We start from the raw sequence: 288,358 nt of genomic DNA, 5'->3' as shown, positions 1-288,358 counted from the left end.
CTAGAAAAATGGTACAGATGAACCTATTTGCAGGACAGGAATAGAGACACAGACAGAGATAATGGATGTGTGGACGTGGCGGGGAGGGGGGGAATGAATTGGGATATTGGGATTGATATATGTGCACTGCCACGTGTAAAACAGATAGCTAGTGGGAACCTGCTGTATAGCGAAGGGAGCTCACCTTGGAGCTCTGTGGGGACCTAGATGAATGGGATTGGGGGTGGGGTGGGAGGGAGGTCCAAGAGGGAGGGGATATATGTATACATATAGCTGATTCACTTTGTTGTACAGCAGAAACTAACATAACGTAAAGCAACTATACCCCAATTAAAAAAAAATTATTGATTGTAAAAATGTATCACTCTGAGCTTGATGTCAATAGTGGAGGAGGCTGCAGTGGCGGGAGACCAGGGTGGGTGTGTGGGGACTTTCTGTACTTTCTGCTCAATATTACTGTGAACCTAAAACTGCTCTCAAGAATAAAGTCTATTAAAAACAATATGTTAAAGATAACTTACCCCAAAAGATAAAATCGTGATTCTCATTCAGAAGCAAAATGAGCATGTTGAAGATTACGTTTTACTCAGAATTAGGGAATCAGGCAGATCTTAAAACTGGTTCAAGGGAAAAGTCAAAGAACAGACACGTTCATATAGTGGGAATATAGTGATGAATGTGCCAATGGAGGCAAATGAACTTCTTCCTCAGTGGGGGAGGGAAGTCAACTGAACATCTGTTGGACAGAATAGAATTTGCGTGCCTGTAGACATGTGCATGCCTAGAAAGATCAATCTGCATTTCTGTTATCTATGGGGTACAGAGCTGTAAACTAGTTCCCATAGAATTAGCATCTGGACTGTGGAAGCATGTGCTATCGTTTGCCTTTGAAGCACACATTTTCCCTACACATGCGTACAATAAACCATTAAGACTGTATGGCTCCGTGCTGAGAATCCACTGTGTCTGCACAGACTTTGTTAAGTCCAGTGAGGATTGCTTCTTGGGTGAACCACAGAACTGCCATCTCACATGATCTGGTAGCTGTAGGAAGATTGAACCACATCCTGACATTTCTTCTGAAACATTATATTCATCCCCTGGGTAGAAGCAAGGCATTGACTTCCTTATTCAGACTTTCTTATTTTTTTAAACAACTTTATTAAGGAATAATTTATCAATCATAAAGTTTACTTAAGAACACAAGTTAATGATGGTTAGTAAATTTACAGAGTTCTGTATCTACCACCTTCAATCATTACAGTTTTAGAAGATTATCATCAACCCAAAGAGAACCTTCATGCCCATTTGAAGTCAATCCCTGTTCCCATCCCAGTCCCGGGCTGTCACAAACTTACTTTTTTTCTCTATAAATTTGTCTTTTCTGTACTTTTTTTTTTTTTTGGCTGCACCATCCCTTTTATGGGATCTCGGTCCCCCGACCAGGGATTGAACCTGGGCCATGGCAGTGAAGCCCAGAATCCTAACCACTAGGCAACCAGGGAAATCCTCTGAACATTTCTATAAAGGAAATCATATAGTATGCGGTCTTTCATGCCTGGCTTCTTTCACTTAGATAATTATTTTTTTTTTTTTTTTTTTTTTTTTTTTTTTTCTTTTTGCGGTATGCGGGCCTCTCACTCTTGTGGCCTCTCCCGTTGCGGAGCACAGGCTCCGGATGCGCAGGCCCAGCGGCCATGGCTCACGGGCCCAGCCGCTCCGCGGCATATGGGATCCTCCCAGACCGGGGCACGAACCCGTATCCCCTGCATCGGCAGGCGGACTCTCAACCACTGCGCCACCAGGGAGGCCCTAGATAATTATTTTTAAGTTTGTCCATGTTTTAGCATCTATCAGTAGGTCAAACATTTTTATTTCTGAATGAGTATTCCATTGTATGGATATAACACATTTTGTTTATCCATTCATCAGCTGATGGACATTTGGGTTGTTTCCACTTTTTGACTATCATGAATAATGCTGCTATGAACATTCATGTACAAATCTTTGTGTGAAAATAGTTTCATTTCACTTGAGTAAATACCTAGGAATGGAATTGCTGGATCATATGGCAAACATATTGTTTTAAAATGTTGGTCTTATTTTTATTCATGTGTAGTGAGGCCAACAGATCAAGAGATAATTTTCTTTGAAGAGATAGTCTGTTACTCACAGTTCCCAGGAGAAGGGGGCATGCCAGGCCAGGCAAGGCTGTATTGGGAAGCACTGGGTTGGTCAGGAGACAGAAAGGGAAAATGTGAGCAAAGGACCTTATTTTGGTTTCTGCAGAAAGGTACTGGCAAGGCAGGGTAAGTGGATTTACGATTGGCTGGTTTAAATAATTTCAGTAAGTTATGGTGCATAGAGGCTGCCCCTAGTTGTCTGGTACCTGGCCCTTAGGTGATTAGAGCAGGAGGATAGTGGCTCTGTGTGCAGAGCTCCATAAAGAAGGGAGTGGGGGGCTTCCCTGGTGGCGCAGTGGTTGAGAGTCCGCCTGCCGATGCAGGGGACACGGGTTCGTGCCCCGGTCCGGGAAGATCCCACATGCCACGGAGCGGCTGGGCCCGTGAGCCATGGCCGCTGAGCCTGCGCGTCCGGAGCCTGTGCTCCGCAACGGGAGAGGCCACAACAGTGAGAGGCCCACGTACCGCAAAAAAAAAAAAAAGAAAAAAAAAGAAGGGAGTGGGGTTGGGTTTTGGATTGGTTGGTTTGCTGGTTTGCATATGAAAGGCGCCCTCCTGGAGAGTTGTTTACTCTCTAGCTGGACCTGGGAGGGCAGACTCCCCACCTAGTATCTGTAAGGCTCCAGATGTCAAACATTAGAATGAAAAGACATGCTTAATACACATATGTTTCACTTTCTGAGAAACTGCCAAACTGTTTTCCAAAGTGTCTATGCCATTTTACATTCATCTCAGCAATGTACGAAGGTTCCACTTTCTCTATAATTTCACCAGCACTAGTGATGACCTGTCTTTTTTATTATAGCCATTTTACATTTTAGCAGGTGTGACGTGTTATCTTGTAGTTTAATTTGCTTTTCTCTAATAACTGATGATGTTGAGCCTATTTTCATGTGCTTATTGGCTTTTCCTATATCTTCTTTGGTGACATATCTGTTCAAAAATTTGCCCATTTTTAAATTGGATTTTATCATCTTATTATTGGGTTTTAAGAGTTCTTTATATATTCTGCAATCGGACATATGATTTGCTTCCTCACAGCATAGCAGCTGGGTTCTAAGAAAGAGCCTTTTAAGAGGCAAAAAGTAGAAGCTGCCAGTCCTTGTACAGCCTGGGCTTAAGTCCAGAATGTCACTTCCGCCACATTCTCTTTTTTGTGGTACGTGGGCCACTCACTGCTGCGGCCTCTCCTGTTGCGGAGCACAAGCTCTGGACGCGCAGGCCCAGCGGCCACGGCCCACGGGCCCACGGGCCCAGCCGCTCCGCGGATGCAGGATCTTCCCAGACCGGGGCACGAACCCACGTCCCCTGCATCGGCAGGCAGGCTCCCAACCACTGCGCCACCAGGGAAGCCCTGCCACATTCTCTTGATTAGAGTTAGTGACGTGGCCAGCCCAGACTGAAGGGGAGGGTAAATGAGCTCCTCTTCTTGTTATGAAGAGTAAAATGCACATACAGGGAGGGCATGAATTGGACTTGGCTATCTTTAGAGATGGGCTGTCACCCTTTCAAGTACTTTAATAATTCTAATATCTATAATACATTAAACAAGTATGGTGGATGTTAAGATATTTTAAATGGTTCAATATAATTTTCAAACATTAAAAATTCTCTTATACCTCTTAGCTCAAATTCCAAATCTAAATCATTTATTTACTCATTTTAAATTGGAATCACAAAGCTAACCTGTTAGATGCTATAATTTGCCAAATTTTCTTAACATTACAAATACTTTAAATACCAAGCAAATAAAGATTGTTCCTCATGGCAGACAGACCCTAAGGTGATCCCCAATGATTTCCCTTGTCCCGGTGTCCATACTTTTGTGTAATTCCCTCCCCTTGAGTGCAGGCAGGACCTGTGACTTGCTTCTAGCCAATAGAATATGGCAAAAGGGATGTGACATTAGTTCCTTGGTTAGATTGTGTTATATGGAAAAGATGACCAGACATTACGCCCATGATTATGTTATGTTGTAAAAGACTGTTTTAGCAGACTGGAGTGAGAGATTCTCCTTGTGGGAGATGTAAGCATCTCTTCATCTTACTTGATGAAGTAAGCAGCCATGTTGGGAAAGCCTGCTGTGGACTGAATGTTTGTATTCCTCCAAAATTCATACGTGGAAATCCTAACCCCCAAAGTGATGGAATTAGGAGGTGGGGCCTTTGGAAGTAATTAGGTCATGAGGGTGACCTCATTAACTTCACGAATGGAATTAATACCCTTATAGAGGAGGCCTCAGAGAGCACTGGTGCCCTTTTTCTTCCACATGAGAACACAACTACAAGCTGACAGTCTGCAACCCAGAAGAGGGCTCTCACTGGAACTTGGCTATGCTGCTATCTGACATCCAGTCTCCAGAACTGGGAGAAATAAATTGCTGTTGTTTATAAGCCACTCAGTCTATAATACCTTGTTATAGCAGCCCAAGTGGACTAAGAAAAAGCCCACATAGCACTGTGGACTCATTTAGAAATGTGGACACCTCTAGAATCTGAGGGAGCCCTCCAGCCAACAGCCAGCAAAAAGTCAGGGTCCTCAGTCACATAGCAGAAAGGAAATACCTTCTACCAACAGCCTGAATGCACTTGGAAGTGGATTTTTTCCTCAGACAAGCCTCCAGATGAAAATGCAGCCAGCCAGCGCCTTGATGGAAGCCTGGTGAGAGCCTGAGCTGAAGACCAGCCAGGACTCCTGATCCTCAGAAACTGTGAGATAATAAACGTGTGTTGTTTTAAACCACTATGTTTGTAGTAATTTCTTACACAATAATAGAAAACTAATATATTATTAATCTTAACACAAAAGTACTAATGTTATGGATGTGATTTACTTTCTTTTTTCTACTAATTCTAATCTTCCTTTAGTCAAAAGATATCTATAAAACAATTATATCATCTATGCAAATTGGGATTCTTATTTTAATTCAGCCAGTTGCGGTTGTATATCAGCCAGAGGGATTTTTCTTTAACTGGGACTTGGGATTTGATTTTTTATACTTTGCTAATGGGACATTATGAGCCATTTAATACAGTTCTATACCTTAAAAGGGATGGTCTTGGGCTAACACATCTCCTAGATTCAAATCACACCTTACCTATTCTTCTGATTTGAATCTTCTACCCTACCCTGCCCTCTCCATAAATTATAGTCCATTATTTGTTCCTTGTTTAAATGTGTGTTTATTTGGCTTTTAAAAGCTATTATAATGTCTTTCTGCATGACTTAAAGGTTGTTTTAATGACTCTTTCTACATATATCTTATTCTTTTTTTTTTTTTTTTTTTGCTGTACGCGGGCCTCTCACTGTTGTGGCCTCTCCCGTTGCGGAGCATAGGCTCCAGAGGCGCAGGCTCAGCGGCCATGGCTCACGGGCCCAGCTGCTCCGCGGCATGTGGGATCTTCCTGGACCGGGGCACGAACCCGTGTGCCCTGCATCGACAGGCGGACTCTCAACCACTGTGCCACCAGGGAAGCCCCATATATCTTCTTATTATTAGTGCTCTTTGAACGTGATCATTGCACTTTTTTCCTGTTTTTCGGGTCACAGTTCATGTAGATATTTAAATAGCATTTGTCTGGATTCTGCATATTGCATACCAGAAACAATAAACATTTGATAAAAACTCCAACATGAGAAGATGTGGAAAAACAAACAGAAAAAAAAAGGAACCTGATGGAAGCAAACAGGAACAGAAGAAAAGAAAACCAACCAATAAATAATATCCTTGGGAAAATAATAGAAGATTTTGCATCCATCAGATAAGAATGGGGTACTATGAAAAACTAACAGTGAACATTTGGAAATTTGAAAAATATGAAAGCTGAAATAAAACACTGTGATAGAAGAGTTGGAAAGTCAAGTCAAGGTTATTGTCCAGCAAGAGGAGCAAAAAGAGAAAAGGAAAATAGAACAGAAAGGGGCTGGTGACATGGACATAGAGCATCAATCAGAGAGGTCAGAAATCATAGAAAGAAAAAAAAAATGGAAAGACAGAAATTTTCCCAAGGAAAAGTACAAGAAAATTTCCCACACATGAAGAACACAGAGCCTCCAAACTGAAAGGGCCTCTAAGTGCTAGCAACATGAATAGCAAAACATCCACGAGGAGGCACATCCCTGACATTTCAGAACACCTGACTTAAAGAGGCAACATGAAAAGTTTCAGAGAGACAAAACAGGTTACATATAAAATAATGACAATCAGAGTGCCATAAGACTTCTCAACACCACTGGATAGTAGATAATAATGTAGTTATGCCTTTACAATTACCCAGCCAAACCATGAATCAAGTGTAGGGTTGATTAAGACACTCTCCTTCCTTAGAGCCTGCTGAAAGCTGTGCTTCAGCAAATGCGGAGAGCAAACAAATGAAGGGAAAGAATATTATTGGATCCAGGAAAAGGAAGCCCAACACAGGAGAAACAGTTTGATGGAGAAGGGAATTCTCAAGATTATAGCTGCACAGAAGGGCTTAAGAGTGACCCATCCAGACTGCGGTAGGAAGGTAGAGTGCTATGGGAGGGAGGCCTCAGAGAAAAAAATGGAAATAGATTATCAAGAAATACGCTCGAACATTGTGGGGAAAGAAAAAACCTATTGAGAGTATTTGACAGAACAGATGGACCACTTGGGAAAATATAAAAGATCAGTACAGAGCAAACAGAATTTTAAAAATTATTAATTCCAGGAAAAATAAAAATTTGTATGAGATACAATATAAAACTAACTGGATCATCACTAAACTATATTTGCGTAGCCAAAATAATATATTGACTACTGATTTAGCTAGAATTTTTTATCCTGGAGAAGGAGAGTGGAAGTAGGAGGTGGTAATACAACAGACTATATTATCTTCCACTTAATAGGAAGTTAATAGTTTCAAACTGATAAATCAAGAAATCGCAGTATATATTACTTAGAAATATGAAGATAAATGCCAGGTTTAGGAAAAAAAGCTAAATTAATTCAAAATATGTGCCTCCAGGGAATAGGGAACTGATATTTTCATTAAGACCTTTCAATATCATTTTGAGCACCTACTATATGCAAGGCATATACCTCCTTCTCCTCAAGATCCCAATCTTCAAAGTCAGTCCACTACCAAAGAGCCATATGGTGACCCCTTTCATTGCCTCCTCCAGGACCCTGCTCCATCCATCACTTTTTTTTTCATTTCCATCATCAGTCAGTCTCTCCCTCTCCACTGGTTTCCTTCCCTTTGCTTATAACTGTGTCCAAGAACTTCCAGCCTGGCAAACTGACTGGCCAACTTTGGCTTCATTTCCTGGATTCTGATCTCATTTCTTGGCACAGAACATCGCTGGAATGATATCCACTACTAATGAGCCCTCGTTGGGCCCAGCTCCAGGACCTCCCACTTAATGGGTACTTGCCAGGCACATAACGCCAGCCCTACCTGTAGCAATGGGCACTGAGAAGTCAGAAGTACAGTAACTGTGGAAAAACAAAAAGGAAAGAGAAAAGGATGACACCAAAAGATGGCAGGGTCATTATCGACATTGGGAGCTCAAGAGCAGGACATTTTGTGAGAGAAGTAAGGAATATGATAAATTTGGTTTAAAACATTGGGTTTGAAGCTTATAGAATTGGGTATTAATCAGGGTAAGGTGGACAGTTAATCATGATCCTGAAACAGTGAAATATAATGGGAAAGGTTTTGGAGTTAATATATACTAGATTCATATTCTCGCTCTGCCGGTTACTAACTGAATAGGCAAGTCACTGCTCTGAGGCTCAACATTCTCATCTGCAAAATAGGGATTGTATCTTGATTAGAAAGCAAGCATGACAAATTTGAGATGTCACCAGGCAATCAGAACGTGATTCTTTCCGTTTGCCAATGCAGGGCACACGGGATCGATCCCTAGTCTGGGAAGATCCCACATGCCGTGGAGCAACTAAGCCCATGTGCCACAACTACTGAGCCTGCGCTCTAGAGCCCATGAGCCACAACTACTGAGCCCGTGAGCCACACTGAAGCCAGCGCACCTAGAGCCTATGCTCCACAACAAGAGAAGCCACCGCAATGAGAAGCCTGAGCACTGCAACGAAAAGTAGCCCCAACTCACCGCAACTAGAGAAAGCCCACAGCGCAGCAACAAAGACCCAACGCAGCCAAAAAAAAAAAACAAAACAAAAACTTGATTCTTATTGACTGTAGTGTGACATCTAGATTGGAGATGTCAGGACTGAAGGTCATATTCTGATTGCAATAGTGCAGAAGATCAAGGATAACGGGCTCGAGGTGTACTCGAGGGAGGGGGCAACCAAGGGTAGAGAGAAATGGGACAATTTAGGAAATACTCGGGAGGTAGAACTATTAGGATGTTGCGATTTAGCGGTTTTGGAAGCGGGATTGTGGCAGATGATGTCAGTGCTCCACCTGTGTGCTTTTGGATCCCTCTACCATTTTCATGCTGCGCTTTCGCTTCAAGCAGCCAACACCTGCGAAGAGAGCCAGAACTCTCTGGGATTACATCTCCCAGGGGAGAGCCCGAGCAAATGACTCCTGGCATGGAAGTATACCTCCTCCAGCTTCCTTGCCCCTGGTCCAGACCGCTCTCAGGTACGACTGTCTCCAGGCTCTTCCGTGGAGTTAAGCCTAAATTGCCCTCCTAGGGACTTTGTTGTTTTTTCGTTTGTTTGTTTGTTTTAATGTTCTTATATCTTTATTAAAGTACTTTATAAACCTGGCTCAGTAATAACTCTTATACTTTTACATCACAAATTTGCCTTTAAATAATACATAATACACTTAAGGCAGATTTACCTTATAGATGGCCTCAGCTTCTAAACACCACTGCACTGGTTTATACAAATAGCAAAAATCACATGGAGGAGAATCTACTGACATCTTTCCTGGTACTTATCTTTAGCTTTTTCGGAGCACAGGCTCCGGACGCACAGCCTCAGCTGCTCCGCGGCATGTGGGATCCTCCTGGACCTGGGCATGAACCTGCGTCCCCTGCATGGGCAGGTGGACTCTCAACCACTGCGCCACCAGGGAAGCCCAATCTTTAGCTTTTAAAACTGCATAATAAGTAGAGTTTCCATAAAATTTCATTTTTGAGATAGGAAACAAACAATTTTGCCTTTATCTGTTGGATTGGATGTAGTTATTATTAATAACGTAAACTTTAAATCTGTGGGGAAAACCAATACTTTACCTTCACTCCCCAGAGAAAGCTCAGCAGCAAGCAAAATGAGGAGCCATTGTAAAATCATATTGCTAAGTATTACCTTAACTCAAAATTCTGCTTATGTAATTGTATCATATCACAGCTAAAAATTACTATTTAAAATATCAACATACATCCAAAAGTACCCTTTGGTTGCATTAATATCAGGAGGCTTAGGCAGCACTGAAGATTCATTCTCTGGTCTTCTGGTCATTAGTATAAACTGAAGCTTTTGAAACTATTTGGTGATCCCATTTTGGGGCCCAATATCATAAAACCTTCAGGAGAATAGTGTACCCAGGTGGAAGAATTTGAAGACTGGAAGACTTGCAGTTAAGGTAGAGTTATCACTAGCAGATCTTAGGGAAATAGGAATGCAGCCAGAATCACTTGATATTTATTAGAAATCAAGATTTACTAAATCATTTCTCTTTCAGAAAAATAGCTTTAAAACTTGTGTATTTTCAAATGTTCTTTTTTTTTTTTTTTTTTTGCTGTACACAGGCCTCTCACTCTTGTGGCCTCTCCCGTCGCGGAGCACAGGCTCCGGACGCGCAGGCTCAGCGGCCATGGCTCACGGGCCCAGCCGCTCTGCGGCATGTGGGATCTTCCCGGACCGGGGCACGAACCCGCGTCCCCTGCATCGGCAGGTGGACTCTCAACCACTGCACCACCAGGGAAGCCCTCAAATGTTCTTTTTTTAAAGAACATATAAAATTAAGATATTTGTGAAAGTAAACCAGTTTCAAGTATACTTGTTTCTCTTCCTTTTTCCTCCTTCAAAGGATTTCTTCTCATTGAGCACAAATGTGCTGATCTTTACAGCAAGACAAACCCGTCTGTGCTAAATCTTTTTAATCTTTTCTTTTCATCCTCTGAGAAAAGGTCTTCTTCATTGGTTGTAGTAGATGTAAAATCATAGTCTCTGGAATGACCATAACAAAACTAAATAAGGGATATTTCTCCTTAGAAGAAATTTTCAGCATCTTAGTGATTTCTTCAGAAGCTCGTTTGAAGTCCTGAACATTTCAACAGTAAAATCCTATTGTACAGCTAAGATCCATTTTTCGAAATGACATCTTTTTGGGAGAAGGGCAGTGGAAAGTCTCAAGAGGGAAATCCTTTATGCTGGCATCTACAAAAGATTGGCAGTAATGAGGATCCATGTAAATCAAAGTGTCATCTTGAAATCCAGCAAAGTAATATGACTGTTTAGGTTTGCCACCAATAATACCCACACAGTATTCAAGGCTTAAAATACCCTTTACAAAATCTAAATAGTCGGCATTGTTTCTTTCTCCACCAAGTCTAACAGGAACTAGAATAATAATAGCTTTGTCATCTGTATTATCAGAGGCCATGGAAGCACACTGTTTATCAGTTACATCAGAACTGTAAACTGTACAATGTTGCACAACATAAATAGTTATTCCTTGTAAATCGGGGTGTCTTGCTTCTTCAACTGCTTTTCTTAAAATGTGAGCAACCGCAGCTGGTCCATACCAATCTCCAGCTTTTTCCCCAGACTTCTTTCCATATTCTATTAGTTGGTGTAAACCAAAGAGAGCGAAGGGGGAATCACCAAACCAAGGGATGATTTTCCTGTGATAAATTTCATTTTGCATTTCATGATCATCAGAATATCTCCCGATTGTTTCCTTCAGAGAAATTGTTGGGGTTTTGAGTTCTCTTTCCCCTGAAAGTGACCCTTCGAAAGATGCAGTAAATTTTTTTTACAGTGTTGGAAGTCCATGATTCAGAGTCTGAATTTTCAGTGTTCAAAGCATCAGGCCAGCCAGGTCTAAGCTCTACCAAGAAAGTGTAGTCTGAGTCCTTGAGCCAATAGCATCTGGCCAGTTCTTAATGTACAGCTCCAAGCACAGTCTGTTGTCAAAGCTGAGCCTTCTATTTGAGGAAATTCTTCCCTGTGGGTAAGCCATATTCTTGAAATGAAACCTTTACGAAATTCTTCTACGTTTCCCTCAATTACATGATCTTCTATTGTACATCCTGATCTTGCAGGTAACAGTTCATTTTCATTTTATTGAAATCTTTGCTTTATTGCAGTGGTCTGGAACCAAACCCGCAATATCTCTGAGGTATGCCTGTAGTCTAAACAACTTCATATTTAAAATGGTAACACTTTCCAAGCAATAATACAGGGGAATTTCTACTAAAATATGTCTTTGTTTTCAACACCCAACTATATTTCACATTGTTGCAAGCAGATATAAATTTAGTTTTTAACTTGTCAACTTCATCTGTTCCTGTGGCCTCCCTATTCAGATTCTGAAGAAAAAGCCATCACTTGATTGCATTCTTCTGTAAGTTTAGTCTTTTGTCCAGGAAATGTTCCAGTTCCAGCAGCAACTGCTACAAAAGTAGCCAGCACACATGCAGACGCTCTGACCTCAGCGCCGCAGCTACAGGTACCTCGAGCTCCCCAGCCACCATAGTCAGGACTTTGTTTGATATCAAACACTTGCTTAACTTCCTTCTCTTCCATGTCTCTCTTCCTCACTCCCTTACTGTTTCTTCCTAGTGGCACTTCCTAATTAGTCGCTTTCACATGAATCTTCATCTCAGAGTCTGCTTCTGGGGAGTCCATCCTAAGACAGTGTGGTAGTCATTAATGTTACTTATTAATTTTTCTGCCCTCTGCCTCTGGGCACGTGGTAGGGCTATACTTCCTGGCTTTCTGTGGTTGGGTGTGGGGGCCAAGTTATCAGCTCTAGCCGAGGTGATGTGTGTTGCTTCTGGGCTGAGCATGAAATCGCCAAGATGAAACCCTTCAGAGCTCTTTTCCCTTCATTGTGGTGACCAAGAATGCTGAGATAGTGGCTTATCTCTCAGCCTGGGACCTAGAGGCAGTGTGACAAAGTGGAGCAGACCCCCAGCTCCGACTCAGTAGTCAGAGGGAGAAATAAACTTGCACTGTGTTAAGCCACTGAGAGTTGGGGGTTATTTGCTATACAGCAATACAACCTAGCACATCTTGACAGATACAGAGAGTGAGAAAAAGAGAAGAATCAAGGATGACTAAGATTTCTGACTCCGTCTATTAGATGGATGGGGTTAACATTCTTTGAGCTTGAGAAAAACAAGGAGGAAGAGCTGGATATTTTTTTGTTTTGTTTTTTAGGTGGGGAATTAAGTGCAGTTTTAGACATTTTCAGTTTGAGATTCTAGTGGCAATCTAAACTGAGATATTGAGAAGACTGGTTCTGAATCTCTGGAAAGTGATCTGAGCTGGAGACAGATAATTGGGACATAAGTAATAATTTAGGAAAATAGAAATATAAAATCAGGACCAAGGGAAAAATAGAATTGCATGGGTGTTAATGATAAACATTAACATAGATGCTATGATTGACATTAAAATTTTTTTTTAATTGAAGTATAGTTGATTTACAATATTGTGTTAGTTTCTGGTATACAGCAAACTGATTCAGGATATATATATGTATTATTTTTCATATTCTTTTTCACTATGGTTTATCATAGGATATTGAATATAGTTCCCTATGCTATATAGTAGGAACTTATTGTTTATCTTTTTTTAATTTTTAATTTACTTTTATTTTTTTATACAGAAGGTTCTTAATTGTCATCCATTTTATGCACATCAGTGTATACATGTCAATCCGAATTGCCCAATTCATACCACCACCACCCCGCACCCCCCCGCCGCTTTCCCCACTTGGTGTCCATACGTTTGTTCTCTACATCTGTGTCTCAATTTCTGCCCTGCAAACCAGTTCATCTGTACCATTTTTCTAGGTTCCACATATGTTTGTTAATATACGATATTTGTTTTTCTCTTTCTGACTTACTTCACTCTATATGACAGTCTCTAGATCCATCCACGTCTAAACAAATGACCCAATTTCGTTCCTTTTTATGGCTGAGTAATATTCCATTGTATATACGTACCACTTCTTTATCCATTCGTCTGTCGATGGGCATTTAGGTTGCTTCCATGATCTGGCTATTGTAAATAGTACTGCAGTGAATATTGGGGTGTGTGTCTTTTTGAATTATGGTTTTCTGTGGGTATATGCCCAGTAGTGGGATTGCTGGGTCATATGGTAGTTCTATTTTTAGTTTTGTAAGGAACCTCCATACTGTTCTCCATAGTGGCTGTATGAATTTACATTCCCACCAACAGTGCAAGAGGGTTCCCTTTTCTCCACAGCCTCTCCAGCATTTGTTGTTTGTAGATTTTCTGATGATGCCCATTCTAACTGATGTGAGGTGATACCTCATTGTAGCTTTGATTTGCATTTCTCTAATAATTAGTGATGTTGAGCAGCTTTTCATGTGCTTCTTGGCCATCTGTATGTCTTCTTTGGAGAAATGTCTATTTAGGTCTTCTGCCCATTTTTGGATTGGGTTGTTTGTTTTTTTAATGTTGAGCTGCATGGGCTTTTTATATACTTTGAGATTAATCCTTTGTCCATTGATTCATTTGCAAATATTTTCTACCAGGCTGAGGGTTGTCTTTTGGTCTTGTTTATGGTTTCCTTTGCTGTGCAAAAGCTTTGAAGTTTCATTAGGTCCCATTTGTTTATTTTTGTTTTTATTTCCATTACTCTAGGAGCTGGATCAAAAAAGATCTTGCTGTGATTTATGTCAATGAGTGTTCTTCCTAAGAGTTTTATAGTGTCTGGTCTTACATTTAGGTCTCTAATCCATTTTGAGTTTATTTTTGTGTATGGAGTTAGGGAGTGTTCTAATTTTATTCTTTTACATGTAGCTGTGCAGTTTTCCCAGCTCCACTTATTGAAGAGACTGTCTTTTCTCCATTGTATATCCTTGCCTCCTTCATCATAGATTAGTTGATCATAGGTGCGTGGGTTTATCTCTGGGCTTTCTATCTTGTTCCACTGATCTATGTTTCTGTTTTTCTGCCAGTACCATATTGTCTTGATTACTGTAACTTTATAGTATACTCTGAAGTCAGAGAGTCTGATTCCTCCAGCTCCGTCTTTTTCCCTCAAGACTGCTTTGCCTATTTGGGGTCTTTTGTGTCTCCAGACAAATTTTAAGATTTTTTGTTCTAGTTCTGTAAACAATGCCATTGGTAATTTGATAGGGATTGCATTGAATCTGTAGATTGCTTTGGGTAGTATAGTCATTTTCACAATATTGATTCTTCCAGTTCAAGAACTTGGTATATCTCTCCATCTGTTGGTATCATCTTTAATTTCTTTCATCAGTGTCTTATAGTTTTCTGCATACTGGTCTTTTGTCTCCCTATGTAGGTTTATTCCTAGGTATTTTATTCTTTTTGTTGCAGTGGTAAATGGGAGTGTTTCCTTAATTTCTCTTTCAGATTTTTCATCATTAATGTATAGGAATGCAAGAGATTTCTGTGCATTAATTTTGTATCCTACAAGTTTATCAAATTCATTGATTAGCTCTAGTAGTTTTCTGGTAACATCTTTAGGATTCTCTATGTATAGTATCATGTCATCTGCAAACAGTGACAGTTTTACTTCTTCTTTTCCAATTTTTATTCCTTTTATTTCTTTTTCTTTGCTGATTGTCGTGGCTAGGACTTCCAAAACTATGTTGAATAGTAGTGGTGAGAATGGACATCCTTGTCTTCTTCCTGATCTTAGAGGAAATGCTTTCAGTTTTTCACCATTGAGAATGATGTTTTCTGTGGGTTTGTCGTATATGGCCTTTATTATGTTGAGGTAGGTTCCCTCTATGCCCACTTTCTGGAGAGTTTTTTATCATAAATGGGTGTTGAATTTTGTCAAAGGGTTTTTCTGCATCTACCGAGATGATCATATGGTTTTTATTCTTCAGTTTGTTAATATGGTGCATCACAGTGATTGATTTGTGTATTTGAAGAATCCTTGCATCCCTGGGATAAATCCCACTTGATCATGGTGTATGATCCTTTTAATGTGTTGTTGGATTCTGCTTGCTAGTATTTTGTTGAGGATTTTTGCATCTATATTCATGAGTGATATTGGTCTGTAATTTTCTTTTTTTGTAGTATCTTTGTCTGGTTTTGGTATCAGAGTGATGGTGGCCTCATAGAATGAGTTTGGGAGTGTTCCTTCCTCTGCAATTTTTTGGAAGAGTTTGAGAAGGATGGGTGTTAGCTCTTCTCTAAATGTTTGAAAGAATTCACCTGTGAAGCCATCTGGTCCTGGACTTTTGTTTGTTGGAAGATTTTTAATCCCAGTTTCAATTTCATTACTTGTGATTGGTCTGTTCATATTTTCTATATCTTCCTGGTTCAGTCTTGGAAGGTTATACCTTTTTAAGAATTTGTCCATTTCTTCCAGGTTGTCCATTTTATTGGCATAGAGTTGCTTGTAGTAGTCTCTTAGGATGCTTTGTATTTCTGCGGTGTGTGTTGTAACTTCTTCTTTTTCATTTCTAATTTTATTGATTTGAGTCCACTACCTCTTTTTCTTGATGAGTCTGGCTAATGGTTTATCAATTTTGTTTATCTTCTCAAAGAGCCAGCTTTTAGTTTTATTGATCTTTGCTATTGTTTTCTTTGTTTCTATTTCATTTATTTCTGCTCTGATCTTTATGATTTCTTTCCTTCTGCTAACCTTGGGTTTTGTTTGCTCTTCTTTCTCTAGTTCCTTTAGGTGTAAGGTTAGATTGTTTATTTGAGATTTTTCTTGTTTCTTGAGGTAGGTTTGTATAGCTATAAACTTCCCTCTTAGAACTGCTTTTGCTGCATCCCATAGGTTTTGGATCATCATGTTTTCGTTGTCATTTGTCTCTAGGTATTTTTTGATTTCCTCTTTGATTTCTTCAGTGATCTCTTGGTTATTTAGTAATGTATTGTTTAGCCTCCATGTGTTTGTGATTTTTACATTTTTTTCCCTGTAATTCATTTCTAATCTCATAGCGTTGTGGTCAGAAAAGATGCTTGATATGATTTCAATTTTCTTAAATTTACTGAGGCTTGACTTGTGACCCAAGATGTGATCTATCCTGGAGAATGTTCCGTGTGCACTTGAGAAGAAAGTGTAATCTGCTGTTTTGGGATGGAATGTCCTATAAATATCAATTAAATCTATCTGGTCTATTGTGTCATTTAAAACTTCTGTTTCCTTATTTATTTTCATTTTGGATGATCTGTCCATTAGTATAAGTGAGGTGTTACAAAGTCCCCCACTATTATTGTGTTACTGTCGATTTCCACTTTTATAGCTGTTAGCAGTTGCCTTGTGTATTGAGGTGCTCCTATGTTGGGTGCATATATATTTATAATTGTTATATCTTCTTCTTGGATTGATCCCTTGATCATTATGTAGTGTCCTTCCTTGTCTCTTGTAACACTTTATTTTAAAGTCTGTTTTATCTGATATCAGTATTGCTACTCCAGCTTTCTTTTGATTTCCATTTGCATGGAATACCTTTTTCCATCCCCTCACTTTCAGTCTGTATGTGTCCCTAGGTCTGAAGTGGGTCTCTTGTAGACAGCATATAGATGGGTCTTGTTTTTGTGTCCATTCAGCAAGCCTGTGTCTTTTGGTTGGAGCATTTAATCCAATGGCGTTTAAGGTAATTATCGATATGTATGTTCCTATGACCATTTTCTTTTTTTTTTTTTTTTTTTTTTGCGGTATGCGGGCCTCTCACTGTTGTGGCCTCTCCCGTTGCGGAGCACAGGCTCCGGATGCGCAGGCCCAGCGGCCATGGCTCACGGGCCCAGCCGCTCCGCGGCATATGGGATCCTCCCAGACCGGGGCACGAACCCGTATCCCCTGCATCGGCAGGCGGACTCTCAACCACTGCGCCACCAGGGAGGCCCCGACCATTTTCTTAATTGTTTTCGTTTTTCTTTTTTTTTTTTTTTTTTCGGTACGTGGGCTTCTCACTGCTGCGGCCTCTCCCATTGCGGAGCACAGGCTCCGGACGTGCAGGCCCAGCGGCCACGGCCCACGGGCTCAGCCGCTCCGCGGCACGTGTGATCCTCCCAGACCAGGGCACAAACCCGCATCCCCTGCATCGGCAGGCGGACCCTCAACCACTGCACCACCAGGGAAGCCCTTGAGTTTGTTTTTGTAGGTCCTTTCCTTCTCTTGTGTTTCCCACTTAGAGAAGTTCCTTTAGCATTTGTTGTAGAGCTGGTTTGGTGGTGCTGAATTCTCTTAGCTTTTGCTTGTCTGTAAAGCTTTTGATTTCTCCATCGAATCTGAATGAGATCCTTGCTGGGTAGAGTAATCTTGGCTGTAGGTTCTTCCCTTTCATCACTTTAAGTATATCATGCCACTCCCTTCTGGCTTGTAGAGTTTCTGCTGAGAAATCAGCTGTTAACCTTATGGGAGTTCCCTTGTATGTTATTTGTCATTTTTCCCTTGCTGCTTTTAATAATTTTTCTTTGTCTTTAATTTTTGCCAGTTTGATTAATATGTGTCTTGGCATGTTTCTCCTTGGGTTTATCCTGTATGGGACTCTCTGTGCTTCCTGGAGTTGGGTGGCTGTTTCCTATCCCATGTTAGGGAAGTTTTCAACTATATTCTCTTCAAATATTTTCTCGGGTCCTTTCTCTCTCTCTTCTCCTTCTGGGACCCCTATAATGCGAATGTTGTTGAGTTTAGTGTTGTCCCAGAGGTCTCTTAGGCTGTCGTCATTTCTTTTTATTCTTTTTTCTTTATTCTGTTCCGCAGCAGTGAATTCCACCATTCTGTCTTCCAGGTCACTTATCCGTTCTTCTGCCTCAGTTATTCTGCTATTGATTCCTTCTAGTGTAGTTTTCATTTCAGTTATTGTATTGTTCATCTCTGTTTGTTTGTTCTTTAATTCTTCTATTTCTTTGTTAAACATTTCTTGCACCTTTTCAATCTTTGCCTCCATTTTTTTTTCCGAGATCCTGGATCATCTTCACTATCATTATTCTGAATTCTTTTTCTGGAAGTTTGCCTATCTCCACTTCATTTAGTTGTTTTTCTGGGGTTTTATCTTGTTCCTTCATCTGGTACATAGCCCTCTGCCTTTTCATCTTGTCTCTCTTTCTGTGAATGTGGGTTTTGTTCCACAGGCTGCAGGATTGTAGTTCTTCTTTCTTCTGCTGTCTGCCCTCTGTGTTTATGTATTTTATATATAGTAATTTGTATCTGTTAATCCCAAACTCCGAATTTACCCCTTTCCCCTTTGGTAGCCATAAGTTTATTTTCTGTGAGTCTGTTTCTGTTTCATAAATAACTTCATTTGTATCATTTTTTAGATTCCACATATAAGTGATATATGCTGTTTGTCTTTCTCTTTCTGACTTAATTCACTTAGTATGATACTAAGTCCATCCATGTTGCTGCAAATGGCAAGATTTCATTCTTTTTTAGGCTGGATAATATTCCATTGTGTGTGTGTGTGTGTATACACACACACACACACACACACATATATATACACACACATTGTATATATATATATACACACACACACACACACACACACTACATCTTCTTTATCCATTCATCTGCCAATGGACATTTAGTTTGTTTCCATGTTCCATGTCTTGGCTATTGTAAATAGTACTGCTGTGAACATTGGGTTGCATGTATCCTTTCAAATTATAATTTTGTCCAGATATGTGTCCAGGAGTGTGATGGCTGGATCATATGGCAACTTTTTAAGGAAACTCCATACTGATTTCCATAGTGCCTGCACCAATTTAATTCCTGCCAACAGTGTAGGAAGACTCCCTTTTCTCCACACCCTCTCCGGAATTTATTTGTAGACTTTTTACTGATGGCCATTCTGACCGAAGTGAGGTTGTACCTCATTGTAGTTTGGATTTGCAATTCCCTTATAATTAGTGATGATGAGTGTATTTTCATGTGCCTATTGACCATCTGTATGTCTTCTTTGGAAAAATGTCTCTTTAGATCTTCTGCCCATTTTTTGATTGGGTTTTGTGTTGGGGAGGTTGTTGTTGTTATTGAGTTATATGAGCTGTTTTTATGTTTTGGAAATTAAGCCCTTGTGGGTCTCATTGTTTGCAAATATTTTCTCCCAGGTTGTCTTTTCATTTTGTTCATGGTTTCCTTTGCTGTGCAAAAGCTTGTATGTTTGATTAGGTCTCATTTGTTTATTTTTGTTTTTATTTCTATTACCTTGGGAGACTGACCTAAGAAAACGTTGCTACAGTTTATGTCAGAGAATGTTTTGCTTATGTTCTCTTCTAGTTTTATGGTGTCATGTCTTATATTTAAACCTTTAAGCCATTTGGGGTTTATTTTTGTGTATGATGTGAGGGTGTGTTCTAACTTCACTGATTTACATATGGCTGTCCAGCTTTCCCAGCACCACTTGCTGAAGAGATTGTCTTTCCTCCATTGTATATTCTTGCCTCTTTTGTTGAAGATTAATTGACCATAGGTGTGTGGGTTTATTTCTGGGCTCTCTATTCTGTTCCATTGATCCATTTGTCTGTTTTTGTGCCAATACCATGCTGTTTTGATTACTGTAGCTTTGTAGTATTGTCTGAAGTCTGGGAGGGTTATGCCTCCAGCTTTGTTCTTTTTCCTCAGGATTGCTTTGGCAATTGTGGGTCTAGGTCTTTTATGGTTCAATACAAATTTTAGGATTATTTGTTTAGTTCTTTGAAAAATGTCATGGGTAATTTGTTAGGGGTCGCATTAAATGTGTAGATTGGGAATTCCCTGGCAGTCCAGTGGTTAGGACTCTGTGCTTTCTTTGCCATGGGCCCAGGTTCAATCCCTGGTCAGGGAACTAAGATCCCATAAGCTGCATGGCACAGCCAAAAAAACATCTGTAGGTTGCTTTAAGTAGTGTGGCCATTTTAACATATGACTGAAATTTAAATTGGGCATTAAGCTTCCTGGCCAGGGAAACAAAGGACACATATTCTAATATATGACTCTCACTATTGGAAAGAAATAAGTATATCAGTTCCTTTCTTTCAAGAAACCAAAGTTCTGAATGTTCTCCTCCCACTTCAACCAGAGTAGCTTCTGAATAATATGGTCTTAGAGAAAGAATTTCATGACCCCCCAAAATTTGGAGAACTAGAGCTGATCTTCCCTGAGTATCATTTCTTTGGGCTAGATTTCTGATACAAACTGAATGACAGAAAATTCAATATATAGTCTCTGAGGAACTCCAAATGGAAGAGAACCCCAGGGGTATCTAGGCAAAGCAGACTTTTCTCCAGGAAACAGCTTTGGAACTTTCCCAGCATTTATTTTCGCTATCTAAGTTGTCCTGTGAAGTTACATTTTGTGGCTTATAGCCCATCTTGATCACAAGTTTGGACAGTGCTGCTCTGTATTTGCCAGCATCTCCACTGAATAGTGACTGCTACTACTTTTGTGGCCATGAAACTTTCCCAACAAGTATTATAATGTCTTCAATAGAGCAGAAGGGAATAATCGACTACAAAGGGGCCTGGAAGTGATTTTAATCATGGAGAATGACTCTGCAAGATGACTACAATACCTAGCTAATGTGATATGTAGGGTTTTCTTTCACAGAACAGCAAATCAACTCAGTTCACTGAACAGACATGGTCATTGGTAAAGCATTCATGTATTTGTTGGAGTCTAGTAAGTTTTATGAGAGTGAAAGAATAATTCTGGCATATATGTAAAATATTAACATTTGAGGAAAAATAGCAACCAGAGGAAAGAAAATGGAAAAAAAATTACAAAAAGTAAAAATTTTAAATGTAAATACCATGCAAGAACCACTAATATATGCTCAATAAGATGCCATGATAAAAGTCTTCTTTTATAGAGTGAACTGAGTGAACTAAAGCATGTTTTTGGTATTCATGATAGTGTCTAGAAGGAAAACCCACCAACCCTTAAAACAAAAAGACAATGATTTAAGTGTTCTCCTTATTCTCCCAATTATAATGGGTTCCAGAGTGTTTTAGGGAAAACTTAAATTGTAAAAATACTCATAGAATGGGCAAAACAGAGAACAACTATAAAAAGCTTGTGGTAGACACAAAAAGCACAAACCATAGAAGAAAAGATTAGTAAATTTACACATTAAAACTAAAAACGTCTATTCATCAAAAGATACTATAAAAATAATTTAAACTTTTCATCAAAAGACACTGATAATAATAATAATAATACATATTAATAGAGTGCTTCCTAGATGTGAGGCACTGTTCTAAATATGTTACATATTTGCTTAATAATACTTAATATTATTACTTAATAACAATAATACATACTTGCTTAATAATATTACCTTCATTTAACAGATGAGGAAATTGAGGCAAAAAGGATTTTTTTAAAGTGAAAAACAAGCCATGGACCAGGAGAATATATCACTCACACACACACACACACACACACACACACACACAGAATATCTGCAAAACAATAAACAGAATAAAAATGACCCAATGGAGAAATGGGCAAAGGGGATGAACAGGAGACCCGGCGGTCAATAAAACATAAAAGATGCACAATCTCATCTCTGCAAGATGACTACAATTCCTAGCTAATGTGATATGTAGGGTTTTCTTTCACAGAACAGCAAATCAACTCAGTTCACTGAACAGACATGGTCTGAAATGCATAGTAGAACAGGGATGAGACAACATTCCCAGAGCATGCAACCTGCAAACAAGACTGACAGTAAGTGCTGGTAAGAGTGTAGAAGAACTGGAACATCATTACGCTGCTGGCAGCAGCAGAAATTCGCACAACCACTGTGAAGAACAGTACGACCTTATCCAGTAAGCTCGAACAGGCGCAACCGCTAAGATTCAGTAATCTCACTCCTAAATATATATTCTTGAAAATACAAGCCCATGAGCACAAGGTGACATGGGCAAAAATGCCCATTGAGCCGTATTTATAATGGCTAGTTATTGGAAACCGTCTTAATTTCTACCAATAGGAGGTAAACTATAATTGATTCACCTGCTAGACTAACTCACAGCAGTGAACATTAATGATGGGCACCTGCCAGACTGTGTCTCTGTGAACCTCCCCCAGCCCTCTCTTCATTGCTTCCTGGGTTTACCAGACCCTTCTCTTCACATGGTCTTACTGTGAACAGGGCAAATACAATTAATTGTCTTTCTGTTTATTAAATTACAGGGTTTTCTTTTCCCCCATATTTTCTCCCTCAGATTACCCAACACTTTTTTTTTTAATTGGAAAGTCTCTATATCCTTCAGTCACATATTTATAAACAATTGCTTGCTTTACCTCCAGAGGGCTAATCACATCCACGGTGTACACGTTTGCTTGTTTTATTCTGTGGCAGCCTTATTTCTAAATCACTGGGTAAGAGACATCTCACTGTGGTCTCGAGATAGAAAAAACATCCTTGCATGTGCTGAGTTTTGAAAGATGATTAGAGTTTGCCTGGCAGACTGTGGCAGGTAAGGGCATTCCAGGTGGAGGAATGAAAATATGTGAAAACACAGAGATGGAAACAGCTGGGTTGTTGAAGGACCTATGAGCAGTTTCTAAGCTCTCAGCATGACTGCAGTAGTGTCAAGGGCAAGCCCGAACACGGAAGTGTCAGATTGGAGGGGGAAGGCTTTGTGTCTTGGGAGGAGCGAGGGAGCACATTAAACAGCCATGTCACTTTCTCTCTGCACGTTTACCCCTCTGCTTTCACACTGCTGCCCCTAAGCTTTTTTCATTATTGCCATAACAAGTCACGTTAACATATTAATCTGGAAAAATAATTGCTGAAAGGACCCCCGTTTTGAAGAAGGTGCTCAGGAGGAGCACTCTTCCTTTTGCTCCCTACTGTACATCCCTCTGAAAAGTGGCTGCAGAGTGAAGTAGACAGGGACCTGACCACATGGGACTTGGGAAAACCTGCTAATCGCTGGGACTTAACCTGGTCGGGGCGGGGGGGGACTTAACCTGGTCTGTGATGTGCCCAGCAAAAGGTTTTAGGCAAAGGATTAGTCCAAAAAACCCTACACATCTGAGAGCAAACACACACTCCTACACACACATACACATATGTGCATGTATAGATAAATAGACACACTATTTAGAGGCATTAGATAGATTCTCTATAAATGTATCAAATATGTACATAAATGTATACATAATTGCTTAGTTTACTATATTCACACACATATGGTGTGTTATACATATATATATACATACATGTATGTATATACATAATACCATCTCGTTTGTATATATAAAGAATATGATATTTATATGTATGTATGCAATGTGTGTATACGTATCTATATACTGTATAGAGGGTGAAACAAACAGTTGGAGAGAGAGAGGTAGAGAGATGGAGAAACTGGATAGATACCTACCTACACTACTAAAAATGGTTACCTCTGAAGGCAGATTGGAGGGGGGACTTTCACTTCCTGTTTATACCTTTTAGGATTATTTGGATTTGATACAAGAGCATACATTGATTTTGTAATATAAAAATCTCAAAAGCATAAAAATTTAAGGATTATGTAGATATAGGCTAATAATGAACATTTTAGAATAAATGCCCAGTGTTCTATGGAAATAAGGGCTGTGGCAGTGGTGTGAGGTAGGGATGGGGGGCTGCAGAGGGTGGAGCAGGTACAGGCTGGAGATCAGTCAGGAGGCCTTTGCAGCAGATCCAGGAGAGGATGATGTGTGGATTATATGCACTCTTTCACTGCTGAGCCTTTGCTGTGCTCCTCCCCAAATCAGGAATCTGTCTCCCACCACAACTTCTCCACCTACTGAGATTCTGCTCATCCTCCAAGGACGAGTTCAAATCCTGGTTTCTTCATAAAGCCTCCCCAGTCCCAGTCTCCTTTCCAGAATCACCTCCTCAATGTTTTCATGGCACTTTATTTCTTCAAGGATGGCATTTCTTTCTGACTTGTTCTATCACTAGTTACTTATATCTCTGAACCAGACTGTAACAACTTTAAAGGTCAGAGCCATTTCCCTAGCCATTAAAAAAAAAAACTCACAATTCTAGCACAGGGCTTTGCATGTCATAGATTCTCAATAAATGCTCTTTGAATGAAAATCATTCAAAAGAACCAGGTCTTGAGATAGAAACCATTTTAAAGTGATATTTTCCTTCTTTTCTTCTGTTGATGTAGCTTATGATAAACCTACAATTTTTTCCTAATTTCATTACTCTTCAATTAAAAAAAACCTGACTGTAATGACCACATAGCAAAAAATAAAAGCTTATTTTCCTAAACAGTGTAATTTTTTTTCAGCTTTTGAAAAAATTTGATTGAAGTCTGGTTGATTTACAGTGTTGTATTAATTTCTACTGTACAGCAAAGTGATTAGTTATATATACATTCTTTTTCATATTCTTTGCAATTATGGTTTATCACAGGATAATATAGTTAATTAAATATAATAATATAGATAATATAGATAACTGATAATATAGATAACTGAATATAGTTCCCTGTGCTATACAGTAGGACCTTGTTGTTTATCAATTCAATATATAATAGTTTGCATCTGCTAATCCCAAACTCCCAAACCATCCCTTCCCACACACCCCTGCCTTGGCAACCACAAGTTTCTGTTTCATAGATAAGTTCATTTGTGTCATATTTTAGATTCCACATATAAGTGATATCATATGATATTTGTCTTTCCCTGTCTGACTTCACTTGGTAATGATAATCTCTATGTCCATCCATGTTGCTGCAAATGGCATTATTTCATTCTTTTTTATGGCTGAGTAGTATTCCATTGTATTTATGTACTACATCTTCTTTATCTATTCATCTGTTGATGGACATTTAGGTTGTTTCCAGGTCTTGGCTATTGTGAACAGTGCTGCTATGAACATAGGGGTGCATATATCTTTTTGAATTAAAGTTTTGTCTGCATGTATGTCCCAGAGTGGGATTGCTGGATCATATGGCAACTCTATTTTTAGTTTTTTGACAAACCTCCATACTGTTTTCCACAGTGGTTGCACCAACTTACAGTCCCACCAACAGCATAGGAGGGTTCCCTTTTCTCCATACCCTTTCCAGCGTTTGTTATTTGTAGACTTTAACGATGGCCATTTTGACCAGTGTGAGGTGCTACTGCACTGTAGGGTTTTTTTAAAATAAATTTATTTATTTTATTTAATTATTTTTGGCTGCATTGGGTCTTCGTTGCTGTGCGCAGGCTTTCTCTAGTTGTGGCGAGAGGGGGCTACTACTCTTTGTTGCAGCACGTGGGCTTCTCACTGCAGTGTCCTCTTGTTTTGGAGCATGGGCTCTAGGCATGCAGGCTTCAGTAGTTGTGGCACGTGTGCTCAGTAGTTGTGGCTTGAGGGTTCTAGGGCGCAGGCTCAGTAGTTGTGGTGCAGGGGCCTAGTTGCTCTGTGGCATGTGGGATCTTCCCAGACTAGGATTTGAACCCATGTCCCCTGCATTGGCAGGCGGATTCTTAACCACTGTGCCACCAGGGAAGCCCCCACACGGTAGTTTTGATTTGCATTTCTCTAATAATTAGCAACGTTGAGCATCTTTTCATGTGCCTCTAAACAGTGTAATTTGATATTCTGCATATCGGTGTCTACTTTATGGAATTTCAACCTTGCCTGCCCATAAGAATCATCAGGGGAAATTTTTTTTAAATACAGTTCCCATGTACTGTATATTTGAAAGTTGCTTGGATCTTAAAAATAGATCTTAAAAGTTTTCATCAGAAGAAAAAAAATGTGTAACTATGTATGGTGATGGATGTTAACTAGACTTATTGTGGTGATCATTTCTCAGTATATACAATGAATCATTGTGTTATACACCTGAAACTAATATAATGTTATATGTCAATTATACCTCAATTAAGAAAAAAAAAAGTTTCCAGAGCTACATTCAGAGATTTTGATTCAATTGTTCTGAGGTGGAGGCTAAGGCCCTTATTTTAAATCTCCTCCTGTGATCTTAGCATGCAGCCAGGGTTGAAGTTTTATTGAGCTAGCCCATCCCCAAAGGATTTCCTTTGAACTCCTTTACCAGAGAGAGATCAAAGGCTTCACATGGATTCACTTGAGATCAATTTCACTTGGCCATCTGGCTGACTCTCTGGGTCTTCCTCATTTCCACCAAGATTCTAACAATGTTTAAGCCCCACCAACCCCATCCCTTTACCTGATCACCATACACACAGGTCAGGAGCTTTATTCTCATTTCACTTTTTTAAAAACTTTGCCATAAGTTTGACAGATTATAATGCATTTTGTCATTTTGCTTTTACAGTTCACTATAAGTGTCTTTTAAATAATTCTTCCAACTTTATTGCTTCCTATTTTTCAAAAATATACTATTTATATAAAAAACATACTGGGAATTCCCTGGCGGTCCAGTAGTTAGGACTCCGCATTTCCACTGCAGGGGGCACGGCTTCAATCCTTGATCAGAGAACTAAGATCCCACATGCCACGTGGCATGGCCAAAAAAAAAAAAACAGAAAAAACAAGCAAACAAAAAAAATACAGATATATGTGTTTTGCATATATGTAAGCACACACACACACGTGTGTGTATACCTATATCTATTGTTCTGCACCTTTTTTTTAGCTTATTCTGAGATCTTTCAAACATACAGAAGAATATATATAAGAAGTAGTCAATAAATAGAAGCATAAATCCAAATGGCCAATAAACATATGGAAATATTCTCAATCTCATTTTAGTTAGGAAAATGCACATTCAAACTACAGTAAGAATGCAGTTTACATCTATCATCCTGTCAAGAGTTTAAAAGTCTGACAAGAGGACGATGTGGAGCTATGCAGTGCTAAAATACTGCTGATTTGAGTATAAGTTAGTACAACTGCTTTGGAGAGCAAGTTGGCAGTATTTTGTGTATTAGTCAGCCATAGCCATAATAATGCTCTGTAAAAAACCACTCCAAATAAGCAAAGATTTCTTTAAAAGAATACAAAAGAAAAATGAAAAGAAATTAAAGAAAATTTTGATAAATTGAACTTCATTAACTATTTATTAACACTATTAAAAGGGTGAAAAGAGAATCTACAAACTAGGAAAAGACTTTTGCAATAATACATCCTACAAAGGACTTATATCCAGAACAAGAAAAGAACTACAAATCAATAAGGAAAAGAAAAAAAGCTAAACGAAAAAATTAGGCAAAGACTTGAAGAAGCACAAAAGAGGATAGTCAAGTGGCCAATAAGCATATAAAAAGATATTGTTCATCAAAGATATGAATAGGTTGAAAGTAAAAGGATGGAAAAAATATATCATGCAAACAGCAAAAGAGAACTGGAGTGGCTATATAAATATCAAAGTAGACCTTACTACCAAAAAAAGTTACTAGAGTTAAAAAGTCACATTTTATCATGATAAAAGTATCAGGAAGATGTAACAGTTATACACATAATACTTACCTAGAACTGAGCCCCAAAATACGTGAAGCAAAACTTGACAGAATTAAGTGGAGAATTAGACAATTAGTAATAATAGTTAGATTTGAACACCCAACTTTCAATAATGGGTAGAGTAACTAAAAAGAAAATCATCAAGGAAATAGAAGACTTCAACTACACTACTTATTCACTAGACTTAACAGACATTTACAGAATGGGTCACCCAATAGTTCATCCAACAACAGCAGAATACACATTCTTCTTAGGTGCACATAGAATATTCTCAAGGATAAATTATATTTTAGCCTATAAAACAAATATGTACATTAAAAAAGAAGAAAGATCTATCATCAAAAAGAACACAAATAACAAATGTTGGCCAGGATGTGGAGAAAAGGGAACCCTCCTACACTGTTGGTAGGAATGTAAATTGGTGCAGCCACTGTGGAAAACAGTATGGAGGTTTCTCAAAAAACTAAAAATAGAACTACCATATGACCCAACAATTCTACTCCTGGGTATATATCTGAAAAAACCAAAAATATTAATTATAAGAGACACATGCACCCCAATGTTCATGGCAGCATTATTTGCAATTACCAAGATATGGAAGTAACCTAAATGTCCATCAACGGATGAATGGATAAAGAAGATGTGATACACACACACACACACACACACACACAAACACACACACACACAGTGGAAGACTACTCAGCAGTAAAAAAGAATGAAATTGTGCCATTTGCAAAAACATGAATGGACTTGATTGGTATTATGCTAAGTGAAATAAGTCTGACAGAGAAAGACAAATACTGTATGATATCATTTATATGTGGAATCTAAAAAATACAGCAAAATAGTGAATATAACAAAAAAAGAGGCAGATTTACAAAACTAGAGAACAAACTAGTGGTATCAGTGGGGAGAGGGAAAGTGGGAGGGGCAGGGTAGGAGTAGGGGATTAAAAGACACAAACTAAAAAAAAAAAAGATACAAACTATTATTTATAAAATAAGCTCCAAGGATATATTGTACAACAGGGGGGAATATAGCCAATATTTTGCAGTCACTCAGTTCTTATGTTTCATTCTTCTGAGGGTGTATGAGTGAGAGTCTCCATTTCATACCTCCGGTCCATTTTATTGTTTGTTTGTTTGTTTTTGGCCACACCGCACAGCATGTGGGATCTTAGTTCCCTGACCAGGGATCGAACCTGTGCACCCTGCCTTGGAAGCATGAAGTCTTATCCACTGGACTGCCAGGAAAGTCCCCTCTGGTCCATTTTAGACTGAAATCCTTTCAAAGGTTTAGATAGACTGACCATAAAAAGAGAAGACTCAAATTACTAAAATCATGAATGAAAGGGGATCATTACTACTGACCTTTCAGAAATAAAAAGGATTATAAAGGAATACTATGAACAAGTGTATGCCAACAAATTAGGTAACCTAGATGAAATCAACAAATTCCTAAAAGCATACTATCAAAACCAACTCAAGAAAAAAATAGAGACTTTGAATCAACCAATAACAAGTAAAGAGATTGAATTAGTAATCAAAAACTACTCACGCACACACAAAAAGCCCAAGCACCAACTTCACAGCTGACTTCTATGAAACACTTTAAGAATTAACAATAATTCTTTTCATACACTGCCAAAGAGAGAATACTTCATAACTCATTCTATGAGTTCAGTATTACTCTGATAACAAAGCCAGACAAAGATATCACAAGAAAAGAAAACTGCAGACCAATATCACCTATGATCATAGGTGCAAAAATGGGATTTATCCGAAGAATGCAAGGTTGATTCAACATATGAAAGTCAATCAACATAATATATGATATTAATAAAATAAAGGAAAACCACAGAATTATCTCAACAGACAAAGAAAAAACATTTGACAAAATCCAACACCCTTTCATGATAAAAAACACTCAGCAGAATAGAAGGGAACTTCCTCAGCCTGATAAAGGGCACCCATGAAAAACCCACAGCTAACATCATACTCAATGATAAAAGACTGAAAACTTTCCCCCTAAGATCAGGAACAAGACAGAGATATCTGGTGTCATCACTTCTCTTCAGTGTTGTCCTGGAGGTTCTAGCTAGGGCAACTAGGTGAGAAAAAGAAAAAAAAGGGAATCAAGATTGGAAGGGAGGAAGTAAAATTATTTTTATTTGAGATGACATGATCTTCTACATAGAAAACCCTAAAAAGTCCAGAAAAATAATAGAGCTGATAAACAAATTAAAGTTGCAGGAGGGAATTTCCTGGTGGTCCAGTGGTTAGGACTTGGCGCTTTCAAGGCCATGGCCTGGGTTCAATCCCTGGGAGCTAAGATTCTGCAAGCCACGTAGCAAAAAAAAAAAAAAAAAAAAAAAAAAAACAGTTGCAGTATATAAGATCAGTACACAAAAATCAGTTTTATTTCTATACACTAGCAGTGAACAATCTGAAAACTGAATTAAGAAAACAATTTCATGTACAGTAGCATCTGAAAGAATAAAATAAATTTCTCTAAAGAAGTATAGGACTTATACACTGAAAACTATAACAATGTTTAAAAAAAAAGTTAAGATCTAAAGAAATGAAAAGATACACAGTGTATACATACTGAAACACATAATATTAAGATGATAGTACTCCTCAAATTGACCTACAGATTCAATGCAATCTGTATCAAGAACTCAATTGCCTCTTTTACAAAAATGGAAAAAATGATTCTAAAATTCACATGTGCTTTGTTTGGCGGTGGTGGCAAACTATGCTCAGAGACTGAGATTGTCTTTGCCGATATTTTTGTATCTATTTGACACACGTTTACTGTAGGAATTATAATAATTTTGCAAGCCAACAGCATATAGGATAATGTCTCTTAATAAGTCAGTAAAGTAATAACATACTCCAGGAACTCTCTTGGAGGTCCAGGGGGTAAGACATGGCCTTCCAATGCAGGGGGTGCGGGTTTGATCCCTGGTTGGGGAGCTAAGATCCCACATGCCTTGTGGCCAAAAAACCAAAACATAAAACAGAAGCAATACTGTAACAAATTCAATAAAGACTTTAAAAATGGTCCACATCAAAAAAGAAAGAAAGAAAGAAAAAAGATAAGAAATAACATACTCCAAACAAATGATAGATCAAAGATACTATTGTTCCAGGCAAGGGAGATAAAAGAAATAAAGTCCAAATTTAGTTCAAGATATACCTTTATACAAGTTGGTTCTCAGGAGAGGCAGCTTAGCCAACAGTGAGCTGACATCCAGCTGCCAGCAAAACAAAAGTGAAAAGTCCCCTGTTGCTAGAACACATTGCTAGGGAACCATGGCGCTGGTGTTGGCAGGCAAGATGATCTTCTTCTTTGGGCTACTGCATGGCTTTTGCCACTGTGGATAAAACAGTTACCTTTACCATGGCAGGAGCTAATGCCCTAAGATCTTCAAAGGCTATTTAGATCAGCAAAGGGTGGCCTTACCCATACCTAACACTCTTGGATAATCCTCACATACTATAGGTATTTTTAGCCTAAATGTCCCCTCATAATAGTTGCTTCTTCATATGTTCTTATTAATCAGCCTCCAGTGGGTCCCCTCAGCAGCTGAGTTACTGAGTGCTTATCAGCAGCCCCAGATGTGGATGATGACATCCTGACATATGATTTCACTTTGATATCAAAATAACAACTTCACTCTTAACAACAATTTCATTTTTGTCATAAACATGTGGATTTGAGATCATATCAAACCACTACACAATAAGATGGAAATGCCAAACTTGAAATGACTGATGTCCATCAACAGGAGAAGGGGCAAATACATCATGGCATTTTTATCCAATGGAATAGTACACAGAAATCAGACAGAAGAAGCTACTTCTACACTCAACAACATGGATGAGTCTCACACACATAATGCTGAGCAAAAAAGTCAGACAAAAAAAGTTCATACTACATTATTCCATTTACATGAATTTCAAAAACAGGCATCTATGACGTCAGGTGTCAGAATGATGGTTACCTCTGGGGAGAGGTATTGACTGGGAGGGGGAATGGGGGAGCCTGCTGACATGTTGGAAATGTTCCCTGTCTTGATTTGGGTGGTAGTTATCTAGGTGCCCACATATTAAAAATTCATTGAGGGCCTCCCTGTTGGCGCAGTGGTTGACAGTCTGCCTGCCGATGCGGGGGACACGGGTTCGTTCCCCGGTCCGGGAAGATCCCACATGCCGCGGAGCGGCTGGGCCCGTGAGCCATGGCCGCTGAGCCTGCGCGTCCGGAGCGCGTCCGTGCTCCGCAACGGGAGAGGCCACAACAGTGAGAGGCTCGCATACAAAAAAAAAAAAAAAAAATTCATTGAACTGTACGATTAACATTAGAGAACTTATGCCCTTTCCTATAAATGTGATGCCTTAGTTCAAACTTAAATATCAAAAGTTTAAATCCCTTCACTTTGTCTCATCTCAGTTTCTCTGTTGCATGAATAATCTCACCCTCTGCAGAGTTTTAATAAAGGTGATACCCATGATACTTATTCAAAATGCAGATTCTTTGGTCCCATTCTAGATGTCCTGGATTGGAATGTTTAGAGAGAAGAGACTCAGGATTCTGCATTTTAACCCTGAAGCTGGGGAGCACAGGGAGCCTGCACACTGAAGGCCTGGTTCCAGCCTAGCCCACACCCTGGTGCTAATCAGTTCCACTGTAGCATTTTCAAACTAAGGCCAAGCTGAAACATTGAGAGACACTGTGCATTGTTTAGCCTTGATGTGGGGGAAGCAGAAGACTGTCCCTCTTCTAATCCTTGGCAGGACATGCCTTTCATAGCCGGATATGCCTTTGTTTGGATTGAAAGTTCATTTCTTTTTGCTCCTTTCCAATATATAAAAGAAATCAAGAGTTTTGCCTGATCTTTTTTTTTCCTAGTCATCCTAGTTCAGAGTTTCATGGGGTTTTGTTTGTTTGTTTTATTGATTGATTTTTGGTTTTGAAGTTGGGGTAAAGGAGTCTTTGCTTTATGCTTTCTTGATTACAACATGTATTGCTTCCACATGCAAATTTTTACTTTGAAAGCATTTTTTTTTTATTTTTTGCTTTATAACAAATTTAATCAGTTATACATATACATATGTTCCCATATCCCCTCCCTTTTGCGTCTCCCTCCCGCCCTCCCTATCCCACCCCTCCAGGCAGTCACAAAGCACCGAGCTGATCTCCCTGTGCTATGCGACTGCTTCCCACTAGCTATCTACCTTACATTTGGTAGTGTATATATGTCCATGCCGCTCTTTCACTTTGTCACAGCTTACCCTTCCCGCTCCCCATATCCTCAAGTCCATTCTCTAGTAGGTCTGTGTCTTTATTCCTGTCTTACCCCTATGTTCTTCATGACATTTTTTTTTCTTAAATTCCATATATATGTGTCAGCATACAGTATTTGTCTTTCTCTTTCTGACTTACTTCACTCTGTATGACAGACTCTAGGTCCATCCACCTCATTACAAATAGCTCAATTTCATTTCTTTTTATGGCTGAGTAATATTCCATTGTATATATGTGCCCATCTTCTTTACCCATTCATCCGATGATGGACACTTAGGTTGTTTCCATCTCTGGGCTATTGTAAATAGAGCTGCAATGAACATTTTGGTACATGTCTCTTTTTGAATTATGGTTTTCTCAGGGTATATGCCCAGTAGTGGGATTGCTGGGTCATATGGTAGTTCTATTTCTAGTTTTTTAAGGAACCTCCATACCGTTCTCCATAGTGGCTGTACCAATTCACATTCCCACCAGCAGTGCAAGAGTGTTCCCTTTTCTCCACACCCTCTCCAGCATTTATTGTTTCTAGATTTTTTGATGATGGCCATTCTGACTGGTGTGAGATGATATCTCATTGTAGTTTTGATTTGCATTTCTCTAATGAGTAAAGATGTTGAGCATCCTTTCATGTGTTTCTTGGCAGTCTGTATATCTTCTGTGGAGAAATGTCTATTTAGGTCTTCTGCCCATTTTTGGATTGGGTTGTTTGTTTTCTTGTTATTGAGCTGCATGAGCTGCTTATAAATTTTGGAGATTAATCCTTTGTCAGTTGCTTCATTTACAAATATTTTCTCCCATTCTGAGGGTTGTCTTTTGGTCTTGTTTATGGTTTCCTTTGCTGTGCAAAAGCTTTGAAGTTTCATTAGGTCCCATGTGTTTATTTTTGTCTTTATTTCCATTTCTCTAGGAGGTGGGTCAAAAAGGATGTTGCTGTGATTTATGTCATAGAGTGTTCTGCCTATGTTTTCCTCTAAGAGTTTGATAGTGTCTGGCGTTACATTTAGGTCTTTAATCCATTTTGAGCTTATTTTTGTGTATGGTGTTAGGGAGTGATCTAATCTCATACTTTATACATGTCCCTGTCCAGTTTTCCCAGCACCACTTATTGAAGAGACTGTCCTTTCTCCACTGTACATTCCTGCCTCCTTTATCAAAGATAAGGTGACCATATGTCCGTGGGTTTATCTCTCGGCTTTCTATCCTGTTCCATTGATCTATCTTTCTGTTTTTGTGCCAGTACCATACTGTCTTGATTACTGTAGCTTTGTAGTATAGTCTGAAGTCAGGGAGCCTGATTCCTCCAGCTCCATTTTTTGTTCTCAAGATTGCTTTGGCTATTCGGGGTCTTTTGTGTTTCCATACAAATTGTGAAATTTTTTGTTCTAGTTCTGTGAAAAATGCCAGTGGTAGTTTGATAGGGATTGCATTGAATCTGTAGATTGCTTTGGGTAGTAGAGTCATTTTCACAATGTTGATTCTTCCAATCCAAGAACATGGTACATCTCTCCATCTATTTGTATCATCTTTAATTTCTTTCATCAGTGTCTTATAATTTTCTGCATACAGGTCTTTTGTCTCCTTAGGTAGGTTTATTCCCAGATATTTTATTCTTTTTGTTGCAATGGTAAATGGGAGTGTTTTCTTGATTTCACTTTCAGATTTTTCATCATTAGTATATAGGAATGCCAGAGATTTCTGTGTATTAATTTTGTATCCTGCAACTTTACCAAATTCATTGATTAGCTCTAGTAGTTTTCTGGTAGCATCTTTAAGATTCTCTATGTATAGTATCATGTCATCTGCAAACAGTGACAGCTTTACTTCTTCTTTTCCGATTTGGATTCTTTTTATTTCCTTTTCTTCTCTGATTGCTGTGGCTAAAACTTCCAAAACTATGTTGAATAAGAGTGGTGAGAGTGGGCAACCTTGTCTTGTTCCTGATCTTAGTGGAAATGGTTTCAGTTTTTCACCATTGAGGACGATGCTGGCTGTGGGTTTGTCATATATGGCCTTTATTATGTTGAGGAAAGTTTCCTCTATGCCTACTTTCTGCAGGGTTTTTATCATAAATGGGTGTTGAATTTTGTCGAAAGCTTTCTCTGCATCTATTGAGATGATCATATGGTTTTTCTCCTTCAGTTTGTTAATATGGTGTATCACGTTGATTGATTTGCATATATTGAAGAATCCTTGCATTCCTGGAATAAACCCCACTTGATCATGGTGTATGATCCTTTTAATGTGCTGTTGGATTCTGTTTGCTAGTATTTTGTTGAGGATTTTTGCATCTATGTTCATCAGTGATATTGGTCTGTAGTTTTCTTTCTTTGTGACATCCTTGTCTGGTTTTGGTATCAAGGTGATGGTGGCCTCGTAGAATGAGTTTGGGAGTGTTCCTCCCTCTTCTATATTTTGGAAGAGTTTGAGAAGGATAGGTGTTAGCTCTTCTCTAAATGCTTGATAGAATTCGCCTGTGAAGCCATCTGGTCCTGGGCTTTTGTTTGTTGGAAGATTTTTTATCACAGTTTCAATTTCAGTGCTTGTGATTGGTCTGTTCATATTTTCTATTTCTTCCTGATTCAGTCTTGGCAGGTTGTGCATTTCTAAGAATTTGTCCATTTCTTCCAGGTTGTCCATTTTATTGGCATACAGTTGCTTGTAGTAATCTCTCATGATCTTTTGTATTTCTGCAGTGTCAGTTGTTACTTCTCCTTTTTCATTTCTAATTCTATTGATTTGAGTCTTCTCCCTTTTTTTCTTGATGAGTCTGGCTAATGGTTTATCAATTTTGTTTATCTTCTCAAAGAACCAGCTTTTAGTTTTATTGATCTTTGCTATCATTTCCTTCATTTCTTTTTCATTTATTTCTGATCTGATTTTTATGATTTCTTTCCTTCTGCTAACTTTGGGATGTTTTTGTTCTTCTTTCTCTAATTGCTTTAGGTGCAAGGTTAGGTTGTTTATTCGAGATGTTTCCTGTTTCTTAAGGTGGAATTGTATTGCTATAAACTTCCCTCTTAGAACTGCTTTTGCTGCATCCCATAGGTTTTGGGTCGTCGTGTCTCCATTGTCATTTGTTTCTAGGTATTTTTAAATTTCCTCTTTGATTTCTTCAGTGATCACTTCGTTATTAAGTAGTGTATTGTTTAGCTTCCATGTGTTTGTATTTCTTTGAAAGCATTTTCAGTTCCAGCATTACTTGTAGGACAGAATTTAGCTGTTGAGCAAATTCCTCGTTCTGGTAACTAAGCTGACATGAAAAAAGCCAATTGGTAATATTGCTGCCTTCTGCTCTGCAATATTTTAAAAAATCAGTAAATGAAGCTGGCAGCGGTGTTAGCGAAAAAAAACTTGTGTCCGCTTGCCCACGTGTAGTAAAGCCAATCCACTGACACTGGGTTGTGGTGAGGGAATGTGCAGCGTTTATTGTAAGGCACCATATAAGGAGTTCGGACAGCTAAATACTCAAGAAGCCTGAACTCCCCAGTGGGTTTCAGCAAAGCGTTTTTAAAGGCAAGGGGAGGGAGGTCGGTCCCATGGTGTGTGGTCAGCTTCTGTACAATCCTCTGATTGGTTGATGGTGAGGTAAAGTAAAAGGCGATAAATTGTTGCACATATTTCCTGGTTCCAGAGGGGATGTGTTAATTTCTTCCAACTGGTGGGGATTTTAGCGCCTGTAAAACATCTTGGGAAATGTGCATAAGATACTATTATCTAGGTACTTCAGAGAGGAGCTAAAGCAGAGGACATGGGGGAGGAGGTCTGTCCTGGGAAGGCCCTATAGGGTCTTGCTTGGTTACAATGGGGCTGGGGGGTATTGGAGAGGTGGGGAGGAGGGTGAATGGCAGGGTGGGATTGTAATGCCTCTCCATCTTTAGTAAACACAAGTGTAGGTACTTTATACATTTTGGTTAGTAGAGCGTTTGCACAACAGTGTACTCAGATTGTGGAATGTTCCACCAAAACCCAAAATAATGTGCTGTAATTCATTTTCATTTAAAATGAGTTATGTCTTTCTCAAAACGGATTAAAGACCTAAATGTAAGGCCAGACACTATAAAACTCTTAGAGGAAAACATAGGCAGAACACTCTATGACATAAATCACAACAAGATCCTTTTTGACCCACCTCCTAGAGAAATGGAAATAAAAACAAAAATAAACAAATGGGACCTAATGAAACTTCAAAGCTTTTGCACAGCAAAGCAAACCATAAACAAGAAGAAAAGACAACCCTCAGAATGGGAGAAAATATTTGCAAATGAAGCAACTGACAAAGGATTAAACTCCAAAATTTATAAGCAGCTCATACAGCTCAATATCAAAAAAACAAACCACCCAATACAAAAATGGGCAGAAGACCTCAATAGACATTTCTCCACAGAAGATATACAGATTGCCAACAAACACATGAAAGGATGCTCACCATCACTAATCATTAGAGAAATGCAAATCAAAACTACAGTGAGGTATCACCTCACACTGGTCAGAATGGCCATCATCAAAAAATCTAGAAACAATAAATGCTGGAGAGGGTGTGGAGAAAAGGGAACCCTCCTATACTGTTGGTGGGAATGTAAATTGATACAACCACTATGGAGAGCAGTATGGAGGTTCCTTAAAAAATTAAAAATAGGGCTTCCCTGGTGGCTCAGTGGTTGAGAGTCTGCCTGCCGATGCAGGGGACACGGGTTTGTGCCCTGGTCCAGGAAGATCCCACATGCCGCAGAGCGGCTGGGCCTGTGAGCCTTGGCCGCTGAGCCTGCGCGTCCAGAGCCTGTGCTCCGCAATGGGAGAGGCCACAACACTGAGAGGCCCACATACCGCAAAAAAAAAAAAAAAAAAAAAATTAAAAATAGAAGTACCATATGATCCAGCTACCGGACAGATACCCTGAGAAAACCATAATTCAAAAAAGAGTCATAGGGCTTCCCTGGTGGCACAGTGGTTGAGAGTCCGCCTGCCGATGCAGGGGACATGGGTTCGTGCCCCGGTCTGGGAGGATCCCACATGCCGCGGAGCGGTTGGGCCCGTGAGCCATGGCCGTTGGGCCTGCGCGTCCGGAGCCTGTGCTCCGCAACGGGAGAGGCCACAACAGTGAGAGGCCCGCATACAGCAAAAAAAAAAAAAAAAAAAAAAGAGTCATGTACCACAATGTTCATTGAAGCTCTATTTACAATAGCCAGGACATGGAAGCAACCTAAGTGTCCATCGACAGAAGAATGTATAAAGAAGATGTGGCACATATATACAATGGAATATTACTCAGCTGTAAAAAGAAACGAAATTGAGTTATTTGTAGTGAGGTGGATGGACCTAGAGTCTGTCATACAGAGTGAAGTAAGTCAGAAAGAGAAAAACAAATATCATATCTTAACACATATATATGGAATCTAAAAAAATAAAAATAAAATGGTTCTGAAGAACCTTAGGGCAGGACAGGAATAAATCGCAGACGTAGAGAATGGACTTGAGGACATGGGGAGTGGGAAGGGTAAGCCTGGACAAAGTGAGAGAGTGTCATGGACATATATACACTACCAAACGTAAAATAGATAGCTAGTGGGAAGCAGCTGCATGGCACAGGGAGATCAGCTCGGTGCTTTGTGACCACCTAGAGGGGTGGGATAGGGAGGGTGTGAGGGAGACACAAGAGGGAAGAGATATGGGGATATATGTATATGTATAGCTGATTCACTTTGTTTTAAAGCAGAAACTAACACATCATTGTAAAGCAATTATACTCCAACAAAGATGTTAAAAAAATATATATATATATGTTTAATGAAAGGTACTTAGTGATTATTCACTAATTTTATGTCCATCGTTTAATCCATGGAGCATACATAGGTATACAGATTATGGAAAATTTCATGGACATCTTCGACATAATTATCAAGTCGCTTCTTTTGTATATTTGTACACATTATAGTTTTAGTAAAAATATCTAATTTAAAGGTCAAAACAATATAAAATTTTCATTTTTATATGTGCTCCTTATATCTTTGTATGAAGTGGGCTTTCAATTACAGCATCCAGAAACTATAATACAACATAGGTAATAACTTATTCAATAAATAAATCCTAGTTCATTTCTATAAACAAAAAATAAAATGAGTTATGTCTTTTTATAAGGTCCCATAAAAGGTGATCTCAAATTATCTTTTTTTTTTTTTTTTTGGCTGCACTGTGCAGCTTGTGGGATCTTAGTTCCCGGACCAGGGATTCAGGGATTGAACCCAGGCCCCCGGCAGTGAGAGCATGCAGTCCTAACCACTGGACTGCCAGGGAATTCCCAATCCCAAATTATCTGAGATCTGCTTTCCAGTATCAAAGATCCTTCACCTAATACAGTTAGGATCACCTTAGTGTAGAGGAACACTTTGTTTGGTTAAAAAAAGGTTAATTATTTCCAGAATAGACAAATTAGAAAAAGACACCCCAGAAAACCTAAATAGACATTTCTCCAAAGAAGACATACAGATGGTCAACAAACACATGAAAAGATGCTCAACATTGCTAACCATTAGAGAAATGCAAATCAAAACTACAATGAGGTATCACCTCACATGGGTCAGAATGGCCATCATCAAAAAATCTACAAACAATAATGCTGGAGTGGGTGTGGAGAAAAGGGAACCCTCTTGCACTGTTTGTGGGAATGTAAATTGATACAGCCACTATGGAGAACCGTATGGAGGTTCCTTAAAAAACTAAAAATAGAACTACCATACGACCCAGCAATCCCACTACTGAGCATATACCGAGAGAAAACTCTTGATTTGAAAAGATATGTACACCCCAATGTTCATAGCAGCACTATTTACAATAGCCAGGACATGGAAGCAACCTAAATGTCCATCACCAGAGGAATGGATAAAGAAGATGTGGTACATATATGCAATGGAATATTACTCAGCCCTAAAAAGGAATGAAATTGGGCCATTTGTAGAGACGTGGATGGACCTAGAGTCTGTCATACAGATGAAGTAAGTCAGAAAGAGAAAAAGAAATATAGTATATTAACGCATATATGTGGAATCTAGAAAAATGGTATAGATGACCTTAACTGCCAAGCAGAAATAGAGACACAGAAGTAGAGAACAAATGTATGGAAACCAAGGGGGAAAGGGGTGGGGTGGGAGGAATTGGGAGATTGGGATTGACACATATACGCTACTGATACTATGTATAAAACAGACAACTGACAGTGATTTGGGCTGCAGGTAGCAGTAAGTGTCAGCTTGCAGCCATCTGCAGGGAGCAGTAGCTGCAAGCAAGATCTTAGTTCCCGGGCCGGGAGTTGTAACCACTGGACCACAGGGGCCAGCAGCTAGGGCCTGGATCCCTAGTTCTTGCCCACCTTGTCAAAAAAGAATTCAGGCAAGGAGGCAGAAGGAAAAGAGAAAAGTAGAAAAGTTTATTGGGAAAGCAAAGTACCTGTGGAAAGACGCACGGGCGAACTCAGGGAGAGAGAGTCCCCAGAGTCGCCCTTCTGGGGAGTTTAAATCCTTTATAAGGGGGCAGTCTTCTGGGTCTTTGTCTTCTTTTTGACCAGTCGTTTTGTTTTGAACCCATGGCTAATTTGCCTCTGGACCTTCTCCTGGGTGCGCACACACCCTCGGTTAAGATGGATCCCACTGCAAAGGCCTCTGGGAGGAGATAGTAGGACTTACTGTGGTCTGGCATCTCCTGCCTTTTTGACCCTGTGAAGGCTTTTGCACATGTGTAGTGCCTCCCTTGCTCCAAGGTTGGGAAATGGGTGAACTCTTGATCTTTTAACAGGGTTTAGTCCCACTCTATCCCTGCCATAAAAATGCCCAATGTCCGGTTATTTACCCTATTCCTGTTGCTGGTTTTTATATCAAGGTACAGATCTTGAAATATAGACAGGAGTCCGGTCATAAATATGTAGTCCTGGAGCCCATTTGTCTCCTGCTTCAGGAAATGTAAACAGGGGGCTGGTAATGAGCCTGGAGCTCATCTTCTTCTCACCCCAGGAGGTGTGAACAGGAGGCCAGTTGTAAATGCCTAGCCTGGAGCCCATCTATCTCCTGCCTCAGTGGGAACACACTGTATAGCACAGGGAACTCTGCTTAATGCACTGTAGTGTCCTAAATGGGGGGGATATATGTACATGTATGGCTGATTCACTTTGCTGTGAAGTAGAAGCTAATACAATATTGTAAAGCAACTATACTCCAATAAAAATTAATTTAAAAAAAAAAGAGAAAAGAAAAAGGCACCCCATCCTCTGGCTGATGGAGTTAGGGCACTTGGTATGGCACACAGAGCCCAGGTAGGATTTTAGCCTTTTCTCGTGCCCTCTGGCGTGTGGCCTTGTGCCAGGTCTAGCATGTATAAAGACCATGGAGCAAGGACGCTATAGTGTGTATTCTCAGGGTCCCTCTTCAGCTAGGAATCGACTCTGCTGGGGAGTGGGCAAGGATTAAAGTACGGGACTCATTTACTACGAGACTGATGGAGCAGGGGCCTTTACCCAGTTGTGTAGGAAGAGGACCTACACAGCCTCTCCGTGATCTGTCACCTCCGTTTTTTTTTTTTTTGTCCCCTCTTTTTGGTCTTGGACACGTTGGTCCTGAAAACTGCAAAAACTCTGGGTATGAGTAACTCCATCCAAACCCTCGTCCTAAGAGACTTGACCAAACTCTAGCCAGCTTCTAGCAGCCTAAGGCCCTGGCATGACCCACCGTCCACCCCCCCTTAAGTTCCTGTCTGGAAAAGCTCTCAGCTGACAAAAGAATTACTGTTTGTTCCAGCCAACACCGGACCATAGGTCCTTGACCTCCCATTCTCAGAGCATTTATTGAAAAAACTTACAGTTGTAAATTCTTCTTCTGTCCCTTTGAGATATATGTGAGTCTCCTACAACCCAAGAATGTCTTTTTCAAAGACCTGAAAGCCATTTCTTTGAAGCTTAATCATCAGGATGATAGGGCCTCTGCCTCCCAGTCTCTGGGGGACACCAGATGCCTAACTTGGATGAATTCCACATAGCAGACACAGAAGGCCTAATCACATTCACATTCACATTAACCAACCCCCTTACCAGCTTTTTGTAACTTTTCCCTTTTCTAATTTTGCTTGCCCCTCCCTCCCTGCTTTGCTCCCCCCTCCCTAATCCCCAATTCTCCTTTTAAAATGCCCCTTCACTTCTGCGCAAATCAGAATTGAGTTCAGCTCTTTCCCCTGCGGCAGTAGTTACTGAATAAAATCTGTCTTTATCCCCTTTAACTAGTGTGTGGCTTTGTTTGTCTTTGATGGTTCTACCAATTCTTATCCTGCTCCTTTCTATAAAAGTAATTTAACTTGCCGTCCCTTAATGTTCTAGCACACATATTTTTCCATGTTGATATCTAGTTTCTATAAATATAATATTTAATCACTGCATGTTATGGGTTACGTACCACACATTTCTTAACCAAAACCCCACTAAATTTGTTCTTATTATAAAAAGACTATATGTTTATCATGAAAAAATAATATTAAAAAATATAAATTACCTATTCAGTAATGCCACTACCCAGTTTTTCCCCTTTTGAATTCATTTTCCAACTTTTGGTGTTAACGTTTCAACATATATCCTTATGGTTTATACATTCTCTGAATATATCTGTATAATTGAGCATAGTTTTAAAAGCAAAAGTGGTATCATACTCTTTAGACAGATGTCTTGCTACTCAACATTTTCCTATGTCCATAAGTATTGTTCAGAAAGGCGGTGTAAAGACTACAGCACATTCCACTGTATGGAGGTACCAACACTTTCAGTAACAACTCTTTGGTGGGCTTCCCCACCACCAGTATTTTCCTGTTACAAACAATATCGAAATCATCTTGTTTGCAACTCTTTGTGCTCCCCCTTAACTAGTTCCTTTGGATAAATTCTGAAGGGAGCGTTTAACTCCACTGATGACTCAACTCCTTTCTTTGGGCCCCAATACCCCACATTCACCCTTTCCTCTCTGGCTACATCTCTGCTTCCCATGTAGCACCTTCTTCTGGTCTCTGTTAGGTTCTGCCTGTGCCTCTGCTTTTTCCTCCCAGTCTCCCACAGTAGGCTCACTCATCCCATGGCTCCTCCAACCTCCATCCCTATGCAATGACTCCCCATCTATACCTTCAGTCTAGATGTCTCCCCTGTTGGGGCCCAGGGCAGGCCGCCTCAATAATCAAGAAGGCTCAGTGGCATATTGATTATTTTGAATGAAAGTTACCTAAGGGAATTCCCTGGCAGTCTAGTGGTTGGGACTCCACGCTTTCACTGCCAGGGGCCCAGGTTCAATCCCTCCCTGGCTGGGGAGCAAGCTGCGAGGCACAGCCAAAAAAAAAAAAAAAACTTAAAAAACAGCCAATGCAGTAGAGACACTTTGACCCTCCTCTCTGTCTTCCTGAAAGCAGGAAATAAATCTCCCAGGTGAAAGGTGCCTTCCCTGTGCCAGGAGGTAGAAAGATATCCTTATCACCAGAGGTAGGGAATTCGGGGCTGAGAAGCCTGTATAAATAAACCTTGTTCCTCCTTTACTAATTTACTATCCAAGCCCAAACTTTGCTTAAATTCCTTACTAATTAAGCATCCAAACTTAAGGTTCTTTGTCCTGTCAAATCCTCACAAGTTTATTGTTTTTTGTGTGAAAAAATATAAAAGCTACCCGCCTTTGGTCACTTTCTGAGCATCATTTTATGATCTCCTATGTGCATGAAATTTAATTGGTTTTTCTCTTGTTCATCTGTCTTGTATATTAGTCCAGCCACTGTTACTGATCCAGACGTGGGTCCGCTCGCCTGTGCCCAGTAAAGCCAGTCTACTGACACTGAAACTCTGCAGGGCCCTCCCAGGTACAAAAGACTTTCCATGTACTGTACCGTGGCCCGTGGCCCGTGGCCCGCTTCTTATTTACAGGATAAAGGCTTCAGCCTCCTAGACCTCCCTGAGCTCCAAAGAGCAGATTCAAACAGTTGCTAATCAGGGAAGTAAGGAAATGCAGAAACAAAGGAGTAACAATCAAGAAACTATAGTGCAGGATCCTGGTGCCTCCTCAAGGAATATAGGTAACAATATCTTTGAGTTTTCTGCAGGAACTAAGGCCTCCACCCAGGTGGAGGATGGTAACTTCAGGCTGAGCACAAGATTCCTCGGGCACCGCCCCTTTACCTCAACCACCAACCAATTAGAAGAAAGTCACACACCCTCCTCACCCCAAATTTTGCCTGTAAAAACTTTTCCCAAAAATTATCGAGGAGCTCGGGTTTTTGAGCACAAGCCACTCATTCTCCTTTCTTGGCCCTGCAATAAACCTTTCTCTGCTCCAAACTCCCACATTTTGGTTTCTTTGGCCTCACCGTGCATGGGGCACATGGACTTGTGTCCAGTAACAACACTGGGTTGTGGTAAAGGAAAGTTCAGCATTTATTGCAGGGTGACAAGCAAAAAGTCCAGGGCAGCTAGTGCTCAAAATACCCAACCTCCCTGATGGGTTTCAGGGAGGCATTTTTATTTTTTTATTCTTTATTTTAAAAAATCAATTATTTATTTATTTTTGGCTGTATTGGGTCTTCGTCGCTGTGCGTGGGCTTTTCTCTAGTTGCGGAGAGTGGGGTCTACTCTTTGTTGTGGTGAGCGGTCTTCTCATTGCAGTGGCTTCTCTTGTGAAGCACGGGCTTTAGGCACATGGGCTCCAGTAGTTGTGGCTCGCAGGCTCTAGAGAGCAGGCTCAGTTAGTTGTGGCACACGTGCTTAGTTGCTCCGCGGCATGTGGAATCTTCCCGGACCAGGGCTTGAACCGGTGTCCCCTGCATTGGCAGGCGGATTCTTAACCACTGTACCACCAGGGAAGTCCAGGGAGGCATTTTTAAAGGCAAGATACGGAGGGGAGTTGCAGGGTATGTGATCAGCTCATGCACAATTCTCTGATTGGTGGATGATGATGTCACAGGGGTTAACATTATCAATCCTCAGGCTCCAGTAGGTCGGGTCATCAAATAGTCAACTTCTTCCATTTGGTGGGGGTTTTAGCATCTCAGTAAAACAACTGAGGAAGTGTGCATCAGATACTGTTATCTAGGTAATTCAGGGAGGAACTAAAGCAGAGGGAATGGGAGGGTGCAGTCTGTTCTGGGAAGACCCCATAGGATCCTGCTTCGTTACACCACAAGAACTCAAGAGGGGTAGAGAGGGAAATTGCCCCCCTGTCCCCGACAACCCTGAGCTCCAGTTCCTAAAGATCTGTTTCAGATGTTCCCACTTGAATGTCTCACAGCACAGAAAACTCAACAGAGCCAAAATGGAATTCATGATTTTTTTTACCTCCTAAATTCTCCTTCTCTAGTGATGCCTATTTTAGTAAGCAGCACCAACATCTACCCTGGTTGAAGCCAGAAGCCTGGTGGTCTTGCTTCTCTTCTCTATTACTTTGCACATTTTGCCAAGACCTGTTGATTCCACTTCCCACCTTTGAGCTTTAGAATTCATTTACTTCTCTTCATCCTCACTGGGACCTCTAGACCAGACTGCCCTCTCTCACCCGGATTAATTAATCAGCTCCATAACTGGTTACCTGCCTCAGTCATATTTTCTTCAATTCATTTTCCGCATTGCAGCCTGAGAAAATTTGCTAACATGTGTCACTCTGAAACGTAAACTTTTTAAACAGCTCTCCCTTGCCTTTGGGAGGGAGTCCATACTGACCATGGCTGACCAGGGCTTTTTAGAGGAATAACTGGTCCTGCCTGTTTCTCTGGTCTCATTTCTTGACACCCTGCACTCTGCTAAAAGCACTAGTTGTCTTCTCAGTTCTGCCAGCAAACCATTGTTCTGCAGGCACATCCACATTTCTTGTTGGCTCTGCCTGTCCCATTTGTCACTTTGTCCCATCACAGGGTCTATACAGCACAGTGCCTGGCATAACAGACTTTTCAAAAGACACATGTTCAGTTAATAAATATATAATATTGGGTAAGAGGGTGTTAATATAAATATTTTCTAGAAGCTTGGATATATACTAATGGAGAAGCAGTATGGTTAAGTCTAAAGTCTAGTATAATTCAGGACAGTGGTCAAATCCCTGCTCTACCACCGTGGGTCAATCTCTTCACCTCCCTAAACCTCAGTTTCCTCATCCTTGAAATAAGGATATAGTATCTACCTGAAATAGTGTGAGGATTAAACAAGACAACTTAAGTAAAACATTTAGTACAATGTTTGGTACATAAGTGTTTAATAAACGTAACCCAGCAACAGTGATAACGGTGACCATGATACTTTGCCTCCAGATGGGCGGGGTCCATTTGCATGCCAACCTATTATAGAGTGAGTAGCTGTTTCAATAAGCTTTGTGGTTGCTATGAGTGATGAAAAATAATACCTCTTATTGCCTGCAATAAGATAGGCAAACTTTTTTGTATTTCTTTGATTAATAGTAATATACCTCTTTAGACATTCATGGTATTATTTATACATTTTGGCTTTAAAAAAATGCTTTAGTGACATCTTCATGCACATAACTTTTTTTTCCACTGTTTTGAAATTTTTACTTATTTTCTTGTCATTGATTCAACAGCCACTTTAGGAAATAGACTCAATAAAAAACATTAGATTGTAGTTAATTTTTTCTTCTTTTTCAAAGTTTCCTTAAGTATTAAGGGGAACATTCACTTTCATCACTTTTGATACATATTGTCAGGTGGCTTTCTATGAAGTATAGACTACTTATACTCATTTTAGGATTCCTCTTGATGCCTTGATTCTTCTACTTGTTTTTAATTAAAAATGAAAAACATAATTCTACTTTTCTGTATATTCCTTATACACTTGGCATGGCGATTACTCTGGCCAGTAACTTGTTTCTAGACTACTACAGCCACTTCTTATCCTTCCTCACAGTGATATTCGAGACTTACTGAGGTCATGTGTGCAATGTTTAAAATCAAATGCACTAAATGATCAAGTATAAGATATTCTTTTCATGGTCAGGGAGTAGTGTGTTTTCTTCATCAAACACCAGGTAGGTAAGTCACAGAGAGCACTAATTTCTGCAAAATGCAGTTCCTTAAGACAGCAGCAAAATGATAGAAGAGCATCTATAAAGTATTGTATACATATTATAGAAGAGTGTTCTTTTTTCCTAGCCATAGCAAGGAGACAGTGTTTAACTTTGAATTTTAGTGAGGACTGCATTTGTTGGCAAGTGACCAAGAAGACTGAGGGTAGGCAGTCTGGAATTGGTGTGGTAGCTCCATCATGTCATGATTGTTCCATGTTACTATATCTTGACTCTGGCATAGTTAATACATGGGTTTCATTCTCATGGTCAGCTCATGGTTACAAGACGGCTGCTCTGATCCTAGAGGTCAGGCCTTCATCCAGGCAGGAAGGAGAAAAAAGCACAAATGGCAAAAGGCAAAGGGATAGCTCAGCGTGTCTTTTATCAGGAAAAAAAAAAAAAGCTTTCTTGGAAAGCCATACCAAATAATCTTCTGCTTACATTTCATTGACCAAAATGATCATAAGCTGCCAGAGGAGTCTGGGAAGGAAAATAGTTTGGGTTGGACACATTGCCACCCTGAACAAAATTGGGTCTGTCAGAGAGAAGGGGAAAATGGATATTAACTAGGCATCTTGCTATATATGGATGTAAATATGTAACTTTTCTTTAGTAATATGAAAAATACCACATCTTCTTTCTCTTAAACTGAGCCTAAACTTACCAAATACTCTGTGCTTAAACTTGTATCTCATATTAGATCAAACCAAACCGGAAGAACAAATGTAACTGGTCTTCTCAAACCTGTTATTTCTCTTGTTCTTCAGGTTCTTTTTTCTTCTTTTTCTCAGTGCATAGTACCATTCAGGAATTTGAAATCCTCAGATAGTAGTAGTGTTTGACAAAGAAAACCCCAACAAAATACTGCTTTTAATAATTAAAGCATTCCTGTGACATACTTTATATACCTGAGGAAAAAATAAAGCATTCTTCTAGGGTGAGTAGGAAAGATTACCTTCTCGCTTCCCATTTTCCATGGCTGACACTATTAGCTAACTAGTTAACTAACTGGCTAATATTTTAGATCTAGAAGTCCCTTGGCTACCTCAGTCATGAAAACCTTTTCATTGTAATTTTATGAATTTAAAACATGTGTATTGTATACATTGGACCCTAATGCTACCCATCTAAGTCTAATGGAGGGTCAAAGATGGTGATGAATCTTTTCTCAGGAAATGTGTTTCTTCCATTCACTAAATAAATGTATAAGTAAAACTTATAACTGTTCTCTGGAACCTGAAAAAAAAAAAAAAAACTTGGAGAGCAATTAACCTTAAAAGTTTGTGGGGTTTTTTGTTGTTTTGTTGTTTTTTGCTTTTCAAAAACTAACAGATAATATAATTTTGCTTAATATATATGTGAGGAAGTCTTAAAGTTTTCTTTCTAACTAAGGGCTTAATTCCCTCTTCATGTCCAGGAAAATACTACTGGATCTAAGAAATCATTTAAACATGAAGGCACTGGTATTTGGTATGTTTTAGGGCTTCAAAAGTGAAATTCAATCATATGGCATAAGATTTTGTGTCCATGAAAGGTGGTAGAGAACACTGGTTGAGTGTGCTCTTGAGCCAAATTGCCAGGATTATTAGCTGTGTGACCCTGAGCAAATTACTTAGCTTCTCTGTGTGCCTCAATTTCCTTGTAGGTAAACCAGGGATAACATTGGTATGTACCTCGAAGGATGGTTATTAGAATTAAATGAGTTAATTTCCACAAAGAAGTTAGTAGAGTGCTTTGCAATTTGTTAACAATCAAAAACATTAGCCATTATTTTAGCCATTAGGAATTTCTCTTTTCCAGTACAGTTTAAGGGCTCTTTTCTGGGTCATTTGTATCAGCAATCTCCAAAGTCCAGTGTTGTAACAAGTCTCTCTTAACATGGTTTCATTCCACTTTTGACATATACTAACAACGCAGTAAGAACTCAACATGTTTCTTTCTGCTTATAACTTAACAAAATAATAATTAAAGCAAGCATATGCAACAACAAAAATCAAAGCAATAATCCTTTTACTTGCTATAAAACTTTTTAGACAAAAGCGTCAAAGCCTATTTCAGATTATTTGGTAGTGATTTACAGCATGTATTAATCTGATAAAGACTTGTTTTTTTAATTCTTTGCGCACTAAGAGCACATGGATCTTCAGAATATGGGTAAACACAGAAGCAAGATTTCATGTATCTCAGCCAAAGAGGAACGTAAATGGTGATTTTTTTTTTTCTTAAAACACTCAAAGCCTTATCATGTTGCAGGTAAAGAGAAGGAAGCCAGAGCTTCCTCACAGGACACTCCTCATAGGTAGGAGACAGCACTTCTTTAGCAGGTCTCTGCAGTAAAGATCCTTGCTGCAGGAAGAGAGCTGGGTTTAGCTGCTTGAATGAGGGGCCACTGGACCCTCTCTTTTATGGGGCTAGGTGAATGTGGCTTTGATTCCTAACAGAGTGGCCAGACATTTGAAAGACAGGCTTTCCAGGCACAAGTAGCCACTAACTACAATAACAGCTAAAAGCCAATCACACTCATGCATTTCAAACATAAAAAGTTGCACTGGCTAGCTTTACTCTATGGCCCAAGGCTTCAACACCTGTAGTGTGGTAGCCAAAAGAACATCTTCCCAAGTGGCAATTGTTTGGAATTGCCCTGGGGACTCCGACTTACATACAGCCCTAGAAATATAAATTCCAGAGTTATATAACTTCATTCATTCAAGATTTGCTGTGGATAAAATACATGCATCCCACTGTTCATTGCAGCACTATTTACAATAGCAAGGATGTGGAAGCAACCTAAATGTCCATCAACAGATGAATGAATAAAGAAGATGTGGTACATATATACAATGGAATATTATTCAGCCATAAAAGGAACGAAATTGGGTCATTTGTAGAGACATGGATGAATCTAGAGACTGTCATACAGAGTGAAGTAAGTCAGAAAGAGAAAAACAAATATCGCATATTAACGCATATATGTGGAAACTAGAAAAATGGTACAGATGACCCGGTTGCAGGGCAGAAATTGAGACACAGATGTAGAGAACAAACGTATGGACACCAAGTGGGGAAAGCCGCAGCGGGTGGGGATGGTGGTGTGATGAATTGGGAGATTGGGATTGACATGTATACACTGATGTGTATAAAATGGATGACTAGTAAGAACCTGTTGTATAAAAAAATAAATAAAATAAAATTCAAAAATTAAAAAAAAACTCAACTATTCAAAATTCCTGCTCAATTAAATCTAGTTCATTGTTAAGGTCCACAAAAATGGTAACTACTTTATGTATAACATTTAAGATTTCTGCTAATTAAATATTACAAATTAAAAAAACATTACAGATGTGAGGTTGATTCTTACGAGCAACTGAAGGTAGAAAAGTCTATTTGATGAAAAAAATCTGAGCCAAATATCTCTGCATCAACAAGTATTCTTTGAAGTATTTATTGATCTCATTGATCGTTAGTAACTTCATGAAAGGTCGGTACTATGATTGCTAAATATTTCTGAGGAATTAAAGAAGCAATTTCAAAGGCACTGGATGAGCTAAAAACAGTGCCACAGCTCTTGAATGATGAGTTTATTTTCCAGAGTTTATGGATAATAGGAAGTCTTAAAATTACTCAAATGCAATACTATTCCTCAGTACATTTATTAAACATATTTAAACCATGGCATGCATTACTTTAAAGAAATCTACCAGGCTTTAAATACTTGAGAGTTTATCTTTCTTCCGTGGGAGTGTAATTAGCAAAAGGGCCCTGGGCGCTAAGGCAAGGGAAATGAACTGGAAGAGGAAGCGGAGGAAAGGAGGGTGGAGCGCGGTCCTTCTGGGTTAGGGATAGTTTTGCGTGTGCTAGTTTCTGAAAGAGAAAGGCTCAACGCAGGAATCTGGTGGTTCCTTGTAATCTCAAGATGGAAGTCTGGGCACTTGGGCTTGTCCCAATTGTGAAGGGGCCTCTCGACTTCCTTTCGCCTTCCATCCTCCAGTGTGGCAGTGGGTTTCGGAGGGAGGTGGCCGGCGGAGGCCTCTGGACCTCGTCCGCACTCTCCGCATCCCTGTCCGAGGCCGGCAGGCCTCGCCCACCCTGGGTAAATTCCCGGAGGTCCCGCCCCTCGCTAGAGGAGAACTCCTTGGGGCGTGCAAACGGGATCCTGCGAATGTTGACATTAAAGGAATACGCAAATTCAGCGTCGTGGTCCCCGCAGCTTACCCGCACCTATTCTTATACCTAAGCCAAGGTCACTCTTTAATACCCGGCCATTGCCTGAGCTGGGGCGTCGCGCTCTGACTAGCTACGGTGGCGGGAGCGGGGAGAGGGGGCGCGGGTGGCGGGGCGGCGGCCGCGTGGCGCCCTCCGGCCGGCCGAGCCCGCACCTGCCCGGCGCCCGCCTAACCAGCGAGCCCGGCGGGAGGCAGGGCGGCGTCCCGGGCGTTGAGGAGGGGCCGCGCGGCGCGGGCGGGCGGGCGGGGGGATTCGCGGTGGGCGCGGACGCCGCGCGGCTGCTAAGGCTGGAGGCGCTGCGGCGCGAGTGCGTCACGCTGGCGGAGGGCACGGTGGGCTGCGGCCGACACGCCGACCAGGAGCCGGGCGTCTCGGGCGAGGGGCAGGCGGCTGTACCGGCCCCGGCAGCCGCGAGCGGCGCGGCCCGGGCCCGGCCGGAGGTCGCCAGCGAGCCGCCGCCGGCTTCATTCATTCCCGCGGCTCCGCCTCCTTTCCCGGGTTCCGGCGGCGCGTCCGAGGTGAGTGCGCGGCCCGTCCCGGGCGGGGGCCGCGGGCCCAGGCCGAGGCTGCCCGGTCCGGCCTCGCGCCCCGCCGGCCCCGGCCCCGCACCCCGCCGGCCCCGGCCCCGCACCCCCGCGCGCGGGCGGTGACGCGGACCACGAGCTGCGGGCTGCCCCGAGGACTCGGGCGCGGCGCAGGCCCACGCCGGCCACCCGCGGGGCGCGCGTCTAGCTGCGTGCGACTGGCCTGCTCCCCCGAGGGGCGTGTGGCGCGCCCCAGGTGCGTCGGCCTCCGCGCCAGCGCCACCATTTTGTGTGAGGGAATGCCTCCTTCTCCTTCCTCCGCCCGCCGCGGCCCGCTCCCCAGCTGCTGCTTGCTGTGCCCCCTCTACTCCCCTCCCGTCCCACCTCTCCCACCTGGAGCCTGTCCGCCCGGTCGGTCGCCTCAGCGTGGGGGAAGCGGACCTGGTGGCTGGTGGGGCGGAAGCATTTGGACTCGGGTTCAGCCACGGATGCTCTGACGGCCTCTCTTACCTTTAATCACTTTTGGAATAGGTATTGTATAGATTCCGTTCTAGAATGTAGGTCATTACAATTTTGTTCTAATTCGTAGCTGCCCATTATGCAATTTTTCGAGGCCTGTGCCCTAGGAAATCAGTGGGTGAAGCTTTGGTTTGTTTAAGGCTCAGGGATCTGGATTACATTTACCCCCATTATCGCCCTTTGGGAGAGGAGGTGAAGTATCTCACTGGCTTTTCAGCTTCTGGAAAGTGGTATGAGTGTCTTACCTGGAGTAGATTCTAAAATAACCACTACCCCTTCCTCCTTTGGGATATCGTTTCAAAACCTGAATGAAAACGCTCTCGTGTGAGGATTTTGAGGGGGGTAGGGACAGGTTGCTAAAAGACTACCCAAAGGAAAAGTTGTGATTTAGAACTTACACCTTCCGTCGTTTTCACGGTTCCGGAGAATTTGGTAATTCTTGTTTTAACTTGTCTCCTCGCCAATATACGTACGTACCTAGTAGATTATACTCCGGTCATCTGTATTTTATCACTGCATCACAGGGATTAAAGTCTGGAATGGTGGCAGTTGCATAATACACACATTTGGGCCCTGGAGGGAATTCACTAAAATGGATCCGGGTTTGATGTGCCTTGTATCGTCTGCTTACATTTATGTATGTATGTACAAAAGATGTATAGGGTATTTTTGCAAACTGTCTTTTGCTTTTCTCCTTCAAGAGGAACGATTTTTAGTGACTACTATGGACAAGATTAAGTTTTTGGTATGTGGATGAGACTAAGTTTTTGGTTTTTAAAAACCTTTGCTTGTTTGTTGTTGTTCGGTTTTTCTGGTGGGGGGAGCCCAGGGAATGTGGTGGTGAGAGGAACCTGGGAAAAGTCCGTTTGTGATAAGACTTCCAGTACAAATAAAGGTAAAGCTATCACAGCCTTTCACGGAGAGCTTGTAGCTGTCACAGTGAGCTCCTCTCTTTGAATTTATGATGAGGATTGGCTTAGGGAACTTAGCTTATATGAGTAGCAACATTGGTCTGCTGCTTGAGTGATTATACCCTAAGATGCTTTACCTGTGGATTTTAGGTTCTAACAAGTTCCAAATGAGACTGACCTTTGAAATAGCATTCGAATCATTACAGCTGGTATCATTTCTCTAATAAAGACACAATATACGTCAAACAAAAGGCTTAACTTTGATTTGGAGAAAACAAAATATTTTATAGTTGGATGCTTTTGAGAGTCATCCTCTTTATTAAATTACTCAACTTTTTTTCTGATTAGTTGAAGACTCTTTCACTTAGTATCTCTGCAAACACGATTCCATATCATGTACCATCCCTAGCAGAAGTGTCATGCCACTCCTTAATGACATGTTCTGTGGGAAGAATTACGGATGTGAAAGGGACCTTGGACGTCAAGAGATGAGCTGAGACATGTCTTGTTTCAGAGAACTTAAGGAAGTAAAGATTGCCTGCTAAGGGTTGCCTGTGCCCTGACTGGACCTGTGCTAGGTTCCAAGGGATTGAGATTGTTCCTGCCGGCAAGTTCAGCACATAGTCAAACACAATCCCTATATCTTTACACTGATTCTCTTAATACACGTGTCAGGGAGGTTCACTGAATTGGTACTATTGTATTTAATTAACCTGAGTTTGGAAGTGATCTTGGTGTGCTTTTTTATCTTTAATGTGGCTTGAGATTTTGAGCATTATTATACCAATGGTTGAGAAATTGAAAAGAGAAAGGAAAACCTCTAACATTTTTCTGCTTATCTCCTACCTAACTAACCCTTTTTAAGCCTTCTGTGTGTGTTAGGTTCAGTCATATGCCTAAGATTTACTTTTTAGAGTTAATTACAATACAAAAGGATTGAGTATTCGGGCAGGTTTTCAAAAAATATCAAGGATTCTGTAGAAAGGATCATTGGTTGAGTAGGAAGTTAAACAAAACTTTCATGTTTATTCCCATTTCTAAGATTTTATGATTCTAAATTGAAAAACAGAATTGCACGATTATTGTGTTTACAGTGATTTTCTTTTCACACACCATTAAGCTTCTGATCCTTTGTATGTTTAACCCTGAAATTTACTAAATTTGGCATGCTTCATTGGTAGTAGGGGTACTTCACAATTCTTTAGTACAACAACAACAAAATTACTCAAGGTTGTATTTATTAAGGAAGAGGTGTGATGACTTAAAGATAATCTGGGAACAGCTGATAATTATGAGACTCACTGAATTTTAGAGCTGGTATATGAAACCTTAAGGTTTATCTGCTCTGTAGGAGGGATCTACTCATCTAGTCCAACCTATTTTTTGGGCCAGAACGTTTGTGACTCGCACATACTTTAAAAAAAAAAAAGCATGATTTTAGTTACCAGCTGCTCCAATGAGATGTTAGTTTTAGCTTACACCAAAGGTAGCTTTCATGTATTCAGCAAACACTGAGTGTCTTATGTTATGGACCACAAAACCAAATAGACCCCACCCTCATGGTGTTTATAGTTTAGTGAAGTATTGTGGATTAAAATGTTAAAAATTCCTTAAAATCTAAATGCACAAAGATTTTTGCAAATATGTATAGGGAACAAATCAACTTAGTAAATTGTATTCTTTAAGAAAGTGCCAAACTGCATGTTGGGGGACCCCTGCATTTATGGATTGTGCAGAGGAGAGAGAGTGTTCAGTTGCTGAAAGAAACTGAGGGAAAGAAGCTAAAAAATAGAATTGAGAGAGAGTGTTGTCCAAGGAAGGAGGGAAACTTTTAAGTGGCAGAAAATAGTCAGTTGGGTCTGGTCTGTCATAAGGACAAGAGGGGTGAGAATGAAAATAATCCCTTGAATTTGGGAATTGAGAGGTTATTGGAGGCCTTAAGAGAAGTAATATAAGTATAGCGATAAGGGGAGATGCCAATTTAAGAATGAATAGCTGTGGAGAAAAAGTCAATGAGCTTGACTCTTTGTTGTACAATGATTGATAAAGTAATAAATTACTGATAAGGAACTTCTTAGTCTGAAGTCTTTTTTTTTTTTTTTTTTTTTACTTTTTGGCCACATGGCAAGGCATGTAGAATCTTAGTTCCCCCACCAGGGATCAATCCCGAGCCCCCTGCAGTGGAAGCACGGAGTCTTAACTGCTGGACCACCAGGGAAGTCCCTCTAAAGTCTTATACGTATTAACAATGCTTTCAGGTTTAGATCAGCCAGCCCCTGGCATATCAGATGAAGTTATTCTGATTCTTACGTTAACAGTAGTTATTATTCAGAGGCAGTATAATTACACAATTTAAACCAAATAGACATAAGTTTGAACCCTGGCTTTATAAAAGAGTAGTTATAACAGAGCTTATCTCAAAATGTTGACAGAGGTAAATGTGATAATGTTCCTAAAGGTGAGCTACAACTAATGTTATCAATGAGATTAGGATAGGTTTTTTTTGTGTGTGTGTATCTAGTTCAGTGTTGCTAATCTTTTTCTCCCTTTTATTATCTTCTCCCCACATCGCGCCATGTACAGCACTTTTTTGAGGTACATTTCAAAGCACTGATTTACTTTTTCATTTTTAAAATTGTGATTTCTCTACCACTTGTCAGAGCTTTTGCTTTACCTGAGATAAAGTATAACCAAAATGAGTTGAGATGGTAGAATTCTAGTTAAAACCAAGAAAATCTTTGGTTTTCATTATTTTGTGTATTATGTAGGGGAAATACGTGTTTTTTGAAAAATTGAAAGTAATTCATGTAGTCCCCTTTATAGCTTTTGTGGATCCCAGACTAAGAATCTGTTTTCTATTAATTACTTAATCCATATGAATGGAAAATAGAGCTATATTTAGCAAAAAACAACCACATGTTGGAAGTCTTGATATTTAGCTTTGTATGTTAATGCATATCTAAAAGTCCTTGAAATTAATTTCAAGGCTGAGGAGATTTCTTGATAAAATTTTCTAAACTGTGAAAAAAAATTGAAGTGATTCTGAGTAAATTTTGTTTGGAGAATACTAACTTTTTGTATCTGAGTAGCTTCTCAGAATGGCGACAACAACAACAAAAAGCATAGTTTTATTTTATAAAATGATTTCCATGATTTTACAATTTCATACACAAATAACCACTCAACTGAAGTCTAGAAGATGTTCTTGTGCCTTTATTTACAACAGGGTAAAGAGATGTTACTCCAACCAGAGTTGGAATGTATCAGCTGTCACTAACAGTACTCTTTGATCAGCTAATTGGTTGGTCTGTGTTTTCATGCGGCGTGATACATTTGTGGGTAGAATTTATTGTTGGGAAGGCCCGTTTCTTTTACTCTTTAGAGATATGTTGAAAAAGTCTTAAGTTTTCATCTGTGTATTGACTCTTCAAATATTTGAAGGGAACTTTCTTGCCTCCCTTCCAAGACTTCCCCAGCAAGACATGCCCTCACTGATTTCTCCCAATTCCTGTTCCTCATCTACTGTACCGTGGATTCCAGATCCTTTGCCATCCTGGTTGTTTTCCACCGGAGGCATTCCAGTTTTTCAGTGTGGTTTTCTTAAAATGTGGATGTTCATTGTCTGATGCATGAAGAGGGCAGGGATTCTTTTCCATCTCTGCATCTGGACAGTCAGAACCCTAATAATGATGCCCTATTCTGGGGTCATTTTGCTTTAACTTAAAAAAAAAAAAACTTGCTCATAATTCATATTGAGTCTAGTACCAACTGAATCTCAAGCAATGGATAATAAAAAAAAAACTGTAATTTCGTTTTTTTCCCTTAGCTCTATTTTGTAGTAATTTGTTAAAGAAATATTTGGTAAGCATTTTACTTTGTCAGCTTTTAAGTTTCCCTTTTATTTTAGAACAGTTGGCTTTCTATTTATTATGTAGTAAACATTTAAAAATTCTGACGAAGATGGATCATAGTGATTAGAACAAGTATCTAAAGTCTGAAGAGAGGATACTGCAAGACTTAAAAAAAATCTAACACTTAAAGAGTGACTGAACAATATGCTTGATATATTCTATGATAATTGTATGATTAGATACTATGGGTTATACTGACCTTTTGTCTTGACCTGGGAACCTGGTTAAATCCAGGTTCTGGAGAGAGATTGCCTAGGTTTAGAGACTGACTCTCCCGCTTACTAGCTGTGTGAACTTGGGCAACTTACTTAACCTTTTCACACCTGAGGCTCCTCGTTGGAAGAATGTATGAATACCTGCCTCATAGGGTCATTTTGAGGAATAAGTGATATAATACGTGTAGAGTGTTGAACATAATGCCTCGTGCAAGGTAAGCAAGCAATGAATGATCTTTCATCATCAGAAAACATTTTGAATTATAAAAACTGGTTATAAATGAATTTGACGATATTACCCCTTTGTAAATTATTTCCTATCTATCTTCGTTATCTAAGTAATCAAACATAGACACCTAAGTTACTAGTTAGAAAGGACATCAGAAATCATTTGATTCATCCCTACTTTATATGTTTGGAAAAATGGATTATGCTTCTCTGGAGTTCTGAGCCTGGTAGAATAGACGAAGAAAAGTAAATCACACTCTCATGTGATAAGTATGTTAAAAGAAGTATGCACAAGGAACTTACGAGAAACTCATGAGTTTCTCAACTTGTGTGCCTTCATTTCTACCTATTAATCCATCCTACACACAGCTGCTAGATAAATTGTCTTAAAGCATAGCCTTGGATGTCTCTCTTTTGCTCAGGATCTTTAAATTGCCTCCTTCTGTGTGCCAAATAAAGTCCAAACTCTTTAGTCTGGTATTCTTGGCCTGTTATGTTCTATCCTCAATTTATTTTCCTAGTGTACCTACCACTACTTCTTTTTATATACCTTAACTCTGTTGGTGAATCCAACTACTTGCCATTCTCACCATGCTTTCTGGCTTCCATTTAGCATTCCCATCTTCTTAGAGGGTCTTCCTTTCTTATTTTCTTTTTAATTAATTTTTATTGGAGTATAGTTGCATTACTAGAGGGTCTTCACTTCTATCTCTGCCTGTTGAGAGACTATCTCTTGCTCTTCCTTTAGCAGCAGAACTTCACGTGTTTCATCTGTGGCAGCTCTTGCTCCTAGCACCAGTGTGTGGTTTATTTATACAAGCCTTTGTTCAGTCATTCATTTATGTAGTAAATATGTATTGAAGCCAGAGAGGAAGGCTACTACTATCTCTTTTTTTCCCCAGGACTGCTGCCAGTGAAAGGTAAGAAAACAATTTCACTTGACCTGGGTAAGCATACACACCTGAGTTTGCACGAGCATTGCAAGAGCAGGTGTATGGGACCATGAGTCTTACGTGCAGAGTTGGAGAAGCCTGGAAGGGAGAGCGGAATGGTTAGCCTGTGGGTTGGAGGCTGCTGCTTTTCCAAGTTGGGGTGATACTCTGCAGATAGCAGCAGCCCTTGGTTACATTTATTTGTTGTGCAGTGAAAATACTAGGGGATGGGGTGGGGTGGTTTTTGGTGGTGGTGATTGTGACTCAGCAGAATATTTCATAAATCATATGCCCAAATTAAGCACCAAGTTTTGTTTTGTTTTTGCTTTTTGTTCTGAGTATTTCCTTTAAAATGAAAATATCCATCTTCGTGGTTCTGAATGAGACAAACCTGTGATATTTTATGTGAAAGGTATCTACAACAATATGCATGTTGTTTGGACTCCTGTTTTTAAAAATTGCCTGTGTCCTTGAGGTTTCCTACCAAACCCCTGTTAACTTTAAGCACCATAAAATCAGACCTGTTACATGGTAAAGAAACCAGGTTTAAAAAAAATAATAAATTTAGAAGAACCTAGGGGTAAAACGGGAATAAAGACACAGACCTACTTGAGAATGGACTTGAGGCTATGGGGAGGGGGAAGGGTAAACTGTGACAAAGCGAAAGAGAGGCATGGACATATATACACTACCAAACGTAAGGTAGATAGATAGTGGGAAGCAGCCGCAGAGCACAGGGAGATCAGCTCGGTGCTTTGTGACCGCCTGGAGGGGTAGGATGGGGAGGGTGGGAGGGAGGGAGATGCATGAGGGAAGGGATGTGGGAACAGATGTATATGTATGACTGATTCACTTTGTTATAAAGCAGAAACTAATAAAAAAAATAAATAATAATAATAATAATAATAAATTTAGATTGTCTGATGTTGAAATGAAGGACAAAACTTTATGGTGTATTCATTTAAGTAGTTCTTATTTTGCCCTTCCTGATGTTTGTAGACCGCTGGGTTCAGTAAGCTGGGTTCAGTAAGCTGTTCAGTAAGCTGGGTCATGAAGGGCTAGAGTAGCTGACATGTTCTAGAGGTGCGTGTATTCTGCAGTACTATATGTAGTCAGTCAAGTGGAAGCTTCAGTTATAAGCAGATTTTTTTTTTATTTTGTATAACTTAAAAAAATTTTTTTTAAACATCTTTATTGGAGTATAATTGCTTTACAGTGGTGTATTAGTTTCTGCGTTATAACAAAGTGAATCAGCTGTACATATACATATATCCCCATATCTCCTCCCTCTTGCGTCTCCCTCCCATCCTCCCTATCCCACCCCTCTGGGTGGTCACAAAGCACGGAACTGATCTCCCTGTGCTATGTGGCTGCTTCCCACTAGCTACCTATTTTACATTTGGTAGTGTATATAAGTCCATGCCACTCTCTCACTTTGTCCCAGCTTACCCTTCCCCCTCCCCATGTCCTCAAGTCCATTCTCTACGTCTGCATCTTTATTCCTGTCCTGCCCCTAGGTTCATCAGAACCTTTTTTTTTTTAGATTCCATATTATGTGTTAGCATATGGTATTTATTTTTCTCTTTCTGACTTCACTCTGTATGACAGTCTCTAGGTCCCTCCACCTCACAACAAATAACTCAGTTTTGTTTCTTTTTATGGCTGAGTAATATTCCATTGTATATGTGTGCCACATCTTTTTATCCATTCATACGTTGATGGACACTTAGGTTGCTTCCATGTCCTGGTTATTGTAGAGCCGCAATGAACATTGTGGTACATGACCCTTTTTGAATTATGGTTTTCTCAGGGTATATGCCCAGTAGTGGAAATACCACTTATTAATTTATTGTTAGGCTTTTGCATATGTATCTGAGGAGTGTAACTAGCTCTCTGTATCTTGCTGTAAGTGTATATCTAGTTAGAAAAGGATTTAGCATCCATTCCTGGGTGTGGTCATTTAGTATTTGTGTTCTGACTCATTTTGCTTAGGAGTCTCATTTCAGCCCTATGAGCCCTGTTTTGCCTCCCCAAGGTAGAACCCCCATATCATATTCTGTCTCGCTTGGAGGTTGGATGCAGGCATGTAACCTAAATTTTGTCAATCGGATGCATCCAAGAGAGGCTGCACTACAAAAGCGATTGAGGAAGAGACTCTATATGGAATCTTCTTTCTTCCCCGCATGTCTCTTCCCTTGGGTCCCTCCTTCCTCCTTCATCAAGAATAACTACTGTTAACAATAGCAATATAATGTATGCCCTTCCACATCATCTTCTGTGCAAACATGTAAGTATATACCAATATTTCTCATAAATTAGTTTTAAAAGTACATGCAATAGGCTTTTTAAAAAGAAATTAAGAGTTGAGCATTTTTGGTGTTTGTCCTGTTTTATGAATTGTCCATGCCACTTGCTTGTTTATTTGCATCTTAGTTTAAAAACCATTGTATTTGTATTAAGCAACCTAACTCTTGCAGGTCATATTGGTTATATAACGTTTGTCTCTGAATTTTTTGTTTTTATATGTAAAAATTTTAATATGTATTCAAAGTTATTAGTTTTACCCTTGCAATTTATTCCTTCCTCAGAGTCCCTTTTTCTCTCTCTGTTCAAGTAATTTGCCTATGGTCACACAGCTAGTAATCCTGGCAGTTTGGCTCAAGAACACACTCCCTTAACTAGTATTCTACATATTCCACCTTTCATGTATACAAAATTCTATGACATATGGCTGGATTTTTCTTTTGTAAGCCCTAAGACATACCAGATACCCAATACCTTCATCTTTAAATGATTTCTTAGATCTAGAACCATTTCTGGATATGGAGAGGAATTAAACCTTTAGAAAGCAAACTGGTAAGATTTCTCTTGATATGTATAAGCAATCTTATACCATCTTAGGGTCCTAAGGCGCTGTGCTTTCAGACATAGCGTGGTAACTAAAAGGATAGGCCTCACAGCTAGACTGCCTGGGTTTAAATTCTAGCTTTGCCACTTTCTAGTGTGCCTTGAACAAGTTACTCTGCTGCTATGTGTTTTAATTTCCTCATCTGACAAGTGAGATAATTAAATTATCCACTTCATGGGTTTGGGATAAAAACTCTATCAGGGATACATGTGAAATGTTTCAGATAGAACCAGGTGTGTAGTCCGCTGTTGGCTTCAAAAGATGATTTTGTTTTCTACTTGAAATAAAAAGAGGTAACAGGTATGAACTGCATTTAACTTCCTGCCCCCTTACCCATAAACTTGTAGGTAGTCTTTACCTATATGTAACCAAATCTTTTTCCTCTCTCAGAAGATAGAAAAGGATTTCTGAGCAGTGTTGAGCCCACCTGAGAGTTGATAGCTGTAGCGGTCTGTTCAGTGGTTTCATTTTTTTCATACTTAAAAACTGAGCTCTAAGAGCAGAGACGGATTAACCTAGGAACTAGGGTCTTGGGTGGGTCGGAGGGATAGAAGGATAAAAGGTGAGTTGGGGAGAGAGTTCAGTTGAGCTGATGTAGTACATAGGCTAGGTTCGTTAGGGAAGGTTATGATGTTCGAAAGAGACAAGGGAAGAATCAAGAGGAGAATCATAATAAGGTCCAGAAACAGGCCTTCTGTGTAAAAGGTTGAGAGCTTTGCGGATTATGTTGCTGGGACACCTAAGCTATTTTCGGTGTTGGGGGAACAGTGAGGAGAGGTAGGATCATGCCTTGCATTGGTTGAGATAATTATTTTTTCTCTAAGAACTCTTTCAGCTCTAAAATTTCCGTAATGTTTTCGATCTTCTCCTCCTCCTAAAGCCCCCAGATAATAGCAATAATCTATAAGAATCTTGAAATTATTTAGGAACTAGTGTTAAAAAAATATATTTCCCTGTTTTAAGAGTATAGTTGATATCCAGTAATTAACCTTAAATAGGGAAAAAAAATCACAATAATAGGAATACGTTTTTTTTATTATTTTTTTTTTTTTGCGGTATGCGGGCCTCTCACTGTTGTGGCCTCTCCCGTTGCGGAGCACAGGCTCCGGACGCGCAGGCTCAACAGCCATGGCTCACGGGCCCAGCCGCTCCGCGGCATGTGGGATCTTCCCGGACCGGGGCACGAACCCGTGTCCCCTGCATCGGCAGGCGGACTCTCAACCACTGCGCCACCGGGGAAGCCCCAGGAATATGTTTTTTAACTCTTATATTTCCTTTCTTGTTAAGAGCATTCATTCTTGCAAATAGATACTTTTTCAGGAAAAAGGGATGAAATTATTAAAAGATGGGTGTAAAATAGCTGGTGGGCATCTTAGAGTTCTTATGTAAGAGGTATAAGCATTAATTTTTTTTTACAGGTTATCCAGGATTAATGAGCATGCCATTTGCTTACTTTATAAATTAATTTGGACACTTTTTACACTTCATTGTCCATTCCGCGTAAATTTTTTGATGAGTTAGTTCGCTCAAGGCGACATTAGGCTTTCTCATTCATGTAGAATCTAGTTAGGCCTTTTGGTTCATCTCATGGGCAGAGCATAAAGTACTTGACAGAATTTGACCTGACAGCTTTGCAGTTATGTAACACAGAACAGAAGCTGAAAAACAACAAAAAGGAGAGGGACGTGCCTGATTTTTTTCACAGCAACCTATATTTCTCTCCAGAACCGTATTACCCTTCTCTTGCCTCCCTGAACTAGCGGAACCAGCTTAAGGCTAGAAGTTTACACAGTCTTAAGTAACCACTATTTTTAAAAGTAAACAGTTAGAAACATTTAGACGTGAAAGGTCCTTAGGATTATCCTGTCCAGTTGCATCACATTACCAATGAGAATACAGAAGCCTAAAGACGGTAAGAAACTCGCCTAGGGTCACAGAGCTGGTTAGCACAGCCGACCCGGGAATCAAGGTCACAGGATTCCAATGCGAGTACTTTTTCTGGTGTAATATGTGAATCGAATATTTAATAACAAGGTAATTATTGTGATATTTTGCAAAAGGAAGTTTCTTGTAACCATGACAAAGACTATGATATCTGATTTTGCATATTGAGTACAAATAATTATATTGGCATGTATATTTGATTGTCTGCATTCATATTCTTCTAGCTCCACTAGTGGTATGACGTTGATCAAATCTTAATCTCTAAAGCTCCATTTCTTTATCTGTAGAATGGGGCTGATAGAAGTGCCTCATTACGTATTACATGCCACAGTCCCTTTAAAGTATGGTGTGTGGTCATTTCTCAGTAAATGTTACCTGCTATTACCGATTTATAATAATGTCTAGTTCTTTCATCTTCTTTAAATACTAATTGGTGATCGTTTAGCCAATAAAATTTAGTACTGAGAATGACCAGTAATAAACGTAACGGATTTAAGGACAGATTTGAAAACACAAAAATATTTTAGAGGAGGTGTGTGTCTGGGCTTTTGGAATTGGGGAAACATTTTCTCAGTTTTTTCCTATTAAAAACTGATGCCGTAGTTTTTAAACTATATTCAGAAATCACAACTTTTTTTTTTGAGAAATCACAACTTAAAAAAATTAATTTATTTATTTTATTTACTTATTTTTGGCTGCATTGGGTCTTTGCTGCTGCACACGGGCTCTCTCTAGTTGTGGTGAGCAGGGGCTACTCTTCATTGCAGTGCATGGGCTTCTCACTGTGGTGGCTTCTCTTGTTGCGGAGCACGGGCTCTAGGTGCGTGGGCTCAGTAGTTGTGGCTCGCAGGCTCTAGGGCGCAGACTCAGTAGTAGTGGTGCACGGGCTTAGTTGCTCCGCGGCATGTGGGATCTTCCCGGACCGGGGCTCAAACCCGTGTCCCCTGCATTGGCAGGTGAATTCTTAACCACTGTGCCACCAGGGAAACCCCAGAAATCACAACTTTTAAGTTTTTTGGGAGATGTCCTGGAGGTGAGATGAGAGAGAAGAGAGTGAAATAATTCCTTCTATAGTGAAGAAGAAATACATTCATTTTAAACTAGCTTTGCTGCCACAAAAATGATGGATTTAAGGATTTGTTTAGTTATGCTGCCAAATCTCAAAAAAAAAGATTTAAAAAAAGTCCTTTAGATCAACAATATTAAAATCAAGTCAGATGTATCTGGAAATTGCCAGATTTCTAGTGCTCCAAGTCTAAAGTTTTTCACTATAAAATGTGCTCTTAAAGGGCCTTGAATGTGATGCAGTACCCAGTATTTAACTCCGTCTGTAGGATGGGCTTGGGTGTCAGATCCATGTCTGGATCTCAGGTTTGCCACCCGCTCTCCATGTGACTTTGGGGAAATGATTAACCTCTCCAAGGTGGTTTACTTTTCTATAAAGTAAGAATATTAGTCGGGTCCACCACATATCTTTGCTACAAGGCTTGAATGAGAGTGAATGGCATTCTTCTAGCACAGTTCTGACACATTCTGGCACTTAATAAAAGTTAGTTGTTAAAAATCACAACCTCTAACTAAGTGAAGTTTTTTCCCTCCAGTAACGCTCTTTATGTAAATTTCAGAGTATTTAAATGATTGGATTTCAGGAAAATAGGATTGTTTCATTTTGTGTTTGTATATATAATTTTTTAAAATTTTTTATTTATTATTTTTAGCTGTGTTGGGTCTTCGTTTCTGTGTGAGGGCTTTCTCCAGTTGCAGCGAGCGGGGGCTACTCCTCATCGCGGTGCGCGGGCCTCTCACTGTCGCGGCCTCTCCCGTTGCAGAGCACACGCTCCAGACGTGCAGGCTCAGCAGTTGTGGCTCACGGGCTTAGTTGCTCCGTGGCATGTGGGATCCTCCCAGACCAGGGCTCGAACCCGCGTCTCCTGCATTGGCAGGCAGACTCCCAACCACTGCGCCACCAGGGAAGCCCTGTATAATCTTTAATAATAAAAATTAGCCCAGAAGAGATTATTTTTCTATTTAAAAACCTCAATCTAAAAAGGTTTAAGAATGAAGGATAATGACTTTCTCTTTTTACACTTGAGTTTAGTCATGTTATACTTGCCTTTGATCTGTAGCAGTGTCTTCTTTTTTAATTTTTATCTATTATTTATTTATTTATATTTTTGGCTGCGATGCGTCTTTGTTGTTGCGTGCAGACTTTCTCTTGTGGCGAGTGGGGGCTACTCTTCCTTGTGGTGCGCGGGCTTCTCACTGCAGTGGATTCTCTTGTTGCGGAGCACGGGCTCTAGGTGCGCGGGCTTCAGTAATTGTGGCACATGGGCTCAGTAGTTGTGGCTTGCAGGCTCTAGAGCACAGGCTCAGTAGTTGTGGCGCACAGGCTTAGTTGCTCTGTGGCATGTGGGATCTTCCTGGGCCAGGACTCAAACCCACGTCCCCTGCATTGGCAGGCGGATTCTTAACCACTCCACCACCAGGGAAGTCCCTAAGAAAGTTAATTTAGTAATAGATTAAAAAAAAAAAATCCCTGATAAACTTGCTACTCTGCCAGTCTCTTCCTTGTGGGTCCATTTTGTATTCTTTGTCTAGAATACTGTATTTTTATTTTTATTTTGTTTGTGGTACACGGGCCCCCCACTGCCGTGGCCTCCCCCATCGCGGAGCACAGGCTCCGGACGCGCAGGCTCAGCGGCCATGGCTCACGGGCCCAGCCGCTCCGCGGCATGTGGGATCCTCCCGGACCGGGGCACAAACCCCCGTCCCCTGCATCGGCAGGCGGACTCTAAACCACCGCGCCACCAGGGAAGCCCTACCGTATTATTTTTATGTGATTGTAATCAACTATGCTTTTGTAGATCAAGTTTTTGGCAGCAATCTTCAAATATTAATTTACATTTTATCCTTTAAATCATGATTACTCTTAGCAAGTGAAAATTTTAAATGTTTCATTCATACCTTGTTTTGGTAGCTAATATTCTAGAGTCTTTTGAGTTGGTTTGAGAGGAATACTTGTTTTGGTGGGGGGGCCGCGGCATGAGGGATGTTAGTCCCCTGCCCCCCCCACAGGGATTGAACCTGCGCCTCCTGCAGTGGTAGCCCACTGGACCGCCAGGGAAGTCCCAGGAATGCTTTTATACTAATACTTTTTGAGCTTCTATAGTATATTAAATGTTTTTGAATGTTTTACCTGGATACAAAGCTGGGAGCTTGTCTACAAAAGAGCAAAAACAGTTACATTCTTTTAACTAGCGTCCTCAGTATGCTTCTTTCACCCACTACTGACCATTTGTTGTTTCATGTTTAGTTTTGTCTGAATTTTAATCTTCACTACAATTGTTAGATCTGACTGTAGAACACAATGTTGTATTTCCTTAGTTTGCTTTTGCATATTGACTTTGATAGAGTTATAGAGATTTGCCACACTAACAAATAAGCGTCCTTCAATGCAGAGCTACTGTTTTATTTCATGATCCTTTTCTAAGTATAACCTCTTTAGATAAGCTCTTGATGGTTCTCTCTTGAAATTCAGTCTTTTTTTTCCTCCTTTCTGTAAGTTGGCTGGAAGTTCTGTGGTATTGCTTTCATAAATCGTTCACAAATTTTTCTTGCTTTCTCCTTTTATTTAGACATTTACATTTACTAACAGATGGGCTGAATTTATGTGTTCTATTTCTAGGTTTTGATTTTTTAAAATTAAAAATCAATGTAATTAAAAAATACGTATTTGTATGTATATAAATTTATATGTACAAATCAGGGCCCCAGTCATATGTATATCAAGTTTTAAAGTTCTTAGCACCAAGATTTCAGATTACGGCAAAAAAGTAACTTCCTCTCATTATCATATCTTCGAAATTCATAAAAATATGTTTAACTATGTATATCTGTTACAGTATATGTCTGTCCTGTCTTTTTTGTGTTTATCTCATATTTCCATTAGATTTTCAGTTTCCTGTCTACTAATACTTTTGTTGTGTTAAAATAGATTTGATGAAGGTCACCTTCGAGAAAAGTAACTTTTATTTTTTCAATTTATTTTCTCCTGCCTTTCCATTTATAAATTTTTTAAAAAATTAAAATTGAGGTTTTTGACAGATATTCGGCTTTGCAGTTTTTATTGTGGGTAAATACAAAGCAGGTAACTTTTAAGACAGTATAATCTTTACCAGCTTTATTTATACCTCCTTTGAGAACTAGTAGATCAGTAGTTGACATAGCTCATAAGTTGGGTTTTTTTTTTAACTTTTTCTCATGGAAATTTTCAAGAATACACAAATCAGGATGCTCTCCACAATGCATTTGATCAATATGTCTCTTTAGTTTCTTTTAATTTACATTCGTTTCCACTTTTTTCTTTAAACTCTATTCTGTATATATATTGAAGAAACTGAGTTATTCTAAATTTGGCCGGCTGCATACTTTAAACAGCATTTCACATGTTTGTCTAATGGCTTAGGTAGATTTGGATCCAATTTTCTTGTTGCATTACATCAAACTACATACACTATCTGCTTGTCTTACTTTTAGTAAGATTGATAAGTCTGGGTATGCAGGCCTGTCACAGAGGAGTGCATTTAAAAAAAACATAAATCAACAAACCATTATTAAATATTTTATACCTTGGAAAAAAAACAGAAGTGAGTGCGTATATCTACCAAAATATTCCTGCAGCAATGCTCATGGCAGCCCAAATGCCCATCAGCAGTAGATTGGTAAATAAACTGTATATGTGTATTGTGGAATACTACATAGCAATAAAAGGGAACAAATTAAATGATAGATGCAGCACCACTTATGTTTCTCACAGAAATAATGTTGAGTGAAAAGAGTTGATGCAGTAGAGAGCATTCTATATGATTTCAGATATAAGAAGTTAAAAAATGGGCAAAATTAATTTCTCATTTAAACATATTGTAAGGCCAGTGAAACAATGCTACCTATTAAAAAGTGCTGCTTTCTCCAATTGATTGAAATAGCTCTGTAATCATATACGCAATTTCTATAGGCATTAGGGTGTATTTATCGTTCTCCATTGGTCTGTCTATTTATATGCCTGTATCACATAGAAGTTTTATATATGCTTGTATCATATAAGGTTTTTTGGGGGGGTTTTGGGGTTTTTTTTTTTTGCGGTACGCGGGCCTCTCACTGTTGTGGCCTCTCCCGTTGCGGAGCACAGGCTCCGGATGTGCAGGCTCAGTGGCCATGGCTCACGGGCCTAGCCGCTCCGTGGCATGTGGGATCTTCTTGGACCGGGGCACGAACCCGTGTCCCCTGCATCGGCAGGCGGACTCTCAACCACTGTGCCACCAGGGAAGCCCCATAGAAGTTTTATAACATGCTTTAGTATCTTAGAGGGTTTGAACTTTTCTCCAGTCATTGCTCTGCCTTTTTAGGATTTTTCTAGCTATTCTTATTTATTCTTTCAAATTCACTTTATAATCAACTTGTCTTGCTTCAGGAAACAATAATCCTGAAGATGTTTTCATTAGGATTGCATTAAATTAACAGATTATCTTAGAGGAAACTGCTACCTTAATGATGCAGAATCTTCCTTTTCAAGAACGTGGTTTGTCTTCCCTGTTGTTCACTTTGCTTCCTTCAGGCATGCTGTTTTATAGTTTTCCTTATATAAGTTTTATATTGTTTATTGTTAAATTTAAGTCTATTTTTATCTTTGCCATTGTTAATGGGGTTGTCTTTTCTATTTTTACTTCATTTTTTTCCATTTATTATTTCTCCTTACTGATTATTATTATATATATGAGGGCTTGATTTCTGTATGTAATTTTATGTCCTACCATTTTACTACATTTTCTTATTGTTTGGAATAATTTTTCCATTGATTCTTTTGGGTTTTTCAATTAAATTTATTATTTGCGAAGTAAGGTTGAGATAGTCTCCCCTCGCCCCAAGCCATGCACATCCCCAATTGTTATACCTCTAATTGCTTTCTCTTGTTTAATTGCATTGGCAAGTACCTATTTAATGTTATTTATTAGTTAAGTCCTTATTTTTTTTGACTTTAGTGAAAAAGTCTATAGAGTTTTCCCCATTAAGGTGCTGGCTTTTTTTTTTTTTAACAGCTGTATACATGAGAGATACAGTTTACATGCTGTAACATTTACCAATAACAGCTGTACAGTTCTGTGGGGTTTTTTTAGTAAATTTATAGGGTTGTGCAGCCATCACTATATGTAGTTGTAAACATTTCTGTCATTCTGAAAAGTTCCCTTGTGTCCTTTTACAGTGACTTTTATGTTGGGAGGTATATGAGGATATATTTGTATGTATGTGTGTTTATATCCTATACCTTATAAATATTTATTTTTATAATTTAAGGAATTATTCATTTTTTTAATTGAAGTATAGTGGATTTACAATATTAGTTTCAGGTGTACAACATAGTGATTCAATGTTTTATAGATTATATGCTATTTAAAGTTATAAAATAATGGTTATATTTCCCTGTGCTGAACAATATATCCTTGTAGCTTATTTTATACATAGTAGTTTGTACTTCTTAATCCCCTACCCTTGTCATGCCCCTCTCTGTTTCTCTCTCCCCACTGGTAACGAACAGTTTGTTCTCTATATCTGTGAGTTTGTTTTGTTATGTTCATTTATTTGTTTTATTTTTTAGATTCCATATAAAAGTAATAACATACAGTGTTTGTCTGACTTCTTTCACTAAGCATAATACCTTCTAGGTCTATCCATGTTGTTCTTTTTCTTTTATTCTTTTTTTTTTTTTTTTTTGCGGTACGCGGGCCTCTCACTGTTGTGGCCTCTCCTGTTGCGGAGCACAGGCTCCGGACATGCAGGCTCAGCAGCCATGGCTCATGGGCCCAGCCGCTCTGTGGCATGTGGGATCTTCCCAGACCGGGGCACAAACCTGTGTCCCCTGCATCGGCAGGCAGACTCTCAACCACTGCACCACCAGGGAAGCCCTCTTTTATTCTTTAAAAGAAAAAATTTCATTCTTTTTTTAATGGCTGAGTAGTATTCCATGGTATATATATTAACACATCTTCTTTATCCATTCATTTGTTGATGGACACTTAGTTTACTTCTGTATCTTAGCTATTGTAAATAGTGCTGCTATGAACAGTGGGGTGCATGAATCTTTTTGAATTACTGTTTTTGTTTTCTTTGGATATATACCCAGGAGTGGAATTGCTGGATCATATGTTACTCCTATTTTTACTTTTTAATTAAAAAAAAATTTTTTTTTTGGCCGTGCCGCAAGGCGTGTGGGATCCTAGTTCCCCGACCAGGGATTGAACCCAGGTCCACGGCAGTGAAAGTGCCAAGTCCTAACCAGTGGACCACTAGGAAGTTGCCTATTTTTCGTTTTTTGAGAAACTTCCATACTTTTTTCCACATTGGCTGCACCAATTTACATTCCCACCAACAGTGTTCAAGGGTTCCCTTTTTTCCACACCCTCTCCAACATTTGTTATTTGTGGTTTTTGTTGATGATAACCATTCTGACATGTGAGGTAATATCTCATTGTGGTTTTGACTTGCATTTCTCTGATGATTAACGATGTGGAGCATCTTTTCATGTGCCTGTTGGCCATCTGTATGTCTTCTTTGGAAAAATGACTATTCAGGTCTTCTGCCCATGTTTTAATTGGTTGTTTTTTTTTTTGATATTGAGTTGTATGAGCTGTTTATATATTTTGGATATTAACCCCTTATCAGTCATATCATTTGCAAATATTTTCTCCCATTCAGTAGGTTGTCTTTGAATTTTGTTGATGGTTTCCTTTGCAGTGAAAAAACTTTTCAGTTTAATTAGGTCCCATTTGTTTATTTTTGCTTTTGTTTCCTTTGCCCTAGTAGACAGATCCAAGAAAATATTTCTACAGTTTATGTCAAAGAGTATTCTGTCTATGTTTTCTTCTAGGACTTTTATGGTTTGCGGTTTTACATTTAGGTCTTTAATCCATTTGGAGTTTATTTTTGTAAATGGTGTGAGAAAAATGTTCTAATTTCATTCTTTTACATATAGTTGTTCGGTTTTCCCAGCACTACTTACTGAAGAGACTGTCTTTTGTCCATTGTATATTCTTGTCTCCTTTGTCATAGACTAATTGACCATTGGTGCATGGGCATTAATTCTTATTTCATTGCTTGTTTTTAATACAAGTGAGTGTTTAAGTTTTCTTTCTGACATATATTTAGATTAGCAGGCTTACGTTGTAGTCTGTCTTGGCATAGTGAAAAAGAAGTCTCCTTACAACAAAATGCTGCGCTATTACAATAAACAGTTTTTTCTCAGTACAGGAAGATAGCCTTTCATGTTCTGAAACATTTTGTCCCATGTTGTTTGTTAAAGAGGATGGCATTCCCTGTGGATATGCTGGATAATTGCAGTCATGAGGAAATGGAAAATTCTGCTGAAGATTACATGTCAGATCTCAGGTGTGGGGACCCTGAAAATCCTGAATGTTTTTCTCTTCTCAATATTACGGTAAGGCATCCTGCAGTGATTTATCAATCTTTTCAGTTGAGTTTATACATGAAATCAGTATCCTTTTATTATCTTTTAAAATGTTAACTAATCACTTTTGAAAATTTTATCAGAAGACTTTTCAGTAAAATGCATAAATATTGATTAGTTAGTACAACAGCATGATCAAGTTTTAAAAGGACTAACTTTACAGGCAGTTGCTTATTATTTGTATTGTGCCTTTAAAATTATATGTAAGTAGTTTACTAGTTTTGCTGAGATTGATTACCATATTTGAGCTAACCCAATTAAGTCTACTTTAGATTTGGAAATTGTTGTTTTAGAAATTTTTTTAATAAAAAAAATCAGCAAAACACTACATTATACATTTTTGTGTCACAAATCTTCCTTTTCCCAAAATATTAAAATAAAATTTCTAATTAGTAAACTGAGATATATTTTCATAGATCATTAGACATGAAATTATTAGAATTCTAGTGTGAATTTGATGATAGGCAAATAATTCTCTAACCTCTTTAGGCCTCAGGGTTTTCTTCTGGAAGATGATGTTTATTTAAAGAATTCTTTTTTTTTTTTTTTTTTGCGATACACGGGCCTCTCACTGTTGTGGCCTCTCCCGTTGCGGAGCACAGGCTCCAGACGCGCAGGCCCAGCGGCCATGGCTCACGGGCGCAGCCGCTCCGCGGCATGTGGGATCCTCCCAGACCGGGGCACGAACCCGTGTCCCCCGCATCGGCAGGCGGACTCTCAACCACTGAGCCACCAGGGAAGCCCAAGAATTCTTTAAAGTTTCTTCCAACATCAATATTTTGTAATTTTCTGAATGGCAATATTGTGTGTAAGTAGGGAATTAATGTTGGATTAATGAAAGCAGAAAAAATTTAAAGTATTGCATATATCTCACTGGAAAAATGAATTTACCCTAGTGGTTTTTACTAGAAAATGGAATTCTTTCCTCCTCAAGTGGTCTAAATAACAGATGATAAAGTTTAACAACTTTATGGATCATATCATGCTTTTGTTTTTATTCATATGCATAGCTAGAGCGCAGTAATATTTATTGAAATAGACTTTCATTTTTCCCCCAAGTTAATAAAATTCCTGCAAAAGCGAAGTCTATCTGATTTGCTCTTTTTTTTTTAAGACTAGAAATATCTCCTATGAAATGAAATTGTATAATTAGCGTTAACATACGTTTGAAATTTTGGTAGAAGCATGGTGTTTTTGTCTGATGTTTTCTTACCGACTCTTCACTAATCTTTAATAAATTGTCATTTCAGATTCCTATTAGCCTGTCAAATGTAGGCTTTGTACCTCTTTATGGTGGAGATCAGACCCAGAAAGTTCTTGCTCTTTTTGCACCCGAGGACTCACTCACAGGTCTCTGTTTTGTTTAATATTTGTAAATTGAGGAATTTGTTTTTCAAGCAATTAGAAATTTATTGAAAGATAGCTACATGAAGGAATTTTTAAAAAGAAACTTATTTCAAACTGTAAATTCAAGAAAATAAAATCCTTAGTTGCTTATAATTAAATGTTTAGTGAGTGAAATACAATAAAAATGGTATAAATGGGGCTGCCACATTGTATTGTAAACTATGGGTATATTTAAGGGTATCCTTGAAAACCTTACCAAATAGTAATATCATGTACTTTAAGACTTAAATGTTAACAATCATTTATTTTCTTTTAGCTGTGGCACTTTACCTTGCCGATCAGTGGTGGGCTATTGATGATATTGTGAAAACATCTGTCCCTTCTAGAGAGGGACTTAAGCAGGTAACAAGATCCTGGAATTTTAAAAGTGTTTAGGAGGCCATTTCACAATATGTTTCCCATAAACAGTGATAGTTTTTGAAGTTATTGAGCTTTTCTCCATTTTAGTATACCAGGTTATATTAAACCCTTAGAGTTCCATTGTTAACGGTGAAACTGGCACTTAGATTGGGCTTCCTTGATTTTATGTGAAAGTGTCTGAGAATTGGGGGAGGAGAAATGAGTACCTGTGGTTTAGTTAAGCTGTAGTTACCCATATCAACTTTAGCTTCTGATTTTTCTTTTTGGGTGGGAAAAAGCTTATTACCTCTGTGTGGTTGCTTAAGTTCTCTGTCTCTAGGAGAGAATGACCAGTAAACTTGCTTATCAGTAGGGCCATTTTGAGTGGTCTATTCAGTGTTCCAAACAGTGTAGTGGAAGGGAGGTCCTCAGCAGCATGCTGTAAAACTGGGTCCTTTATTCTGTCTTAGTCACCATTTTATCAGTTACTTAGAAGAAGACATAGTTGGCATACTTACCAGTTCTGCATGCCACAGTGCTGAATGGGAGAACTAATCCATAAAGGCAGAATTAAGAAACAAAGAGATCTAACATGATGAAAATAAATTAGTGAGAAAGGTAAAGTAGTATCTATGGGTTCAAAAATTTAACTGTACTGTATACCATGAAGACCATACTAAAACAGCAGCACATATGAAAAAGATTGGACTTCAGTTAATTAGAAGTAAAATCAAGGAAAGCAAAAAAGCTAATAAAAACCTTAAGTTTATACAGAAAAGCCCCATTATCTTATCAATATCTTTGATGTTTATACCTGTAATATCTGCATGCCCAACATGAAGAGAAAAAAAAATGTTAGGGATCTGAAGCAATTTGAAGGGAGAAGACTGAAATGGCAAGAGTACCCCAAATCATTTTAGATTCGTCTTTTCCTCTGTTTAGCTTTGATAGGAAACTTAAGAGATATCATGGCTGTCTTCAAATATTTGTAGACTATGTGATCCAGAATATCAAAGTATAGTCTTTGGGAAAGAGATTTCAGCTCAGTATCAGAAAGAACTTCATTCTGGTCAGAGCTGTTCAAGGAAGGCATGGGGTACCCTGTAAGCTGGAGAGCTTTGTCATTTCATGTGATGTTTGGTATTGGAAATTCCTTACCGGGGAGGTTTTTGAGAGTAGTGTGTGTATGCCTAATGCTTTTTCTCTCCTCTCGCCTAATTAGAGGACATTCTTGTTTTTCTTTAGGGAGACTTGGGATGGGGTGGGGGGGATAGATTTCATGGATAGACTCTTGTTTTTAGCAGTGACAGATGTCTATGGGGAAAACCCCACTGTTCAATGTCAGGCAATTGGTGAAGGTGTCCCTGGGACCGTGCAGCCCTGCCTGTAGGAGGTGAGGTTCTGTTTCCATTCTGTGATTGCCGCAAGTTTTGTTTTCATCAGACTGCCCTGGTGCCCCTGTCATTGCCCATCTGGTCTGGCAGAGGGGTATGTGTGTATGTGTGTAGGGGGAGACAGGTATTCCTATAGTTAGACAACAAAGACATGACTGTTAAATGACCATTTTACCTAGAAAAGATGAGAGAGATTCCTTTCCCAAGAGCATAATTATGGCTTTGCTCATCAAATGAGATAATCATTGTTTTTAAAGTCTTCAGGGCGTAACACTAAGCTTTTTTCACTTTCTTTTCCTTCTTTCTTTTTTTTTTTTTTAATGTGTAGGCTGGAATGGGGTGAAAAGAAGCATTAGAAATGGTGGGGGGCAGCAATTAGAGTTGGGGAGACCTGGGATCTGGGCAGCTGGAAGCAGAAAGAGAGCACTGACGGCTAACGTGGAGATGCTGGGGATTGGTATATTGGAAACCTGTTTTAGAATTTTGCTGAGAGGCATTATTTCATGCATAATTTGTGTCCATAGAAATGGATTGTTATTGGTATGAATGACTGGTCTCATCTTTGTGATAATAAAATGGTTTACAAATCATTCTGAATGTATTCAAAGTGCTTTGAATGTCAGTACAAGGTATGGAAGCAGGGAGCAAGGTAAATTGCATCTCCGAGTTGATGCTAACTGTTGTGCCTGGTGTCTCATCTCTTTGTAGGTGAGAACTCTTGGGGAGAGAGTGGTTCTGTATGTTCTGAATCGAATTATTTATAGAAAGCAGGAAATGGAGAGAAATGAGATCCCATTCCTGTGTCATAGCAGTACTGATTATGCTAAGATTCTGTGGAAGAAAGGAGAGGCCATTGGGTTTTATTCAGTTAAGCCTACAGGTGAGTCTTTAAAAGTTATTTAAAATATATATTATGTAAACCCACTTTTTGGACCCCAACTGTATCAATGTCCCTTTTAAATTAGTATCTAGAGTATGAATTGAGATGATTTTACTCAGTATTTCTTGGGAGTACTTTGAATCTATATAAGTGAGGATTGTTAGGAAAGTCTTTTGAAAAAAAAAGTAAACCTTTGACAGAGTGGAAAATTTCTCCACGTATGTGGACAGAGAGTTGTATGTTGAGCCTCAGATTTGTCTTCTTTCCCTCCCATTTCCTTCCCTTTATTTAAAGGTCCTTGTTTTACTTTGATTCCTGCTGCTATCACTATTACTGGCTCGTTTTAAATCCCCTGTCTACCTGTGGACCAAATGCGTAGCCTTTTTCTTCTAGTATAGCTGATTCAGCCTGATATAGTAAAGCAGCTAAAGCAAAGTACTTTAATATATTTAGAGAATCCAAACAGCTTTGAAATAGTCAATCTTGTAAAGTTTGGATTTCTGATCCTAAGACCCAACTCTGCCCTTTTCCTGAAAGACTAGTGCAGCTTCATCTTGCTTTACCTGTTTTCCTGTTCATTCAGTTCCCTAGAGCTACTGGAGTCAGAAAAATCAAACCTGCTTACTCCATGTACACATATACCCCACACCTTACAACCACTACACAACAAAGGCAGCCTTGTTTTGTACCTTGGCCAAAAGACCTTTCACAGAGAAGACTCACATTATTTTCCTGTCTTTTTTATATTTCACACTTGCCAAATTTAGCTCTTGTGGTCAGATGCAGTCTAAAGACAATACCAAATTTCCTGCTAATTTGAAGGACAGTTGTGACTAATACCTTAATTGTATAATTAGTACACATTTATGATGAGAACATCAGTCATGATGAGTATGATGAGTACATATAGTCAGTAAAAGGAAGGTCACTTTTTCTCAATAAAAAAAACTGATCTATAGTTTTAAATGTTTTTGCTGTTTAGTAAATACTTCAACTCTCCCTTAATGTGCTGTTTTATTCTTGTATAAATTTGAAGTAGAACCAATAATTTACGCAGCTCCAGAAAGATATCATCATACAGAGGTAGAATAATAATGTTTGTTAAATGGCGGCTTAGTGCTGCATTGCATAAAAGGCATCACTTTATTGTTTTTAAAATGTTTTCATAAGTTTGGGGCTGGAATATGGTTTAATTACTTTATACAAGTAATTCCTATGGAATTGGAGGCTTTTTGCTGCTCACGCTGGCTGCAGCGGGGTTTCCTACTTGAAACTAGCTCATAGACATTTGAAGTACATAAGAGTTATGCTTTCTCATTTAGAGCATCTGTAGATGAAAGACATACAGTTAAGAAAGGGCATAGCATTCCCCCCTCAGTATTTCTGATCAATATTTGATTCCAGGCATTGGCTCCTCTTTGTTTTCTGTGTTTTTGGGGCTCCTCCACTCCTTTGGGACCCGGCTTCTATTTTTACTTTTTCTGGTAGTCAACTCAGTTTTATATGCTGGAGCTTCCAAGTACTACTTGTCTACCCCTTTTAGCACCTTCCATACGTCTCTACTAATTGCCTTACTTCCTTACTATTTATTTCAGTGTTTTCCTGCTTTAAGTTCTGGCTCTCATCTGCCAGAGAACAGTGGAATTAGATGTGCTTATGCTAGCCTTTGGATCAGTAACCATCTAATTCAGTCTGGAAGTGTTTTTTCTACAAAGGAAACCCAAACATAAAATAATTTGAAAAATATTGTCCAAAACAAATACCGAAACACTTTGTGATAGAAGTATTCCTAATGTACATATCAGGAAAAAAACTGTACCAGTAGCAAAAAGATAAAATCTTTATTAAATACATTTGTAGTTGAATAAAAGCCTTATGATATCACTTATTATTTATGATTTTTAAAAATAAAATAGCAAATCAGTATATAGGGATATTAGTTGGAACATAAAAATAGCCTTGATATATAAGAGGGGACTTTGTTTATGAGGTCAAATCCTATTACAGTATAATGAAATTCAAGAAAGTATAAATTTTTTTTTTGCCTGAAATAAAGAGATTACTATGAAGGATGTATAGTTTGTTTCTTGGGTTAGGTAGATGTCAGATCACTAAAAATAGTTTTTAACAGTAGGTCATTGTGTAATATCTGATACATAACTCTAAAGGGAACTTGGAGAATTGAGTAACATCACTATAATAAGATTTTCTGGTCCCTTCTATGGTTATTAAGCATTTTAATCTATAAAAATAAAAAATAGGAACAGGATTAATGCTGAACCTTGTCACATTCTGGAAGTAAGTAATATTTGTTCATGGACTCATAAACTGAAAAAAAAAAAAAAGGTAAGCTCCATGTATTTCGTTGAGATGTATTTTCAATAAAACTTTATTTTTTGTTGAATAATTAGTTTTCCCAATGTATAATAGTTTTCCAAATGTATAATATACTTGTGTTTTGATCCATCATATACTAATATTAATTATAATGATAACTCAGAATTTCTTTTGAATTGATACTTAGAATCTTATGGTCACAAGAAACTTAAAAATGTATATTTTTATATACAGATATGTTTTTGCAGAGAAGAATGATTAGATAATCAATATATAATCCAAATATAAAAATATATTACATTAGGGTAATAGTCTAGTATAAATATAATAGAAATAGAAGGTCAGGGGTGGGGAAGGAACAATGTAAGCTTTTTGAGTGTTAAGAGTGGTTAGTTCAATAGTAGAGGAACAGTTTGTTCAATGGATGATGACAGTTATCAAATTGATAATAGTTTTTAGGGTCCATTTGATACATTTAAAATAGTAGTGATACAGTTTTTTTTCTTTAATCGATATTGTTTAATTGAAAAGGGAAACATAGTAAATTTACATAGCAAATCCTGGCAGACACTGTGTTAACTAATAGATCATGGTTAACATCACCAGCAATGAGACACATCACCATCAGAGACCCCAATTTATGATGTAGTGAGAAGGACATAACGTCACTTCTGAGGTATTTTTGCCCAAAATGCATAACCTCAATTTTATCATGAGAAAACATTAGACAAAGCCAAATTGAAGGTTATTTTACAAAATAACTGATCAGTAACCTCCAAAAGTATCAAGATCATGAAAGACAGGGAAGGGTGGAGGAATTATCAAAGATCAGAGTTGGGACATTAAACTAAATACCATATGGAATCTTTGATTGGATTCTGAAACAGAAAAATTAGTAGAAAAACTGGCAGAATTTGAATAAGGCCTGTAGTTTAGCTAATAGTATTTTATCAATGTTGATTTTCTGGTTTTGATAATAGTACTCTGGCTATGTAAGATGTTAACATTAGGGGAATCTGGGTGAAGGGTATGTGGGAACTCTTTGTATATTTTTGCAACTTTTCTGTAAGTCTAAAGTTATTTTTATGATAAATAGTTGTTAAAAAGTTAATGTTATGTTAGAGATTACATTCTTTGTAATTATTGAAACTTAAGATGGAAATTTTAGATGTTACCAAAATGTGTGAATACATGCCATCTATTTCAATATTATTTAATGGTTACATGAGCAAAAAAGTTCCCTTTGAGGAATTTGACTGGGCCAAGAGAAAAAATATTCTTAAAATACCAGTATAAATGGTTCCCCTGGGAAAGGTCCCAGTCATTGTCAGCAATCCCCACCTTGCACACTGATCAACTTTTTAATGTCTCGTTCTTTTTTTCTTTTTAAATATTCATTTAATTTATTTGGCTGAGTCAGGTCTTAGTTGCAGCACATGGGATCTTTGTTGCAGCACGTGGGATCTTTTGTTGCGGTGCACGGGCTTCTCTAGTTGCGGCATGCAGGCTCTCTAGTTGTGGCGTGCAGGCTTAGTAGTTGCACACAGGCTCTCTACTTGTGGTGCGTGGTCTCAGTAGTTGTGGCTTGCGGGCTCAGTTGCGGCTTGTGGGCTCAGTAGTTGTGGCGCACAGGCTCTCTAGTTGTGGTGCACAGGCTCAGCAGTTGTGGTGCATGGGCTCAGTAGTTGCGGCACTTGGGCTGTCTAGTATGGTGCGCAGACTCAGTAGTTGCAGCACATGGGCTCTCTAGTTGTGGTGCGTGGGCTCAGTAGTTGTGGTGTGCGGACTTAGTTGCCCTGTAGTATGTGGGATCTTAGTTCCCCAACTGGGGATCGAACCCGTATCGCCTGCATTGGAAGGCAGATTCTTAACCACTGGACCATCAGGGAAGTCTCTAATGTCTCATTCTTAACTATGAACAAATAGCTTAGTTAGGAAAAGTCACTGATATGAAAGATGGAGATCAAAACCAAAAAAGAATAAAAGCAATTTGGAAGAGACAGACAATGCAAAAACAAACAAAACAATTCAATATTTGTGGAACGTATGAGTAGTTAGTACATTCATAAATGGGAACAAGATATATTAAAAGAATGTCCATAGAGCTCTTGGAAATTAAAAACGCAGTATAAGGGAGATAAAGTTGATGTTGATTAGAAAGGAAAGCAACCATAACAACAACAAACCCTAAATGATGGAAAATAGGAAAGAAAAGATAAAACTAGAGGAACAGTCTGCATAATAGATGTTTCAGAAGGAGAGAACAGAGAAACTGGAGGGGAAGAAATCACCAATGAAGTAGTTCAAGAAAAGTCTCAGAATTATAGAACATGTATTTCCAAGTTAAAAAGGCCCATTGAACATCCATCGCAATGAATGAATTAAAATAGGCCCATGCTGAGGTAGATTATTGCAAAATTTCGGAACATCTGGGATAGAGAAAAGATTCTGTAAGCCTCTACAGGGTGCGAGAGGGAATTTATACAAAGGATCAAGAATCATAATGATTAGATTTCTCAAAAGCAGCACTGCACTGAACACTAGAAGTGGAACAATGCCTTTAAGATACTGGGAGAAAATGATTTCCAATATAATTCTATGCCCAAATTATGAATGAAGTATGAGAGTAACAGAAGGAAATTTCTACACGGTTAATTTTTTTTTAATTTTTTTTTTTTTTTTTTTTTTTTTTTACCTTTCATGCATCATTTTTCAGGAAGCTAACAGAATTTATGCTCTACTAAAATAAGGAAGTAAATCAGGAAAGAATGATACCAGATCAGGAAACTAAGGAGAGAAATATCCCCACATCACAGCTATTTGATAGTTCTGAGGCTGCTCTGTCCAGATTGGCAGCCACTAGCTTTATGTGACTATTTAAATGAAAATTAATTAAAATGAAATAAAATTTAAAATTCAGTTTCACAGTCATACTAGCCACTGTGTAAGTGTTCAGTAGCCTCATGTGGCTAGTGGCTACCACATTGAACAGAGAGATATAGAACATTTCCATCATTGCAGAAAGTTCTTTTGGACAGCACTTTTCTAGAGATTGACTAATCTAGATTGTGGTAAGTCAGAAAGCTCTGGGTCATTGATCCAAGAATATGGAGGGCTTCCCTGGTGGCACAGTGGTTGGGAGTCCGCCTGCCGATGCAGGGGACACGGGTTCGTGCCCTGGTCCAGGAAGATCCTACATACCACGGAGTGGCTAGGCCCGTGAGCCATGGCTGCTGAGCCTGCGTGTCCGGAGCCTGTGCTCCGCAACGGGAGAGGCCACAACAGTGAGAGGCCCACGTACCGCAAAAAAAAAAAAAAGAATATGGAATACCTGATGTGTTTGCACTTATCAAGATAAGTGTTACAGTTGTGGGAGACTTTGGGGGGTAAGTTAGAGGTAAATACTAAATAATGAGTGATCAACCGTTATTAAGGCAAATCAAAAAGCAGTGCAGGAAAAAAAAAAGCAGTGCAGGAAAAGGAAAACAATCATGATATACTACATGGCTCAGTTATCAAAAGTGTGTGTGTGTGTGTGTGTGTGTGTGTGTGTGTGTGTGTGTGTGTGTAATGTAAATGCTGAAAATTGACCTAGCCAAAATTATAAATTACTGTATTGGGGTAATAGGGCAGGGCATGTATAGGCAGTATGGTGATGGTGTATTGGGAGTAGGGTATGTGCATGTATATAAAAGCTAAATTCTCATCTTCCATACTGGGAAGCCAGTTGATTATGCCTAAAATGGAAAAAGCAAGTAGTACGTTACTTAGAGATAATGGGGGTAAATACCGAAAAAGACCCAAGTGTGTGTTTCTGGGGGATGGAAAGTGTGTTTGTATGTGTGGATCAGGGAAGCAGTCACAGGACGGTTTTTTTCCCAACAAATCTTAGAGGACTGTTGTACGCGAACAATGTACATGTAAAACTTTGATTTAAAAGTAAGAAGTGAACATGATCAGAGAAGGAACTATTCCCAGAGTCTAATCAGTGTCTACCACAAAACTAGATGAAGCTTATAAATCCTCACAGGGCCTATGATGATCAGGACCCCCTGGTAAAAGGGCTGTGCTAACCAGAAAACTGCTAAGGAAAAAAATCTCATACAGGTATGAAAAATAAGACAAAACCACTTGTTAAATCAGTGGAGGTTCTGTTAACTGTTTGTCCTATGTCAAGAAATACAAAAGATATAAATGTGTATAAATCAGATATCACATTTTAGTGTAGACAAGCTGAGAAAAAAAACAAAATGGAGGACACCATCATTAGGTGCTATTTTGGAAATACTATTTGGCCTCAACTGTGAATCACCTTGATCCAGTTTGAAGACTCATGTTTTGGAAAAGCACAAGAACCATATGGGAGAAGCAGAATCTAATCAACAACTACTTTAAAATCAGTTTGTTGATTCACTTCTAAAGGGAATTATGATCAATACCAGGAGACATAGTTTTGGTTTTTGTAATTTCCACTTGAAATAATTTATAGTGGAAGCATTCTTTCCTCTCTTCATTTGCTAGTTAGCTTTCCTTATGACTTTCCAACCTTTTTACTGAGAGCTATAGCTGTGATCTTACCTCCTCTTTTGGGCAGATCACTCTCTTTCTGTTGACTGAAATTCAGATATCTGGCCCTTCTGTTTTAAGATTATTTAAGGAATAACAAAACTGTGATATAAAATGATAAGTATTGATAATACATATAGCTAAAGGCAAAACATAGTGGAAGTTTGTGTTTGAGAAGGGTTGAGGTTATATTTTAGGGCCTTGAGACTGTCTAGGCTTAATCCTTTTCTTAAGGTGGTGAGCAGAGGCATGGGGGAGTCCCACTGTACTCTGTGGCTGCCTGAAATGTATCATTGGGAAATGAGGTGGGTACTTTGTTTTCAGGTCAAGTTTTAGCCATCTTAAAAAGTATATACTTCCCAATAGGGTTTCTGTTTATTGGGGAGGTAGGGCTGATTCCATTCTCAGTAGAGACACAAAGATGTTTGGTCATGGGGTGAGCCTTCAAAGCACCAAAAAATCTAGTGGATGAGACAGAAAACTAGTTACCTAATCAAAATTCAGTTTGGTAAGTACTGTATCTGAGGTATCAACAGTAGTAGTCATGGAAGAATGGAGCAGTTAATTTTGCCTGAAGGAAGGTGTCACTGAGAAAGAGATATTTAAAAGTGGCTTTGAAGGATAAGTAGGATGTCAGTAGGCATAGAAGGGGAAAGAAAAGGAAAATTCTTAGTAAACAGATGAATGGAATATAAATGTGAAAGAAGGAACAGAATCATGAAAGTTCAAAGTGTATTTATAATACCACCTTGAGCAAGCTGGTGGGACTAAAAGGATTGTAGGGTGGGGAGAGGTGAAGATGGAGGTCCCCTTGTGAAGGTTCTTAAATGCCATACTAAACATTGGAACTTCATTTTATTGGCACGAAGTGATCAAAGAATTTTATTTAGGGGCATCATGGTTAAATATTTTAGGGAGATAATTTTTGTAGCACTTGGTGATGGATAAAGAAATTGTGTTCTGAAGTCAGGGACTTCGATTAAAAGAGCTATTTCAGTCATCCAGGTGAAGGAAGGACCAATGCTAGGAAAGAGGCAATAGGGATAAAGAAGGAAACAGATGTGAGGGAGGTTTCTGGATGGACAGAGTGAGGCGAGTGCAGTGCGTGTGTGGGAAGGGGAGGGGAGGAACCAGTGATGGAGCTGGAGGGTTGTGACTCGGGTGCCTAGGTGGGAAGCTGTTAACTAAAGTTGGGAATACACGAGGAGTGGATTTGGTAATACTTGAGTTCAGTTTTGATATGTAAAGTTCAGTGTTCCTATGGGACATATAAGTAGAGATACATAGTTAGAAATGTAAGGTGGGCCACATGGGGGAGATGTGGATATTTGTGTGGGCCACAGAAGCTAGTGTCATCTTAAAATGTGAACGAGATCAGTCAAAACTATTGTATACCGTGAACATGTGTATTTGTGAATATAGGTGTTAGGCTATAAGGTACTGAAAATAGCCTGAGATAAGCAAACATAACTGTGAAAGGAGTCTGCCAGCAAAAGGTACTATCTGCTGAGATGCAAAGTTGATTTCCTGAAAGTGGAAAAGGAAATGTTAATCTACTGGGAGATAAGAGAAAGCAGAAAGTTAGCTGAGGCTGCTAGCTGTCTACCAAATATTTGTGCTTCCTCTTCTGTATTCTTGTCATTAGCCAGCAACTGTCCATTCAGGGATTATGTTTTTCAGTTGCTGTCACACGTAGGTGGGGCTGTGTGACTAATTCTCCCCATGGTAATGAGAGAAATGATATGTATGACATCAGAGCAGAGTGGTTAAGATGCATTCCTTTTCCTCATCTGTCTGCTAAATGCAAAAGATTCTGAAGAGCTAGGGGATGGAGAAGCCACAAGATAGAAGGAACGTGAGTTCCTGTGTTACTGTGAGGGCCCCAGTGAACCGTGCTTCCAGTATCTATGTCCTTGTGTAGCCTGCTTGAATCTGTTGGCCCTGTGACTTGCTTTAACCAGTAGACTGCAGCACAAGTGACACTTTCCTAAACCTTAAGAAGCTTGGTAGTTTCCACTTTGGTACTCTTAGAGACTAGTCACCATGTAAGAAACACACCTACCTCAAGACTGCCATGTGGTGAGGAAGCTCAAGCAACTACATTGAACTGAGGTGCCCAGCTGGCAAGGCCAGCTGCAATTCCAGTCAGCAGCCGGCTAGCTACTGCTGTGGGAGTGAAGCCATTTGGACCTTTAGCTGTGCCAGTGGCCCATCTGATACCATATGAGAGTTGTGATAAATAATGAAATAATAAATTTTGTTTTAAGCCAGTACATTTTGGGCTGGTTTGTTAGGCAACAATCAGAAACTGAAAAAGTTCTTGGATGATTAGCCGTCCACTACCCAGCAACAACTATGTGGGACTGTTACTTAAACAAAAATGAAACTTTTTAATGTTAAGCTTTCCAGATTTGGTTTGTTATAACAGCTAACGTTACGTTAACCAATTTATAAAGCATGAAGACTGTAATGAGAGTACTTGCCTAGTGGTGTATGACAAGATCTCTCCTATAAAGGTAATCACATTATTTGTTTAGAATTCACTTTATGTTGTGTTCTGTGGAGACAGTCACACATTGATGGCTTTATGAAGGTTTTATGAAGGTCAGGAAAGACACATTCCTGGTTGGACAAAGAAGAAATGGTAATTCCATGAAAAGAGAGAGTCATTCAGTTGCGGCAGAATAGCTGTTCTTGAATGTGATGCATAGATCCTGAATGGTACTGTTGAAATTTATTCATTTATTCAAAAGTTATTTTTTGTGCCATATTGATAGGGAAGGAGAGGGAAAGGGGAGGAGGGTGAATAGGAAAAAGAGCAAGAGGGAGAAATTGAGAGATAGTAATACAATTTTTGTAAGTAAACTGTCATCACAGAACCTACATTTGAGAGGAGGAGATAGCAATGAATAGACAAATAGGCGATATGCTCTCAGGTCTGTGAAGAAAAAGTAGATTAAAAGAATAGAGAGTGTGTGTTGGGGCGTACTATCTTAAATAGAGCGGTCGGGGAAGCACCTCTGAAGGAAGTGAGGGAATGATGAGATATGTGAAGTTTCAAGAGAAGAGGTATTCAGGCAAAGAACTGAAAGGCAAAGGCCATGAGGCAGAAGAAAGTTCAGAGTGTTTCAGAAAGAACAAGAAGGCCAGTGTGGCCAGAGTAGAGGGAGTGAGTGATATGGGGATGGAGAGAGACCAGCACATATCCTGACACGTCCAGTAAGCCAAGGAAAGAGTCTAAATTTCACTCTGTGGGTGATAGGAATCCGGTGGAGGATTTTAAGCATGGGTGTGACACAGTCTGATTGGCCTTTTAAAAAAGGTAGCTAGCTCTGTTGTGTAGAAAACCAGAAAGAGAGGTGGCAGGGTTAGGAGCTATGCTTGTTAAGAGGCTATTATTGCAGAAAACCCTGGTGAGAGGTGATGGTGGCTCAGGCAAGGAAGAAGGGGGTAGAAGTCATCATAATTGAGATAAATTATGAAGTTATTGCTGCAGTGTTTTTGATGGATTGTACATGGCCTATGAAGGAAGAGTCAAGGATGAGATCTCATGGTTTGCTCTGAGCCACTGGTAGAATGATGATGAGATTTACTGAAAAATTAGTAAACAGGAGGAGAAGCAGGTTTGGGGAGTATATGAAAAATCTAATTATAAATGGTTTATTGGAGTCACATGTATAAATTATGTTGTTTATTTACATTTTTACAGCTTTATTAAGGTTTATTTATATAGCATACAGTTCACAGATGTAAAGTGTACAATTCAATTTTTTTTAGTATATTCACAGAATTGTACAACTTTCACCATAACCAATTTTCGATCACTTTCATCACCACAAAAAAAACCCTGCCCTGTACTCGTTAACAGTCACTCTCCATTCCCTCCCCACCCTTGGTACCTGGCCCTAGGTGACCACTAATCTGCTTATAGATTTCTGTCCCTGTAGATTTCCCTGTTCTGGACATTTCATGTAAATGAAATCATACAATCAGAATAGTTTTTTGCATCTGACTTCTTTAGCATACTGTTTTCAGGTTTCATCCATTCTTGAATCAGCACTTCATTCCTTTTTATGGCCAAATAATATTCCCTTGTATGGATATTCTAATATTGTCTTTTATCATTTGATGGACTTTTGAGTTGTTTTTATGACTTTGCCATTATGAATAATGCTGCTATGAAGATTTGTGTACAGGTTTTTATTTCTCGTGGTTATATACCTAAGAGTGGAATTCCAGGTTCATATGGTAACTCTAAATTTAGCCTTTTGAGGAACTGTCAGACTGTTTTCTAAAGCAACCGCATCGTTTTACATTCCCACCAGCGATGTACCAGGACTGCAGTTTCTCCACATCCTTGCCGATACTTTTTTAAAATGCTTTCAGAGAATATTTAATGACATGGGAAAATAGACTATTTAAGAAAAAGTAAACATGATATAAAGCAATGATTCTTTTTGTTCAGCAAAAATATATAGATGCACAGAAAATAGTGAAAAAATAAACATTTCATTTAAGCGTTGCATTGTGAGCCAACACTTATTTTTATCTATGTTTTTGACTATAGCCAACCTGGTAGGTGTGAAGTGGCATAGCATTGTCATTTTGATTTGCATTTCCTAAATGGCTAAGGATGTTGAGCATCTTTTCATGTGCATATTTGCTGTTTATATGTCTTCTTTGGGATGTCTATTCAAATCCTTTGCCCATTTTTAAATCGAGTTGGCCAGTTTTAAAAAAATCTTCCCCCCCCCAGCTTTATTGTGGTATATGTGACATACAAAAACTTGACCATATTTAAAGTTTCCAATTTGTTGTATTTTTACTTATTTATACAGCTGTGATACTATCACCACAATCAAGATAATGAACATATCTGTTACCCCCAGAAGTTTCTTTGTGCCTATTTGTAACCATCCTTCCTTCCCCCGTTTGACCCCAAGCAAACAGTTATCTGCTGTCTATTATTATATATTAGCCTGCTTTTTCTGGAATTTTATAAAATGGAATCATACAGTATATACAGTTTTTTTTAGTCTGGGTTCTTTCAGAATAGTTATTTTGAGATCCATCCTACTATAATTCATATATCATCAAATTCACCCTGAAGTGATTCTTAGTATACTCACAGAGTTGTACAACCATCACTACTGTCTAATTTGAGAACATTTTCATCACCTCAGGAATTTCTGTACCCATTAGCTATCACTCCTCATTTCCTTTACCCTGAAATTCCTGGAAACCACTAATCTCCTTTCTGTCTAGATTATTTATCTTAAAAAATATTTTGTAATCTTTATTGTGGTAAGAACACAACGTAAGATCTACTCTCAACAGATTTTTTTTTTTTTCTGAGTATGCGGGCCTCTCACTGTTGTGGCCTCTCCCATTGCGGAGCACAGGCTCCGTGGCCATGGCTCACGGGCCCAGCCACTCCACGGCATGTGGGATCTTCCTGAACCGGGGCATGAACCCGTGTCCCCTGCATCGGCAGGCGGACTCTCAACCACTGCGCTACCAGGGAAGCCCTCAACAGATTTTTAACTGTAGATTACAACACTGTTGACTATAGGTGTAATGTTATACAGCAGGTCTCTAGAACTTGCCTTACTGAAGCTTTAAACCCATTGATTAACAGCTCCCCAATTCCCCCTCACCCTGCCCTTGGCAACCGTTGTTCTGCTCTCTGCTTCTGTGAGTTTGACTATTTTAAATGTCTCATATAATTGGAATCATGCAGTATTTGTCCTGTGACTGACTTATTTCACTTAGCATAATGTCTTGAAGGTTGATCCATGTTGTATATTGCAGGATTTACTTTTTTTTTTGAGGCTGAATATTATTCTGTTGTACATATATATATATATATATATATATATATATATACACCATATTTTTTTTAATCCATCATCCATCAGTGGACATTTAGGTTGTTACCACATCTTGGCTATTGTGAATAGTTCTGCAATGAACACTGGATTGTTAATATCTCTTTGAGATCCTGATTTCAATTATTTTGGATATATACCCAGAAGTGGGCTGGATCATGTGGTAGTTCTATTTTTAATATTTTGAGGAACCTCTATACTGTTTTTCATAGTGGCTGCACCATTTTGCATTCCCATTAACAGTATACAAGGGTTCCAGTTTTCCATATCTTTGCCAGCATTTGTTGTCTTTGTTGTTTTTGTTTTTTTGATAATAGCAATCCTGACAGGTATGAGGTGATACCTCATTTGATTTGCCATTTCCCTGATGATTAGTGACACTGATTTTTTTTTTTTTTTTGCGGTACGCGGGCCTTTCACTCTTGTGGTCTCTCCCGTTGCGGAGCACAGGTTCCGGGTGCGCAGGCTCAGCGGCCATGGCTCATGGGCCTAGCCGCTCCGTGGCATGTGGGATCTTCCCGGACCGGGGCACGAACCCGTGTCCCTAGCGTTGGCAGGCGGACTCTCAACCACTGTGCCACCAGGGAAACCCAACCCATTTTTAAATTGGGTTTTATTTGTGTCTTTGTTATTGAGTTGTAAGCATTTTTCATACATTCTAGATACAAGTCCCTTATCAGATATATAATTTGAAAGTATTTTCTCTCATTTTTTGGGTTGTCTTTTTACTTTCTTGATGGTATCCTTTGAAACACTAGTTTTGATAAAAGCCAATTATCTTCTTTTTATGTGTCACTTTTGCTTTTGGTGGTGTAGCGCTTTTGGTGTTGTAGCTAAGAAGGCTTTTCCTACCCCAAGGTGGTGAAGATTTACTTCTGTGTTTTCTTCTAAGATTTTATAGTTTTAGCACTTAAAGTTATGTTTATGATCCATTTGCAGTTAATTTCTATATATGGTCTGAGGAAAGGGGGAGGGGTCCAACATCATTTTTTTGCATATAGGGATATCCAGTTGTCCCAGCACCATTCATTTAAAAAGACTATTCTGTTCCCATAGAAATGCCTTGGGACTCCTGTTGAAAATCAGTTGACCATAAATAAGAGGTTTTGTTTCTGGAACTTCTATTCTGTTTGTCTCTGTTTATTCTTGTGCCAGTATCACACTGGCTTGATTCCTGTATGTAGCTTTGTAAGTTTTAAAATGGGAAGTGTGAGTCTTCCAACTTTGTTCTTCTTTGTTAAGATTGTTTTGGCTGTTTGTGGTTCTTTTGCGTTTCCATGTGATTTTTAGGATTACTTTGTCAATTTCTGCAAAAAATCCAGCTGGGATTTTGAACCTGTAGGTCCGTTTGGGGAGTATTGACATCTTAACAATGTTGTCTTCTGAACCATGAACATGGGATGTCTTTCCATTTATTTAAGTGTTCTTTTTTTTTTTTTTTAATTTTATTTGTTTTTGGCTGCGTTGGGTCTTTGTTGCTGTGCCTGAGGTTTCTCTAGTTGGCGGCGAGTGGGGTGCACGGGCTTCTCGTTGTCGGAGCACGGGCTCTAGGCGCATGGGCTTCAGTAGTTGTGGCACACAGGCTCTAGAGCGCAGGCTTCAGTAGTTGTGGCACACAGGCTTAGTTGCTCTGCGGCATGTGGGATCTTCCCGGACCAGGGCTCGAACCCGTGTCCCTTGAATTGGCAGGTGGATTCTTAACCACTGCGCCACCAGGGAAGCCCTATTTAAGTGTTCTTTAATTTCTTTTAAATGTTTGTAGTTTTCAGTATACAAGTTTTGTACTTTTGTTAAATTTATTCCTAAGAATTTTATTATTTGTTGATGCTATTGTAAGTGGAATTGTTTTCTTAATTTCATTTTCAGATTGTTCATTGCTGGTGTATATAAATACAATTGATTTTTCTTTTTTGGCTGTCCTGCGTGGCATGTGGGTTCCTAGTTCCCTGACAAGGGTTCGAACCTGTGCCCCCTGCAGTGGAAGTCTTAACCACTGGACTGCCAGGGAGGTCCCCAACTGATTTTTGTATATTGATCTTATATCCTGTGACCTTGCCGAACTTTAAAAAAAATCAGTTTTGATAATTTTTTACTGGATTTCTGGGACTTCGCTGGTGATCCAGTGGTTAAGACTTCGTGCTCCCAATGCAGTGGGCCTAGGTTTGATCCCTGGTCAGGGAACTAGATCCTGTATGCCTCAACTAAAAGATCCTGCACTTGGCAACAAAGATCCCATGTGCCAACTAAGACCCAGTGCAGCCAAATAAATAAATAAATATTTTTAAAAAAAATAATAATTTTTTAGTGGTTTTCTTAAGATGAAAATCTTAAGGTCTGTATACAAGATCATGTCATCTGTGAATGTGGTTTTACTTCTTTCTTTCCAATCTGGGTGCCTTTAATTTCCCTTTCTTGCCTGATTGCCCTGGCTAGAACCTCCTTACCATGTTGAGTAGAAGTGGTGAGGATAAACATTTTTATCTTTTTCCTGATCTTAGGGAGAAACATCCAGTCTTTCACCATTAAGTGTGATGTTTGTTAGCCATAGATCCCTTATCAGGTTGAGGATGTTGAGTATTTTTATCATGAATGTACTGAATTTTGCTTTGTCTTTGGAGATGATCATGTGTTTTTTGTTGTATTTACATTTATATGAGCTCTTCCATTCATCTTGTAGTAAGTCTCATGTATTACAGAAATAAAAGTTTAGTGGTGGGCTTCCCTGGTGGCGCAGTGGTTGAGAGTCCGCCTGCCAATGCAGGGGACACGGGTTCGTGCCCCGGTCTGGGAAGATCCCACATACCATGGAGCGGCTGGGCCCGTGAGCCATGGCCGTTGAGCCTGCGCGTCCGGAGCCTGTGCTCCGCAACGGGAGAGGCCACAACAGTGAGAGGCCCACGTACAGCAAAAAAAAAAAAAAAAGTTTAGTGGTCATGAGCATTTGGATAAATGGTAGAAGGCTTTAGAGTAGGTGAGATTACCCAGAGAGAGCATGTAGAAAAAGAAGGTGGCCAAAGATGGTATTCTGAGGAACATAAATATTCAAGCTGCCATATGCAATGCTAAATTTAATTTCATTTCAATTAGTAGATTTATTTTAATGAAAACTTCATCTAAGGAGGTTGTGGTTTTTACTAAGTAATTGTGCTATTATCTGCAGCTGTTGATGTGTCTGAAGAAACTCTGGTAACAGGGCAGAGGTTTTCTGCCCTTTATTTGATTGCTTTTGTATCAGGGTAGAACCTGATACAAATACAAAAATAAGTATTGAGGTGTAGGCAAAAGAGAATTAGCATGATTTTTTGAAATGAATATGTACATGGTGAGTAAATGGTAGAACTTTAAACTTTGTGAACATTATTAGTTCCATAAATTGACCATTTGAACACTATTAGATGCTGGACTTTACCTTTTCTCTGCTTAAAGGAATGTTTGTGTGAAAACAAAAAAAAAGTTAATTTGTGGGAAATTTACTTCATATAATTGGTATTCTGAGGCACGCACAATAGTAAGTAGCAACAGATCCTCAGATGGTATTGAGAACTAGATAGTGCTTTCTCTTCTCATTTTTGCTTTGTCCTTTGAATTACTGCTACTTATAAAGTAATGTCTCCTTTGATTTCATTATCACTTCTAGCAGTTACTATGAGAAAACCCTGATTTTAAGGCATTAAAAACTGATAATGGTCACAGTAGCTTGTTGGTGAGACTACCTGTTAGATTCTTTAAAAATTTATTTAGGCTTTATTGAATATAATTGATAATTTGAAGTTGTATATGTTTAATGTGTGCAACTTGATGATCTGATGTACGTTGTGAAATATTCACCAAAATCAAGATAATTAATATATTTATGGTTACCATTTTCTTTCTTTTTTTTTCTTGAGGTGCTAACGCTTAAGATCTACCTTTTTAGTAAATTTAAAGTATATAATACAATATTGTTAACTAAATCACTATATAAGACATTTTGACCCTTAGCAGTATCCAAACTGAATGTCAGCCGTGAAGATCTAAGTACGTAGCAATGTGCGTTAACTATTCTGAATTTAAATTAGTTGATAGTCTTAGAGTCTATTGCAAAAAGTTATTGGAGTTCTCCAATTTAATCATATGTAATTCATTATTTGGTTGAACTAAAAAAAGCCTTGTTACACTGACCAACTCATCAAATGATATGATTGGTAAAAGTTAATTTGTGAGGTGCTTGTTACCTGAAATTTTGTTTCTTTCTTGAACTACGTTATTATAATTATCCAAAATCATGTGAATAATGTAACTGAGAATAATAGATTGTTTTACTTGAGGCACAAAAAAGTAGAATGTTGACTGATAGCTAACTATGAATTAATATTAAAATTAATAGAAAGTGGGCCGCCCCACCATGATGCCCTCAACTTATAAACTATCTTAAGATACATTACAGGAGCTTACACATCTATTTGGAGGGTCAAAACCCAAATCAGAGTTCTTAAAAGACAAATCAGAATAGCTCTGTAATGTAACAAGGAGAGACATTTAATTACTACTACAAACATTTCTCCTGTTAAACCTTAAACGTACAAGATATTTTAAAATGTATATTCACAGCAGAAAGATTGCTGACTTAGCCATTTCTAAAACAGATGTTTCCATTTAGTCCTAATCCACAGTCCTTAAAAATTTGGAGAACTAATTCACTTCTTTGCCATCATTAAATAGATACAAATGAGACTGTAATCACTAGGCAAAAAGTAAAGGGAAAAGATGAATATTCACATAATAAGGTTGGAATTAGATACTTCATGTATTATAATATAAACTATATACAATCACCAAATACTCTTTAAATTTGAAAATTTAATAGTTGATGAGTTTTAAAGCTGTGCAAGTCTATGGACAGTAATATATATTCTAGTATATAGTTCATCAAATGGTAATAGTTGTTTATCTTGTATGAGATACTGTTGGCAAACGTAAAATAAATAGCTCTTCTCATCATCTTGTATACATTATGATATGTAATAGCTGGAAAGCATTTTATATTATAAAACTTATGTGTGTCTTTAACATTTTTCTTCATGTAAGAAAAACTAAACAATTTTAGATTTAACTCATATTCTCTAAATGTATATACATATATGGCCTTTTAAATGTGAAAAATTGTTGGATTTCTGTTTTATGACTGCAGGAAGCATATGTGCCTCGTTTCTTACCCAAAGCTACCAACTGCCAGTTCTTGATACAATGTTCGTAAGAAAGAAATATAGAGGCAAAGACTTTGGGCTTCATATGCTGGAGGACTTTGTTGATTCCTTTACAGAAGATGCACTTGGCTTGCGGTATCCACTGACCTCTCTCATGTACACAGGTAATTGGATTAAATTTTTAGGAAGTTAAACTTGTCTCAGTGTCACTTCTGACTTGTTTCTGCAGGATATTTTAAATGTGCATATATCAATATTAAGTAAATTATATTCCTTGGCTCTCTAGGGCTTAATTTTGCAAATGTGCCCTTACCTCCACATAAATGGCATTTTGGGGGTGTGGTAACTTTTTTAAAAAGTTGAAATATAATTCACATACCATAAAATTTACCCTCTTAAAGTGTACAATTCAGTGGTTTTTTATTATATTCACAGCTATGCAACCATAACTACTGTCTAATTCCAGGACATTCTCATCACGCCAAAAAGAAAACCTGTACCAATTAGCAGTCACTCTTCTATTCCCCCATTCCTTTATCCCCTAGCAATCAACCACTAATCTATTTTCTGTGTTTATGGATTTACCTGTTCTGGACATTTCATATGAATGGAATTGTATGATATAATTCTATTGTAAGCCCTTTGTGTCTAGCTTCTTTCATTTTGCATAAATGTTTTCAAGGTTCATCCATGTTGTAGCATGAATCAGTGCTTCATTTTTTTCTTTTAATGGCTGAAGAATATTCCTTTGTGTGGATATGCCACATTTTGTTTATCCACCATCAGTTGATGGACTTGAGGATTGTTTCCACTTTTTAGATATTACGAATAGTGTTACTTTGAACATTTGTGTAGTTTTTGTGTGGACATTACTCTGGTGTATATACCTAGGTGTGGATGAAATTGGTCATAACCATTTGAGGAACTGCCAAACTGTTTCCCAAAGCAACTGCACCATTTTACGTTCTCATAAACATTGTATGAGAGTTGCAGTTTCTCCATATCCTCGCCAACACTCATTATTATTTGTCTTTTTTATTAGAGCCATCTCAGTGGATGTGGAGTGGCATCTCATTGTAGTTTTGATTTGCATTTGATGTTGAGCATCTTTTCATGTGCTTATTGGTCATTTATGTCTCTCCTTTGGAAAAATGTCTATTTAGATCCTTTAACCATTCTTTCTTTGGGTTATTTGTCTGTGGTGGCTTTTTAAATTAAAAAAAAGAAATTTCAGATATACAAAAAAATATAAAGAATAAGGTAACAAATACTCATGTATCATCCAGCATGTACCATCCATGAGAAGTGGATCATTGCCAATATAAGTTGAACTTCTGTCCTATCCAATTAGCTTACTCCCTTCCCTGAAATAAGCACTATCCTCAATTTGGCATTTATTTTCCCCATGCATTTCTTAGACTTTTAATACATATGTATACATCCTCTAACAATGTCATGTTGTTTTACATATTTAAAAAGTTTAGGGGATTCCCTGGCAGTCCAGTAGTTAGGACTTTGTGCTTTCACTGCCGAGGGCCCGGGGTTCAATCCCTGGTTGGGGAACTAAGATCACACAAGCTGTGCAGTGCAGCAAAAAAAAATAAAAAACTTTATATAAATAATATGTACTGTATGAATTCTTCTGTAGTTTGCTTTTTCTATTCATCTTTATCATGAGATTCATTCCTGTGGATTTATGTAGCTCTATTCTTTTTGAATGCTGTTTAGTATTTCATTGTGTGGATATATTGTGTTGTGGTGTTTTAAAAGCAATTAGTGGATTTATATTTGCATTTGTGTAAAGTCCTTAGCACTATTCTTTTCTTAATGAAGTAATATTTAACCTGGAAAGTAATTTATTAGAAAACTTTTATAAAATATAATTTACCATTGATTTTAACCTAACATCAGATATTTATTTCCACTGAAAAAATATTTTTGTTCTAAGTTTCTTTCCCCCATTTTAATACCAAAAATCCATAAAACAAGAGCCAAGTGTTGCATGTCCATCTTGAATCACAATTTCTCTCTAGACCCATACATGAGAATGGAATGAACCCTGTATACCCTTGGATAATATGAAAATGGATTTTCCTCTTGAAGTCTAATTATTGGTTTATTAAATTTGGGGAGGAATGCAAACACATCTACTGCAGGCAGACTCTCTTATTACCCTTTTTTAGGATTCTCATGATAAATAAATTGAATACCAAATGAATTATAGGTGCTTATGTATTATGTAAGGCATCCTCTGCTATTTTAGTTATTTTAATTCAGGCAAAGGACTAGATGTGGCTTGTTGGTTTTCTCCAGCTTTTCCCTTCCTAATAAGTATAGGAACTACAACCAGAAAACATGAGAAATATTGTCAAATATGTGGGGGAAAAGTGAGCAAATGGTATCCTTGTGTCTACATATCCAGTGTCCAGATTAACAAATGTTAAGATTTTGCCATATTTGTTTTCATTTATTTTTTGGGAGACCTGAACAAAACGTAGGTACAGTTGATGTTCTCTTTGGACCCCTCCCTAATCCCATTCCCCTTTCTTCTTTCCTCCCCAGAGATAATTGTGTTCCTCAAGTTGGTGTATATCCTTCCTGCCCATGTTTTCACACATAAGTCTATGTCTATAAACACTATAAAGCATTATTTCTTGTGCTTTTTTATTTTAAGAAATTTAAAGTTTTTAAAAATAATAATTTTAGATTTATTTTGTATATATTCTTATTTAAACAGTTACTTTAGACTTTCACACTTCCCAAAATATAATTTAAATAGCATTGAAGTTCCCCTCATTTGCCCTATTAGAGGTGTTGCCTGGAAACTGGGTTCGCCTCTTGGTGGTTGTTGAGCCAGAAGACATACCAAGCCAAAGAGTGGGAGAACTTACCACTTGCAGTAAGTAAGGAGAATACCGGGGATCTTTCCCAGAGCAGTGTCTCCTCAACAGTTTTTGGTCATAAAATATACATAACATAATATTTATCACTTTAACCATTTGTAGGGGTACAATTCAGTGGCATTAACCACATTCCCAATACTGTGTCCCCATCATCACTGTCTATACCCAAAACTTTTTCATCATCCCCAGTCTAAACTCTGTCCCCTTCAAACAATAATCCCCCTTCTCCTCTCCCCTCATTCTCTAACTTCTTTTCTGCTGTCTGTCATGAATTTGCTTATTCTAGGTACCTCACATAAGTGGATTCATACAATATTTGCCCTTCTGTGCCTTATTTCACATAGCATAATGTTTAAGTTCCATCCTTTTTGTAGCATATATCAAAATTTCATTCCTTCTTATGGCTGAGTAGATTTTTATTGTGTGAATATGTGACATTTCGTTTATCCATTTATCTATTGATGGATGCTTGGGTTGTTTCTACTTTTCCATGTTTCTATGAATAATGGTGCTGTGGACATGGGTGTGCAGATATCTGAGTCCCTGCTTCCAGTTCTTTTGGATATAAACCTAAGAGTGGAATTGCTGGGTTATAATTCTATGTTTAACTTTTTGAAGAATTGTCAAACCATTTTCCACAGAGGCTGTATCATTTTTAAAATTATTTTATTATTTTTTAAATTAATTTTTATTGGAGTATAGTTGATTTACAATGTTGTGTTCATTTCTGCTGTACAGCAAAGTGAGTCAGTTATACATATACCCACTCTTTTTTAGATTGTTTTCCCCATTTAGGTCATTACAGAGTACTGAGTAGAGTTCCCTGTGCTATATAGTATGTTCTTATTATCTATTTTATATATAGTAGTGTACACTACCCAGTCTCCCAGTTTATCTGACCCCCACCCCTTTCCCCCTTGGTAACCATAAGTTTGTTATCTACATCTGAGACTCTATTTCTGTTCTGTAAATAAGTTCATTTGTACCCTTTTTTAGATTCCACATATAAGCGGTATTATATGATGTCTTTCTCTGTCTTACTTCACTCAGTATAACAATCTCTAGGTCACCATGTCACTGCAAATGGCATTATTTTGTTTTTTTTAGATGCTGCATCATTTTGTTTAATGTGTTTTTAAACTTATAAAATGGCATCCTTTTGTAGGTAATATTGACTTGTTTTTTTACTGGCTGTTTTTTTAGATTTATCAACGTTGATTATATGTAGCTGTAGTTTATTGGTTGTAGTTGCTGTATAGTATTTTATTGTATACATAATTTATTCATATATCCCCTAATGATGGGCACCGAGGTTGTACCCCCAAAACAGTCCTGTAATGATCATTATAGATGCCGTCTTCTGCATGTGTATAAGTCATTACAGTATATACCTAGAAGTAGAATTGGATCATAAAATATTTTTCTTCAACTTGCCTAAGCACTTTAAAATTGTTTTCACACCAGCAGTGTGGGAGTTTCCATTTCCCTTATTTTTCTGATGCTTGTTATTATCTGATGGGTGTGAAAATGGAATCTTGCTGTTTCATCTTATATTTCCTTCACAACTGGTGAGGTTTATCGTCTTTATCTTTGTTTATTCATAAATGAGACTGCTGTATAATTTTCTTGAGTTTCCTTGGTGTTTTTGGTATCAAAGTTATGCTAGCCCCATTAAGTGACTTGGGCAGCTTACTTTCCATCTTCTGTTTGCCCAAACACTTGATTTTGGGGATTTCTAGAAAACTTTCAATGTGTTTTTCAGCTTGCAACCAGTACTTTGAAAAATATCCAGGAGACCATGAACTGCTTTGGGAAGTTGAAGGTGTTGGACACTGGTACCAGAGAATACCAATCACCAGAGCATTACAAAGAGAAGCATTTAAAATTACGGGTAAGAATGTTTTCAATTTGAACACAAGTCCAGCTTAAAAAAGCAGTGCCTAATGATGGTTGTGTCTTATAGTCCAGAGTAGTGGTGTATTGTAATGTGATCTCTCTAGTAGCAGACCTCCTTGTCTAAACTTTGAATTTTTGTTATATGTAAACATTTGAGTCACTAATAGTCAGAGGACCTAGAGTAGTCCAGTAGAATGTAGCCCAGTAGTCCAGTAGGAATTGGTGGGTAAGAAATAAACACAGTTTACTCAAACAGCATAGAATAGGCATCAGTGGATCAAAGGTGTAGTACCCAGTTTCATGCATCTCCCCTTGAAGTCACTAAATACAGATAACTGTTTAAGACTCTTTACAATTGCAAGGCTTCATCATAAGATATTGGTGAAGGGGATATCCCACACTTGGATTTTCAACACCCTTCTTTAGGGCTTTGTAAAAATCAGTACAAAGAGTGTCACAATTAAAAGCAGACACTAACTGGTTTACAATTTAAAAAATTCTTTTACACACAGCAGTTTCTCAAAATGAAGCTAAAAGACCTGTGTCTGGAGAATACGGTCTTGCATCTGTTCCAGACTGTGAAGCAGGAGCTGAAGACAGTCTGTCTAGTGAGATGCAGCTAACTGTAGGTACACTGTTGTTTGCTATAGGAAATAATAATTTTGCTGTTTTTTAAAAAGAGGTTCAGCTAATACTAATATTTAACTTTTTTAATGTTATTGTTCATTCAACAGACTTACGTAACTTCTGTTGTGTTAGTTACATGGCATTTTCTGTTAGTTGGTTTCTAAGATTTAATTTTCTTTGAAAAATAATTGGGAATACACAAAATAATATAGAAGAAAATAAAAATCTACAATTCCATTACCTAGATGTAGCAACTAACATTTTTGTATATGTACTTAATATATATTATGAAACATGTATCTGCATATGTTTCATTTTTGTTTTTATTCTTTTATGCTGCTTCTAACTGCTTTTCTCCATTAACATAATATTGTAAGCATTTTCTATGTCATTACTGTTTTAAATCGTTGTTAAATAGTACACTATTCTATTATATATAAATATCAGCATTTGTTTCCTTAACATTTATACTTAAGTTTTTTATATTTATAAGTGACCCAACCATGAATGCATTTATACATGAATCTTTGTGCAAATGTAATTATTTCCTTGCACAGATAAATTTCTAGAAGTGGAATTAGTAGTAGGTCAAAGGTTATGAAGTTATTTTGGGAAGTCTTGAGGCTATATGTGTTAGGTCTTTGTAGAATGTAATATACTTTGCAAATACTAGGTAACCTGAAAGTAGAAGGGCAGGTCCCATTACTGAATTCCAGAGGACTTACCAGGTACTTTTCTAGAAACTACTTGATATTATTTAAAATACAGGTTCATTGATGGGATCCTAGAGGTCTATTTTTATGCAGTGTTTTGTTGTGGTGGCATTTAATACAGTCATATTTGTTTTGTACACGGGTATCTAAATGTATTTTTAGTGAGTGTTGAATATGTCTATGTAAATGCATGTACATTTCAGAGACACAGTGCTTTGGGGAATTATTTGTGCCCTTTTTTTTTTTGCGGTATGCGGGCCTCTCACTGTTGTGGCCTCTCCCGTTGCGGAGCACAGGCTCCGGATGCGCAGGCTCAGCAGCCATGGCTCACGGGCCTAGCCGCTCCGTGGCATGTGGGGTCCTCCCGGACCGGGGTACGAACCCGTGTCCCCTGCATCGGCAGGCGGACTCTCAACGACTGCGCCACCAGGGAAGCCGTATTTGTGCCTCTTTTCTCCTGTCTTAGTTAGCATGAGCGTTGACTATTTGAGTAAAAGTTTTTTAAAACATTTTTAAGGATAATATAAATAATATTGATACAGTAACTATATATAAGGAGTTCAGTTTTTTTGGGTTTTTTTCTACTTTGGAATTTCAGACTTCAGAATAAGCCCCAGTTCTATTATACTGCATTCCAAATTCCTCAGATATATTCAAATTCATTTTAGTCCTGGTCAGATATCATAAGACTAGGGAAAGTAGAAAAATCTACTCTTCTCATACATGTGGTGAGAGCAATGATCTACTTTTATATTAAGCCATATCATTTAAAATGTGTTATTTTAATGAGAACATATTAAAATTTCACCATAAGGTTGGCAATATAAATTAGACTTTTTTCATTTTAGAAATTCATATTCCTTATATTACTTTAATATTTTAATTCAAGGAAAATATTTCTCATATTAAACTATTTTATCTTTTTTTAATCAATAACCACATGGGGAAGTGGTTTTGTTTGTTTATTTTAACTACATTTTTTTTAGCTTTATTGAGGTATAATTGACAAAAATTGTACATATATAAGGTGTACACCTTCATGATAAAGATGATAAATGCTTGAATTAAAGCATTGGTAGTACAAAAGAGGGGGCAGTTTTGAGAGATTCTTCAGTCAGAATTGACAGGCTTTGTGGTTGATTGAATGAGGGACAAGAAGAAGGCATTACTGCCTCACGGGATTTTGGTTGGAATGGCATACTGAATTGTTATTGCCATTAACCAAGATAGAGGATAATACTGGGAAAATATAAGATTTCAGTTTGGGACAGGTTGGTTGTGAAATTGGTGGAGTATCCGCTGCAGAGAGATTTCACTGGAAATAGAGCTTTGAAAATCGGGAAGAAATTTGGGGAGATTAAATTGTATATCTGGATTCATCATTTGGAAATCAGGGGAAAAGTTGGGGAGATTAAATTGTATATTTGGATTCATCAGCAAATAGCTCTTGAAGTAAAGGTGGTAGATACAGTTACATAGAAGGAGGATGTGGACTGAGAAGAGAAGGGAGCCAAGAACAGAACATTCAGAAACCCCGTGTACATCACTATAGCATATTAGATGGCTTCCGAAGTTCTTAAGCTCTTAATAAACTGAAGCTGTAATATAGCTTTTTTACTTCCTAAGTGAGTTTCTTAGTTGATGAATAGTGAGTACAAAAGGTGCTCTTTGAAAAACTTTTTAAAAGATTTTCTTTGTAACTGTATGAAGTAGATCCATAGGGAGAAGAAAGGATCTAAAACTTGTGGTTTTAATCTGTATCTCTGTTTTAGATTGATTCTCTAAAAGATGCCTTTGCAAGTACTTCTGAAGGTAAGAAATTCAGCTGGTCTATTAGTAAGTGTTTGAGACAGTTAGAATTAAGTGTGTGTGTCTGTGTCTGTGTGTGTGTGTCCCTTAGAGCAAAGTGAAGACTTCTCCAGCCCTAAAATCTAGATCTGGGTTCTTTTACCACTGATTTTGCTGTGTGAACAGTTAGGTACGCTATTTTGCCCTTTTTGTTTTCATTTCCTTACCTGTAAAATAGGGACAGTAATGTCTACCTTGTTTATTTCCCAAGATTATTGGAAGAGGGTCTAAGTGAAAATGCAGAAACACTTTGCAAAAAGCTCAGGGTAACACAGAAATGTGAGGAATGAATACTGACAAGGTTATTTCGTAATTTAGAAAAAGACACTGACATGGTTTCTTAACCTGAAGTGACGGAGAGGAAGTGTGTAATGTTGGGGATTTAGGTAAACTAGCATAGTTCTTGCATTTCTGTGTTTTTTTTCATTTCTGTGTATTTTAATAGGTAATCCTTTGAATACATAATCAATCAATTATAGTTTTGCCGTTTTTTCCTCAGGTCACGGTAAAACACCTGTTTCCACTCGTACTCGAAGTAGTCATCTAAAGCGGCCAAAGATTGGAAAACGGTTTCAGGATTCTGAATTTAGTAGTTCTCAAGGGGAAGAAGAAAAGACTCCCCAGACTTCACCTACAGCTTCAGTGAACAAGTGAAGTATTGTTTATTTTACTCTCATTATTTTGTTTATTCTTATTTTCATATTTTTAGTATTTAGTTTTTAAGGTGAAGTTTATTATGTTGTTTGTGTAGTAAATGACCTTGGTGTAGAACTTTGTATTTGAGTTCTTCCACAAAATTATTGATTACACTTGGTAAGTGTCCCTTTGACAGTGTTATAGGGAGAAGTTGCTAGTAAGAGAGTGGAATAAACTCATGATTTAGTCTCTTGTGTGAAAATCCAGGAGAATATTCTAGTGATTATATTATCCCAAATGAGTCATTATTGTCAACTTTGCATTTGACAGTAGCTATGGTTTTTAGACATGCTGAGGTTTAGTCAATTTTAAAAACCCTCAATTTTACTTTATAACTAATTCATTTTACTGGGTTATAGAATATAACCAATTAGTGATAGCCATAAATGGTATTGTCAACTCCTCCAGAAACTTAATAGCCAGCTGAATCAACAGAACACTTGGATCAAAACCTTATTCTCTATCTTCCTTTGAATCTTAAAGAAAGCAAGATTTTCAGTGTTATAGTTAAATTAGGCTTTTGCTCTGGTGGTCCTGCTAACTGTTCCTGAGTCAACCATTCATAGTGTTGCCATTTTAGTTGTGAAATTATTCTACTCAGGTAGAGAATTCTGTAGCTCTGCTAATTTCATTATGTATGTAACTTTCCATTTGGATAATTATGTAAATGTTATATTTTAATGAAAAATTCATCACTTTAAAGTCAAATTTAAGTAAATATTTAATTTGTGAAAAGAGTAATGAGTTTAGATAATTATAGTTTTTTTCACAGCAACATTTTGTTGTAATACCCTTTTTAGAAGGGAATGTAACAGTAAATTTTAAATTGAACACCTGAGGATTATTGTGGACTTTTTTTTGCTTTTTATAAAATAGTAACAGTGAGACTAACTGCTTAAGTGCTCAGACGCTATGAAGAACAAAACTTCATCTTTGCCCTTGAAGAATCTATTAGTTTCTAATGCACATATCTGTACCTGTGACACAGGTTAAGAGCACTACAAGGTGGATCGTGATATAATAATAGAAGTGCAAAGTGCTGTGGATGCAAAGGAGGGTGTGATTGATTCTAATTGAGGGGATAGAGAAATTTGACATTTGTGCTAGGGCTTCAAAGATAAGTAGAAAGTCAACAAGCAGAGTTGGGAAAGAAGACTTTCTTTTCTAGTTCGAGGGTCTACAAACCATGGTCTATAGGCCAAATCTGGCCCACCACCTATTGTTGGAAATAAAATTTTATTGTAACATATCTGTGCTTATTAGTTCACATTTTTATTATGGTTACTTTTGCTTTACCCTGGTGGAGTTCAGTAGTTGTTCAGAGACCATATGGCTCACAAAACCTAAAGGAAAAGTTTGCTGACCCCTGGTATACACCAGGGCTGTTCAAAGAACCTGTCATGGTGGACACGTTCTTTGTCTGCCCTTCCCTGTCCAGCATGGCAGCCACTACTCAGTTTGCTCATCACCGAGCACTTGAAGTATGGCTGGTGCAACTGAGGAGCTGAGTTTTTAATTTCACTCAGTTTTAATTACTGTAAATAATGACAAGTGTCTCGTGGCTACTGTATTGCATTGTGCAGTTCTAGACTGCAGGAGTAACATGAGCAAAGGCACAAAGCTGGGAGGAGTGTTCAGCAGTTCAGTCACATCTTCAGGCTCCACTTCTCATTCTGATTCTCTTGCTATTTCTACCACATCTTCAGTGACCTCCTCCACTGAAGTCTTGAACCCCTCAAAGTCATCTATGAGGGTATGAATCAGCTTCTTCCAAACTCCTGGTAATGTTGATATTTGACCTCTTCCCATGAATCATGAATGTTCATAGTGGCATCTAGAATGGTTAATCTTTTTCAGAAGGTTTTCAATTGACTTCGCCCAGATCCATCAGAGGAATCTCTGTCTGTGGCAACTATTGCCTTATGAACTGTAATTCTTTTTTTTTTTTTTTGCGGTACGCGGGCCTCTCACTGTTGTGGCCTCTCCCGTTGCAGAGCACAGGCTCCGGACACGCAGGCTCAGCAGCCATGGCTCACGGGCCCAGCCGCTCCGCAGCATATGGGATCTTCCTGGACCGGGGCACGAACCCGTGTCCCCTGCATCGGCAGGTGGACTCTCAACCACTGCACCACCAAGGAAGCCCCATTCTGCCCATTTTTTGATTGGGTTGTTTGTTTTTTTTAATATTGAGCTTCATGAGCTGTTTATATATTTTGGATGTCCTTTGAAAGTTTAAGCAAGGAATTGGCTTCTCTTCTCTAGCTCTGAAAGTCCTAGATGACATCTTGTTCCAGTAGGGTTTTTTGTCTGCATTGAAAATCTGTTGTTTAGTGTAGCTACCTTCATTCATTATCTTAGCTATATCTTCTGGATAAGTTGATACAGCTTCTACATCAGCACTAGCTACTTCACCTGGCACTGTTACGGAGAGAGCTTCGTTCCTTAAACCTCATGAACCAACCTCTGCTAGTTTCAGACTCTTTTTCTGTAGTATCCTTACCTCTTTCAGCCTTCAAAAAATTGAAGAGAGTTAGGGCCTTGTTCAAGATTAGGCTTTGGCTTAAGGGAATGTTGTGGCTGGTTTGATCTTCTAGCCAGACCACTAAAACTTTTTCTCCATATCGACAATAAGGCTGTTTTGCTTTCTTATCACTGGTGTGTTCACTTAGAGTAGCTCCGTTAATTTTTTTCAAGAACTTTTGCTTTGTATTCACAGCTTGGCTAACTATTTGGCACAAGAGACATAGCTTTCTACCTATCTCAGCTTTCAACGTGCCTTTCTCACTAAGTTTAATCGTCTCTAGCTTTTGATTTAAAGTGAGAGATGTGTGGCTCTTCCTTTCATTTGAACACTTAGAGCCATTGCAGGGTTATTAATTGGCCTAATTTCAATATTGTTGTGTCTCAGGGAATAGGGAGGCCCAAAGAGAGGGAGAGAGATGGGGAATGGCCAATCAGTTGCAATAGTCAGAACACACACAACATTTATCAGTTAAGTTTGCTATCTTAAGAGTGGACATAGGTATATGTATAACCAAGTCACTTTTCTGTACAGCAGAAACTAACGCTACATTGTAAGTAAACTATACTCCAATAAAAAAATTCATTACAAAAAAAGTTTGTCATCTTATATGAGTGTGTCACCTGGAAACAATTAAAATTGTAACATCAACCATCACTAATCACAGGTCACTGTAACAAATATAATAATAACAAAAAAAGTTCAGAGTATTGTGGGAGTTACCAAAACATGACACAGACATGAAGTGAGCAAATACTGTTGGAAAAATGGCTTCAATCCACTTGCTTAGCACAGGATTGCCACAAACCTTCAATTAGCAAAAACATAGTATCTTCAAAATGCAGTAAAACAAAGTGCAGTAAAATGAGGGATGCCCCTAATTATGCCAGTGCTGGGACAAAAGTTGTAAACTGGACTGTCCCAGGTAAGCTGAGATGTATGCTCATTCTAGGAGAATAAGATCCAATCAATATAGATAGAGTAAAAGAAAGGTCTAGTTTACATAATTGAAAAGGTGGTGATAGAACTGGAGAACAAGGTAGGAAAGAGAACAAACCTGTAAGAAGATGAAGAGGTTGGTTTGGGATCTGTAAAATTTGAAGTTGTTGTCTGAACAACACTTAGTTGATTCTCTAAAGTGTTACTTTATTAACGGATTTCTGAAATTTTATATTCATCTTTAATAAAACATGTAAGAATATTTTTCTTTGGTTTTGTAGATTGGAGTCTACTGCACGAACATCAGAGAGCTCAGAAGAATTCTTGGAAGAAGAACCTGAACAGAGTGTGATTGAATTTGAGGATGAAAGTAGTGATAAAAATGTTCGACCAGCACCAGAAACCCAGCCAGGCCTGGAAAAGCAAGAAGGTGAAAAGGTAGGAGATTCACTTATTAAATAAAATGAATGGAAGTAAAATTTAACTTTCTTAGTCATATATTGTTAGAAAAGCATAACGTGTATTTTAGACTCTTAGTAGAAATTGTATTTAATGTTAAAAAGCATATATGTCGGGACTTCCCCGGTGGCGCAGTGGTTAAGAATCCGCCTGCCAATGCAGGGAACACGGGTTCGAGCCCTGGTCCAGGAATATCCCACATGCCGCGGAGCAGCTAAGCCCGTGCACCACACTACTGAGCCTGTGCTCTAGAGCCCGTGAGCCACAACTACTGAGCCCATGTGCCGCAACTACTGAAGCCCGTGAGCCTAGAGCCGGTGCTCTGCAACAAGAGAAGCCATTGCAATGAGAAGCCTGCTCATAGCAATGAAGAGTAGCCCCTGCTTGCTGCAACTAGAGAAAGCCCGCGTGCAGCAACAAAGGCCCAACACAGCCAAAATAAATTAAAAAAAAAAAAAAAAAAAGCATATATGTCTAAAGCAAGGTCAGGTAGTAGAGGATAAAGTTACAAGTATTTTATATTTCAAACTGAGTTTATAAAGTTTTACATATTGCAAAGATAAAATAGAGGATGTTTAGTTAGTAATGTCCCTCAGTATATTTAAAGTACAAATTAATTTGTAGAATTAAACATACTTAAGAAGTGACACAAATGATGTGACTGTAAGAGGTCTACCTTATAAAAACAGTTAGAATGCCTTAATGTCCAACAAGCCCTAAATTGCACCCCTATTTTGGTTAGAAGGATAGAATTCGTTGTCCAGAAAAAACATATGTATTTGACTACAGTTGATTTACAAATTCCTAGTAAAATAACTAAATTCATTTTTTTTACCACTGGAAAACAAGGAGGAAAATCCTTTGTGACTGAGTAAAAAACTCTTTATCTGGCTTCATTTCTTTTTTCATCTTTTCTATTTCCTATCCTTCTTTTTCTTTAATATCTTCAGTCTTTTCCTCTCTTACAGATTCCTTATTTCTTCTTTCAAACATACTTAGGTTCTTTTTTTTCTTTGCGGTACACGGGCCTGTCACTGCTGTGGCCTCTCCCGCTGCGGAGCACAGGCCCCGGACGTGCAGGCCCCGCGGCCATGGCTCACGGGCCCAGCCGCTCCGCGGCATGTGGAATCCTCCCGGACCAGGGCACGAACCTGCGTCCCCTGCATCGGCAGGCAGACTCTCAGCCACTGTGCCACTAGGGAAGCCCCCATACTTAAGTTTCTTTAAAAATCTTTTACCTGTTTGTCAAGTCCAGCCAGGAGCTAAGCAAGTGAAACTGCATTACTGATTTTATTTCCTTAACTTGCTCCAATTTAGCTCCTGTTTCCTCTACTTCATGAAATTGTATTTTTAAATGGCATTTTTTCTCTTCTTGTAAAAATTAGGGAAGCAAACACATTTTTTTTTTTTTTTGCGGTACGCGGGCCTCTCACTGTTGTGGCCTCTCCCATTGTGGAGCACAGGCTCCGGACGCGCAGGCTCAGTGGCCATGGCTCACGGGCCCAGCCGCTCCGTGGCATGTGGGGTCTTCCTGGACCGGGGCACAAACCCGTGTCCCCTGCATCGGCAGGCGGACTCTCAACCACTGCACCACCAGGGAAGCCCGACATATTTTAAAAAAGGGATTTATATGCTTCTAGATGTCTACGGGAATGTATATATATATATATTTTTTTTTTTTTAAATAAATTTATTTATTTATTTATTTTTGGCTGTGTTGGGTCTTCGTTTCTGTGCGAGGGCTTTCTCTAGTTGTGGCAAGCGGGGGCCACTCTTCATCGCGGTGCGTGGGCCTCTCACTGTTGCGACCTCTCTTGTTGTGGAGCACAGGCTCCAGACGCACAGGCTCAGTAGTTGTGGCTCGCGGGCTTAGTTGCTCCGCGGCATGTGGGATCTTCCCAGACCAGGGCTCGAACCCGTGTCCCCTGCATTGGCAGGCAGATTCTCGACCACTGCGCCACCAGGGAAGCCCCCGGGAATGTATATTTTTGTGGTTGTTTTTTTTTAAAAACTTAAGATTATACTGTACATACTTCATGTAACCTGTTTCTTTTGTCCAATAATACATGTGAGTACCTACTCTTGTAGGTCACCAGTGACACTTTCACTCAATTCTGGTGGCTTTCCTTACCTAGGTTGACTACTCTCTCTTCCTCCAGATCCTCTAGTCCCCTGGCTTTATAACACTGTTGTGTTCTGGTTTCTTGGTGTTCTTCTCTGAAGTTTTGTTTGGTTTTATTTATTTGCTTTTTGACTCTTCTGCTTCCTGTTTTTTCCCCTGTATTTGTGGACATTCTAGAAGACTCAGTTCTTGACTTTCTGCTCTTTTGTTCATGTTTCTCATTTGAAAATACATCTAGTCTAATGGCTGAATGGTCATCTCTGTGGGGGTGACCAGTAACTCCAGACTTTCAGTATTGATCCAGACTTCAGTATTACTTGCCTTCTGAATATATCTGTTTAGACAGATGTCTTTTATCATCTTAAATTTTAACATCTCTGTTCTTTCCTATCACTTCTCTATTGAGCCTTTTTTCCTATTTCTTATTTTTCATTCTGTTCCCAAACCTAGAACTTGAAGGACTGAGTTTTTCTCTTCTGTTGCTTCTCACTTATAGTTACTCACCAAAATTCTGTTTTTTAATAAAAACTTTTGCTATATCTTTCTCATTTTCTTCCTTTTAACATTTCTCATACTGTAGTTGGTCCTTTTGTGAGTTTTATTATAATTACCTTCTGTGTGCAGTTTATTCTTTTTTTTTCGGTACGCGGGCCTCACTGTTGTGGCCTCTCCCGTTGCGGAGCACAGGCTCCGCGGCCATGGCTCACGGGCCTAGCCGCTCCGCGGCATGTGGGATCTTCCCGGAGCGGGGCACGAACCCGTGTTCCCTGCATCGGCAGGCGGACTCTCAACCACTGCGCCACCAGGGAAGCCCAGCAGTTTATTCTTTATACTCTCTGGCCAGATTAATTTTTCTAAGTCTCTGATTTCAGTATCCCTTAGGAAAACATTCATTATATGATTTCAGGGGTTCTATATAATCCAGCCAAGTCTATTTCTTAAAATTTGAGTGCATCAGTGTTCTAATTTTTATTTTATTTTTAATTAATTTATTTTAAATTAATTTATTTTATTTTTGGCTGCATTGGGTCTTTGTTGCTGTTAGTGAACTTTCTCTAGTTGCGATGAGCAGGGGCTACTCTTCGTTGTGGTGCATGGGCTTCTCATTACAGCGGCTTCTCTTGCTGCGGAGCATGGGCTCTAAGCATGCGGGCTCAGTAGTTGTGGCACACAGGCTCAGGAGTTGTGGCTTGTGGGCTCTAGAGCGCAGTCTCAGAGTTGTGGCACATGGGCCTAGCCGCTCAGCAGCATGTGGGATCCTCCTGGACCAGGGCTCAAACCCATGTCCCTTGCATTGGCAGGTGGATTCTTCACCCCTGTGCCACCAGGGAAGCCCAGTGTTCTAATTTTTAAAATGATAATTAAATAAAATAATCTCTAATTATTAGAATGTCATTAGGATTAATTAGAAATATTAGATGTCAATGAAAGTCTTGTAAATTGATAAACCTTGGAGGAGGTGTTTCAGAAATTGGAGACTTAGTGTTATCAAATCGCTTTTCCATATTTTAATGTGATTGAAGGAGCAGCATTGTTCAAAGATGACCCTTTGTTGATTGGAGAATGAGCTCACTAAGACTGAGGGCTCTCTCCTCCCAGCAAGAAGCTGTACCCAAACTCAGCTTCCCACAAGACTGCTAGTGCTTCCTCCCCCTGGCATGCTAAACTGTGACTTCCCAGGGGCCCCAAGGATTCCGAGTGCTGAACAGCTGATGTTCTGTAAGGAGATGGCACCAAATCTAGACTTTCTCTGGTGGCTTTTTACTGAAAAGGTTCTTCCTGTCACTGCCCTATATGGTGGAAGAGCAAGAAGGAGGCAGGGTCTCTTCACTGAATCTCAGACCCACACTGGGTCCACAGAGCATCCTGGTCATGTCTTTTCTCCATGAGAACAGAGGGAAATTGGGGTACTTATGGATTCTTTTCTCTTACTGACTCTGCTGTTCCTTAACCTGTGTCCTGTAACGTGGTAGAATGTATCTTGAGTCCTGGTGCATGACAGGGTGACTGAGAATGGACCCACCTTGTATGACAAGTAAATTAATCTGTAATTTTGTCCTTTTTTTTGCCCTCGATGGTGTAGGAATCTGAATCAGAGCCTATGAATGGTGAGATAATGGATGATACTCTTAAGACTTCACTTATAACAGAAGAGGAGGACTCCACTAGCGAAGTTTTAGGTGAAGAATTAAAATTGCAGTCTTTTAATTCCAGTGAAGACTCTACGAACCTTGTTCCACTGGTGGTAGAATCTTCAAAATCTCCTGAGGCTGTTGCACAGGATAAGGTAATGGAGAAATATCCTAATTTTTTATAGTTATAGTGTCCAGTGTTGGTGACTTGGCTAGGGCAGTGCGGGATATATATCTTCCTCTACTTTAACATGTACAGTCCTTCAGGAAAAATAAATTTTACTACATTGGGTGTTTTAAGAAGATGCAATCAGTAATGTTTTTTTAAATTCAAATCTTTGTAACTTCATTCGTCTGACTTACGGTAACAAAATGAGTTTCACTTTGTAGATTTAGGAAATGCTTAGAAAAATGGGTAAAGCATTATTTACCAAATATTTGAATACCTATTACTTACATAGTCTGTGACCAGTACTTTCATTTTAATTTGTTTTAATTAGGGAGACAGATTAGATTAGTGGGGAAAACTTGATGGAATATTTTAAAAGAAATTTAATTATTTATTTTTATTGAAATTTAGTTGATGTACAATATTAGTTTCATGTGTACTACCTAGTGATTTGATTTTGCATACATTATGAAATGATCACCACTGTAAGTCCAATAACCATCTGCTCCCCATATAAAGTTATTACAATATTGTTGACCATATTCCTTATGCTATATATTACATCCCCGTAGTTTATTTTGTAACTGGAAGTTTGTACGTCTTAATCCCCTACCTCTTTCAGTTCCCTCACTCCCTCCCTTCTGGCAACCACCCATTTGTTCTTTTTATCTGAGTCTGTTTTCATTTTGTTTTGTTTTTTAGATTCCACATATAAATGAGATCATATGGTTTTTGTCTTTCTCTGACTTATTTCACTAAGCATAATCCCCTCTAAGTTCATCCATGTTGTCGCAAATGGCAAGATTTCATTCTTTTTTTATGACTGAGTAATATTCCATTGTATATATATAGGTGCCACGTCGAAAAGGAAATTTAATTTCTACTTTTGAATATTCCAATTTAAGGGTAAAAAACTCTTGTATAGCATTATAGTGTCTCACATAACTACATGAATAAAATTTTCGCTGCCCTCACCTTTCACCTAATAGTCAAACTCAGTGGGGTAGCACAGTGTCAAGTCCCAGGATTCTTGGTTCTGGCTCCAGTAACACCAGGAAACTAAAAACTGAGTTGATTCATGGTTTTGAAGAATCTTGACATAAAGTTTGTGCCTTAAGTGCTTTTTGAGGTAAAATCATTACTTTTATTGCATCTTTAAAGCAAGAACTTAATAAATCCAAATTATCATGTAAGCCAGTTTCGAAGAAATAGAGCTGTATTCAGAACATGTGCACATGATTAACAAAAGTAGTGAGTACTGAATTCTTTAAAATGTGGTTCAGGCTCATTGCATATTAGTGTCTGAGAATAATTTATGTAAGAACAATATTGCAAAAGTTGTTCACCGGGTTTTTTGTTTTTAGACTTCACATGTAACTGACTCAGAAATGTTGCTAGATGAAGGCCCATCTGATGACAAGGGGCACACTGAAGAGAGGCTGCCTCTAGTTTCAAGAAAGAAAGCACATTTCGGGAGTTCAGACAATGTGGCCACTCTCCCAAATGAAGAACGGGCCGACAGTGGTTTTCCAAACTCCGTGATAACTGAATTTTCTGAAGAATCGATTCCTGAAAATGTATCACCCAACACTACTGCCTCGTTGGAAGACCAGGGTGAGGAGGGGGTAGCTGAGCCCCAGGAAACATCTCCAGCTCTTCCTCAGAGCTCTTTAATAGAGGTTGAACTTGAAGATGTGCCATTTTCACAGAATGCAGGACAGAAGAACCAGTCAGAGGAGCAGTCTGAAGCATCTTCTGAGCAACTGGATCAGTTGACACAATCAACAGAGAAGACTGTGGATAGCAGCTCAGAGGAGATAGAAGTGGAAGTGCCTGTGGTCGACAGGCGGAATTTAAGAAGAAAGGCCAAAGGGCACAAAGGACCTGCGAAGAAGAAAGCCAAGCTGACCTGAATGAGGAAGAAATGCGGATGATAAATCCTCTTCTTTGTAACATAATTGTTGTTTTTAAAATATGGCAGTTAATAAATAGCATGGGGCACAGGACAAAAACTCCAAATTTTCAATTTGAACTTATTTATGATGCCGCTTTTCCCTCCCCCGTAGGACCTAGGATTCACAGTTCTTTTTAATTTTTTCAGGCTATTTTGTGTAAGTACAATTTTTTTAATTTTTATTAACCATGTTTCGATTTTGGGAAACCAGATCATACTATATTTTCTTTAGCAGTTGGGGATATCTGACCATTAATATTTCAGAAAATATAAATTAAAAAATGTGAAAGTAATAGGGCTTCCATCAGTTGTAAGGATCACAGAAATCTTTTATACTAAGGGTTTTAATAGTAATCTTGGTGAAGGTTCTAGGAGTTTTATCTTAAATTTCAAAACTAATCACCATTTTTTAAAATGTAGGCATGCTTAAACAAAAATGTCAGTAAATTAGGATAAATGCAACTTCAACTAAATGAGAGCACAAATTTGGAAATTTATGGTCAAAGGTTTATGAAGGTGGTATTTTGGCCTCTTAGTTCTTAGTTGTAGGTGCAATTTCTTCCTTTGACTTCAATGTCTGTGGAAAGGCACAAACAAAATGTTTCCAGTTCACTCTTGATAACATCTGATATTAACAGTACTGCTAGGGATTTAACCCTGGCCTGTAGGCACTTGTATAATAATTTAAAATTTCATTTGAATCTGGGGACTGTACTTTTGTCCTCACCCAGTTAACATGTATACTTTAGAAATGTGAGAACCCTTCCTAAGGCTTCACCTTAATCCTGCCACTGTCTTTATTCTAGAATCTTCATTATATTCCCCTCACTTTCATCCACTTCCCTAACTCATGGAGTGATTCCTGTCAAAAGATCTTCTTGCCTGCCTGCCAGCTTATGCCCTTGGCTTCCATTTTTGGTAGGTTTGGAACTGCGCCCCACAATCTTAGACCTAGATGGCAGGAATAAGCTGCCCTAGGAGCCATAGTTACAAGAGCTTAAATCACATTGGAGGCTTCATTTGTCCCTTTTGGCTTGCTCACTTTTGATTTATTCCGTGCAGACAGGTTACAATCTAGCCTGTGTGTACACTGTGGTTGCCTTTGCCTGGGTAAACTAAAAACAACATCCTCAATTGTTTATTTTTGTATAATAATTTATTTAAAAATGAACAAAATGGTTATTCTTAGAATCCAAAGAGAATCTTAAAACAGTCCTACTCTTTGGAAGTATTATGTGTACTCAAATTTTCATGTAAGTTTGAGAATGCTTTGAGGCCATTTAGATTGTTTTTAAAATTGCTTGGTCCTTACATGAAAAAAAATGTTATGACTTTGTGTCATTATTTGAGGTGCTAAGGATTGATGCTGAAGGTTTATTCAGTCTACAGTCAGGTGATACTAAATTTTATTTTGGGATGTTGGCATTTTAGGAAGATTTAAAGTTAAGGTAAAAACCTTTAGCAGACAAAATAGCAAACCCTCCTTATTCGTGTAAAACTTTGAATACTTGTATCCTCTACTATTTTCTTTAATTATTGGTCAGTTAGGCCAGATTATTCCATTCTAAATGAAAATTAAGCACTTTGGCCATTTGTTTTCCCAACAAATGCTAATCAAGTGAAAGAATAAGTATGACTAATATTAGTGTATCTATCGAATGTTTATGCTGTTTTATACATTTTGTGAGAAATTTTTGTTATTAGTAAATTCTTAACCTTTCCATTTTTAATTTCTTAAAATAGATTTAAAAACCTAACACTTACTTTTTTACTTGGATTCTTCATTGTTCTCTTTAAAATACTTTAAGAAGGTGTAGTTTAAGACTGAGCTCACTGACAACTCTTGATGTGTGAATATAGTTGCTGAGGTTTACAAAAAAGAAATGTTTATTCATATATGACCACTAAGGACTCGCAGTATAAATTTAAACTTGTTTGGTTTAAACAGTAGGTGCATTCTAAGCAGTTTCAAAACCTTCTGTTCAGCCACAATTTTTGTCCGTATTATCTCTGACAGAATATGTTATTTTGGAGTTTATAGTTAGTAGAGGAAAAAAAGTTAGGTCACATGAAAAAAACCTAACTTTCATGTTCAGTAACAATGAGTTCTATGCTCAGTGAGTGTAGAATTTATAACAAAATTTATCCTCAATAAGGAATCTAAATAAAACTTAATCACATTACTTGTACTTTTTGCAAAAGGCATTAGAAAAACTCTGAGAATGACAGAGGACTGAAATCTGATTTCAACCAGGTAGTCTAGTTGTTAAGTGTCCAGTCACATTCTATAGTCCTTTATGAACTTTTTTCTGTTTAAAAGTCTTATTTGTGGAAAAGGGAGTTCAGTTTGTGTAAATACATATATATTTCCTTGTGTAATATAAAGCAGTTATTAGCAAAATTTTAGTTTTACTTTCAAGTTTATTCAATTGCTAGACATCACAGAAATATATTTAAGAATTTATTATAAAGTTCCTCTACAACTTTTAACAGTGAGAGGGTCTATTATGATTTTTTATAAAATCAAATAGCATGACAGAATGTCAGTCTTCTACTACTTAAAATGTGTCTCTATTCATGGTGTTTCCATTCAGTGCAGAAAATTATCATGGCAAGGATAAAAACTACTAGTGATTAATGGTTCACTTTTAGCTGACCACCAGAACACCACCTAAAATGGTTTCAGTGACTTTAGAAAAATGTCTTGAAGGTTTATGATTGCATCGAATTGAGCCTTTACCTGGTATCTAAATATCTGCTCTTACATTCTGATTTACCCTTAGGGATTACCTTCTAAGGTTTGGTCACACCAGCAAACTGAAACAGATTTTAATGTAAATAAAGAATTTATACTAACATTACTCATCTGTGTAACAGTATTTTAGAAATTTCTGCCTGTATGTCCACTAGTAGCAATACTGTGTTTGAAGTGTTAACCCAGTCTTTCATGGGTGTGATTAGTTACAAATGTTTATGCTTCTGTTTGCATACTTAGTATCAAGCTTTATTTGTACAGATAGTTTAACTTGCTTATTTTTGGTTGTGAAAAATAAGCAAACCTCAGTTCTGTATCCAGTGCTTACCTTCAGTAGATTTTCTTTCACCCTCCAAAACTTGTCATTCACACATTCCCCATTTCTATTAGCGGCAAAATCATTTGTTAAAATCTAATTGTAAGGAAGGTTCTGCTTCTGTTATCCTGAAGTAATTGTATCATACTGGATAGTAATTCCCAAGGAACTAGCCTTTCTTTTCCTTAGTGTCTGTGTGTTCTAAAACTTCTACTGTGTTTATACAATTTAGAAAAGATGTTACATTATTCAGAATAGCAAGACTTATTCAAGTACTTATGTTTGTTTTCTTGTTAGTTTCTTTTTTCTATTTTTTTTTAACAGTAGTAATTAAACCTATATTTTGTGATTGTTTCCTGGTCTGTGTTTTGAAATTCCTTCCCTTTTCCCTAAGTTCATTGGTGAAGATGTGTTTAGATAGTGAATTTGTTTAGATACTGATTTCATTTAAGGCACAATTAATCACATTGGTTGTACTTTCAAGACAGACTTAAAAAAATAAACAGAATTGAAAACAATTAATGTGATTATAATTAATATAATATATAGACACCCTAAAGCTCAGTCACAAACATAACTCAAATCACAAATGTGCTTTTGACTAAAACATGACCTTTTTAATATTATCTAAGTAACTGCAAATAAATTTCTCTTTAAGGGCATCAGTGCAGCCTTTTTCTTTTTAAAACTATTTTACCTGGAATTACTTAAATTTTTACCACTCTAAAAATATAAATACACTACCCTAAGTTTAGAATACAGGAAATGCTAAAAGTATAAATATCTTGGTTGGTATTTTTTTCATGTATCTTGAGTAGAAAATACAGTTCCAAGTATATGGCATTATATATGATGAGTGAGGGGGGAAATGTTTAAAATACTAATTCCCTGACTTACTATAGGAATAAGTTAAGGATTAATTAGGTAAAAAGTTTTATCTAAGTTCTTTTGAACTTTATAGTGTAGTATGCCTTCTCATATAAAGTATTTTCATTAAAATGCTGTGTTAATGCTACATTTCTTAGGATTAATAATCTACAGTGAGGAGGAGGAGACCTCAGGTAAGGTCTTAGATGTGACAAAAAGTTTCGTGGCCCATTCCTCACAGTTAAGTGTGCACAAACCTTTGATAAAATGTGTTTTCGACTGCACTGGCTTTTCTAATGATGACAGATCTACACTGCTTAGTACCACTTATTAATGCAGACACTGATGAAGTAGGATATTTCTATAGTTGATTTTTTAATCATGCAATTTTATGAACATCTAAACGCTAAACAGACGCAAAAGCCCAATTTGTAAAACTAGGCCATTTTAATCTTTTTTAAACAATAGAATAAATAGTTTTCTCGATGACTGCAGACATGTAAGGCTGATTGGTAGTATTCAGAAATATCAGAGTAATGGTTTCCTGATTGATGTGTAGTCTTCAATAATTATAAGGAGTTATTTGTATGTATCTGCTGTCAAACCAGTAAGACTGCATTTATGCATCCGTCATTTTCAGGATTGTTGGTAACCTGGGCATATTTTCCTAAGGAAAACAAAACAAAAAGGAGGGATGTTAGCTAATAAAAATTACCTTTGAAGAATACATATAATCTTTGCCCAAATTATTTACAATTACCACTTTTAAGAAAGAAAAAATGGACGACAGTAGTATAAATGAGATTTTATAAAATGAAATCACTCAAGACCAAGCTTGAGTTCTTCATACAATTTTTATATAAATATTGTTTTTATAAATGGTGGCTAGCTCCATTCTGTTACTATGTTATATTAACAAGCCTTTATGGATTGACCTGAGCATTGCTCCTTTTCCACAGAATCCTTACTGGAAAAAGCATCAAGTATTAACTAAGTTTCAAATCAATTTAACCTATTTTAAAACCGAGGTCAAGGGACTTACCTGATGGCGCAGTGGTTGAGATTCGCCTACCAATGCAGGGGACACGGGTTTGAGCCCTGGTCCAGGAAGATCCCACATGCCGCAGAGCAACTAAGCCTGTGCGCCACAACTGCTGATCCCGCGTGCCCCAACTACCGAAGCCCGCGCGCCTGGAGCCCATGCTCCGCAACAGGAGAAGCCACCACAGTGAGTAGCCCCGGCTAACCACAACTAGAGAAAGCCCGCCCACAGCATCAAAGACCCAACGCAGCCCAAAAATAAATTTATTTTTTAAAAAAACTAACAACCGAGGTCCACTAACATGAAGTATGTGCCAATGACTCATTGAAGATTCAATCAAGAAACTATACAGTTTCAAACAATGTTTCAAAGAACATTAAAGTTTAGAAATATCTGGGTACTGAAAGCAGAAAACTAAGAAAATGAAGAAAAGAATTTAAAATTGTTGCATGACATATTTCAGGTTTTAATTATTACTGAAATAGTGTGGCTACAATGTTTGCTGTCTGCCTCCCTTCCCCCATTTGTGGTCAATTTATTTTCTTCCAATATTTTTCAGTTACAATTACAATTTCCCATCTGCTTTTCTCATATCTTTTTAAATAAAAAGCATCAAAAAAATATCTAGCGATGTAGTAAACCTTATGTAACTGAAACCAGTAAACTAAAGAAAAACTGCATTCATAACTCTCTACAGTGTTCTTCCTAAAGATTTAAATATGATTCACATCAAGTTTAACTGCATTAAAATTTGCTCTGCACTTTATGTCAACTTAAAAACTTCTATCTTAGGATAACATTAGCAGCCCCATATTCAAAACTGTACTTACCCCAAATGACCTTGCCTCCTTGTGTCACTAGGCCCAACTCGCTCACGTTCACCTCAATAACAGTACCTTTGGTAATAACACCCAAAGTTGTATATAGTGGGGATGAGGGATTCTTCTTCACACCAAGTATTGGCAGGCAGAAGGTGGCTTTCAGTTCAGGATGTGTTACGTGGGCCTTCTTAAAACGTAATCCCTAGTAAGTCAAACATAAGAATGTTTTGAGTCGAAAATGTTAGTGATGAATATTGATCCTTCTTGCTTATCTTTTCCAATTGTCTCCCCACCCCGCCCCAAAAGGACTGAACGTCTAATCTTAAGGCATCGAAGAAAATACTTAGAATTAATTCTACAGACTAAAAACCTGATAGGTAACAAGAAAAGTATGTGGGGGGAAAACCCAAACACATACTTCTGAAAAGTTTTCACCACGGAACAGCTACCTAGCGTCATATTCAGATTTTCTCCTGTCCAGTTATCTATACTTCCTGAGGACTTGCTACATGCCAGGCACTATGCTAGAGCTCACAAACAGCACCATTTAAACATGATAGCCTTACAACTCTCCCTATTTTTTTTTAAACGATAAAAACAAGGATCAGCAGGTTAAATAACTTGTTCCCAGGCTACATAGTGTGAGGATAGAATCAAACTTAAGTATCTTGATTCCAAGTCTGTATACTTCAGCCACCTTCCATGATGAAAGATTGTCAGCTTTCTCTGAGTTGATGGTTACTACTGGTCAAAAACTGGAGAGAGCCCAGAGAGATCTCTGTTACAGAGACCAGGTTCACCCAGTCACCTAGATACGGTCTTCTGGGGTGAAGGCACTTTAGAAGCCACAACACTTTGCAATCTCTTAAATTTGATTTTTCCCTGTACGGGGGGAAGGGGGCAAATGACAGTAAATCAAATTCTTAGTAACAGACTCATTAGTCAAGCATACATAACATTCAGAATGCCATATGATTAATTCACAATAAGAAATGTACCTGCCAAACTACAGAAAGCCTAGAACAGCTTGACTAGTATATTCTCTCCCTGTAGGACTTGTTAAGATTACCAAAATATATTTAGAAGATTATGAATATACAATCAAAATAAGGGGAGTCCATGATGGAATCCAGGGATGGGTGAACATTTTCTGTAAAGAACCATATAGTGAAGCTCTTATTTTAGACTTTGCAGGCCACATGGTCTCTGTTACAAATACTGTACTCAAACTCTGTAGAAAAAAATAGCCATAGACAATATGTAAATGAACAGGCACAGCTGTGTTCCAGTAGAACTTTTTTTTTTTTTTAATAGAAGCAGGCTGTTTGACAACATTTTAATTCATTGAAAATTATTCAGGTTGAGAGCTAGAGTAACACTGCCAACTTTCCCCTCTTTGTTTTTGTAAGCAGGCTGGTATCCAGTGGGCAGATTAATTCATTCTGTTTAAAGGGATTCTGCAGAAATATATCTTCAATTGTATTTGGGGAGGTGGAGAGGAGACTGGTTTTGGCCATCACTGCTGGCAACAGAAATTAAAGTCCCATTTTAATATTCTCTTTTGTCAATGACTGCATACTAAGTATTTTCAAAAGCATTAAGATACTTCCCTTACTAAACTGGAATTAACTCTTGAAAAAAACAATTGTACTCATTTTCTAACTGTTCTCAAAGACAAGTGTCAGGCACACAGTAGATCACTTGCTCAATGAGTAAAATGACTGGAAAATGAAGATTCTAATATGTCATATTTAAAAGTCAAGATTCACTGACAATCCCTGTAATGAAAATTCTTTTTCATCTCAAATCTCCTATGAAGCTGAAGACAAGATTCTTGACAGTAGTGGAAGAGTGCTAACCAATTCCATCAATGACTTTAAATAACAAAAATAGCCTAAAAACATCTTTCAACCTGTTCTTTTCTATCAGTTTTAGGAATTTCAGGAAACTGTCAAGTACTTTATCCAGTTTAACATAGGAACTGATATTTAAGCCACTGCACTCTAGCAGGGTCTTACCATTGGCCTAATGAATCTTTCATATTTAGGTGGTTTTCGAGTAAAGCCATCTCCAACAAAGCAAACTTTAGTAACCATCCTCTTCCAGGCTTTCTTCTTTCTCTTTCCCGTTCGAATAACTTTTAATACTTCTGTTTCTCCCTGGGCACGAACTTTGGGCAGAGGGACTTCCCATTTTCCCTAAAACAGACCACAGTTAAAATTTATATTGTTAGTAAAAGACAATGAGAATAAAAAGTCAAATATTTTTTAGTTGTACAAAGTAGTAGATTCACTTTTTTGTTTAACCAACAACATTTTGGCTCAATTTTTTCCTAGAGATCGGCACTGTCTCCTCACAAGCCTGAAATTAATTGGAACTAGTTAAGTTTACTACTAAATAGTTAATAGGGTAAAACTGGAAGACTGTCTCCACCTTTTTCTTGTTTTTAACACCTTTATTGGAGTATAATTGCTCTACAGTGGTGCATTAGCTTCTGCTATATAACAAAGTGAATCGGCCATAGGTATATACACATATCCCCATATCCCCTCCCTGTTGCGTCTCCCTCCCTACCCTACCCCTCTAGGTGGTCACAAAGCACCGAGCTGATCTCCCTGTGCTATGCGGCTGCTTCCCACCAGCCAGCCATTCTACATTTGGTAGCGTATATATGTCCATGCCACTCTCTCACTTCATCCCAGCTTACCCTTCCCCCATCTTGTGTCCTCAAGTCCACTCTCCACGTCTGCATCTTTATTCCTGTCCTGTCCCTAGGTTCTTCAGAACCATTTTTTTTTTAGATTGCATATATATGTGTTAGCATACGGTATTTGTTTTTCTCTTTCTGACTTACTTCACTCTGTATGACAGTCTCTATGTCCATCCACCTCACTACAAATAACTCAATTTCATTTCTTTTTATGGCTGAGTAATATTCCATTGTATAGATGTGCCACATCTTCTTTATCCATTCATCTGTCAATAGATATTTAGGTTGCTTCCATGTCCTGACTATTGTAAACTGTCTCCACCTCTTAACATATCTTTATATTTCTACCTTGAATGGATTTTTAGATTACTAATAAGACAAAATCATCACCCCATATTTTGTACCTCCCTAGAATGCAGATTCTATGAAAAAATGGAAGCAGTGCAAGGCAGCAGAAAGAATTCTGGACCTATCACTAAGGGCACAGGTTCTAGAAGCAACTCTACCATTTCACAGATAAGCGCCTGTGAAGAGTGATTTACAACCTCCTAGATTCCAGTCTCTTCATCTGTAAAATGAAGAGGGGTTAAGTAGATAATCTCTAAAGTTTCTTTTGGTGCTAAAGTTCTACCATTCTAATTTTGATACTTACATATCAAAAAATAAGCAATAAGATTTAAAAAATCCAATCTGGAGACTAAGTTCTTTAAATGCAGACACTGCATATTCTGCTGATACCCAGATTTCTGTCAATCTATCCACAGGTGTTTAAAAATAGTATCTATGTCTTTTTCTCTGCTTTTAGCAGAATTTAACTTAATTTGACACCAAGTGCAACCCAGAAGTATTTATTTTTTTTAATTGCTCAATTTTTATCTAAGTCAAATCACTTAGGATGCTTTCCACTATTCTACTTTTTAACCAGTTTTGGCACTGCAGGGCAGCAAAAACAAGCAGCAGTTGTATCCTTCTCCACAACAGCACAACATTAGGAGTTGTCAAGTATAAGAAGCTGTTTTAAATAATTTTTTAAAACTAAAGACGCATGGCATTCTAAAAAAAATTTTAAATCCTGTTGAATGTTCTCATGGTGAGAAAGCACATTTTTTATTACTTAAACATTTTATATAAAGTGAAATTTACAAAGACTTCAACATCTAAATAATGGGAATAGTTGGACTTCATTTTTCCATTTAACTGAAGAAACAAAACTAAGAACCTCAAATATGTATTTAAGTAATTCTCCTGAACAACGGCAACAAAAATAAAGACTTCAATTTTTATTGCTTACCGCTTTCTCTTTTCGTTTTTGTTTGATCATATTGGAAAGTACTTTAGCTCGAGACTGTCCCTCTCTGTCCAGTAGATACGCAGGTACTGCTCCTTGCGGAGTCTTTTCATCATTCTTCTGTTTGGTGTTTCTTTTTTCATGCATCTTAATACTACCCAAAATGAAAAAGATTCAGGATTATTGGTTTTAATAATTATTACTCAAAAGACTAACTTGGTACAACAAATAAATGATCACTTACGTCTTTTTCATTTGTATTTTCTCAGCATGGCGCTGTTTATGGTAGAGCTTAGCTTTCAGACCAATCATTTTTTTTGCCTTCTTTGAACGTTCATGAGCCTCTCGACCTTCCTTCTTTCTCTTTTTCTCATGGTAATCCAAACGATATCCATAGCGCTTACGGTGTAACTCGATGTATTCATTTTGTGGCTATAACGATGCAAGAAGTGTTACTTTAATTTTAAAAAAATCACAGAATTATTCTAAAATGCTTTCTTTTGAGTAGCATATAAAGTATAGAAGGTCCTAGGTCATCCACTGCTCACTTGATTAAATAACTCTTGCACTATTAAGCCTAATCACATGATGTAAGTTAAATAAATTTTGATCCTGAATGATATGAGGCATCAGGATTTACATCTGTGATAAACTCAGTGAAAGTTACTGTTCATTGAAGAGAACTGTCCAAAATCCACTGGACCACAAAAGGGACGATCTGATTCTAGGATCTCTCTCTTCTGAACATCGATAATCTGGTCGACCTTTCAATATCATCATCATACTTTTTAAAAATTTAACATTTTACTCAGTTTTATTGAAGTATAATTTACATACATACAATGAAATGTGCCCTTCTTAGGTGTAGATATAGAGTTGTAAGTTTTGACAAGCTACACAGCTCTGTAACCACAATCAAAATTGAGAATATTTCCAACACCCCAGAAAGTTCCCCTTTGAAGTCAATCCTCTTTTTCCATCTCCAATCTGGTATCTATTGTTCTACTTTTGCCTTTCCCAGAATGAAATGTAAATGGAATCTACAGTATGTAGCCTTTTGCATTTAGCTTCTTTCACTTAGCATAAGGCTTTTGAGATTCTCCTATGTTGTTGCACGTATCCATACTTCATTTCTTTTGACAAGCAGTCATTTTATGGATATACCACCGTTTGTTTATTCGTTTACCAGTTGATGGATATTTGGGTTGTTTCCAGTTCTTAGTGAATAAACATTTGCATATAAGTCTTTGTGTGGACATATGCCCAACTGTTTTCAAGGTGGCTGTACTATTTTGCGTTTCATGAGCAATGTATGGGATCCCCTTTTGCTTTTTAAGTGCCTGTTTTATCTTACACACCAGTATTGTTTTATTTTAAACACTCGGCCCCAGTCTATTTGTACTTTAAGACTACAAAAATAAAACAACGGTGTAAAGCCAACTCCAGCACGAAGAATAACGCTATGTAACAATCAACAAGGTACTAGGTATCATGTGTGGTGTTTTCAACTGCTATCACATACACCTGGCAGCAACCATGAAAAAGGTATGTGGAATGCCACTTTGCAGAGAAACAGAGATTAGACATGTAGTAGAAAGACAAAGGGTCTGGCAGTCAGATCTGGGCTATAAGGCCGGCTCTGCAATTCATTAGCTGCTTGGCCGGTGGCAGGGCATACCTTCGGTTTCCTCGGCAGAGATGAGGACTGATGCGGGATTAAAGCCTACGGTATGGAGTTATCACTAGGTTCTGGCACTGACAGTCACACAACTTTGGGCGAAGCCAGAAATTCAACAGAGTGAAACCTGTCTGGCTCCAAAAGCCTGTGCTCGGGCAAATACCCCACTCTATGGCCCAAGACTGAAGTTGTTTTCACTCCTCGAAGCGCACCCCACTCTCATTCCCTCAACTGCACCTCACTTCCGCCTACCACCCCTCACCGCTAACCCCAGCGCCCCTGGGCCCCCAGGCCCCGCCACCTCTGACGCCCTAAGTGGCGAGCTCCCGAGGCGACCTCCTCACCATGGTGACGGCCGCCGAGCCACCGGGTGCAGCCGCCGGGGCGTGAAGAAGCTCTCAATTTTCCGGTCTTAGAGACCCACGAGCCGACTCCGCGCCGCCAGCGACAGGAAAGGGACGCTTGTAACTCGACCGACTCCAGAGAAACCGCCACACAGCCGTTCCGAGCCTTCGTTCTCCACTTTCAACTAGAAGGACAGAAGTTGCCGGCCGGCGGCTTTTGAGTGGGGCACCGCCGGAAGTGGTGAAAAGCGGCGTCGCCGGAGGCAGAGGGAAGAAAACGTAAGTTCCGCTCACGGGTAGGGCGTTCTCCGAGGTAGGGCGTCACGACGTGAGGCCTTTGCACTGTAGGGTGCAGCCCGCACCTCGGCTCTCACCAGCCCGGCGGAGAAAAAGCCGGCCTCCGGAATGCGACCAAGTGCCAGGTGGGTACGGGGCCGCGCCGTGTGACTCCCGCGTGCCTAGGCCCACGATGGCCACTGGCGACCTTCCAGGATGCTACAGCCAGGCAAGCACGAGGACTGCAGGGCCTCCCGCCCCCTCACCTCGGTGTCCGCCCACGTGTGGGCCTTTCTCTCTCGCCTTTGGCGAGAGCGACTGGTCTTGGTTCCTGTCACCGTGTGTTACGTGTGCACGATTGAGAAGGATGCAGAGGAATGAAAACTTACTGTAGAGGAAAGTAAATTACTGGGTCTTCACAGCTGTCAGAAAAGAAAGACAACGTCCTGTTTTTCCGGACTAATTTCTGAAATTCCTGAGGCCTTTTGGTGCCCAGGACGGTGCCGAGTGGATTTGCATCTAGTGGTCCTCTAGTGGTACTGAGGAAAGCTGTCGGTTTTACATTTTAATGTACGGTCGTTGAAGTTCCCTTAATTACCCTCACGGTCTGGAACGTCATTGTTATTCGTCTCCCTAAGTCTTAGAGCTTGGATTTGAGGCAGTTTTTTTTTAAGGCTTCATCTTCTAACGGGACTTATTTCCTTTAAAACCGGAACTAATTCTAACTAGCGTTTGTATATTTTCAAGTACAGTAAATTATGTAATCTCTCTTCCTGGGATACACTTCCCCCTGGTATTGCCTTCCTCACCTGATTCCGGTCACTGTTTTATTGAGACCTTCCATGAGCTCCTTTTTTATAGTTACTGCTGCCCCAGTTCCCCTTCCCTGCTTAATTCTTCTCTGTAGCACCTGTCACCACAGCAGTTGCTATGTATTTTATTTATTTATTTTGTTTATTGTTTGTATCCACTGATTAGGTTAGGGACAGGATGAGGGAAGGGATTGTTGGATTGTTTTTTGTTCACTACTTTTAACCCCATTACTTAGAAGATAGTGGTAGACACAATAAATTCTTGTTGATGATTGAATTTACTTCTCATGTGGATCCTGTGATGTGATAAGATGAAAAGACAGGCTCAGATTTGAAGTGACTTGTCAGAGATCACAGAGGACTTGGGGCTCCAGCAAGTCCTCTGACTGTAAAGCCTAGTCTGGCGTTTTCCACCACAAGTAAAGGGCCCACTTGACATTTCTGGTATAATTAAAAGTTTATGGAGAGTTTTAAAAAGACTTTATTGATGTGTTATAATTATGACAGTCAGACAAATGCATATTGTAGATGAACGTTCTTAGTGGATTCTTCAAAACCTGAATATACCTGTATAAGCAGCACCCAAATCAAGAAATTACCTGCACCTGAGAAGCCCTCCTCGTGCCTTTTTCTAGTAACTGTCATTCCCAAGGGTACACACTATCCTGACTTCTAACGGAATGGATTAGTTTTGCCTGTTTTAAACGTGACATAATTGGAATCATATAGTATGAACTTTTTTGTGTTGGTTTCTTTTGCTTAACATTGTGAGATTTACCCTGTTTCCTGTCAGTTTATAGAATTTAATAGGTTTGTTTAAATTGTGAACTCATGCTTTTTCATTTACAACTCTCAAAGCCATAATGCCCTTTTCCCTTCTGAATCAGAAATAGAAAATAAATGTTTTAGAGGTTAAGCAATAGTCACATTTTGATTTGTGTGAAATAGACGAGGCAAAGTCATTGCTATGTTGGTTATCATTTGTTCTTTCAGCTGTGATTGTGGGATAAAAATGGCCTAAACTGATCAATGTCAGCAAAAAGGTCTCTTAAAAAATTTCTTCCTATGTAACTGGCAGTAGCCAAGTTGGGTATCATCACTACTTTAGTGCATCTACAAGTATATACTAGATACTCAGTCTTTGCATTTTGGCAGTCAGAATCATAAAAATGTATTCCTTTGATCTGTATGAAACTTTGACAGTATTTATTGGTATAGTTTAGAAGAATAAGCCAGGAGATGTGAGAGCTGCTTTATAAATTGCATGGTGTTAAAAAATTAAGCTTATTTGTGTTAAAGAGGAAGAACAGGTACAGTAGTAAGAGCCATGAAGAAAGTATTATGAATGAAATGTTTGTTATTGTGATATGCAGGATTGTTAAACCTAATGTTTTTCTTGAGGATAGGGATCATGTGTTACTCATTTTCATGTTTCCAATAATCAACTCCTTGTGTTGCTCCAATGAATGTTAGATGAACAGGGAATTGGAAGGGGCTTTTTCAGTCCAGTTGACCTCAATTTAAGAGTATCTTTACTGAGCATTTGTTTTTAGCAAGTAAAAGTTGATTTGCGGGCTTCCCTGGTGGCGCAGTGGTTGAGAGGCTGCCTGCCAATGCAGGGGACACAGGTTCGTGCCCCGGTCTGGGAGGATCCCACGTGCCGCGGAGCGGCTGGGCCCGTGAGCCATGGCCGCTGGGCCTGTGCGTCCGGAGCCTGTGCTTTGCAACGGGAGAGGCCACAGCGGTGAGAGGCCCGCGTGCCACCAAAAAAAAAAAAAAAAAAAAAAAGTTGATTTGCCAAGCTTTTTTCTTGAATGAAGTTAAAGGCTAGAACTAATTTCTAAAATTTAGATAAATAGCTTGTTTTAGAACTTGTGACATAAATTCTGTAGTGAAAATGAATGTTTACATAGATAGCTTGAGATGATCTATTCAATATAAAGAGAAAAAGAGCAAAGATGACATTAGGGATTGACATTAATCAATAATGAACATATTGGCTTCATTCATATTTGATACTTTTTTAAGAAACAGTGAATATGACACAAATCTAAATTGAAGTTTCTAATTTAGGAAAAATTACTAAGTACGGTAACAAATACCATATGCAAACAGACTATTTTAACTTGATGCTTTAGAATCTCTTTTCCTACATTACTTTATCCTCAGCAACATCATCTTCACTTGTGCTTTTATGCTAATGTATGTTGTGATTGTACTTTAGTGTCCCGTGATTCCTGTTTTTGTGCATTAAGCCTTACAGGCGTGATAGTCTACTGATTTTTTTTAAATAGTCCATGGATTCTTTTGTTTATTTGTTGTGTAACTTGTTGATAATGTAGAATGGGTATTTACCTGTTTTTTCTCATTACTTGCCATTTTTATACCATCAGGTGTCACAGTTTTTAGTGAGTACTTATGTTACCAAACCAGGTTTGGGTCCACTTGCCTGAGCGCAATAAAGCCAGTCTACTGACACCAGGTTGTGGTGAAGGAAACTGCAGTGCTTATTGCAGGGCACCAAGCAAGGAGCCTAGGTAGCTAGTGCTTAAAAGACCCAAACTCCCCAAAGGCTTTCAGGGAAAGGTTTTAAAGATAGGGAGAGGGAGGGGGATTGTGGGGTGTGTGATCATCTCATGGACACTCTTCTGACTGGTTGGTGGTGAGATAGTCGGGAGTCAACATCATCAACCTTTTGGTTCCAACGGTTCTGGGGTCTACATGCTTGTGGGCAGCATATAGTTAACTTCTTCCACCTGGTGGGGGTTTCAGTATCTGCAAAATAACTCAAAGGACATGGCTTAGAATATTATCTGTAGCCCTTTAGGAGGAACTAAAGGTCCTTGACTTTGTTTAATGGCTAAACTATTATTATTTTGTCTTGTTTGACTGTTTTATTTCTGCACTTTCTCACTTCTCTTATTAAATTTATTCTTTGGAACTTGGGGAAGCCCTAGGAGACTAAAGTTTTTCTACAGACAAGAGGCAAACAGAGGACATGGGAGAGGAGTCTGTTCTGGGACGGGCCCATAGGGCCCTGCTTGGTTATGCTTATGTGTTGTCCAAGGCCTAAGGAGGTCTGGGCCTTGTAGAATAACTCACTTGATAGTACCAGTAGGAAACCATTTTTGTTGAAAATCATTGAGCCATGGGGAAGAAGAAAATCAGTGGCGGGCCCTAAATGACTTTATAGGTCAAAAGGATGTTTGAGGAATTGTGCTAGGCTGCTGGTAGAAAATCCCACCTTTTGGGGAGCTCCCAGTAGTGGTGATAATGTGGAAATACCATATTTGTCATGAGTAAATATAAGTTCCAAGTGTTATGAAAACACAGACAAGGTAGTATTAAAACTTTGTAGGAGATTAGGAAAAGCTTCCAAGTTGGGGCTTGAATACTGAATAGAAATTTGCCAGGTGTGTGGCTTTGGGAATTTGAGGACTGCTTTCAGACAGTGGCACCATTACATGCAAAGGTGTTAGAGCGCAGTGTTTTAGAGGAATTTTGGCTAGAGCTCCTGGAATAGAGTAGGGAGTAGGAGAGTACAAGGCTGTGAAGGTAGTTAGGGACAGAATTTGTTGTATTAAGAACTTTTACAGGTTTTTAAGTAGGGAATTGACAAGATGAGGTTGTTTACTTGAAAGGTATGTGTTAAGAATGGATTCAAGCAGTGTTTCCCACTTAAGTGATCTGAGTACTACTTTTTTAAGACTGACAACTGAATTACCTGAGCTATTAATTACTTAATATTTTTCCTTAAATTCATATTTTTATGTAAATAATTTCATCATAAGCAACACTGCAAGATCACAGATTTTGTTGGCTATTGTTTCTAACATTTGTTTAGTTTTTGTTTTTTTTTTTACTTATAACGTAAAATAATCATGGGCAGTCACCTAAGAAACACAGTGCTGGAATAAGTTTAAAAAAATTTTGGTCTAGGGCTTCCCTGGTGGTGCAGTGGTTGAGAGTCCGCCTGCCGATGCAGGGGACACGGGTTCGTGCCCCAGTCCGGGAAGATCCCACATGCCGCGGAGCGGCTGGGTCCATGAGCCATGGCCGCTGGGCCTGCGCATCCGGAGCCTGTGCTCCGCAACGGGAGAGGCCACAACAGTGAGGGGCCGGCGTACTGCCAAAAAAAAAAAAAAAAAAAAAAAATTGTTTTGGTCTGTAGGAACCCTTCACACTCTTAAAAACGAGTCAGAATGAGCAGTTTTGTTTGTATGGGTTGTAATTGATATTCAAATACCAGAAATGAAAACAAATCTTTAAAATGTTTTAGTAATTCATTAAAAATAATAAACCATTAAATATCAATGTAATTAATATACTTTTATGAAAAATATCTATATTTTCAAAAACAAAAATGATTTTGTTTGAAGAGTGTTTTATATTACTTTATAATTTTGCAAGTCTTTTTAATGCCTGGCTTAACAGAAAACAGTTTACATCTGCTTCTGTATTTATTATGTTACTGTATATATATTTGTAAAATGTTTGGTTGAAGTGTCTGAAGAATATCTAGCAGCATACATATATGTGGTTGGGAAAAGGAGGAGTATTTTAATAGTCTTCTCAGAAAATTGTGGACCGTCTTAGATGTTATACCAGGTTTTGACAAGTGATGGTTTCTCAAAGGTTAGTTGCAGTGTGGGGTCAAACCATATTAGTGAGCTTTTTGTATTCTGTTATGGTAGAATCCATTGTTCTGTTTTAGAATGGATCTGACATGCATGATTTTGCAAACATTCTGAACTTTGGCATTGGAAATGAAGAAGGGGGAATGGATTCAAGATATATTTAGGAAATAAAATCAAAAGGACTTGGTGACTTCCTAAATAAGGGTAGTGAATGTTTCTGTCTTAAGATACAGAAAGGAGCAGATTTAGGAGGAATAATAATAAGTTTTGACATGCCTTCTTACATAACATGGTGCACAGTGGTTTAACCTTTTCTGTTTACTTGTTGCCCACCCCCCTGTCTCATATACCTCCATGCATTTCTCATAGCTTTGAGAGTGTCCTTGATGCATCGTGAATATTTAGTAAACGTTTTTAAACTAAAGATGCTTAGTTTCCGTGATTATAGAAGAAGAGGATTTACTTCTGTATATTTTTTACATGGTAGAAATACATATTTACATATTTATGGTAAATCAATATACAAATATGGTAAATCAATATATTAGGAAAATCAATATACAAATAAACCAAAAACTTATACTATCAGTGAGAAATTACCAAGTTAACATGTAGACACTTACCTTTCTATACTTAATTCTGTTTTTTATTTTTACATAAAAGTGCTTTTTGGTTGGTATGATATATTTTTGTAATTTCAGTGTATCTTTTTCTACAGTATCTTCATATCTTTCTTTTTTCTTTTTTTTTTTTTTTAAGATTTTTTTGATGTGGACCTTTTTTTTTTTTTCTTTTCTGGCGGTACGTGGCCTTTCCCGTTGCGGAGCACAGGCTCCGGACGCGCAGGCTTAGGGGCCTAGCCGCTTCGCGGCATGTGGGATCTTCCCGGACCGGGGCACGAACCTGTGTCCCCTGCATCGGCAGGTGGACTCTCAGCCACTGTGCCACCAGGGAAGCCCTGATGTGGGCCATTTTTAAAGTCTTTATTGAATTTGTTAAGATGTTGCTTCTGTTTTATGTTTGGTTTTTTGGCCTCCAGGCATGTGGGATCTTAGCTCCCCCAACCAGGGACTGAACCTGCACCCCCTGCATTGGAAGGCGAAGTCTTAACCACTGGATCGCCAGGGAAGTTCCTCTTCATATCCTCCTTGAAGAGTTAAAGGATATTGAAAAAATAAGGGACCATATTCTCATGTTTAGTTTGAGCTTTCATTTTCTGAATTACGCATTTTCTTTTTGAAAGCTACAAATATTATTCCTACTTTTTAAAAGTAATACATTTTTACCTAATATATTACATTTGCCTTACTTACATATGTCTTACATGTAATACATAAATTTAGTTTTGTAATTTTGTATATTTCTTTTTCAGAGAATAACAGTTTAGAGGTCCAAGATGTCCAATCTGAGGATGTTTGCAGTGAATCGTAAGAAAATATCCAGCTTGCACATTAACGTAAGTTTTTCTTGTAAAATTAAATGTACTTCAACAACTTCAGTTACTTGACTTCCCCAAAGGTCTAGTGTATCTCATATACTAGTATATCAACAGTTTCTTAACAGGAGGTATGGGGGAACCTGTAATCAACAAGAAGTATGCCTTATCATTAGTCTATACATTCATTTTGCTACTTTAAAATCACCTGTGCAGCATTTTGAGACTATCTGTATTCCATTTTTGAGGTCATTAGCAGCCCAAGGAGTTGCACAGTTTTTCTTCAGTGTTTTCATTTCTGATGCTTTCAGACTGTACACCCTGTGACAGGTGATGCTGTCTTACCCTGGCCATTATGAAGTAGAAATTTAAATAGTTTGAGTCTCTTCTCTACTTTTAATATATTTGCTTAGAATAATAGTGTTTTATTGCCAGAAACTTGGTAACTAATGTAGAAATAATACAGAAGGCCCAGGTATGCATTCTGTGACATCATGAAAGGCAGATTGTGGCAGCCCAAAATCACTACATACACTAACTACAATTCCAAATATATTGACAGCCATTAAATGTGTATTTAGCGGTCCAGGGATAAATCGATGGAGAACATTCAACGTCTATGTGGGAATATTAGGAGAAGATACCTGGGGAGCTTTTAAAAATGCTATAGTTCCTCCAACTTCCCTTCCTTTTTAAAAGCTCTCCAGGTGATTCTGATATGTAGCCGCTGTTACAAATCTAGGTGAAAACACCTAATGGTTTCAGAGTTCATGACTCCCACCAGCTCTTAATAGGCTTAAAGGAGAACCAAGGGGTATCCAGGGCTAGCAACCTTATTTAACCTTTCTGGCTCTCTGGAAACTTTAGGGTCGTTCTCAAACTGCAGCTATCAGAATCACCTGGAGGGCTTGTTAAAACACATTGTTGGATGCTATCCCTAGAGTTTCTGATTCTCTTCTCTGGAGTGGGTCCTGAGAACTTGACTTTCAAATAAGATCCCTGTGATGCTAATGCTGCAGGTCTAGGAGAGCCATCATCTAAGGTCAGCTCAAAAGAGCAAGCAGTATTAATTTTATCCTTATTTATTTATTTATTTATTTATTTATTTTGCGGTACGCGGGCCTCTCATGGTTGTGGCCTCTCCCGTTGCGGAGCACAGGCTCCAGACGCGCAGGCCCAGCGGCCATGGCTCAGGGGCCCAGCCACTCTGCAGCATGTGGGATCTTCCCGGACCGGGGCACGAACCCGTGTCCCCTGCATCGGCAGGCGGACTCTCAACCACTACGCCACCAGAGAAGCCCCTATCCTTATTTTTTATTGTAGTGTAATTTTGTGTTGTCACTTTTTAAAAGAATTGGAGTTAATAAATTGAGACTACTATATGGAGGTTCAAAGCATAATTATGATGTTAAAACTACAGTAGTAAGTTATGCTAAAATAAAATTAACGTTGTTTCTTTTTCTCCTCACTAGAATATGTGTTCCTCGAAAATAAGAACAAGTCTAAAAAGATTAAGGCTACATGTGCTTCTTGGAAGAAATTACAGTTCCCTACCAGGTACAAATGTTAGATTCTTCTCATTTTACTTAAACTGCTTGCTTGCTTTCTCCCTTTTCTCTCTGTCTCTCTCTCTCTCTTTCTCTCTGTCTCTCATTTGCAAGCTTCTCCCTTATTAGGGGTCTCCAACCATTTTGGAAACAGTGGCTCCCTTTTACTTCTTGGTTCTTTCCTTGAGATGATTAGGAGTTGGAGTATTCTGATAGATGCTAGGAGGTAGTACCAGTAGACTTATGTTCCTCATCTGCTGTCCATCCTCATGAGCTGAGCAAAGGGAAGGGTCGGCTCAGAGGTTTAGCAGGTGAGTCTGATTGTAGGGTGCTCTTGCTGTAAAATGTTGATTTTCCTAGTTCACTTCTGGTTTTTATACAAAAGTATTTTCTGTTAATAGAGGTTTAACAGGATAATTTATTTTGAGGGTTCTTAAGAGTAGTTTGGTTTAATATTTATCTGGGATAGATTAGGTTAGGTAATATGGCTATTAAAAGCCTGAAGGCTGAGGAACTGGCTACAGTTGCCCCTTGAACACAGATTTGAACTTCGATATAAGTTCAACCATGTAAGAGTCCACTTATAGTTTTTCACTAAATGGGTACTGCAGTACTACATGATCCACGGTTGCTTGAATCTGCCCGTGTGGAACTGAGGATACAGAGGAACGATGTATGCACAGGGCAGGCTGTGAAGTTATACCTGGATTTTTGACTGCACAGGTGTTGGCACTTCTAACCTTCGGATTGTTCAAAGGTCAATTGTGCTGTAATTCTGAATGTGCTTCTTGTGTTTGAAGTAAGCAAGCATGTGGGAGACTTAGTGAAACTACAGTTGACCCTTGAACAATGAGGGGGTTACAGGTGCTGACCCCTCAAACAGTTGAAAATCACATATAACTGCAGTCAGCCCACCGCATCTGCAGTTCCATGTGCAGATTCAACCAGCTGCAAATCGTGTACTGTAGCATGCATGTATTGAAAAAGATCCTTGGATAAGTGGGCCCACACACTTCATACCTGTGTTGTTCAAGGGTCACCTGTAGCTTCATTCTGTAGCTGTTCTCATTACCATCTTTGTCATGTGAGAATAATGGAGTAAAAATACCAGTTGGCTGTGTGACTTGTAAAGGCATGTGAATTTAATGTTCTGCATTATTGGTGTATATCTGGGTTTCTATATTTTGCCCGTAGAAATTTATCTATAGCAGTACAGATTATCTTTCAGTCTTCAAACTGCCATCAGGTTTTCAAAATGTAACAGAAGTCATCATAATTTATTATAGAAATTTGGGAGAACTGGTTTAAATAGCAGGAAGGTATAAATTAAATTTATAAATGTAACTTAATTGTTTCTTTAGTATTAATAGAATAAATGGTAAGCATGGAGTAAGTCATTATGGACTTTTTTCTTCCAGAAGTACTGTTAGTTTTTACAAGTTGGCCTTTTACAAGTATTAGATTATTATAGCTTCTATTCAGTGATACCTCCCAGGCTGTCTTTATAGGTATCATGTCCTTGGAATTGCTGAGGGAAGGTAGGTCTCAAGCTGTACAAAAACTCATTATCAGCTGATATGAGCATCACTCTTTGCTCTTCAAGCCTTGACAATGTAGGTTTACAGGACTGTGCTTTTTTTTTTTTTTTTTTGATTCAAGATGTACTAGTGCCTGAAGATTATTGTTATGAACATTAATTGTACTTTTAAAATTCTATTTATTATAGAATTCTATTATAGAATTGTAGCAGGTGGCAGAGATTGGGGTAAATCTATATTTTTCTAAGGATATAATCTAGAAATTGATGTTTAAAAACTTTGTCTTGTTTTATTGTCATCCACAGGTTTTTTTTAGAGATTGCAAGAAAATAAATTTTAGGTAAATGAGTGTTATATTTAGCTTGAATTTTACTTTAATTGGATTTACTTTAATAGTAATTTTGCTGTTTGCTTAAAATTCTTTTAATTTCTTTCATTTATAAATTAAAGGAAATTTTCTTTAAATTTAACAGTTCAATTTTAACACTCTTTCCATTAGGTTTAATAGGAAATGATATCAAGTCCCTTCATTCCATCATCAATCCTCCTATTGCTAAGTAAGTACTGTCATTGATATTGTCTTTTCCATAGGCTGCCATGAAAAGTTACAGGTTTTTCACACAGGCTTAATTCAGCATTTAGTGAATGCTCTAATTTCTGTAACTTCCTGCCCTAGCTAATTAACTATAAATAGATATTGGTATGTATCTTAAAAGCTATTTTCTTGTCTCAATTCAATGCTAAAAAATTTTAATGTAGCAACAGCACACTTTTCATAGAAATAAATATAAGATAGTCACAAAATTGTAGTTAGCTCTTCTGTTACTTAGCTGTTTTGTCAGAGTAATGTGATAGTGATATGTTTTCCATTTTTCTAGTTTTTACACCATTATATAAATTGTTGAAATACCAACCAGCTTTGAAATTTGTGCAGCATAGATATTTTCGTTTTACAATTTTAGTAATGTCCACCTTATAATAAACGTCTTTTTTTAATTTTTCCCCTTTTAAACAGAATCCGTAATATTGGAATTATGGCTCATATTGATGCAGGAAAAACTACCACCACAGAAAGAATATTGTATTATTCTGGATACACAAGATCACTGGGAGGTTAGAATGGATTCCTCCTCTCACCCTGCCCCCCCCATTAGAAAAAACATCAATGGAAAATATTTTGATTAAGAAGTCAACCTAGAGACCTTGAGTATGGCATGGAGGCACTGCTTTCTAAACCACAGCATAAAGTTAAGGTAGTTACAGTACTCACCAAAGGGTCTTTTTAGGTTCAATTAAACAATCAGACTCACAAGACTATCTTGGGCTATAGTTGGCACTGGTCTACTCAGAAGGCTATGAGACAGGAAACATAGCTTACCAGCAGACCAGCAATAGATGTTTCTTTCTATAGAAGTTCTTATAGCAGTCCATATAGCTATGTGGGAACTGTCTTCTTTGGCCACCCAAAAGCGATAGCTTAGTTGCAAGGTAACAAGATTCACAGGAGCCACCCTAGCTTAGAAGACTCATGCCCCGTAGGAACGAGCATCTCTTGTTACAGCTCCATGGGTCATCTTCCTGGTTTCCCACAAGGGGCATGCCATACCCCACTCAGGGAAGCCTAAAGCTATGTATCTTCAGTAGGTATTTATAATTTATTATTAATTCTTCCCAGGTCAGATGTAGTTTACCAGTCAGAAATTATTTTTCTATAAGTGTGTTGCCTAGCAATGCAGTTGGCATACTTGTTTTCTGGGCTGTAGGAGAAGAGAGACAGAAAGTTAACCAGAAGTCAAATTCCCATGCAGAATAAGAAAGAATTTCATTAATCCTTAACCCCCAGTAATAGTATAATTTACCTAAGTTTTGAATTTACTTTTTTATTATAGTATGTCAAAAAGTGTGGTTCTTTTTTTAAAAAAAATTTTATTTATTTTATTATTTATTTGGTTGTGCTGGGTCTTAGTTGCGGTAGGCGGGCTCTGTAGTTGAAGCTGGAGGGCTCCTTAGTTGCGGCTCACCGGCTCCTTTAGTTGTGGCATGCAAACTCTTAGTTGCAGCATGCATGTGGGATCTAGTTCCCTGACCAGGGTTTGAACCCGGGCCCCCTGCATTGGGAGCATGGAGTCTTAACCACTGCACCACCAGGGAAGTCCCAAAACTGTGGTTCTTGACCAGGCATGCACATTTAATGCCATGTATCTTTTAAAGATTTTGTTTTGTTTTGTTTTGTTTTTAAATAACAGTGCCCTAGCTCCACTCTGAAAATTAAGATTCAGCATGTCTGGGTATGGCCTGGATGTCTGTATTTCTGCATCAAATTTTGAAACTTGTATTTGACTCACACACACTTATGATTGTTATATTTCTCTGATGAATCAACCCTTTTATCATTATGAAGTGCCTTTCTTTATCTCTGGTGAAACAGTTTGTTTTGAAATGTGACATGGAGGTCATCAGGTCCATAATACCAGAAGTAGAAATTACTGTCTTTTTCAAAAGCTCCGCAGTGATTTTGAAATGCACTCTATTGAGACCCATTTCTCTAGACCCTTGGAATTGGCTGAGACTTAATATTTATAGAGGAGAAAACCACTCACGATTAGAATCTTCATGATGATAGTTTCCTAAATGTATACGCACATGAATTTCTCATAGAATTTATTGCTGTGTAAATGGGGAAATAACAGACAGCAAAACACTGAACATTGTTAAGCTTCCTCCTTTGTATCACAAATCTGATTAGAAGCCTTCCCTCAAATCCCCTGAGTGTATCCTTGAGTCGAGTGTCCAGATGAGGTGGACGCAGGCAATTTTCAAGTAAACAGTTATTTTTTAATTGTGGTAAAAAAACAAATAACATAAAATTTACCATCTTAACCGTCTCTAAGTGTACAGTTCAATAGTGTTGAGTATATTCACATTGTTTGCAACTATTCTACAGAACTTTTTCATCTTGCAAAGCCCAAACTATATGCCCATCGAACAACAACTCCCCATTGCCCCCTCTGCCCAGCCCCTGGAAACCACCCTTATACTTTCTTTTTCTATGAATCTGACTAGTCTAGGAATATATATATATATTACACACACACACACACACACACACACACACACACACACACACACACACACACACTCACTCACTCACTCTCTCTCTCTCTCTCTCGATATGTTTTGAGGTTCTTTTTCTGGTTCAGGCCAGAGGCCTAGAAACTATCCAAATTGTGGCAGAATTTGTTGATTCGAGGTTGATTTTATTAGCCATATGTGTAATCATAAAGAAATAATAGGACTTCCCTGGTGGCACAGTGGTTGGGAATCTGCCTGCCAATGCAGGGAACACGGGTTCAAGCCCTGGTCCGGGAAGATCCCACATGCCGCAGGGAACTAAGCCTTTATGCTGCAACAACTGAGCCTGTGCTCTAGAGCCCACAAGCCACAACTACTGAGCCCGCATGACCAGAGCCCGTTCTCCGCAACAAAGAGAAGCCACTGCAGTGAGAAGCCCGTGCACCACAACGAAGAGTAGCCCCCGCTCACCGCAACTAGAGAAAGCCCGTGCACAGCTACGAAGACCCAACACAGCCAATAAATAAATAAATAATTTATATTTTAAAATAATAATAATAGTAATAGGAAATAAAGTTCTTTATCTTTGTGCAAATTTTTATTTTTTGAGTGTCTTAGAAACTTACTGCCTTATGTAGAACCTCTGGTTAGTTATTTGGTCTTTGTCTTCTTAATGATGCTTGTTTTCTCGGTTAGTTATATTGTGAATAACTGGCAATACTACAATTCTTTAACATTGATATTTGGAGTTGCTGACAGATACATTTTTCTTGCTATTTTACCCTCTGTTGGTGCATTTGTGTGTGTATGTATATTTATACACGTATACACACACAAAAATGATATGGAGTAACTAGTTAGCATTTTAGAGGTTTAATGCTGACATAAGCAGTGGTAGTATAAGGCCATGATAACTTGAATTTTGATTGGTAAAGATCAGCTCTTTATCATTTCTTTTACTGAATAAGAGTAAGAGTAAAATGCATAATTCAAGAATTTTACTGCAGAGTAATTTGAGTGACCTTTTTGGTAGTCAGGATAAATTTTATCCATGACTTTATACTATAGAAGACTTTATATTTGTATAAATAAATCCTAAAAGGAAAATTTAGTAATGAGAAAAGTTTGTAAAAGATGATTTAACTTTGGAGGAATTTTTTCTCTACCTTATTCCATGTAGCTACCATTTACTGAGCTAGGTACTTTATATACAGTCTCATTTCATTCTTATAACAATCCAGCAAGGTGGGCTTTACTAGCCATATTTTAAAAACTAGGTTAAGTAACTTGCTCAAGATCGTAGAGAAGTGATAAAGTTGGGATTTAAATTTGGTCTGTCTGCTCTGATGGCATTACTCTGCCTCCTGTCAAGGGATCAGGTGTGAGGAACGTCAGATAAGGACGGGATAATGAAAGCTAAACTAGGAAAAAAATGGAAGAAGTATATGGTTCAGTAAAATTAAAATATTAAAAGAGTTTAATCTTAGTTATTACAGAAAAATTATTTTTATGGAAAAATTACTCATCTGCTGAAAAACCTTTTTCTAGAATGATGATTTATTTAGAGAATGATTACAGGCTCTAAATATTAAACCAAATATTTTATGAACAGTTTTTCTTAAAGCAAATTAAACTATGTCAGGTAGATATCAAAGACCTATAAAATATACTTTTAAGCCTAACTATGTCATTTTTTTTCCTGGTTAGATGTTGATGATGGAGACACGGTGACAGATTTCATGGCTCAAGAGCGAGAACGAGGCATAACTATTCAATCAGCTGCTGTTACATTCGATTGGAAGGGGTATAGAATCAATCTGATTGATACACCAGGTATAGTGCTGTTTCAGCAATGCAGAGGTGCTACATTATTTTGAGGCTTTTCTGTTTGTGTATGTGTGGGATTTTTTAAATTGTGGTAAAAAATATCTTAACCATTTTTAAGTGTACTGTTCAGTAGTGTTAAGTATGTTCGCATTATTGTGAAATAGATCTCCAGAACTTTTTCATTTTGTTGAACTGAAACTCTACACCCATAAAACGACTTTTCTTCTTTGTCCTCTCCCCTAAATCCTGGTAACCACCATTCTACTTTGTAGATCTATGAGACTGACTACTTTAGATACCTCTTATAAGTAGAGTCGTACTCTATTTGTCCTTTTGTGACTGGCTTATTTCACTTAGCAAAATTTTTCAGGGTTCATCCATGTTGTAGCCTGTGACAGGATTTCCTTCCTTTTTAAGGCTGCATAGTATTCCATTGCCCATAAGTAACACATTTTGTATATATACAAAATTTTGTACACACACACACACCATTCATCCATTGATGGATATTTGGGTTGCTTCTGCCTCTTGGCTATTGTGAATAGTGCTGTTCTGAACATGGGGGCATAAATATCTCTTTGAGATTATCCTTTCATTTATTCTGGGTATGTACCCAAACTGGGATTGCTAGATCACATGGTGGTGGTGATGGTGGTGATGGTGATGGTTTAAAGATTTTAGGTGTTACATTTCTCATCCTTTTCTTAGGTCATGTGGACTTTACCTTGGAAGTTGAGCGCTGCCTAAGAGTGTTAGACGGTGCAGTGGCTGTGTTTGATGCCTCTGCTGGTGTAGAGGTAAAAAATATTGTCAAAGTAAAGTGAAGATAGAACAGCATGATTTTTTTTAAAAAGTAGAATGCATCAGATTGATTTAACTATAACCCTTTATTTGGTAAGCTCATATAAATCCAATTATGGTTAAAGGAATTTGGAATTTAATATTGAGATGTGATTTATATATGATCTCATATACTTCATAGTAAAAGGGAAGGTAAAGTTTGCTTTTCTGTAGGAAATATGAAAGTTTTGAGAACTCTGAAGAGTCTGAGATTCTTACTTTAAAGCTAACAAGTTCGTCTGCCATAGTTTTATGGATTCTGGCAGAAGACACAAGGTTTCTGAGTCAGGGATGAAGGACTTTATTAATCACCAAAATAGCAATATCCAGAGTATCAGCATTTCCTTGTGTTGGTTCCTCAAGCCCTAATTCCCATAGGGTGACAAAGGGAAGTCAGGTGACAGCTGCAGTGGAACCCTGTGCTTAGAGAATGCAAGTATTTTATAATGGGCAGTAAACATGCCTGCTTCTTGTAAGCCAACCTACCTTTTGCTCTGAAGGGAGATACAATATCTTTCTAAACTGTTCGCTGTACAAACATTTTTGAAAAGATAGTCCAGAATAAAGGCAGTCAGTGCCTCTCCTGACAAAACATGCAGAAATGTGAGCGACCCATGAAGGATTTTCTCCCAAAACTTAATATAAAACTCCTTGAATAAATCCTGCAAGTGGGTTTATAATAAAATTGTTGCTACTGGGGTCAGTTATGCTCTTTTTAGCTGGTACTCCATTTGTTTTAGAATCTCAAGATTGGCTTTATCTTGAATATAGAACCCACATTAGTTCTTCTAATCTTAAAATTACTAAAAACGATACCTTAATTAAGGGATCAAAATCAATATCCCCCCAAATTTGACAGATTGATACCATGGGCCTCCTGATATGATGTACTAAGAAGGATACAACATTACCTATGTTGTGTTCCTGGCAAAAATGTTTGGCCCAAATCATGAGAAAACAAACAAATCTAAATTGAAAGACATTGTGCAAAACAACTGGCCAAGACTTTTCAGAAATTCAAAAAAAATGTTTTAACATAAGGAAAATGAACAATTGGGGTTGGGGGGAAGCTGTGGAATTGTTCTAGATTAAAGGATTCTAAAGAGACAAGAAAACTAAATGTAATATATCCTCTTTGGATGAATCCTGGATCAAAAAGAAAAAGTTACAAAGGACATCACTGGGAAAATCAGAAATTTGAATATGTAATGTATAAAAGTATTGTGTCAACTTAAATTTTCCTGAATGTGGTCTTTGTAATTGATTATGTAGGAAAATGTCCTTATTCTTAGGAAATGCATGCTGAAGTATTTAGGATTAAAGTCTCATGGTGTCTGCAACTTGCTCTCATGGTTCAGCTCCCATCCACCCACACATACACACATGGTCTTAGTTTGGGTACTTTGATCAGTAGATGCCAAGATGGGATTAGATGTATAGGAGATTTATCGGGGGGAAATGCCTGCGAAGAATAAGGGAGAAAAGAGGGAAGTGGGAGAGGGCGTTCAGACCACAGGGCAGGCTGACGCCTGTGAAGGAGAGGGGGAAGGATGGGGGGTTAGGCAGGAAGAGTCTCAGGCTATAGTACAGTTCCAAAAGGGTTTGGCTACGCTCATGGGGAGTCCCCAAGCTAATGTTACCTGTTAGAGGAGCCCATGTCTTGTGGGAATAGGCCTCCATTAGTCCTCTGCTGAGCTCAGTCATTAGCTGGAAATAGCCCCCAAGAAGGTGCGCCTTGAGAATACGTGGTGGTAGATCTAGAAGGGTAACAGTTGGAACCATCAGTTAATCATGCTCTTTATAGTAGTTCCAAGTGGCACATTTTCCCAGCCACCAGACACATAATGTTTTATATAGAGAGAAAAAAGGCAAGTGTAACATGTTAATATTTGGTGAATCTAGGTGAAGAGTACGTGGATACTTAATTGTACTAGTTCGAGGGGAAATAATACAGTTATTGAAAGCCCCACCTGAGGACCCCTGACAGACAGTTATATTTGCTGGATATAAAGCCTGACACTGATGTCTGAGGTTGATTATACACCTATTATTTCTATTTCTTTGAGTCATTTCATTTCCTAATGGTTGCATCCTTCCTGTCATTATAACTTCTTTACATAAATTTGACACTTAATCATTCGGATTGCATTATTTACAAGATTGAAATATGCTGTAATAGGAAGTTTCTGAATTTGTGATACAGGAGGCTGTTGTTTGCTAAAACAGTAGATGGACTTTTAGCCGGCAGGTGGGGTGATGGGAATTTTTGTTTTATTTTTTAATATGTTTAGTTCTTGGGAAATTTATGGTATATATCCCCCCACCCCCACATAAAAATTAGTTTGGAGTGGATCATAGTGTTAAGCTAAATCCGTATACCTTCTAGAGGGAAAATAAAGTATTATCTTAACAACTTTGGTGTGGGTGGAGGGGGTGGTAGGTAACAATTTCTTGGAGAAGACACAAGAAGCATAAAACAAAAACAAGTTGATTAATTGGACCTCTTCAAAATTATGTGCTTGAAACTTAAAAACAAAAAGGCGGGCTTCCCTGGTGGCGCAGTGGTTGAGAGTCCGCCTGCCTATGCAGGGGACGCGGGTTCGTAACCCGGTCCGGGAAGATCCCACATGCCGCGGAGCGGCTGGGCCCGTGAGCCATGGCCGCTGAGCCTGTGCGTCCGGAGCCTGTGCTCCGCAACGGGAGGGGCCACAGCAGTGAGAAGCCCGCGTACCGCAAAAAAAAAAGGCAAGCCTTAGACTGTGGGAAAATTTATAATGTTAGATAAAATATTATATGAATGTTGAACTTCCAGAGTGCAATAACAGTTGATTATGTAGAGAATATTATTGTCTTAGGTAGTATGTACTGAAATTTTCACAGTACATGTGTATGACCAAAGACTTGTATCCAGAATATATGAAGAACTGCATATCAATAATAAAAACTAACAACCCAATTTAAAAAAAAGACGAAGGACTTGAATGGGTACTTTACCAAAGAAGACATGTGAATGACCAGTAAGCACATGAAAAGATGCTCAGTCTCATTGGTCGTTAGGGAAATGCAAATTAAAATTACAAAGAGACCATTTCATACCCACAAGAATGGCTACAATTAAAAAGAATGATAGCAAATCGTGGTTGAGGATGTGGAGTAACTGGAACTCTTATACATTGTTGGTGGGACTGTAAAATATTATAACTATTTTGGAAGACTATTTAGCAGTTTCTTATAAAGGTAAATATACACTTGTCCTATAACCCAGCAGTTCTACTCCTCCATCTTTATCCAAGGGAATGAAAACATTTGTTCACCAAAGATTTGTTCAGAATGTTTATAGCAGCTAAATTCATAATAGTCCCAAATTAGAAACAACACAAGTGCACATCCACATGTGGATAGAAAAACTGGTACATTTATACAAAGGAATTTAGCAGTAAAACTGAACCAGTATGCCCAACAACATGAATGAATGTCAAAAACATTATGTTGGGTGAAAGAAGCCATGCTATTTATATGAGGTTCAATAATAGGCAGAATGAATCCATGGTGGCAGAAATCAGAACAGATTGCTATGGGGGGAGGGACATAAAAATCTCTAATGTTCTATATGTTCTTTCTCTTTATTGGGGTAATAGTTATACAAGTATATGCATTTATTAAAATTCATTGAACTATAAACTGAAAATCTATATTGACCCTCGAACAACATGGGTTTAAACTTCATGGGTTCACTTATATGTGGATTTTTTCCACTAAATACGGGCTTCAGAACTATATAATCCATGGTTGGTTGAATCCGCAGTTGCGGAACAGCACATAGGGAGGGCCAACTGTAAAGTTATAAGTGGTTTTTGACTTTGCAGAGGTTGGCGCCCCTAATCCCTATATTGTTCAAGGGTCAACTATTTTATTGTATATCAATTTTACCTAATAAAACAAATGACAGACTGGCTTCTGTTTTAACAGTGTCAGCACATTAGGCTTTTAATGCTCTGCTTCAGGGCTATTAGACTCTACTAGGCAAACTGTTTATATTTAACATGTACAGAAAGTGGAATTAAAAGAAGCCAAATATTAAAAATTACTTGTTTAACAACAACAAAAAAGCCAAGTAGAAAAGCATATGAGAATTGTAACTTAGAAATACAGGTATTGGCTTCCTTTTCCCCCCTTAAATCCTCTTCAGTTTATATGAACGTTCAAACATTCACAGTAAAAATACACGATTTTTATCATAGTAGTGTTTTATAGTACGTTCCTATTCTTTTTACATCACAACTGTCTGAATTAATTAAGGCAAAAGTCCATATTTCACAGATCATAAAACTGATGAGTTCAGTATTGTGTGATGTTACTAAGTAAGGTGAAGGCAAACAAAAAGTAGGTCTTGTAATTCTTGGTTAAGTCCTCTTTCTGTGACTCCCAGTACTTCCCAGTTGTTAATTCCCTTTGTGTTGCAACCTAGTTCAACCGACGTATTCTCAGTTTGAAGCATAATCTTCAGTCATGCTTGATCATTTTCTTAACTGTTTTAACCTGATCGCATAAGAGTGGGTCTAGAGGTATGTGTGCAACGGCGCTAATTCTATGCTAGAATAGGGCCCAATTCTATGTTATAATAGAGTCTTAGGTCTGCTTATTCCATGTGTAGTAACATAGTTATTTTTGTCAAATATGGGGTTTTTTTTCTTATCTTTGCTCTAGGCACAAACTCTTACAGTATGGAGGCAAGCTGATAAACACAAGATACCTCGAATCTGTTTTTTAAACAAGATGGACAAAATTGGAGCAAGGTATTTAATGTGTGTTTCTTTGGCTTATCAAAGTAAGAATATGATTTGAGCTTTTAATGCACTATAACTTAAATTTATATAAACAGCTGTTCCCTATAAAGTACAAATATTCCATGGAATCCCAATTCAATCCCATTTTTAAAAAATTTCAGAGCAGTTGATTCATAGGTAAAGTAACAATGTGGGATTCATAGAGAGCTGATAGATGATGAATCGTTCTGATTCCAATGTAGAGAGGCTTTATCCTGTTTTCTAGGCTCCTGACAGAGTGATGTCTTGCTGATTCCATTGCTTCTATTTAGAGCTGTATGGTCGAGTCCTTGTATTGCTGAATGTTACGGTGCTCCGTCATTGCTAATGGGGGAGGGAAGAGAATTGTTTCTTGTAGTTGCTTCACAGAACGATGTTCTTCCTTGTCCCCAGTTTTCTTTAATGGGTAAAATGCTCTCAATGAAAGGAAACTAGGAGAGGAGAATATAGATGTTTTGAGACCTGCATATAGGGCAAAAGAGTTAATGCTGAGATGTAGTGGTAATACTGCAGACTTACAGAGTGGTAATCCATTTTGGATACGTTGTTCTGAGAACAGAATTCAGACAATCAAGAATATATGAAGGATTTGGAGAAAATGTGAAAGGGCAAGAATTAAGAATCAAAGGATACTGGGGAAATGTGAAAGGGAGAGATCCTGATCTGTGGTATGAGAGTGGCAATAAGAAAACATAAACCGTGTCTCTCCTGATATCACACAGTATGCTTTGTATTTCTGTAACTCTACAGTAATTCTAAGGCTGCTGGTTTAGAGGACTTTTGTCTTGATTAGTAAAAGCACAGCAACCTTCAAAATGTGCTAGGCTTAGGTTCTGACCCTTTTCTGTTTGGAGTTCCTTGAGGTTGAGGGAAATACTGCCTATACTGACTGACAGCACCTGTGATGATGGGTAGGGAGATGACTGGATACTAGGCTGCTTCTTAAAGACATGGGGACCAGAACGATCTGCATGTATGAATCAGCCCGCGTGCCAAAGATGTGTCATGTGTTCCATAGGTAGCCAACCCTAGTGTTAGCACAGAAATGAACAGCATAGCATATGATACGAACAATGCCTAAGATAAAAGTGTAGAAAAATTAGTCAGGCTGGCTCTTGGAAGAAAGTGGGTAGTTGTGTGATAACAAATATAGTTGTTAGAAGAAAGAATCTTTGACTTGTAATCACAAATCTTGCATTTGAATCTTAACTCCAGTTTATTATGTGTGACCTTGATCAAGTCACTTAACCTCAAACTTTAGTTAAATGAAGCTCACAATAATAATAATACCCTAAATACGTGTGTGGCAGAATTATGGTAGATACTCAATCACTATTATCTGAAATTAATGTTAAAAGATTACAAGATGTTGTCCTGTGGAAAACTGTTAAATGGTAAACGTTAGGAACAATTCAGGGTTATAATTTGAGAGTACATTCTTAAATCCTGTTTTAAGTACATTAACATTTTAAATGATTTTACTTTCTACAGTTTTAACTATGCTGTTGAAAGCATCAGAGAGAAGTTGAAGGCAAAGCCTTTGCTTTTACAGGTTGGTTGATTAATATTTGGTTTATTAATATGAACAGATCCTTCTCAGTTTCCTCATCAACATATTTTATTGTAGCATATTACATACATTTTTGAAGCTATCGCAAATCCTTTTGGAAAAAGTTAGGATATGAATAAAAATAGGTATAGATTATGGCAATAATGATAAGAGACATTTGGGGGGGAGTGGGGAGAGAGAAATTCTATCACCAGTGCAGTTCTAATTGAGTTCTAAGGATCATTTAATAAAATGTTAATCTCACTCTGACTTACAGTTACCAATTGGTGAAGGCAAAACTTTCAAAGGAGTGGTGGATGTAGTAAGTAAAGAAAAACTTCTTTGGAATCCCAATTCAGATGATGGAAAAGACTTTGAGAGAAAACCCCTCTTGGAAATGAGTGATCCTGAATTGCTGAAGGAGATAACGGAAGCAAGGAATGCCTTAATTGAACAAGTAAAATAAATACTTTGAGCTTAAAATTGTGTAAATATTTAGAAACTTTAAAAAATACTTATTGTGAAATTTCATCTAAAATTACATATGGAATATGTAAAGTATAATACAGTGCACACCCGTGTAATCACCACCCTGTTTAAGAAATAGAATATTAGCAATACTCTTGAATCTCCCTGTGCTACTCCCTGCTCTTCTCTCTCCCTTCCACTAATCATCTACCCCACCCATCACCACTGTCTTGATTGCAGTGTTTATCTTTCATTTGCTTTACTTTATAGTTTACAGATATATGAAGTATTTAGAGTCCTCAACTTTATAGAGACAGGAAGTAGAATGGTAGTTACCAGGAGCTGTGGGGAGGGGAGAATGAGGAAGAGTTGCTTCATGGGTATAGAGTTCTGGTTTTGTGACATGAAGAAGTTCTAGAGATTAGTTTTACAACAGTGTGGAATATACTTACCACTTCCTAACTATTCACTTAGAAATGGTTAAGGAGGTACTTCTATGTTTGTTATATTTTATCAAAGTTAAAAATTTTTTTTTCAATTAGAGAATAAGATTAGTGTGGGCTAGAATCGACTTCCTGTGTTCTAAAGGTGAACAGCGATGAAAACAATGCTTATTATATACTTACTATATATTCTGGAAGCATAATTGGAATTGGTTATTTAAACTTCACAGTAGCACCATAGGATAAGTACTAGTATTATCTCCATGAGTAACCAAGACAAAGAGAGGTGATGTAACTTGACCAAAGTTTTTTTGAACAAGTTTGTAAGTAGTGGAGCCGTTTCCAGACAGTTTGATTCCAGAAGCTATGCTTAACCATCATATTTGCTGCTTTTTGGAAAGATGGTTGGGTACATTTCTGCTATAGTTAGCTGTTAAAAATATGTTTTTCTCACCAAGTTTGAATGTTTTGCTCCCTTTTACTATTATAAACTTTTGAAACTCTTTTGTTAATTTTATTGTCCGTTGAATTCTCCTGTCATATAAGCAGATGATTATGAAATGAACATGAATTAGATAATTACATTTTTATTATTGAAATTATACCACTACCCCCTCAACTTAAATTTATTCCCTCAGTGAAGGATTATAAACAAGTTCAGTCATTTTACTTTGTCTTGGAGATCTGGTGAACATTCAAAATATTAGAGGATTACCAAATGAAACTTTTTTTTATGAACTAAGACCCCCCCCCAAAATCTATTTAAAAACAGCAATTCATTGTATATATTATCATTGGCTATCAGCTGTGGATTTTTTTATTTCTTTTGAGCACTCTGAGTAGGTAGCACATATTGAGGTGCTCTGTCTGGATCTGGCTTCCCATGAGTTTAGGAAACTCATGAGAGCGTATCTTCAATTTTCAATCTCCTTTCCTTTGAAAGAAAAACTCTTTCTCTTTAGAAGATGTGAAGAGTTCCTTGGCCTGGATAAGTTAGAAGCTGTCTTGAAATATTTGGGTAATGAATACTTATGGTATATAGACTTAATAGTTGTGATGATGAATGCAAGTTACAGAACTAAAGCCTTTCTTTACAGGTTGCAGATTTGGATGATGAATTTGCTGACTTGGTTTTAGGAGAATTTAGTGAGAATTTTGATTTACTACCAGCTGAAAAGGTAAATTTTATTATTCATTTACTTTGACCAAGTTTTACTAATTGGATGTGGTTTGATGACTCTATTGTAGGTGGGTTTTTTTTCAACTTTGCATATCATTAGAAAATGCGGACTTAAAAATTAGTAGAACGCTGTTAAAAATTAGAAGACATTGTTCATTTACTGCAGCCTTTTCCCTTCATTGTGATCATTTCACTAAGTATTAGGGAAATCGCAGAATTTTTTTTTTGATCTACTGGTCTTTTGGACTACTATAATGGTCATTTTTCTCAGAACATTTTTTCTGAATCTGTTTTAATTGTTAGTGGAAACTTATTACAGGTCTTCCCCTTTTTTGGTTTTCTTTTGAAATATATTAAACCAGAGAATAGGCCAGTAAAATACTGGTAGTATTTGAATTATGACAGATTTATTCAAGGCATTTTTTATTTTTTCTGCCAGGAACCTTCCCCCATGAAAAGTGTTTTTAAGTGGTAGTATTTTCAGTGGGCTCCAAGATGAGCCCAGCAAATTCACTTGGTTATTTTTCATGAAAAGAAGTAAAGAAAAACACAAGATCTGTAGATTAATTTTGAGCCATTTGAAGTTAGAGGTGGAAAAAATTATTTCTTTTCTTTTGAATGAAATGCTGTAAGTTTGAATTTTTTTCTTGTTTAGTATTCGAATGCTTAAATGTGATGTTTATTGTGCCCTATAGTCACATAACATGATTTCTGTTTTCAAAGAGCTTACAATCTAAAATTAAATTGACCCACCGTTTCTCTTATCAATAGCTTGCAAGCACACCTAAGCTTTTCTTGGTTTTTGAGGTCTTTTAAAAATTGTTTCTACTTTGATACCTCATTTTCCTTTGGATTTTATTTAATGTGGATTTAATTTATTTGAAGAAATTGTAACTCATTTATATTTCTAATTTCTAACCAATTCCTCTAGTAGACTATCGAGGTTAAATCACAAGTATATTAATTCACTTATTCAAGAAATATTTTTATGCATCTACTTTATTTTAAGCACTTTTCCAGTTTCTTGTGATTTACAGTATCTTTATGGGACTTACTATAATGCTTATATAGATTTTACATTCTAGTGACTGGGGAGACAGATAATAAAGTAATAAATATATATCTAATATACCAGGTAGTGATTTATGTTATTTACAATGAAAAATAAAGAAGAATGAGGCCATAAAGAATGATGGAAGTGTGCTGAGGAGTGATATTTTACATGGTTGGTTAGGGAAGGCATCTAATTCTGGGATATTTTGGTCGAGACCAGAATACTACACATAAAACATTTATATCTCTGCTTTACAGCTACAAGCTGCGGTACACAGAGTAACACTGGCTCAGACAGCAGTGCCTGTGCTTTGTGGAAGTGCCCTGAAAAACAAAGGGGTCCAGCCCTTGTTAGATGCTATTACTACGTACTTGCCTTCACCTGAAGAACGCAACTATGAATTTCTGTAAGTATGCAAGTGCATAGATTAAAATCGTATAGCCTTGAAAAGACAGGTAGACAGATAGGTCATGTTTCACAGAGAGTAGTTGAATCACAGTTTTTGAATAACATTGGTGAAGAATATTATTCTAAATAATATAATATAGGGCTTCCCTGGTGGCGCAGTGGTTGAGAGTCCGCCTGCCGATGCAGGGGACATGGGTTCGTGCCCCAGTCCGGGAAGATCCCACATGTTGTGGAGCAGCTGGGTCCGTGAGCCATGGCCGCTGAGCCTGCGCGTCCGGAGCCTGTGCCCCGCAACGGGAGAGGCCACAACAGTGAGAGGCCTGCGTACCGCAAAAAAATAAATAAATAAAATAAATAAAATAATAATAATATAATATAGAGCCATAGTAATTTTTACTTGAAAGGGATATTTGTCATCATCTCTTGTAACCTGTGTTTACAGATGGAGCTAAATAAGAATTTATGGCTTTTTTGTTGTGTAAAAGTATAAGTTTTGACCCTGCCATCTTAGTTTAAAAAAAAAAAAAAAAGTAGTATACTGTAGGTGTTTGATAAATATTCTATAGATACATTTATATTTATTCTGGATTTCAAGATTTTTCATAATGTTTTGTGACTGTAAGGAAAGGTCCATTGTTTTATTCCTCTTGTCACTAACAGCTTTGTCCTTCGTAATAAATCCTCTAAAATCTGAGTGAGTTTTGTGCCAAATGGCAGACAGAGGTGAACTTTGATCCTGTTAACTAGGACCTGAGTCACCTTTCATATCTCTCAACTGGAGAGGCATTATGGTGATGTGATGATGAGCATAGACTGTGTACTGCCTGGATTTAAATCTCTGATCTTCCAAGTTGCTTTAACCTCTCATCTATAAGATGCAGAGAATAGGACTTATCTCATAGGATTGTTACAAGAATCAAATGAGCTAATATTTATAAAGCACATAAAACAGTGCCTAGTGTATGATCAACTCTCTATATAAGAATTTGTTAAATAAAATTAAAATTTGGAGGGAACAGGAATAAGATCAGAGAAATTCAATAATAGAAGTGTCTAACCTACTTTGAATCATGGACTCCTTTGAAACTAATGAAAATATGGAGAAATATTTCCATATTTCCTCAGAAAAATGTACCTATGTACAAAGTTTGGCAATTTGAGAGGGATTCACACTTTCTGAAACCTAGTAATGAACCCCAATTTAAGGACATCATTCTGTTAAGTGTTCGCTGTGTAAACAAGTTCAAGTTTATAGTGTAGATTTATATGTCTGTGCAGCTGAAGACAAGTGGGAGGAGAGAGTGAAAGCAGTAATTGGAAAGTACCTACTTGTTTACCCTGGATGGGGTTTTAAGAAGTGGTATGATGTTCCTAGGTATATTCCCTAGGAGGGAAATCTAGGCAAGAATTATTTGCTAATAGAGGTAATATTTGGAAGAGAATCCATTGTTTTTGGTTTTGAGGAATTAATGGTAAGATCTCCAGTGAATAATTTAGTCCGGTGGAGGAAGAGAGGTACATAATACATTATTTAATTGGCCTTGGTAGCTAAACTAGAAGATATGAGGAATCTTTGGAGGACATCAGGGTTAGGCTTATGCAGTGATTCTGATCTGATCTGATCTGTATAGATATATAGGAAGTACATTTTAAAGTGGCTTTTCTGGAACTTCTCCTTAATTTTATAGGCAGTGGTATAAGGGTGACTTATGTGCCCTGGCATTTAAAGTTCTCCATGACAAGCAGCGAGGCCCACTGGTATTTTTGCGCATTTACTCAGGCATGATAAAACGCCAATTGGCCATCCATAATATTAATGGAAACTGCACGTAAGTAGAAGCCTAGGTTATTTTCTAAAACTTCACTCATTTCTTTAAATATACTTTTACTAATATAAATCATGGTTTTACAGGGAGAGAATAAGTCGTCTGCTTTTGCCATTTGCTGACCAGCATGTAGAAATCCCTTCACTGACTGCTGGTAACATTGCTTTGACTGTTGGGCTTAAACACGTAAGTGACCAAATCGTTTCTCTAGGAAATAACAGCTTAAATGTTTAATTAAAAGTAGGTATTTTGTAATAGCAAAAGCCCATAGACAATCCAAAAGCTATCAGTAGTGGAATAATGAATATTGTAGTATATTCATCAACATGGTTGAATCTCAAACATTTAATAGAAAGAAAAGTAAATTACAGAAGACTATGAACAGTATGGATTGTATTCATATAAAGTTCAAATGCAAGTAAAATAAATACACTATGGATATATACTTATGTATTAAGTTTATGTAAAATAATGTTATTTGCATTGTTTTTTTTTCCTATCTTGATTATTGCAGACAAATCTAACTTTATAACTGATCAGGTTAAAAAGTGAAGATATTTTGCCAATGAAGGCTCTGTAAGAGCAAGGATTTTTGTCTCTTTCGTTCTTTTGTCTCTTGTTCAAAGATAAATTTGTTTTACCAAATGAGTTTTAAATGTATTTTTTGTATGTATGAATGTTTTATTGTTAGAATTTATTACAGCAATATTTTGGACAGAATTCTTCTACAACTTAAATTAGCTTTACCAATGCAGAGTTATGATAAGCTTAATGAATTTGTCTCTCTTTTAAGTTCTGATGAAGAGGAAGTGCTACCTTAAAATTTTTCTTTGGTTTTCGTGGTCCTTGGTGGAAGCTGAGTGCTTGCCAATAGCCTGTTTTGTCCCAAGGCATCTTCTTGCTCGCAGACTGCCACTGGTGACACCATTGTCTCATCCAAGTCCAGCGCATTAGCTGCATGTCGTCGAGCAGAAAGGGAGGGAGAAAAGAAGCATAGACAAAACAATGAAGCAGAGAGGCTTTTGTTGGCTGGGGTGGAGATTCCAGAACCTGTTTTCTTCTGTACCATAGAACCTCCATCAGTGGCTAAGCAGCCAGGTACATATAATCTTGGTGCATCAATTAATTAGTGCTCTGATAATTTAGATAAAATAGTTACATTTTAACCTCAAAGGGTTTCTTATGTCACTGAGTTCAATTTTATGAGCATTTATTGGTAAGTATTTCTTATGATTGGTCTAGTTTTTTAATTTGTTTTGATTTTTACAAACTCTTTTCATTTTTTTTCTTTCAGCTTTGCCATTTTTCTCTTACCATATTCTTCCTTATTCTTGTTCTTGTGGTGCTATCTATGGGATTCTAAGTAATGACCTCAGGACTGCCCTTCCAGTATATTAGATTAGATGGGTAACCAATTCATAACCGATTCAGTTTCCCATCACCATTTATAAAAATCAACTTTTCTGGGGCTTCCCTGGTGGTGCAGTGGTTGAGAGTCTGCCTGCCGATGCAGGGGACACGGGTTCGTGCTCCGGTCTGGGAAGATCCCACATGCCGCGGAGCAGCTGGGCCCGTGAGCCATGGCCGCTGAGCCTGCGCGTCCGGAGCCTGCGCTCCGCAACGCGAGAGGCCACAACAGTGAGTGGCCCGTGTACCACAAAAAAAAAATAATCAACTTTTCCTTGTTTTCTGGCTTAACTTTTAGAACTCAGTGAAGATATTTATATACTATGTTTAATGTCATTTGACCTTTTTGAGTGATAAATAGTTTGTTCTTTAGTATATTGGCTTAGAATACTTCAGTGGCTTCTCATTACTTATAGCAGAAACCCAAACTCCTTAGTATAGTATATAGTAAAGCTCATGGTTCGAGCTGTAACATTTCTTGTTAAATTTGGTTACATAGAGCATAAAACCCCCAAATAGAAGTTGCTTTAATGACAAAAGTTCACTTCTTTCTCTTGTAAAATATGCCTTGAATTGGTAGCCCAGGGGTTCAAGGATGACTCCACACGTCATCAGGCACCCAAGCTCCAGTCTTTCCATCCCCCTTCTTAAAATTTCCTTATAGCTACATTTAAAGAAAGTTAAAATGGCAAAATTAATTTAGTAATATATTTTACTTAACTCAGTATATCAAAATATTATCATTTCAACATAATCAATATAAAAATTATTGAGATACTTTACTTTCTTTTTTCTCTTCCATGTGAAGTCTTTGAAACCTGGTATGAATTTTACACTTACAGCTAACGTTAATTCAGACTAGTAATATCTTATACAGACGGGTTGTGGCTACCATTTGGACAGTGCAGGTCTAAAGAGGGAGCATGTGCATATCAGTTAATTGATTGTATCAAAGTATCTCTTTACTTTAGATGGCATATTTAATGCAAATAACATACAGTTGACCCTTGAACAACAGGGGGGTTGGGGCCCCAGCCCTCCACACAGTTGAAAATCCCAGTATAACTTACAGTCAGCCCTCCCTATGCTTGGGTCCTCCGATTCTGCATCCACGTATAAGCAGACCCGCATCAGACCCATGTTGTGCAAGGGTCAGCTGTATTCTTACTTCCTCCTTGGTGTGATAATTCATCATAGAGTAATCACATTAGTATCTCTTTATTCATGATGTAATTTAGCTTCCTTTTGCCAGTTTCTTATTGTATGTGTTTCTAAAGTCTTTTTTGCCAGTTCCTTAACCTTTGCAGAACATAATCAGATGATGTTACTGTCCCATTTAAACCCTTCAGTGGCTTCCCAGTGCACATCCAAACTCTTCACCATGGCCTTCAATACCTTACATGGTGTGCTCCCTGCCATACATCTCCCGCCTCATCTGATGCTACTCTTCCTTTTGTCCACCAATATCCAGCTACACTAGCCTTCTTGTTTCTCCAATAGAAGCCATTCCTTGCACAGCCATTTCCTCTATCTGGAATTCTTTTTCTTCAGGATTCTACTTGCGATGTCATTCTTTTTGGTTTGTGTCTTTATCTGAATCATCTTGGACAGGTCTTCCCAGGTCACAATCTCAAGTAACCTCCCATCACTATCTCATCACCTTGTTTTATTCTCTACAGAACATTTCTGGCTGTTTGAAATTTTTTTTTTCAAAATTTGCTTGTTCATCTGTTTTCCCACTAGAATGTATAGTACCTTATCAAAAAAAATGAAACATAAAGATAACAGTTATTGTTTATCCTCTAGATTTGGATCATGCATTGAAATGCCTTCAGCGTGAAGATCCCAGTTTGAAAGTGAAGCTAGATCCTGACTCTGGACAAGTATGCATATTATTATTTAATCCCAAGAATCTTTCAATAAAAACATTTGTGTGTGTGTGTGAGAGTGTTTAAGTGCATATATCCAAAACATTGATTGGTCTATGCCCCTGAAAGAAAAAGCCTTCTTTTTTGGTTCTCTCATAATATACATTTCTGATTATATTTTGACTGTCAAGCTAAATTCTCCTAATTCCTCAGTATGATTATACCTTACTTATATAAACTACTTTCCAACATTTCTACCTTCCAGAAGACAGCCTTTTGTGAAATTTTGAAATAAGGTTCAACCCCAAGACAAAACCTTGAGCCTCTTATGCTAAAACTTATAGAAGCAGCTTTCTAAAGGGAGGATGCATAGGTATACTTTTAATGATGATAAGACACCTAAAATGGGTGAGAAGTGATCGATTACAGCCTAACAATGGAGGAAATGGAGTCCTGAAGTAGGTACAGGACTGTGCTGTATATTATATAATACAGTAGAAGAACACATATTCATTCTGCATCTTCTTTTTAGGGGGGCAGGGTAGAGTTTATATAAAATTCTAGAAAATTTTCCTTAAAAAATTATAAATTTGCCTTTAAAAAGGATAAACTGATTTAGTTAATCTGAAAATATGGAGTGCTTTATTTTCCCAAATGCCAGCTAAATGAGGTAGCCATTTAGTTTAATTGATTCTGAAGGCTACAACAGCAATTAAAACAGAAACTTTTTATTTAAAAAATGCCAGTACATATTTTTTTTAAATAGCAAATAACATTCAAGTGTACAAAGTAAAGAATTAAAGTCTCCCTTTCAGTCTCTCTATCCTATTCTACATAGGTAATCACTGTGAAAACTTGGTGAATAGCCTTTCACACTTTTCCAAACATCCATTTTTCTGCTGTGCAATGTTATAAAACACAGTATTTATGTTTCCAAATATATATGTACAGATATATAAGAAGTCGTTCTATTTGTATTATTCTACAACTGCTTTTTTTCCAATTAATTACTTCTTTAACTTTATATTACAGTCATACACCAAATAGTTTTTTGTTGTTGTTCCTTGCAATTACAATTTTATTATAGTGAGAGGAAACAAATCAGAACCAGCTAAAGGAAGAGACACCTAGGGCAAAGTCTGAGAGGGTTCTAAATGCAAGGCTTTTCTTCATCCTCCTGGCATAGAGTATTGTCAGTCAGGGAACCTCACCCAGGCCTTCCGTGCCCAGAGGTTTTATTAGGGTATAATCACATACTGTCTATGTGGTTGACATTTAATCTCTAGTGCCTCCTGTAGGTTTGGGCTACTACCTTTACTCTCTAGGTTGTAAATGGGTACAGCTATTCCAAAGCTGCATCATAAATCACACCGTTAGACTATCTGGTGGACAAAGGCCCCAGACAAGCAAAGACACTTCTATCAGGCAGGGTCTTGGCCTAGAGATAACCTCCCAGTGGCTGAAGGCAAGGGCCAGATCTCTCTTTAGGGTAAAGTTAATGCCTCACTACACAGATGGTATATGAATAAAATGGGGCAAATGTGGATTCTTTGCACTATATTCTCTCATACACAAAGACCTTCTTCAGGAATAACCATTGTTGCTTTCTAAAAACAAAAACATGTTTTGATTGGTTTTGATGCAAATTTGACTGTTCTAACAAGGACCCAAAATAACATCGGTTCAAAGAAGATAAAAGTCAGTTTTTCTGTCACGTAAAGTTCCAAGCTACTTTGGAAGTTTCAACTGCCCACAAGACTGTAAGGTGCCCAGGATGGTTGGAAATAGCCATGTGGTTGGGAGTGTTTGGGGGAGGGATTATTCCCCCCATTCACATGTTGCCCTCGTTCACATGTCAAGATGGTTGTCTATATCTTCATTAAGAGAAGGGCTTTATTTACCCTTAAAGACGTAACCCAGAAGTTACCAACATCATTTATGCTTATATTTCACTGGCCAGAACTTACCTTTGTGGTTTGGAAGTATAGTTCTAGTTAGATACCACTTACCCGACTGATAATTCAGCTATCAAAGAATAAGAGATTGGCCTAGTGATTCACTCTTAATTTATTTATAATTTCAATCAGAAAAGTTAAAAGCAGTGTTTTGATGTAAGAGCCAAAAAAAATTACAGAAGAAATTCATTTTGTAAGTAATGAAAAATAAAATATATTGATATACCTTTATTAGTATTTTGTGATAAACTTAATTTTTTCCTTGATCTTTGTTTTCTTCCTCTTTTAACCAGACTATCCTTTGTGGCATGGGGGAGTTACATATTGAGATAATTCATGACCGAATCAAGAGGGAATATGGACTGGAAACCTATCTAGGGCCCCTCCAGGTGGCATACCGAGAGACCATCCTAAATTCAGTTCGTGCCACAGGTAAAAAATACAACATTTCGAATTCACAACGTTTAGAATTCGCTGGTTCTGTTGCTCTCTTTTTCTCCATGACCTGTTTTCTGAATCTCTTAGTTTAGTTGCATAAGGCAGGGTTCATAGTCACTAGTGTCTTCCATCAGTGGGGACAGGTTTTATGTGTGTATTTTCTTGTTTTTTAGCATTTGTTTGTTTTAGACACAGCTCTATTTCATTACAACTCATTTATTACATATATTGGCTGAGCCACTCATCAAGCAAGTGTGCAGTGGGATCAGCCATTGAAGTAGACAGCTCATCCCAGTCCTCACTACCAGAAGGAGTATAACAATTTGAAGTTGGTGTGTCAGTTTTACTCCCTAAATTGAGTGGAAATGGGGGGTGGGGAAGGTAGAATTAGATGAAGGTAGTCAAAGGGTACAAACTTCCAGTTATAAGATAAGTACTAGTGATATGATATATGACATGATAAAGATGATTAATACTGCTGTACGTTATAAATGGAAGTTAAGAGAGTAAATCCTAAGAGTTCTCATCACAAAGAAAAAATTTTTTTTCTATTTCTTTAATGTTGTGTCTATATGAGATGATGGATGTTCACTAAACTTTCTGTGGTAATCATTTCATGATCTGTGTAACTTAAATCATGTTGTATACCTTAAACTCCTGCAGTGCTGTATGTCAATTATATCTCAATAAAATAAGACATAAAATTTTAAAATTTAAAAAGAAAAAACAGGGCTTCCCTGGTGGCACAGTGGTTGAAAGTCCGCCTGCCGATGCAGGGGACACGAGTTCGTGCCCTGGTCTGGGAAGATCCCACATGCCACTGAGCGACTGGGCCTGTGAGCCATGGCCGCTGAGCCTGCGTGTCCGGAGCCTGTGCTCCGCAACGGGAGAGGCCACAACAGTGAGAGGCCCATGTACCGCAAAAAAACAAACAAACAAACAAACAAAAATAGAGTGGAAAATAATTTCCACTATTTAATAAGTATGGTAATCCTGTGCTGATGGTATTCTTGAGAAAGTGCACTTTTTATATTTCTGTCCCAAAATGTAAGAATTCATGATTTTTCTACATGTGATAATTTCAATTTGGTTCCCTTAAACAAAAGAACATGACAGTCATTCCTGTCCCCCCGCAAGGAGAAAACATGGGCAGGTTTGTGAAAAAATATAGAAAAGGTATGTTTAGGATAACTAGGAACTTTTAAGCAACTCAGTGATTTGTAAAAAGGCCAGGTGGTTATTTTTCATTGAAACTTGAAAAATTAAACAAGCAGGATATAGGGGCAAATGACATGATGATTTCTCTTTCTGGACTTTATATCTGGAAAACCCAAAAATTCTGGGAAAATATAAATAACATCTTTTAAATGAATGTCTGAGATGGTTAGAATGTAATGGAAATTTCCAGAGGCCAAAAAGGAAACCAGAGCAGGAATCTTGGAAAATAAGCCAGCACCTAAGCCACTAGCTACCCTGGAGAAATCTGTGGTCATGTCTAACCTAGAACTTGAGGGCCACATACTCATGGAAGTAATGAGGAAAATCTTCTCCATAAAAGAAGAGGACAGGGCTTCCCTGGTGGCGCAGTGGTTGAGAATCTGCCTGCTAATGCAGGGGACACGGGTTCAAGCCCTGATCTGGGAGGATCCCATATGCCGCAGAGCAACTGGGCCCACGAGCCACAACTACTGAGCCTGCGCGTCTGGAGCCTGTGCTCCGCAACAAGAGAGGCTGTGATATTGAGAGGCCCGCGCACCGCAATGAAGAGTGGCCCCCGCTTGCCACAACTAGAGAAAGCCCTCGCACAGAAACGAAGACCCAACACAGCAAAAATAAATTAATTAATTAATAAACTCCTACCCCCAACATCTAAAAAAAAAAAAAAAAAGAAGAGGACAAGGAAACTTGTCTGACTGACTGTGGGGCAAAAAGGAAAAATTTCTGAGAATTTGTAACTGTAGGCTTCTGATAGCATTTTCGGCCTAAATTCATAGAACCAGTGTGACCTGAAAAACTCCAAACAGTAGAATTTAGTGTAAAGTGCTCATGGATTGGTAATATACCAAGGAACCTGGAGAAAACAAATGTAGGGCTTCTTTAGATAAATGTATCCTCAATCCAGGCCTCAAAGAAAATCCCCCAAAGGAATATGAACTCACAATTTAAAAAAACTTTTTAAAATAAATTTACCTATCTATTTATTTATTTATTTTTGGCTCTGTTGGGTCTTCGTTGCTGCACGCGGGCTTTCTCTAGTTGCGGCGAGTGGGGGCTACTCTTCGTTGTGGTGCGCGGGCTTCTCATTGCTGTGGCTTCTCTTTGTTGCAGAGCACAGGCTCTAGGTGCATGAGCTTCAGTAGTTGTGGCATGCAGGCTCAGTAGTTGTGGCTCGAGCGCTCAGTAGTTGTGGCACACGGGCGTAGTTGCTCCGCGGCATGTGGGATCTTCCCTGACCAGGGCTCGAACCCGTGTCCCCTGCATTGGCAAGCGGATTCTTAACCACTGTGCCACCCGGGAAGCCCCCCCGCAAAAAAAAAAAAATTTTTTTTTAATCATAAAACCTTGAGCAAAGGCACAGGGAGCAAAAGAGGCAGCAGAAACAATAAACATCACAGGCAGACCAGCAAAGGCTTCTGATACTAGAATTATCATATGCTGAGTATAAAATAAGTATTATTTTTGAAGAAATAAGAAAGGGGATAGAAAGTATTAGTAAGAAATAGGAGACTATCAAAAATAAGCAAGCAACAGAACATCATGTTTTCTGAGAAAGAAAGGAAATGCTCAAGAAAATGATGGGGATGCGTCATAAGGACACAGGAACCAACCCGAAGAGGCTCCACTGGCTAAATCTGGGTTGATTTGAACTCCAAAATAATTACGAACAATAATCATAGACCACTGAGAAAAAGTTGGAATTCATGAGTCCATACTGATGATAGATCAACAAGAAGAAGAGACTCTTCTTTCTTACACTGAAGTGCCAAATGCTGCCTGTTAGATGTTGAGGAGGAGGGCTGGAATAAGAAATCGTCATCTTGTAATATGGTGAATGCTTAATATTGAGTACGTTGTTGAGCAGCATATTTGCGTGGTCTCCAAGCGTCTCGCTCTAGACTGCTTATTAGTTACAAGGTGAAAACTAGTAACCGGATGCTGCAGCAATCAGACCACACCCTGACTGGACAGTCAGATCACTAATGATCACATCACTGATGAGGAGCAGGTTACATTTGTGTACATCTAGAAAATTATCAAAATGTACAGACATTAAAGAAGACCTAAGTTAAATGGAAAACCATACTATTCATAGATAAGAAGACTAAATATCATGAAGATACCAGTTCTACCCAAAGAAGTGTATCAGACATTAATACTTATTATAAAGCCATAGTCATTATGACACAAATCAAGCTAAGAATAGACAAATATACCAGTGGAACAAACCAGAAAGCCTAGAAACAGACTCATATCTATGTGGAAATTGGATTGACATCAGTGATATTGCAGCTCAGTGAGAAAGGGTGGACTGATACTCAATAAAGGGGCCTGGGATAATTATTCATACGGAAAAAGGTTTAGATTCCCACCTCATACTGTATACAAAAGTCAATTCCAGGTGAATTTAAAAGCCTAAATATGAAAGAAGAGTTGGAAATCTCCCTTTGAGCACAAAAGAATAAAGAGAATAAATGCTAATATATGCAAAAAAGAAAAAAAAGCAAGAAAACCCCAAAACTTTATGAAAGGAAAACCTTCGAATTTTTGGAAGACAATATAGGAGAATTGTTTTACTAACCAGATAAGGTTGAAACTATGAACTAAAAGATTACTAAAGTTGATATTACTGAAATTAAGAATTTATTCAAATACACTATAAAGAAAGCAAAAAGACAAGCCAAAAGCTGAGAGAAGATATTTGCGTCATATAAAACTGACAGATTAGTATCCAGAATATATATAAAGAACTTCAAAGGATCATTAAAAACATGACAACCAACCAAGTAGAAAAGTGAGCAAAAAACATTGAACAGACATTTCACAAAAGAGGATACCCCAAAGGCCCGTGAACATATTAAAAGATTCTCAATCTCAGTAATGATTAGGATCATGCAAGTTAAAAGGACAAGATGGCATTTTACACCAATAAAATTGGCAAGAATGCAAATCTGACAATGCCAAGTGTTGGTGAGATGTTGAGCAATGGAAAGTTATACAGAAACTTCTGGTGGGAGTGTAAATTATATAACCACTGTGAAAACAGTTCGGCAACTTTCTTATGAAGTTGACTATGTGCAGACCTTACTACTCAGCAGTTCCACTAGTAGGTATATGCCCTAGAGAAAATCTTACACATGTACATTGAGAGACAGATACAAGAACCTTCATAATAGCATTGTAATAAAACTTTAGGTGAAAAAAATCCAAATATTTGTGGACATAGTGGATAAATTGTACTCTGTTCATGTAATAGAATACTGTATAACAGTGAAAAAGAATGTACTACATCACCAGGTGTCAGCCCAGATGACCCACAAATGTGAAGCAGAAAAAAGCAAGTTGCTGAATACATGCAGTATAATAACATATTCAAAACAAAGCAGAAGTAAACTATATTGTTTAGGGATCCCTGCATCTGTGATACAACTCTAAAGAAAATCATATGAATGTTTAAATACAACATCATGATAGCGGTTGTTTCTTCAGAAGGCTTCTAGGTTACTGGTAATGTTCTGTTTCTTTAGTAATATTAGGTTTCATAAATGTTCATTTTGTTTTTAGGTTATAAATGTTCATTTTGGTTTTAGGTTATGCATGTATTTTTCAGTATAAAATATTTCATAATATAAAAGTTAGTTTTATATTTCATAATAGGAATTATGAAGAGGAATTATAGAGCATAATTAGTTCTCAGTTTTGAATTTGGGCCGTGAGTCACTGTGTTCCATGGTCACTCACATAAATACAGCATAGTTTTGTCTTAGTAAAATCTTGGAGATTGGTGATGTTGCCGAAAGCTCAACTTCTCTGTATACTGGTGCCAAATCAAATCTCAGAGACAAAATAGAAAAGGATAGCCTTATTACTTTGCCAGGCAAAGGGGGACACAGCAGGCTCCTGCCTCGAAAAACTATGTGTCCCAACCTGGGAGGATTTGATGAGGGTTTTATAACAGTGGTTCAAAGGTGGGGTCTCTGACAACATCAGGGTGTACACAGGGCTTTCACTCCCTTCATCTCATCTCAGGTGGTCTCCTAATCTTGAGGAGCTTCTCTGGTCCCTTTAATTTTGCCTCAGGTTGTTTCTTGGCTGCTTCCTCCCTTGATTAGCAACTGTTCGAATCTGCCCTTTGGAACTCAGGGAAGGTCATGGAGGCTGGAGTCTTGCCTTCAAGAAATGGGGGACAAAAGGGCCTCCATGCCTCGGAGCCCCACAGGGCCTCACTCGGTTTCACTGAAAGCTATTGGTTGTTAGCTAATGAGGGAGTCTATTTTCATTTTTACAAATAGATCACTAGTTTTTGGGGAAGAATCATAAACATTAAATATTGGGTTGGCCTTTTGGGGGACTTCCCTGGTGGTGCAAGTGGATAAGACTCTGCACTCCCAATGCAGGGGACCCAGGTTTGATCCCTGGTCAGGGAGCTAGATCCCACATGCATTGCACAGCTAAGAGTTTGCATGCCACAACTAAGGAGCCGGTGAGCCACAGCTAAGGAGCCTGCCTGCCACAACTAAGGCCCAGTGCAACCAAATAAATAAATATTAAAAAAAAAAAAAAAAAAAAAAGTTCGTTGGGTTTTTCCGTACCAGCTTATGGAAAAACCCAAATGAACTTTTTGGCCAAACCCAATACATAAAATATTGCTGGAAGAGTGTATGAAATTTAAGTTTGTTGGTTGGCAGGGTGAAGCCTTTTAATTTTCATTAGATAACCGTTTGTACTCTGTTTTACTTTTAAATAAAAATTTTGTATTTAGAAGAATATCAGTCACATAAGAAATGTTTAAAAGTGTAACCTGCATAACAAAATTTGTGCGATGAACTGCCTCAACACACCCTAACACTGAAGTAATTTTTTTTTTTTTTTTTTTTTTTTGGCTGCACTAGGTCTTTGTTGCTGCACGCGGGCTTTCTCTAGTTGTGGCGAGCAGGGGCTACTCTTCGTTGTGGTGCACGGGCTTCTCATTGCGGTGGCTTCTCTTGTTGTAGAGCACGGACTCTAGGCATGCAGGCTTCAGTAGTTGCAGCACGTGGGCTCAGTAATTGAGGCACATGGGCCCTAGAATGCAAGGGCTTCAGTAGTTGTGGAGCATGGGCTCAGTAGTTATGGCTCACGGGCTCTAGAGCACAGGCTCAGTAGTTGTGGCACACAGGCTTAGTTGCTCTGCAGCATGTGGGATCTTCCCAGACATGGATCGAACCCATGTCCCTTGTGTTGGCAGGTGGATTCTTTTTTTTTTAACATCTTTATTGGAGTATAATTGCTTTACAATGGCATGTTAGTTTCTGCTTTAAAACAAAGTGAATCAGCTATACATATACATATATCCCCATATCTCCTCCCTCTTGCATCTCCCTCCCACTCTCCCTATCCCACCCCTCTAGGTGGTCACAAGGCACCAAGCTGATCTCCCTGTGCCATGCGACTGCTTCCCACTAGCTAGCTGTTTTACATTTGGTAGTGTATATATGTCAGTGCTACTCTCTCCCTTTGTCCCACCTTATCCTTCCCCCTCACCGTGTCCTCAAGTCCATTCTCTATGTCTGCGTCTTTATTCCTCTCCTGCCCCTAGGTTCTTCAGAACCCTTTTTTTGGTTTAGATTCCATATATATGTGTTAGCATATGGTATTTGTTTTTCTCTTTCTGACTTACTTCACTTTGTATGACAGTCTCTAGGTCCATCCACCTCACTACAAATAACTCAATTTTGTTTCTTTTTATGGCTGAGTAATATTCCATTGTATATATGTGGGCAGGCAGATTCTTAACCACTGCACCACCAGGGAAGTCCTAAAGCAATATTAATAGGTGATTCAGAGCAGGTTTTTAATGTTGGTAAACACAGAAGCAGATGCTTTCTTTTTTTTTTTTTAATTAATTTACTTTTTGCTGCATCTGGTCTTAGTTGCGGCACACTGGGATATTTTGTTGTGGCATGCGGGCTCCAGAGTGCATGGGCTCTGTAGTTGCAGCACATGGGCTTGGGTTTAGTTGCCCCACCACATGTGGGATCTTAGTTCCCCGACCAAGGATCGAGCACGCATCCCCTGCATTGGAAGGTGGATTCTTAACCACTGGACAACCAGGAAAGTCCCAGCAGATGCTTTCTTGGTAGAACTGTTTACTCTGATATTTTTACACTGTATTTAGTGTCATTGTTGATATTTTCTTCCACTTTACCTTCCATGAGACCTTGAACTTGCTGATTGTAATTTTGCCAGTTGTGGTACCTTGACATCTTTCTGGAACAAATCTTTGAGGTACTGTATTCGATTTGTTTACAGATACCTTAGATAGAACTTTAGGAGACAGACGGCATCTTGTGACTGTAGAACTGGAAGCAAAATCACTGGAAACATCATCTCTTCTGCCAGTCATCGAGTATGCAGCAAGTGTTGCCAAAGACCTTTCTCAGGCCTCACGAGAGGCCATTGAAAATGGCCTTCACAGCGCGTGCCTCCAAGGTAAGGTATTCCAATCAGAGTGCACATTAGTATCACACTCAACCATTTAATCCCTCCTAATGTTAGAAACTGTTTCATTCTCCTCTTCTAACTTTGGTGGTGTTTTCTCCCTATCTCTTCCCATCACGCATATGTCATACCTTTATAGTTGTCCCACAGCCTTGGATATTGTTTTGGGTTTTTTTCAGTCTTCTGTTCACTTTGCTTTTCAGTTTTGGAGGTTTCTACTGATATATTTTCTAACTCAGACCGTTTCCTCAGCTGTTTCCCATCTAAGACTATCGGTGGGCTTCTTCCTTTCTGTAACAGTGTTTTTCATCTGAAGCATTTCTTTTTGGTTCTTTCTTAGGACTTCTGTCTCTCTGCTGTCATGCCCATCTGTTCTTGCATGCCCTTTACTTTACCTATTAAGCCCTTAGCATATTAGTCATAGTTGTTTATATTCTCAGTCTGATCATTCAGCGTCCCTGCCACATCTGGTTCTGATGCTTGCTCTCTATTCAAATTCAAATTGTGCTTTTTGCCTTTCAATATGCCTTATAAGTTTTTCCTTTTTTTCTTTTATTTTTTATATAGCATGTTCTTTTTTTTTTTTTTTTTTTTTTTGCGGTACGCGGGCCTCTCACTGTTGTGGCCTCTCCCGTTGCGGAGCACAGGCTCCAGATGCGCAGGCTCAGCGGCCATGGCTCACGGGCCCAGCCGCTCTGCGGCATATGGGATCCTCCCAGACCGGGGCACGAACCCGTGTCCCCTGCATCAGCAGGCGGACTCTCAACCACTGCGCCACCAGGGAAGCCCTATAGCAGGTTCTTATTAGTTGTCTATTTTATACATTTTTAGTGCATATATGTCAATCCCAATCTCCCAATTCATCCCATAATTTTTTCTTGATAGCCAGATGTGATGTACTGGGTAAGGGACTGCTATAAACCGGCCTTTAGTAATGTGGTGGTGAAGTAAAGGGGAGGGGAAGCATCTGTAGTCCCAGGATTAGGTCTCAGTCTTCTAGTCAGCCTGTGCCTTTGGACTCTGAGCTGCACAAGTGTTTCTCAGTTTTTTTCACCCGCCTTAGGTGGGACAGGATGGCTAGAGTAGATTAGAATTGGGTACTTCCCTCAAGTCAGTTAGTCTCTGATAATATCCCTGCAGGTTTTGCTCTAATTAACTAGTTTCCCCTGAGGGCAGGCCTTGTTAAGAATGGAGTGCCTTGGAGTATTTCAGGATGGATTCTTTCCCCCTCCCCCTGAATCTCTGATATTTACTGTGAGAACCTGCTTGAGCTCACAAAATTATGCCCCTCTCCACCCCCAAGACTGGGTCCCCCTGGAGTTTTTAACTCTGACTTGGCCACACCGAGCCTCAAGCAGTTCAATTACAGTTCAGGTGTGACTGCCTGCACTCACCTGTCTCTCCAGTCTTGGAGACAGTGGTTTGCCCTTTGTCCTCCCATCTCTTACCAATTCAATAAGAATTGTTGCTTTTTACTTATTATTTACAACAAAGTGATGACTTCAGAGCTCCTTTACATGCAGAACTGGAAACTAGAAGTTCTCTGCCTATCTCTTTACACATTTCATTTACCCCTCACTGTATACTGAGTCCTAATAAAATCTTTTCCCCCTTACCTAGGACCACTGCTTGGATCGCCAATTCAAGATATAGCAATTACTTTACATTCATTGGTAATTCATCCCGGTACCTCCACAGCTATGATTTCTGCCTGTGCCTCAAGATGCCTACAAAAGGTATGGAAGTGTCCTAATCCTTTTTGCTTTAAGGTGACTCTCCGGACAGTAGTGAACCACTAGTCCACAGACAGCTGTGCTCGCAGTGCCTGACCTTGTGTCTTTGTATCCTGAGCCTTATAGTCAAGAGTTTTTACCATGGAGAATCTTTGATTTCTTAATCACCAGGGTTTTATTCAAAAGAGGATCTAAGAAATTACTGTTCGACACAGATAGTTATTAAATATCCTCTCATTTTGGCAAAGAGGCAAGTTTTTTTAAGTGGTGTCTCTGCTTTCCCCATCCCAGATACACAGCCATAAGAGGCAAGCTTGGTAGATTTGAGTAAAAGACATATCTGGGGTCAGCTTGGCCCAAAATGGATTATAATCTAAAGGACATTGAAGGTCTAATATTGGTTCCAATGTTGGAGTTCATGTTTGTTCTAATAAAATTAATTAAGGATCACTGAAATCAGGTAAGTCCTGTTGAATAACAGATCAAATAAGCATTTTTCCTTCTCAGAGCATAAAGCAGTCTGGTCTTCTCTGGTTACCTGAGGGTATGTCCTTGAGTGTCTTGCCCCAGTAATCTACCAGAGCTGGATTAACCCCCAGGGCCTTAGTGTGCTGAATGCTGATTCCATGCATTCTTCTCAGTATGGGAATACTATAGTTTTGTTGGTGACTGATTTTGCATTAAAACGCTTGCTTTTATAATCATTTTCTAATGTTTTGGACTGTGGTTGAGACCTGATTTTCTGTAGTCTTATTTGAATCCATAATTATAAAGTTAAATACCTTAAGCCCCCGACTTAGGAAGGCTGAACTTTAACGGCTCTTTCATATAAGTTCAAATTCATACTTCTTAAAAAGTTTTTGGGGAAAACAAAAGTTTTTGATTACAAAGAAAAAACACTATCAAAAATAAAATTGTTTAAATATTGTTTGCCTAAGCATATAGTTAGAAATTTTACCTGTAAAGTGGTCATGATTAAATTGTTGAGAACATTTACCTTCCAGTAATTCTTAGTTTTTCCTGACATTGGTTTTAGTTTTGAAATAATGGTAACCTGAAAGATATAATGTTTCTAAATTAACCCCAAGCCCCAGTATATAGGCCAGTCCTTCAAAATCTAATATGCCTTGGTTAGCCTTTTTATTAAGATCATAGTAGAGAATAAGAATTAACTTTATGGTGCTTACACTTAATCTTTTGTTTTAATTCATTACTTTAAATACTACTAATGGAAATACTCTGGCCCTTGTTAAACTTCATCTAGTGGGGAAGCTCCTCCTCTCTGCTATGAGAAGTTAATGACGCTTCATGTATTTATTGAGCCATTGGTGGTGTGCTTATAGTATAGTGCCCTGGGCACTGAGAGGGACACAAATAGGATGCATACGTTTTTCTTGACCTAAAGGAGCTTATGATTTAAAAGGGAGATAAATAACCAAATAGCCAGAATATCAGATAGAATGGACTGAGATCCATAAACGCTGAGACGTGGGGAATTGGGGCAGGGTTCTTGGAAAGAAGTTTATGTTGCCAAAACTCGGCCTCTTCACCAGTGCCGAACAGAAACGCGGAGACAGAGTTTTGGGTGAAGTAGAAGAGAGTAGCTTTTATTGCTTTGCCAGGCAAAGGGGGCCACAGAGGGCTAATGCCCTCAAGACTGTGTGATCCACCCTGGAGGGGTTATGAGGAGTTTTATAGTGTTCAAAGAGCAGGGTGTGATCAGCTTGTGGACAATTCTGGGATTGGCTGGCATCAAGGTGAAGTTTCAAGCATCATCAATCAGCCTTCTGGTTTCAACCAGTCTAGGGTCTATGTGCGTGTGGTCAGCAGTTTTCCTCTGGCAGGCGGTCTGCTTCCTGTACAAACAACTTAGGAGTGTGTGTCAGGCCTTTATACCTTTCAGGGAACTGGGAGTTCGGTGATTCTGCCATGTGGCAGCATTATAGTCTAAATTGTTACCAGTTCCCTAGCCCAACAGCTGTTCTTTGTTTCTGCATCTTCACATTTCCCAATCATTAACTCTTGAGTCAGCATTTTATTTCAAAACACAACAGGGGCTTGTACATGGTTTCATTAATTGTTGAGCTGTGATGTTTTGGAAGATTTGGGCACAGTGGGCAGCATTCCAGACAAGGGGAGATTAAAGAAGGCAGGGGAGTAGTGAAATTAGGGTTGGAAAAGTAAAATAGAGTCAGACTGTAGAGAAACCTTTAAAAACTACATCTAGAAGTTTGAGATTTGTTTTGAGAACAGTGGTGAATAATTTAAAGTTTTTTGAAGAGAGCAGTATAATCATTAGAATACAGAAGGGACTGGAGTAGGGAAAAGAGTCTAGGACAGGGAATGGACTAGGTCTGAACCAGGATACCAGCAACAGGAGTGGAAATCTTACAGCTTACTTGTGGAAAAAGGGAAATCAAAGATGCATGTCCCGGTGAACTGAAGAGTAGTGATGCCATCAACAGAAAGAGGAAAAAGCAGACAGGAGTGTTTGGAAAAGAAAATGATGAGTTCCGTTTGGGGCATATTGGGTTGCTATAAGATATTTAGACAGTATCCCAGAGCAGACCAGTGGAGTACAAGGCTGGAGCACTCAGAGACCGTGGCTTGGATAAAGTTTAGAATTTTTGAGGAAGCTAATGTAGAAGCTGTTCTTGATGCTCTGTAACTATGTTGCCAAGGAAAAGGCTGTGAAAAGAAGACTAAGGACAGACCCACAAGCACAGTACTTTCCTGTTCAGTTACACAGAACTCAGTCCTTTCCTTAGTTGTAGCATTTTTTCTCTTTAATTTTTAACCTTTTCCCACTCCATTATGTTGTTCTAAAAGACACTGCGTGAAGTGGCACAAAGCTTTTGGTAAGAATTGCAAAAATACAGAGGATATATTTAGTTGTTGACTGTCATTATTTTTTAGTAATGTTTTCATTCAAGGACTATTACTTTTTCTATAGTTGTTTCAGTTGATAGTGATTTTAAAGGCTTAATCTGCTGTGAAGAACTGAGATTATGTTTTTACTATATATGTGTGCTACGTTTTTTGAAATTTCTATGATAAAGAGAATTATACTGCTGGCCATTTTTCATGGTCGTGAAAGTAGGAGGCGGGGGTGGGGGGGAGGGAGGAGGTGGTGAGGTATCGGGGACAGAAGAGCATTACTTGACAATATAGGTGAAGATACTGCCTGGTCCTAAGTGAGTGGTGGCAGGTGAGCAGAGAGATGATCAGCCATAGCCAAATAAAGGTGAGGGGTACATTCCAGAGCCCTAGCTCTTTTATCTGGTTTCTGCTGCTAAGTCTAAGTTTATTACATCCCACCTGACAGCCAGAGGCTTAGAATTGATAGAAATTGTTTTGTTATTTTTTTTTTAACTCTGGCAGGCTGGAGAAGTAAGTTAGCTTTTAAAATCAAACCCATCAGTAGTTATGGTGCTCCTAAACGCCCTCCAAAATCCGTTTACCAATTTGCCTGATGAATGATGCTCTAAAGACAGCGTCTGACTAGGACCCCAGTAAGTCTTTATACCTCTGCTTTCATCCACTTCCTATTTGCCCTATGCTGTTTTAGCTTTTTATAGTTTCCATGCTCTTTTCTTTCCATGTGCTTGTCCTTCTTGGCCTTTGTTATCTGTTCAGAATTTTAGATTTCAGTCTGTTTCAAATGGAGAATGTGTTTCTATTAACTTACTGTGTTTTTAGCTCTCTCCTTTATTTCCCTCCTTGATTGCCCTGACTTGTAGTATGCACTATAACTATAGGTATCAAAAACAAAAGAAGAGGTTTAAATATGAAGAAGTCTTTGAAGGGGGAAAACCATTTTCTTTCCCTCTGTCTCTGGGCACATGTTCACAGGTACTCTGTATAATGAGACTTTGCCACGCATTCCCTTGTAACACACCCTACAAGAGGTCTCAGACATGTTACTGTCATGCATGTACAAGCAAGTATTGAAATTCTGGACTTCTTATAGAGTGTTAAAGCAGGCTTATGTCTTTTTGCCAGAGGCTCTAGGCTAAGAGTATGGACCGTATTTAAATTTTTATGAGTCTTCCCTTCAAAACAGAAATTTGATCTGCAGTTTAAGGAAGAGGAGTTAATATTCTTTAATTTCTTTAGGCTCTGAAGAAAGCTGATAAGCAAATTTTGGAGCCCCTGATGAATCTTGAGGTTACAGTGACTAGAGATTACCTCAGTCCTGTCCTAGCAGATCTGGCACAAAGAAGAGGGAACGTTCAGGAAATCCAGACTCGTCAGGACAACAAAGTTGTTATTGGATTTGTTCCCTTAGCAGAAATTATGGTAGGTACTTTGTGACTAAATGTACATACTTTTTTACGTAAATTGCTGGAGAAATCCAGGGGATTATGGCAGCCTGGGGGGGGCGGGTGTCCCTTTCCATTCCTCTACAGAGGCTGAGGTGTGCTGTACCAAAATGCATCACCAGCCTAAATAAGCACTTATCTTACTTCTTCTGTTGCCGGCTTTGAGGCAAGTTTCATTCTCCTCCCCACCAGCCTGTCGTGCTAGGACAGGCACCTGAGTGCCAGCAGACTTTTTTTTACCAAATGTTGGGACCAAGGAATACTTCTGAAGCATACCCACACTACTGGTTTTCTGTCATCCACAATACTTACCAAATTTTTCCTGATAATGGTCAAAGGTTCTGCAGGAAGAGACTTGAGGCTTAACTTTGCAGAGATAACTGACTTAAAATTATTTTAACTAGGGTTATTCAACTGTGCTTCGAACGTTAACATCGGGCTCAGCTACCTTTGCCTTAGAGCTCTCCAATTATCAAGCCATGAATCCTCAAGACCAAAGTACACTGCTCAGCCAGAGAAGTGGCTTGTCCTAAGTCCTTGGAGAGAAACTCAGGAGCACCTACCTACTTCATTTTCAGTAAGAACAACTGAAAAGGTAGAACTTGAAACAGACAGTGGCACTTGGTGCTGCCCATTCTATTTTATAGAATGAGAAACGTGCTTTGATGTTGAAGGTTAATGTACCTGAACTGTATTGTGTATCTAGGATGTTATTACTGTTGGTAGTCAAGGTTCAGTCTTTTGCAGTATACTGAGTGATAGATATCACGAGGTTTTTGGTTGGTTGATTTTAAGCTGCTCTCACAGGAAAGATGTCTGTCAGTCTTCTATGTATAACGTATAATAAGATGGAGGTTCAATGAATAAAAAGATTTTATTCAAAAACATGATTTTTAAAATCAAGCTGATCGTGGTACAGATGATTGTGGGCATTTTCCCCTATTTTTCTTTTGTTTCAGCTCATTTTTACATTCTGTCCTCGTGGTCACAATATCCCGTAAAGACAGGTTCTGCAGCTATTCCTCGTCTGTACGACAGGTAAAGTACAAACAAAAGATGTTTTAGATTGATATAACTCATCTCCATCTTAAGGAACTTAATAGCTCAAATCAGAATCACTAAACCATCACTAATTATTGAAAAAAGAGATTCATAATGGAGTTCTAAGTTACAGCAAAATTTATCTATAAAACAGTTTAAAGTCCAAGATATCTTCTCCTTATAGGTACTGGAAATAGTTCCCAATTTCTCCTAATTAAATCACAGCCTCTTAGGTGACATACATTTCTATTTATAGGAAAAAAAAAACCCAATAAGCCATCTAACACTAAATAAGGTTAAAACTCACCCTGTACTTAATAGTATCCTAGCTTGAAAAATAAATCTGTCTTACCTGAGCATTCTGCAGCGGTGAATTGTTAGTCTCCTGTAGGCATCCTCTAGGCTTCTGACATCTTTGTGACTCCAGAGTCTCTCACCAACAGCACTTGCCCGAGGCCTAAAATTTAAACCACATGTGCCCCAATGTAGTTTTCTATTTTCTTAAATAAGCAAACCACATGCTTGGGGAAGTTCCTAGTGGTTTCCTACTTGGGTACAGAAGGAAAACTCAGGCACCTTAATTCAAATGTTATCACTTAAATTCCATACCATAATCTTGGAGTAAGGTTAGTTGCATCCACATACTCTCCCCATAGACAAGCTTCTCCACCAATGACAAGTTTTTTCTGTTCCTGAGAACCTAGATTAAAATCATTGATGTAAGTTAGGTAGTTGCAACTGGAGGCCTATATACAGAGGCAATGCTGATTTCTATTGTTATCTTAGGACAACATTTCTCTCCTGTTAAGCAGGACCTTGGGAGATGTTCGTGGCTGTGGCCCAAGGTGGCCAACTTTATTGCCACGGCTGACCCCATGGTTCACATAGTATTTGTTAGCATGTTAACTAATGTGGCAGTCTGGTAGTAAAGATACCATTTTATTAAAGAGACTATCTCTAGTAATTATGACTTTTTGATTCTCAGAAAATGCTTTTTAGATTAACAGTTATGTCAATTCCTAATAGACCTACAGTTTTGAAACTCATTTAAACAGCAAAATACTTTTCCTCAAAGGAAATTTTATATTAAAGTCTGGTATACAAAAATGGACAAAGTACAACTGTTCTTAATGAAGGGGGTTTGAGAGTCTGGAGCCCCACCACTTGACATGCCCACCCCCAAGGATGCCTCCTCCTCAGAACCCGGAAGCCACTGAACAGGACGGGATCCCTGCTTAGGTGGCTTGCATTGGAGAGGCAGCTCAGAGTAGGAGATACAAGGTTAATGCAGTCAGGCATCTTTAAATGCAGTGATAACAAGTCTTATCAGTGAAAATGGAGAGAAAAATCTAAGGGAATCTACTTTTGAAGTTCTTTCATTTAGGGAAGAATGTGGTTTCTTTCACAGAGTTTAAAATGATATTGTAGTTGGTCTGTTTAAGTACACACAAACAAAATCAAGGGTCAAACATAAAAGGGAGGATAGTTGGTAGATGCTACCTAGGTAAGGATTCCCTGGAGGGAGGGTAGGGAAAAAAACCTAACAAATCAAGTAATGATGGTTGCTTCACTTACCCTCAAAACTAAGAGGGTCCACAGCATAGTATTTTTTCCAGTCTTGTCCATAACTGATCCAGTCTAAGTACCAAGGAGCAGAAAGGATCACAGGGAAGCCAGCTTCTGTAACTTTACTTTGTTCCTGAGTATAGTCCTCCATTTTCCACACTTGAATTACTGTGCCTGGCATGAGCTATTAAAGTCACAAATCACAATATATATTATTAGGTCTCGCAACTACAGTAGATGAAACTAAAAGTCCAAGGCATTGTAGCTAAGAAAATAACTTTTAAGATCCTTGAAAAAAGCAACATTTCCTTTTTTCCCTTTCTCCTTAGAATATCAAATACTATTTGTTGTAGGGACTTAGAAGTTTCATCAACCTTAAGGTTGGATATTTAACCTTTGTCTACATATGATACCATATAGGTGTAATGAATTAAAGGTTTTCATCCCATTGCTACCACACTATTGCACTTACTTTGGAACTCTGAGGATGCCACCAACCCTTCTGGAAAGATAATACTAGTAGCTGGACTTGCAAATTCTCAGTTGCCCCCAAAGGAAAATAAAGAATTCTGAGTATGTCAGAGAAATGCCATTTAAAATAAAAAGTGTACATTGACAATTTTACTTAAAACTATCTTAACAGCAATAAAGACTTATTTATCTGTTTGTTCTGCCCTTCTGAAAAAAGGAACGGTCTTCAAAGTACTTCAATTTGTGATTAAAAATGAGATGGCGGGGGAGGAGGGGAGATGAGGAGGAGGTGGCGCTGAAGAATGAAGTAAATGGAAGAAATCAGATCAATACCATTATCATTGGTCTCAGTGTTACAGCTCAAATGGAAAGGTAAACTCATTTCCCCAGCATTACAGGGAAGCTTTATTAGGGTTCCTTCCATCCAAGGAAGTATTAAGTCTCTCATATTATCAAAACCAAATGCAGTCTTAATACTTCTCACCTTGCTTGCATCATCAAAAACTTCTTGCCAGACTATGGAGTTCTTGTTCATGGCTGAAATCATATCCAAAACCCTACCATTGAAAAAATTACAGTTATTTCAGATCACAAGCTTACCAATATGTGTAAAGAATGCACATTTTTATCCCAAGAACTCCAACACTGAGAGGTGCCTCTCAGTTTACAGCAGAACTAGCTAAAGCTGGGTGGCGACCCATGTGGTTCCTTATTTCTAGCACATGGCTCAGAACCTGACACAGCAGAGGGGTTCAACAGTCAATTGCAGAATGAATGAGCTAAGCATACCCCAAAGATAGGAAGATGGGGCAACTCATAGGGAAGTATATAAACAGCAATCTTTGTAATTTCATGGGTATCAACTAGCCTGTGACATCACCTAAATAACTTCCAACAGTGTTGACAATCAATCCACAAATATTTCCTGATGTTCAGAAAATGGCAGGTGCTCTGCAGGATAAAAAATTAGACTGTATCACACAAAAAGCTGAACAGGAAAAGGCTACAATCTGGGCTTGCTCAATGCAGGAGTTGGCAAGCTATAGCCTGCAGCCTATTTTTGTATGGCTCTTGAGCTGAGAATGGTTTTTACATTTGTAAAGCATTGTTTAAAAAATAAGAGTATGCAAAAAAAAAAAAGTATGCAACCATATGTGCCCCACGAAGTCTCCCATGTTTACTGTCTGGCCCTTCAGAGAACAAGTTTACTGCTCCCTAGCATGGAGCAGCACTGTCTACTAGAACTTTATGCAGTGATGGAAATGTTCTATGTATGCACTTTCCAGTATGGTAGCCACTAGCCTCATCTAGCTGTTGAACACCTGAAATGTGGCTAATGTGACTGAGGAACTGAATTTTTAATTTTCTTCAATTCTGATTTAAATACAAACAGCCACATATGGCTGTGGCTACCACACGAGACAGCACAGATGTAAAGTAAAAGAAATGCTCCAGCGTTGACAAAAGGGACTGAATTCCAGGGGATGGATGGTGACGAAGACTTCGCAGGGCAGCCAGGGCTCTGAGCTGAGTTCTCAGAACAGATGACTGTTATCCTGTGTTTCAACAGTTACTGCAAAAGGATCAGAGTCACTATGTTATTGATTTAAAGAAAATAGTGGCTATTGCTCCCTCCTTTGTGATTTTCATCTATACTTTGTGTAACAAAGAATATAACATCTATACTTTGGCAAGGAGTGGAGAGAAAATGAAAAATAAAGTAGTACTAAATAACAGCTTAAGCTTTTACAAAACGCATTGATGAAATAAAAACAGAAGTAGGCTTTAAAGTAACTTACTCTTGCATATAGAAAGATTCTAGTTCCTTAAAATTTCTGCCGAAGCCTTTGTCCCTCATGAAATCCTGGATTTCTGGATTGGATGCCCTTAAACAAAAAGTGATCAAAATTTTATTAAAAGTTCAATATGCCCAATCTTTTTTTTTTTTTTGGCTGTGTGGCACATGGAATCTTAGTTCCCCGACCAGAGATTGAGCCCACACCGCTTGCACTGGAAGTGCAAAGTCTTAACCCCTGGACTGCCAGGGAAGTCCCTGCCCAATCTTTTTAAAGCAGCATATATCCCTAACATCTTATACACATGTAAAACTATTAAATTTTGTAGAGTAAAATAAACCTAAAAACTTAATTATGAGTTATCTTAGCTTTCCACTGCAAATAATTTTTTTCTAGAAGCTGATTTCCTATAAAAATGGTTTTCCCTAACCTCCCACCTCTCTCCTCCATCTGAGGCTATTTGCAAAGAGGACTTTTACTTGAAAAATCTCTCCCACTTAATCATTACCCTCTTTCACTAAAGCTCTTCTTGTTCACTCTTTAGTCTTTTTTTTTAATTCCCATTTCCTTCTGCATCTCAATTCTCCTTCCTAAAAGCTTTTACTTTGTCATACCACCCATATGGACATTCTACCGAAATCCACCATCTCACGAGTTGTGTTGCCAAGTTAAAACCGTATAGAGATGTTACCCCAAATCTTCCCTTTTCATGTGGAGACCTCTACACCTACTTCAGATGAAAGTTTTTAGAAATAGGGGGTCTTTAACAAATTTTCATACCAACAATCAAAATCTACTTCATCTCCTCCCAAATGAATGAATTCATCCGGAAACACGGTACTAATTTCTTTGAAAAATTTAGACAGGAAGCTGTAAGTTGTATTCCAAATAGGGTTTATAGGTCCAAAAGCCCCAGATGGCTCTTTTCCATTATAACATGGAGTCAGGAGGTCTTTCTGGCCTGGAAGGAAACATGGAGAATCTTTTCTAAAGAAGTATTTCAGTCACAAAGACACGGCTTTGCACATGATTATATTACTTTATTTTGTTGAAGCCAAAGGAGATTTTATACAGAAAAAGATAAATGTGTTTACTAAGAGTTACTATGATAATTTCTTCCAAATAAGAAAAGAATTGTTTCCTGAATACTATCCCTGTACACCTCTTTTGTTTCCCTTTCCATCAGCCTCTGAAATTTTACCCATTTCAAATATCTCAAATATTAATGACTCCCAAATCTAAACCTTGCCCCAATCCTTTTGTCTCGAGCTTCAAACCATATTTCAAAGTCTCTGCTGAACACAATTAGATATCCTAGCTTCACTTCAAATATAATCAAACAAAAACCAAATGGTCTTCCCCAAACTCCTTCTGTAGCTTCTCCTGATTTTCACATTCTGGTAAGCAAGACACCATCCTCCTACGTCTCTTGTCCCTCTCCTGGAGTCAGTCAGTTGCCCAAGTTCTATGGGTTGTATTTCCAGGATGTCTCTCAGTTCTATATATTATTTTCCATCCCTGCTATCACCATTCTGGTCTAGGACCTTCAATCTCCTCCCCCTTCCCATCTGTCACTTTCACATAGGATTCCCTGAAGTGTGGCTCCCATCATGTCACTCTTCTACTCTGTAACTTTCACTGGCTTCCATGTGTCCTGATGAATCCCACATCCTCACCCAAGGCCCTCTACACTACTTTTTCAGATTCATTTCCCACTGTACTCCATGTCTATTCTAATAATACTTATTGCACAATTATAAATGCTAGGTGTGGTGCTATGTGCTTTACATTCATTCTGTAATCTTCAAAAAAAAATACATGATAGCTACTGCTAATACTCCCATTTTAGAGATGGGTAAACTGAGGATGAGATGTTCTGACTTGCCCAAGGTCACTCAGTTTATAAACGCCAGAAGCAGGATTCAAATCCAGGCAATCTAGCTCCAGAGCCAGTTCTTAAGCACCCGACAGTACAACTACTCTCTGCTGCACTGTACTCCAGCTAAATTGCCTTTCTTGTTATTCCCTCTACCAGAAACATGAATATATTCTTTGATCTCTCAAAAGCATTTTAAGTGTTACTTCATTCATGTAATGTTTAATTCACTTATGCATTCTACTTGTTGTAATCATTTCTTGTTTTCCTTTATCCCTTGTGTTTAGGCAATGCCTAGATAGTGACTTGCTCACAAAAGACACATAATAGTTACTGAATAACAACTATCAATAGTTTGCACAACCTTTGTGCAAATCACAAGAACAAAATGAGCAAACACCAAGTCAGGAGATGCAGGACCTCAAATGTTCATTTTCTGCAACTCATAAAACACACTCCTTACCTTCTCCCCAAGACTGCGTATGTCCAGGGCTATCAAATTCTGGCAGGATCCGAATCCCTCGTAATCGGGCATATTCAATCACCATACGGACATCGTTTGGAGTATAAACATGAGACGAAGAATAGCTTCCCTATAAAAGCCATATTTCTTAAAATGTATGAACTGTTTACAGCTCTGTACTTCAGTATCTGCTGGCAGATTATTCAAGTATTACAAAGTATAAAATAGTCTTATGTGATGTTGGATGACTCATTTAAATTATTTGTTTACTGTATCTTATCAATAAGCTCTCAGCACACTTTGGGTTAATTCCAGATTTACTGATAGGACTGTCTATCTCTACCAGCACCTCGTTTCAGCAATGTCTACCGTCAGGCTGTTTCAACCTCATGTAACTGTACGACAAAACAGAAATGTTTTGACTCCAAAGTGAAAATTCTGAATACACGGCCCTTGTCAGTTTTAGAATAAAAATTCACACATTATTACAAAGCATAGCTGTTGTCTTTCAAAGTCACTTTAATTAGTGTCAGCTTTAAAAATTCCCGAGGGGCTTTCCTGGTGGCGCAGTGGTTGGGAGTCCACCTGCCGATGCAGGGAACATGGGTTCGTGCTCTGGTCCGGGAGGATCCCACATGCCGCGGAGCGGCTGGGCCCGTGAGCCATGGCCGCTGAGTGTGCGCGTCCGGAGCCTGTGCTCCGCAACGGGAGAGGCCACAACAGTGAGAGGCCCTCGTACCGCAAAAAAAAAAAAAAATTCCCCGAGATGCTCTGATAAGTGACCTGTTTTTGTTTTTTGTCTTTTTTTTAAAGATTACCCTTGGTCCTGCTGTAGGTCCTTGAAAAATTAGAACTCAATATTGGTGGTAACTAAAGATAAAGGTCCATTAAAGGTGTCACCATGGCACATTTCTCAAGGTATAAATATATAAATATAAATAAATGCTCAACCTCTAAAAAGTAGTCTTGCCCTACCCCCATCCTCAACATCAAATCTGTACTGAATCGACTAGATCTAACCACCAGTTTACAGTAAATACAGGAGACAGAAGAACATATTGACACTGGGAATGCAACCAGCAAAACCCAGACTGTGGGAAACTATAAGACAAACTGAGCTTAGTTTCCTCAATGAAAATAATAAATTATCAGAAAAAAAAAGAGATGGGCAGGGATGGGCAGCTACATATAAAAGAGAACAGACATATTAACTGACCACAATGTATGGACCTTATTTGCATCCGAATGCAAATAAATTTTTTTTAAAAAGAAAAAGGCACTTGGGGAAACATGAATAATGACTGGCTATCTGGATTATTGCTATTTTTTTTAGCTGTGATAACGAACTATAACTTTTTAAACAGGCCTTTTTACCAATAAGATATGATGTCTGGGAAACCTTCAAAATAATGGAGGGGGTATAGGTGATACAAGACTGGCCATTACTTGATCACTGAGGCTGACTGATAAGGAAATGGGAATGCATTAAATTCTACTTCTGTATATGTTTGAAGTTTTCCATATTAAAAGCACACAACAGGAGTTCTGCTAGGATTTCAACCCAAACTACATCAACACCTTGGAGAGAGTTCTGGAATTGTGGCCAGAGGACAAAATGTAGGGTCTTGGCTCTGCCTCTTGCTAACTACAACTCTGGATGAGACATGCAGCTTCTCCTGGCTGTCAGTGACTGGCCTTGTACTAGAGGGGGAGTCAACTAGATGGTATCGAGGCTCACTCCCAGCTTCACTGGTCTATAATACAGTGAATCTGAACACTCCTAAGACCACCATTATTTTCCAAGAAGGAGCCGTTATCTGTAAGATTCCCTGTTTCATATAGTTTTTCAGAGAGAAAAGAAGTCGTCATTTATAGAATTCAAAACAATTCTGTTTAAAACAACTATACAGTTGGACTACTTGGTAAATATAATTACTTGACATTATGTTAATCACGAATGCTTCAGGTCTCCTACATTCATTAAGGTTTTAAAATTTTTATTTGTATAGCCCCTAGAGATTGTTTACATTTACGATAACATAACAATTACAAAACCACAAGTTTTGTGCTCAGCCGCAGCCTATTAAAAACATTTAAAACCACAAATCCACAAATATCTTTTTTTTTTTTTTTTTTTGGCCGCTCTGACCAGGAATCTAACCCACACCCCCTGCAGTGGAAGCATGGAGTCTTAACCACTGGACCGCCAGGGAGGTCCCACAAATAACTTTTATACTTCAATTCTATCCATAAGAAGAAACATTTAAGTTGCAAACTTCTAATGAAACTATACCAAAAATTTTTTTTTGTATACGAACAACAATAACGTGAATTACTCACTTTTTTGCTTAATCCAGGAAAAGTGACACTCTGATAAGGGAAAGACGGGTCATCTACTATGTGCCAGTGGAGAACATTAAACTTATTAAAAGCCATAGCATCCTGCAAGCAAACATGTTAAAAATTTATATACCTTAAAACCATAATGAGATTATCAGCTCACGCTGTCAGAATGGCTGTCATCAAAAAGGACACAACAAATGTTGGTGAGGGTGTGGAGAAAAGGGAACCCTTGTACACTGTTAGTGGGAATATAAATTGCTGTAGCCACTGTGGAAAACAGCCTGGAGGTTTCTCAAAAAACTAAAAATAAAGCTACCATATGACCCAGCAATCCCCACTCACTCCTGGGTATACATACCTGAAAAAACACTAATTTGAAAAGATACATGCACCCCAATGTTCATAGCAGCATGATTTACAATTGCCAAGATATGGAAGCAAGCTACGTATCCATCAACAGATGAATGGATAAAGATGTGGTGTATATATATACAATAGAATACTACTCAGGAATAAAAAAAAGAAATTTGCTGTGTGCAACAAGATGGATGGACTTGGAGGGCATTATGCTAAGTAAAGTAAGTCAGACAGAAAGATATGTATGATATCACTTATATGTGGAATCTAAAAAATACAACTAGTGAATATAACAAAAAAGGAAGCAGATTCACAGATAAAGAGAACAAACCCAGTGGGGAGAGAGAAGGAAAAAAAAAATTACATACCACAGATATATTATACAATCCAATTTACTTACCTGCATGCAGGATTGTTTCCAATGTGTCTTGTTTCCTTTTAAAATTTACTTTTTCAACAAGGGAAGAATGTGAAGAAGTATAAATTCCTTATATTCTTTACATGGCATATTGCTTTTCAAAAAGCCTATACAGAATTCTTATTTATTCTAAACAGTAAGCTATAACTTTGCCCTATGGGAAGGGAGCAAGCTTATAAATTTCCAGTAAGTATTTAGGGGTTAGCCAAGAATGGAAAATAGTCCTTGGCTACCACTACTACTGTGTTTGGGAATGCAGCAGAGGAAAAATGGGACTTGTAATTCCCACAATTCTGAGATTTGAGTGCCAAACCTTCCTTACAGATGAAAGAAACTCAGTACAAACACAGTACAATTCTAATTAAAATTCTCAAATTTTGGGGGAAATTGACATTGATTTTATGTACACTCTGGATGAATAAACAATATGTATATAAAATATAAAAGACTATATGAAGATGAAAAATGGTAAGAGGAGAGATTTGCCCTATCAGAGAATCAAAACTTACAGCCTCCCTTCTCCTTATGATGTGGCCAAGACGGCAGAGCAGGAAGACCCTCCTGCTCACCTCCTGCCACAGACACACCAAAATTACAACTATTAACAGAGCAATTATTGATGAGAATGACCTGAAAACTAGCAGAAAAGATTCTTCCACAACTAACAGTATAAAGAAAAAACCACAAGGAGACAGGTAGGTGGGTCAAGACCCACACCCTAGACTACGTGACCCACAAATGGGAGGATATCACAGTTGCAGAGGTTCTCGCCAAGGGGTGAGGAATCTGAGCCCACATCAGGCTCTGTAGCCTGGGGTCCAACACCGGGAAAACAAGCCCCCCAAATATCTGGCTTTGAAGGCCAGCAGGGCTTACATATGGATGAGCTGGCAGGCTGTAGGAAACAGACTGTGCTCTTAAAAAGCATATGTAGATTCCTCCTCCAGTGTGGGAGGACAGGAGTTCGCACCTCCCCACAACTAGGGCACCTGGCAGATGTTGGTGGGGGACCTCGATACCCAAGGAGATGGGAGGAACCCCCGAGCAACCGGGTAGGACATGTGGGGGAGTGAGGGGGGAAGAGAAGTGGAGGCCGGACAGGACAGGCACCCTTGAGGGGTGGGTGGGAGAGGGACCCACACCTGAAGGGACCCTCGGGGGCTTGGAGGATCAGTAGGGAGCACGCCTAGTGTTTCCCTGCCCAATCAGGCCTGGGGAAGCCTGCTGGGCTCCCAGGCGAGGGCCTCCACTCTCTGAGGCCCCCTCCAGGCCGCGTGGTTCCTAGGGGTGTAGGACAGAGGCGGGGAGGGGCCCTCTGGGATCGGAGGATCAGGGGAGATGCAGAAGGCGTTTCCCCACCCACTCAGGCCTCGGGAAGCCTGCTGGGCTCCTGGGCCTGGTCCTCTGTTCTCCAGGGCCCCCTCGGGCCTTGCAGGTCCTAGGGATGCGGGAGGGAGGGAGGAGCGGGAAGAGGAGGCAGATGGTGGCGGGGGAACCCCCAGGACCGGAGGCCTGGCAGGCATTTCCCTGCCCACTCAGGCCCAGGGAGCCTGCTGGAGTCCCAGACCTGGTCCTCCGCCCTCAAGGCCAGAGGCACTCCTGGGCCTCTCCTGCTGCATTGAACCTAAGCCCCACCTCCGAAGGGGCTTTTCAGCCCCGTGGGTCCTAAGCATAGGCCCTGCCCACCACCTAAACCCCGCCTTCCACAGCCAAGGCCTTTTACAGCTATTTTTCCCTCCTCTTTTTTTGCTTTTTTACCTTCCAGTTGTTGTTTCATCTATATATTTTTTTCTAACATATCTGTTAGTTTTCTAATCTTATTTTCTTTTTTACTCTTCGTTATTCTTCAGCTCTTTTTTTTTTTTTTTTTTTTTTGCCGCCCTGCATGGCTTGCAGGATCTTGGTTCATGAGCTGGGGGTCGTGCCTGAGCTCCCGTGGTGGGAGCTCCAAGTCTGAACCACTGGACTAACAGAGGACCTCAGACCCCAGGGAATAACTCACTGGAGTGAGGTCTCTCAGAGGTCCTCATCTTGACACCAGGACTCAGCTCTACCCAACAGCCTACAAACTCCAGTGCTGGAAGCCTCAGGCTAAACAACCAGTAACACAGGAACACAATCCCACCCCAGAAAAGAAAAATGAGATGACAAAAAAAAATATGTCACAGATGAAGAAGCAAGGTAAAAACCTACAAGACCAAATAAATGAAGAGGAAATAGGCAACCGACCTAAAAAGGAATTCAGAGTAATGACAGTAAAGATGATCCAGAATCTCGGAAACAGAATGGAGGCATGGATTGAGAAAGTACAAGAAATGTTTAACAAAGATCTAGAAAAACTAAAGAACAAATAAACAGAGATGAACAACACAATAACTGAAATGAAAAATACATTAGAAGGCATCAATAACAATATAACTGAGGCAAAAGAACGAATAAGTGAACTGGAAGATAGAATGTGGAAATAACTGCCAAGGAGCAGAATAAAGAAAAAGGAATGAAAAGAAGACAATCTCAGAAACCTCTGGAACAACACTGAACACACCAACATTTGAATTATAGGGGTCCCAGAAAAAGAAGAGAAAAAGAAAGGGTCTGAGAAAATATTCTAAGAGATTATAGTGGAAAACTTTCCTAACATGGGAAAGGAAATAATCATCCAAGTCCAGGAAGCACAGAGAGTCCCATACAGGATAAACACTAGGAAAAACACACCAAGACACACATAATCAAATAAACAAAAATTAAATTCAAAGAAAAAATATTAAAAGCAGCAACGGAAAAACAAAAAATAACGTACAAAGGAATCCCCATAAAGTTATCAGCTGATTTTTCAGGAGAAACTCTGCAGACCTGAAGGGAGTGGCAGGATATACTTAAAGTGATGAAAGACAAAAACCTACAGCAAAGATTACTCTACCCAGCAAGGATCTCATTCAAATTTGACGGAGAAATCAAAAGCTTTACAGACAAGCAAAAACTAAGAGAATTCAGCACCACCAAACCAGTTTTACAACAAATGCTAAAGGAACCTCTCTAGGCAAGAAACACAAGAGAAGAAAAAGACCCAGAAAACAAACCCAAAACAATTAAGAAAATGGTAATAGGAACATACATATCGATAATAACCTTGAATATAAATGGATTAAATGCTCCAACCAAAAGACACAGACTGGCTGAATGGATACAAAAACAAGACCCGTATATATGCTGTCTACAAGAGACCCACTTCAGACCTAGGGACACATACAGACTGAAACTGAAGGGATGGAAAAAGATATTCCATGCAAACGGAAATCAAAAGAAAGCTAGAGTAGTATTAATCTTATCAGATAAAACAGACTTTAAAATAAAGACTGTTACAAGAGATAAGGAAGGATACTATATAATGATCGAGGGATCAATCCAAGAAGAAGATATAACAATTATAAATATTTATGCACCCAACACAGGAGCACCTCAATACATAAGGCAAATGCTAACAAGCATAAAAGGGGAAATAGTAACACAATGTGAGTAGGGAACTTTAACACCCCGCTTACACCAATGGACAGATCGTCCAAACAAAATATATAAGGAGGCACAAGCTTTAAATGACACAATAGACCAGATAGATTTAACTGATATTTATAGGACCTTCCACCTGAAAGTGGCAGAATACACTTTCTTCTCAAGTGCACAGGGAACATTCTCCAGGATAGATCACATCTTGGGTCACAAATCAAGCCTCAGGAAATTTAAGAAAATTGAAATCGTATGAAGCATCTTTTCTGACTACAATGCTATGAAATTGGAAAACAATTACAGGAAAAAAAACTGTAAAAAACACAAACACATGGAGGCTAAAGAGTGCACTACTAAATAACCAAGAGATCACTGAAGAAATCAAAGGAGAAATTTAAAAATACATAGAAACAAATGACAATGAAAACATGACGACCCAAAACCTATGGGACACAGCAAAAGCAGTTTTAAGAGGGAAGTTTAGGGCTTCCCTGGTGGCGCAGTGGTTGGGGGTCCGCCTGCCGATGCAGGGGACATGGGTTCGTGCCCCGGTCTGGGAGGATCCCACGTGCCGCGGAGCGACTGGGCCCGTGAGCCATGGCCGCTGAGCCTGCGCGTCCGGAGCCTGTGCTCCGCAACGGGAGGGGCCACAACAGTGAGAGGCCCGTGTACCGCAAAAAAAAAAAAAAAAAAAAAAAAAAAAAAGAGGGAAGTTTATAGCAATTCAATCTCACCTCAAGAAACAAGAAAAATCCCAAATAAACCATCTAAACTTACACCTAAAGCAACTAGAGAAAGAACAAAGAAAACCCAAAGTCAGGAGAAGGAAAGAAATCATAAAGATCAGAGCAGAAATAAATGAAATACAAACAAACAAAACAATAGCACAGAAAAATAAAGCTAAGAGTTGGTTCTTTGAGAAGAAAAACAAAATTGATAAACCTTTAGCCAGACTCATCAAGAAAAAAAAGGAGAGGATGCAAATCAATAAAACTAAAAATGAGAAGGTTCAGGGGAAGATGGTGGAAGAGTTAAGACACGGAGATCACCTTCCTCCCCACAGATACACCAGAAATTCATCTACACGTAGAACAACTTCTACAGAACACCTACTGAATGCTGGCAGAAGACCTGACACCCCCCAAAAAGGCAAGAAACTCCCCCACGTACCTGGGTAGGGCAAAAGAAAAAAGAATAGACAAAAGAATAGGGACAGGGCCTGCACCCGTGGGAGCAAGCCGTGAAGGAGGAAAGGTTTCCACACACTAGGAAGCCCCTTCGAGGGCGGAGACAGCGGGTAGCGGAGGGGGAAGCTTCGGAGCAGCGGAGGAGAGCACAGCAACAGGGTTGCGGAGGGCAAAGCGGAGAGATTCCCGCACAGAGGATCGGTGCCGACCGGCACTCACCAGCCCGAGAGGCTTGTCTGCTCGACCGCCGGTGCGGGCAGGGCTGGGAGCTGAGGCTCGGGCTTCGGTCGAGCGCAGGGAGAGGACTGGGGTTGGCGGCGGGAACACAGCCTGAAGGGGTTAGTGCACCACAGCTGGCCGGGAGGGAGTCCGGGAAAAAGTCTGGACCTGGCGGAAGAGGAAAGAGACTTTTTCTTCCCTCTTTGTTTCCTGGTGCGCAAGGAGAGAGGATTAAGAGCGCTGCTTAAAGGAGCTCCAGAGACGGCGCGGACCACAGAGACGGGCGTGGGACGCTGGGGCTGCTGCTGCCGCCGCCAAGACGCCTGTGTGCGAGCACAGATCACTGTCCACGCCCCCTTTCCGGGGAGCCTGTGCAGCCCGCCACTGCCGGGGTCCCGGGATCCAGGGACAACTTCCCCAGGAGGACACACGGCGCGCCTCAGGCTGGTGCAACGTCATGCTGGCCTCTGCTGCCGCAGGCTCGCCCCGCAATCTGTACCCCTCCCTCCCCCCGGCCTGAGTGAGCCAGAGTCCCCGAGGAGGCTGCTCCTTTAACCCTGTCCTGTCTGAGGGAAGAACAGACGCCCTCCGGCGACCTACACGCAGAGGCGGGGTAAAATCCAAAGCTGAGACTCGGGAGCTGTGAGAATAAAGAAGAGAAAGGGAAATCTCTCCCAGCAGCCTCAGAAGCAGCGGATTAAAGCTCCACAATCAACTTGATGTACCCTGCATCTCTGGAATACATGAATAGACAACACATCATCCCAAATTGAGGAGGTGGACTTTGAGAACAAGATTTATGATTTTTTCCGTTTCCTCTTTTTGTGAGTGTGTATCTGTATGTGTATGCTTCTGCGTGAGATTTTGTCTGTACAGCTTTGCTTCCACCATTTCTCCTAGGGATCTACCCGTCCGGTTTTTTTTAATTTTTTTAAATTTTTTAAATAATTATCTAGTTTAATAACTTTATTATATTTTATCATACTATATTCTATTTTACTTTATCTTCTTTCTTTTTTTCTTACCTTCCCTCCTTTCTCCCTCCCTCCTTTCTTTCCTTCCTTCCTTTCTTTCTTCTTCTTCTACTAATGCTTTCTTTCTACTTTTTCTCCCTTTTATTCTGAGCCGTGTGGGGGAAAGGCTCTTGGTGCTGCAGCCAGGAGTCGGTGCTGTGCCTCTGAGGTGGGAGAGCCAACTTCAGGACACTGGTCCACAAGAGACCTCCCAGCTCCACATAATATCAAATGGCGAAAATCTCCCAGAGATCTCCATCTCAACACCAGCACCCAGCTTCACTCAACGACCAGCAAGCTACAGTGCTGGACACCCTATGCCAAACAACTAGCAAGACAGGAACACGAACACACACATTAGCAGAGAGGCTGCCTAAAATCATAATAAGGTCACAGACACCCCAAAATGCACCACCAGATGCGGTTCTGCCCATCAGAAAGGCAAGATCCAGCCTCATGCACCAGAACACAGGCACTAGTCCCCTCCACCAGGAAGTCAGCACAACCCACTGAACCAACAATAGCCTCTGGGGACAGACACCAAAAACAAAAGGAACTATGAATCTGCAGCCTGCGGGAAGGAGACCCCCAAACACAGTAAGTTAAGCAAAATGAGAAGACAAAGAAACACACAGCAGGTGAAGGAGCAAGATAAAAACCCACCAGACCTAACAAATGAAGAGGAAATAGGCAGTCTACCTGAAAAAGAATTCAGAATAATGATAGTAAAGATGATCCAAAATCTTGGAAATAGAATAGACAAAATGCAAGGAACAGTTAACAAGGACCTAGAAAAACTAAAGATGAATCAAGCAACAATGAGCAACACAATAAATGAAATTAAAAATACTCTAGGGCCTCCCTGGTGGCGCAGTGGTTGAGACTCCGCCTGCCGATGCAGGGGATATGGGTTCGTGCCCCGGTCTGGGAGGATCCCATATGCCGCGGAGCGGCTGGGCCCGTGAGCCATGGCCGCTGGGCCTGCGCATCCGGAGCCTGTGCTCCGCAACAGGAGAGGCCACAACAGTGAGAGGCCCGCATACCGCAAAAAAAAAAAAAAAAAAAAAAAAAAAAAAAAAAAAAATACTCTAGATGGGATCAATAGCACAATAACTGAGGCAGAAAAACGGATAAGTGACATGGAAGATAAAATAGTGGAAATAACTACTACAGAGCAGAAGAAAGAAAAAAGAATGAAAAGAACTGAGGACAGTCTCAGAGACCTCTGGGACAACATTAAACGCACCAACATTCGAATTATAGGGGTTCCAGAAGAAGAGAAAAAGAAAGGGACTAAGAAAATATTTGAAGAGATTATAGTTGAAAACTTCCCTAATATGGGAAAGGAAATAGTTAATCAAGTCCAGGAGGCACAGAGAGTCCCATACAGAATAAACCCAAGGAGAAATACACCAAGACACATATTAATCAAACTGTCACAAATTAAACACAAAGAAATCATATTAAAAGCAGAAAGGGAAAAACAACAAATAACACACAAGGGAATCCCCATAAGGTTAACCGCTGATCTTTCCAGCAGAAACTCTACAAGCCAGAAGGGACTGGCAGGACATATTTAAAGTGATAAAGGAGAAAAACCTGCAACCAAGGTTACTCTACCCAGCAAGGATCTCATTCAGATTTGATGGAGAAACTAAAACCTTTACAGACAAGCAAAAGCTGAGAGAGTTCAGCACCACCAAACCAGCTTTACAACAAATGCTAAGGGAACTTCTCTAGGCAAGAAACACAACAGAAGGAAAAGACCTACAATAACGAACCCAAAACAATTAAGAAAATGGGAATAGGAACATACATATCGATAATTACCTTAAATGTAAATGGACTAAATGCTCCCACCAAAAGACACAGATTGGCTGAATGGATACAAAAACAAGACCCATATATATGCTGTCTACAAGAGACCCACTTCAGACCTAGAGACACATACAGACTGAAAGTAAGGGGATGGAAAAAGATATTCCATGCAAATGGAAACCAAAAGAAAGCTGGAGTAGCAATTCTCATATCAGACAAAATAGACTTTAAAATAAAGACTATTAGAAGAGACAAAGCAGGACACTACATAATGATCAAGGGATCGATCCAACAAGAAGATATAACAGTTGTAAATATTTATGCACCCAACATAGGAGCACCTCAATACATAAGGCAAATACTAACAGCCACAAAAGGGGAAATAGACAGTAACACACTCACAGTAGGGGACTTCAACACCCCACTTTTTCACCAATGGACAGATCATCCAAAATGAAAATAAATAAGGAAACAAACTTTAAATGACACATTAAACAAGATGGACTTATTTGATATTTACAGGACATCCAAAAACAACAGAATACACATTTCATTTTCCATCCAAAAACAACAGATACACATTTTTCTCAAGTACTCATGGAACATTCTCCAGGATAGATCATATCTTGGTCACAAATCAAGCCTTGGTAAATTTAAGAAAATTGAAATTGTATCAAGTATCTTTGCCGACCACAATGCTATGAGACTAGATATCAATTACAGGAAAAGATCTGTAAAAAATACAAACACATGGAGGCTAAACAATACACTACTTAATAATGAAGTGATCACTGAAGAAATCAAAGAGGAAATTAAAAAATACCTAGCAACAAATGACAATGGAGACACGACGACCCAAAACCTACGGGGTGCAGCAAAAGCAGTTCTAAGAGGGAAGTTTATAGCAATACAATCCCACCTTAAGAAACAGGAAACATCGAGTAAACAACCTGACCTTGCAACTAAAGCAATTAGAGAAAGAAGAGCAAAAAAACCCCAAAGTTAGCAGAAGGAAAGAAATCATAAAAATCAGATCAGAAATAAATGAAAAAATGAAGGAAACGATAGCAAAGATCAATAAAACTAAAAGCTGGTTCTTTGAGAAGGTAAACAAAATTGATAAACCATTAGCCAGACTCATCAAGAAAAAAAGGGAGAAGACTCAAATCAATAGAATTAGAAATGAAAAAGGAGAAGTAACAACTGACACTGCAGAAATACAAAAGATCATGAGAGGGCTTCGCTGGTGCAGTGGTTGAGAGTCCACCTGCCGATGCAGGGGACATGGGTTTGTGCCCCGGTCTGGGAAGATCCCACGTGCCGCGGAGCGGCTAGGCCTGTGAGCCATGGCCGCTGAGCCTGTGCGTCCAGAGCCTGTGCTCCACAGCGAGAGAGGCCACAACAGTGAGAGGCCCGCGTACTGCAAAAAAAAAGATGCTCACTGAACCTAAGAATGGATGAACACAGAATTTTAATAGACAGTTGGAAAATATAAAGATGAACCAAAAAGCTGCAGAATATAGTAAATGAAATTTAAAATACACTAGAAGGAATCAATAATAGATTTGTAGATAGAAAGGAACAGATCAGCAAACTAGAAGACAGAGTAGTGGAAATCGGCCAAGTTGAACAGAAAAAATTTTTAAATGAGGATAGTGTAAGAGACCTCTGCGACAACATCAAGGACAATAACATACACACTATAGTGGTCCCAGAAGGAGAAGACAGACAGGGGCAGAGAATGTATTTCAAGAAATAATAGCTGAAAACTTCCCTAATCTGGAAAAAAAAAAAACAGACATCCAGTCCAGGAAGACAGAGAATCTCAAACAGGGTCACCCAAAGACAACCACACCGAGATACACTGCAATTAAAATGGCAAAAATTAAAGACAGAGAATCTGAAAAACAGCCAGAGAAAAGCAACTAGTACTTCCCAGGGAATTCCCATAAGACTGTCAGCTGACTTTTCAGCAGAAGTTGTGCAGGCCAGAAGGAGTGGCATAACATATTCAAAGTGATGAAAGGTAAAAAACTTACATCCAAGAATATTCTACCCAGCAAGACTATCATTCAGAGTTGAAGGAGAGATAGAGTTCTACAGACAAGTGAAAACTAAGAGTTCAGCACCACAAAACCAACTTTACAAGAAATGTTAAAAAGATTTTTCTAAGCAGAAAAGACCACAACTAGAAATATGAAAATTACAAAAGGAAAAATATCATTGCTGAAGGCAAACATACAGTAAAGGTAGTAGGTCAATCATCTAAAAAGCTAGTAGGAAGGTTAAAAAACAAAAGTAATAAAAATCATCTATATCCACAATAAGTAGCATAGGGATACAGAAAACAAAAAGATGTAAAATATGATGTCAAAAACATTAAATGTGAGAGGTGGAGTAAAAACGTAGGGTTGTTAGAATGTTTGAACTTAAGAGATCGTCAACTTACAATAATCATGTATATATAACCTAATCATGTATATAAGACTATACATATATATATATGTATGTATGTGTGTGTATCTATCTATATAGATAGATACACACACACACACACACAGTTAACTACAAACCAAAAGCCTATTAATAGGTACACACACAAAGAAAGGAATCTGAACATAACACTAAAGATAGTCATCACATGGCAAGGGAAGAGAGCAAAAGATGATGAAAGGAACAAAAAAGAACTATGTAAACAACCCCAAACAATTAACAAAATGGCAGTAAGTACATATCCATCAATAATTACTTTAAATGTAATTGGACTAAATTCTCCAATCAAAACACACAGAGAAGACTCAGCCATAAAAAAAATGAAATCTTGCCATTGTGACAACATGGATAAATCTAGAGGATATTATGTTAAATGAAATACATCAGACAGAGAAAGACAAATATCAATGATCTCACTTATATGTGTAATCTAAAAAACAAAACAAAAGGAAACAAAAGTAGACTCATAAATACAAAGAGGGTTTGACAGGAGGGAGGAGGGTAAGGGGGTGGGTGAAAATAGGTGAAGGGGATTAAAAGGAACAAACCTCCAGCTATACAATAAATAAGTCATGGGGATGTAATAATATTGTAATAACTGTATGGGGAGAGATGGATACTAGACTTATCATGATGATTGTTTCATAATGTATGCTAATGTCAAATCATGATTTAGTACACCTGAAACTAACATAATGTTGTATGTCAACTATATTTCAGTAAAAAACAAGTCATATTATACGTTAAGATATTCATGTTTTAAGTTTAAAATGAGATAAATGGGACATAAAAATTTATGTGAATCTTTGGTAAATGAAATTACGGAATCGCTACTTATTTTATGCATATCTATCTTCAAACTTTTTACACTAAGCATATATTTCCTTCAGGAAAATTACAGTAATGTCTTTTGGAGAAAGAAATTCAGGTTTTAATGTAAACATAAAAATAATTTTTTATAACATAGTGTGTTCATAAATGATCAGGTGAAGGTGCAGAAAAACATGTCAAGAAAACCTCCCGATCCCTACAAACTGGCAGTGATGGTGGGGATGAACCAATGAAAAGGGAAAATAGTTAATGTCCACCTTGCCCCCAAGCTCCCACCACCTGAAGTTCCATATTCCTTTGGGACACTTCCTTAGGTATGAAGCTGCTCTCAGATTCCTTTCTAGGCCACTTTAAAAAAAGTAAGTGGAGATCACAAAACTAAAGCCAACTAGAGGTACAATGACCATATATTCCTAACCAGAAGTCTAGACACATGATTTGACAAATGATTCACAGAGGGCCAATGGGCACTATTAAAACTGAGTCTTTCTCTTAACAATGCTGACTGAATACTGGCTAAGCCCCTCTCCCACCCCAATGAAAACAAGAGAGTGATTCCCTAAGGGAGCCTCCACTTCTCAGCAGAGGAAATATACTTCCATGGGGAGGGAGGGAAGAAAGCCCAGTGCTTATACTTAGTATATGGAAAATGAATCCCCTGTTCCAACCTGCACAACAGCATATGTAACCAATGTAAAGTAACAACATTAAAGAACACATCTTCAGAATAGACAGTGGATTAAAATAAAATAATTACCTACCAGAGTTTTAAAAATACTCTTAATGGACAGAAAGTGTCTGGATGTATCAATTAAAATTCCTCTGTGAGGAAACCTTGGAGAATCTACAATGTTGGATTCATTGACAGTGAACTAAAAGACAAAAGAAAATTTTTATTTATTTTGTCTTAGATAAAATGTGTACTCATTTTATTTATGTAATAAATTATACCTATCTATGCAAGTACTGGATAAAAGATTAATTTAAAACCAAAAAAAAGTGTGAAATATACATTTACCAGATAAGATAGGCACTTGGGGAGAAAAAACATTCAAGAAGCAATAAATAACTAAAAAGTTTATATTTTTCCTATAGTATTATATCTACCCAATAATGTTAGTAACATATAATAATCATACTTACGGTCCCATAAAAATCTTGATAAATTAACTGGCTAAAGGTCTCTAAACCTAGGGAAAGTAAAATTTATAATTTATTGCATTAATTTATAAAAGAGACAATAAAAGATGTATTATCCATACACAGAACTATAACCAGAAAAGGCAAATAAAATTAAATGTTATACATATACCCTGTAACATATTTTTTAAAATCAAAGCTCAATTTAAAAAAATCCCTGTGCCATCTAATAAAACTGCTTTACTTCATTGTACACCCTTAGCCTTGGTTTTGTCTGAATGATAAACACAAAATAGTGATTTAATAAAACAAAATCCAGTTCCTTAATAAATTTATAGCACTGTAAGAAAGAATTTATATCATAAAATATTATAGGCACTTTAGAAGGTACCTAAACTTAACAGAGGGCAAAGAGGTTCAGAAAACACCATGAAACTATAGATAAAGGCCCAACTTACAGTGTTTTATTTATACCTGCAAAGACTATCTCCTGACCATTTTTTATTCAAGTGGATTGTTCTCTATATTACAGGCCAACTCCTCTATCTGGCCTTGACTTTACCAAAATTCATCATTCTAGTTGACAACTATATTGCCAAGGAAAATTTTAACCTAAGAATACAGGCATAGGGACTTGCCCGGTGGTCCAGTGGTAAAGAATCCACTGGACCAATGCAGGGGATGCAGGTTCAATGCCTGGTCAGAGAACTAAGATCCCACATGCCGCGGGACAACTAAGCCTGTGCGCCACAACTACTGAGCCCGCGTGCCTCAACTAGAGACAGAAAACCTGCAAGCCAAAACTAGAGAGAAACCCATGCACCTCAATGAAAGATCCCGCATGCTGCAACGAAGATCCCGTGTGCCATAACTAAGACCCGATGCAGCCATAAATTTAAAAATATATAAATAAAATTTTAAAAAAAGAATACAGGCATACCTCATTTTATTGCACTTCACGGATACTGCATTTTTTACAAATCAAACATTTGTGGCAACTCTGCATTGTCAGATGATAATCAATATTTTTTAGCATAAAGTATTTTTAAATTAAGGTATGTACCTTGTTTTTTTTAGACAAAATACTATTGCACACTTAAAAGCCTACAGTATAGTGTAAACATAACCTCAATATCCACTGGGAAACCAAAAAATTTGTGTGACTCCCTTTATTGAGATAGACACTTTACTGCAGTGGTCTGGAACCAAACCCACAATATCTCCAAAATTTGCCTGTAGTTCAAAGTCAAATAAAAGAGAGGACGTGACAACATATCACAGAAATATGAAAGATCACAGGAGACTACTATGACAAACTATAAGCCAACAAATCTGACAACTTAGAAGAAACGAATATATTCTGAGAGAGAGAAAACTTACCAAGACTGAATTATGAAGAAACAGAAAATCTGAGCAAACTGACTACTAGGAGATTGTATCAGTAATCAAAAATCTCCCAACAAACAAAAGTCTAGGACCAGAAGGCTTCACTGGTGAATTCTACCAAACATTTAAAAACGATTTGGGCTTCCCTGGTGGTGCAGTGGTTGAGAGTCTGCCTGCCGATGCAGGAGACACGGGTTCATGCCCCGGTCCGGGAAGATACCACATGCCGCGGAGTGCCTGGGCCCGAGAGCCATGGCCACTGAGCCTGCGTGTCCGAAAAAGATTTAATTTTTTGGATGTGACACCAAAAGAAAAGGAAACAAAAGCAAAAATAAACAAGTGGGACTACACCAACGTAAAAAGCTTCTGCACAGCAAAGGAAATCATCAACAAAATGAAAAGGCAATCTGGGACTTCCCTAGTAGTCCAGTGGGTAACACTCCACGCTCCCAATGCAGGGGGCCCAGGTTCGATCCCTGGTCGGGGAACTAGATCCCACAAGCATGCCACAACTAAGAGTTGGCGTGCCGCAACTAAGGATCCCACGTGCTGCAACTAAGACCCAGTGCAGACTGAATGAATGAATGAATGAATGAATGAATGACAGCCCTTTATCTCCCTCCTCCAAGAAAAATAAAAAGGCAATCTACCAAAGGATGAGGATACCTGCAAATTATATACCTGTTAAGGGGTTCCTATATAAAAAACTCATACAACTCAATAGCAAAAAAACCAAACAATCCAATTAAAAAATGGGTAGAAGATGTGAACAGATATTTTTTCAAGGAAGACCTATAAATAGCCAACAGATATATGAAAAGGTGTTGCACATCACTAACCATCAGGGAAATGCAAATCAAAACCACAGTAGGGCTTCCCTGGTGGCGCAGTGGTTGAGAGTCCGCCTGCCAATGCAGGGGACACAGGTTCGTGTCCCGGTCCGGGAAGATCCCACATGCCACGGAGTGCCTGGGCCCGAGCGCCATGGCCACTGAGCCTGCGCATCCAGAGCCTGTGCTCCGCAACGGGAGAGGCCACAACAGTAAGAGGCCCGCGTACCACAAAAAAAAACAAAAAACAAAAAACAAAAAAAACACAGTAACGTATCACCTCACACCTGTTAGAATGACTGTTCTCAAACACACAAGAAATAACAAGGGTGGTGAGGACATGGAGTAAAAGGATCCCTCATGCACTGTTCATGGGAATGTAAATTGGTGCAGCCACTACAGAAAACAGTATGGAGGTTCCTCAAAAAACTAAAAATAGAACTACCACATGATCCAGCAATCCTACTTCTGGGTATTTATCCAAAGAAAACAAAACACTAACCCCCCAAATATATGCACCTCTATGTTCACTGCCGCATTACCATAGCCGAGATATGGAAACAACCTGTCCATCAATGGATGTATGGATAAAGATGTGGCATATATATACAATGGAATATTATTCAGCCATAGAAAGAAGGAAATCCTGCTATTTGGGACAACATGGATGGAACTTGAGGACATTATGCTAAATGAAATTAAGTCAGAGAAAGACAAATACTGAATGATCTCACTTAGATGTGGAATCTTAAACAAACAAACAAAAACCAAGCTCATAAATATAAAGAACAGATTTGTGGTTACTAGAGATGGGGGTAGGGGGTAGGCAAAATGGGTGATGGGGGTCAAAAAGTACAATCTTTCGCTTATAAATAAGTCCTAAGGATGTAAGGTACAGCATGGTGACTATAGTTAATACATACTGTGTTGCCTATTTGCAAGTTGCTAAAAAGAGTAAAATCTTAGAAGTTCTCATCATAAGAAAAACAATATTTTTCTAACTATGTGTGGTGACGATGTTAACTTACTGTGGTGATAATTTTGCATTATATACAAATACCAAATCATTGTGTTGTATACCTGAAATTAATATGTTATGTCAATTATACATCAAAAAAAACAGGAAATAGGAAAGAATAAAAAGTTCAAAGTCATTTTTGCTACGCCTCCCTCCCACCCCCAATACAGGCCCATACCAGGAGGAATAACTTTGAAATTTTCTGTTAAGTGGCAATACACTCAATTATCATTTAGAGCACGTTTGTTACTTTCAAAGTCTGGCAGTAAGCAGAAAATAAGGTCTTCCTGGACTAGATTCACAAAATGCTCTCAAAAGTTCTATTATTTTGATGTGGATCAGGGCAAACATCAATAAAGCTCTGTTTTCCCTAACAGGCCCCAGACAAGACAGGCACATCAGACCAACAAAAGCTTAAAATCACATAACATTATATGTAAATGATCTACATGATAATGTTTGTAGTTACATTTGCGGTAAACATCTATAGCTGTTTTCATGTCATATTTTGAAATAAGATCATAATCATACCATTATTATTATGACTATAATACATATAGCAGTAACACTGATCATTTTATTCTAGATAACACTCAACCTGAGTCAAATCCAAAGCCGCCTTTATTTTTAACAACTTTGGTTGGCTTGCTCACACTAAAGAAAATTACTCCTTTCTCAAAACTATACTAATTTGGAAGCCAGTACAACAAAATCTTATCTACTTAAAAGAAGAGGTAATAGCAGCTTCTGAACAGCAAAAGTAAATTTCCCAATGCCCGAACTTTGAAGTTCAGACTGAAAGTCACAGGAAAAGCTTTTAAGGTTCCTCTCTGCCCACGACCTCCAATCACTCTAGAGTATATTTTTATCTTTTCATGCTATTCCTGCAAACTTTGTTATATTTCTAAATCCACAGGAATTTAAAATGGGGGAAGGGTTCTCTTCTTTTCTCGGCCATCATGGTGTGTATGGTTGACTCTGTTCCTGACCTTGTCTTCCCACAAGACTCCCAGGATCAAATGATTCCTGGCCAAGAAACAGAAGCAGAAGCGTCCCATTCCCCAGTGGATTCAGATGAAAGCTGGTGATGAGATCAAGTATAATTCCCATGAGGAGACGGTGGAGAAGAACCAAGTTGAGCTGATACGGACTCTCACATGCAATGGCACATGCATTTACGCTGCATCTACATCACTAGCATCTTACCATATCACGCTGACAACATCACCACTACATGGACAGTTGGACATGTTTTATTGGGAAAATGATTATTCTCTTTGTTTTTATGCTTCTGCACTAATACGTTGGTTCAGAAAAAAATATGTGGGTATACTTTTGTTTGAATGTATAAACAAATGCAGAAGGGAAATGCTTGCTACTGAAGGCAGCAAGAAGTGATGATAAAACAAAATTCCTTAATCAGAGCAGGTCAGAGCCATTTATAACTCTATAAACATTATGGTCCCGGGGCTTCCCTGGTGGCACAGTGGTTAAGAATCCACCTACCAGCCCTGGTCCGGGAAGATCCCACATGCTGTGGAGCAACTAAGCCCGTGTGCCACAACTACGGAGCCTGCACTCTAGAGCCCACGAGCCACAACTACTGAGCCTGAGTGCCACAACTACTGAGCCCGTGCACCTAGAGCCCGTGGTCCGCAACAAGAGAAGCCACCACAATGAGAAGCCCACGTACCGCAATGAAGAATAGCCCCCGCTCACCGCAACTAGAGAAAGCCCACACGCAGCAACGAAGACCCAATGCATCCAAAAATAAATGAATAAAATAAATAAATTTAAAAAAATTATAGTCCCAAGAACATCAATGAAATACAGCATTATGAATTTAATAACCTTCAAGCATCTTTAAAAAGTCAAATGATCTTTCTCCCATCCTTTAAGTGGTATATATTTAGTGGAAATTGTTTTGGAAATACCCAACAAATCATTCTGTAAAAGGTCAAAGGAAGCAAAGTTTTGCTGTGCTTCATTTCCCAAAGTGGCAACTGAAAATATTTCCTTACTAGAAAATAACAATGAAACCACATAGAACTTACCTCGTAATACTCCCCAAACTCTGTTGGCAGTGAGCGAGGCCACTGGTCCTTTCACAAGTAAAGTATCTGTATTGGAAAAAAAAAATGTTTCTTGTATGCTGACAGATGGTAACTAGACTTATCACGGTGATCATTTCGAAATGTGTAGAAATATCGAATTACCATGTTGTGTGACAGGAGCTAACATGGTGTTGTAAGTCAATTATACTTCAAAAGCAAACAAACTCATAGAAAAAGAGATCAAGTTTGTGGTTAAAAGAGGCGGGTTGTAGGGGGAGAGGGAATTGGATGAAGGCGGTCAAAAGGTCCAAACTCCCAGTTATAAGATAAATAAGTACTAGGGCTGTAATGCACAACATGATGAATATAGTAAACAGGGCTGGATGCAGTATATGACAGCTGTTAAGAGAGTAAATCCCAAGAGTTCTCATCACAAGGAAAACAACTTTTTTTCTTTAACTTTGTATCTATGTGAGGTGACAGATGCTCACTAAATTTACTGTGATAATCATTCCACGATGTGTGTAAGTCAAATCATGATGCTGTACACCGTGAACAGTGCTGTCGATTATATCTCAATAAAACTGGAAGAAAAAAATGTTTGTTTTTAATCCCTCAATAACACACAATAGAGACTTCCGGGTAAGATGGCGGAAGAGTAAGACGCGGAGATCACCTTCCTCCCCACGGATACACCAGAAATACAGCTACACGTGGAACAACTCCTACAGAACACCTACTGAATGCTGGCAGAAGACCCCAGACCTCCCAAAAGGCAAGAAACTCCCCACATACCTGGGTAGGGCAAAGCGGAGAGATTCCCGCACAGAGGATCGGTGCCGAGCGGCACTCACCCGCCCGAGAGGCTCTGGAAGCTGAGGCTCGGGCTTCGGTCAGAGCGCAGGGAAAGGACTGGGGCTGGCGGCGAGAACTCAGCCTGAAGGGGGCTAATGTGCCACAGCTAGCCGGCAGGGAGTCCGGGAAAACTCTGGAGCTGCCGAAGAGGCAAGAGACTTTTTCTTCCCTCTTGGTTTCCTGGTGCGCGAGGAGAGGGGATTAAGAGCGCTGCTTAAAGGGGCTCCACAGACGGGCGCGAGTCACGACTGAAAGCGCGGAGCCCAGTGACGGGCGTGGGACGCTGGGGCTGCTGCTGCCGCCGCCAAGAAGCCTGTGTGCGAGCGCAGGTCACTGTCCACACCGCCCTTCTGGGAGCCTGTGCAGCCCGCCACTGCCGGGGTCCAGGGGCGGCTTCCCTGGGAGAACGCACGGCGCGCCTCGGGCTGGTGCAACGTCACGCCGAACTCTGCCGCTGCAGGCTCGCCCCGCACTCTGTGCCCCTCCCTCCCGCCCGGCCTGAGTGAGCCAGAGTCCCCGAAGAGGCTGCTCCTTTAACCCTGTCCTGTCTGAGCAAAGAACAGACGCCCTCCGGCGACCTACACGCAGAGGCGGGGCCAAATCCAAAGCTGAGACCCAGGAGCTGTGAGAACAAAGAAGAGAAAGGGAAACCTCTCCCAGCAGCCTCAGAAGCAGCGGATTAAAGCTCCACAATCAACTTGATGTACCCTGCATCTGTGGAATACATGAATAGACAACATATCATCCCAAATTGAGGAGCCAGGAGTCAGTGCTGTGCCTCTGAGGTGGAAGAGCCAACTTCAGGACACTGGTCCACAAGAGACCTCCCAGCTCCACATAATATCAAACGGCAAAAATCTTCCAGAGATCTCCATCTCAACACCAGCACCCAGCTTCACTCAACGACCAGCAAGCTACAGTGCTGGACACCCTATGCCAAACAACTAGCAAGACAGAAACACAACACCACCCATTAGCAGAGAGGTGGCCTAAAATCATAAAAAGTCCGCAGACACCCCAAAACACACCACCAGACGTGGACCTGCCCACCAGAAAGACAAGATCCAGCCTCATTCACCAGAACACAGGCACTAGTACCTTCCACCAGGAAGCCTACACAACCCACTAAACCAACCTTAGCCACTGGGGACAGACACCAAAAACAACGGGAACTACGAACCTGCAGCCTGCAAAAAGGAGACCCCAAACACAGTAACATAAGCAAAATGAGAAGACAGAAAAACACACAGCAGGAGAAGGAACAAGATAAAAACCCACCAGACCTAACAAATGAAGACGTAATAGGCAGTCTACCTGAAAAAGAATTCAGAATAATGATGGTAAAGATGATCCAAGATTCTATTTCCCAGATCCAAAATCTTGGAAATAGAATAGACAAAATGCAAGAAACAGTTAACAAGGACCTAGAAGAACTAAAGATGAATCAAGCATCGATTAAAAACACAATACATGAAATAAAAAATACTCTAGATGGGATCAATAGCAGAAAAACTGAGGCAGAAGAACGGATAAGTGAGGTGGAAGATAAAATAGTGGAAATAACTGCTACAGAGCAAAATAAAGAAAAAAGAATGAAAAGAACAGAGGACAGTCTCAGAGACCTCTGGGACAACGTTAAACGCACCAACATTCGAATTATAGGGGTTCCAGAAGAAGAAGAGAAAAAGAAAGGGACTGAGAAAATATTTGAAGAGATTATAGTTGAAAACTTCCCTAATATGGGAAAGGAAATAGTTAATCAAGTCCAGGAAGCACAGAGAGTCCCATACAGAATAAATCCAAGGAGAAATACGCCAAGACACATATTAATCAAACTGTCACAAATTAAACACAAAGAAATCATATTAAAAGCAGAAAGGGAAAAACAACAAATAACACACAAGGGAATCCGCATCAGGATAACAGCTGATCTATCAGCAGAAACTCTACAAGCCAGAAGGGAGTGGCAAGACATAATTAAAGTGATGAAGGAGAAAAACCTGCAACCAAGATTACTCTACCCAGCAAGGATCTCATTCAGATTTGATGGAGAAATTAAAACGTTTACAGACAAGCAAAAGCTGAGAGAGTTCAGCACCACCAAACCAGCTTTACAACAAATGCTAAAGGAACTTCTCTAGGCAAGAAACACAACAGAAGGAAAAGACCTACAATAACGAACCCAAAACAATTAAGAAAATGGGAATAGGAACATACATATCGATAATTACCTTAAATGTAAATGGACTAAATGCTCCCACCAAAAGACACAGATTGGCTGAATGGATACAAAAACAAGACCCATATATATGCTGTCTACAAGAGACCCACTTCAGACCTAGAGACACATACAGACTGAAAGCAAGGGGATGGAAAAAGATATTCCATGCGAATGGAAACCAAAAGAAAGCTGGAGTAGCAATTCTCATATCAGACAAAATAGACTTTAAAATAAAGACTACTAGAAGAGACAAAGAAGGACACTACATAATGATCAAGGGATCGATCCAAGAAGAAGATATAACAATTGTAAATATTTATGCACCAAACACAGGAGCACCTCAATACATAAGGCAAATACTAACAGCCATAAAAGGAGAAATCGACAGTAACACAATCATAGTAGGGGACTTTAACACCCCACTTTCACCAATGGACAGATCTTCCAAAATGAAAATAAATAAGGAAACACAAGCTTTAAATGATACATTAAACAAGATGGACTTAATTGATATTTATAGGACATTCCATCCAAAAACAACAGAATACACATTTTTCTCAAGTGCTCATGGAACATTCTCCAGGATAGATCATATCTTGGGTCACAAATCAAGCCTTGGTAAATTTAAGAAAATTGAAATTGTATCAAGTGTCTTTTCTGACCACAATGCTATGAGACTAGATATCAATTACAAGAAAAGAGCTGTAAAAAATACAAACACATGGAGGCTAAACAATACACTACTTAATAACGAAGTGATCACTGAAGAAATCAAAGAGGAAATTAAAAAATACCTAGAAACAAATGACAATGGAGACACGACGACCCAAAACCTATGGGATGCAGCAAAAGCAGTTCTAAGAGGGAAGTTTATAGCAATACAATCCCACCTTAAGAAACAGGAAACATCTCGAATAAACAACCTAACCTTGCACCTAAAGCAATTAGAGAAAGAAGAACAAAAACACCCCAAAGTTAGCAGAAGGAAAGAAATCATAAAAATCAGATCAGAAATAAATGAAAAAGAAATGAAGGAAACGATAGCAAAGATCAATAAAACTAAAAGCTGGTTCTTTGAGAAGATAAACAAAATTGATAAACCATTAGCCAGACTCATCAAGAAAAGAAGGGAGAAGACTCAAATCAATAGAATTAGAAATGAAAAGGGAGAAGTAACAACTGACACTGCAGAAATACAAAAGATCATGAGAGATTACTACAAGCAACTCTATGCCCATAAAATGGACAACCTGGAAGAGATGGACAAATTCTTAGAAATGCACAACCTGCCAAGACTGACTCAGGAAGAAATAGAAAATATGAATAGACCAATCACAAGCACTGAAATTGAAACTGTGATTAAAAATCTTCCATCAAACAAAAGCCCAGGACCAGATGGCTTCACAGGCGAATTCTATCAAACATTTAGAGAAGAGCTAACACCCATCCTTCTCAAACTCTTCCAAACAATATCAGAGGAAGGAACACTCCCAAACTCATTCTACGAGGCCACCATCACCTTGATACCAAAACCAGGCAAGGATGTCACAAAGAAAGAAAACTACAGGCCAATATCACTGATGAACATAGATGCAAAAATCCTCAACAAAATACTAGCAAACAGAATCCAACAGCACATTAAAAGGATCATACACCATGATCAAGTGGGGTTTATTCCAGGAATGCAAGGATTCTTCAATATACGCAAATCAATCAATGTGATACACCATATTAACAAGTTGAAGGAGAAAAACCATATGATCATCTCAATAGATGCAGAGAAAGCTTTCGACAAAATTCAACACCCATTTATGATAAAAACCCTGCAGAAAGTAGGCATAGAGGGAACTTTCCTCAACATCATAAAGGCCATATATGACAAACCCACAGCCAACATTGTACTCAATGGTGAAAAACTAAAACCATTTCCACTAAGATCAGGAACAAGACAAGGCTGCCCACTCTCACCACTCTTATTCAACATAGTTTTGGAAGTTTTAGCCACAGCAATCAGAGAAGAAAAGGAAATAAAAGGAATCCAAATTGGAAAAGAAGAAGTAAAGCTGTCACTGTTTGCAGATGACATGATACTATACATAGAGAATCCTAAAGATGCTACCGAAAAACTACTAGAACTAATCAATGAATTTGGTAAAGTAGCAGGATAAAAAAATTAATGCACAGAAATCTCTGGCATTCCTGTACACTAATGATGAAAAATCTGAAAATGAAATCAAGAAAACACTCCCATTTACCATTGCAACAAAAAGAATAAAATATCTAGGAATAAACCTACCTAAGGAGACAAAAGACCTGTATGCAGAAAATTATAAGACAGTGATGAAAGAAATTAAAGATGATACAAATAGATGGAGAGATATACCATGCTCCTGGATTGGAAGAATCAATATTGTGAAAATGACTCTACTACCCAAAGCAATCTACAGATTCAATGCAATCCCTATCAAACTACCAATGGCATTTTTCACAGAACTAGAACAAAAAATTTCAAAATTTGTTTGGAAAAACAAAAGACCCCGAATAGCCAAAGCAATCTTGAGAACGAAAAACGGAGCTGGAGGAATCAGGCTCCCTGACTTCAGACTATACTACAAAGCTACAGTAATCAAGACAGTGTGGTACTGGCATAAAAACAGAAAGATAGATCAGTGGATCAGGATAGAAAGCCCAGAGATAAACCCACGCACATATGGCCAACTTATCTTTGATAAAGGAGGCAGGAATGTACAGTGGAGAAAGGACAGCCTCTTCAATAAGTGGTGCTGGGAAAACTGGACAGGGACATGTAAAAGTTTGAGATTAGATCATTCCCTAACACCATACACAAAAATAAGCTCAAAATGGATTAAAGACTTAAATGTAAGGCCAGAAACTATCAAACTCTTAGAGGAAAACATAGGTAGAACACTCTATGACATAAATCACAGCAAGATCCTTTTGGACCCACCTCCTAGAGAAATGGAAATAAAAACAAAGATAAACAAATGGGACCTAATGAAACTTCAAAGCTTTTGCACAGCAAAGGAAACCATAAACAAGACCAAAAGACAACCCTCAGAATGGGAGAAAATATTTGCAAATGAAGCAACTGACAAAGGATTAATCTCCAAAATTTATAAACAGCTCATGCAGCTCAATAGCAAAAAAACAAACAACCCAATCCAAAAATGGGCAGAAGACTTAAATAGGCATTTCTCCAAAGAAGATATACAGACTGCCAACAAACACATGAAAGAATGCTCAACATCATTAATCATTAGAGAAATGCAAATCAAAACTACAATGAGATATCATCTCACACCAGTCAGAATGGCCATCATCAAGAAATCTAGAAACAATAAATGCTGGAGAGGGTGTGGAGAAAAGGGAACACTCTTGCACTGCTGGTGGGAATGTGAATTGGTACAGCCACTATGGAGAACAGTATGGAGGTTCCTTAAAAAACTACAAATAGAACTACCATATGACCCAGCAATCCCACTACTAGGCATATACCCTGAGAAAACCATAATTCCAAAAGAGACATGTACCAAAATGTTCATTGCAGCTCTATTCACAATAGCCCGGAGCTGGAAACAACCTAAGTGTCCATCATCGGATGAATGGATAAAGAAGATGTGGCACATATATACAATGGAATATTACTCAGCCATAAAAAGAAACGAAACTGAGCTATTTGTAATGAGGTGGATAGACCTAGAGTCTGTCATACAGAGTGAAGTAAGTCAGAAAGAGAAAGACAAATACCGTATGCTAACACATATATACGGAATTTAAAAAAAAAAAAGTCATGAAGGACCTAGGGGCAAAATGGGAATAAAGACACAGACCTACTTGAGAATGGACTTGAGGATATGGGGAGGGGGAAGGGTAAGCTGTGACAAAGCGAAAGAGAGGCATGGACATATATACACTACCAAACGTAAGGTAGATAGATAGTGGGAAGCAGCCGCAGAGCACAGGGAGATCAGCTCGGTGCTTTGTGACCGCCTGGAGGGGTGGGATGGGGAGGGTGGGAGGGAGGGAGATGCATGAGGGAAGGGATGTGGGAACAGATGTATATGTATGACTGATTCACTTTGTTATAAAGCAGAAACTAATTAAAAAATTTAAAAAAATAAAAATAAAAAAAATAACACACAATACATTTCCCTTAACATATAATTGGTATTTCTGGATCATTCTTTTCTCCTGAGCTCCTGACCTGTTTCTCCAACTGCCTCCTGTACATCCTCACTTAGAAGTCCTATAGGTTCCTTTAACTCCACATGCCCCACTCTGAACTCTTCCCTCTTTCACCTGTCGGGCTCTGGGCTCATCGCGCACCACACTCCGACCAGCTGATTTGCTCAAGTCAGGAACTTGGGTGTCACCTCCATGATTCCTCATTTTCCCCTGCAGGAGAGTTATTCTATCCAACTACCCCTCTACACAGTAGGGTCCTACTTAAGCTAAGAATTTAAGTCAAAAGTGCAAACTCCTGGGCTTCCCTGGTGGGGCAGTGGTTGAGAGTCCGCCTGCCGATGCAGGGGACATGGGTTCGTGCCCTGGTCCGTGAAGATCCCACGTGCCGTGGAGCGGCTGGGCCCTGAGCCATGGCCGCTGAGCCTGCGCGTTCGGAGCCTGTGCTCCGCAACGGGAGAGGCCACAACAGTGAGAGGCCCGTGTACCGCAAAAAAAAAAAAAAAAGTGCAAATTCCTCAGTGCCCATAATTCCTTGGTGAAGCCTCCTGTATCACTCAATCTTCCACTCCGTCTAAGGCCAGAGAGTCTTCTCTACTCTGTCCCTTATCTCCCTGTGCTCCCCTACTTGCCCTGTACCTACCTTCCCCCAACATTATCCTAAATCTTCCTTAAGACTCACTTCTTTTTTTTTCAAATACTTATTTTTTAATTTAATTTTATTTTATTTTATTTATTTTTGGCTGCTTTGGGTCTTCGTTGCTGCGCGTGGGCTTTCTCTAGTTGCAGGGAGCGGGGTCTACTCTTCCGCTGTGGTGCGCGGGCTCCTCATTGTGGTGGCTTCTCTTGTTGCAGAGCACGGGCTCTAGGCACACAGGCTCAGTAGTTGTGGCTCACGGGCTCTAGAGCACAGGTTCAGCAGTTGTGATGCACGGGCTTAGTTGCTCTGAGGCATGTAGGGTCTTCCTGCACCAGGGCTCAAACCCGCATCCCCTGCATTGGCAGGCGGATTCTTAACCACTGCGCCACCAGGGAAGCCCCAAGACTCACTTCTTAACTCACGATAGCTTAATTCAGCTTTGTCCCACTCAGTAAGAAGTTCACAGCCATCTAAAATGGGGCTCCAGTTGGCTGCTTCTGGGCAAAGGGGGCACTAATCTCTCAATCCTTGAAATCATACTCTGCCTGAGGTTGCCCCAATAGTCATCTTAGTCTTTGGAGAGGTTTGGGATGGAATCATCCACAGATAAAGGAAAGCACCAGAAAGCACAGAGAGATCTAAAGGGGTGTGACAGATGCAGACTTTGCCACAGTAAAGACACTCAAGGGCTGCAGGTTAATGATTTAATAGGGTATCTGGGTTGCATCCTCCTCCTCCACCACCCTGACCGCCCCAGGCTGTCCCACGGTAGTTGGCTACAGGTAGGGAAAACCGTTCTATCAACAGCCAGTAATCAGGTGACAGTCTTCTGACAAGGTAGCCTTTGCCAACAGAAGAACAGAGTCATGAGTTAGCTAAGGGCCAGGCTAAGAATGCTATAGCTGTTATGACCACAATCTAACCACGATTCTCCCCCTCTATACCCAATTCTTAGTTAGCTACCTAGATAGAGCTCACCGTTCCACCGGTCACTGTTTAAAGGCCAGTTTTTGCCACATTACAGTTTTGAGATCTCCTGGAATTAGTCAGCCTGAAGAGTTATCTAAAAACATTAACATGTGGCATGTACCTGATGCCAATTATTTTCCAATAGCTGAGGACGGGCTGATATTAAAAAAGGATTCTGATTCAACTCAATGCAAAAACCGCAGATATAAAGCAGTGAGAAGAAGATTTTGGTTTCTAAATATATGGACAAATAAGTTATAGAATTTCAATTTTTATTTCAAAGCCAAATTCTTAGCGTTAACAGTGATTACCTCCCTGACGGGGGATAGGAGGCATCTTTTTTTTTTCAGTTATCCCTTTCTGTACTTTTTGCGCCACACTGTGGTTTTGAAGGGTATACATACAAATAACAGTAATGGATTCCTCTTTTTAAAATAATAAAATGTGGGCTTCCCTGGTGGCGCGGTGGTTGAGAGTCCGCCTGCTGATGCAGGGGACATGGGTTCGTGCCCCGGTCCGGGAAGATCCCACGTGCCGTGGAGCAGCTGGGCCCGTGAGCCATGGCCACTGAGCCTGCGCGTCCGGAGCCTGTGCTCCACAATGGGAGAGGCCACAACAGTGACAGGCCCGCATACCGCAAAAAAATAAAAATAAAAATAAAATGTTATAGATAAGGCTAAAATCCCCTTTGAGATGCCCACTCAACTCCCCCTATTTTCCTCAGAGGAAATATCAGGACTTTTCTTAGGCATTTTCATACACATACGTGTAACAAGAAAATACACTATTGCTTTATGTGTGCCTTCTTTTGTATGTTGGTATATAAACGGTATCCTCCTGTACACATTATATAAATTTCTTTGTCCAACTCAGCAATTTATCTTCGCAAGTTCTCCACATCTGTTCTTTATAACTCCACTTCTTTATTCTTAATTGTTATACAGTATTCTCTAGTGTCAACTGACAAGATATATTTAGCCATTCTTCTAGTGATGAACATTTAGTTTTGCTTATAAATCTTCATCATTGCAGGCAAACTGCATGGAACATTCTTGATGTATGTAATTATTGCTCTACGGTAGAAATTAGTCTATTTCTGGTTCTGAGGGTATGCATATTTTTATTTTAATTGATGATGATGCTGTAACACTTGTCACTTTCTCCAAGATTTCCTCACACTCTTGGACAATGGTTGATATCTTGTTATTTCCATTTGTGTGTGTTACTTTTATCATCATCATCATCAACTAGTTTAAAACTGTTTATCCTTTAACCAGAAAATTTCACAGGCAACTTGTCTCCAGAAGCTTCCCTTTCAGAATAAAGAGGGTTTGCAAAGCTGAATGGAAGATAGGCTATAACTCCCCAGCCTTAATATGTTCCATTTTTTGGAATTTACAATATGTCACTGTATTGCCTGTCAGCAAAGATTCCTTGGTAATTTAATGACCATTTCTCAATTTTGCAAAACCTAATTAATAAAGTGTCTGAGTGCTGACTGTCAAGTAAAATCACATGGCTGATGTTGGCAAATCATCCTGTTTCTCTTCTAATAACAGCTACAGAATTGAAGAGAAATTAAGTTATTTTTCAGAGATGTATTAAGAAATCTCACCTCTATTGAGAGGATGAAGAGATGTTCTTAATTGTCTGTGAGGCAGTCTGAGAACAAAGGAGTCACTCTCTTCTCTGATATGCATTTTCCTTTCTATTTTTACCCCTGACTCACCAGTCTGCTCTTTCTGCACTAATCTTATATCACCCATTGCTCTTTGATTCCTTGATACAATTCCACATTATTCCCAGTCAGTACACTCTGGAAAAGGGCTGCCCATTTGTTTATTCCTTCTAGAACAATTTAGGAAAAGCCTTAGAGAATAATGTTTTAGGCAAACAAAAAGAATCATGTAGCTAAATGTTGATTACATTGTCAATCAATATAAATGAAGATGAAACATATATAATACAACATAAATATAAAAGAAAATGAAACGCTTCACCCCTCCCAGTCCTGCATTATCTTTGTGTCAAATTAAATTATAAATAGAGATCATGCCAGGACTTCCCTGGCCGTCCAGTGGTTAAGACTCTGTGCTTCCACTACAGGGGGCAGGGGTTCAGCTCCTGGTCAGGGAACTAAGATCCCGCATGCCACACAGCAAAGACCAAAAAAAAAAAAGAGAGCATGCCTATCAGCACAGACTTGTCTTCAAAATAAACTACTAGATGCCCCAAAATCAGGGATAAGCCAAGTAAGTTTTGACACATCCATACAGTTGGTAGAACATTATTCAGATGCTAAAAATGCTGTCATAGAAAAATATTTAGTGAAATACATGTTTATAATGGATTGTTATGCAAAACAGAAAAACCACAGGTACAGAACTACACCTTTTTCATGCCATTGTTTATCATATGCTTCTATTTATATCTATGTAAAATATTTAAATGTATCACTCTGCAAAAAAAAGAATCTGAAATAACAGTGGTTAACTCTGAGTGCTGGGGGTTATGAGTAATTTATTTCCTCCTCTTCACTTACCGTACTTAAAGATTTCCTACAACAATTATGTATTCATTTTGCCATCAGACTTTAATGGTAATTTTCTCTTTTTTTTTGCGCCACACCTCACGGCATGTGGGATCTTAGTTCGCCTGTGCCCCCTGCAGTGGAGGCACGGAGTCTTAACCACTGGACCTTAACCACTGGACCGCCAGGGATGTCCCCTAATGGTAATTTTAAAAATAGGAATTATAAACTCACTGGTCAAGAGCTCACAATAGTTCATGGCATGGAGCCAGCTTCTAGCACTCGAGTCTGTAACAGGTAGCTTTGTTTACAATACATTCACATGACATAGGTACTCACAGGACTCATCCGAAGAGATCTTGGGGAAAGTGTCACACTCTGGGTCCATGACAACTGAGACTTGAAGTTGCTGCAACTCCACTTCAACACGAAGATCAGCAGAGCCATGATGCCACTTGTAGAAACCAAAAATATAGTCATAATATCTGTGTGAGAGAGAAATTCAAACAAAATTTTAAAGCACTGTAGCCAAGTTTTAAATACATACGTGGGAGCAGACACTGTTTGTGACTCCGCAAATCCCTGCTACCCCGTATCAGGCTAACTAGAGGCTCTCACCCCAAGCTGCACATTAGAATCACATGGAGGGCTTTTTGCAAACAAGTACTGATGTCCAGACCTTCAGAATCAGAATCTCTGAGAGCGTGATCCAGGCACAAAGATTTTAAAAGTCCCCCTGCCACAATCCCAAGTGACTCCTATGAAGTCCCCATTAAGAACCAATAATCATAAATCAAAAAAAAAAGAACAAATAATCAAACTAATAATCCTGGGTGTGCAAGTCCATTCTGACCAGTGATGGGGCAGGGGTGGGAGGACGGGGGGATGGATGCTTCCTCTCCTAAGTGAGCCACAAGAAGAAAACTTTCTCTGTACGTGATACCTAGACCAGTTGCAGCCACACCAAAGATGGCAGAGCAGAGGTGGAAAGAATCCGGATTTCCTAATTACATTGTTGAGCCACTTAGCCAACTAGCCCTGAAATTCTGCCTGCTTTTTAAACAATTTTTTTTTTTTTTTTTGTGGTATGCGGGCCTCTCACTGCTGTGGCCCCTCCCATAGCGGAGCACAGGCTCCGGACGCTCAGGCTCAGCGGTCATGGCTCACGGGCCCAGCCGCTCCGCGGCATGTGGGATCCTCCCGGACCGGGGCACGAACCCGTGTCCCCTGCATCGGCAGGCGGACTCTCAACCACTGTGCCACCAGGGAAGCCCCTGCCTGCTTTTTTATTTCCATAATGCATGAGATAATAGGTTTTCTTTTTGCTCAAGCCAGATTGAGTCAGGGTTCCTGTTACCTTCCAACAAAAGTATCCTAGCTAATACACGAACACCACAGAACTCTCACGAGGGCCTTGAAAATTTACGAATAGCAGAGAAAGAGGATATTAAATAAACATTTGAAGGTGCTAGAAGATGAAAGATCACACAGGCTTCAAAGCCTATGATATTTAATAGATTTTGATAAGCCAGAAGGTTGTGCATGCTACTTATATGTAAGACCATCTTGTGTTTTTCCAGGGATGTAAGGAGAGCTGGGAGAGTTCTGATGAACTTGTAAGTGAGCGTATGGAAGTTAACCAGTGAGACAGTGGAACAGATGAAGGTGCTGAGGACCTTTTTCGTGGGAAAACCTTGACAGATTCAAAAGGAAATGAAGATCACTCAACTGTATACTTAAAAATGGTTAAGAGAGTGATCTTACGTATATTTTACCACAATTAAAAAAAAAATTTTAAGGGAAATTAAAGCTGCCAGCGGCTTTGAGATTTGAGTTAGGTGCTGGCTTGTCCCAAATAAGGAAAATCTTGGCTCTGGATATTAAAACTCTAACAGAAAACTCAAAGGGTTCTGGCGCAGTGGTGTGCAAGGTCTGTGGGTTAATTTAGCTTTTCAGGAACTGAGGGAGCAAAACTATTTGTTCTTTAAAAAAATGAGTAACGAGCATGTGATCGATCTTGTTCTAGAAGCTGAGGAAGCAGCCATGTACCAAACAGACAGAACCCTGCCTGCAAAATGCACAGTGTTTCAAAGCAGGGTTTGAGATAGAAATTGGGCTCTTCAGGAGACAGGAGCCACAAGAATCTGAACAAACTTGTGTGTTCCCCACGGCCTAGAGCTTCTGGAACAACCCCATCATGCTTTTACCCTGAAGTAGATACCGCCCCTCCTGAGTTCCTAGAATGCTCACCTGAATGCTTTCAAGCCTTAGCCATAAGGGCTAATGTTTTATTTTTTTTAACATCTTTATTGGAGTATAATTGCTTTACAATGGTGTGTTAGTTTCTGCTTTATAACAAAGTGAATCAGCTATACATATACATATATCCCCCTATAGGGTTAATGTTTTATAACCTGCTTCCTAACAATGCAGGGTATAATTAATAGCTGCTTCACACACATGGCATGAATTAGTTAGGCAATCCTCAGATAATTACCTGCACTGCCTTGAGATGCCAAGATTTGTTTTTAAACCATCTCACAGCTGATTCAAGTTCTGGTTATCTAACCATGGTTAACGTAAGTCTTCTAAACTTTCTTGCCATACTCATATCACTTCAGCTTATTACCGAGTCCTTATTTTACTAGCAGGATGGCACAGAAGGAAAATCCAATTTTATGAACTGAGTCCCGAAGCAAATATGGTGTGTTTGTTTTTAAAAGATTTCCTAGTCATGATCTTCCATTAGATGGCCTGCAGGTACTTTTTCCTTCTCAATATCCCAAGGCAACCAACCACCCTGATTTTACTTCTTCATCCAGACTCTAGCCATTCGGACCTGTTAGCAGATTCAACACCAAAGGCTCATTGGAGTATGCATCTAAACTGAGGGTAACAATGTCCCTTTAATTGTACACAACCGAAGGAGAAGAAAACATCTCTGCCATCAACTTCTTGAGCCTCTTCAGCCTGAGCCTAAGCTCCAGGCCTACCTGGGGCCAGGCCAGCAGGTGTTATTAAACTAGTTTTGCATCTTTCCACCAGCTGCTTGGTGTCCTGCAGGCACAATTAAACTATAATTTACCTCTAGGAACACAGACCAAAATCTGAGGGAGAAAAGGGGTAGTACTGTCAGCACCAAATTACAGTCCTTCGGGGCACTGAACAGTCCTGCCCACACAGGTCGCAGAGTGAGCCTTACTGAAACATCTCCCCAAGTGCAATCTGTCTTGTACATGGTGCAGTTAGCAAAGCTAGCGCTGTGACACTACACTGCAAATCAACTTTACATTAATTTAAAAAAGCAAAAAAAAAACCCAAAAGCCAGCACTGTGGGCTTCCTCCTCACTACACAATTCACCCTGTGGCCAAAGGGTTTACAGACATGAGGGCTGTGGAAACGTGAGGTGCTAAAGATCTAAAGCTGGGAGAGCAAGCACATAAGTGTTTCTGGGAAACAAAAAGGAGAAGCAGATAATGCGGCGCAGCGACCATATCAAAGCAGATAGGTGAAAATATCCAGCATTTTGCATGGAATAGAGATTGGGGAAGGGAAGGGGAGGTTTGGGCAGTGCTCCAACCTACGGCTTTCTGCCATCTGAATTGTAACCAGATTTGGAGAGGGGGAGAGATGGCCTATAAATGACAAGCAACTTTGGGGAACCCCTGGTCCCCAAGCTTTAAGCACTCATCTTCCTCTCAGAACTCCCTTCAAATAAACTGCCATTTCCCTCCCTCCTCTTCGTCTACCCCATTCTCCCCTCCGAGGCGAACACGGCCGCTGACCCTGAGCAACGTACTCCGTCCACTCAGTATCCCGCACTCAAAGCAGGGCTCCGGAGCACCCAGGAAGTTTCTTAGGAGGCAGGAGGGGAAGGGGAAGAGTTTGGGTTTCAGTTCGTGTTGGTTCGAGTCGGCTCTGCCATCTTCTAGACCTGTGACTTTGGTGGGGTCACTGGCCGACTCGGAGACTGTTTCCTCCCCTGTCAAGTGGAGATGAGAGCGCCGGCACGGCTGGATAGCTGTGCAGGTGGTAAGAAGCGCTCAGGTGTTCCTCCTCTCGCCCCCCACCGCCGCGCCTGCACTGCGTCCCACGGTGGTCTGTACCTCCCCGTCCCGGGGTCTCCGGGTCCCCTTCCCGCCCGGCCGCCCGTCGGGAGCACTCACCGCCGAAACGCCTCCTGCAGCAGTGAGCAGGAGGGGCCGGCCTTGGAAGTGGAGCTGTGGCCGAAGAAGAAGTTGTCGGGAGAGAGGTGCAGCACGCGCGGGGTGGTCTGCACGGAGAGAGGCATGGGCCAAAGACGCAGGTCCGGCGAGGCGGCGGCGACGGCGGAGGCGCGCACTGCCTGCACCGCCAGCACCGCCAGCAGCTCCAGCAGCCTGGGGAGCCTCGGCCACCCCAGCCCGCGATGTTCCATGGCTGCTCAGCTGCTCTCTTCCGCGGTCGGCCGGGTATTGCCCGAGCCGCCGCCCCGGTACCAGACTTCTCTTCCCCCGCCGAGGAGCAGGGAGCGCGGCGCGCGCGCGAGTCAGAGTCAGCTGACTGTGTGTTCCGCCCCGGCTCCGCCTCCAGAGCGACCACCGCCCCGCCCAGCCCAACCCCGGACTCTTCCAGCCGCTGAAAGGGACGCTGGCTTAGTGCTCGCAGCGCTCGCGGTCTCCTCCCGGCCTCTGGACTTAGAGAAACTGCACAACGCACGCCACGAACACCTAACTTCCCCCACCCCTAACACCAGATAACCGGGTGCTTATTTGCCCCTCAGTCTGGACTTTTATATAACTGCAGTAAAGCTTTAATTATTAAAGCCTGCCATCAGAACCCCTCAGGACAGAGTTTTGAACAGATGGGAGGTTAAAAGTTAGGCAGAGGATAGGGACTTCCCTGGTGGTCCAGTGGTTAGGACTCCCCGCCCCCAATGCAGGGGGCCCGGTTATATCCCTTGTAGGGGAACTGGATCGCACACCCGGCAACTAAGATCGCGCACGCCGCAACTTAAGACCTGGCGCAGCCAAATAAATAAATAAATAAATATTAAAAAAAAAAAAAAAGTTAGGCCGAAGATATTCCGTGAGAGAATGTGCAATATTGAATCTTTCCACTTAGACATAATCTCTGAATTTATAAAGTTGTTTTATACCTGTCGCCAAAGTCCCATAGTCTACCTGGGCTTTCTTATTTCTCGTTAGGCATGTTCCTAGACCTTTCATTCCTTTGTTGTTGGTGTTAATATTATCCCTCCTGACCTCTAGTTTCCCCCCAGAAATTAAAAAAGAATGAGGTAGACCTTTAGATATTGGCCTGGAAAGATCTTTCCACCTGCTGCTTATACCACTGATCTCACCCCTACCTCAACCAGTGTGGAAACACAGCTAGCTGCCAAAGTCTTCCTTGTAAAAGGTAAACTAAGTCATGTCACTTCCTTACTCAATACATGTCAATGGCTTGTTTCCCATTGTCCCTAGAATAAAATTTATCTCCTACCCCTCTTTTTTTTTTTTTTTTTGCAGTACGCGGGCCTCTCACTGTTGTGGCCTCTCCCGTTGCGGAGCACAGGTTCCGGACGCGCAGGCTCAGCGGCCACGGCTCACGGGCCCAGCCGCTCCGCGGCATGTGAGATCTTCCCGGACCGGGACGCGAACCCGTGTCCCCTGCATCGGCAGGCAGACTCTCAACCACTGCGCCACCAGGGAAGCCCACCTACCCCTCCTTCTTACCCTCCTCCCACCATCCCCAATTTGTCATGGAATGTGAGATGTTATGATGGAGGAATCTGAACTGGGGGGAAATGAGAAATGTAATGACCGAAGGACTTGATTTGATGTGTGGAGATGAACCAGGGCCTGTCAGAGAACATCTCTTACGTGAGAAGAGATGGCACTAGCTACCCAGGGCAGGGTTTACTAGGAGGGCACTGCCGCCAGACCTGAATGTTAACCTGCCCTGCTCTCCACATGAAGAGGTCTAGAGAGAGGTAAGGAGTTTGTTTCCTAGGGAAGAGCCACGTTCTTGGGAGTTACGGACTAGCATTTGGTTTGTTCCCTGCCAGAGTCATCCAGTCTGGTCTGAAGCTTCGGAGGCTGAGAGATTGCAAGAGAACCACACATGAAACGTGAAGTTGACACTGAGTGAGGCTTCACTTCTCACTAGGACTTGCAGGCAGCTGGCGCTCATGGAAATGCTCTGGGAAGTGTGGTGTGGTGTGTGGAGGACCAGAAAATTCAGCTAGAAGCCTTCAGAAGAGCGCTAAACAGGAACTGCTTCCTTTTGTTGAAAATGTGCTGGTTAGAAGAAGGAACCATGGGCTGCCCTGGAGGACTGCCCCATCTGAGCAAGGGGGCACGTACCTGAAATGGCCTGCACAGGCATGGGGATGAGGGGAGACATGGTGACCCCTTTTGACACTTCATCGTGTCATGGGACCAGAGTGGGTTGGGGTAGAGTATACGGCCTGAGAACAAGCATCACATACGTTGGGACAGCAGAAGGAACTCAGACAGGAACCTCCAGGAGAACAAACCACATAGACCTCATCAGCCCCGAGTCCCAGCATGTGAAGAGAGGCAGGAGTAACCAGCAGCAAAGGAGGGGCTCCTTCCTGGTTTTACCAAGGTGCCAGACTCCACACGGGCAAGAAGATACTTTCCTAGTATCCACCAAGGAATTCTCCCATTCCAAAGAGACAGAATCTGAGAACCAGGAAGCAGCTCAGATATCCAGCAGGCCTGAACCTCACTACGCCTCAGGCTCACCTAGGAGCTTAGGAAAAACACTGATGCTGGAGTTCAGGCCCAGATCTATTAATTAAGAATCAGCAGGTAGAAGATGAGGGTGATTCTTTTTCTTTTTTTTTTCTTCTACAACTTTCTTGAGTATAATTGACATCCAATAGACTGCATATATTCAAAGTGTACAGTTTGGTAAGTTTTATGTATGTAACAGTGGAGCCATCACCACAATCAAGATAATGGACATATCCATCACCCCCGAAAGTTTCTTCATGCCTTCCGCAGTCCCTGCCCCCTGCCCCTGACCTCTCTACCCTCACCCCACTCCCACCTCACCTCCTGTCCAGACAACTGCGGATCTGCTTTTGTAAACAAAAATTAGTTTGCATTCTCTAAAATTTTAAAGAAATAGAACCATACAGTATGTTCTCTTCTTTGGTCCTGTTTTTTTACTCAGCATAATTTTTTTAAGATTCATACATGTTATAGTATTGTTACCAAACCAAATGTGGGTTCACTCGCCCTCACCCAGTAAAGCCAATCTACTGACACTGGACTGTGGTGAAGAAAAGTGCAGCATTTATTGCAGGGCACCAAGCAAGGAGTTCAGGACAGCTAGTGCTCAAAAAACCCGAGCTCCCCAAAGGGTTTCAGCAAAGCATTTTTAAAGGTAAGCTGAGGGAGGGTCACAGGGTATGTTATCGACTCTTGCACAGTTCTCTGATTGGATGATGGGGAGGTAACAGGGCAGTGTCACAGAGGTTAACACTACCAGTCCTTAGGCACCAATAGGTCTGGGGGCTATGTGCTCATGGTCATCAGGTAGTTAACGTCTTCCATTTGGTGGGGGGTTTCGTATCTGTAAAACAACTCAGGAAATGTGCATCAGATACTATTATCTAGGTAATTCAGAGAGGAGCTAAAGCAGAGGATATGAGGGGGAAGGGTCTGTCCCGGGAAGGCCCCATAGGGTCCTGCTTCATTTCAGTATTTCTCACAGCAGGAGGCTCCTGGGGGCTCAGAGAAGCCATCATTTTAAAAGCCCTTCTTGGGCTTCCCTGGTGGCACAATGGTTAAGAATCCACCTGCCAATGCAGGGGACACGGGTTCGAGCCCTGGTCCAGGAAGATCCCACATGCCACAGAGCAACTAAGCCCATGTGCCACAACTACTGAGCCTGCACTCTAGAGCCCGCGAGCGACAACTACTGAAGCCCACGCGCCTAGAGCCTGTGCTCTGCGACAATAGAAGCCACCACAATGAGAAGTCCCTACACCACAACGAAGAGTAGCCCCCGCTCGCCACAACCACAGAAAAGCCTGCACGCAGCAACGAAGACTCAATGCAGCCAAAAATAAACATAAATTAATTAATTTTTTTTAAAAAGAAGCTCATGGGCAAGGATGTTAAAAAAAAAAAAATGGATTAAAGATCTAAATGTAAGACCGGACACTATAAAACTCTTAGAGAAAAACATAGGAAGAACACTCTTGGACATAAATCGCAGCAAGATCTTTTTTGACCCACCTACTAGAGTAATGGAAATAAAAACAAAATAACAAATGGGACCTAATGAAACTTAAAAGCTTTTGCACAGCAAAGGAAACCATAAACAAGACAAAAAGACAACCCTCAGAATGGGAGAAAATATTTGCAAACGAATCAATGGACAAAGGATTAATCTCCAAAATATACAAACAGCCCATGCAGCTCAATATCAAAAAAACAAACAACCCAATCCAAAAATGGCCATAAGACCTAAATAGACATTTCTCCATAGAAGACATACAGATGGCCAAGAGGCACATGAAAAAGATGCTCAACATCACTAATTATTAGAGAAGTGCAAATCAAAACTACAATGAGGTATCCCTCACACTGGTTAGAATGGGCATCATCAGAAAATTTACAAACAATAAATGCTGGAGAGGGTGTGGAGAAAAGGGAATCCTCTTGCACTGTTGGTGGGAATGTAAACTGATACAGCCACTATGGAGAACAGTATGGAGGTTCCTTAAAAAACTAAAAATAGAACTACCCTATGACCCAGCAATCCCACTACTGGGCATATACCCAGAGAAAGCCATAATTCAAAAAGACACATGCACCCCAATGTTCATTGCAGCACTATTTACAATAGCCAGGATGTGGAAGCAACCTAAATGTCCATCAACAGATGAATGGATAAAGAAGATGTGATACATATATACAATGGAATATTACTCAGCCATAAAAAGGAATGAAATTGGGTCATTTGTAGAGATGTGGATGGACCTAGAGACTGTTATACAGAGTGAAATGAGTCAGAAACAGAAAACCAAATATCGTGTATTAACGCATATTTGTGGAATCTAGAAAAATAGTAGAGATGAACCGGTTTGCAATGCAGAAATAGAGACACAGATGTAGAGAACAAATGTATGGACACCAAGGGGGGAAGCGGGGGTGGGATGAGCTGGGAGATTGGGATTACCATATATACACTAATATGTATCAAATAGATAACTAATCAGAACCTGCTGTATAGCACAGGGAACTCAACTGAGCTGTACAGTATAAACTAGCACAACATTGTAAAACAACAATACCCCAATTTAAAAAAAAAAGATACACCATGTAAAAAGTAAAAACAAAACAAAAACAACAAAAAACAAACAAACAAAAAAAAGCTGCTGGATGAGGCACACTGCTACAGCTCTTGGGATTTCCCTTCCCCCACCCCTGCACCTGTTTCCTATCTCCATCAGGTAACCCTGCCTGGGCTGGGTCCAGCCTCCGAACAGATCACAATCAAGGCATTTTATGGCTGAATATCAAAGAGCCAGGCTCCATCCCTTTGTGAAGCAACAGAACAAGTTGTCCATTCTCTGGGAGCTTTTGTCCCTTCCCAACCCACTCCTTATGGACTGTGGATGTCATATAACCTGAGATCATTTAGTTTAATATTATCCACTGTAAACAGTGTGATGCATGAGGGGCCCGTAGCATTTGAGGCCCCCTAATCAGGAATCCACACTTCGGGGATGATTAGTGAGCATCTAAAGCACCCTAATCAAGAAGATACACTCCCGAATTATGGATTCGAATATTGCTTTTGAAATCTAACAATAGAGGGTTGGTTAACTAGTGGAAGACTGGAATGATTCTCCAGTGAAATGCAGAGTTGAAATCTGTGGCTGACTAGAAAGACTGTCATGGGCCCTACTGCTCACCTGAGCAAGTATGAGTGTAACAGGAAAGAGCCAGTTTTGACTCCATGTTGGATCTGTTTCTTTGACTTTAACCTTTGCTTTTGTTGCTTTTGTTATTATAATCACACATAATGGCCTGCCTCAGGGAACCCTGCCCACCTGTGAATAGCTGCAGAAAAGAAGAAAATAACACATCCCCTCCCTGATGCAGGCCATGTGTGAGGAGATGTTTTGCAAGATAAATGGCCTTTTCACTTTACTTCCTCACCTCCTCCCCCTCTCTGTTCTATAAAAGAAACTGGCATCCAGACCCCATAAGATGTTTTTTTGGAGACATTAGTATGCCATCGTCTCAGTCTGCTGGCTTAAAGCCAAATAAAGTCGTATTATTTGCCTCAACACCTTGTCTCCCGATTTATTGGCCTGCCATGCGGCAAGCAGAGCGAGCTTGGACTCGGTAACATGAGGATCTGGCCAGCCCAGCCCAAGCCTTTGGAGCGGTACTTGACCCTCAGACCTTTGCTTGACTCTGCTCTTTTCCTCATCCCTGTGACCTCATCCCCTGACCCAACCAGTAAATTGGCTAATCCTGCTCTAAAAAATATCGTTCCTCCTTGAACTGAATCTCTCAAGCAAAGAGCTAGTTGGAATGCCTGAAGAGAGAGGGGACATTTCCCCCACTCACAAGAGAGCACAATATGATCATTTTTATACCTGCTTGTTAATAAACACTGACATACTTAGCAGAATTTGGTCTCAGATTCCATTTCATTACAATAAACAACCTGGTAGCAAAATTGTCAAGAAGACGTACAGTCTCCACTCTCTCGAATGCCAGAGGTGACCGGCATTTACAAGAATACCAAAAACAACAACAAATAAATTGCCCAATACTTACTTGCTCATGAATGCTTTGGCTTAGGGCAATTTGCAACACGGCCCTTTTAGCCTGAAAACACACCTACAAGAGGCCCTGAGATCTCCTACATCTGTATGTGAAGCAAAGACACAGAGTGACTGTGTCTGGCTGTGACTTCAAAGACACAAAGCTAAAAAAGATTTTGCTCCCTGCTCAGATCCCTACTTTGATAGACATGTGGAGAGAATTGACCACAGTGAGATGCCTTCTAATTAGCTGCAATGACTGTGGCTGCCAGGACCAGCTCCACTGATGTCCCAAGGCTAGTGCTCTGAAGGTTCTGATTGTGTGGGGTGTTGGGGAGGGATGGGGGAGGCGCAAGCGGGGACACCGGCTGCTGAAGGGCTGGGGGAAGCCACACCTGCTCCGTGGAACCTGATCCCGTTGTCTTTATGAGGACAAGACTTCCAACTGGTCCGAGTGAGTATTTTGTTGCTGGTAGACAATGAGAACCAGGCCTCCAATCACAGCTAAATTGTCACAGCCAACTTGACCTACTATTATGGAAATTGCTCCAATTATGTGCATCACATTTGCATGTGAAATGACAACTAAGTGCTGGCCTAAGAGGCAAATTTTGCAAATGAAGCTGGGTGTTAACAAAATAGGGTAGTTTGTCCTTTGTTGGGATTATCTGTGACCCAGTGAGACAACAGCCGCCCTCCTCAAGCATTGCCTTGTGGCCTGTCATAAATTACTTGTCCCTCAAGCGCTTCCTATGGCTTGCAGACGAACCCCTTGAAATAAATGGGCTGCAATAACCAGTTTCAACAATTGTCCTGTGTCCAAGTAGCAAAACATCTGGAAAATTGGGCTAAATGGATAAAACAGTTCTCTGTAATAAGTATCTGGCATCCTTGCAACTCTGTATAATGCATTTTTTTTTAATGACCAGATGTGGTACTTTTGTGTTATGAAGAACAGAGGCATGTTTAGTCATGCTTTTTATTACCTTTAAATGCAAGGTATATTTTCATAGCTCCCTGGGGAAATGCTATCCCACTGATTGGGAATTGTTGATGTGTTGGTTTACAAACTTGAAAAGTAAGTGAATCGCTAAGAAAATTGCAGATATAATTTAAACCATCATTAAACTGGACACTCACAGGGAACTGGCTTAAGAAGAAGAATTCAGTCTATAAATTTTACCTTCTCTCCTAGTGGATTTGTTCCAGAGGGTCTTTGATCTTGCCGTCGTTTATGTTCTTATCTGTATTCTGGAATATTTACAGCTATATGAAAAAAATGATTTCATCAAACTTGCTGTTCACTTCTTTCCAGTTTCTCATTAAGAAAGCTTATCTGGTAACCCACCTGTGTAGTCTCCATTTTATAGGCCTTTGTGGGGTTCCAACAAGATGTTTTTAACATGTGTGTGTGTGGGGGGAGGGAAACGAAGATATTTAGAGCACCGTCCACTGGGCTACTATTCCAAAGATCTTCTGTACACCACACCACCAAAGACACACAGAGACAGAAACACACACACAAACTTATTTTAGACAGTTGGGAAAACACAGAAAAGTACAAGAAGACATTTTGCTGTACACCTGAAACTAACACAACATTGTAAATCAACTACACCTCAATTTAAAAAAATAAAAAAATTTTTAAAGTATAAGAAGAAAACTAAAAAATCATCTGTAACCATATCCAGTTATCACCACAGTGTAGATACGTAGTATTTTTCATTTTATAAAATTACAGTGATGCTCTATATACTGTTTTGTCACTTCAAATACCACAAACATTTTTCCTTGTATTAAATGTTCTTTTAAAATATGAGTCTTGTTGGAAAGACCATTCTTATCAAACTAGTTTACTTGGGGACATTTAGAATTTTTAGAAATGTTCACTACTATAAACAGTCTATGATATTGTGGTTGCCAAGGAGGAGGGGGAGAGGGAGAGGGATGGACGGGGAGTCTGGCGTTGGTAGATGCAAACTATTACATGTAAAATGGATAAACAACAAGTCCTAATATACAGCACAGGGAACTATATTCAGTATCCTGTGATAAGCCATCATGGAAAAGAATATGAAAAAAGAATGTCTCTATGTGTATAACTGAGTCACTCTGCTGTTCAGCAGAGATTGCCACAGCATTGTAAATCAACTAGACTTCAATTTTTAAAAAAGTCTATGATAGGGCTTCCCTGGTGCCGCAGTGGTTGAGAGTCCGCCTGCCGATGCAGGGGACACGGGTTTGTGCCCCGGTCTGGAAAGATCCCACATACTGCGGAGCGGCTAGGCCCGTGAGCCATGGCCACTGAGCCTGCACATCCAGAGCCTGTGCTCCACAACGGGAGAGGCCACAACAGTGAAAGGCCCACATACCGCAAAAAAAAAAAAAAGTCTATGATAAATATCTTTATATAAAAATCTTTTCACAGATCTCTGATTCCTTCCTAGAAGTAGAATTGCTGGATCAAAGGGTATGAGCTTTTCTTTTTAAGACTTTATTTGAGACATACTGTCCCAAGTGTTCTTCAGAAAGGGTGTAATGACGTGTGTCATACACGCCCACTATGAGAATAAGGGTGTTCTACTTTCCATGCTCTCTGGGTCCTCCCGTTAGTAACAGTTCCACAGTAAAGATATTAACCCTGTGTCTGCTGTTTAAATTGCTACTGTTTCCCTAGTTTGATATTTGCCTTTTAACTTGGATGGTGAGCTGGAAAATTTTTGTTTTGCCAAGTCTTCTTCCCTCCCTCTCCCTTGTTGAGAAGTTTGAAACTTCTTTCCTCTGTCTCTTCCTTTCTGGAGGCTTCCTTGGCTTTTAAGCTTTCCCACCTTGAAATCAGAACCTAGATTTAGGCTTTTCTTAAATTTGCACTTTTCTAGTTCTTTAATGGCTTCATTTTTATATGTAACACCCATCTATCCAGAACTAATGGGCATATTACATGAAGTAGGGAATAATTCTTTTCTAAGTGGTTAACGGATTGTATCAGCACCACTGATTCAATATTCCATTTAAAAACAATCCATTTTAAAAAAACTAAAAGCAGAATTTGTGTTATTTCTCTATCTGGGTCTTTCTTAAATGTATTTACTCTCACAGATAATTCACCAATATTTAATTTTTCCCTTAGGCAATCGCTCTGCCTGAAAATAGGATTTACCTATTTTCACTATTTTACTTATTAAACCACAACTCTCTGCCTGACTTTGAAACCCTTGACTCCTAAGAGTTTTGTTTAGAAATGAATTCTTCTCAGTTTTGCTCCTAGCTTGCCCATTACATTTCACCATAATATATACATCTCTGTTGTGTAAGCATCTAAAGCCTTAAGCCTAAGAGAAGTCACACAGCACACAACTAGAAACAGGTCCTCTTTCCAGTTGAAGAGCCGACTCTAGGTCTGCAACAGATGCCCACGTGAGTCTGTGGGCTTCAGGTTACTCAATGTTAAACCTGCAGAGACGCTATGAGCTTGAAGTGTGTGCTTTAAAGGAACTAATTTTTTTTTAATATATTTATTTATTTTTGGCTGCGTTGGGTCTTCGTTGCTGCGCGTGGGCTTTTCTCTAGTTGTGGCCAGCCGGGGCTACTCTTTTGTGTGTGTGTGTGTGGTATGTGGGCCTCTCACTCTTGTGGCCTCTCCCATTGCAGAGCACAGGCTCCGGACGCGCAGGCTCAACGGCCATGGCTCACGGGCCCAGCTGCTCCGCGGCATGTGGGATCTTCCCGGACCGGAACACGAACCCGTGTCTCCTGCATCGGCAGGCGGACTCTCAACCACTGCGCCACCAGGGAAGCCCTGGGGGCTACTCTTCGTTGCAGTGCACGGGCTTCTCACTGCAGCGGCTTCTCTTGTTGTGGAGCACGGGCTCTAGGCGCGCGGGCTTCATTAGTTGCGGCTCGTGGGCTCAATAGTGCTCAATAGTTGTGCTCGCGGGCTCTAGAGTGTAGACTCAGTAGTTGTGGCGCATGGGCTTAGTTGCTCCGCGGCATGTGGGATCTTCCCGGACCAGGGCTCGAACCCGTGTTCCCTGCACTGATAGGCGGATTCTTAACCACTGCGCCACCAGGGAAGTCCCGAAGTGTGTGCTTTAAAATGTACTTATCTTGCTAATATTTGCAAGCAGGTTTGAGGTATTAAAAAAAACCTGGTGGCGGTGGGAGGGGCAATTACTTAAGCAGGCGTCTAAATGCTTGAACTGGATCCCTCACTTAATCATTTTATTAACTGTGTAGTCTTGGGGAAATGGTTTAACTTCTGCTAGCTTTTTTTCCCCGTTTCTGACCTAGGACCAAATCCTTCACAAAAGAGAAAATAGAGCTAGTTAATAAATTTCTGGAAAGATGTACCAACTTCAGTGGTAATTAAAGATAAGGTAAATTAATATAATAATGAGATATGATTTTTTACTGATAAAGAATTTTTTTTAAAACACCTGCTTAGTGCTGTGAGGGTGTGGTTAAATGGAAACTTTGGCGTATAGATGGCTATAATACTTTTGGGAAGCAATTTTTACAATCAAGCTCCTTAAAACATCTTTTTCCTTTGGGACCAGTAGTTCCATCTCTAGTAATTTAGCCTAAAAGAAATTCATCTAAGATATCTAAAAAGATTTGCACATAATGATGTTCGTCAGAGAGCGAGTGAAACCAGGAAAATCTCAATAGTAGGGAGAATGATTAGTTTGGAAGATCTTATAATGACATAATTCATTTAGATTTTTGCTTAACTGACACTGACGGGGTAATTCAAAACAAAGCAAGTATTTATTTTAGTAAAGTATTTCATTATCAGAAATACGTAAGTAAATTATAGTGTGCAATCATTAAAAAATGATATTTAGTGAGTAACAGTATCCTGAGAAAATGTTCATGTTATAATGTTAGGTGAAAAAAAAGCAGAAAATAAAATTGTCTAATCAATATTATTATGCCTATGGAAAAATACCACGCACAGCACAAAGACTAAAAGAAAAACTTATGGGGATATAATGTGCAGCACGGTGACAGTGGTTAACAATGCTGTATTGTATATTTGAAAGTTGCTAAGAGAGTAGACCTTAAAAGTTTCCATCACAAGGAAAAAAATTGTAACAATGTATGGCGATGGAGTTTAACTAGACTTAGTGTGGCGATCATTTTGCAATACATACAAGTACTGAATCATTATGTTGTACACCTGAAACTAATATGATGTTATCTGTCTATAATATTTTAATTAAAAAATTATTTAAAAAGAAAGAAAAGTTTAAAATCATGGAGGTTTTCTTTGGGGTATGGTAAATTTTTCCCCTTCTACTTTTCTGTATTTTCCAATTTCATGCAATGAACACATATAAATTTTATACTCAGCTAAAAGTAAACCCACTTTTAAAATGAATGTCTTCTTTGAACAAAAACATAATTATGAAAGGAAAAAATATGTTCCTTTCATAATCATAGGGTTATCATAAGTTTTAAATGGAATTGTCATGAGGGCAAACAAGTTGTGGACACGTTTTGTAAAGTATGAAGTGCTTTACACACAGGTAAGATGTTATGATTGTACATGGACACGATACTGAAGAATTCTGCTGAATTCGGATCTTGGAGTAAGGGTATTATGAGAGTGCATTTTATGAACAACCTCTGCAGTACGTACAATGAACTCTCCATCCACAATGTGAATGATCTTGTTTCAACATTTTTTTATGTATTGAATTTCCTTTAAGTAGAACTCAGTTTCAACATATAGTCAGAACTAAAAAAGAAAAGCCTTCTTAAACTAGAGGAAGACGTGAGCCCTCAGCTGGTTTGTCTAGCATCTGCTCCTTTTCTGGCTTTTCTTTTCCACCCCTCTGTCTCCCTGTTGGTTTTCCCCTATTCTCATGCTCCTTCAGAGGATAACTCTTGGGGGTCAAGGACTGTAAACTTCAATTTACGTTCAGCTTCCAGAATGCTCTGGGGATCTAATGAATGCTCGGTACAAGCGCAATTGGCCTCTGCTCCAGCTCTGGGCTTGTCGTGCTGGGAGACAGAGGGGGGCTGTTTGCTCCTCGACCCCCAATCAACACCAACAGACAAGGCTCCCTGGCTCCTGGCAGTTCAGTCCACTGCTGTCTGGCCTGAAGGGTAGAGGCCGAGCCAAAAGGGATTTCTTACTGTCATTTTCCTTCTGCCAGAGGGATGGTGGGCTGGCCCATGTTCCAGTTCCCATGTTCTCACTTTCCTGAGCTGACCCTTTTCTTCCAGTCAATGCCCTTTCTTACCCTCGCTGTAATGGCGTCTCTGGCCTAGTTCAGTTCTCAAACTGGAGTGTGTGAAGCCCTGAGAATCAGAGGCCTCTTTGATGGATTCCATGAGCTCCAAAACAAATTTCTTTTTTCCTTTTTTTTCTTTTGCAGGATTTCTCCTGTGATCATCTGAACTGTGGTTTTACCAGTTATAAAGGCTATCAAGATTGAAAGATGTTTTCTTGGAATAAGACTTTTGTATTGAGGCTGCACTCAGCGGCTGCTGGGAAGAGCAGACACAACCAAGGGTAGCTTAAGCAAACAAGTTCTGGTTTTTCTTACCTCCCATGACGTCCGCAGGTGGGCAACTGCTGGCTCAATTCAGTGGCTTAACGTCGTCAGGGCTGGTGTCTCTGTGACCATCCTGTCCCGTCCCTTGCAGCTGCATGTTGGCTGCTGCAGCTTCCATATTGCATATCCAACCAGCCATACTGATTTGCTTTAACAAAAAAGCAAAACATTTCCCAGAAACTTCGTAGCAGGCTTCCTTTTATATTTTATTGGCACCAGCTGAGTCACACAGCTACCCTAGCTAAAGAGGGAAGCTGGGCAACCAGCACTTGGTAAGAGGAAGAGGGTTGCTATGATTGGCTTAGACCCATCACCATTCATTACTTAGGGCTGGGCACACTGTATGGCATAACATCCGTGTTTGGGGTTGCTGTCGGGCCTGATAGTGGGCTCTGCCAGGCTGAGGGTCTCTGTACCACACATGCCCTATCCTCTTGCTTCTTTCCCAAATGACCCTTTGCTCCTTGACGAAGGTCAGAGCCTCTCTTCTCCCTTTGCTTCTTGCTCAGGTAATGTGGTGACTGCCTCTCTGCCTTTGGGCTCCCCTTCTTCTCCACCAGTTATAGACGGGGTGGAGAGAGGGTTATTCCCCTCTCGCCCTTCACCCTCAGGGTGGAAAAGCACGTGATTTCTAAGGCAAGAGCCTTCTTTGACTTCTGAGGTATGGCACTAAATTCCAGCTATTTGTCAAGATTTTAAGGTTTGAATTCCATTTATTCTCATCAAAATGTGATTTCCTGGGTTGAGGAAGAACACTCATGTTCAGCTGACAATAAGGCAATGCTAGGTTCTGCTCAAAGCCCCTAGTGTTACATGTTGGCTGACTGAAAGGATAAAGGGAGAAAGCATTGAGCGCAATCCTTGCTTTTTCCTAGAACAGGGATGAGCTGGGCTTATTCCCCAGCACTATGATCTCCTCCCCACTTTCTCTCTGTGTTCACATCTACCAAGTGCCTCTGGGTCTTTCTTCACCCCCTCCTTTTTTCCTTCTGCTTTCTTATCGCCTGCTGGTGGGAACTTCCTGTATCACCTTGTGATCTCTGAGTTCAGAACTGCCTGCGGCTCCCCCTTCAGCATTTCTGTGTTTTTCCCTCATCTCTTGCTGGCTCGGCCCCTTCACCTGCTCTGCACTGGGGCTCAGTGTCCTTTCCGGTGTGTTCTAAGGTTAGTGTGTCCCTGGTCTTGACCATGGTCTGCTGGGCAGAGGGACATCAGGCATTTCATGTTCCATTCTCAGTTTTGCTCTGAGTGTTATGAGGCCTTAGGCAGGTGATTGAATTATGCTGAAAAATGAATACTGTGCTGGGAAATCATTTTGAAATTTTATATTTTTAGAGTATCTTGGGACTTACTGATGCGAATATTACATAAAGACCAGACATGGTTCTCTCCTGTTTTAGAAGTCCCTTTCCTCTATGAAAGCTTTGAAACATGATATAAAGAAATATAAAAGTTACAGCTAAATGGAAAAAGAGAGGATGCATGTTGTATTGAATTGAAACACCTTGGAGCAGAAGCATCAGTCTCCTTATGGCACAGAGACGGACCCACAGTTAGCCAAATTGCAAGGTTTGGAGGCACAGTCCTCAAGACTGCCCTCACTTTTGACACCAACTGCCGTTTGTGGGAGGAGGTTCCCCAAACCACCCTCAGTTTTGGTAATTCACTAGAAGGAAGGACTTACAGAATCCACTGAAAGCTATTATACTCACAGTTATGGAACACTACAGGAAAAGCATACAGATTAAAATTAGCTGAAGGAAGAGACACGTAAAGCAGAGTCTGAGAGGGTGCCAAGAGGAAAGTTTCTGTCTTTAGGACACATTACCACCCTGACATCGATGTGCAACAAAATACAAGGAATATTACAACCAGGGAAGCTCCCCTGAGCCTCGATGTTTGGAGGTTTTATGGAGGCCCTATTCCGTAGGCATGTTTGACTGACCAACTGCCCATGAGTTGATCCCAGCTTCCAGGTCCACGGATACCGTGTGACCTAAAGCTCCTAAGTCACAAGGTTGGTCTTTCCAGCCTGGCCAGCTCCCACCCTATAACTATGGGGTGTGGCTGCCCCCCCTCAACCCCTCAAGATCTGCTGTGTTCAGGCTCTGCCCTAAACAAAGACACTTCTATCAGGAATGACACAGACTGCCTTCCAGAAGCTGGGGCACGGGCCAGACCTCTCTTTGGGCGAAGCCAGATTCTTTACTAGCAGGATGCCTTGCTCCTTGCTGGTCTGACATCATGGTCCTGTCTCCAGGAAAGTGTGCAGTGAGAGACGCGTGGGGCCATCCTGCAGGCAGCAGTTTGTCAGTGGTCCTGGTGATCACACACAGCTGCTTTGAGCCATTTTCTTTCTCACCAGAAACGCCCTAACGTCGCTGGGGGCCACACATACCAGAGCCCCCAGCTACCCCTCCCCGCGGCTCTCAGACATCAGAGATGCTGAGAAGCCAGGGCTCTGGAGTCTTCTGTGTTTCAAGACACCAGTGCCCTGGGGACTCACAGATAGTTGACGCTTCTGGAGGCAAATGACCAGCTCTAACTAGTTCAGAGTCTGTGAACACCTGAACTGGAGATCTGGGGGCACGAAGGCTTCGGGGATTCAACGAGACCAAGCAGCTTGACTTGGAAACTGGACAGGAAAACTTGGACCTTATATACAACAGGTGGGAGGGGCAGGCTGGGGGTGGAGGGCACCACACAACACATGAGGCACAGAGTCAGGAACTAAAGAAGCCAAAGGGGGCAAATAGAACACACAGATTCGTTAGGAAACTTGTGACTGACTACACAATTAGTGTCAAGTTTCAGAAGGAAAATATATTCTTCCTTAAGTGAAGGATTTATTAGCCTTCTCATAAGATCTTGATGAATAATTGCCATCTACTCATTTAACAAATATTTATTGAGCATTTACTATTTCCATACAACATTCTAGGTGCTGAGGATTCAGCAGAGAACAAAACAAAGTCCCTTCCCTCAGGGAGCTTGCTTTCTAGTGGGAGATACAAATAATAAATAAATATACACTCTGAAATGGAGATAAGTGTGCTGAAGAAAAATAAAGCAGGGCGAAGAGATGGAGAGACAGGAGCTTGTTATCTTTGATCAGGAGCCTATGGACAGCCCCACTAATCAGGAGAGATCTGAGCAGAGATTTGAGTAAAGGGAGGTACCTGGTCATGTGGGTATCTGTGGAAAACTGTTCAGGGCAGGACAGTAAAGTGCAAAGGTCCTGAGGCTGGAGAGTGGCTGGTGATGAACTATGAAGTAGCAGTGTGAACATGAAGCAGCAGTGTGGCTGGAGCAGAGATGAAGCCAGATAAACTGGGCCTTGTGGTTGTAGAAAGGAGATGGGAACCACTGAAGGATGTAAACTGTAAGTTTGTGTGACAGGGACAACAAAGGTTCACATAACACACACACACACACACACGCACACACACACGGCCATCTCTGCGTCTCCATCCTCAGCCTGAGTTCTGTGTTGCCTTCTGGTCCCATGGTCATCATCTTGACCAGAGGTAACTGCGGAAGAGCTTTAGAGGGAGCCAAAGTGTTAAACCGATTTATATTAGAAAGGCTGTGGAATGACCATGGAAAGAAATGAACTCGGGAAGCCATGAGAGATAAGGGTGGCCGGCAAAGGGGCAGCACAGCGGCAGAGAGGGTGTATGGAGGTTGGTATTTTGGGGAAGAGCCATTTTAGGAGGAGCAGATACCAAGATGAGGGAAACTTTAGAAAAAAGATTTTGGGATGTTCCCCAGTGTGTCATGCTGCTTCTCCAAGAGACTCCTTACATTACGTTGCAAGGCTTTTTTGCAGCTGGATTCGTGTTTCTTCTGGACACGACCCTCTGCCAAGACCAGCCCCAAAGTGGCCCAGCATTATTCAGGTTTCATTTCTATTTATAGTGTCCATGAGGAGATCAATGAACTAGCTGTTCAATAGTCTTTTCTAGTCAACTCTAAATATTGTCTTTTTCCTTGAACAATTGAAAAAAAACACTCTGTGTCACTTTAGAATATTTATGCAAATTGTCATCTCGCAACAAGTAACTTCAGTTGGAGTCTCAAATTTGCTATTGAGGCCATGTTTTTTGTTTTGTTTCGTTTTTGTTTTTGTTTCAGGCAAGGTTTTATTGGGGGAGGACATGTTATCTCAGATGAGTCAACTGATCTTTCTGAGCGCCAGTAGTCTTATCCATAAATGAAGATAATTTTTAAAAATTTCTACCCAGAATCTTGAGAATTAAATGATACTGTGTATGTAAAAAATAATGCAAATGACAGTCATCATTTTAACTGATCACTTTTCCTTTAATTACCAATTTGGATACTACCGTGTGCTCACTAAATATATGTGAAATAAATTTAAGAAATAATTAAAATGAATGATTCTGTACATTGTCAGCTTAGCTGTTCATAAATGTCAGTAGTAGACTGATTTGGTCAGAAGAGAGAAAATGTGTGTATCAGAGTACAGTAAATTTTATCAAATTGCTGGAATCTCTTATTTATCCTCCGTAAGTCAAGAAAGACATAGAAAACATTGCTTCTGTCATATTTCAGAGTATGCAATCCTGTGAATAAATTTTCTTTACTAATAATCAAAATAAATTCTTCCAAACTATAACCTGTATATCTCAAGTTGCATAATAGATTATTGAAAGTATAACTTAAAAAAATAAACACCAGTAAGATACACATATCCATCGCGGGGGGGAACCTATTATGTAGAAGTTCTGACAAATAACACATAAAGTAGCAAGAATAATCATTGGTAGAAGACTGGCTTTGCTGTGAAAATTGGATTTGACTCCCTTAAAAATAAACTGATTTTTTTCATTGCTGCAAGTCATTTGCATTTAATAATAGTGCAGTACCTAATTGTGTGAATTAGCATAGAGACTGATTGCCGACTGGTTCTAACTAGCTGGCTTTGCCACACAATAATGAATGGTGATTCTTATAGATGCTGAGAGATCAACAGTCAGTAGTCTAAAATTCTATCCAAAAATTTTTTAAAAAGGTTCAACACTTTAAGGGTTAGTATCACCATGCTTACCTGGATATTGGTTAGAACATTCTTAAAATAACATTGATATTCTCATCACAGCCCTTATTAGTGCCCGGCAGAAGCAAACATATCATATTATATCCTCATGTTAATAGATACTCGGTATTGTTGAAATGGGAAAGGGCACCCTGAGCCAAAGAACCACTTCATGCGGCTTTCCCAGCGCCTCACCACACCTGCACCCTCCCTGGGAGGACTAGCGCCCCGACTCCACCACTGCTCCTGTGCTCATGGGATCAAGGTCAGATAGCTGGTGTCCGTCTCCTGGACATTCAACCCCACCCAGCCTCAGCACCTGCACAGCTGTGCCCCTACCTTCCACATCCACAACTGTCCCAGTAAAAGGCACCAGGCACCCATCCGCAGCTTATGGAGATCCCGCTTCCTGCTTCCCTGCTCTGTCTACTTAGTCCAGACTTGTGCTGTCTCTTGCATTGGACAGAGCTATCTCCCTGGTCTGCTTCCTCTCTAGCTGGTTCCCTACAAAGAAGTCAGTGTGCTCTCTCTGAAATACATGGTCCATGGAGTCTTTCCAGTTTAACCTTTCAGTGTGGCTGTGTTTGCCTTGCAGGCACTCACCCCTCCATGGCTGTCCCTCCTCTCCACCCGCTGAACTCCTATCTTTACACACCCAGCTCAGAAATCACCTCCTCCCAGAAGCCTTCCCTCACCTCCCCAGAGAGTCCGTCATTCTCCTTACATTCTACGTAATGTATTTATTTATGTGTCGGATCCCCTTGACTAAGGAATGAAGGCTAACCTCATCTCCAAGGAGTCATAGTCCCAGGGGATTGAAGAGCTGTCTGTAAAACTTACAGGAATGTCTTTGTGTGATTCTGTGGTTACAGATGGCTTCCATGATGCTGTATCTCGTGAGGCCTCCCTACTCAGGTGTGGCCTGCAGCCCAGCAACATGGGCATCACCTGGGAGCTTGTTAGAAAAGCAGAATCTCTGCACCTACCCCAGAACTTCTGAATCAGAATCTGCCGATGAACAAGATCCACGAGTGATTTGTACATACATTAAAGTTTGAGAAGCGCTGGTGTGAGGATTAAATAGAAGGTGTACAATACCTGCTAATTCCTGGGCGCGGATGTTTTAAGTTGGCCAGATTCCAAAGATGTGTTGGCTCTTCACACTGGGCACTAGCATGGCTGGCCACACCTGGCTCCAGAGGTACGCGTCTGAGTGGGGAAAAGGGAGCAAAGGGAGCAAAGGTAGCAAAGGCCGCTTCACCAGGAGAGAGCTGGGTGGGCTCACCATCTACACCCTGGAGCCGCCCAGGCGGGCTTCCACAGGATATGCGACATCTTTATCTTTTGTTGCATAGGACACTGAGGTATTTGGCACGAGGTGGCCTTATGGCTGATTTAGAACACTTAGGCTAGTCTCTGAGCTCCCTGGAGGTGTATCCTCCGACCCCCCAGAACCAGACACATAGTGGGGGCTCCATAAATGCTGATGGGTGGATTTTGGCTTAAGTGATGCACATTGTGTCTGCTCATGCCTCTCAGGCCACCACAGTGCACAATCCCACTGATTTGAACAGAAATGAGTCAATCATGACAGAATTCCAGGGACTTTATCAGGGTTTAAAGGTATCACTTTTAGCCAAAACTATCTACATCGACACCACCACCAACCTCACCACAATTCCTGTGGAAGCTTCACTTAGTAAACTGTAAATGTGTGTCTGTTCATTCAAGCAAAGAGAGAGGAGGTACTTAGAGGTCCTGTGGCCTTCATTGCCTGATGACCCGATGTCTTGAAGGCCCTTGTTTTGTATGCTTTGTCTGGTTTTACTTGTTTCAAGTGGGAAGGTAAATCTGGTCCCTGTGATTCCATTTTGGCCAGAAGTGGATGTTACCTACTTTACTTATAAACACACAGTACTTTTGCAGTGCCTTAATACCCACCAAATTATTCAGGAGGGGGACTGCTGTGAAAACTGAGAGACAGCTCTTTGTTCTCTTTGGGACTTTAGCAAGAGCTGATCATCATTTTGTTAAATCATGTTGCTGATGTGAGCCACGGTACTTGAATGGCCAATATAAGGCCCAGTTTCAGGCTACATCTGGAGACCCATATTCACAATGATTCTGCATGCATGTTCGGCCATCTGACTTCTTTTGATGTCTTTTAGTGTAGTCATGCTAGGGCACTTACATATTTAAGTGTATATGATTTTATTGTAATTTTCCATTTGTTTCTCCTCTACATTACAGTTAAGGAATTTTATTGAGTTTTTGCGAAATTATATTTGATAGATTATATTGTCTAAAAATTCTGTTTTAGGAAGGCAAAGGGGGCATTAAAAATAATTGACATAAAAAGAGACTATCTCTGGTGTAGATGTGGGTACTTCCCTGAGAAGGAGGCATTTCCCCCTTACTCCTGATGGGCTAGGCCTGGGGCTGTGACATGACCTCAGAGGAAGCGAGCTGTGTGGTGTGTTTGGGCTGAAAGGGCCTTAGACAACCTAGCAGAGTTTCCAGTGTGAACAGGGCAGCAAAATGACACAGGGTCAGGGAAGCTGGGGTGACCCAGTGACCACCTAATGAAGATCAAAAGGGGGGATGGTTGTTCTGGCAGTGGTGCCATGGACAGATGGTGGAGGGCACCAGATGGGCCTCTATCCTTGACCTTCTGGCTCTTAAAGAGCACTTTGGAACTGGGACACAGCCCTAGAGGAAAAGTGGGAGGGTGGGTGGTGAGGGAGGGAATCCCTTAAATGACTCAGATTAAGTTTTCACCAAACCAGCAGATTAGGGGCTTATAATAAAAATCAAGTTCTGGGCTTCCCTGGTGGCGCAGTGGTTGAGAGTCTGCCTGCCGATGCAGGGGATACGGGTTCGTGCCCCGGTCCGGGAAGATCCCACATGCCGTGGAGCAGCTGGGCCCGTGAGCCATGGCCGTTGAGCCTGCGCGTCCGGAGCCTGTGCTCCAAAACGGGAGAGGCCACAGCAGTGAGAGGCCCGCGTACCGCGCAAAAAAAAAAACAAACAAAAAAAAACATTTAAAAATCAAGTTCTATTCTAGAAAGAGAAAAATATATTTCTTATACTTCTAAGTTTTTGTCCTAAGATTCATAATTACTACCCAAGTATAAGGACCCCTTTCAACATAAAAAATTTTGCAGAATGTCCCCAAGTATGAGAGCTGCTGTGATTTTTGTATCCACCGATTGAGAAAATACAGGAAGGTAAGAAACCACTCTGCATTCATGAGCTGCCTGCTGGTTGCATGAGCGGGTTCACTGACCAGTAGACACACAGATTAGGAAGAACACAGGTCCTGAGTAAAAAAGTCTGGGGTTTGGTGTTTGCCATTTACTAATTGTGGGCTCTTGGGCAAATTAAAATACATTGTTACCCCTGTTTCCTCATTAACAAAACAGGGATAATGATAGTACCTACCTCACAGGATGACTAAGCTTTCAAAACACTATGTAAGCCATGGTGTGACTATAAGTGGACATGAATTATTATTTATAGGTGATTCATGTGTATTGTATTACCTGTGTGGACTTCAAACTAATTTCTGTGTAGGCTCCTCACTCCAGACTTAACTAGTAGACCCAGCAAAAAGATTTAGGGTTAGACTTTTAAGGGAATTCCTAGTTTGTCTGACGTAAAGGTACTGTTACATAGAGCTGGTGAATAGACTTACCTACCAGACCACAGGCCAGGAGGACTTGCGCTGGCATGTTACAATTAACAACCCACGACTTACTGTGAGGCTTTCCCACCGGGAGATATGCTCTGGTTTTCCATTACCTAAGTCTTATCATTTCTTGCACCAAGGAGTACAGACCAATTAATCACCAAGGAGCAGAAATAAATTACCTCTCCTTTGGGTGGCTTGCTCTTTGGGTGATTTAACACTTCTTATCTCGAGAGGAAAAGCACAGAGATGTTGGTTAGTTTACAGTTGGAATGGTCCATGCTTCCAAGGAAACCCAAGTTGTTTGCAAAGTTTCATTCATCACATGCTGATGACGGTTCTTCTTTGGAGGTTTGGGGGAACTTTCCTCTAATTCATGGCTCTGAATGTGGTCCTATTTCTTGAGGCATCCAGTGAAACTCTGATTAGGCAAAATATTCTGGAAATGGGGTTTTCCAGATCATGTCAGACAAATCATCTGGGCTTAGCCCAAGTTGAACATCTATTTTAAATGCTTTGTTAGATTTCTTGACTTAGCAAGTACAGAGCAATGAGCATACTTTGGTTATTTCTTTGTGAGATAGTTGGGAGAGTCATTCATTTGTTAAACCATTCATTTGTTCATTCCACAAATGTTTATTGTTTTACTACTGTGTGCTGGGCTAGGGGCTAGACACATGGTGGAAAAAAGACAAAGGTAGTCTAACGGAGGTCAAAAGAACCCATGTGCAGGCTATAACACCATCACTTCACAACTATGTAATCCTGGGCTAGGTATATATTCTCTCGGACTCAGTTTCTCATCAGGAAAATGGGCCCCAATAACCATAATGTCTAGTTGCCAAGGACATTTGAGGATTATAAAGCACAAAACACTCTAAAAATTGCAGTTCTCTATGAATGGTCATATTATTTGATGCCTGAGAATCTTGCATTGCTCTATGAAAATCATTCTAAATGGTCCAAACATTAGGACATTTAAAAAGAAAAGCCAGCTTCCCTGGTGGCGCAGTGGTTGAGAGTCCGCCTGCCGATGCAGGAGACACGGGTTCGTGCCCCGGTCTGGGAAGATCCCACATGCCGCGGAGCGGCTGGGCCCGTGAGCCATGGCCGCTGAGTTTGCGTGTCCGGAGCCTGTGCTCTGCAATGGGAGAGGCCACAACAGTGAGAGGCCCGCGTACCGCAAAAAAAAAAAAAAGCCATTTCTATTTTGACTCTATATTTTATTAAAAATAGCATTTCTTTGGAAGAAACTATCTGGTTCAATTCCTTCCTTTTACAAATTAGGAAACCAGGACCTCAAGAGATGGACTGACTTGCTCAGGGATGCTGTTAAAAGATAAACTGAGGCATATTTAAAAATTTAAGAGTTTATTTGAGTGAAAATCTATTTGAATTGAGCAGCATCCAAGTTAGCAGATAGAAAGGAGCTCTAAGGAGCTGTACAGAATGGAAGACCCTTACAGGCAGAAGGCAGCAAGGACAAGCAAGTTATAGTAGGCAAAAAGCAGGCTGGTTATAGCAACCTTTAGGGAATGACAGGGCTATCAGGCAGGCGACCTAACTAGTGCTGATCAGGCCATTCCTGATTGACTGGTTTAAAATTCCATTTCTGGGAGAGCCAAAACAGTAATTAAGACTAGGTTTGGTGATGTGGGGCTTAGCATAAATGATTCCATTTTGCGCCTGTTGTCTTGTATTTAACAACCCACAGGGCTGGGCCTACAGCTCAGGCCACTCTTGCTCTGATCCAGTTCCCATCACTTAACAGTTACGTGCCAGACCTACAAAGCACCTGATGATACTAGCTGACAAAGAACAGTAGCCTGTTACCTGATATTGGGCTATAACTTCTCTCTACTTGCATCTGTCTTCAAGGAAGAAGAATATAATTATTGTTCCTTCATCCATTTCCAAGAACTGTTGATTTTATTTCAATATTTAAGCTTCTGTAGTAGCTTGGCCCCCATGGTCTCTGCCCTCCATTGTCATGCCTGTGGTTATGTTGTATTATGTAGCAAAAGGGACACTGTGGATATAATCAAGGTTACTAATCAACTGGCCTTGAGATAGGTAGATTATCTTGTATTATCCATGTGGACCCAATGTAATTACATGAGCCCTTAAAAGCAGAAAAGGCAGACAGAAAAGGAAAACAGATAGATGCAGGAGAAGGATTCAATGCACCATCATTGGCTTGAAGATGAAGGGGTATGTGAGTCAAAGAAATGGAGACCACAGTCCTACAACCTCAAGGGACTGAATTCTGTCAACAACCTGAAATAAGTTTGGAAGGAGAATCTTCCTCAGAGCCTCTAGATAAGAGCTCAGGCTGGCTGAACCACAGCTTCAGCCATGGGAGGCTCTGAGCAGAGGAAACAGTTGAGCCACTCTGTGCTGGCACTTTTGACCCACTGTGAGATAATAAACAGGTATTTTTTTTAATAACATTTTAATTTTTGTTGTTGACTTTTAAAAATTCCGAACATTAACCAAACTAGTGGATGCATAATCAGCACAGAAGGACAACAGGAAAGGCAGCAGTCTCCGGTCCCCACCCCACAAGCTCCAGCCCACTCTGCAGAGGCAGCCATGTGGGATGGTTTCTGTTTTCTGCTCTTCAGCTGTTTCCCACATCTGTCAATATTGCCTTCATACAGTTCATTTTTATTTCTCAATCTGAGATATTTCTTACTGATTTGTTGCTTGGGTAGATTATTTATTTATTTATTTATTTATTTACTTACTTACTTACTTACTTATTTATTTATGGCTGTGTTGGGTCCTCATTTCTGTACGCGGGCCCTCTCCAGCTGCGGCAAGCGGGGCCCACTCCTCATCGCGGTGCGCGGACCTCTCACTATCGCGGCCTCTGCTGTTGCGGAGCACAGGCTCCAGACGCGCAGGCTCAGTAATTGTGGCTCACGGGCCCAGTTGCTCCGCGGCATGTGGGATCTTCCCAGACCAGGGCTCGAACCCGCGCCCTGTGCATTGGCAGGCAGACTCTCAACCACTGCACCACCAGGGAAGCCCTACTTGCTTTTAAAAAAAAACAAAAAACAAAAAACAAAACTCCAACAGGGACTTCCCTGGTGGTCCAGTGGTTAAGACTCCACGCTCCCAATGCAGAGGGCCCAGGTTTGATCCCTGGTGGGGGGAACTAAGATCCCACATGCTGCACGGTGTGGCCAAAAAAAAAATAAGAAGAAAAATTTAAAAGCTCCTCCCCCACCCCCAAAAATAAATAAATAATAAAAAAAGCTCCAACAGGGACATATTTTCTTGTGTTTAGCATCTTTCCTCTAAAAGTTCAGTATAGGAAAATGTTTTATTAATCATTCTAGATGTTTTATTAGTCATCTAGTTTTATTAATGTCTAGTTGGCTTCTAGACAATTGAGGTTTATTGTGTTTGGCTTCTTCAGGGAGTGAAAAGCACTGTGACTTTCTCAAGGAGGATCCATGTCTCCTCACTGACAACATCCTTCCCATCTGTAAACCACTGTCCAATCTAAGGATTTCAAACTTTAGCATAATCTGTATATCTTAAGGGTTTTTTAAAAATTAATTAATTATTTATCTTTGGCTGCGTTGGGTCTTTGCTGCTGCGTGTGGCTTTCTCTAGTTGCATCGAGCGGGAGCTATTCTTTGTTGCAGTGCATGGGCTCCTCTTTGCGGTGGCTTCTCTTGTTGCGGAGCTCATGCTCTAGGTGCGCGGGCTTCAGTAGTTGCGGCTCCTGGGCTCCAGAGCACAGGCTCAGTAGTTGTGGCGCACGGGTTTAGTCGTTCTGCAGCATGTGGGATCTTCCTAGACCAGGGCTCGAACCCGTGTCCCCTGCATTGGCAGGAGGATTCTTAACCACTGCGCCACCAGGGAAGCCCCATATCTTAGGTTTTTAACTATAATCTCACAGTTGTTGGATATAGCCAAGAAGTTCAGTGCTTCCTTCATTTTCCATTGCATGTTCTCTCCAAATCCTTCCAGGAACACACACAGAGCTTCCAGATGTTTGGACTGCAGACACTGAAGTGGGCAGAGGTGTGACTCTCAATATTAGGTGTTTAATCATAGCTGGGGAAATAGTGCTTCGTTCCATAGTTAAGAAACTATGTCTGAACTACATTTTTAAAAGCAACTTGATTAGGACATTATCTTGCTTGTGAATTGATGTACCCATTTCTAGTGGGTACAGCGTGCCAGAATGAAAGAATGATCTGGTAAGACGTTTAATCAACTATGGTTAAAGGGTAAAAATGAATTTTAAAAAAACATGTAATTTTAGTCAGTTGATTCCAGCTTCTCATTTGTCACATCCTTATCAGACCTGTCAACGTGAAGCAAAGAAAACCAAACAAGTCACTTTTTCTTCTCCTCTTGTAAATTCTCTGCATATGTGCCAGGGGTCCAAACCTGGCCTTCCAGGGGATGGAAAAGCAGGGGCCCTAGCTAATCAGGTAAGTAGAGGAGACAGGATAGGTCAGTGGTTAGGAGCACAACTCTAGTGGGATAAAACCCACCTTCGGTTCTGGCTTCACCCACTGAGACTTTCAGTCTTTTTGGGTTGCTGCAGGGATTAAATGAGACAGGCATGTGTAGTGTTTAGCACACGATAAGACAAAAATAAATGCTAGGCATTCTCGTCATTTTTATTAGCTCCAAGACCATCCCCGTGGACAAATGGGTCCCTGTCCAGTAGTCTTGAGGACAACTTATATTAGCATTGTGTGCAGAAGGGGCAATGGCACTGGACTGGACAGTGGGAATTGCCCAGTCTGTGCTGGGGAGACAGATGGCCCAGCTGTGCCCTCTGTTTGCCAGTCTGTCGAGCACAAGAGTGGCATCACATTGTTGCAGACAGACTGGCCTCCAGATTACACTTGGCCGTGCTCACTTGAGTCATAACCTTCAGGGCTATGCAGCTGCTCAAAAGGCTCCACACTGTGTTCACTCTTTCTTTTCCAATATCTTGGTGGGGTTTTGTTTTTTTTTACTTAAAAAAGCACTTTATTGAGGTATGATTGACGTACAAAAAGCTGTACATTTTTAATATATACAACTTGTTGAGTTCGGGAGTAAGTATATATCCATGAAACCATCACTGCAATCTAGGCCATGGACATATCCATCACTTCCAAGTTTCCTCCCACCCTCTTTTTTTTTTTCCGCCCTCTTTATTTATTACTATAATCTTGTGATACGAACACTTAACGTAAGACCTACCCCCCTGGCAAAATTTCAAGAACACAATACAGTATTGTTACCTAAGGGCACTATGCCATACAGTAGAATCGCTAAGCCTTAATCGTCTTGAATTTTGCCTGATTCTTCATTGTAGCCAGAAGAGGGCACTGTTGCTTCACCCAAATTCTGCACTGTGGCCCTGCATCTTTGTCCTGCACTAGTGTCGCATTCCTGGCTTTGTCCGGGATGATAGTTTCCTTTCTTATGTAACCAGCAAGGGGTGAAAAAAACCCAACCTTTTGTCTGTAGCAGGAAAATATATATATAAAAAATATTGAGACCCTTTTTAAAGTTTTAACTTGTTTAAGTTACGTAACATTGTATACGGCATTTTAAAAATACACAAGTGAGACAGAGAAAAGGCATGCAGCTGAAACTGATCAAGGATCTGCCTGGAACCCCACCACCATCAGAAAAATCACAGTGTAACTTGCTGTTCCTGCTCATTGGGGGCATCACAAGTGACCCAGAAAAGGTGCAGAAGAAATTGATGCACAGTTTGGGGAACCCCTGGGATGTTTCCTCACACTGTGGCAAAACTCGGAGCCTCTCGAAAACAAAAGCCTTTGTGAAAAGCAAGGAGGTGCAAGGTGGACTCTCACCTCCTGCCTATGAGGTTTCGCTTTTCCTTTCCTGGCTGGTGCCATTCTGAGCCACTTTACCATTTTTAACAGGCCAGGTTTTAATGAGGCAATACGGCTTTATTTACAATCCTTGGGTGAAAAGTGGCAACTGAAGATCACCATTTCACAACCCAGGCACTCTGCATTCTTCTGGTTCTCTTCTAGACTAACAGTCTAATAAGGGTGACAGAAATTGAGCTCCTTTTCTGCCTGTGCTTTTCTTCTTTTCTCCCTCATTCCTCTCAAGTTTCCCTATATTACTCCTTTCCGGGGTTTCAGAGTTGGGAGGAGACATTCAAAATGCAAATATGAGTACACTGATGGCAAGCCAAGCCTACACGATGTAAAATCACAGTGGAAGGCTGGAAAAACCCTAATGGAACTGGGGCATACCCCAGCCTTAAGTATTAATACGATGCCTGTAAATAAATATTTGCTGGATGAATGACAGATTGAATGAATGAATGAACGAATGAATGAATGAACAATTGAATGAATGAAACCATAACTTCTCAGATAATTGTGGGTATGCAAATGGATTTAGTACTATGTGAATATACATGATTTTTTAAAGTTATCATTTCCTCCTGATAGTTCAATATTTCCAAATAGCCTCGGATAAAGAAATAGCAAGTCTTTCAACTTTATTTGGGATTTTATAGCAACTGCTGTCAAAAATGACTTACGTGGCTAAGGGAAACTTAAGACCACAAAATGCACGTGACTTCATATCCTTGCTCAGGTTGTATTTTCAAAATCACAAGGAGGAACAGTTATGAGAACTTAAAGACAATACCCTCGCCAGCATGTCTCTCCTTTTACATTCTTTCTTCATTCTCGTAACATTGACTTGCAGCTTCCTGATTTCAGACTCCTGTCTGAGTGAAGTGTGTGCTCACAGAGTGCCATAAAATCCTCTGAATATTCATTCATTCAGAGGTACGAGCTCTTGGGCCACAAAGGTCCCTTCTTCTGCTCCCTTCTTCATGCCCAGACATGCTCAGACTTGGCATCTGGCCCTGGAAGCAAAGCCTATAGGCCAAACAAAACCTTCATTTTCACTGCTCGGAACAACGGTCAATTCTTCAGTGTAATTACTGAGAACAAATTAAGAGTTTAGATCCAGGGGCTTGGTGCACTCAAAAATTATGGAAAAGAGAAGGAAAATGGTTCAGATGCCCCTGGGCTGTGAAAGGCCACACCCCGCAGAGACCTGGTATGATTCTGACAGATATGAGTAACCTTTTACCCAGTGCCCTCTACCAGATCTTCAGGGCAGGAAAAAGCAGGGACCTGTATTTCACGTATGCTCTGTTTGGGCCTGCTGCCTTCCAAATACAGCTAGCTGCTTTTAAAAAATGTGCTTTCCTAAATACTTTTCCCTTTCAGCAGCTTAGTTTTTAAGGTAATGGAGAATTAAGAATTGTTTCTCCAGCATCAGCTGAAGAACAATGGTCCCAGGACAAAAAGAAGACAGTGTCCGTAAGAGGTGGAGGGAAGCAAAGGTGATTCCCATGAATATGAGCTTTCACTGCACAAGCTAGGTTTGAGAGAAGCAGAGGCTCAGATAAACACTCCAAAAGAGTATGTAAATTCATTCAAGACCAGAAGTGTCCTTTAATCCAGTGCTATTGGGCAGATTGCGGAAACAGCAACTTTAACAAGGATTCAAGTCACTTTTATTTAGGAGAGTTCCTAGGAAATAGCTATGGGGTTGCAGGAATATCATTCTCCTTAAACAGTCTACCACAATCATAAAAGGAGCCATTATATAGCACTTACCACTAGCTGGGCTCTGGTCTACATGCTTTACATATGCTTGTTAAGGAGCCAAACAACCCTCTGAGCCACGCACTGTTATTAGCTCATATTGCAACCTAGGAAGCTGAGGCACCCAGATATTATAATACTTGCCCCCCAAACACCTTGCTAGTGAATGTCAAAGCAGGAATTCCAGCTTGGTTCTGGAGTCTCTGTCCTTAACCACTTAACTGCTAAAAATAAAATACTATGTGGATACAGAAAGACTAGAATTTATTTATTTATCTGTTTGTTTTTTAAAGGAACATTTATTTATTTATTGGCTGCATTGGGTCTTCGATGCTGTGTGCGGTCTTTCTCTAGTTGTGGCGAGCGGGGGCTACCCTTCGTTGTGGTGCGTAGGCTTCTCATTGCGGTGGCTTCTCTTGTTGCGAAGCACGGGCTCTAGGTGTGCAGGCTTCAGTAGTTGTGGCACGTGGGCTCCAGTAGTTGTGGCACGTGGGCTCAGTAGTTGTGGCTCACGGGCTCTAGAGTGCAGGCTCAGTAGTTGTGGTACATGGGCTTAGTTGCTCCGTGGCATGTGGGATCTTCCCGGGCCAGGGATCGAACCCTTGTCCCCTGCGTTGGCAGGCAGATTCTTAACCACTGCACCACCAAGGAAGTCCCAGAAAGACTAGAATTTAAATGCTAGGTGTCGTTATCTCTATGTGGTAGGTTTATGGTTAATTTTTTCTTTTATTTTTCTGTTTTTTCCAATCTTCTACCATGCAGTGCTTTTGTGATCAGAGAGAAAATAATAAATGCAATTTTAAAAGCCTGACCCTAAAATATATAACCAGCCACAGGCTGTGAAGATCACTGTTTTGAAGGGCCCTGCAATAGAAATAGCACAAGCATCCTAAATGGTTTGATTTACTAATGACTGGACCTTGGCGAGGAATACCAAGGAAAAGTGCCTCAAATGTGTCCCTCTGCAGTCCTGTAAGCAGCCAATAAACTATCTACCACTTGCAATGTCACTTGGGGGTGTGGAAAGTGAAGGTGTCTCAAAGGAAGAATGAATTCCCCAGCTCTAACCCCGAATAAAGGAGCCTCAGCCCGATGGTGGCTCAGCACTTTAAGGACACAACTACACTGTCACAGAAAACTTTCCATTAAACATCATTATACAAAAGTCCCCTGTATTCCTATATATCAGAAATGAGCAACTGGAATTGGAAATTAAAAAGTCACACTATAATCCAGCTTAATTCACAAAATACACGTAAAGTGGTAGCACATATAATGGATTTGGAAATTAAAAAGTCACACTATAATCCAACTTAATTCACAAAATACACGTAAAGTGGTAGCACATATAATGGATTTAGGAAGCAACTAAAATTTTAAAATATGACCATGCCAATTTGGATCCAATTCTAAGAATACTCTCAAAGTTTATCATGACGTGTTTAACACAAATACAGTTAAAAAGACATAAATGCAGCAGGTGGTAAACCTAAATTTAGACAACTACCAGTTTAGACCTCTTGTTTGTCCCCAGAGAGACAAATAACTTAGACAATGCTGATGACTTCTTGTACTGATTATCTTACCTTTTTTTTTTTTTTGCGGTACGCGGGCCTCTCACTGTTGTGGCCTCTCCCGTTGCGGAGCACAGGCTCCGGACGCGCAGGCTCAGCGGCCACGGCTCACGGGCCCAGCCACTCCACGGCATGTGGGATCTTCCCGGACCGGGGCACGAACCCATGTCCCCTGCATTGGCAGGTGGACTCTCAACCACTGTGCCACCAGGGAAGCCCCTTTACTTTTTTCTTATCCTTGTCTTTTTAATAAACAGCCAGAGTAAAAAAAAAAAAAAAAAATCTCCCTCTTTTTGAAAGAGGATTGCTGGCAGGACCTGAGGCCTCATTTTCCTAGGTTTGTATCTCTGTGTTAGGGTGAAGGGTCAAAGAGGGCATTGCACTGAGCGCCTCAGAATCTCCTTGGAGAATGAAGGACTTCTTGCCTGGCCCCGGGGGGTGCTGGCAGCAGAAGGCACACAGCTCTCTGCCCTCCTCAGAACTGCGTCTGAGGAACACTACCGTGGCCATGGCCCCCTTCCTGGGCAGCCTGCATTCAGCAATTGGTAATGCAGCAGCTCTCTATAAGCCTGGCCTTCTCGCCTTACCTGAGGACAACTCCGCAGGGTCACTTCCGCTCTTGAGCTCCACCTGGGGTCGGCCAAGGCCTTGACTGAGAGCGCACCCCAGCTCAACTTCTTCCCCTGCCTATCCTACTTCCCTCCCTTTCCTTCCACAGGTGTTGCGCCCAAGATGTAAGCACGCATGCGCGCGTGTGCGCCACGGCGGGCTGAGGGGCGGGGTGGAAGATGAGGCGTGTCGTGCCTGGCTGGGTATCCACTTGCAGCACGAACTTGACATTAGGGGAGGAAGAGCCCAAGTCTTTGTCAGGCTGTTAGGCTCTCGGCCACACTGACTACAGGCCACAGTCTTGAGGCCCATTTCGAAAATCACAGGAGGAAGGAAAGCTGAGCCACCTTCGTCACACATTCAGGAAGAGGAGCAAAGAACAGGACGCTTTTGGAAGACTGGCAGGGAATGTGTCTGAAATATGGGTGGGGCTTCGGGTGCGGGGAACCACAGGAGGCAGGATGGCAGCTGCTTAGCCCCTGTTTGGTCTAATCCCCTGAGCTGTCCTGTCCCTGGTACTATGGTCACACGGTGTTAATTAAATCATTCTCATTAATTCAGCCAGAGTGTAAATTAGGATGGAATGAAGATAAATTACGTTTGAAGGCAGCTAATACATTTAACCCCATGCTGCTTATTTTTCAGCCTAACAAAATAACATGGTTAAGGGAGATAACAAGGCCAAAGCCTTGGGCACAGCTTCTTAATAGCATTAAAAACAAGACCTTGGTTTGGTGTCACAAGGCAGAGGCGCAGACCAGCTCCCAGGGGCCCAGGGGACCGGCCTAACATCTTGAGGGAGGTGGTGGCCATTGTACAACAGGGATGTCCGTAGTATTTCCCAAAATGTTTATGACTTCATATCTACAATGTCTATCATCATCCATTTTGATCACAAGTCTGTCTAGAGTTCTTCCTGTACAGATACAAGACTTGCTCACCTTTTCTTCCTGTAAGTGAAGTGATAAGAATTACCTTTAGTATTGGCTGAGAGACGCTGGAGGAGTAACAGTTTTAGTTGCTGTGATTGTAATATGCTAACTAGCAAATCACTTTCAGCTGTGGAATAAACATTAGAAACTGCCCATAGGCCTGAAAACTTTTCATACATCGGTTCAAGCAAACCAGTGTACGGTTTGCAGCAGGTCATTTGTCTTCCAGTTTTCATAACCCATATAATAAGTAATTTCTTTTCCCTTCATCCATGTTGCTTATCTCCCTAAGGCAGATGAAGCAAATGTATGTGGTCACTGAATACTTTCAAGATTTTCCAGGCCACAACTTTTTTTTCCTTCTCTTTTCTTGAAGCGTAGAAAGGTGGCAACGTTAGGTAGAACAGACACAGGAAATTAGCATCGGTGGATGATGACACAATGGCCAGACGAGTTCACTCTTTTCTCAGCCCTGCCTGCTTAGCAAAGCTATTTGCAAAGACATGTAAACTTTGTTCTCCCCTCCGGCCCCTCGGTTAAGGACACTGCAGTTTCCGGGTGGTAAAGATACAACCAAAATAGATGGCCTGCTCCTAGCTCAGTGACTTTCTGTGGCAAAATCCCCAGCCAACCAGCTGAACTGAGGACATGTTTTATTCCTAGGCAGGGTCATCTAGGTACAGTTCCCAGTAGATTTGTTAGGTAATTTAAGTAAGAAGGAAATACTCCTTAATGAGAAAAAAATGTTAATCTCTTAATTTAAACAGAACACCCCACCCCACCCAGTCCCACTCCCCGCGGAAGACATTAACATTTGGTCTTCATAACCAACCTGCTTGTTTTTGACCCACAACCCAGACAGACAAAGCGCTTGGACGAGGTGCCTTTGGGGGCTGCACTGATCACCTTCCCCCCACTCCTTGCTGAAGGCTACAGAAGCATGTTTTTTAAAAGACATATGTGCAATAGCTTCACGTTTCCCTCTCCCGGCTTTTCAGCACCTATCTCTGACGTCTACGGTGTTTCTATCCGTCTGGTCTTCGCTGATTTTATCCACATCTTTAGCAACTGGGTCGGCTCGCGGCGCTCCCCCTGTCTTTACCTCGCAGCAGGCAGACCCCTGCACGTGGGTCTGACCGGGAATTGATCTGGCCTCTCCGGCTTTGTGAAGCAGTCTCGAGCCGAGACTCTGCATAATACGTTAAAATATGAAGCAGATTTGTAAAGGCTCGTGGTGAGGCTGACGAGCTAATGCTAACAAAGGACTTCAGAGGGCACTGTCTTTCTTTGTTTGCAAGGAGCGAAATTTCTCAGCGCGCATACCAGAAGGGACCGCGTGTAAAGGAAAGTGGGATTAAAGGACCGACAGAGCCTTGGCTTTGGCAGTCTCTGGGCTCTGGGCGCGCCAGGCAGAGCCTCTTCTGCCTGTTAAACCATTTCTGCATTTAATTTTTTTTTTTTTTTTTTTTTTTTTTTTTTGCGGTATGTGGGCCTCTCACTGTTGTGGCCTCTCCCATTGCGGAGCTCAGGCTCCGGACGCGCAGGCTCAGCAGCCATGGCTCATGGGCCTAGTTGCTCCGCGGCATGTGGGATCTTCCCGGACCGGGGCACGAACCCGTGTCCCCTGCATCGGCAGGCGGACTCTCAACCACTGCGCCACCAGGGAAGCCCTGGGAAGCCCTCTGCATCTAATATTTAAAAGAAAGCTGGGAGGTGGAGTGGGGAGAGAAAACTCCGTCGTGGGTCCCCACTCCAGCTATAGGGCTGGGCCACTACAAGTAGCTGTGTGCCCTCTAGCTGGACAATTCACATCTCCCTGGGCCTCAGTTTCCTAACCTGTAAAACGAGGGAGCCGGATCAGTAATCTCTACAGTTCATTCATATACGTTATTCCAAATACCCAATAAAAAGAAAAACAGGCATTTCAGCTCCCAGTGGAAAGACAAGCCCTTGGTACAAATATCAAAAGTGGGCTTCAAAAATAGTGATCGCCTTTCGAGATTAGTTTTCTAATCGCCTTCTCTTCTCGTGGCACAAGGGCGCTTCAAATGTGTGTGTGCTGAACCATTTCTTTGCTGAACTCCTAACTAACACGACCCGGCGATAAAAGACAGGAAAGGGCCCAGTCTGAGAAGGCGATTGAGACTTTATCGCTACGAAGAGGCGGCGGCTGGGCCGCTCCTAGGAGCGGGTCGCTTTGAATAAAGCGGCGGCGGCGATTGGCTGCAAAGCACGTGGTGCACGCCTCGCCGGAGAGCGCCGGGCTACTGCTGCCCCGGGCGGCGTGGGGCAGAGTCCAGCCGCGGGTGCAGCACCCGCGGGGGGTGGGGAGGGAGGACTGGGGGGCGGGAAGCGCCTGGGGCTCGAGTCTTTCTGGTCCACTGCCGAGAAACCCTACGGCCCGGCTTTGCCCAACCTGCGGTGTCCCCGGAGTGTCCAAAATTGTGTCCAAACCTCGCCACCATCCTCCATCCAGATATCCCACCCAGCGCGCGGGCTGTGAGCGCCCACGGCGCGTGCCGCGGACACCCGGCTCGCCCCTCGCCGCCCTGTCCTGAGCATCAGGCGGGCTCCCGCAGCTCGGAGCGCACAGTGAGGGGCTGCGCTCCCTGGCCGAGGATCCCTCAGCACCCGGCTGGGCTAGAGACGCAGACACACCGACGCAGGAAAACTTGTTTTATTCGCGATCCCCGAGGGTTGCAGCTGCTCTTGGCTGAGATTCCGCGTGCGCTTTGTCTCTCTCCACTCGCCACAGCCCCCTCCCCCGCTTCCTCTCACGACTAACTCCCCCGACACACTCTCCTCCGACTCTTGTCCTCCTTCCCTTCCTCCTCCTCCTCCTTCTCCGCTGGCCGCATTCACGCGCTTCTTCCCTCCCTCCCCTGGTGTCACTTTTTGCCTACGCGCCCTCTCCCCTCCCTCCCCTTCCCTCCCCTCCCCTCCCCGCCGCTCCGCTTATAGCCGGGCGCTGGGCGGCCGGGCGCAGACTGCTCGGGAAGCCGGAGAGGAGGCGGCGCGGCGGTGGCGCTGCAGAGGCCGAGTCGAGACGCCAGGCGGCCGCCGGCGCACAAGGCGCTTTCCAGCTCCCTCCCGTGAGGGTACAGCCCGCCTCCTTCAGCGGCGCCTGCAGCTGCGGGCTCGCTCTCGCCTCCAGAGCTCACTCCGGGAGCTGCTCCGCGGGTGGCGGGCGCAGAGTCCGCGACGTGGGGGTCGTGAGGCCGCGGCGATCCGCCCGCGGTAACCAGCCCGCGAGCCAGAGTTCCATGCGCGCTCCTTTCGCCCGGTCAGTCGCTGTTGCTTCCTGGGGCTGAGACGTCCGCTCCGTCCCCTCCCTACCCGGTGACCGAGGCAAGAACCCAGCCGGTCGTGCACTGTGGCCGGTCGCCACTGTTGTAAGTCTCCCCTACCGCCGCGGACCTGTTGCGGGCGCCGCGGGTTTCAGGGGCTGCCTGGCCTGCGGGGTGTGATCGCGAGGGGGGGTGTGTGCGCCCCGGAGCCTGGGGCTCCGACTTAGGCGGCGGTGGGGAGCTGTTCTCGGGGCGGAGACCTGGTGTCCACCGCTGCCCTCCCACAGCAAGAAGAGACGGGCATTGCTGGAGGGGGCTCCTCTCGGTGGCGCGCCGCCTGGGCGAGCTGCTGGAGAGCTAGGAGCTGAGCCGGAATACGATCAATCCCCCCCTCCCCCCCCAGCGGAAAGAGCATTGTCGAGCGCGCGGGATTGTTGGTCCACGTTGCACCCTACCCGGCACGGTGAGCAATAGGGCCACGCGCAGACACCCCTAGTGAGGGCACGTTCACTGCGGCCAGACGTCTGTAGGGAATGAATGAAAACTGGTTTCTGAAAAATTAGTTTCTTCTCATGGAAGTATTTAGTCTTAACATGCTTAGTTTCGAAGGATAGGAATTGGTGGGCAGGGTGGAGATGAACCGTTGAACTTGGCGTGTGTGTGGTGTCGCCCTCACAGGCATGGCCAGAGTGTTAAAGAGCGTTACAGGTGTTATAGAGGGCTGTATAGTAAAATGCTTTTCTTGTTAACAATCTCTTTATAATGTTCCGTTGTTATCAATAATATGAATGTCCGAGAAAATCTGCCTAGTTTCTCCTTTGATTGCATTGAGATCAGGTTTAAAACCCAAAGAAATGTGACACGCCGCTAAGTATTGGAGGCCCAGAGCCTGGTTAAAGAGCATTAAGTGAACTGAAGTTACTGTAGCTAGAATCCCTTTTGATGTTCACTGGTAATAGCAGCCCTTTTCCCCTTCTTTGTAGAGGCAGGTTAAGTATATGTGTGCGTTTTTTTTGCCACTTAACTTGGCATGCAAATATTGTTTCTCTGGGGGCTTAAAAAAATGCCAGAAGGATGATTCATTTCATGTTGAAGGTGCGTTTAGTGGCTGTATACGTGGTTTCTGCTGATGTTCTCACATTTGCATAATTTTAAAATACAAGGCAAGTCGTTTCCCTTGGGTCTTCAAGTTTACCTTTTATTTTAATCAAATATTGCTGCAAGATTGTTGGATTTTGACTGACACACTTCTCCATCTGGGTGGCATCCAAGGTGACAGGCTAGGCTCTTTCTGCTGGCTTTATGAACCTACCTGGGAAATACAGGAGCATAAACACAGGATGCAAAGAGATGCAGATCCTATATCCCAAGATCTTCTAAACTTGTTTTGTTAAGTGTAAGCCTCGTTGTGAGTGTTGTTTTACACTGCTTAGGGAAACGCCTTCCGGGCCGGGTGGGTGTAATTCCAGCTCAATCTGCAGGCACTTTGATGCTTATGTACCTTGTGCAGCCTCATTCTTCTGTCAGAGCTGCATTCACTCTTAGCTGGAAAGAAGGCAACTTTTTAAAAAAATTAATTTCTTTATTTTGGGCTGCGTTGGGTCTTCATTGCTGTGCACAGGCTTTCTCTGGTTGCTGCGAGTGGGGGCTACTCTTCGTTGTGATGCGCGGGCTTCTCATTGCGGTGGCTCCTCTTGTTGCGGAGCACGGGCTTCAGTAGTTGTGGCTCATGGGCTCTAGAGCGCAGGCTCAGTAGTTGTGGCGCACAGGCTTAGCTGCTCTGTGGCATGTGGGACCTTCCCGGACCAGGGCTTGAACCCGTGTCCCCTGCATTGGCAGGCTGATTCTTAACCACTGCACTACCAGGGAAGCCCTTTTTTGTTTGTTTGTTAATTGAAGTATAGTTGGTTTACAGTGTTGTTAGTTTCAGGTGTACAGCAAATTGATTCATTATATGTATATTATATATATATAATATATATATATACTTTTTAAGATTCTTTTCCATTATAGGTTATTACAAGACATTGAGTATAGTTCCCTGTGCTATACAGTAGATCCTTGTTGGTTATCTACTTTATATATAGTAGTGTGTATATTTCAATCCCAAACTCCTAATTTATCCCTCCTCCCCCTTTCCCCTTTGGTAACCATACGTTTGTTTTCTTTCTCTGTGAGTCTATTTCTGTTTTGTAAATAAGTTCATTTGTATCTTTTTTTAGGTTCCACATATAAGCAATGTCATATGATATTTGTCTTTCCCTGTCTGACTTACTTTGTATGATAATCTCTAGGTCCATCCACAGAAGGCAGCTTTTGAGGTTGCTTTGGAAGCATTAGCTTAAAAAAAAAAAGCATAGCTACTCATTTGGAGTTCTTGCACCTTTCTGTATGAGGCTTAGGAATATTTATAGCATCTTTTGAGGTTTAGGCTTAAAATCTTCCTCAAAGAATTTCAGCTTGAATGTACAAATGCAAATGATGACTACCAGCAGTAGGACAGCAGGGATGCTAATACTGTTTTAACACATTGGAGAACCTAGTGTATTCACATAGGGTCCTGTCACTTGCTCTTAGGAGCATTGGGCATTGGGTAAAATGGACTAGACCATAGATAGAGGCTTAGCTTGAGGGTTGCGGTGATGCTTGCCTTCTCACCATTTGTCAAAGCCCAAGTCACTGTGGAGACTGATGGGTGCTTCGTAAAGGCTTCTTAATACCAGAGCCCTAGGACTCTGTTGTTTATTTTATTCCACTAAGTCACGTTTACTCACAGTGAAAAGTTACATGCCCAAAATGAAAGAAAACAAGTTGCAACTCCTAATAGTATGAGGCCTGTGTGTCAAAGGCAAGTTAGGTACCTGCCTCTGTTGTTTTCTGTGCCTGCCTTGCCTCTGCTGGTCAGGTTGAAGGAAACAAGCAGGCCTTGGGTTTCAGCTCTGCCATAAGGACTGGCTGTTCCGTGTTTGGAACAGATACCGTAACCACGCAGTTTACCCTCCGGGGATAAACAGTTTCCCTAGGAATCCTTTGACAGGCAGGTTCTTGAAGCTATTATTTCTTTGAAGTAACAGAAGGGTAGGGTGAAAAAGGAAAAAGATGGTTCAATTTTTGAAGATAGGTGATAGGCATGTCCTGTATCTTTAGCCTACAGTTTGATTACTGAGGAAAGCCAAAGAGAGCATTCGGTTCTGCTATAATTTCCATTTAGATACTGAGGAAAACACTCTAGTCAGCAAATAAATTCTAGAGTGGCCCTAAATTAACAATGGCAGGCAACACACATACACACACACGTGTATGTTTTGATTTAGATAAAGCGACATTTGCATTTTGGACTCCCTAGATGCAGGTGCCAGCGTTTGCAGGTACACAAGGATGGTCCTGGTGATGCCCTGTTTAATCAAGAGAGATGGGTGGTTACATCCTTTGTTCTTGCAACTGGTTTTCTAAGATTTGATTTAAAGCAGGGAGAACAGAACAACAAAATATTCTTCCCTTTCTGTGCCCAAATCGCCACTTTGGAAGCTGTCTGGAGCAGGAAAGGGGAGTGGTGACTGTGGCCAGAATCTATCCTGTTTCCAGGATAGCTTGCTGATCCGTATATGGTTGTGTTTATATTGGGGCTCTTTCAGGACGCTGTAGTGGTAGAGGTGTCTGGTTACAAATTATTTGTAATGATAAATAAAGGTTTGGTCATTTTAGAAGTTGGCCTAAGCCTGTGGTTTTAATGTTACATTTCCCATTTACTGCACTTAACACTTTGGTAAGACACTGGGTCTTACCAAAGGAATTCTTAATGGAATTAATTAGTAGGTATTTGTTTTACACATGGCTTTACGTTGCTTGCATAGGACATTAACGCCTGTGCCCATCCCGGCGTTACAAGAGCTGGAGGCCTGGCCTTTCAAGTGGCCAGCAGTGAATCAGCTGGACTAGGGCAGGGAGCTGTGAGAATGAGACCTTGCTCCTCTTGGCTTTTGCTGACTTACCTTCTCAAGGACTTCAATATCCTGCAAGTTGGCAATCAGGTTTTCCAAGATGAACCTGCTCTTAAGCAGTGATTGTTTTTTCTTTTTTTTAAACAGTGTATAGTTTAAATAGCTCAACGGTATTATAATAAGTGTCTTTCCTTATAGGTAGGTAGCCGTCTCTGACTTTGTATAGGCCTGACTGTCCATTATTGGTCTCTGACTTTGTATAGGCCTGACTGTCCCTGGCGGCAGGGCCAACAGCGAAGTGTTCTGTTTCCTCTGTCCAAAACAGTTGCTGGTTTGGTTCGGCCGTTCTGAACACTGAGAGCATCAGGTTCAATAGTTGTGTTTTGTTTTTCAGGAGTGGAAACAAAATGTCCGTCAGCGTGCACGAGAACCGCAAGTCCAGGGCCAGCAGTGGCTCCATTAACATCTATCTGTTTCACAAGTCCTCCTACGCGGACAGTGTCCTCACTCACCTGAACCTGTTACGCCAGCAGCGTCTCTTCACCGACGTCCTTCTGCATGCCGGAAATAGGACCTTCCCGTGTCACCGGGCGGTGCTGGCCGCGTGCAGCCGCTACTTCGAAGCCATGTTCAGCGGCGGCCTGAAGGAGAGCCAGGACAGCGAAGTCAACTTCGACAACTCCATCCACCCGGAAGTCTTGGAGCTGCTCCTCGACTACGCTTACTCCTCCCGGGTCATCATCAATGAAGAAAACGCGGAATCGCTCCTGGAAGCTGGTGACATGCTGGAGTTTCAAGACATCCGGGATGCCTGCGCCGAGTTCCTAGAGAAGAACCTGCACCCCACCAACTGCCTGGGCATGCTGCTGCTGTCCGACGCACACCAGTGCACCAAGCTGTACGAGCTCTCTTGGAGGATGTGTCTCAGCAATTTCCAGACCATCAGGAAGAACGAAGATTTCCTCCAGCTGCCCCAGGACATGGTAGTGCAGCTCCTGTCCAGTGAAGAGCTGGAGACGGAAGACGAAAGACTTGTGTACGAGTCTGCAATTAACTGGATCAGCTACGACCTGAAGAAGCGCTACTGCTATCTCCCGGAGCTGTTGCAGACGGTGAGGCTGGCTCTGCTGCCGGCCATCTATCTCATGGAGAATGTGGCCATGGAGGAGCTCATCACCAAGCAGAGGAAGAGCAAGGAGATCGTGGAAGAGGCCATCAGGTGCAAGCTGAAAATCCTGCAGAACGACGGTGTGGTGACCAGCCTCTGTGCCCGGCCCCGGAAAACCGGCCATGCCCTCTTCCTCTTGGGAGGACAGACTTTCATGTGTGACAAGCTGTATCTGGTCGACCAGAAGGCCAAAGAGATCATTCCCAAGGCCGACATCCCCAGCCCGAGAAAAGAGTTCAGCGCCTGTGCAATTGGCTGCAAAGTATACATTACTGGGGGGCGAGGGTCTGAGAATGGAGTCTCGAAAGATGTCTGGGTTTATGATACCCTGCATGAGGAGTGGTCCAAGGCGGCCCCCATGCTGGTGGCCAGGTTTGGCCATGGCTCTGCTGAACTGAAGCACTGCCTGTACGTGGTCGGGGGGCACACTGCCGCCACTGGCTGCCTCCCGGCCTCCCCCTCAGTCTCTCTAAAGCAAGTAGAACATTATGACCCCACAACCAACAAATGGACCATGGTGGCCCCTCTCCGAGAAGGGGTCAGCAATGCCGCAGTGGTGAGTGCCAAGCTCAAGCTGTTTGCTTTCGGAGGTACCAGCGTCAGTCATGACAAGCTCCCCAAGGTTCAGTGTTACGATCAGTGTGAAAACAGGTGGACGGTCCCGGCCACCTGTCCCCAGCCCTGGCGTTACACGGCGGCAGCTGTGCTGGGTAACCAGATTTTTATTATGGGGGGAGATACCGAGTTCTCCGCCTGCTCTGCTTATAAATTCAATAGCGAGACTTACCAGTGGACCAAGGTGGGAGACGTGACAGCAAAGCGGATGAGCTGCCACGCTGTGGCCTCCGGAAACAAACTCTACGTGGTTGGAGGGTACTTCGGCATTCAGCGATGCAAAACTCTGGACTGCTACGATCCAACGTTGGACGCGTGGAACAGCATAACCACGGTCCCGTACTCGCTGATCCCTACTGCGTTTGTCAGCACCTGGAAACATCTGCCCTCTTAAACACAATGCATCCTAAAGAGAGTGAGCGTACGGTAAGAGTCAGTTTAGCTGTAAGTATCCGTATAGTTGAGCTAGCTGTGTAAGCCCGTACGTGAGTGAAACAGGCTCCATGTAGCCCATCCTATAGAGGTTCTACATGAAGAACTACAAATAAAAGCACTTGTACCCCGAAACTTAAACACTTGTGTTGACCACAGCTGCAACCCCCCAAACATAAGCCAGTGGTTCTCAGCCTTTATTGGGCCTCAGAATCTCCCAAAGAGCTTTTTGAAACCTGCCCACTCCAGAGGCTGGGTTTCATTAGGTCTGGGTGGGACCCAGGCATTAGCATTTTTAGAAAGTTCTTCAGTGATTCTAATTACGGCCAGGTTGGGAACCTTGTCTCCTGAGCCCTCCCTGTGTGCCGGCAGCTAGGCTGTGTGTTGCCCATGGATCATTTCATGTGGTCCCTACAACAACCCTGTGGGATATTATTATGAGAGCACTTCGTAGATGAAAACACCTGATGTACACAGGGGTTAAGTAAGTTGCCCAAGGTCATAGGGCTTCGCAGGCGGAAGGGTTGGTCAAGACATCAACCCGGGCAGTCTGGCTCCAGAGCATAAGCACTTGAGCTCACGCTGAACGGCTACGTAATAAACTTCACGTTGTTATCACCCCAGGAAATAATTGTAGATTTTTAAATTTAACTTCCTCAAACCCTTTTTAGAATGAAGTGGAGTTTAAAAAATTGAATGCTGAAAATGATTCCCGTTGTGTTCTGTCCAGAATTATTCATTAGCTTATTTTAAAGGTTTTTCCTTCTCCCCCTCGCCCCAAAAAAACAGCCCCCTTTAGGGCATTTATTAACTTTTGAGAAGTCTAGGTCTGTCCTTAGAAAAGGTTGCACCTTCACTGTATAAGCTTGTCTGATGTATGGACACACTGAGCCATCTAAACTACCCTTCCTTTAGCTTTTCAGAGTTAATCAGTCAAGCTGACCCCATTGTCGGGGCGAACAAAAGTTGTGTTTCTGTGTCACATATCTGGGTACATAATGGTTGTCTTGTGTACTTAAGAGTATATAATACTCTTGGCTCAAATAATTGATAGGCCTACACAGTTCAGGGTTCGGGAAGCTAATGGCCGCTTTGCTGCTGTTAAAGCATTCTCAGGATTGGCCCCGGAATCACTTAAGCGTATCTAAGTGTAGCACGGAACACACGGAGTGGATTGATTTGTTTTGGTGACTAATGGGCTCATTACTAATAATAAGAGAATAAAATTTAAAAATCTGCTTTGGAGGAACTGCTGGGAAAATGAACTCATTCCTTGGAAAGGTTTGGTTCTGTGTTCCCTAGTATGTTTCACACCTTTGAAGGGGACCTTCTAGCAAAGAGGGGTTTGGACTCATTTGTCTTTTCTTTGCTCATTTCTTACAGCTCATTTAGAAACACCAGTAAAACTGGCCTCCCTTTCACATGTAATCGTTCTGTGTCTTTCATTGCTTCAGTTATCTCCTCCAGCCTATTACAGTTAGTACAGTTCTTAGTAATGTAATGTTTTCCTGGACTGAGACTCCTTCAAAGGAGCAGGAACTGTCAGAACCGTCCTCTGGGGAGCGAATGGGGCTAACAGTGTCCCGCGCCAAACTGGTTTTTGCAGCCTTGCTGGCATCTCAATAATCCTGAATAAACAAATGCTCTGAAAGGGGTTATTTCATTTGCGATATGAATGCATTACTCAACTCTAAAGAAGGTTTAAAGAACCTTCTAGGCAAAAGCATCAATTAACAGTGCACTAAATTGGGTGTTAGTCCAAAACTGACTATATTTGCATAGGAGAGCCTTAAAAGTTGCCAATGATGGTGGCAGTACATCCAAATGGTAACTGGCTGGCATCCTTGGAAGTGGCTGGCATCCTATATGTCATATAGGTAGAAAAGAGAGAGACCACATGTACATTCTGTTTCTAGCTGTGGAGTCTGGACCTCTCTGCACTTCGGAGATCTCCTTTGTCAAATGAGTGATTCGAATTGTGCTTTCCTTAAGATCTGTCCCAGTTCAGACTTGGGTGAATTGATAAATGAGGAAAAAGAAAAGAAAGGCGTGAACATACCTAGCCAGTGCCTGGTACATATTAAGTGTTCAATACTCGTATTAGTTTTCTTTCCTCCCTTCAATTTAGACCTTAGCTCGCAGTGGAATTAGCTTTGTGTGTCATGTGAAAATGAGGTTTCTTTGACTATTATCAGCTTGTTATCTTTATACTTCATTTTTGGTACCTCCTTTCTCAGCCCAGAGTGAGTATGTTGGCAAACACTCGAATTCACCCTCTCCTGGGTATTTGAACCTAATCACACATGTCCGGTCCCTGGGAAATGGAACAAATAAAGTGTTCGGTTATATTCGAAACAACATCCCCTCTGCCCTTGGTGCTCTTAGCCAGAGAGTCAAGCACAGAATAAGGAAATTCGACAGGGCCAGGTTCGCCTTTTTAAAGGGTGGCGTGGGGCTGATCAAAGCCACGGTTGGAGTTTCCGACAGAGAGAATGTTGGTTTAAATTTCTAAAGTTTACTACACACAAGATAGTGTTAAAACACTTAAGCCGGATGGAGTGACTTAAAAGAGGTGCTGTGTAGGTATCAGTCCTAAGCTGCAAACGCTTCCGGGACCTGGCTTTGCCCTCCACATGTAGGTGCTACCTGAATTAATAGTGTTAACAAAAAGTTTCCCTAGGTCTAAAAGCTTATCCACCAAGGAGATTTTAACTCTCTCCAGCTGCTCCCAGCTGCTGGGAGGGACAAAGAGGAAATTACTTTTGATTTTGCTCCATTTTCATGGTGCTGTGTGGCCCCCAACTTGACGGCGTTTGGATTTTGGTTTGCTTTGTTCCCGGACCCCCTTTTTAGTGGTGTTTTTTGTTTTGGGGTTTTTTGTTTTTCTGTTTGAGTGTGCAACATCTTGACATTTCATATTATTATAAGATACATTCTTTAGGCCTAATGTTGATGTATAGGTTTCAAGGAGGTGAGGGTGGGCGATGACACCCGTAGTCTAAGGAATGTCTTGAAAGCTTGAATCACTGTTATGAAACTGCCAAAAGAAACAACTAATGAAATGAATCAGACTTCCGAACACACAAGAGCAAGAAGAAGTCAGTGCAAGTGATGAGCGCCCCTCCTGAATTCCCTCTGTCTGTACTTCGAGTTTCAGCACTGGGGCTGCAGACTCTTATGCTAGGGCTGGAAATGGGCTCCAAGAACAGATAGGGTGAGCATTTGAAAGACAAAAGCCCTCTGCAAACTCTCCTTCTGTAAAATTAGACTTAACTAAATGGGAAGGATGGGTGGTGTGGGGAAACACCAGCTCCCATGAAATGTGCAGGCTTCATGATTATGGCACCTTGAATTTATATTCACATTTGATGGCGGTTGATTCTGTAGATAATAACACTGCATACCACAGCCCGAGTCTCCTCCGTGTGGACTGATGAACTTGGAGAATAAACTCCAGCCCTGGGCTGGTGAGGCCTGGTATGCTGCCATGTGAAAGAAAGCGAGACTGATTTCTGCCGTAATGAATAGCAGAGATGCATTTAAATAAGAGGATTAATATGTCTGCCTTCTATATGGTGAATAAATTTAATTTGGAATCCTTTATGGTAAATGGGCCCAAGGCGGGGGGCGCGGGGAGGGGATTGGCAAAGGAATCTCTTGAGACCCTCTGGTGATCACTACAGTGGCTCTGTTTAACTGTGGAGAGGAATTATGAATGTCGGGAGCAGAAGAAGGCAACTCGTAACAGCACCTAGATGTATAGGTTTGAACTTTAAACGTATACATGTTTAGGAAAGAAGCAGAGATCTTTCTTCGGATACCACGGTTTTTGTTGGGCCGTCTGCATGCATGAATGCACCTACCGAATGTGTAATTAAGACCTCTGGAAGCCATATTGACCTACTCTGTCCCAAGTTTAATTTTTTTTTTCAGATTTTGAGACTAACAAAAAATTTTCCTTTTCCTCTAGTTTAGCTGACTCCGTCCCTCAATGAGACAAGATGGGATTTCTACTTTGGAGAGGCCAAGTTGAATGAAGAGAAAGAAAAGGAAAAAAGGAAAGGAAGTTGCTACAGTCCAATCCACCACACCTTGTAAATGCTTCTAACTGGACTTGAAGGAAGGGGGGAGGGGGAGAGGGAGGGGGTGGGATTTTCTGTGCAAGAGGCACATGGTTTAAATATGAATGAACGAACCTGTGATCTAGTCCTTGTCTTGTAATTGTGGATTAATGTCAACATTAATCAGCCCCTCAAAGGGAGAGAAAAGCCGGCCTTTTTCCCTTGCTGTACCATATTCAGCATTTGATTTCCATGGGTTCCACCATTTATGTGTAAAATTTGAAATGGTTGTCACCTCTCTCTGAGGAGCAAGCTTGAAGCCTCCACACCAGCTGCTGTTGGAGATTGAAAGCCCAACTGGGGGGCCTGGAGGGACGCTTGCTGGGCTGGCTGCAGGGTGAGGACCACTGGACTCCACGATAATCTCTGAGGGGCTGTTCTCCCCAGGAACGTTTCTGAACAATGGGGACATTGTTGGTAGCTGTTTGGTAGATGTTCTTTTCTATTTATAAGTGACTTTAAACTTTCCCTTGGCTGGTAAGAAATTTGTTGTAGATTTAGCTATTTATTGTTTGAGGCCTGCATGCTGAAACAATGCTTACAGTTGTCTTCACGTGTATGGACGCGTGTGAATGGTTGTACGTTTTGCACAATTTTGTGGCTGTTATGATGTGCTCTGCTGCACAAAAGTGAAAACTTTGGAGTTACAATTAGGAATATAACTGGAGGGTGGGTTGGGAAGGGTGGGGGGTGGGATTTTGTAAATGTCAAGACAGGGAAGGATTACAAGACAGAAACTTAAGTTACATCCTAGAGGTAGAGAAAGCATGAAGGTCATTTTTCTCAGACTCATCAACTTTGACTGGGGTTTTGTGGGCTGTGGTCCTGCCAATGGCTCCTGGGGCAAGGGAAGGCTTCTTTCTGCCCTTCTTCCTGTCCAATTCACTCGCTTCAATCTCAGCTACTGAAATTTGGAAAGGACCAAATCCCTTGGCAGTTGTTTTTGTTGTTGTTGTTGTTTTCTCCTCTGTGTAATATCCTGAAATCCTGGGAAATGCTATGGACTAGTTCTGTATATAGGGCACAGGTAAAGGCATTGTCCAAAGTTTATTTATTTATCTATTTATTACCCTATGAGAATGCTTGGCCATAACCACAGTTAACAGGAGAAAACGAAACACTCACCGATGGAAATTAATTCACTCACCAGATTTACTTGACCTGGACGGGTCCTTCTCTCTTCCTGCTGTAGGGTTTAGCAAGTGCTAAAAGTTCTCCAAGGCAATATTCACATGGGTACAGTGTACACTTTAGTGCTCCCTCTTAGGTAAGTCTCTAAAAGTACTCTTTGGTGCACAAAAGTGACACATATGGCCCCCAAACACCAAAGAATTGTAAGCAGTGGCCCTTGCCGAGAGGCTTTCTGGGAGAGTTGGGAATCAGTTGTGAATACGTTCTTTGCTAGTTCAAGTGCTTGTTTCCTAAACACGTGCCGTGATAGTTATTAGTGGTAGACTCATAGGTGCTTCCTCACAGGTGTCCGGGGAAGCTCAGAATTTGCAATTCGCACTGCTTTCATTGCTGTTTCTCTCATTGCTGTATTTTAGAAAATAGGTTTTAAGACCAATAACCTTTGACATCGTGTGTTTGCATTGTCTAATGACAGATGAATCCTTCACATTTCTCTCCACCTGAATATATTAGACTAATTGTACATGTCTGTTTGTGCCGTGAATAAGTGGGCTATAGTTGGACCAAAATAAATGAACGGTTGGAATCAAAGAGTCTCAATACTTGGCGGTAGTCAGCCCCTCGCTTCTAGATGTGTTCTAATCCAGCGGTCCCCAACCTTTTTGGCACCAGGGACCGGTTTCGTGGAAGACAATTTTTCCACGGACCGGGGTGGGAGGCGTGGGGAGCAGTTCAGGAGGTAATGCGAGGGATGGGGAGCGGCAGATGAAGCTTCGCTCGCTTGCCCTCCACTCACCTCCTGCTGTGCGGCCCGGTTCCTAATGGGCCTAGGACGGATACCAGTCCACGGTCCGGGGGTTGGGGACCCCTGTTCTAAACAATGCAAACGTCTGACTGTACCCTGGTAGTATATTGTAGCAGTTACAGCTCCGCAGTTGATGATGCAAATCTGCCAACATGTGGGTGTCACTGCGTGGCTTTTGAAAGCAGGGTGAATTTTTTGCAGTTGTTTCAAAGTTGTGGTCTGTCCTTGAATTCTCTATTAATTGCTGTGTGTGAGCCAGAAGGAGCTGTGGTCAGGGTGGGCCCCCAGCCTGCAGGGAACTTTCTGGACTCCCCGCTCTTTGAATTGATGGAGGCATTTGGGCTCACTACTTGACCATTCTCACCCTGTGAAACGTCCTACACTTTGAAGCAAATACAATTCACAGCACAGTGCACACAAAAACCTTGGCATAAGACAGAGAAGGTTCTTCTTATTCTGTGGACTGGTTGCTGTGGAAACGGATAACAAAGGGCAGCCTTCCACTTCTGGTATAATTGTGTAGCCCCCTTTTCTCTGGGCTTGACACCTGTCTGAATAAGAATGATTAGAGCTGAATAATATCCCTCTCTTGACTATTGAATATGTGGTTCACATACAAAACTGTATAAGTTGAAGAAGTAAAGTGTTCGTGTTCATATGTACTTGTTTGCTACTACATTTTTGAGGTTTTGTAAAACTGTTATTTTTTTTCACAATGTGAAACTGAAGGTCAAATAAATTATTAGAGATTTTCTCTTCATCGTGTGTATGGGTCTTTATTTGAATACAACATAATTTTAGGCATTGAAAACTTGTGCTTTTTCTAGTTTAATCCAAGAGAGGATCATTTCACATTTTTTTGGATGTCTTCTGTTTCACCATTTAGTTACGTCCATTTATGAAAGCAATTTTACACATTAAATAATTAAAAATTTGACCTTTTGGAATATTTAAGCAAACCAAAACTACCTCAGTTAGGGTTATTGATAGCTTAGAATATAAAGTCATGTACTATGCAATGATGACAGCATGCTTAGTATATAGAAAGGATTGAGTTTCTATACTCATCATGTGGGATATATTTTGATAGGAAAGCTGTGAGAGAAGGAGCTATAGTTCAATCCTCTTTTCATCTGACATGACCTTAGAATCATTTAAAGTGAGTGGAAATATGTGCATATTATTTCTCCGAAATGGCACAGAAAACCACAAGTTTAACCCCTCTGGTACACTTAGCTTCTTCCAAGTGGAAAGCCGCCATCCCAGCTGGCTCATTGTAAAGCCAGAGGAAGCCTCCTGCTTCCACCTCATGACTGCTTCGTGTCACAGTGAGATGCTCCTTTATCACTTAGGGTGGACCCCTTGTTGTTTTAATGGGCAGAGCAACATTGGGCATAATCTTTTTTGGAGAGAACATAAATACTACCTAATTAGAAATCTAGGAGATCTCACAAGTAGGCAGAATGCAATTACCACCCTTGGACTTTGACCAAGATGCCAGAGCAGATGCCTCAGATTTTACAGAAGCATCATTCAATTCTGTGCTGGGTGAGGCTAGTCTAGAGCCAAGCTCTGAGAATAAATGACTCTGACAAGAGTCCTCAGACACCTTGGTGCACGGTGCTGATGACCCATGGAAACCCTGTTGATGACACCATATATGACACCAGTCCTCAGAAGGGTTGAGAATAATTCACGTAGAGATGACTGGGAACCGACTTTTCATTCTCGGGAGTTTTTTTTTCTTTATCATCTCAGTTGGGATGTGTAAACAGATTAAAAGAAGATACTTCAAATTCCTAATTTTCAGTTGTTTGGAAATTTCAGTTCATTCAGAGATTCATATCACCCCAAGCAGCGGCTGTATTAGTTTGGATTGCCTTCAGCTGCATGTAATAGAAATCTGGCCATGGTGGTTTAACCACAGTGGTGAAACCCTTATGGAGGCTGGCAGTCCACAGCTGGGAGAGTATCCCTACAAGGCCATCGGGGTCTACAGCTCTTCTTTCTGCCTTGGCATCCTGGGCATGGGCCTTTAGTCCTCGTGCTTACAGGATGGCAGCTGTACCTCATGGCATTACATGTGCTTTCTAGGCAGCAAAGATGGGGACAAAGGGGGAAGAAGTATGTGTCAGATGAAACTTCCTCTTTCTTGGGACAGTAATCGTTTCCCCAAAAGGCCCACCTAGGAGACTTTACACTTATCTCTCATTGGCCAGAATTGGATCTCATGAACTTCCGAAGAAGCAAGGGAGCCTGATAAGAGGAGTACTTCTATGGAGGCATGACGCCACCTCACACAAAAGGTGATTTTTGTTGGTAAGGGTGAAAGGGAGAACAGACGTTGGCTAGGCAATTAATTGCTGCCTAGGGTCTGTCACAGTGAATAATCCAAGGGTCAGCTTAAACAATAGCCCCGGTGACTGAGTGATTACGATGTGCTGGGACTGCACTAAGGACATGTTTCCTTCATCTCTTTTAATTCTCACAAAAAATGCAGGTAAGTACAGAGAGGTTTCTTTTTTTTTTTTTTTTGCGGTACACGGGCCTGTCACTGCTGTGGCCTCTCCTGTTGCGGAGCACAGGCTCCGGACGCGCAGGCTCAGCGGCCATGGCTCACGGGCCCAGCCACTCCACGGCATGTGGGATCTTCCCGGACCGGGGCACGAACCCGTATTCCCTGCATCGGCAGGAGGACTCTCAACCACTGCGCCACCAGGGAAGCCCCAGAGAGGTTTCTTAACATCTGTAAGCCTCAGCTCCTTCCTCTATAAAATAAGGATGATTAATATTCTCTAATAGAAACATTTAATAATATACATTTAAGTACCAAGCCCAATGCCTGGCACATAGTAGTTTCTCACTAATTTTCAGCTGTCATTTTTAGACATGCGAAACATCCAATAAATCAAAATCTGAGTGCTTATTCTGTGTGAGGAATTGTGTTAAAAGTTTGTATGTCCATCGCCTTAATTGATCCTTACAGCAATCCAATGAGAACAGGCACTTTTTTTTTTTTGGCCACACTGTGCAGGATATTAATTCCCCCACCGGGGGTCAAACTCATGCCCCCTGCAGTGGGAGCACGGAGTCTTAACCACTAGACTTCTAGGGAGGTCTTGAGAACAGGCACAATTATTACCCCTATTTGGTAGATTAAGAAACAGGTTTGGAGAGATTAACTTGCCCAAGGGAGTGGTGAAGCCTGGATTTCAAGGCACACTCTCTGACCTGTCCAGGAATGTGGAGGACGGTGATTCATGGGGCTGAGCCTGATTGTGGGAAACCCAGGGCTGCCCGTGTCCGTTGTGTCTGGGAAGACTTGACTTTGTGACACGGGCCGAGAAGGTTGCAGCTGGTGAGTCCCACCACTGGACACCAGGACTAAAGAAGCACAGGGAAAGAATCTGCTCTCCAACTCACAGTGTTCCTTGACAGCAGGCTTCTAAGATTCTGATTGAGGAGAATTTTAAAATAAATGGGGGCCCTGGGTGGTTGTTACACTTGATAATTCATTAAGCTGTACACTTAGGCTCAGTGTACTTTTTTGTTCATACAATGTTTATTGCCTGAGAGATTGAATATACAAATGGACAATGGCCAGAGCATAATAAAAATAGAACTCTGACCCACAATCTGCAGCAACCAGTGCAGGAAACCAACCCCATTATCTGCAGTAACCAGCCCAGGATGTCAGCCTGCAATCTGCAAATCAGACTTGCAGGAAGTCATATTACTATCTCTAGCAACTGGTCCCGGAAGCCAAACAATAACCGTGTTAACAATTGGCCCCAAACAGCCAGGACTTGATTAATAACTTGCAGCTTCCTTAATTTTTGTTACTGCTTCCAACTTGGGACCAAACAGAAAAAAATCAAATATGCCCCCCTAACTATCACATAGGGTACCTACTTCTAGTTAGCCTGCTTCCAGCTTCCCTAGGCCACCAGCCTTCAATCAGGGCATATCTGAAACCTTCCTTTTTTTCCACTTATACAGCTTTCCCACTTCTGAGCCTGCCTTTGAGTCTCTGCCAAAACCAAGTGACAGTGGCTGACTCCCCTGCTATAGCAAGCTCTAAATAAATAGGCTTTGCCTGTTCTCATTTGGTCGGTTTTTGTTTATTTTGACAGACAAATGTTTGTTCAATAAAAAAATTAAATATTTCAACAAAAAGGTTCATAAAAATGAGGTGGGAACCAACATTTGGGGTTCTGGGCAAGCTGGGCTTTCAAAGGGATGTTATTTTCATCCTGAATGTCAGGGTAAGATGAAATGTACACAATACATATAGTATGAGAAAAACGGATTTTGAGTTAATGGGGTTGAGATTAGGGCATCTGGTTTGCCAAACGGAGAGTAGTTGCTTGTTTGGGAATATTTTGAATAAAGTGAGAACACTAAAGTGAGTTTTATAGTTGTAATCATGGTGCACATGAATGTGTGAATAAGTGCAAAAACTTAGCAGTTAATTCCTGGTCTTGCCTGTCACAAATCTTAAGTGCTTTGCCCGTCTGACACATACTTAGACAAGCCATCTGTCCTGTATTTGAGTTTAATCATAGACAATGAATTTTAAAGCTCTGTTATTTGTCAGACCTTGGACCACTAAGCGCAAGACCTAACTTTCAGAGGGAAAAAAAAGTGTACATTAAGGCATGACTAGGAATTAAAAGCAATTTGACTAAGTAAATTACAAATCTACCATAATCTCATCCAGCTCTGCTTACAACCCAGCCTGCTTTGTGAATCCGGGGAAAACCAAATGAGACAAAGTTTCTTTCTCTCTCTGGTCCTGTTTCCTTGGCAACCATAATCTTTATCTGCGCAAAGATGGGGGACTGCGTCAAGGAAAGGCAGTTGGAGGTGCAGCCAAGTCTCTCACTAATCCTTTTCTTCGGTTATCAGATAATTTGTCTTGTTACGAAAAGTGATTTTACACCCAGTTTTTAGATGCTGCTGGCAGCGTTTATTGGACATCCTAGAGGGGCTGAGGGTACTTGCTACTATTGTAGCTACAAAGAAGATGAAATCAGTAGACACAAATTGGGCACCTGCAAAGTGAAGGACTAAAATGTCTCTGTCTGAGGATCTAACCAATCTAGGCGCAAACTCTAAATTGCAAACACCGGTGTCCCACTCAGCCATCTCCACACATTCTAGCCCAGGCGTTGCTGCCATGAGAACCATTTTGAGAGAACAGATCTAGGAATTGTACTCGCATGTGTCTGCTCTGAAGGGAAGGAAGGGAGAAAGAGGAAGAAGCAGAAGAAACCCCGGGGAGACGTGTCTGGTGAGTGGTGGTCCACCTCACGTCCCTTTCTGGTACCTTCTGAGAGTGTAGCTATTCAAGAGGTGGAGGGGGTCAGTCAGCACCCTTTCTCAAAACGGAAATACCTCAGCTCCACTGGGGGGCTGTTAGTCATTCATCCCTTCCTGTGAATCAGGCCACTCTGAGGGTGGCCGGGGGTTGGGAACCCTGGGGGGAGTGCCTGCCCGAGGGGGGCTTGAACAGGAAGACGCACCCAGAGGAACACTGGGCGTCAGGAGGCCTGTTGGTGAGGCCGTAGCAGGTGGGAGAAGAATGAGAAAGGCAATATTTTACTTCAAAATGTTACAGTTAAGGGGGAGGGAGGGATGAACAGGCAGAGCATGGGAGATTTTTAGGACCCTGAAACTATTCTGTATGATACTATAATCATTGATACATGCCATTCTATATTTGCCCAAACCCATAAAATGTACACCAAGAGTGAACCCTAACAAACTCTGGACTGTGGGTGATAATGATGTGTCCTTGTAGGTTCCTAACAGATACAGGCTGTAACAAATGGACCGCTTTGGTGGCGAGGTTGCTAGAGGGGAAGGTTGTGTGCTGTGCTGGCCAGGGGAGCGGGTAAGGGGGTGTGTGGGAACTCTGTACTTTGGCCTCAATTTTGCTGTGCACCTAAAACTGCTCTAAAAAAAGAAAGTCTATTAAATGCCAAAAAATAAAAAGAAACAAAAGGAGTCTTTTAAGGATGTCAAATAAATTGTTAAATCTAATAAAGTATACTATATATATATATATATATATATATATATATATATATATATATATATATATATATATTTTTAACTGTTACCATGGGTGGACTCCATGCACTGGAAAGAGAGAAAAACCCTCCTCCCATCCCTGCATTCATTGTCCCGGGACCCAGGATCAGCCCGCCTAGCGGAGGCTTAGGATGTGGAGTCATGATGGGTGACCGGGGAACCAGCCACCAAGTATAACATCGCTGCTAGGAGGATTTGTCCCACATTCCAAATGGCGAACTTAGAATTCACACTGCCAGAATCGACTGACTCACAGGTTAATGACAGTCAGTATTTTAGCAAATACCTTGAAGTGAATATCTGCACTCACAGTGTAAATGCTATTCAGAGATTTTTATTTCTGCACATTTTTTTCCTCCACAAGACTTTGTGTTTGAAATTTAATTACTGTAATATATTCTTATTTCCACGTTCAGGTATTTCTCTGGAGCAGAAAGCTAACTTCATAGTGTGGTGTGTGGTGTGGGTGTCCAAACGCCCATATAACTAGAAATTCATTTCGTCATTCATTGGTTCATTGGCTAGGAAAAAGATTTAAAAACAATCAGAGAAGGAAGGGATAATAATCTCAGGTGGAAATGTAGAAATGTTCAGAGATAAACCAAACCATTTGGGGAAAACAATGGGTCTTTCAGAAAGCTCTGGTGGAGCTGATTAAAGTTAGCTGGGGGGAAGCAGAACGTTTCTCTCTCGGATGACATAGGTGGGCCTTGCTGGCCCGGGCTAGGGCAGGCTCCTTGAACTTTCTGTGAAGAGGCACCTTTCCGCCTGGGCATCGCTGGGGGTGGAGAACGGGATGGGGTACAGAGGCACCATGGAGGCAGGTAACACTGCCGGGTGCCCTTTGCTTCCAGCACACCAGAGAGAAGGCTGTGAGGAGAATGGGTCTAGGGGGGTGACTGCCTGTACAACCTCTGAATGCACTCAGAGCTTTCCTTGCCATCCAAGAACCATGTCCAAGGGCAGAGAACCACGGAGTCCTGGGGCCTCTGGGTCAGCACTGCTTGTGCTCTGACATTCAACATTCAGTGAGTTACTCAGGCTGGGCGGAGATCCCTTCCTCCTTCCGAGAGCAAGGGATGTGCAGGAACCCTCCTTTTGCATCTCTGAGAAAGCTTGTAGGGGCTCTTTCAGAACCAGAGAGGAAAGGAGCCACCCTCGAGGTGGGAAGGGGAAGTGGTAATTGCACCTGGAGACTAGGGGCCAGGCAGCAGCCCTCTGTGGGGAGCAGAAAGGGGGAAAGCAGAGACAGAGAGTGGAGAAGAGCTGCCCACTTCTCTCCGGGGCTTGGCTCACGCACGAACACCCGCGTTCACAGGTGGACCTGGAGAGGTATCAGAGCCTGTGACGGGCATAGCATCGGTCTCGGTAACCTACGACACTGGATAGGACCTGCACGACAGGGAAGTGGGATGAGTAGACAGGGCAGCTGGTGCCTGACACGCGGCCCCTCTACCCACTACCAACAGGAAACGTTAGTGTTTAGAAAAGTGCTTTCCCTCCTTCCTGCCTTGCTTCCCAGGGGTCTGACCTGGGATGCAGTCTGAATGCCGTCCCTGCCTTCTCTGGTTGTCTCCCCTTATTCTTTTTTTTTTTTTTTTTGCGGTACGCGGGCCTCTCCCGTTGCGGAGCACAGGCTCCAGACACGCAGGCTCAGCGGCCATGGCTCATGGGCCCAGCAGCTCCACGGCATGTGGGATCCTCCCGGACCGGGGCACGAAGCCGTGTCCCCTGCATCGGCAGGCGGACTCTCAACCACTGCGCCACCGGGGAAGCCCTCGCCCCCACGCCCCCTTATTCTTCACAGGCCTTTCTCCTGAACGTCTCTTGCTGGGCTCCTCCTGTCTTGATGTCTGCTTCTTGGAGGACCCGACTAACTCAGGAGGGTTACAGCTGAAGGCTAAGATTGAAATCACCCCCTACCTGCTATCTCACCCCGTGGCCCTGTGATTTCATGTGGGCCAGGCAGGTGTAGGAGCAGGTGAGGGAAAGTTTGGAATAGGGATGAGATCATCCCAGTGGCCCAGCTTTCATTATCTCACTTTCAGAGGGATAGTTTCTTCATTTTCCTTTTTATATTTGGGGGGATGACTAAATGGTTTTGAAAACTTCCTAGCATTTGGCAACAATCTGCCTGAACAGAGTGATATGATTGCTCTGCTCACAAATAAGCTGCAATTTTAGGCAGGATTTTCAGAGCATCTCAGTGTCTAACAACTCATGAAACCTTGGCGGTAGTTTCAGGATGCCTAACATCTGCTTAGTTCATTTTGTTACAAGTCACCTGGGCAAACACTCTTCCTCCCTCTGCCCCATAAATGAGCTTATATTCAATTAGAACATTCCGGTTAATAGCAGCAGCAATCATCCAGGGGCAGTCTACAACAAAGGCTTAAATGTAATGGCACTTCTCCATGTTAACAAAACCAAACCATTATTTTTCTTTTAGCTCAGATGGACTATTTGCTAATGTCTTACCAGCTCTCACAGCTTATTCTTTGAGGAAGAAGCAGCCTTGGTTTCTTTGAGAGGAAACTACTCCTTTTATCTGGGGGTTTTGAATAAAAGGATTTGGGAGGCATTTAATGTGCATTTTAAAATAACGTGGTTCCATAATAGCACCACAGCCCATCCCTTTCTGATCAGTTTTAAAAGCATGACTGTTGCATCTATTCAAGATTTTCCAGTGGACACCTTTGAGCATGGTTATGAAATAGATGCCGAGCACGCCAAGTTCCACAGTTATTTCTCCTCCTATTTTTCCCCCCAGCTATAATGTTACTCAGGAACAGCATGATGATTGAATGCACCTGCAAAGATCTTAACAGCTTTAGAAGCAGCAGGAAGCCCACACTGGTCACCTTCAGTTTATTAAATATCCTGACCCCCTAGCAAGTGTTTTTCTTCAAGGTCAGTTTTCTGTTGTCGGGATATAGAATTGGAAGATGACCAGAGGACAGCACCTTGGAAGCTGCCACTAACGGATGCCAGTGTCTTGATGCCATCAGCCAGGCACGAGGGGAGGTGCAGGCCTTGTGCGCTGCGCTCCCACCCTGCCTTAGGGCGCCCGGGACAAACTCCACGGGGCAGGGGTGACTGAAAGTGGTCTCAACTGGGGCCACACGGAAGAGCTGAAAGTTCTCTTTCAGTGCTCGTCACAGGTTTTCTCTCTCTACCCCAAAGACAAAGCTTTCGCAATATCATGGGATCAGAGCTGATTACCACTCTGCGGTTTATATTCAACCTTGGATCCTGACTCTCAGCCTGTGCTTAATTTTCTGTGGTGACAATTAAAGTTTATTAAAAAGCTGACACATAGTTTTCAGCCTTCAGGTCATCTCTGTGATTCATGTAGAAATTTTAAGAAAGGAGGAGAAGAAACCATATTAGTCACAGGAAAAAAAAAAGTTTGGGGCCTCCCTTTCTACATTGTAAAGTTATTTGTAATTGGGGAGTTATCGAATGATTCCACCAAGAAGATCCCCTTCTGCTGAAATGTTAACAGCAGGAGATGAAGTTAAGCTTTGTCAGTGTGCCATCCTTCACCCACTGGAAATGGTACAAGGAGCTAAAGTAGAATCACTGACAGCCACAGGCCTTGCCTGTCACAAACTCATCCTTAGAATTTTAACTGAAGGAGAAATGAGAGATGATGAAGAATAAGTTTTTTAAATCCAGAAGAAAGTTGACTGGATGCTTTTCATGTGGCAGCTTGATAAAAATAATTTCAAACTTCTTTTTACCAAAATTAAAAAATCTAAGGAACTCTGCCTGTTCCCTGTATAGTGTGATGCCTAAAACTAGATTTACTTAAATAGTACTACATACTCAACTTGTTACTTAACCTGTTAATCATAATTCCAGATAGGAATATTTTCCAGGGGATTTGAAAAAATATTTTTGGAGGTGAGGTTTGGGTCTTCATGGGCCGCCTATGTTGGGAGGGTCCACAGAAATGTACCAAAGCCCTGAATGAAAGATGATGAGAACATGTTAGCTTGCTCCTGGGAAATAATTTTTATAAACCACCCAGCTTTTGAGAAATAAGAATCAAGGTAGGGCCAAGTTAAGCCATTGTGTAACAAATTTTTGGAAGCCTTTAAGAATGACTCATGTTGAAAAGCTGATAAGCAAGAATTGTTTGATATTTGGGACATACCTTTCCACAGAGAAGGTGTCATCCTTGATGGGTGAACTTTCTGTGATGGCCTCTAAAGTGCTGTGGCCTAAATGCAGCTGATTCATAATACCGTGTTTGCTTGGATTCTGATGAATTTGGTCATGGGCTGGAGCAAGGAGGATCAAGCATACTACTGAATCTGCAACTTGCATTTTTCTTTTAATATGTCATTGACTTCTTTCCATGTGAGTATTTTTCTGATCTTGCTCTCTTTTCCTCTGGAAGCAGGCTGGGCATCAGGACCTTAGGAATATAGTAGGCACTATGGCCAAGTTTTATATACCATTCAACAACAGATATACCCAACCAGAAACAGACTTTTTTCTTTTCTGTTTCATGTTCTATTGGCCCCCTTAATCCAAGCTGCCTAATAAACGCTTGTATTTCTAACTGCTTTTTTTGGGTTCCTTTGCCAGTTCAGACCTGGGACTTCAAATATATTTGAATGAATGGAAGCAGAAAATATCTTCGCAGTGGCTTGGCTATGGACAGAACTTATTACAATCTCTGATAAGCATCATTTTATAGAAGTACAGTCTGTTGGCCAACAGCTCAGTCCTCCAAACCACTTTTCTTGATATCATTGCAGGACATTTGATACCACCATTGTGGTCTGCAGCCTTGGCACTGCTGAGCCTCTAACAGTGATTTGCCAGGATCTATGTCAATCAACATTGTTCTGGGATGTAAGATGTTTGGCTAAGAGCTGCTGTGTGCGGCAGCAGAGTAACCGTGCCACAGCCTAGTATGCCAATTGTATATGTGAGAGAAGAAAATGAACGTGCAATGCATTTGCCTAGGTTAACTGGCAGACCTTATGTGGTCTTCCTGCCCTTAATGAATTTTTTTTTTTAATTCAAGTATAGTTGATTTACAATGTTGTGTTAGTTTCTGGTGTACAGCAAAGTGATTCAGTCACATATATATACACACACACACACACACACACACACACACACACACACACACACATGTATACATTTTTTTTTATATTCTTTCCCACTATGGTTTATTATAGGATATTAAATATAGTTCCCTGTGCTATACAGTAGGACCTTGTTGTTTATCTATTTTACATATAGTAGTTTGTAAATTCTAATCCCAGACTCCTGATTTATCCCTCTCCCACCCCCTTTCCTCTCTGGTAACCTTAAGTTTGTTTTCTATGTCTGGGAGTCGGTTTCTGTTTCGTAAATGTTTGTTTGTGTCATATTTTCGATTCCACGTATAAGTGATATCATATGGTATTTGTCTTTCTCTTTCTGACTTACTTCACTCAGTATGGTAATCTCTAGGTCCATCCATGAGCAACATGAATATTTTAATAAAACCTCTCTCTGAAGTACAAATGACACGATGAACAAATAGATGGGCCGTCTATTTCTCAACTCGATTTTTAGCCTTGAACTAAGTGACTGGAATAGAATTGTACACCTTTGTTGACTGGTGAAATGGAAGTTGAGTGAATGAAAGCATTTCTTTCTCAACCTGGTGTCTTCTTTCTTGGGCACTAGGGCTTCTTATATGGAGGCAGGCCCTAAGTCATGAGAGTAAGGCAAATGGCATTGTTGCTGTAATAGGGACGCCTGGCTTAATCTTATTTTCCTAGCTTGCTGTTACATCAGTCTGTGTCATTAGAAGCAGAATGTGTTCCATTATGTAGTGTCTTTAATCTGGAATGTCTCTGTACTTGAAAACTATTATTGCTTTAATCATCACCTCACCCCTAGGAGGAACCAGAGGTGGAAACTCTGACCTGCATTCTAGTATTACAGGTGAAGGAGTTAAGAAATTCTGAGTGACAAGACAGCCTCTAATACGCAGCCAACCTAGAGGCAGCATGCCAGCCCTGAGGAACTGGGATCACACTTTCAGACACTGATCTGTGTTTCTGTGTGGAATGTCTGACAGCTAAGATAGTTGATGGCCCTGTGGCACGCTGAAGGATTATGTCAACAGTCAATTTGAATGGGGTCACAGAGCCAGGTAAATAACCCTCATTCTGGCTTTACTGATTATAAAGGAACACTTGCCTGGCATGAGGAAAAATTTAGTTGTTTCCAAGGACTTTGAATCATTGGTTTGAGGCAGCCTGGTCAGAAGGTTAGACCAGAGGAACAAATGTAGTGCTCACCGGTCTTGCTTTTGGACTGTCCTCCTCTGCCGCCCCTTAGGCCAGCAAGCACTCTCTCCCACACAGACACATAGAGCATCTGCAGACACACATGCACAGACACTAATGCACACACACACATACACATGCTCCAGCTCTCCTCTGGCTTTGTGAATCTTCTTCAGTTGACAGTTTAAGGAGAACACAGTCCTGTGATATTAAGAATTAAATTAAAACTGTATTTCAACTAAAAAAGTCTCACAGGGCCAAGTGCCTGATGTTATTGAGCCAGTTTACTATTTCCTTAGGCACCTTGTGTCTCTCAGAGAGCTAAAGAGGCGCCGGCCAGTTGCAGGTGAGGCTTCAGGAATGTAGGAAGGGCACGCACTCCCGGGGGTTGCTGGTTGCCTCATATAACAGCAAGAGCTTGACGAAGGATACAGGCCTGGTAGGTAGACAATCTGGAGGAAAAAGTGCTTGTGTGAAGTGATGCTGTACAGGACCACTTATTTTATTCAAGTGCGTGAGAAAGAGTTACAGAAGGTGTCATTTTGAGTCCGGGTTACTTGCAGCCCTTCTGGGGCAAGCAGTGTTCCTACCCTAAAGGAAAGGGTCTTGAGGTGGAGGGACCCTGAAGAGATCACCTAGTCCAGAGGTTCTCAGGCCCATCAGATCCAGTGCTTCTTTTTTAAAAATTACAGATGTTTTGTAATTTCCCCCTTTACTATCCTCAGTTAAAATTGCCAGATAACATACTACCCAACGTCCAAATGCCATTATAATGCTCTACTTGTGTCACGGTTCAGGTTGCCCAGGAAAGAGAATCTGAGATGGCGTTAGGTGGTAGGAAATACATGGGGCACGCTCTCAGGATCAGCACGTGGGGGAGAGAGAAGGCAGCAGGTTTGGGCGGAGGCAGAGGTTGGGCTCTGCCTTGATGCAATCCCACAAATGACTCAGCAGATCCCACAGGGAGCTCTGGAGCTGGGGTGTTCCCGCAGAACTGTGCCAAATTAGAGCTTTATTATCCCCCCAGCAACCAGTCAGTGGACGTAGGCAGCTCCTAGGGAGGAGTGATAGGGCGAGACCCTGGCAGAGACAGCCGTCTGGAGATATTGCTGGGAGAGGGTGGTGGCATTCAGCTCTGGGCTGTCAGCGGTCAACACTCCAGCAGCTGAGGAAGCCCTGGAGTGGGGATTGGGGTGGGGTACATGGGGTCCAGCACAGCCTGTAATAGATAGGAGAAAATAATAGGAAAGTAACTCATATTGAATGCATATATATCTTTTTTTTAAATAAATTTTAAAATTTATTTTTGGCTGCGTTGGGTCTTCGTTGCTGCGCGCAGGCTTTCTTTTTAGTTGCAGCGAGCAGGGGCTACTCTTCGTTGTGGCACACAGGGTTCTCATTGCAGTGGCTTCTCTTGTTGTGGAGCATGGCCTCTAGGCATGTGAGCTTCAGTAGTTGTGGCACACGGGCTTAGTTGCTCCACGGCATGTGGGATCATCCCGGACCAAGGCTCGAACCCGTGTCCCCGCATTGGCAGGCGGATTCTTAACCACTGTGCCACCAGGGAAGCCCAACGTATGCAAAACTAAAAGGTTTTTGGAAATAGTTCAATTCTATTGGAATTAAATTCTACTGTGTAGCCACAACTACTTCTTGTGAATTGGGCTTAAGAGAAAACAACACTCAACTGAGTGTTGTCAACACTTTTTCTTTATATTTGGCATTTTGAAAGAAGGACCAAGGAAGTATATTTGCATCTATACAGAAGTTATACAGGCAGACTGATACATTGCCATCAGAGATTTACTCAAAGGGTGATCAGTCTTGGTCAAATTACAAACAAAACAGGTGTTTGCTCACAGTGGTGGCATTCTAGAAAAATTCAATGTATATTAAATCTGTGAAAAAATACATTGTGTTTCCAGGTTAAATGGAGTTAGACCTTAGGCTCAGATAATTTTATCAAGTTTTTCACTTACATAATTGGACATTCATATGAAGTTAGGAAGGGATATGGGAAAATTCTTTGTCATGTGGACCAAATCCCATACTTAGCAAGGTGTTTACCTTCCACCCACTGAACGCTAGTGGTGTCTCCCAATCAGCAATCAAAAATACTCCCACAGATTTCCATATTTTCCCAAAGGGTACTATCCCTTCCCTTGAGAACTGAGTTGGTCAATCCTCTGCTTCTAGCCTAAACACACCTGTTTTCTCTTCTCAAGGTTTTGTAAAGCAGGAGATGTGGCAACCTCTGGTCAGTCCCTGTTTCAGCAAAGTAGTCCAAATTAAGGAGCTTCCATGGCTACGTGCACACGCGGTCAAGACCAAGGTCACACCTGGGATCCCATGGTCTTGAGGGCAGGCCTCCCTGGCCCTCCCACAAGGCCCGGAGATGTCTCCCTCAAGTGTTTGAAGCCCAAGCAGGTTGTCAAAGGTGCAATCTGGTTTATCGATTTCTAGCATCCAGGAAGGGCTGTGCGAGTCTTACTTAACAGGGTTTTGTATTGCCCACTGTGGCTGCTCCCCTGCTTCTTGCTGTGGGAAAGCTAAATTTCAGGAGAAATAAATCTATCATACCTGCTTAAATACAAGCAAAGGAAATGGTTGTTTTCCCATGTGCTTGATTTGACTCTTAGTGGGGCAGACACCATATTCCTTTCCTCCTGCATCAAACGTCTGTCCCAGCAAACACAGTGGAAGTAGCCTGCCTGGAGGGACTGTCAGGCCAAGCATCAAGGAAATGGGATTAGAGAGAAGGGAAAATGTTTCTAGGCTGATTCGAAGTACAAGACAATAGCAACACCAATTTGGAAATTGAAAAAGAAAGCCTCTGATGTGACTTATTTTACACAGGATGTTTTATGCTAGTTTTGATGTTAGGATTTAATCCTAAAGTGCTTATGCAGCAAAACTGCTGATACCCATGATGGCTCGGGCTGCATAAAGAATTACAAGACCCTGGAACTGACTGCCTGAGCCTTAGAGTAATTTGTATCCAGAAGAGACCGTGCAAGAGATGCATGTGTTTTATCTGCACACCTGAATAACATACAGACAAGTGTTAGTCATTTGTTTATGAATATTTTCCATTACTGCTCCTCTCCCAACATATCGCAAAAATTTCTGATTGTTTTGCTCTGTTTCCTCTTCGATGGGCTGCCAGAAACAGCTGGCACATATCTTTTTATGTTTTTGCTGATGACTCTTTTGATGCACTGGGTTTCTTCTTGGGATAAGAGTGAAAAATTATTGATCTACCAAAGACATTAGTTCATTGTTGCTGAGATGCCCAAGAGTGTTTTTTAAAATGAATAATTAATCACCTTGCTGATTCTACCTTAGAAAGTGAGCATCTTAGGAATTTTTGAATAAGTGTATGTTGACATAAGCCCCATTCTATATGCCAAGGATTGCAGCGTGATAATGTTCTAAATCGTGGTATTACACCTTTACAGACTTCACTAGTTCACATCTCATCAGAAAAAGCAGTGCTCAAAATTATGTGTACACAGTTAATTGTAACAAAACCTTGTTAAATCTGATATGGTGCGGCCTTAATAATTACAGTTTAATCTTGATTTTACACAACTTTTCTTAGTTTTTGAAAAAATAATAAAAGCTATTTTGAGTAGTTGAGCTTCAAGCGAGGACTCAAATGGACTTTTTTTCAAATGCACATTTGAGAAGTAGGGCCATCACACTCAGTGGAACAGGTTGTGCATGGCACACCTGCTCACGGAGACCCCAGCCAGAACCAATATATGCAGATGAACCTGGACTCCTTCATAGTAGGTGCCCTTAAAAGCATTATGCTTGTTTCAAGGACATTCTCTTACCCCAAACCTCCTCCTACTTTGGTTTTCAGATTTGGACTTAGATTCTTGGGATTATGGACTAATGTAGCAATTCTCTAGTCCTGGAGATGAGAGAAACTTTATCATTGGAACCCTCCCAAAGTAGGTTAAACCAAAATAAGTGAATAAGAATTGTACCAACCTGGGTAATATCATTTGCAATAAAAATGAAGGAGGCTCAGAAACTAATTGGAAGTCAATTCCAAAAGAAGATTATAAAAAAATGTTTTTAGTGAAATTAATGCACAATTTTTCAAATAGTTATTTTTAAAGTAAATTACATGCTTAATCTATTTTAAAAATTAAAGATTCTCAAAAAAAATTAAAGATTCTCATTAATTTTTTATATTCAATTCTCAATTTTCTATGCTTCTAAGGACAAGAATATCATATGTAATTGACACCTATAACTTAGCCAAATATTTTATTGGACTGGTGACTAAAACAAAAAAGAGCAAATTAAAATTTATCTCCTTTTTTTGTCTCTGCCTGCACATTGTGTGTATGAGTCTGTGTGTGTGTGTGTTTATATACATTAAAGTAAGGAGGCAAGCTATAAGAACATAAGCAGGAGAAGACTTAAGCCTAGTAAAAAGATACATTGTAGCGTCAGTCTCAGAGTAGTTGAATTAATTTGAGACAAAAATAAGCTGTGTTTAAACAGTATCTCAGGGCTTCCCTGGTGGTGCAGTGGTTGAGAATCTGCCTGCCAATGCAGGGGACACAGGTTCGTACCCTGGTCTGGGAAGGTCCCACATGCCGCGGAGCAACTAAGCCCGTGAGCCAAAACTACTGAGCCTGCGTGTCTGGAGCCTGTGCTCCGCAACAAGAGAGGTCACAACAGTGAGAGGCCTGCGCACCGCGATGAAGAGTGGCCCCCGCTTGCCACAACTGGAGAAAGCCCTCGCACAGAAATTAAGACCCAACACAGCCATAAATAAATAAATAATTTTAAAATAGTATCTCAAATAAAAATTGCATTATTTGTGTTATGGTCATAGTTTAGAATTACCATCACAAGAATGAAACTGTTCAATATGTTAAAAAATATTAAGGCACAAACTGGGCAATTTTTTCCCCCAAAGCATAAAAGAAGACTAATTGAAAATGAACAAAGAGCATAAATGGACAACATATCAAAGAGAAAATTCAACTAATACAAAATATGGGAAAATGATCAAGCACACAGAAATACAAATTAAGACAAGACACTGGGACTTCCCTGGTGGTGCAGCGGTTAAGACTCCACGTTCCCAATGCAGCAGACCGGGGTTCTATCCCTGGTCAGGGAACTAGATCCCACATGCTGAAACTAAGAGCCTGCATGCTGCAACTAAAAAAAAAAAAAAAGATCCAGCGTGCTGCAACTAAGACCCGGCGCAGCCAAATAACTAAATATTAAAAAAAAAAAAAAAAGGACAGGATACCATCCGTGACTTTTTTTGCCTGACAAATTACTAAAAGTTAAGAGAGTGAAAAAGAGAGGAAAGGAGAGGAAACTGACAAGTGTGTCATAGAACAAGTGCTTGTCAATGGGAGGATAAATTGTCATTGGGAGGATACATTGTCAATGGGAGGATAAATTGACAATATTTTAAGACACAATCTGGAAATAAATTTTAGGAATCTTTAAAGGTTTATACCTTTGACCCAGTTATGCCACATCCAAGAGTCCTTGCTATGGACATAGTCCTCATTATTCAAAAAGTGTCAGGTTAAGAGGCTGATGGAAGCCCTAAATGTCCAACAGTAGAAGATTGGTGGCACCCCCACTGATGGAATATTGTGCAACCACTAAACGTAATGTTTACAAAAGTTATAACAGAGGACAATGTTTATGATAGAGTGTTAAATAAAAATTAAACAGCTCTCAGAGCCATATGTGGATTATTAAATGGTTATATTTAAAAGAAGAAAAAGTAAAACCTGAAAATGATGGATGAGAAAGAAGATTGAAAAGAAATATACCCAAATGTAGACTATGACTTTTATTTGAGTGATGATTTGAAAGATGGATCATGTATTTCCTTTTTTCCCTACATTTCTCATTTTCTTTAAAAAAACAAAAACTACTTCTAAAGATATAAATATAAAAACTATCAGTAATAACATGTTATGATTGTAGGCCAAGATAAGTGAGTGGTGAGGCTCCTATTCTGGTAGCACATGAAAAGTCCTACCATTAAGGGAAATGGGTGAATTTTCCAAAACTTCTGGATGTTGACATGGTTTAAGCTGAGTCATTACAATCAAACATGAGGCATAACATTGACAGTTATCTAGTTATGTTTCTCATTTTGCACATGTGAACAAACCTCCAAGGAAAGGAGGTATTCTGCATTTATCTTTTTGTTTGCCTGAAATGGTCCTGTGGACTAACTACCACCATTTACCCTGTCCTGTGTGAGCCCAGATTGACTCAGTCCCTGTCCACCAGCCCCTCCTTCTTTGGCCCACCCATGTGTCCCCTTCCTTGTCTTTACCAGGGAGGCCTGACTCCGGGATACTCCACAGAGTGTATTCTGGAAGAGGCCACTCCCAGGCCATTCTGAGTTTAATTTCTAACGATTCATTATTGCCTGTCTACAAAAAGGCCTGGCTTCATCAGATCTGATATTTCTTGTTCTTTTAGAATTATGCCTGCTGCTACCAGTAATATCAGAGGTTATAGCTAGAAAAATCTTAAAAATCTTAGCTACAACAAACAAACTGGGCTGGGGAGCTTCAAGGTTTGGAGGGAGAAAAGCTTTAAAAGATAATCATTTTGAAAACTCCTTTTGCATTACTTGGCTGGAAAAAAGACTGGTTTTGCCCTTCTCCTTTCTCCAAGCTAATAATGCCGACCTAATCTTAAGGTCTCAGATTAAGCATCGCTTCCTCATAGCTGCTTTCCTTAACTCTTAATCTAGGATAGACCCTACACTCTCCATAGTGGCCTGCCCGTTTCTTTTCCAGGACTTCTAAGTATTACTTGTAAGTATTTGTAATTGAAATGAATACCTGTAAGTATTAGTAAATCTTTCTTTCCTGCTGGACTCTAAGTCCATGAGAGCAGAGTTCTTATCTATTTTACTTATCATCATGTCCCCGGTGCCAAGAACAGGAGCTTGGTATGCACTGGGTACTGAATAAATATTTGCTTAATGAATGAATTTTCCGGTGTGACCTACTAAAGCAGAGAAAGAATGGCTGGCACAGAATCAAATAGTGGTGGAGTCAGGAACATAAATGCTAAAGGCTTTGTTATTTTTTCTTCTTCTTTCTTTAAAATTCTAATTTTATACACACACACAATCTCATATCATTGCTCTAGTACTGAGTTCAAGAAGTTTGGTTTTGGCTTTTTGTGTTTGAAAGTGATGAATGCGTGGTTAGGGTGGGTCCTCTGTCATGAGAAGGGCAGACATTCGGAACCCTCCAGAAGCTTAGGCTAAATATCCCTTAGATAGCGTTACCCACTTGAGCCGGGCTTTTACGTAAATAAAGTTTAGCACAATCTCAGAAATGCACAGGAAGGCATTCTGCGACTTGGCCTCTCTATGAATCCAGAGACCCCTAAGTCTCTCTTTCCTGAAGTTTACGATCAATTACTCCGCTTAGCACATCTGTTATTCTGCCACCTTGACTTCCTTGCCTTTTGTAAAAGCAAAATTCTTGGAATTTATTTTACAGGCACAAATCACCTTGTAATTCTTTGCACTTAGTTAGTAGCTATTGAGCATGTAACTACAGAGCTTAACAATTACCAGATAGTGTGTAATCATGCAAAGATTTTAATCTTTCAAATTGGATCTCACCTACACACTGGGGAAGAAAAGGAAATTTACAGGATAATTAGCTCACAGGCTAGTCGGCACTTCCAGGGATTGTCAGGAAGTGTCTGCATGAATGGTCTTAAGGTATTATTTATTTTTTATTAAGTGCCTTTTATTAAAATTGCCTCCATGCTTTGCACTGGAGAAACTGGAGAAAAATGTCTTCTGCAAGCTGAGGCAGACCTTCTGTAATGAATCCTGGGCAAAGGGTGGCATATTTTGGGATGCCATATTCTGCTACCCTTTCGGGTAAATAGCCTTCCATGTATAAAAAGGGAGCCAAGTCAAATTTTACAAGTGAGATATCAAAAAAAAAAAAAAAAAAAGAAGCCAAAGTTATGCTTAATTTTTATGAGCTGAGCATTTGGAGTTGCCAAGCTACCTACCCTTCCCCCGACCTGGAGCCCGTTCCACCCTGTTCACTGGTGCAGAGGGGCACAGCTCTTTTACCTCTGCGTTCAGTGGTGTCACATTCGTAACTTGCAATTGGCCGTGGTGGCGCTAATTACACCAGGACCCTCTGCCCAGGCTACAAATCAGGGCTCCCTCCTGCAGATGGGTTGTTACACGTTTACCATCACTTCCCCACCTGTAGCAGAGGAGTCCACACCCACGCAGGCGCTCAGAGAATGCGATTTCCTCCTTCCCTTGAGCAGCAGACAAGAGGAGTGCGACCACGATAGCAGTACATGGGGCTGGGGCTGGGGGAGCGTTCTGGCTACTGGTCTATTGTCACTGATAAACAGGGCATTTTCAGGGGTTGGAATATAAAAATGAGGAGTCTGGAGAGGGATGTGGCCAGAAAATGTGAGTTGAAAAGAGAGGTGCTCCCACTCAGCATCAACTCCTGAAAGCAGGAGACAGGCTGGAGCAGGGAAATCTCTTGAGAAATTTGGCCGCAAGTAGCGGGATTGTTGGGGACTTCGTTCAGGGCTTGAGGGGAGGCGCTTGGAGCAACTCCTCTTCCAGAGAAATATTTTTTTTTTTTTTTTTTTCTTTTTGCGGTATGCGGGCCTCTCACTGTTGTGGCCTCTCCCGTTGCGGAGCACAGGCTCCGGACGCACAGGCCCAGCGGCCATGGCTCACGGGCCCAGCCGCTCCGCGGCATATGGGATCCTCCCAGACCGGGGCACGAACCCGTATCCCCTGCATCGGCAGGCGGACTCTCAACCACTGCGCCACCAGGGAGACCCGAGAAATATTTTTTTTAAAAGGCACTGAACTTCTCTTTCAACTTCACAATCTCATTAGAAGTCATAAGCCATCCTTTATTCACTATGATGAAGAGAATCCTCAGGATGAAATTCTATATTGCCAATCAAAAAGTGTTACTGTTTTGTAAATAAGTTCATTTGAATCATTTTTTAAAATTCTACCTATAAGTAATATCATATGGTATTCGTCTTTCTCTGTCTGATTTACTTCACTGATTACCATACGATAATCTCTACATTGTAACTATATTTCAATTGAAAAAAAGAAAGTTACTGAGAACTTACATGACCCATCCTGAAGCTGGTACTGCAGAGGTTCAGGAGAAAGCCCAAGCCTGAGCCTTATTTCCAAGTGTCTTACAAACTCATTAGGACAAAGCTAACCCACAGAAAATTATAAGATAAAAATCAATCACTGGGCAGTTTGACACGTGCTAAAAAAAATTCAGTGGGGTTTAGTGAAGGGAGGGAGCACAGTGGGCAGATCATTCTTAAAGGCTGTGGTAGTAGAGGCTGTCTGAGTGAGCTTCCAGGCCTGCTGATGGATTTCTTATATTATTATGAGCTCCATTAACAACATCAGTAAAATTGTAGGACTGCTAATAGAGATCCATAATAATAAAATCTTGAGTATAGCTACAGACTCACTTATCCTTAGAGCTACGCTCCAAAATGGATGAATGCCAAGTATTTTAAATCCCTGCTTTATACTAACTGAGAGAGTCAAGTTCAGTACCTTGTCTCCAGTTTTTTGTCATGTCAGTAGCAGAACTAGGGGGAAAACAAAATAAAACACAAGTCTCCACATGGGATCACTGGCTCTAATGAAATAACTTGAAGAGCCATATCAGATTTGAAGATGACAGCTCTCCTAGAGAAGTCCCAAATGTCCCAGGAGATGAGGAAAACCAAGGAAGTGATATGTGCCCTTCTTGGATGTGGAACAGACACGGGATTTTCATCTGCAGACTGTCAGACAATAGGGACGTATGTGGACCATGTATGGAAAAATCGGACCTGTCAAGATAAGTTGAGATTAGGTGTGCACATGGGTTTCGATCTCAGCAAGGAGCAATTCTAGGAATGTTTTAGAGATAGTGCCCGGCAGGCCAGCTGAGGAAGTGGCTGTGGAAACTCAGTGTAAGTTCAGGGGTCAAGGCCTTGGGAACAAATTATAGAAAAGAAATAAAGGAAACAAGATAGAAATTTTTTTCCAAAGGAGAGATTTAATTAGAACAATATCAGGCTGGAAAGACAGGAAGTATTGGTGTGTTCTAAAAGTGACCGAGAAGACAAATAGGGGAGAAATGCACATTTAAGGAAAGTCAAGAGCATCAGATGATACTAAATAATATTTAGTATCTGGAAAAAAGGGAGGTTAGATAATGTCAAAGCACAAAAAACTGCACCTAAGCCTAGAAAAGCTCAATATTGAATGGTCTATAAATTTTAGTCCAACTATTCAGAGAATATAGGGCAGAGCAAGTTTCTAAGACCTGGAAGTGTCAGTTGTTGCCTGTCACACTATGGTGCAGACAGGTCATGATAAACAGTTTGACCAAAAGATGCTGTTCGGATGGTTCTTAGAGTTAACACGCTGTGTCATCCAGAAGACAGGACTTCAAATCTCGAATTCCTTCCCTCCTTCATTATTCATTCATTCAACTTTCCATTTATTCACTTAACAAATATTTACTGAGTGCCCACCTTGGGTCAGTCTCTGTGCTGGCTTTGAGGTTGTGGAGATAAGTAAAGCCACACAGCACGTGCTCTTGGTCAAGCAGACAAAACAGATGGCTTGGAAAATATGTGATTACAAAATAATGTAATAATGTGTTGTGAGGAAAGAAAGTTCAGAGACAATTGCACTTTTTATTTTTAATTGACAAATAGTTGACATCCTATTAGTTTCAGGTGTACTACATAGTGCTTTGACATTTGCATACATTATGAAATGATCACCATGGTAAGTTTAGTAACCACCTGTCCCCATACAAATTTATTACCGTATTCTTTTTTTTTTTTTTTTTTTATTGTGCGGTACGTGGGTCTCTCACTGTTGTGGCCTCTCCCGTTGCGGAGCACAGGCTCCAGACGCGCAGGCTCAGCGGCCATGGCTCACGGGCCCAGCCGCTCCGCGGCACGTGGGATCCTCCCGGACCGGGGCACAAACCCGTGTCCCCTGCATCGGCAGGCGGACTCCCAACCACTGCGCCACCAGGGAAGCCCTATTACCATATTCTTGACCATATTCCTTATGCCGTATATTACATCCCCTTGGCTTATTTTCTAACTGGAGGTTGAAAAGGGCCTTCATCTCATTTCTGAAATTCTATGTGTCTTGCCCTGCACTGGAGAATTATCCACGTCCTTTGCACTGTTCTTTGGGGACTCTGAGGGCAAGGGAATGCTATGTCAGAATCACTCGTCATCATGCAGAGACAGCACAGATGTGACTGGGAGATATGAAGCTTGCATCTGAAGGACACTTTTTGTTGGAGAAGCTTTCATTTTCACAGCATTCAACTTAGTTTGATATTGAGCATCCCTGAGGTAAGAATGCCAGCATTCTTCCTTATCTGGCAGGGCAGCTCTTGCCAGATGGCCTTTCCATTTTGCACAATGACATATGTCATCGTCAGACACAAAGGCAAAATACTCAGTTGAAAAGTCAAAGATTCAATCAATAGGTTATCTTGTCGAATTGATATGACACAAGAGATTTTTATTAATCTCAGGATTGAAAAGACATCTTTTAACCCAGTGATTTAACTAAATTGGAGGTGTTTGGGGGCATTAGATGGATAACCAAGCACCCTTTTTTTTTTTTTTTGCGGTACGCAGGCCTCTCACTGTTGTGGCCTCTCCCGTTGCGGAGCACAGGCTCCGGACGCGCAGGCTCAGCAGCCATGGCTCACGGGCCCAGCCGCTATGTGGGATCTTCCCGGACTGGGGCACGAACCCGCGTCCCCTGCATCGGCAGGTGGACTCTCAACCACTGCGCCACCAGGGAAGCCCAAGTACCCTTTTTGAATTTTGTTCGAGAAAAGCAAAGACAATACTTGTAAGCATTCTAGAAAGACCATGTGAAATACATATAGGGGATAAGATTTGATGTGGAGCATGAATTGATGAAATAAGAAGGTGTCCTTTATCATGGTTTGTCTCAACTGCTGGTCCATGCCTCTAGCTAACTAGTTTATTTCCACACACTTTTTGGTATGAGGAATATGCCACTAATAAGGCCCAAATCAGAAATGATCTAAGTATTCTATGAACAGAGACTGCACATATTCATACAAAATGATGTTAAGAACTGAAGCAAGTTTTCAGATAATTCAACAGAAAAATATCTGATGTGCACATCTGGATATTCTAAGGAAAGTATTGACACATAGACATTTTCGGGGGTCTGGCATTATCTTCGCAATTGCTTCAACTGTTTACTTCTCCTGCATGATGTAAATATGGTCAGGGTTGATTTGACCTACTGCTCCAGAACTTTTTTTGCCGAGCACATTTTGATCGCCAGTTATGCCCAAGTTGCTGGTATGAGCCCGTGCGAACAGGCTTCATCACACCACTGCCTGAAGCTCAT

General features: G+C 40.4%; 5 protein-coding genes and 1 pseudogene across 14 annotated transcripts; 3 read left to right on the top strand and 3 right to left on the bottom strand.

Annotated features, from left to right (window-relative positions):
- Positions 1 to 9,713: 9,713 nt before the first annotated feature.
- On the bottom strand, positions 9,714 to 11,892 carry LOC308616325 (cysteine protease ATG4C-like; annotated as a pseudogene). Its single transcript has 3 exons — positions 11,797 to 11,892; positions 11,508 to 11,675; positions 9,714 to 11,424 (listed from the first exon to the last, which is right to left on the bottom strand). The product of its transcript is annotated as a cysteine protease ATG4C-like (transcript).
- Positions 11,893 to 51,211: 39,319 nt separating this feature from the next.
- On the top strand, positions 51,212 to 114,571 carry FAM169A (family with sequence similarity 169 member A). 6 transcript variants are annotated; one of them, XM_081230820.1, is made up of 13 exons: positions 51,212 to 51,323; positions 71,753 to 71,887; positions 73,168 to 73,267; positions 73,581 to 73,666; positions 75,766 to 75,937; positions 93,899 to 94,078; positions 98,580 to 98,708; positions 99,226 to 99,338; positions 101,826 to 101,865; positions 102,401 to 102,551; positions 106,339 to 106,495; positions 110,722 to 110,925; positions 112,304 to 114,571. In XM_081230820.1, exons 2-13 carry the CDS (start codon positions 71,756 to 71,758, stop codon positions 112,850 to 112,852), a joined length of 2,013 nt encoding a protein of 670 aa, XP_081086946.1. In that variant the 5' UTR covers positions 51,212 to 51,323; positions 71,753 to 71,755; the 3' UTR covers positions 112,853 to 114,571. The 6 variants fall into 6 exon arrangements, with proteins under 6 accessions (XP_081086946.1, XP_081086948.1, XP_081086947.1 ...); XM_081230822.1 differs by lacking the exon at positions 51,212 to 51,323 and adding an exon at positions 51,736 to 51,825; XM_081230821.1 differs by lacking the exon at positions 51,212 to 51,323 and adding an exon at positions 51,751 to 51,825 and having other exon boundaries at positions 99,229 to 99,338.
- Positions 114,572 to 117,259: 2,688 nt separating this feature from the next.
- NSA2 (NSA2 ribosome biogenesis factor) lies at positions 117,260 to 124,865 on the bottom strand. The gene is made up of 6 exons (XM_081231295.1): positions 124,715 to 124,865; positions 122,937 to 123,124; positions 122,696 to 122,846; positions 120,713 to 120,892; positions 118,704 to 118,896; positions 117,260 to 117,498 (listed from the first exon to the last, which is right to left on the bottom strand). The coding sequence occupies exons 1-6, from the start codon at positions 124,715 to 124,717 to the stop codon at positions 117,431 to 117,433; spliced, it is 783 nt and encodes a 260-aa protein (XP_081087421.1). The 5' UTR covers positions 124,718 to 124,865; the 3' UTR covers positions 117,260 to 117,430.
- A 107-nt stretch (positions 124,866 to 124,972) lies between these two features.
- Positions 124,973 to 172,574, top strand: GFM2 (GTP dependent ribosome recycling factor mitochondrial 2). 3 transcript variants are annotated; one of them, XM_081231291.1, is made up of 21 exons: positions 124,974 to 125,136; positions 131,812 to 131,895; positions 133,347 to 133,431; positions 135,459 to 135,516; positions 135,975 to 136,072; positions 139,739 to 139,864; positions 140,567 to 140,655; positions 145,406 to 145,494; positions 147,016 to 147,076; positions 147,351 to 147,530; positions 149,082 to 149,162; positions 150,476 to 150,624; positions 152,315 to 152,455; positions 152,539 to 152,638; positions 153,361 to 153,550; positions 155,666 to 155,742; positions 157,976 to 158,114; positions 165,630 to 165,809; positions 167,439 to 167,554; positions 171,668 to 171,850; positions 172,278 to 172,574. In XM_081231291.1, exons 2-21 carry the CDS (start codon positions 131,836 to 131,838, stop codon positions 172,404 to 172,406), a joined length of 2,331 nt encoding a protein of 776 aa, XP_081087417.1. In that variant the 5' UTR covers positions 124,974 to 125,136; positions 131,812 to 131,835; the 3' UTR covers positions 172,407 to 172,574. The 3 variants fall into 3 exon arrangements, with proteins under 3 accessions (XP_081087419.1, XP_081087417.1, XP_081087418.1); XM_081231293.1 differs by lacking the exons at positions 171,668 to 171,850; positions 172,278 to 172,574 and adding an exon at positions 167,843 to 168,301 and having other exon boundaries at positions 124,973 to 125,136; XM_081231292.1 differs by lacking the exon at positions 152,315 to 152,455.
- A 143-nt stretch (positions 172,575 to 172,717) lies between these two features.
- HEXB (hexosaminidase subunit beta) lies at positions 172,718 to 215,636 on the bottom strand. The gene is made up of 14 exons (XM_081231294.1): positions 215,283 to 215,636; positions 211,455 to 211,600; positions 199,698 to 199,763; positions 194,413 to 194,459; positions 194,031 to 194,141; positions 181,427 to 181,528; positions 179,087 to 179,216; positions 177,528 to 177,708; positions 176,751 to 176,837; positions 175,436 to 175,508; positions 174,490 to 174,664; positions 173,524 to 173,614; positions 173,267 to 173,371; positions 172,718 to 172,900 (listed from the first exon to the last, which is right to left on the bottom strand). The coding sequence occupies exons 1-14, from the start codon at positions 215,531 to 215,533 to the stop codon at positions 172,840 to 172,842; spliced, it is 1,626 nt and encodes a 541-aa protein (XP_081087420.1). The 5' UTR covers positions 215,534 to 215,636; the 3' UTR covers positions 172,718 to 172,839.
- Positions 215,637 to 250,972: 35,336 nt separating this feature from the next.
- Positions 250,973 to 261,547, top strand: ENC1 (ectodermal-neural cortex 1). Of its 2 annotated transcripts, none has more exons than XM_081231289.1 (3): positions 250,973 to 251,259; positions 255,599 to 257,413; positions 261,390 to 261,547. In XM_081231289.1, the coding sequence occupies exons 1-2, from the start codon at positions 251,240 to 251,242 to the stop codon at positions 257,379 to 257,381; spliced, it is 1,803 nt and encodes a 600-aa protein (XP_081087415.1). In that variant the 5' UTR covers positions 250,973 to 251,239; the 3' UTR covers positions 257,382 to 257,413; positions 261,390 to 261,547. The 2 variants fall into 2 exon arrangements, with proteins under 2 accessions (XP_081087415.1, XP_081087416.1); XM_081231290.1 differs by having other exon boundaries at positions 250,973 to 251,368.
- The last annotated feature ends 26,811 nt before the right edge of the window (positions 261,548 to 288,358 follow it).

Source organism: Mesoplodon bidens, assembly GCF_964165515.1.
Source record: "Mesoplodon bidens genome assembly, chromosome: 4".
Classification (NCBI taxonomy): Eukaryota; Metazoa; Chordata; class Mammalia; order Artiodactyla; family Ziphiidae; genus Mesoplodon; species Mesoplodon bidens.
This window is presented reverse-complemented; position numbering and strand designations above follow the sequence as displayed.

Coding starts and splice junctions, on each gene's coding strand:
- FAM169A (XM_081230820.1), top strand. CDS start 71,756: ATGGCATTCCCTGTGGATATGCTGGATAATTGCAGTCATGAGGAAATG. Junction 102,552..106,338: donor CCTACAGCTTCAGTGAACAA/GTGAAGTATTGT, acceptor TTGGTTTTGTAG/ATTGGAGTCTACTGCACGAA. Junction 106,496..110,721: donor AAAAGCAAGAAGGTGAAAAG/GTAGGAGATTCA, acceptor TCGATGGTGTAG/GAATCTGAATCAGAGCCTAT.
- NSA2 (XM_081231295.1), bottom strand. Junction 122,847..122,936: donor AAAATACAAATGAAAAAGAC/GTAAGTGATCAT, acceptor CATTTTGGGTAG/TATTAAGATGCATGAAAAAA. Junction 117,499..118,703: donor AGGAGGCAAGGTCATTTGGG/GTAAGTACAGTT, acceptor TGTTTTCCTTAG/GAAAATATGCCCAGGTTACC.
- GFM2 (XM_081231291.1), top strand. CDS start 131,836: ATGTCCAATCTGAGGATGTTTGCAGTGAATCGTAAGAAAATATCCAGC. Junction 150,625..152,314: donor GAACGCAACTATGAATTTCT/GTAAGTATGCAA, acceptor TTAATTTTATAG/GCAGTGGTATAAGGGTGACT. Junction 152,456..152,538: donor AATATTAATGGAAACTGCAC/GTAAGTAGAAGC, acceptor ATGGTTTTACAG/GGAGAGAATAAGTCGTCTGC.
- HEXB (XM_081231294.1), bottom strand. CDS start 215,533: ATGGAACATCGCGGGCTGGGGTGGCCGAGGCTCCCCAGGCTGCTGGAG. Junction 194,142..194,412: donor ATCAAGATTTTTATGGGACC/GTAAGTATGATT, acceptor TTTGTCTTTTAG/TTCACTGTCAATGAATCCAA. Junction 179,217..181,426: donor TTCCTGGATTAAGCAAAAAA/GTGAGTAATTCA, acceptor TGGCTTTTATAG/GGAAGCTATTCTTCGTCTCA.
- ENC1 (XM_081231289.1), top strand. CDS start 251,240: ATGCGCGCTCCTTTCGCCCG. Junction 251,260..255,598: donor ATGCGCGCTCCTTTCGCCCG/GTCAGTCGCTGT, acceptor TTTGTTTTTCAG/GAGTGGAAACAAAATGTCCG.